Source organism: Eumetopias jubatus, unplaced genomic scaffold (assembly GCF_037043125.1).
Source record: "Eumetopias jubatus isolate StellerSeaLion01/CBP00866 unplaced genomic scaffold, mEumJub1_p1.0 scaffold_4, whole genome shotgun sequence".
NCBI classification, from domain to species: Eukaryota; Metazoa; Chordata; class Mammalia; order Carnivora; family Otariidae; genus Eumetopias; species Eumetopias jubatus.
The window spans coordinates 23,191,044-23,479,401 of NW_028274810.1; the positions used below are offsets into that span (position 1 = coordinate 23,191,044).

The 288,358-nt window shown below is 38.7% G+C and overlaps 2 protein-coding genes, 1 non-coding gene and 1 pseudogene across 4 annotated transcripts; 1 reads left to right on the forward strand and 3 right to left on the reverse strand.

Annotated features, from left to right (window-relative positions):
* Nucleotides 1-43,170: 43,170 nt before the first annotated feature.
* Nucleotides 43,171-93,051, forward strand: FRRS1 (ferric chelate reductase 1). Of its 2 annotated transcripts, XM_028102204.2 has the most exons (16): nucleotides 43,171-43,183; nucleotides 61,116-61,311; nucleotides 62,182-62,318; nucleotides 63,362-63,456; nucleotides 64,566-64,713; nucleotides 68,038-68,220; nucleotides 75,501-75,599; nucleotides 76,925-77,072; nucleotides 84,088-84,201; nucleotides 85,543-85,655; nucleotides 87,262-87,348; nucleotides 89,283-89,380; nucleotides 89,930-89,988; nucleotides 90,812-90,955; nucleotides 92,104-92,165; nucleotides 92,248-93,051. In XM_028102204.2, the coding sequence occupies exons 2-16, from the start codon at nucleotides 61,116-61,118 to the stop codon at nucleotides 92,338-92,340; spliced, it is 1,776 nt and encodes a 591-aa protein (XP_027958005.1). In that variant the 5' UTR covers nucleotides 43,171-43,183; the 3' UTR covers nucleotides 92,341-93,051. The 2 variants fall into 2 exon arrangements, with proteins under 2 accessions (XP_027958005.1, XP_027958007.1); XM_028102206.1 differs by lacking the exons at nucleotides 90,812-90,955; nucleotides 92,104-92,165; nucleotides 92,248-93,051 and adding an exon at nucleotides 90,245-90,604.
* Nucleotides 91,430-91,569, reverse strand: LOC148164499 (U2 spliceosomal RNA; annotated as a pseudogene).
* Nucleotides 93,052-103,767: 10,716 nt separating the features above from the next.
* On the reverse strand, nucleotides 103,768-153,950 carry PALMD (palmdelphin). The gene is made up of 9 exons (XM_088022837.1): nucleotides 153,848-153,950; nucleotides 152,213-152,451; nucleotides 137,731-137,811; nucleotides 131,614-131,738; nucleotides 111,579-111,693; nucleotides 111,409-111,442; nucleotides 111,173-111,286; nucleotides 108,254-109,348; nucleotides 103,768-103,811 (listed from the first exon to the last, which is right to left on the reverse strand). Exons 1-9 carry the CDS (start codon nucleotides 153,948-153,950, stop codon nucleotides 103,768-103,770), a joined length of 1,950 nt encoding a protein of 649 aa, XP_087878963.1.
* Nucleotides 153,951-247,343: 93,393 nt separating this feature from the next.
* LOC114208131 (U6 spliceosomal RNA) lies at nucleotides 247,344-247,449 on the reverse strand. Its single transcript, XR_003608976.1, has one exon. It is a non-coding gene; the product is annotated as a U6 spliceosomal RNA (small nuclear RNA).
* Nucleotides 247,450-288,358: the final 40,909 nt, after the last annotated feature.

Sequence of the window (288,358 nt, forward strand, 5' to 3'; positions counted from 1 at the left end):
AAGCACATTTGTATAGATGAAAAAATAGAGATTCTGCATTTTGTTTTTAAAATGATTCTACTATAGTCATTCACTGTTTTCATTTGCACAATCTAAGCTAAGAGGAAAATAGGTGATTTCTTAATTTTAGGAGAATTTAAATAATATTTTATGCTGGTTGAGTTCATTATAACAAAATCACTGAAGTCAGAGTCGTTGAGTTAAAATACTATAAATTTGATGGGGCACCTAGGTGGCTCAGTCAGTTAAACGTCCAATTCTTGATTTTGGCTCAGATCATGATCTCAGGCCCCATATTGGGCTCTGTGAGGAGCGTGGAGTTTCTCTCTCTCTCTCTCTCTCTCTCTCTCCCTCTGCCCCTCCCCCCACTCACATACACACTCTCTCTCTCTCAAAAAAAAACTAAAAAAAATTATAAATTTGAAATTTATATCCAAATTCAAATTCCTATATTAAATACATAAGAAGTAGATATAACTTTCCATAACAGACAATGAAAACAAACATCTTAGTCTTGGAGGTTAAGGCTTACATGACAATGAATTATTTTAGCTTTTAAATGATCACACAAGATTTCGTAAACAAATTTTCACACTCAATTTTTTTGATGACAAGATATTAAATAAATATGAATCTGACAAGAAAACTTGCTCTGTAAGCATGCAGATGAGATTATGTATTTGGCACAGAGGTCACTGGATTCTTTGAATCATTATGAATTATTAGATTAATAATTTGAGAAATAACCATGTTACATGAACAATGATAATTCAATGCAAAAAATCTAAAGCCATGAAGAGATATTTATAAAGTAGTATATTACCATCTGTAATAGTGAACTCAGGCTGCCATAACAAATACTACAGATTGGGTGGCTTAAACAACAGAAATATATTTCTCTCAGTTCTGGAGGCTGGGAAGTCCAAGATCAAGATGCCAACCGATTTTATTCCTGGTGAGAGCTCTTCTTCCTGGTTGGTAGGCAGCTACCTCTCAACTGTGTCATCACATGGCAGAGAGAGAGAGAGAGCTCAGGGCTCTCTTCTTATAATGGTACCAGTCCCATCAGATTAGGGCCCTACCCTTATGACCTCATTTAACTTTTATCACCTCCTCACAGGCCTTATCCCTAGATACAGTCACATTGGGGGTCAGGGCTCAGCATATGAATTTTGAGGGGACATAAACATTTAGTCCATAACTCCATTCAAAAGAAGGAGAGAATATGATTTGGGTGAATATGCCAAAAATCTTTAGAGGAAGAGGCTTTTAGGATTGACTTCACAGAGTTTGGGCTTGCAGAGTTGGAAGGGAAATTATGCCATGATCTAAATATTATATGTGTAAAGCAGAATGAATATAGGATTTGTGTGGGTCTAGTGAGAATTTGATTGGTCTCCTAGTATGTGAGAGGGAAATGAATGGAAAGTAGGTGAATTTTAAGTCACTGAATAATTCAAATGATGAGATGTGGAGTTTGTACTTTATTTCATGAGCAATAGGAACCCATACTTTTTAAAAGGAGCGATATGATCAGAGCTGTCCTCACAGAATATTAATCTGAGAGAGACTTTTTAAGGAGCTAAAATTGGTAGCTTAGTGCTGGTCTGGTAAGGAGGTTGTATTAATAGTCAGGAAAGAGGTAATGAGAGCCGAATTCATCATAGTGGTATCAGGTACTTACCTATGAGTCAAACATTGACTCTTCCTCAATAAGACAGATTTCTAGTGGGGAAACATACAAATAAACTAATAATTACAATATAGTGGGATAAGGGCTAGGATAAGATTCAATTCACTAGTAATATTTAATAATTCTAAACTTGTATATACCTAATTAAAATACTCAATAATTACAAAGCAAAAATGGATAGAACTACGGGGAGAGGTTGACAAATCCTCAATCACAGTGGAATATTTCAACTCATATCTCAAAATTAATGATAGGCTAAGAAGACAAAATAGTAATAAAGATATAGAAACTTTGAATAATGCCAAGTAACTGTATTGATGTTGGCTCAAATCAGAAAACAGTATAGGCCCAGAGAATAATGTATGCAACAACTAGAGAATATGCCTTGACGTTGTTTCTCCTTTCCGCAAATTCTCTTTCACCATCACAATTTTTCCACTTTTCAAAAGAAAGGAATACCTCTTCTCCATCCCAGATTTCCCATGATGCATCATCTCGGGGCATACACACTTCAGAGGTCCAATACTGGCATCAGAGAATCCTCTCTTAATCATAAACCTTGGGCCCCTGGGTGGCTCAGTTGGTTAAGTGGCTGCCTTTGGCTCAGGTCATGATCCTGGAGTCTTGGGCTGGAGTCCTGCATCAGGCTCCCTGCTCGGCAGGGAATCTGCTTCTCCCTCTGACCCTTCCCCATCTTGTGTGTGTTCTTTCTCTCTCTCTCTCAAATAAATAAATAAAATCTTTTAAAAAAATCATAAACCTTCCATAGGTCATTGTCTTTTCCTGTCTTATATGAATGTCTGTTAAGGGTGAGTCATGACATTAGGAAAGCGGTGATTTGACCGGTGTTGGGATATTCCAAATTCAGTAATATGGCACAGTGGGACGGATGACAGTTTTTGTTCAACTGCCTCACCTCTTTCATATTCATATTTTGTCAAATAATGAGTTACTGCTGAGGGAGTCACACACACTAGCTCCGGTGGGTCAGAGAGGCAGGCAGCAAGACCAGGGGTGCTGTGGCCCCCATGCTGTGCCTGTTGCCTGGCCAGTCAGAGGGCTGGAGTTGCCAAGGGCTTCCCCTGGTGAGAAGCGCCTCCTGAGTAAGAAACTGGGAGGAAATGATAGATACGGTTTCACCAATAATTACCAATCATGATGAAACAGAAAGAAGCTTTTCTTAACTATTAATAATAAAAAGAAAATGTATCAACTATGTTGAAGAAAGGTCTCGGTTTTCTATTTTCCCCAGAGAAAATGATATAAAAAGGCATTGCCATTTGAAGGGGTGATTAAAAGTATCAGCCCAAAACTGTAGAAGAAGTGTTATAGATATATGTTAAGAAGGATATTTTCTGTTCTTCTAGGTCATATGATGTTTGTGGACTTTATTATCCTTTTAAAATTTATAATTTGTTGTGATTTTATTCTTGTATTATAAAAATATTTACTTTTATATCTATTCTTTGAAGTAATAATATTGTATTCTTTTTTTAAAGAGGTCTGCACCTCAAGCTATATTTGAACAAAACCTAAATGCCTCCCCAGACCTGATATTTTTTCTCTATCTTTCTCTTTCTTTTTCTCTCATCATTGCTTTTCATGTTCTTAAAAGCAGGACCTATACTAATATATATGGGATGTAGAGCAAAGTATTCCAAAAATATCACCTAGGATATAGTGCCCTAAATTTTAGAAAAATGGCTTTATTAAGTTAAGATTAAGTCCTCCCTCTCCAATGTTAATATGTTGTCTCAATTATTAGATGCAAAATAAATACTTAATATATTTTAAGTTTTGCAAACAGAACTTCTCATCTACTTGTGTATAAGAACAAGATTTTTTTTAAGTACGAGAGGTGCAGATAAAAAATAGGAATAGCTAAATCCTGACTTATTCTAGCAATAAAGTAATATTAACCCATGGATAAATAAACCTTCAAACATATTTAAAAATATTAGGTGGTCAACTTAAACATCTGTGGAGGATACACAGCTTTTCACATTACCTTTAAAGGCAAGCAAGCACAAACATTTGGAGACAACTGATCTGGACAAATAACTATGGAAGGCTATATAAATCAATCATGCAACTCCTTGAAGGGAGCCACCATCTATTTTTAACTGTACTGTTGGCAGATTTCAGCAGACAGCTGTCATCAGACGGGGAGAGGCTGCCAGACAGTGTGGAAGGACACTGTGTTGGCCCACTTATTTTCAGTTTGTGAAACCTTCTTTTCAAATCCTAATATTTAGAAGATGCAATTGAGACTAACATTTGTTATAGTTTGGGGTGGAAATAACTCTCATTAGTGCTACATATTAGGTAGCATGGGGATCTACGGGCCTCTACTGACAGCAGTTCTGTCCATATTCCTTAAGGCCCTCTCTCTTTTTACCTGTCCAGGAATCCTGTGTACTTACTATTATCAGTAATTAGGGGCAAGTGACCATGAGGGTGGATTGATCCAGATCGCTCTGAAGCTGTGTTGTTGACAAGTCCACAGTGGAGGTTGGTTTTCGGTTCAGAATTTTCCCTGGATAACTGGGGTTAAGTCTCCAGCTTCGGGGTGCCCTGGGGGGCTGGAGCAAGCAAGAGCTGACTTTTGAGGATAGGCAATCTCACTTCCCTCGTGTTATTCTTAGAGAAAAAGGGTCCATGCAAACTGACCATCACTCCAGAACCATGGCTCTTTTCATTTCTTCCCCAACCACTTTCCCAGGGTTTAAATCTATCAGATCTCTCCAAGAGAGCAGGTTCAGTATGAATTCTAGAGCCTGCTACTTCATGGACTTTCTGTTGCAGTAAGCCTGGGTCCCTCATATTAGACTTCAGTAACAAAATCTTTGAAATACACACAGTCATGTCTCCTGAGTGCGTATGTGCCCCCAGGTGGGCTGGATTAGGGCATAGACTGCCTCATGGACTAAAAAAAAATAATCATCATTTTCCCTTTCTTGGCTCCGTTTTGGGGCTCAGAGCTCGGCATTGGCCGTTCCTTTATGCTTTTATGATAACTTTATTTCATAAAACTCATAGAGTTTATCTGTGACTGGCTTGAATCCATACAATCCAAGTTCCCTATCTCAGGGAAAAGGCAGTAGGTACAGGTATCCCTTGTTTATCAAAAGTTCACATTATACCACTTTGCTTTTACAGAAGACCTGCATTCATATCTGTTTTTGATAACTGGGAGGAATTCAAAGAGAATTTTTGCTTTTATGAAAGAAAGTGAAAAATGAAAATAGCGTTTGGTGTTTGTTTTGCAGTGAACGGTTATGCAGAGGCAGCATGCCCCACCAAGCAGTGAGTGGCCCCACCGACCTCCTTCCCTGGGAACTTAAGTCAGCATCTCAACGTCAAGCGGCCAGAGCTTTGAACTGTGTGAGCATCTGGGCTTTATCTCGATTTATTTTGCACACTCATTAGCAAGATATGTCCTAAGGTATCAGAAAAGCCTAAGAGAAATTATTTTTGGGTCGGGGAATACTTAAAACATTTTCCACATAAATGAATGGTAATTGCTTCTTTGCTCTATGTCATTCTGGCTTACAAAAGGTTTCATAGGAACACTTGGCTTTTGAATAGCAGAGGAAGCCTGTAGAAGGTCTCAAGTTACCCTAAGCAGAATTTCCCTCCCTATGGCTTTGCTAAGAGGATGAATTCTCACACACCTGTTGTCCAAAGCTGAGGGTGTGTTGGCCTTATAGGTGCATAAGTAAAAGGGGATATTTAATTGACTTTGCAGAACAAAACCAACCATCCCCTCCAAAAAAATTCCAGTTATGTTCTATTCTCTCTTATTCTGGGATCACAGGGTAGTCAAAATAATCATGCTAGTAGTAATAAAACTGAGCTGTAGCAGAGCACTCTCTAATCCACATAAAACTGGAAACACTCTGAAGGGGGAATGAAAGGCTTGAGTTCCACCTGCGTGTTTGGCCTCTCCCTTTTCTTACCAAAGCCCCCTTCCTCCCAGTCATACCCAACTGATGGCAGATTTCTTCTTGAAAGTTTGTAGAGTCGGTTTGAAACATATAATGTATTTATCCGCCCCCCCAAATATGCTGCATCATATTCAACAAACTTATCCTGAAATAATTCCAGCACCTCACCTGTCACCATTTTGTTCCCAAAGACCTCCCTCCTAGAACTCTCTTTCCTCTATTCCCTTCAGGACTGATCACTCTCTAGGCTCCTCATGGGAGTCATGGTCATGGGGGGTAATGGGGATCTTCACCTGCCTAGTCTCCTAGAGGGTTTAAATTCAGTGTGACAGGATTTCTGGTGTAACAAGATGTTAAGTGAGATTTTTTTCCCCCTCTTGTCCCAGAATTATAAAGTACAGTTGTGAGGAGCAGAGACATTTATTTCTCCACATTCCAAAGAGAGCCACCAATAAGCCTCATACCTGCTTTCCAGGGCTTGAAGGAAGACTGGAGAGGTAGAATTTTGTCAAAGACAAAAATCCATCTGAGATAATGGTACATTTGAATGAGCTAGTGACAGTAGAAGTGGTGAGAAGGGGTCAAATCCTGGTTATATTTTGAAGGGAGAGTCAATTGGATTGAATGTGGGAAAGAGAGGAATCAAGCATGACTTCATATTTCTAGACTATTGAAAATTGAAATTGAAAGTGTGAAGTTGTCATTAAATGAAGTGAGAAAAGTTATGGATGAAGCATGTTTGGAGAGGAAGACTGGGAGTTTAGTTTTGGACTTGTTGAATTTGAAATCTATATTTGAAATCCAAGTGGGAATGTCAAAAGAGTGTTGGATATAAGAATCTGGTGTTCAGTGTGGAGGTCAGGGGCACTGCTGTCAACTTGGGAGCCCTGATTTTATAAATGGTGGTAAAATCCATGAGATTGGGTGTGAGCTCCACTGAAATGCAGGTAGAAAAGAGAAAAGGTTCATAATGTCAGCCCTGGGGGCACCGTGACATTGAGAGGTGGGGATTAAAAAACCAAAACAAAACAGGAGAAGGGAACTGAGATGGAACAACCAGGGCAGAGTTTGGTGGAAAAACAGGAGAGCAGGGCATGCTGGATGAGAAGTGAAGGAAGGGTTTCTGGGAGGGGAGTGAGGGAGGTGCTGCTGATGGGTCCACAAGAACGGAGATGTAATTGGTGATCCAATGAACCCAGTTCGTGGGGTTGAGTATCTGATAGGTGGAGGAAGAAAGGAACCAAGGATGCCGGTAAGACAGCCCTTTCAAGGAGGTTTGCCCTAAGAAGGAGCAGAGAAAAGATGTGGTAGCTGGAAGAGGAGTGTGCTGTTAGGACCCGATTCTTTGTTTTTAATATCAGAGGAAGAACAGCGTGTCTATTTACCATCAATGGGACTCAGTGGAGAGATAAAAAGTGATGATGTAGGAGAGAAAAGGGGAATGTATCAGTCTAGATCAGGGCAAAAAGCAGATGGTGGGCACAAGTTGGATAATTTGGAGTTTTAAAAGGGATTATTTATTATACAAAATTATGGTCAGAGAATAAGGAAAACCAAGGGATAGTGCAGTATCCTGGGGTAAGTTACAGATTGGTATTAACACCAATTAGGGGAGGGGGAAAAGTTACCAGAATCCGGAAAAGGGGAGCTGTATAGACAGACCTACGTGTGCCATTTGGTGGATGGACTAAGCCAGCTCATAGAAAGCTGGAAAAATAAATGCCCCTCTCTCCACTTTCCTCCCTCCTGTACATCCCAAGTCCTTTCCTGGGCACCCCCATCCTTCTCACTGGACAGAAAAGTCTGGAAACTGGAGGGCAGGGGAACCTGTTGATTCAGGGCAGACTCTCTGGCAGAAAGTGGGACAAGGGGAGGAAAATGGATCTGAAGGGGCAAACAGAAAATTCTGCACAGGAAGAATGGCAGAATTGAAATGTGACCTTGAGTGAGAGAAGAAGAACCTGCTGTACAAGTGGAGGGATTAGCCATAGAGTGGGAACACCTGTGGTTCATGCTCAGGCTGGGCAAGAAGGCAGAGGGCCAGGGTGCAAATGCTGGTTGTATGATGTGATGGTAGGAGGTTAGAAATGGTCTCTGAACTTGATTGTAAAATCACCTATGGCAGGAATAATTTCCTTTTTGTTATCCTCCCACAGTGATGAGTACAGACTTGTAACAATTGCTCATTGAATAGTTATTATACCCAGATCCTACTCAGAACCTGCAGCAAATGTGTGGTTTCCATGTTGGCAGTGAGTTTAGTATAATATTTGTTTTTTAGCTATATAATCCAAATGAAATTGGGATGACCACTTGAAAGGGAAAAAAAATGTCTTCCAATGGCATTTTTTTATTTAAATAAGAAATTATAGCTGAATATGAACCAGATGCATTTGCTCAACACAATATAATTATTGCAGAAAAATAGTTTGAGTTTGTTATAATCTTGTAAACCAGAGATTCTCAATCCTGGTTGTACTGGTTGTGTACCTGAAGGCACTAGAAATTGAGCGGCTGGAGCCAAACACGGCAAGCTTAAGAGACATTTGACTAAGTATGGATCCTGTCCTGAGTATGGCTTCCCTTTTTGCTAACTCCAGTGCAATTAGTCACCACGTTCTGGTTCTAGGTCTGAAATGACTCTTAATTCTCTGGGCATCTGACATTTAACCTGTCCCAAACCAAACCTTCATATTCTCCCTAACACACTGCACTCTCTTCCATCTTCTTACACCTTGAAATAATTCAGGATTCCGTCTCCCATCTGTACACTCAATCCATCCAATTCTGTCAGCTCAACCTTCAAAATACATTGTCATTCAGACCCCATCATTTGTCCTGCTATCATGCTATTCCAGCCCTCTGGATAAATATGAATCATGGATTTCATATATATTATATATAACTGTTAGAATATGTCTTAGAGCAATCAATTAACACCATGAATCATGAATTGTGTTGTTTCCCTGCTCACAAGCCTCCACTGGCTTCCCATCACACCCAGAGTAAAATCCATGGCCCTCACCGGGGCTTACCTCACCGCCCGCCACTTTTCCCCTTTCCCATCGCACTCCAATTTTCCTTGAAAACACCAAGAGTGCTCTCGCTGCTTTCTCATCCTGGAGTAAGCTTTTCTCCATATTTCTGTGTGGCTCATCTTTTCAGTTAACTCACATCTTTGCTCACATTATTAACTCCTCAAACGATTGCATGTGACTGTGGTTTGTGTGGCATATAGTTGGCAGAAGATAATATTAGCATTTATCATTCCTCCAAGATTAGCTAACTATTTGTCATCTCCATGACTGTTCAGGTTTCATAAGGCACTTTCAACTTTCTACCTCTTTGGCTGTTCTTTTAACACAAAGAAATTTCTGTACAGTATGTGTGTAAATATATGAATATGCTTGTGGGCATGTATATATAGCACTAATTCTTTCTCCTTAACATCTCTCATTTGTAGAAATAATATTCCCCATTTTATTTGATACTTTTCTTCCCCTGGGATTTCTCAATAGTGTCAGTTCTGAGCTAGACTGGCTTTACATCAGACCAAGTATGATACATTTAATTAATGTTGTGCTGACTCGTTTGGTTGTTAGTACTTGAGAGGAGAAGTCTTTTTAAGTATGTGTTTCAGGACAACTTATTCCTTCTCCCTGAGACCCTTACCACTGTTCTAGGAATTATGGGAAGAATACAGTGAACTGTCTGGGTCCTCACTCTTCAGGGGTAGTGCTTTATTGATAGTGCTTTGAGGGTAGGTGGGTAGAAAGCTACTAGTTACCTTCCTCTCCTTCCAGTGATCAGACAGAAAGGAAAACATGGGTTGTCACTGAGGGAGATAAATGTGCTTTTCTGTACTCTCAGGTGCTCATAATACTTCACATTTCCTGACATCTACTGCCACCGTGTGGGTATTTACAATTACTGAATTCCAAACTTGAGTGTTTCCCTGTTTAAGCCTGGTCCTAAGCTGAAATACACAGAATGTTAAGTTTGTTTTAGTGTCCTTTGGCCTCAGATCGGCTCCTGCATCCCCTCCAGCTTCCCTGTACTCTCAGACTTACAGTTTCCATTATTACTTTTCTCTTCCCTTATGCTGCACTCTGTTAAAGCAGTGCTGAAGTCCTGCTGCTGATACCATAATGACTTTTAATTTTTGATACTGCTGTTTTAGCCAGAGAGATCCCAAGATGGTCTTCAAGGATCTCTGTTTCCTGATATTCATGCCTGTGTATCCCTTTCACCTTGAGTGTGCGTGGGACCCGTGACTAGCTTCTAACCAACAGAATATAGCAGAAGTGATGGGAATGACCCTTCCACAATGACATTACATGGCATTGCAACTTCCATATTGCTAGCAGACTCTCTAGATTGCCTTCTGGGATCGCATGCATGAAACAAGAAGCCATGTTTTGGGGGGCCCAGTGAAAAGGAACTGAGGGAGCAACTACTGGCTGTCAGCAGGCAAGAAACGGAGGCCCCAATCCAACAGGACATAGCCAGTTGAATCCTGCCAACGACCATGTGAACCTGGGAGCAGATGGGCTCTCCAGTGGAGCTTTTGGATGAGATGCTAGCCCTGGCTGACACCTTGATTGCAGCTTCAGGAGAGATCCTGAAGCAGAGGATGAGGTTAAGCTGTGCCCAGATTCTATGAGATAATAAATGTGTGTTGTTTTTAGTTCCTAAATGTGTGGCCATTTTTTTCTGCAGCAATAGCTAATTGACACACAGTTCTTTGGTTTTACTTATGTGACTCCCCTCCTTACAGGATTGCAATATAGGTCTTTAGAGACCATTCTTGGAAATAAATGTAATTGACAAACACCATTCTGTGCTAGAATTGTCCGTCCCCTCCTACCAAGGGGCTGTTACTGAATCAGCTTGTTGTGCCTGATTCCTTTAAGAGAAGTTTCACTCAGGAAATATCTCAGCTATTCATACAGAGTTCTGTTGGAACTGCATATATAATTCCCCAAATAATCGTGGGCAGGCTTAAATCCAGCAGTTGGACTCAACTTAGCCAAAAGTTGAGATCACATACCTTGTCAGATAATTTATCCCCTTCCAGATGCATTATACGATTGCAGCTATAGTGATATGACTGATACTAAACTTATTTTTAACTTTAAAAAATGCTTCATGTCAGGGCTTCGTCATGAAACACTTGACTAAGAGTATGAAACACTTGACAGAGAGTGCTAAAAGGCAAAGTGGGGAGAGGGAGTAACTCCCTTTATCACAGACCATCAGCCTGACCCTATACTACAACCAGGACTTTTTTTTTTTTTTTTTTTTGTAACTACACGGAATTTCATATACGGGTTATGGGAGAGCCAGTTGTGTTTTATCAATGGCATGCTTCTGATGAACCAGTCTGATAAATGTAAAGGAAATTCGCCTATAGTAACTGGTAATTTATTAACCTAAGCTGCTCCTAGTATCAACATCACCTCTTCTCACAAAACATAGAGTTTTGTAGGGGAGTGCCATCAGGATCTGCAGTTTCTAGAATTTAATTTACTCTTTTTGAAAATGAGAATAGCATTTGTTCAGCTCTGGTACAGAGGCTTAAATACATTTAAACTCAAAAAGTGCTCATAAATTGGGACACCTGGGTGGCTCTGTTGGTTAAGCGTCTGCCTTCGGCTCAGGTCATGGACCCAGGGTCCTGGGATCGAGTCCCACATCAGGCTCCCTGCTCAGCTGGAAGCCTGCTTCTCCCTCTCCCACTCCCCCTGCTTGTGTTCCCTCTCTCGCTGTCAAATAAATAAAATTTAAAAAAAAAAGTGCTCATAAATTATCTTGTTGGCATGACTGAAGTAAGCTTGGTTGTCAGGCATGCTCAGTTTCAACCAAACGGCAGTGGATGTCAGTGAGCCCTCTTGCTCAGCTGTAGACGCCAACAGTTAAAACAAAAAATAGACAAGACCACTTAACTCATGCTCTAGCTGAAATCCATTGTTCTTCTTTCTTTTTTTTTTTTAAAGATTTTATTTATTTATTTGAGAGAGAGAGAATGAGAGATAGAGAGCACGAGAGGGAAGAGGGTCAGAGGGAGAAGCAGACTCCCTGCTGAGCAGGGAGCCCGATGCGGGACTCGATCCTGGGACTCCAGGATCGTGACCTGAGCCGAAGGCAGTCGCTTAACCAACTGAGCCACCTAGGCGCCCCATTGTTTTTATTTTTTATGGCACTTTCTTGAGGCATTGATGAAGAGGTTTTGCAATGACTGGAACATTCCAGTAGCCAAGCCAGAAGAGCTCTGACAGCAACAGAATGCCTAGACCACATCCATTTCCCTGCCCATGGTTACATGCTAAACACATACCTCACCCCCAGACCTATGCTTGTGTACCCTCTGCTTGCTCTCTTGCATGTACCCCATCCCAACCTCTCCCTAGAAAATTCTAGATGTCCATCTTGTGGGTGGAGAGGTCAGTTGTTAAGCTTTGAGCCTGCCATCTGCCTGGGCTGCCAACACCTGAAATAAATTTCTCCCTTTCTCTTTTCCAAACCTTCATCTCTTGAGTTATTGGCTTCTCTTGCAACAAGTTTATCTGAGTTTGCTTGGCAACAGTTGGCAAACCCAGCCAGGAGTAATGCTTTCCATTTGTCTAGCCCCTTCTGGATTTCCTGGAATGGAGCAGTTGGCCAGGGTAGGAGTCACGCATTGGTTTCCTGAGTCAGCAGCTGTGATTGATCCATCAGCAATGGAAAGGGGGAGGTTGGTAGTTCTGGGAAGTTCAGTGCAGACTTGATCAGTCTGTACAACTGATCCTCCTGATGAGTGACTTCCTTTTCAAAGTAGAGTATATGCCACTATCCAGCCCTGCACTAGACTCTTCCTGAACATGAACTTGCTCATGCAGCATCTTCTGATAGGTTAGTCTTTATTTGCCACCTTTCACCACCATCCCGGGTTTGGGCATCTCAAAACAAAACAGTCTCCACTGTCCAAAAAAGTGTAGAAAACTTAGGCCAGAGGCAATATTTAATTTAGGTGAGGTGTCATGATGGTTCCAAAAAACTATTTTGGTCTAATAGAGAGGGAGACACAGACAAAAGCAGATACACAAACTGGGCCAATGTAACAGAAGCAGAGGTGGGTACAGGTAGGTTCTTTATGGAAACACATATGCCTGCTGTAGGATTGCTGATAATGCTTACCCTGTCCTCTGCCCTCCATCTTGTTCATGTTTGCTCCATGACCTCGCTTGGGGCTACATGTTCTGGACCCACATATCTTAGAAATGCCTGCCAGGCGCCTGGGTGGCTCAGTTGGTTAAGCGACTGCCTTTGGCTCAGGTCATGATCCTGGAGTCCCGGGATTGAGTCCCGCATCGGGCTCCCTGCTCAGCAGTGAGTCTGCTTCTCCCTCGGATCCTCCCCCCTCTCATGCTCTCTCTCTCTATCTCATTCTCTCTCTCAAGAAATAAATAAAATCTTAAAAAAAAAAAAAGAAAGAAATGCCTGCCAAGGCCAGGATTGGGGGAAGCTTGTTGTGGCCTCCCATGAATTTGTTAGAGATAACATAGTCTTTTCCCTTCCTGATGCACAAGTGGTGCCACAAGGTCTAATGAAAGGTCAGCTGTTAGGTGCCTATAAGCCCTTTGAGGTGTGTGTGAACCCTTGGATTTCACTAAAGTGCCCCTCCCCAAGTGTCCCCTTACTGTATATAAATTGTGGACTGAGGTCTGGACTTTGCAGGGAATAACAATGTGGCTGCCATGCATCATCCTCCATCCTATCCCCCCACTATTAGTTACCCTGAATATAACTGTGTAAACCGTATGGAGTTGCCTGCTTCCTTCCAGTCTCAAAGATCCTTCTCCGTCTGGGGGATACTTTACTGTCTCTCCCCCACCTCCCAGTACCTGGGACACCCAAAACTGGGTTCACCTCTTTGTGAGTGTCTAGCCAAAAGACATAATTGCGCCAAAGAATTGGAAAAGGAAGAGTCTTATTTGTAACAAGTAAAGGAGAACACTGGGGATAGGGGATAGTTACCAAGGCAGTGTTTCCTCAAACAACAAACCCGGGGAAGTTTTAAGCTAAGGATGCATGCATATTCATGAAGGCATGCATATTCAATGGGGAATTCAGCATGGAATTGGGGCAAAAGTCATCTTAAGGTGACAAGAGTCCAGGTCTTAGTTGATTGAAGTCACAAGGGCTGGCAAGGGTCGGCGTCTTCAATTCTCTGGCTGCAGTTGGTCCAGTATCTGATTTTAAATCCTGCATAAGATAAATCAAGAATGTGTGTCAGGTCAATCTTTACTTTTGAATCAGCTCTGGGAGTTCTAGTGCTGATTTATTGTTCCTGACCTGATAGTGGCTGTTCATTCTTGCAATCTTTTGTTCCTTTAAAATCATTAGCTACTGGGGTCTATTTTGCAGTTTCAACATATCCCAGGACGTTCTGCAAAAAATGTGCTTGGTCAAGTAGTGCTGGTCAGCCATAGATCACAAGATGGCTGAGAGCCTAAGATGACTTTTCTTCTTTTTTTTTTCTTTTTCAAGATTTTATTTATTTATTTGAGAGAGTGCAAGAGAGGGTGCACGAGCAGGGGGGAGGGGCAGAGGGAGAAGCAGGCTCCCCGATGAGCAGAGAGCCCAACAAGGGGCTCAATCCCAGGACACTGGGATCATGACCTGCACCAAAGGCAGAGGCTTAACTGACGGGATCCACCCAGGTACCCCTAGGATGACATTTCTTATGTAAAGACAGCTATGTCTCATCTTTCTTTCCCCAAGGACTGTCAGCGGGCCCTCTTCTTCAAGTTTAACCAACAGTTAAAACCAAAAATAGACAAAACCACTTAACTCATGCTCTAACTAAAGCCCATTGTTCTTATTGCTTATGGCACTTTCTTGACGCACTGATGAAGATGTTTGGCAACGGCTGGAAAATTCCAATCGCCAGGCCAGAAAAGCCCTGATAGCAACAAAATGCTTAGAAGAGCTCTCATTCTCTGCTAAACACATACCACCCCCCACCCATGATCACACACCCTCTGCCTGCTTTCTTGCATGTACCCCATCCCAACCTCTCCCTATAAGACTCTAGGTGTCCATCTGGTGATAGAGAGATCAATTGTTAAGGCCTAAAACTGCCACCTTCCCTGGCTGCCAACACCCAAAATAAATTTCTCCCTTTCTCTTTTCCAAACCCTCATCCCTTGAGTTATTGGCTTCTCTTGTGATGAGTTTATCTGAGTCTGTTCAGCAACAGTGTTGGCAAACTCAGTCAGGAGCTATGCTTTCGATTTGTCCATCCTCCCCGGGATTCCCTATGATGGAGCAGTATGGTCGTGGTAGTGCGCCAGGGCTTACCCTTTCATTTCCTGAGTTAGCGGCTGGGTTGGATCAGCTATGATAGATCTGTTGGTAACAGAACCCCTAACTCTTTCTGCTTTCAATAGCACGGTGGAACTTGGGTCAATTTTGAGAGCACTAAGACAGAAGTGTGAAGCCAAAAATGATGGGGAGGGGCAAAGACTGACCTATCAGAAGACCCAGCATGTGCAAATTTATGTGCAGGAATCATTGGGCTTAAGGGTTGGAAATTGGAGGAAGTGGCTAGATTAATGATTAATTAGTCATTTCATTAATCAATTAATTAAACAACCTTTTGTTCTTGTTGTTCACTAAGCAGAGGGGTCATAAGGTCTAATAAGATATAGATCTAGCCCACAGTGATTTTATAGTATCCTACAGAAAAAAGATGAGCGTAATAAGTTAACTGAAGGGATGGTAGGAGGACAGGAAGGAGATGGTTAGAGGAAAATGAAGGGGGCAGGGGTTTGGAGGTTTGAAGGACAAGGAGTTGGTTAGAGGAAAATGAAAGGCGCAGGGTTTTGGAGGTTGGGGAAATGGGTGAAGGGGATGTTGGGGAGAAAACATTTTTCTCTATCCTTCAGAGTTTTTTTTACTGGTCTAGGAATTAAATTGACAGGAGACAGGTTAACAGGAGAAGGTCAAATTTAATTACATATGGACCCATTCTTATGGGGGCTTCATAAGAATATGAGGCTCAAAGGCAGTCAGGTACTTGAAGCTTACATGCATGCCATCCAGAACTAAGGAGAGAGGGGTTGGGGCATGGGACCTCAAAGGGAAGGAAGACAGTTCACAGGAAGATGAAAATGAGTAAATGATGTGTGATGAGCAAAGGTCTGCTGGACCTACAGAAACAATGGGACACAGAAAGGAATTTTAACAAACAGACTTTGCTAGGTTCCTTGCAGTCTACCACACCTAGTTCGTATTACACTGTATCTATCTATGGTGATAGCTCTCTTCCTGGAACAGTTCTATCTAATTTTTTTCAGGCAGTGATAGGGAAGTACAAAGGTTCTTTCTGATCTTTCTGTTTCTTAGGAAAAAGTCAGTTAAAAATAAACCACATGCCGGGGTGCCTGGGTGGTTCAGGCAGTTAAGTGTCTGCTTTCAGCTCAGATTATAGTCTCGGGATCCTGGGACTGAGCCCCGTGTTGGACTCCCTGCTCAGAAGGGAGTCTGCCTCTCCCCCTGCTCATGTGCTCTCTCTCTCTCAAATAAATAAAATAAAATCTTTAAAAAAAATAATCCACATGCCAAAAAGGTACATTTTGGGGTGGCAAATTCTGCACCCTTAGGGGTCAAAAGGTACAAACTTAATAAATGTCATTGGGATGTAACATGCAGTGTGGTGACTACAGTTAATTTAAAGGTTGCTAAGAGAGATCTTAAAAGTTCTCATTACAAGAAAATAAATTCTGTAACTTTGTATGGTAGTAGATGTTAATTACACTTATTGTGGTGATCCTTTCACAATATATACAAATAGCAAATTATTATGTTGTATACCTGAAATTTATATGTTATATGTCAGTTACATCTCAGGAAAAAAGTAATAATAATAGCATTGTTACTCAATAGAGAGTTTTTATTTTATTATATATTTATATATTTTACAATTTATTTTAATTCAATTAATTAACATACAGTGTATTATTAGTTTCAGAGGTAGACGTCAGTGATTCGTCTGTTGTATATAACACCCAGTGCTCATTACATCATGTGCCCTTCTTAATGCCCATTACCCAGTGACCCCATCCCCTCCCTCCAGCAACCCTCAGTTTGTCTCCTATAGTTAAGAATCTTTTGTGGTTTGTCTTTCTCTCTGATTTCATCTTATTTTATTTTTCCCTCCCTTCCCCTATGATCCTCTGTTTTGTTTCTTAAATTCCACATATGAGTGAAATCATATGATAATTGTCTTTCTCTGACTTATTTCATTTAGCATAATACCCTCTAGTTCCATCCACATCGTTGCAAATGGCAAGATTTCATTTTTTTGATGACTGAGTAGTATTCCATTATATATATATATATATATACACACATGCACCACATCCTTTTTAAAAAATTTTTTTTTATTCATTTGAAAGAGAGAGAGCACGTGGGAAAGCATGAGCAGTGGGGAGGGTCAGAAGGAGAAGGAGAAGCAGACTGCCCTACTGAGCAGGGACCACCCCCCCCATACAGGGTTCAATCCCAGGACCCCAGGATCATGACCTGAGCTGAAGGCAGATGCTTAACTGACTAAGCCACACAGGCACACCCACATCTTCTTTATCCATTCATCTGTTGATGGACATCTGTGCTTTTTCCACAGTTTGGTTATTGTGGACATTGCTGCTATAAACATTGGCATGCAGGTACCCCTTCGGATCACTGCATTTGTACCTGTGGGGTAAATACCTAGTAGTGCATTTGCTGGGTCATAAGGTAGCTCTATTTTCAACTTTCTGAGGAACCTCCATACAGTTTTCCAGAGTGTCTGCACCAGCTTGTTTTCCCACCAACAGTGTAAGAGGGTTCCTCTTTCTCCACATCCTTGCCAACAACTGTCATTTCCTGACTTGTTAATTTTAGCCATCTGACAGGTGTGAGGTGGTATCTCATTGTGGTTTTGACTTGTATTTTCCTGATGCTGAGTGATGTTGACACTTTTTCATGTGTCTGTTGGCCATTTGGATGTCTTCTTTGCAGAAATGTCTGTTCATGACTTCTGCCCATTTCTTGATTGGATTATTTGGTTTTTGGGTCTTGAGTTTGATAAGTTCTTTATAGATTTTGGATACTAGTCCTTTATCTGATAAGACATTTGCAAGTATCTTCTCTCCTTCACCTGACAGTTTGTCTTTTGGTTTTGTCAATTGTTTCCTCTGCTGTGCAAAAGCTTTTTAACTTGATGAAGTCCCAGTAGTTCATTTTTGCCTTTGTTTCCCTTGTCTTTGGAGATGTGTTTAGCAAGAAGTTGCTGTAGCCAAGGTCACAGAGGTTGCTGCCTGTATTCTTCTCTAGGATTTTGATGGATTGCTGTCTTACATTTAGGTTTTTCATCCATTTTGAGTTTGTGTTTGTCTATGGTGTAAGAAAATGGTCTAGTTTCATTCTTCTGCATGTGGCTGTCCAATTTCCCCAGCACCATTTGTTGAAGAGACTGTCTTTTTTCCATTGGATATTCTTTCCTGCTTTGTTGAAGATTAGTTGACCATAGAGTTGAGGGTCCATTTCTGGGTTCTTTATTCTGTTCCATTGATCTATGTGTCTGTTTTTATGCCAGTACCATACTGTCTTGATAATTATAGCTTTGTAATAGAGCTTGAAGTCCAGAATTGTGATGCCATCAGCTTTGGTTTTCTTTTTCTTTTTCTTTTAAAGATTTTATTTATTCATTTTGACAGAGAGAGAGAGACAGCAAGAGAGGGAACACAAGCAGCAGTGGGAGAGGGAGAAGCAGGCTTCCCGTGGAGCAAAGAGCCCGATGTGCGGCTCGATCCCAGGACCCTGGGATCATGACCTGAGCCGAAGGCAGACGCTTAATGACTGAGCCACCCAGGTGCCTCTAGCTTTGGTTTTCTTTTTCAACCTTCCTTTGGCTATTTGGGGTCTTTTCTGGTTTCATACAAATTTTAGGATTATTTGTTCCAGCTCTGTGAAAAATGTTGGTGGTAATTTGATAGGGATTGCATTGAATGTATAGATTGCTCTGGGTAGCATAGACGTTTTAACAATATTTGTTCTTCCAATCCACTGAATAGAAATTTTTTGAGCTCAAGTATTTTTATTTAATTTTTCCTTTGTGTTGTCTTATTTTATTTATTTTTTAAAGATTTATTTATTTATTTGAGAGAGAGGTGGGGGGAATGAGCAGGAGGGGCAGAGGAGAAGGAGAGAAAATCCCAATGGACTCCACACTGAATGTGGAGCCTGATGTGGGGCTTGATCTCATGACCCTGAGATCACGACCTGAGCCAAAACCAAGAGTTGGATGCCCAACTGACTGCACCACCCATGCACCCCTCCTTTGTGTTGTCTTATTGAGTTTGATTTCAACTTGATGTTGACAAAGAGTAAAATGAGTACCAAAAAAAAAAAAAAAAAGAATATATAACTTTGGCTAAGAGAGAATATCTGTATTTACACTTAAACTGTTTTTCCAAAACTGAAAATATGTAAAGATATTCCTTATGGAACCTAAAATCTAAGGAGAGGCTATGCTATTAGGCTGAAGCTTTATTTCCAACTAACTGTGAGACTTCACACCAGTCATATAACTTTCTGAACCTTTATAACTTTCCTGACCTTTAAAGTAAATGTGTAATGGGGAGAATGAAAGATAAGAAAATGAGGGGAACACAGAAGAAACATGTGATGGGACAGTCCAGAGACAAGAACCTGCCTGAAACACCTGGAGCACTACAAAGCATTTTCAATGGTAGGAGCTAGAGGGGCAAGCAGCCATCATATTCTAAAGGATTTTGGTGATATGTGTAGAGGTGGAAAAATAATTTTCTCTCTACCCTGTAAGGGGTAAGGGCAGGCTGCCCCAAGGTGGGTTACTTTGGCACGAAGATTATTTTGAGTTAAAAAGCAACCAAACCCAGTAGATTCAGGAAAAGCTCCCTACCTCCCCCTAAACTGCCTAAAAATAGTTTAGATAGAGAATTTGCTCTGGGAAGAGGGTTATCACCATAGATAACTTCATTATACTATGAATTAGGTATAGTAGCCAGGGAGGAACCTAGCTAGATCTCTTTGATCAAAGTCCTCTATGTCCCATTGTTACTGAGTGGTGCAGCAAACATTTGTTCATCAAATATTTATTCTTTTTCATCTTTTTGTGAATTACATTCCTTCTTTTTGAAGTCCCAGACTCCTATACCCTTCTCCATAGTTCAGGATGACATGTGTACCACTTTCTGCCCATTTTTGGAAATTTCCATGTCTGTGTGGATTTCTTGTATATAAGAGATTAAGTTTGATTTTCTCCCGTTAATCTGTCTCATGTCAACTGGATTCTTAGTCCAGCTAGAAGGACCTTGAAATGGACAGGAAATTCTTGCTAACAGTTGGTGTAGCTGGTGGCAAGATACTTTAACTTGTTGGACGTCATTCACCCCAGGCACTGCTGTAGCTGAGAGATATCTGACAAACAGTTGGCAGAAGGTAAGATTTCTTATTATGTCAGTCTCCTGGAATCTCTATCTGTGGAATCTTACGGAGAGTGGTAGTGTCCTTTTTCTCTCTTTCTAAATTTAGATTAGCAGGAGAAAATGTTTTTGGAATCAGTTCCTTGGGCTTAGTGATTCTTCGGTTGAAATTGGTAGAGTACTCTCCGGTTATTGATCCATTTCCTCCCGGGAATGGTCTTTGTTTTTTTTGTGTGTGTCTTTTATGTCTTATGTCATAAAAAGGATAGAATGCAGGCATAGGCCTATAATCCTGCTGTTGGAGTCGGCCCCAGAGGCTGGTAAAATCACAATTCTCATCAGACCAGAGTCTGTTTAGACAAATTTTGCTGTGGCTTACAGATTGTTGCTGAGGGACATCTTAGGAGACAAAGCTGCAAAATTGGTGGGCATGGGTTGAACACTTAAAAGCTGTTAGAGCACTTGCCACCTTAAGAAAACTCTCATGTTAGGATAAGTTGGTCATGGAATGGGTTAGATCAACACTAGACCAAACTCAAGAAAACTTCCTTGCAATGAAGAACACTGTAAAACAACACATAACTCTGTGACACATTATGAGTTTGGCTCCAGGAGATCCAAGGCTTAACTAAAGCTGTTAAAGTGCATATATTTTTCCTTTGGTCTTGTTCTGTGTCCTAAGAGCTTGGCTCTATGACTGGTGAGAATATTCACTTTGGTCTCCACCATCTGGAGGTGCACTTACTGGGGTGCACCTTGGTGGCCAGTTAAATAGACTGGGGATCTGAGTTTCTTTCTCTCTCCAGTTGTGCAACTCACAGAAGTGTTTGCCACAAGAGATTCCAGCCCATAGGAGCCTTTGTTGTCTCACTCTTTGTTGCTTGTTAGTGCTGGAAAGTCCCATTCCCAAAATGCCTGCCCGGTGTCACAGGTTAGGGTGGGTCAGTGACTGGAGGTGTTTCACGATTTCATGGGAGACTGAAGACACTGTTTTCACTATGGCATCCTTACTTGCTGTGCAACAAAGGTTTTAGCTTACTTAGATTAATTTTGGGAGTAAACTTTGGATCATGGGGGCTACATCATCTCTGCCCTCTCTGGATGCCTCTTGCATCTTTGGTTAAGCCATTAAAAGGCTTATTGGTTCGAGTTGCTATTAATAGATTCTACTCATCAATGACTAGGTGATGGATCCTTTAAATTGGCTATGTTTTAAAAAAATTATATATTTTATGGAGAGTTTTCAATGGTCTTATTAGCATAATAGGTAGCCTTAGGGACTCCCTTGACAATTTTTTTTTTAAAGATTTTATTTATTTATTTGACAGGTAGAGAGCACAGTAGGCAGAGAGGCAGGCAGAGGGAGAGGGAGAAGCAGACTCTCCACTGACCAGGGAGCCCGACATGGGGCTTGATCCCAGGACCCTGGGATCATGACCTGAGCTGAAGGCAGCCGCTTAACCGACTGAGCCACCCAGGCACCCCTTCCTCGACAAATTAAAAGAACAAAAATCAGACTTCAGATTTAAATATAAATGTCTGCACCCAGTGTAAATTCCCCTTCTTTAAAATCCAGCCTTGGGGCGGTAGTTCAGTTGGTTAAGCGTCTGCCTTCAGCTCGAGTCTTGCTGGGATCGAGCTCCTCATCAGGCTCCCTGCTCTGCGAGGAGCCTACTTCTCCCTCTCCCTCTGCCCGCTGCTTCCCCTGCTTGTGCTCTCTGTCTCTCTGTCAAGTATATAAATAAAATCTTAAAAAAAAAGAATTAAAAATCCAGCCTTATCTACCTGTTTTAACTTTTCTTCCCCTACAAGATTTAGAAGGAGAACTCCAGCCTAATCTCTATGTTTGAAGAATACAGGTTGTTCCTGTAGATGCTGGAAGCCAGCAAATGAATTTAACAAAAGCATCTGACACTGGCAATAAGGGTCACTTTACCCCTATCTCCCAGGGCTCTGTAATCAGGCCCTGCCAGCCTCAGGCATTCCTCTGCAATGTCCTTTGCTGGTGTATCCTAGATCCCCCGCTGTATCTCCTGGGCAGTTGCAGATCTTTTAAAATTATAAAACCCTTTTACCTCTACTTTCAAAAGATCTTACTAAATTTAGAGAGTAATGCAAAAGATTATTTGACTATATTCACAACTTCCCCTTCATAGAGGAAACAGAGGACCAAAATTTCTCTTAGGCCTTCTTACAAATGATCTGCAAAAGGCTAATATTCAGGGGCTAATAGAAGCCAAGGTTAAAATAGTGCACCCAGAACAAAGGCTTTTGTTAAAATGCTTCACACAGACTTTACAAAGATAAATCTTTTGAGTCCCACTTTAGTTAAAAGCTCTCTCATATACAATAAAGAGTGAATTTAGTTTAAAAAGGAACAGAGCCAATTCCTTCATATTGAGGCTGCAATTCCAGTTATTCCGCGAATTAGAAACAACTGACTTTGCCTTACAAATTTCTACAAAACCAAAAATGCAGCTCTAGAAACAAGTCAAAGCCTACGCATTTTTACCAATCCCCAAAACTTGCCTATTCCTCTCAAAATGTTTGTAGGTATTATAAAAGATCAAGATATTGGAATAAAATTGTCCTATACTTGCAAAAAAAAAAAGATTTTACATTATTCTTCTGTCCCTTGAAATTATAAATCTTGTCTTTAAAATGTAAACATAGTCCATAATTCCTGAAACTGAAGGAAAAAAAAAGGAGGTGGGGGGGGAAGAGGCCTTTTAAAAATACAAATTGCTAAAAAATCTCTTGTGCTCAGACTCTAGCACCTCCAACAGATAGATAGGCTCTAAATATCCACCTTGGAGAACACTCAGATACTCCATCTGTGCCTTTATGATGTAAATTTTCTACCCTAGCGTAGCTAGGACCTAGGAGCCATTTTTTGAAATGCAAATTTTAGGGAGAAGTGTTTCATTGGGGGAAAAAAAGAGTCTTTGGAAATTGGACCTTTAATATCCTCTCCACAAATATTAGTAAAACCCGTATAAGATTTTGATTGCATCTTGTTTGTGTATTTGTATGTGTGTCCAGATAGGCTCTACATGTGAAATATTTTCTCTGTATCTGGCATTGCTAAAATTAATTTGTAAAAGAGTTCTGCTTAATTGGTTTGAAGACAAACACTTGTAAAACTCAGAAAGATAGAAAATAACCTAAATGTTTTTCAAGTTCATATGATCAAGGGAGAATATTCAGTATTAAAGCGAATTTAAGGTTTTTGGTTTAATTAAAATAGATATGTCTTTAGAGTTTTTTCTTTTATTACTTTTATTCAGCTTATATTACTAAAAGTCAAATAAGTTCATGTTATTTCTGTTATAAAATTTGTCAGAAAAAAATAATGATTGACTTTGTCTAATGCCTCACGAAGTTTTACGGATAGTCTAAACATAATTGTAAATTAAATAGACATTTAATAAGATAAAAAGGTTTGTAGGCAAACCTTTACATAGTATCCAAAATCTTTGGTAACCTGCACTTTAAAGTTTGGCTAACTTAAATGATGAATAAAGTTATATTCATTAAATATATAGATCATTTTCAAATAAGATAAAGTAATGAAACATTAGGTATTGAACATAGGTTTATCTACTTTTATTACAAAGAAACCAAAGATAAATTTGTGTCTGTTAGTAAACACTAACAGACTTTATGCATATGTCTTATGCTTTATTGAAAAGATCATATTATGAAAAAGCACATTTGTGTCTGTTAGTAAACACTAACAGACTTTAGCATATGTCTTATGCTTTATTGAAAAGATCATATTATGAAAAAGCACATTTCTAGAAATTATGAAAAATATTCATAAATTTGCCAATCTAAAGAATTCTGGTGTGAGAGTTCACAATTGGTTATGTAAGGCCACCCCAAAGGGCAGGCCATCCCAAGATGGGTCACTTTGGCATGAACATTATTTTGAGTTAAAAGCAATCAAAACCCAGAAGATTCAGGAAAAGCTCTTTACGTCCCCCTCAACTGCCTGCTTGTACCAGAAAGAGAGCTATTAAGAGATTCCTCTTTACCTGGGGAACTTTATCTGCATAATAAGGCAACTTTTGTTTTCTACACATCTCCTCTCACCTTCCTGGTGATGGTCCTTCTCCCCTCTGCATCCTCAGACCCCTACCCTTCTCCTTAGCTCATATAAGCTTCATATTGCTTCACTTTCTTTGGACTTTCATGTCTGTTGTGGATTCCCTGTACATAAAAATTAAATTTGATTTCCTTCTATTAATCTGTCTCATGTCAATTTGATTCTTAGTCCAGCTAGAAGGACCTTGAAGGGGACAGGAAATTCTTTTGCCCTTCCTTTCCTCATAAAAACCCCTTGCTTTTACCCTATAAGTGGGACACAACTTGGGTTAATCCCTGTATCTTTGTTCCCTACATTGCCATTCTTTGACTGCAAATAAACACTTGTTTGCCTCATTGTGGCTCTTTATGATGTAGTTTTTGAATAGAGGTAAGGTTCAGTGGGGTGAGGTCCGGAGCCGATGACCAAGAAAGAATTCTTGAGATGTCTTTGGTGGTTTTTATTAAAGCATGGGGCAGAACCCGTGGGCAGAAAGAGCTGCTGCACGGCAGTTGTGAGGGGTGACTGATTATGTACTATGGGGTTGGGGGAGGTAAGGAAAAAGGGAGGTTTTCAAAACAACTTTCATATGCTAAAGAGGACCTAGAGATACTGGAGGCCTTGCCATTGTCAAGTTAAGGTTGTTTTTCCCCTCTAGTAAGGCATTAACATTAAGACAGTTGTGAGCTTCCTTGTGGAAGTTAGGTTATTGATAAGAATACTTTTTTTCTTGGGGCGCCTGGGTGGCTCAGTCAGTTAAGCATCTGCCTTTGGCTCAGGTCATGATCCTAGGGTCCTCAGCTTGGGTCATAATCCTAGGGTCCTGGGATCGAGCCCCACATCGGGCTCTCTGCTTGGCGGGGAGTCTGTTTCTCCCTCTGCCCCTCACCCCACTTGTGCTCTCTCTCACTTTCTCTGTCTCTCTTTCAAATAAATAAATAAAATGTTTAAAAAAAAAAGACTACTTTTTTCTTGTAAGTCACTAAGACTTTGGTAAACTGAGGGAGACTCCTGTCTTACAAGATCGTGATCTCTGTAAGTTAACCATTTGTTTTTCCCTTCCCTTAGTTTTAGGGTTGGCAGGAGTGCCTGAAGAATGTCACACATATACCACCTTGGGGGGAGGGTGTTTGTGGGGTGTCAGCTCACGTTTTGTCCACACTTTGCCTTCTGCTCCCTCATCATTTATTTTCAGGTTAAATAGTCCATGCAGGAGGCTGAGTATACCATATCAGAGCCATTGGAAGAAAACTAGAAGGTGGAGTCACAGATGCTAAGAAAATGGTATCAAGAAACTTGGAGTGACCAATGGTATCCAGTGCCACAAAAAAATCAATTAAGATGAGAGATTATCTTTTGAGGTGGAGAAGGCTTACATTTTAATTGAAGCATGGTGTTGTTACTGAACTTGAACTTGTCCATGTACCCAATGCTCAGTAAGCCAGTGTCTGAGACACCGGTTTTGAAACAAAGAAAGCTTTGTTATCAGAAAGGCAGCCCTGGGAACCTGAGTGGCTCAGTTGGTTAGGCATCCGCCTTCAGCTCAGGTCATGGTCTCAGGGTTCTGGCATTGAGTCCGTATGAGGCTCCCTGCTCAGCAGGGAGTCTGCTTCTCCCCCTCCCTCTGTGTTCTCTTTCTCTCACTCTCTCTCTCTCAAGTAAATAAATAAAAAATCTTTAAAAAAGAAAAAAAGAAAAAAAAGAAAGGCAGCCCAGCAAGAAGGCAGGGGATTATTCCCAAAGCTGCCTTGCTTGTGTTGAGCCTAGGGACAGCTTATATATGTTTGGGGAAGGAAATGAATACCTGAGAAGAGGGTGAAATGTTTCTTGAAACTTTCAGGGAGGGTGCCTTGAAACAGTTTGGAGGTATGCATTCTTCCAGACAATGAGGTGCCATTTGGGACCTGGTACAATCAGGTACGTCAGATAATTTCAAGACAAATGTTACTGTTTGGTCCCCATTAGGTTTCTGCAATCAGTGGGTGAGCAGGGAGTTGGAGTGGAAAAGGCAAAGTTAATGATTAATAAGATGTGCATAAAACTGATTGGGGGCGCCTGGGTGGCTCAGTCGTTAAGCGTCTGCCTTCGGCTCAGGTCATGATTCCAGGGTCCTGGGATTGAGCCCCACATCGGGCTCCCTGCTAGGCGGGAAGCCTGCTTCTCCCTCTCCCACTTCCCCTGCTTGTGTTCCCTCTCTCGCTATGTCTCTCTCTATCAAATAAATAAATAAAATCTTAAAAACAACAACAACCCTGTAATTAAGTAGGGAACAAAACAGAACACGGAGCGAAGTTAGTGCAATTAATACAATTGTGGTTTTACTTATGCTTTGAAAACAGGTCCAGGAACCAAGTGTCTGGCCTTACCTCCTGCTTACTACATTCTTCAATCTGGTCTAGTTGGTCTAGTGGAAATTTCTACATGTTTACTTTGTGCCTTCAGATACTCAAAGTTCACATGCAGCTGCGTATTTAGATCTATTAATTATCTTTGTGGTATTTGGTAGCCAGCAGGATGACTGGGCTGATTCTCCAAAAGGTCACCCACTCTAAAGCAAAGTTGGTCTGATGATAAGCCCAGTCCTCTCCCTCAGAGGTAATAGAAAATATGTACAGATCTTCCTCGACTTACTGTTATTGATCTATCATAGCTGCTAACTCAGGACATGAATAGGGAAGCCCTGGCCAACTGCTGTGGCCAGCCTGCTCAGTCCCAGGGAATCCCCAGGGGGCTGGAAGAATCAAAAGCAGAGCTCCTGGCTGGGTTTGCCAACACTATTGCTGAAAAAACTCGAATAAACTAACTGGTCACAAGAGAAGCCCAATCACGCGAGAGACTGGGGTATGGAAAAGAGGAAGGGAGAAATTTACTTCAGGTGCTGGCAGCTGGCTTAGGTGGCACGCTCAAGCCTAACAACCAACTTTTCTGCCTGCAAGGTGGACACCTTGAGTTTTATAGGGAGAGGTTCCGGGGGGCGGGGATGGCGTGGAGCTCATGCAAGAGAGCGGGGAAGGAGCCGGTGAACATGGGTGGGGGTCGAGATGTGTTTAGCATGTAATCATGGGCAGGAAAAGGCACGTGGTCTTCTAGGCATTCTCTTGCTATCAGGGCTTTTCTGGCTTGGCTATTGGAATGTTCCAGTCATTGCAAAACATCTTCATTAATGTCAAGAAAGTGCCATAAGAAATAAGAACAATGGGTTTCAGTTAGAGCATGAGTTAAGTGGTCTTGTCTATTTCTGATTTTAACTGTTGGTGTCTATAGTTGAGCAAGAGGGCTCACTGACCTTACAATAGGGTTCTGTTCTGATAAACCCATTGTAAGTTGAAAATATTAAGTTGAAAATGCATTTAATACCCCCAGCCTACCAAAATCATAGCTTAGCCTACCCTACTTTAAATGTGCTCAGAACATTTACATTGGTTTACAGTTGGGCAAAATCATCTCACACAAAGCCAATCTTATATACTAAAGTTGTGAATATCTCATGTAATTTATTGAATACTATACTGAAAGTGAAAAACAGAATGGCCATATGGATACAGGATGGTCTAAGTATATTGGTTGTTCACCCTCATGATTGCATGGCTGACTGAGCACTGTGGCTGGGTGCTTGCTGTCCAGCATCACGAGAATATCATACTGCATGTTTAGCCTGAGAAAAGATCAAAACTTAGAATTTGAAATAAGGTTTCTACTGAATGTGTATTGCTTTTGCACCAATGTAAAGTTGAAAAGTCGTAAAAAGGCAAATGATTGTTAATTCAGGGACTGTCTATGTATTGGTCTCTGCCCCTAGTTCCTGGCATAGAGCTCCTAAAACCCTTGTAATTTCCTAAATGATAAGAGCACTTGAAGCATCTTTGTTCCACTGAGCTCCTAAGTCCCTTGGAATTTCTTGGGTGTCTTTTGATAGGAGTATCTTTTGTTCTAAGAGGTGACTCTTGGTGGGCTCCTGGCTGGTAGTATGTCACTAGAAAAACCAAGACATGATTAGAAACTTGGAACTTTTAGCCCCACCCCCATTCTCTGGAGAGGGGTTGGAAATTGAGTTATTGATCCAGTATGCCTAAGTGATGAAGTCTCCATAAACATCCCCCAAGTTTGGGGTTCAGGGAGCTTCTGGGTTGAGGAACACAGGGAGTTTTGGGGAGAGTGGTGTGTTGCAAGAGAGCATGTAAGCTCTGTGCTCCTTCCACATACCTTGTCCTGTGCATCTCTTCCATCTTGCTGTTTCTGAGTTCTATCCTCTTATAATAAACTAGTAATCTTTTTCCTCACTTCTGTGAGCCACTTTAATTGAATTGTGAGCCAAATTAATTGAACTTGAGGAGGAGGTCGTGGGAACCTCTGATACATAGCAAGTTGGTCAGAAGAATAGGTCACAACGTGGACTAGTCATTGGCATCCGAAGTGGGGGGCAGTCCTGTAGGACTAAATCCTTAACTTGTAGGATCTGATGCTATCTCCAAGTAGATAGTGTCAGAATTAAGTTGTAGGATACCCAGAGGGTGTCACAGAGAATTGCTTGATGTGGGACACACCCCCACACATCTGGTGTCAGAGTGTTTTGAATGTGGTAGTAGTGTCAGAATAACGAAGAGACTCCTAGGAGGAAGAGTAAGTTTTTTTTTGTTTGTTTTTTGTTTGTTTGTTTTTACAGAGGCTTTGTCAAACTTTCAATTGCTGCATTCTTTTTTTTTTAAAGATTTTATTTATTTATTTGAGAGAGAGTGATAGCGAGAGAGAGCATAAGCAGGGGAGAGAGGGAGAAGCAGGCTCCCTGCTGAGCAGGGAGCCAGACATGGGGCTCAATCCCAGGACCCTGAGATCATGACTTGAGCTGAAGGCAGATGCTTAACCGGCTGAGCCACCCAGGCGTCCCCAGTTGCTGCATTCTTAAGTTGAAACAGGCAGTTAAGTCTCCTGACCTTTGCAGTAAGCCTACAATCTGAACAAGAACTAAAATAAAGTGAAAAATAAACTGACTCGTGAGGAAACAATAGATGGAATGAGTAAAAAGTTGGATGACATTAAAGATACTGGAATGCATATATTTCTTCATGTCCTAAGAAAATAAAGATTATAAGAAACCCCAAGACAAAGCAAACAAACATTCAACAGTATAGGAAAGGCATGTTCTAAACATGAAGCAACCTGAAATATGGCCCAATTTCTAATAATAGGAGGGAATGTAAGAGAACCCATTTTGCACATTGTCCTATTGAGTGGCACTTGGATCGAGACTTCAGAGACATAGATTAGGAATTTATCTCAACTCTTTAGTGTCAAATTAAATAATATTGAAATAATCAATAATCATAATATAAAAGCTCTTTATAGTTTTCAACTTTGAAATCAGTTTACAAGCAAAACAGGGAATATGGTTACAGAATAGATTATAAATGTTATCCACCTTGACCATGTGGGAGTTATTGACAGAAGATGGCAAGGGGTGGGGAGGGAATATAAATAGAATGGTAGAGGTCCTATTATCTTCATATAGGAGAAATTCAAAGGATAATGTCTATATTTGAGATAGGACTCTGAGTTTTATATCACAAAAGTAGCAGTATGAGGGTGGAATTACAAATAGCAGCATGAAAATATACAGGAATTACAAATAGCAGTATGAAAATATAGATGGTGAAGGTGGGCAAGAAAGTAGCAGGAAATGAATAAAAATATCTCAATGTATTATATCAAGAAATAGTAGGAAGAGTATATTAAGAGAAATGGAAGTAATGACCAGAAGAACCAAAGCAGATATATGTGAAAGAGTTTACTTCTGGGTTTGGGAATCAGTGGACCATCAAACACAGAATGATTGCTTTTCACTGTATGGCTTCTGTACTATTTGCTTTTTTTTCTTTTTTTTAAAGATTTATTTATTTGAGAAGGAGGGGGAGGAGAAAAGGGGGAGGGCAGATGGAGAGGGAGAGAGAGAATCTCAGGCAGACTCCCTGCTGAGCGTGGAGCTGAAGCCTGATGTGGGGCTTCATCTCATGACCCTAAGATCATGACCTGAGCCGAAGGCAGACTCTTAACTGACTGAGCCACCTAGGCACCCATTTTCTTAACAATTTAAATGCTCGAGTATTGCTGGTTGGAATGAAAAAAAATGGAACAGTCATTTTGGAAAACAATTTGGTAGTTCCTTATAAGGTTAAACATACACTTACCATATGATTTAGCAATCCTGCTCTGAGGTATTTACTCAAGAGAAATGAAAACATTTGTGTACACAAAAACCAGTATGTGAATTTCTTTAGTGGCTTTATTTATAATTGCCTTTAACTGGAAACAACCTAAATGTCCTTCAGTGGGTGAATGCGTGAACAATGGAATACTATTAGGCAATAACAAGGAACAAACTTCTGATACATGCAGCATGGATAAATCTCAAATGTGTCATGCTAAGTGAAAGAAGCTATATGCAAAAAGCCACAAAAGCTATGATTCCATCCATATGATGTTCTGAATAAGGAAAATCTCTAAGGAGAAAAAACACGTTAATGGTGTTGGAATTGTGTTGCCTCAAAACTCATATGTTGAAGTCCTAACTCCCAGCATTTCAGAATGTGACCTTATTTGGATAGGGTCTTTATGGAAATAATCAAGTTAAAATAAAGTCTTCAGGGTGGGCGCTAGTTCAGTATGACCAGTATCTTTATAAAAAGGGAAAATCTAGGTACAGAGACATACACAGAGGGAAGATGATGTAAACGAGACACAGGGAGAAGATAGCCACCTACAAGCCAAGGAGAGAGACATGAAACAGAGCCTTCCCTCACAGCCCTCAGAAGGAAGCAATGCTGCCAACACCTTGGTTTCAGATCTCTAGCCTCCAGACAATGAGTTTCTGTCATTTAAGGCACCCAGTTTGAGGTACTTTGTTTGGCAATCCTAGAAAACTAATACAAGTGGTTTCCAGGGTAGGGGGTGAGGCAAGGGTTGACTACAATGGGTCACAAAGGAACTTTTTGAGGTGATGAAATGCTCTATGTCTTGATTGTGCTGGTTACATGACTAATGGCATGTGTTTGTCAGAAATCACAGAACTCCATGTTAAAAAGGGAAAATATTACTCTTTGTAGAATTATACCTCTAGAAACCTGACTTGAAAATATTAACAGAAAAACTAGATTAAAAAATTTACTTTTGAAAATTAAAAATTGGAAAAGTGACCCAAGATGTATGAATATACAAGGGTCTTTATATTAACATTGACCATAATAACAGCACAGCAGAAGTAAACACAATGTCCCAAAGTAGATTCTTTGAGCATAATAGTTAAAAAAACTCCAAAAGACAAGATTCTTTCCCTGATGGACCTTACATTTTAGCAGATGAGATAGCCATTATGTAAATGACTATATATATATAATGTCAGGTAGTGATAAGTTCTGTGAAGAAAATAAAGCAGAATAAGGGGGTAGAGAATTAAAGGAACTCATTTTATAAATAAGAGTTTTTTATTTTATTTTTTTATATGTAAATAAAAATTTATTTATTTACATTTAGAGAGAGAGAGAGAGGGAGCAGGGGAGAGGGGCAGAGGGAGAGGGAGAGAGAGAATCTTGAGCAGACTCCCCACTGAGTGCAGAGCCCAAAACTCCACCTTGAGATCATGACCTGAGCTGAAATTAAGAGTTGGGTGCTTAACTGACTGAGCCACCCAGGTGCCCCAGGAACTCTATTTCAGACACAGTAGTGTGATGGACAGTTTTGTGTGTCAACTTTGCTAAGCTGAAATCCCCAGTTATTCAACCAAATATTAGTCTAGGTGTTGCTGGGAAGATATTTTGTAGACATGATTCAAGTCCATAATCAGTTGACTTTCAGCAAGGGAGGGTGGACCTGATTTGCTCAGCAGAAGGGCTTTAAAAAGAGAGGCTTCCCTGAAGAAGGGGAAATTCCAGCTGTGTTGGGAGATAGAAAACTTGAGAGAAAATTTGCTCTCTTAGAGTTAACCATGCTATCTTAGAATTTTACTAAACAAGGAAGGGGCCACATTTTGAATCAGATGTGCTTATACTCTACTTTTAAGAGGTCTGTTTCAAAAAAGTTTGGTGCAGTGGTTCTCAAAGTGTAGTCCACAGACCAATAATGTCAGCATTTTTCAGGTTTACCTCTCTTCCTGAATCAGAAACTCTGGAGGTGGGATTTAGTAATCTGTGTTTTAAGGAATTTACCAGGTGATGCTGATGAACATTAAAACCTGAGAACCACTGGTCTAGAGCAAAGATAAGTATAATTCCACCAATAAAGACTCCAAGACAGCAACTTTTGGGTTCTTGAGAGTCATCAGGTGCTTGTTTAAGAGCTGAATTCTGGGCTCTTCTCCACAGAGTCTCAGTAGGTCTGAGATGGGCCCAAGAATCCATTTTATTTATTTATTTATTTAAAAAAATTTTATTTATTTGAGAGAGAGAGAGAGCTCACGCATGAGAGAGAGCATGAGCAGGGGGAGAGGCAGAGGGAGAAGCCGACTCTGCACTGAGCAGGGAGCCCCACACAGAGCTCAATCCCAGGACCCTGAGATCATGACCTGAGCAGAAGGCAGATGCTTAACTGACTGAGCCACCCACGTGCCCCCAAAGAATCCATTTTAATAAGGAATTCTGATGCAGGGGGTTCACAGATGACTCTGAAAAACCATGCTCATTGGTCAATTCTTGGTTTCCAGTATATTCCAGCTCTCAGCAACACGTGACATGATTGACCACACGTACCTTCAGAACCATTCTCTACACTTTGGGACTCACCACTCTTGGTTTTCTTCCTATCTTACTGGCCACTCAATCACAATTTCCTTTACTGAATTTGCCTGTTCTTCCCAATTTCTAAACATTAGTGTGTCCCAAGGCTCACTCTTCAGATCTCTTTTTTAATCCTTACTCACCTCCTTTTTCTAGGACTGCCAAGTGTTAATGACTCAAATTTATACCTCCAAACACATCTGTCAAATAGGTATCTCCACTTGGATATTTCAATGGCATCTAGAACTTAATATGTCCAACATTTAACTCTTGCTTTCCACCTTTCAAACTAGCTCCTCCCCTATGTCCCACCAATCTTCCTGTCCAAATAGATGCTACCACTTCTAATTTCTTTCTGTTTCTCTCAAGTTATCTGTCTCTGGATTCATTAAAGTTTCTTTGTCGATCAGGCCTGATTCAAGACACATAGTTCTGGTTGTTGCTCCCAGTGCTCTTGAAAAGGTAAAATTAATAGTAATTCAGGTCAAGAATATATCCAGTGTTCAGTGTTTTTAGAGTCTTACTGCTAAATTCTTAAAAGAAAATATCCTATTTTAGGCTAGAGAAGAGTAAACTTGGCCCACTGGGGGCCACAGAGAACAGTGTGTTAGATATTTAGACCCAGAGAAGGCAACTGAGAATAATTGGTTACTAGGCAACTCTCCTAAGCACCAGAGAACTGATATGATCAGGACTTACCTCTGCTGTTGGCTGATGGAAGGTTAGAGACTGGAGGAGGGTATTGAATGAGTGCAGATGTGGCTGTCAGAGTTGGGGAGCCACTGGACAGACATGGCAACTGTCACACAGAGACAGCTGCTCCCATATGCCCTGTAGGTATTAGCAAGGTTCTCTAGAGAATCTGTAAACTACTGAAATGGTTATCTTTGTTGACTCCAGCCAGCCTGCTCAATGGCATACTTTCCAGACTGAACCTTTAGCTGGGTGTTGGTGAATTAGCTTATGCCAAAAATGAACAGAAAGATTCACTATTTCCAGACTACCTACAATTTGTTTCCTCTCCTCTTTCTCTTACACATCCTATTTTTGCCTTTGTCCCTTGATAGTCTGCCTCCCTCATGTAAAAAATAAACAGTGCATAAAGTAAATAAATAAAAGTGTCTTAAATACCTGAGTTATTCTTTGACCATATATTGTTTTTTTTCTCCCCAATTTTTATTTGAATTCTAGTTAGTTAACATGTTGTGTAATACTGGTTTCAGGAGTAGAATTTAGTGATTCATCACTTATATATAATACCCAGTGCTCATCATAAGTGCCCTTCTTAATACCTATCACCCATTTAGCCCATCCACCACCAACCTTCCTCCATCAACCCTCAGTTTGTTCCCTATCGTTAAGAGTCTCTTATGCATGTACCTCAGTGGCTCAGTTGGTTAACTGACCAACTCTTGATCTCAGCTCAGGTCTTGATCTCAGGTTCATGAGTTCAAGACCTGCATTGGGCTCCACACTGGGCATGGAGCCTACTTAAAAAAAAAGTCTCTTATAGTTTGCCTCCTCCTCTCTCCTCTTTTTCCCCCCCTTCCCACATGTTCATCTGTTTTGTTTCCTAAATTCCACATATGAGTGAAATCATATGGTATTTGTCTTTCTCTGACTGACTGATTTTGCTTAGCATCATACACTCTAGCTCCATCCATATTGCTGCAAATGGCAAGATTTCATTCTTTTTGATTCCATTGTATATATATATATACCACATCTTCTTTATCCCTTCATCAGTTGATGGACACTTGTGCTCATTCCATCATTTGGCTATTGTTGATAATGCTGCTATAAACATTGGGGTGCATGTACCCTTCAAATCTGTATTTTTGTATCCTTTGGGTAAATACCTAGTAGTGCAATTACTGGATCATAGGGTAGTTCTATTTTAAACTTTTTGAGGAACCTCCATACAGTTTTCCAGAGTGGCTGCACCAGCTTGCATTCCCACCAACAGTGTAAGAGGGTTCCCCTTTCTCTGCATCCTTGCCAACTTCTGTTATTTTCTGTGTTGTTAATTTTAGCCATTCTGATTGGTGTGAGGTGGAATCTCATCATGGTATTGATTTGTATTTCCCTGATAATGAGTGATGTTGAGCCTCTTTTCATGTATCTGTTAGCCATCTAGATGTCTTCTTTGGAAAAATGTTTTGACCATATATTGTTATATGAAAAAAATTTCAGAACAATATGCAGAGAATGATACTATTTCTATTACAAAACCAAAGCTATATCTTTTTGCAAGTATAGGAAACTGTATATGAAGTCTTAAAGGGAAACATACTGAACTGATAGCAATGGTTGCTTTTGGGAAAGCAAATGGAATTGAATGGTATCATGTAGAATTTTATCTTTATTGTTTCAGTTTCTACAATCAAAACATGTAGATATAGTATCTATGTAATTCATAATAATTAAAAAATCGGAACACAAGAAAAAAATGGGGGGGAGATCTGGGAAACCATAGGGATTGGATGGTGTTCATTTGATTTTATCCCTTTAGAAGGCCCTTTTTGCCTATGCTGGCCCACTCTTGCATAAAAAGTTATGCTAAACTGTGCTCCATTCCAGAATTAATCTGGATCAGTACTTTTAGCCATTCCATTACTCCTCACTCCTGCTTTTCTTGGTTCTCAGGCTTCGTTATTTTGGCCACATATTTCCGCTTTCATTTTCATACTAGTTGCTTTGGTTAATGCCCAGGTTTGGATATGCTCTCCTTATTTTAATATTATTTCATTGGCAGGATCTTATGTTTGGTATTTGCCTTCAGGTTTTATGCAACTAGAGGCTTTTAAGTAAAGGCTTTTGCTTCTGTATTCAATTTTGGGGCAATATAGGATAGACAAACTCCTGCTTCCTCTGGTGGAGTTGAGGGTGGGAATCATATTCACCTCAATTAACTCATGTTTTAGGATTATTTTTCATTCTCAGAGGAGATGATGTTATTTTATATTCTGGGGGTTCCTGAGGATTGGGACCTTATATTACTTATTTTTATGCTTTATGTTTGTTGAATTTAAAATTCTACTTTGAAGGCTTACCTAATGGAGAAAAAGTATTCTTGCAAAAATGGTTAGAGCTGCCAGCTTTCATTATAAATGTCACCCTGACTGTGTAATGTTTTTTGCAAAAAAGAAACCAATGACTTTTTACTCAGTTTATAAATGTATTACTTCTCATTCTGACTGTGGTTTGGTTTCTTTTCAGTATTAAGACTATATTATATTTGTATATATTTATAGATTTCTCTTTTTTAAAGAGTTATTTATTTATTTGAGTGAGAGAGATTGTGTGTGTGTGTACGCGTGCGCATGTGCACTAGAAGGGGGAAGGGCAGAGGGAGAGGAAGGGAGAGAATCCTCCAGCAGACTCTACACTGAGCACAGAGCTGGACTCTGAGATAGTTACCTGAGCTGAAATCAAGAGTCAACCACTTAACCAACTGAGATACCCAGGTGCCCCTAAACTACATTACATTTGTATATATTAAAGGTACTGACTTAACACAATAGGACCTAAGCCATCTTGTAAATAAATGACATTTTATTATTTTTTATTTTTTAAAGATTTTTTATTTATTTATTGAGAGAGAGAGAGAGAGAGAGGGAGAGAGAATGATAGAGAGAGAGCGTGAGAGGGAGGAGGGTCAGAGGGAGAAGCAGACTCCCTGCTGAGCAGGGAGCCTGATGCAGGACTCGATCCTGAGACTCCAGGATCATGACCTGAGCTGAAGGCAGTCGCTTAACCAACTGAGCCACCCAGGTGCCCCAATAAATGGCATTTTAATAAGTCACATAGCCCAAGAGCTGCTAAAACAAAATTCTGCAGTAAATTATACTATTCCTTCATTGTTAAAACTTGGGAAATAAAAAAAAAAACCCTAGGTTATTACTGAGTAGAACTGAGTAGAACTTCTTTTCTAATTTGCTTTAATTGGTTTAATAACAGATATGGTAGAAACTTGAATGTAGTATAACCCTGATAGAAAATATTAGAAGCCACTGATTGTAATTGCCAAGACTTTTAACTTTATATCATGTCTCTAGATGATCAACAGAGATTTTATTGACGATTTGGTAAAACTGAATCAAACTTTTAATATTTTACTTTGATCAGTGTTGCCATCTCTGGCACATAATTACAGAGTATTAGTATTGTCTTGCACTAAATTAAAATGCTACAAAAGAAAATAATGCAATTAAAGAGGACAAAGAATGTCTGCCATGCTTTCATTATAATCAATAAACTGGCCTTAAAATGAACTGAAATTCAAGGGGTGCCTGGGTGGCTCAGTTGATTAAGCATCTTTCTTCAGTTCAGGTCATGGTCTCAGGGTCCTGGGATCAAGCCCTGCATTGGGATCCCTGCTCAGTGGAGTCTGCTTCCTCCTTTCCCCCGACCCTCCCCACTGCTCATGCTCTCTCTCTCAAATAAAGAAATAAAATCTTTTTAAAAAAATGAACTGAAATTCAAGTCAAGTTTGAAGAGGGGTAAAACAGAAGAAGGGGCTTTCTAGAATCTTATCTTTCTGTTACTTAAAGTGAGATCTTATATTTAACATCTATTTTTTGAGTTCCTAAAAAAAGGTATTGAAAGTAATGACATAGTCCCTACCCCAGGGATTGCTTATAGTATAGTTTTCATCCATTGGTACTGACTACTTGGTATAGTGTATTGAGAAGGATCTGAAATCATGTCCAGTTTAGGAGAGAAGAGATTATAAATAATTGATGATAATGACTGCTTGCGTGTGGGACTAGCATCTTATGTATGTGTATTTCCTTACTCTAATACAAGACATTAAAGGTAGTGAGATATTATCTCATGGAAACATCAAATAACCCTACATCTATATCCTTATCTTCTTTATGCAAATAAAGAAAGAGTAGGAGGTTAAGTAATTTGCCAGAAGTCAACCAGCTATTAAAGAGCAGAGCTGGGATTTCAACTGAAGTGGGTCAGACTTCAGAGAATATGATCGTTTTACTTGGCCATATGGTCAATTTATAATGGAGGAACTAATATTAGTTCTGATTATCAGAAAAGTTTCATAGAGGGATTGGGACTTCTGCTAAACCTTGAAGAATGTGTGGCATTTAATATGTGGGAAGAAATGTGATAAGAGAATAGCATTAGCAAATGTGGAAAGATGAGAATAAGACTTGGTGTTTCATGGAGTGATTGAGTCAGCAGTACCTGGTGGGAAAGCAATGAGGATGTTAAGTGTGGCCAGGTGATGGAGTGCTTTAAATGTCAGGAAGAGTATGAATTTAACTCTATAAGTAATGGTAAGTCACAGAACATTATTGATAAAAACATTACATTAGGAAGATCAATGCAATGTTGGACTATTGTCAGCAGGCTTCATGGGGGTCAATGAGAACAAGTAGGAGAGATTAGTTCCAGTGAATTTGAGCATAGGTAATTATAGTAGACACGTTTTATTGAACAACTTCTTTGTTTAGACATTGAACTAAGCACTTGACATATGTTATCTTAGTTAATCCTCACAACAATATTATGTATTGTGATCTTCATTTCATGGTGAGAAAACAGGTTCAGAGAGGTCTAGATCACAAAGTTTAGTGGTGGAGCTGATCTTCAATCCTGGGTGATCCGAGTCCCCTGCTCAGAATAAATAAGTAAGAAGGCCTGTATGTGAGTGTTGAGAAAGGAGGAACTGATAATTGACTTGGGGAGATATTAAAAGCACTTGGTTTCAACATTTTGGCCTGCTGCCCACAGTAAGAAATAAGAAATGCTCAACCCAGGACATATCAACTCACGGATATAATCTGAATTAGACCCATGAAACAGCATTTATTACCCTTATTATATATAATGTGCTCTAATGTTTTTGTTATTTTATTAATATTTTTCTGATTGTTACTAAAGACTTTAAATAGTTTTTAAAAAGCTTATTTATTTATTTTAAGTAATCTCTACCCCTAACATGGGGCTCAGCCTCAGGACCCTGAGATCAAGAGTCATGTGCTCTTCCGACTGAGCCAGCCAGGTGCCCCACCCACTAAAGATTTTATATTCTACTAAAAGATGGGTTGTGGCTCCAAACTGAAAAACTCTGAGCTATAAAATATGAAAGAGACAAAAAGCTGAAAAGTCATCTCTAGGTTTTGCTTGAGCATTGATAAAAATGCAGGAGTAACTGGAAAGGGCAATTGATTAAGTTTCCTGCAGCTCTAGAACAAATGACCACAAACTCGGTGGCTAAAACAGCAGACGTTTGTTTATTCTCTTACAATCCTGGAGGCCAAAAGTCCCAAATCAGTAGCACTGGAGCAAAGTGAAGGTGTTGGCACAACCACTTCCTCCAGAGGCTCTAGTTTGAGAATCTGTTCCTTTTGTCTCTTCAACTTCTGGTGGCTACTGGCATCATTGTGGCTGCATCACTCCAGTGTTTACCTCCATGGTCACATTGTCTTCTTTTGAGTGTAATTTCCCTCTGCCTCTTTCTTTCTTTATTTTTAAAAAGGCTTTATTTATTTTACAGAGGAAGAGAGAGAGAGTGAGCATGTGAGTGGGGGGAGGGGCAGAGGGAGAGAATCTTCAGACTCCCCACTGAGCTTGGAGCCTGATCCCAAGACCCATGAGATTATGACCTGAGCCAAAACCAATAGTCAGATGCTCAAAAGACTGAGCCACCCAAGCACCCCCTTCAGCCTCTTCTTTTAAGAACACTTGTGACTGCAGTTAGGGCACACTTAGATAATCCAGGATAATCTTTCTATCTCAAGATTCTTAACCCAATGACATCTGGAAAGCAATGAGAACTGCACATCTACAGGAACATAGGTTTATCAGGTAATTATGCCCCTCCCTTCCTTCCTTCCTTCTTTCCTTCCTTCCTTCCTCTCCTCCCCTCTGCCTCTCTTTCTTTTGTACTTCCTTTATTATCCACCTAAGAAATCACAATATATTAGACATAGAGCCACTTTGTACAAATATAGGATAGTGCCTAGCACAGTATCTGCCATATAGCAGGTGTTTGATAAAATAGCTATTGAATGATTGTGGTAATTCTTTTTTTTTTTTTTTAAGTGACCTGTCATTCTAAAAAATCTAGTCTTTTTCTGACCCATTATATGTCTCTTCTTGGCCAACAGAAACCTGCTTTCACAATTTGGCAAGAGACCTTAGAGAACATAAGGTTCTGGTTGTAACCCTTCATTTTTACTCTTGAGGTAACAAAAACAGAGGATAAGTGATAGCAGTGGAGATAAAGAGGGAACGAATTTAAATAAGAGGCCAAAATTAAAGGCCACATGAGAATGGGTCCATTTTAGATGGTGGGTTTGGGATTTATTGAGTCGAGGCAGGGTCTAATCAATTGGAGATGTTCTACTTGAATTCCATTTATGAAATGCTCAGTATCATGGAAAAGGCAAGTTTATGTTTGGTCCATCAGACAGCATTCAGTTTTGGCAGTGAGGTTCAGGGTAGATAGTAGCTGTGGCTTAGAACCCTGTCTTGCCTCTTTTCTCTGCCTGACCTTGGGCAATTTACTTAGCTCTGCATTGCCCTCAGCACTCAGTGGTAGAATGTCTATAATACTGTAATACCTTTCACTTAGGGTTCTTGTGAGAGTTAGGATAGTGCATGTGCCTTGGTCAAAATGAGTGCTCAATAAATGCTTCTTATTCTTGCTATACTTTATTTGCCTTATTCATTCTCATTCTCTCATGAATATACACTGGAGTTTTCCAGTGGCTCTGTGATGTGTCATATGATGCTGCAACAGATCAAATACAGAAGATGTAAGGATCCAGCTGTCCTCTGTTAAGCACTAAAGAGATTTGCAAAAATTTAACAATACTCCTCTCACTAAAGTCTTATTTTCGGCAATCATAACAGCAATAGCGAAAAAAAATACTATGTTAACATGTAATGGGTTTATTTTTATCATTTAAAAATGAATTTGGGGCGCCTGGGTGGCTTAGATGGTTAAGCGTCTGCCTTTGGCTCAGGTCATGATCCCAGGATCCTGGGATCGAGTCTCGCATCGGGCTTCTCCCTTTCCCTTTACTGTCTCCCTTGCTTGTGTTCTCTCACTCTGTCAAATAGATGAATAAAATCTTTTTAAAAAATTTAAAAAATGAATTTTTAAGTATTGAAATATTTCTCACTTTTAATTTTTAATACTTATAATGATAGATATCATCCATATAAATGAATATCTCTTTGGGGTCCACAGTAATTTTTTAAAAGTTGTAAAGGAGTCTGGACCGAAAAATTTGAGAACTGCTAATGCAGAGGCACGGGAATGGAATCCAGTAGGATAGTATCAACTTCTCAGAGTCCAAGCTCCATTGAACATCTTACTAAATTTGGTTCCTTTTGGGAACAGCTGACAAGGAGCTGATGAAGAAAGAGCCTGGTAGAGGTGGACATCTGGCAGGGAGTGATAAGGGGAGTTACAGCTGGAGACTTTAGGGGAAATGGTAGGCCTGGAAAAGGGTGCTTTTAGATAGAGCTAAGCCTCTCTATTTAGTTGTTCCCACTGTGCCCCTTCCCACTACTATTTATTTAGTTTTTCAAGTTTTTATTTAAATTCCCGTTAGTTAACATACACTGTAATACTAGTTTCAGGTGTAGAATTTAGTGACTCAGCACTTCCATACAATACCCAGTGCTCATCACAAGTGCCCTCCTTAATCACCATCACCTATTTCACCCATCCCCCTGCCCACCTCCCCTCTGGTAACCCTTAGTTCTCTACAGTTAAGAGTCTGTTTCCTGGCTTGCCTCCCCCTCCACCCGCCCATGTTCATCCGTTTAAGAGTGCTTTAGGATGAAAGATTACAATGATGTATTCTAAGAATTATTTGTCTTATAGGTTTTTTTTTAATCATGCTTTTGGCATGCAAAGTGTCCACTGGGGACTGTTTCTGGAAAAGGTTTAATTATGACTGCAGAAATCTCTGTCATCACCTGAGGCTTTATACAGAAGGAATGAAGCTCTACTTACTTAGAGTCTATTCACATTTCACACAGCTTTAGAATAGAGAACCAGCTCTCTGGCATCTTTTTTAAAAGCCTCTCTCTAAAATCCTATAAAGAGGGGTTTTTGTCAATTGTGACTAGTTCTTTTTTTTTTTTTAAGATTTTATTTATTTGACAGAGAGAGACACAACGAGAGAGGGAACACAAGCAGGGGGAGTGGGAGAGGGAGAAGCAGTCTTCCGGTAGAGCAGGGAGCCCTATATGGGGCTCAATTCCAGGACCCGGGGATCATGACCTGAGCCAAGGCAGATGCTTAACGACTAGTTCTTAAGGAGAAAGATTAAAGTGATGGTGTTCTTTCATCTCTCTTCTCTCCTTTTAAAATGGTTTTAGAGAATTTAGTAGTGTTGATTGCCAACCAGGGATCACAGGTCAAAGTGTATATGACATCATTTATTTTCCAGTCTGCACTTGTGATTCATAGCCTGCAGTGGAATGTTTTAATATTTGTAGATACATTGTCTTTTCCTAGCCCTAAAAATGTTCTTTTGCAAAAAAATCTTGTGCAAAACAAAGATTAACGGCTTAAAAAGAAATGAAAACTAAACTCCTAAGTTTCTGAGTGAATTTTGCAAACTAAAATAATTCTTTTGCATGATATCATTTACTTTCCAAGGTTTCAGTTCTATGCAATCTGATTCTTTTGCACCTTTTGTAGTTAATTGAAATAATTTGCTAATCACGGTTATGCCTTAGAGTTGCCAGAAAAAACAATTATTTTTTTAGTATAATTATATTCCAAATACTGCATAGAACATTTATATTGGTTGTTTATCTGAAATTGAGTTTAAGCAGGCATCCAGTATTTTAATTTGCTAAATTTGGCAACTCTACCTAAGCACAACTAGGTTCCTTTGTTTGTCTTTACTTAGAATGTATAGAACAGATACGTATTTCCAAGTGGTTTTGTAGTTAAAGGCACACAATTTTCTCAATGAAACAACTATTACTTGGCAAAGTGCTCTTGTATGTAAAACAGAACCCTTAATTCTCAGAAATGGAGTCCAAAAACGAGTACTGGTCTACTGGTCTTGCAAATCAAGTTTTGCTGCTTAGCTTGGGAAACGTTGCCTTCTGGTCACTGGGTAAGCTGGCTCCACCCAGCTGCTGAAAGGAGATACAAATTGTAACAAAACCGGAAGTTGGCTAGGCTGCCTTCGCTTCTCAAGGTAAGCGTCTCCTTCTGTTCTCTTTAAGCCAGAGCTCTTTGCAAAGTGTTTAAAAATTGAAGCCAGCTAAGGCAACAGTAATGAGAGCAGGCGACTGTGATGATGGGGGTGGCCGGCGATGCCGAATGAATGCTTTAACAAATTATGTTCTGAAGCTTGTATTGAGCTAATGAGTTTTCACAAACAAGTTAGGATAATAAGGTGTCCTGTGACTTTGACTAACGAGCTTTAATCCCAAGAAATGGGTGATTATAAGTAGAGTCATGCTTGGGGTCCTGAAAAGCATGGACTTTATTCATGCACGTGTGTTTCTTTCTCCTTTTTAAAAAAAAATTGAAACTGTGGAAACTTTTATAATTAAACTTAATGGCATAATTACCTGTATGCAGATTACTTAGAGCCTTAGTTGGTTTTAAAGTATGTTTTAATCTAGAAATTTTAGCTCCCCCCACCCCCTACCCCTGGTGTGCCTTTAGAATTTCAGAAAGGCTCTGGTAAGACCTTTGGCACCCCCCTCCTTTTTTTTTTTTTTTTTTTAATCTTGTCAGTGCTTACCTGGGGGCAAAGGAGATTTTTCAGTTTGTAAATGTGTTATCAGGGATATTTCTTTACAAAGCTAAACTTTTAAGTTCAGATATTTTCTTTTTCTTCTGAATTAAAGAAAAAGTGGAAAGATTTGAGGACTATACGGAGGTGGAGGCTAAAATTTGGTTTACTGATTTGTTGAAAACAATGAGCTAGACATTTTATTTTGTTTAAGGGGATGAGTTCTGGTAAGTTGCTTAGTAAGCTAACATGTTGACTATTTTGGCCAAGTGTAGCTTCTGTTTCACAGCTCTCCATTTGGGTAATGTCAGATTCTCTGGAAATCACACTGTACAAGCTCTATTTTCAAGGTTGTCTGCTAGTCAGTGGGAAAGGGGATCAACAAGCTGGCCACAAGTCACCAGTTGGGGCAAGTGTGATAACATTTTTTATTAGCAAAAGCAAAACTTCTGGAGGTTCCAAAGAGAGAGCAGTTACAGAAGATGATAGAATTAGGCAAGACTCCATGGAAAGAAGGAGATTTTATTTATTTTTCTTTTAATTTATTTATTTTTATTTAAATTCAATTAACATATAATTTATTATTGGTTTCAGAGGTAGAGGTCAGTGATTCATCAGTCTTATATAGTACCCAGTGCTCATTACATCACGTGCCCTCCTTAATGTCCATCACCCAGTTACCCCCCCCACCTGCTTCTCCCCTCCAGCAATCCTCAGTTTGTTTCCTACTAAGATTGTAATGGGAGACCTGGTTTATGGTGGGCACTGTGCTAGATGTTTCATATGTATTGCTTTATTTAACCTTCACAAAGCACCTTGGTATTTGTTGCATTTTCTCTTCACAAAACAAGAAAACCAAAGCCTGGTGAGGTTAAATAATTTGCCCACAGTCACTAAAATGGTGCCTGCTGGATTCAAACTTGCAGCTGGATTCGAACTATGTGATTTTGATGTCGAAACTGTTCACTGTCTCACAGGATACAGTAGTTGATGGTATTTGAAATGGACCTTGAAAGAGGGGAGGAGGTTTTATTTACTAAAACAAAAACAAACAAAAGCAGTGAAAGTAACATAGAATGAAAATAGATAAAAGAAAAAAAGCTAAGTTGTTTTATTGTATTTCTTTACAGCCTTTATATATCCGTATTTTGTAGTTATAAATTATTATCTTTTATTATATTATAAGCCACTACATGCTTTAAAATTTTTAGATTATTTTTATATTATGAACACTACATGCTTTTAAAAAATATGCACAATACAATGAGGATTAAAAAGAGGAAGTCCACTCCTCTTCCCCTATTGAAAACACTCTCCTGGGGGTAACCACTCTTGAGAATTGTTAAAGGATGGAGTAGAAGGTTTTTTTTTCTTTTCCCTTTAACTTTTAAGTAACATTTCTTTCATTATACTACATATCATTTTGTAATCTGCTTGTTTTCATTCCTCAGTGTGGCAGGAGCATGTTTCCACTTAAGTATATGCAGACTCATGTCTTAGGGATTTTGTGAAACGAGTTGATACTTGCAAAGCACTTAAAAGAAGAATACCTAGCTCCCATAAAGCACTCAGTAATTATTAGCTGTTACATTTGTCATTTACTATTCTTTTTTTAAATGTTTTTCCTTTATTTTTATTTATTTATTTGACAGAGAGAGAGAGAGCACAAACGGGGAGTGGCAGGCAGAGGGAGAGGGAGAAGCAGCCTTCCTGCTGAGCAAGGAGTCCCAATGTGGGGCTTGATCCCATGACCTAAGCCAAAGGCTTAACTGAGTGAGCCACCCAGGTGCCCCATCATTGACTTTTCTATTTCATTCTTTTAAGTGAGTGAGTATACAGTATTCTATAGTCTGGATATAGTCTAGCTTATTTTTGTAACCACACAAATTGTCTTAAATTTTTGTTACTACAAATATAATTTTTGTCTGTGTGAGTTTTTCTTTTTTTAAAATTTTTTATTGTTATGTTAATCACCATACATTACATCATTAGTTCTTCATGTAGTGTTCCATGATTCATTCTTTGTGCATAACACCCAGTGCTCCACACAGAATGTGCCCTCTTTAATATCCATCACCAGGCTAACCCATCCCCCCACCCTCCTCCCCTCTAGAACCCTCAGTTTGTTTTTCAGAGTCCATCCTCTCTCCTGGTTCGTCTCCCCCTCCAACTTACTCCCCTTCATTGTTCCCCTCCTGCTATCTTCTTCTTTTTCTTTTTTTTTAACATATGTTGCATTATTTGTTTCAGAAGTACAGATCTTTGATTCAACAGTCTTGCACAATTCACAGCGCTCACCATAGCACATACCCTACCCTATCACCCAGCCACCCCATCCCTCCCACCCCCCATCACTCCAGCAACATTCAGTTTGTTTCCTGAGATTAAGAATTCCTCATATCAGTGAGGTCATATGATACATCTCTTTCTCTGATTGACTTATTTCACTCAGCATAATACCCTCCAGTTCCATCCACGTTGTTGCAAATGGCAAGATCTCATTCCTTTTGATGGCTGCATAATATTCCATTGTGTATATATATACCACATCTTCTTTATCCATTCATCTGTCGATGGACATCTTGGCTCTTTCCACAGTCTGGCTATTGTGGACATTGCTGCTATAAACATTGGGGTGCACGTACCCCTTCGGATCCCTACATTTGTATCTTTGTGGTAAATACCCAGTAGTGCAATTGCTGGATCGTATGGTAGCTCTATTTTCAACTGTTTGAGGAACCTGCATACTGTTTTTCTAGAGTGGATGCACCAGCTGGCATTCCCACCAACAGTGTAGGAGGGGTCCCCTTTCTCCGCATCCCCGCCAACATCTGTCGTTTCCTGACTTGTTCATTTTAGTCATTCTGACTGGTGTGAGGTGGTATCTCATTGAGGTTTTGATTTGGATTTTCCTGATGCCGAATGATGTTGAGCACTTTTTCATGTGTCTTTTGGCCATTTGAATGTCTTCTTTGGAAAAATGTCTGTTCATGTCTGCTGCCCATTTCTTGATTGGATCATTTGTTCTTTGGGTGTTGAGTTTGATAAGTTCTTTATAGATTTTGGATACTAGTCCTTTATCTGATATGTCATTTGCAAATATTTTCTCCCATTCTGTCGGTTGTCTTTTGGTTTTGTGGACCGTTTCTTTTGCTGTGCAAAAGCTTTTTATCTTGATGAAATCCCAATAGTTCATTTTTGCCCTTACTTCCCTTGCCTTTGGCGATGTTTCTAGGAAGAAGTTGCTGCGGCTGAGGTCGAAGAGGTTGCTACCTGTGTTCTCCTTTAGGATTTTGATGGACTCCTGTCTCACGTTTAGGTCTTTCAACCATTTGGAGTCTATTTTTGTGTGTGGTGTAAGGAAATGGTCCAGTTTCATTCTTCTGCATGTGGCTGTCCAATTTTCCCAACACCATTTGTTGAAGAGACTGTCTTTTTCCCATTGGACATTCTTTCCTGCTTTGTCAAAGATTAGTTGACCATAGAGTTGAGGGTCCATTTCTGGGCTCTTGATTCTGTTCCATTGATCTATGTGTCTGTTTTTGTGCCAGTACCATACTGTCTTGATGATGACAGCTTTGTAATAGAGCTTGAAGTCCGGAATTGTGATGCCGCCAGCTTTGCTTTTCTTTTTCAATATTCCTCTGGCTATTCGGGGTCTCTTCTGGTTCCATACAAATTTTAGGATTATTTGTTCCATTTCTTTGAAAAAAGTGGATGGTATTTTGATGGGGATTGCATTGAATGTGTAGATTGCTCTAGGTAGCATTGACATCTTCACAATGTTTGTTCTTCCAATCCATGAGCATGGAAAGTTTTTCCATTTCTTTGTGTCTTCTTCAATTTCTTTCCTGAGTATTTTATAGTTTTCTGAGTACAGATCCCTTGCCTCTTTGATTAAATTTATTCCTAGGTATCTTATGGTTTTGGGTGCAGTTGTAAATGGGATCGACTCCTTGATTTGTCTCTCTTCTGTCTTGTTGTTGGTGTATAGGAATGCCACTGATTTCTGTGCATTGATTTTATATCCTGCTACTTTACTGAATTCCTGTATGAGTTCTAGCAGTTTTGGGGTGGAGTCTTTTGGGTTGTCCACATACAGTATCATACCATCTGCAAAGAGTGAGAGTTTGACTTCCTCTTTGCCGATTTGGATGCCTTTGATTTCTTTTTGTTGTCTGATTGCTGTGGCTAGGACTTCTAATACTGTGTTGAATAGCAGTGGTGATAGTGGACATCCCTGCCGCGTTCCTGACCTTAGGGGAAAAGATCTCAGCTTTTCCCCATTGAGAATGATATTCGCTGTGGGTTTTTCATAGATGGCTTTTATGATATTGAGGTATGTACCCTCTATCCCTATACTCTGAAGAGTTTTGATCAAGAAAGGATGCTGTACTTTGTCAAATGCTTTTTCTGCATCTATTGAAAGGATCATATGATTCTTGTTCTTTCTTTTGTTAATGTATTGTATCACGTCGATTGATTTGCGGATGTTGGACCAGCCTTGCAGCCCAGGGATAAATCCCACTTGGTCATGGTGAATAATCCTTTTAATGTACTGTTGGATCCTATTGGCTAGTATTTTGGTGAGAATTTTTGCATCCATGTTCATCAAGGATATTGGTCTGTAATTCTCCTTTTTGATGGGGTCTTTTTCTGGTTTTGGGATCAAGGTAATGGTGGCCTCATAAAATGAATTTGGAAGTTTTCCTTCCATTTCTATTTTTTTGGAACAGTTTCAGGAGAATAGGTATTAATTCTTCTTTAAATGTCTGATAGAATTCCCCTAGGAAGCCATCTGGCCCTGGGCTTTTGTTTGTTGGGAGATTTTTGATGACTTCTTCAATTTCCTTAGTGGTTATAGGTCTGTTCAGGTTTTCTATTTCTTCCTGGTTCAGTTTTGGTAGTTGATACATCTCTAGGAATGCACCCATTTCTTCCAGGTTATCTAATTTGCTGGCATAGAGTTGCTCATAATATGTTCTTATAATTGTTTGTATTTCTTTGGTGTTGGTTGTGGTCTCTCCTCTTTCATTCATGATTTTGTTGATTTGGGTCCTTTCTCTTTTCTTTTGGTAAGTCTGGCCAGGGGTTTATCAATCTTGTTAATTCTTTCAAAGAACCAGCTCCTAGTTTCGTCGATCTGTTCTACTGTTCTTTTGTTTCTATTTCATTGATTTCTGCTCTGATCTTTATTATTTCTCTTCTCCTGCTGGGTTTAGGCTTTATTTGCTGTTCTTTCTCCAGCTCCTTTAGGTGTAGGGTTAGGTTGTGTATTTGAGACCTTTCTCGTTTCTTGAGAAAGGCTTGTATTGCTAAATACTTTCCTCTCAGGACTGCCTTTGCTGTATCCCAAAGATTTTGAACAGTTGTGTTTTCATTTTCATTGGTTTCCATGAATTTTTTTTAATTCTTCTTTAATTTCCTGGTTGACCCATTCATTCTTTAGTAGGATGCTCTTTAGCCTCCATGTATTTGAGTTCTTTCCAACTTTCCTCTTGTGATTGAGTTCTAGTTTCAAAGCATTGTGGTCTGAAAATATGCAGGGAATGATCCCAATCTTTTGGTACCGGTTGAGACCTGATTTGTGACCTAGGATGTGATCGATTCTGGAGAATGTTCCATGGGCACTAGAGAAGAATGTGTATTCCGTTGCTTTGGGATGGAATGTTCTGAATATGTCTGTGAAGTCCATTTGGTCCAGTGTGTCATTTAAAGTCTTTATTTCCTTGTTGATCTTTTGCTTAGATGATCTGTCCATTTCAGTCAGGGGGGTGTTAAAGTCCCCCACTATTATTGTATTGTTGTCAATGTGTTTCTTCGCTTTTGTTATTAATTGCCTTATATAATTGGCTGCTCCCATGTTCGGGGCATAGATATCTACAATTGTTAGATCTTCTTGTTGGATAGACCCTTTAAGTAGGATATAGTGTCCTTCTTCATCTCTTATTACAGTCTTTGTTTTAAAATCTAATTTGTCTGATATAAGGATTGCCACCCCAGCTTTCTTTTGGTGTCCATTAGCATGGTAAATGGTTTTCCACCCCCTCACTTTCAATCTGGGGGTGTGTTTGGGTCTAAAATGAGTCTCTTGAAGACAGCATATGGATGGGTCTTGTTTTTTAATCCAATCTGATAGCCTGTGTCTTTTGATCGGGGCATTTAGCCCATTTACATTCAGGGTAACTATTGAAAGATATGAATTTAGTGCCATTGTATTGCCTGTAAGGTGACTGTTACTGTATATTGTCTGTGTTCCTTTCTGATCTATGCTGCTTTTAGGCTCTCTCTTTGCTTAGAGGACCCCTTTCAATATTTCTTGAAGGGCTGGTTTCGTGTTTGCAAATTCCTTTAGTTTTTGTTTGTCCTGGAAGCTTTTTATCTCTCCTTCATTTTTCAATGGGAGCCTAGCTGGATATAGTATTCTTGGCTGCATATTTTTCTCGTTTAGTGCTCTGAAGATATCATGCCAGTCCTTTCTGGCCTGCCAGGTCTCTGTGGATAGGTCTGTTGCCAATCTAATATTTCTACCATTGTAGGTTACATATCTCTTCTCCCGAGCTGCTTTCAGGATTTTCTCTTTGTCTCTGAGACTTGTAAGTTTTACTATTAGATGTCGGGGTGTTGACCTATTACTATTGATTTTGAGAGGGGTTCTCTGTGCCTCCTGGATTTTGATGCCTGTTTCCTTCCTCACATTAGGGAAGTTCTCCGCTATTATTTGGTCCAATATACCTTCTGCCCCTCTCTCTCTTTCTTCTTCTTCTGGGATCCCAATTATTCTAATGTTTCATCTTATTGTATCGCTTATCTCTTGAATTCTCCCCTCGTGATCCTGTAGTTGTTTCTCTCTCTTTTTCTCAGCCTCTTTATTTTCCATCATTTGGTCTTCTATATCGCTGATTCTCTCTTCTGCCTCATTTATCCTAGCAGTTAGTGCCCCCATTTTTGATTGCACCTCATTAATAGCCTTTTTGATTTTGACTTGGTTAGATTTTAGCTCTTTTATTTCTCCAGGAAGGGTTTCTCTAATAACTTGCACGCTTTTTTCAAGCCCAGCTAGTATCTTCAAAGTCATGACTCTGAACTCTAGGTCCGACATCGTACTAATGTCCATATTGAGTAGGTCCCTGGCTGACGGTACTATCTCTTGTTCTTTTTGCTGAGGTGATTTTTTTCGTCTTGTCATTTTGTCCAGAGGAGAACAGATGAATGAGAGAACAAAATGCTACCAGGTTAACAATGTCCCCAGCAAATATACTCTAAACAAATCAGAAAAGACCTGAAACCAGGGGAAAAGAAAGGGAAAGAAAGAGAAAAGAAAGAGAAAAGAAAGAAAAAAAAAAACAAAAAGAAAAAGATAAAAACAAAGACAGAACAATACAAAAAAACAGAATATGATCAAATATGAACAGGCTAGTGCATAGATCAGTGCCACACACTAGATTTTGGGCGTATTTTGGTCTGTTAGAAAAAAGTGCCTCCTAAAATTTTAAAGGAAGAAAGACTTATATATGTACAAAATAAGGGTTGATACAATGAAGGGATGGAAGATGACTGTAAAGATGAAAATTATAAAAGATTTTATAAAAGGGATTGATAAGAAGTTGTTTGAAAAAAGAAAGATTTAAAAAAAGAAAAAGAAAAAGAAAAACGAAAGAAAAAAAAGGTAGAGAATGTGATCAGGCAGGAGACTAGAACAAAGCCATACACTAGTGATTTAGGGTATATTTTGATCTGTTAGAAGAAACTGTATCTCAAAATTTTAAGAAAGAACAATTCACATATATATGCCAAAAATAAGGGTAACTACTATGAAGGGATAAAATATGATTCTAAAAATGAAAAATAAAAGATGTTTTTTTAAAAAAAGGGATTGAGAAGATGTTGGTTGAAAGAGGGAAAAAGAAAAATTAAAAAAAACAGTTAAAAAAATTAACTTTGAAAAACTAATGAATCATGGTAAAAAAAGCCATGAATTCTATGTGTAGTATTACCCTAGCGCTGGAGTTCTCCTGTTCTCTTTGATTGGTAAACTTGGTCTTGGCTTGCTGGCTGTTTGTGCTGATCTTCTGGGGGAGGGGCCTGTTGCCGTGGTTCCCAAATGTCTTTGCTGGAGGCGGAATTGCCCCACCCTTGTCCGCCCGGGCTAAGCAATCTGCTCGGGTTTGCTCTCAGGAGCTTTTGTTCCCTGCAAGCTCTGGTACAGCTTTGGAGGACCAGGGTGAAAATGGTGGCCTCCCAATCTCCACTCGGAGGAGCTGAGAACTCGGGGCCACGCTCCTCAGTGCGCCCCCCCAGAGAAAAGCAATCACTCCCATCTCCCTTGTCTCCCGCCGGCCGCACTGCGTGCTCACCCGGCCTGTGACTGAGCGTTTCTATCTCTGGCACTCGACCCTGTGTGGAGTCTCCAAACCCAGTAGATCCCTGCGGTGCACTTCTGCACCGCTCCTCCCTGGGGAGGGAGGGGGGTCTCCCTGGATCTTCCGATTGTTGGGTCCCTGCTGGAGGAGCAGTGGCCCAACTGGGCTGCAGATCACAGTTTATGGCAACCCGGAGCCGAGAGCCTGCGCCTCCGCTCTGTCTCTGCAGCTGGCTTCCCCAGTCCAATACCTGGGAGCTCTGCTGCACTCAGGCACCCCTGGTCTTTCTGTGACCCCGAGGGTCCTGAGACCACACTGTCCTGCGAGGGTTCCACCCCCCGCTTAGCCACTGGAGCGACGTCCCTCAGTGGAGCCGACTTCTCAAAGTTCCGATTTTGTGCTCCGCGGCTCTATCACTTGCCAGAAGCGGCCGACGGAGGCCCCCTCCCCCGCCGTCTAGCCTCCCGAATATCGCCTCGGGTTCACTTCTCCGCACGTCCTACCTTCCAGTAAGTGGTCGCTTCTCTGTTCAGAGAGTTGTTGCTACTCTCTTCTTCAGTCTCATGTTGAGTTTGTAGGTGTTCAGAATGGTTTGATCCCTATTCAGCTGAATTCCTGAGACCAGATGAAATCCAGGTCTCCTACTCCTCCGCCATCTTGCTCCGCCCCCTGTGTGAGTTTTTCTGTAGGATAAATTCCTAGAAGTGAAATTCCTAGGTCAGAGGTTAAGCATATTTTAGTTTAGTAGGATACTGTCAAATTTCCTCCAAAAATATTGTGCCAGTTTACACTTTTCATTGTGATGAGTGTGCTCATTTTTCTACATTCTTGCTTATACTGGATATTAGCAGTCTCTTGCATTTTCCATAAAATGACAGGCAATGAATTTCTTTTTTTTAACATAAAAAGCATAGTGTACAGAGATTTTTGTATCTTATTTTTTCCCATTTAACATCTGTTTTTACATGGGTAAGAATTTGATGCATGAAATAATGGAGGTCCCAGTTAGAAGGCAGGACATGGGTAGAAAGAAGGAGTGGTGCTTATTCCAGGAGTTAGTACAAATGGTACGTTGTTGCAAGAGCATGGGAGAAAAAAAATCCTTAAAATGGGGTTGGGCTGAATAGTATGAAACATTAAATGTCTAAAGTTTTTGTCCTTAATAATTCCTGGGAAGCTGATGAAGGTTTCTGGGGAGAAGAGTGATACGATAAGAATTGTGCTTTAGGAAAATGATCTCTGATGTTGTGTAGGACAGATTGGAATGGAGATAAAGAAACAGAGGCCAATTGAGAGTGTTTCATTAATTTTGGTGACAGACAATGAAGGCTTTGTGCTTGGAGGTGATGGCAGAATGGAAAGTGTCAAACAGATGTAATAGAAAGAATGGAAAGTAGGAGAGAGATGCAAAAGGGGTAGGTAGGAGGGTGAAAGGGTGGAGGAAGAATCTGAAGAGCTTGTTTGGTAATTGGGGTCTAAAAGAGTATTTGGGGTCAAGTCTTGAGAATATGGGGTTTCGAGTATTGCTGACCAGAAATAGGTTGACAGGCCACCATCAGAATAGGGAAGTCAGATGTAAGAGCTAGTGTGGAGGAAAAGATGATGAATTTCATTGCAGGCAAATTAAGCTTATTGCTGTCCAAACAGCAATCTACATAGAGTCGGAATTTGAGTGAAAGCATTGTGGAGATGTGGGGTGGGGGCAATTGGAAGATTTGGGAGATATCTTAGGGATGAAAACAGGCCATGGAAATGATGATGAGATTGCAGAGAAATGTGGGGGCCAAGGTAAAAAGTCTTGGGAGTGGATACGTTCATGTATGAGGCATGAAGAGGAACCAGACTTAATTACAATATTTTTACAATGACTATTTCTGACAATCCTTTAAGGGCCCCCAAGAGTCCATGCCCACTTTTTTCTTTCCATCTTTGGTTCTTTTATTGCTTTTGTTCAAATTATGTACATTCTGAACCTGTTTTCCTCCATAATGCCTTGTTTACTTACCATGTCAGCCTTCAGGGTCTGATCTGAAGTTATGGATGGCTTATCGGTTAAAACCTCAGAAGCCAGATCAGAGACCATACTTGTCACCACTCATTTGCTGTGCCTCTGATAAATGTCTTAATCAGTGCCCTATTTTACATAGTGGGAACGATTATACCCTTCACACCTTCCTGGGTTCTTTTTAGGAATGCATGCTGAAGGGTGCCTGGGTGGCTCAGTCGGTTGAGCGACTGCCTTCGGCTCAGGTCATGATCCTGGAGTCCTGGGATCGAGTCCCGCATCGGGCTCCCTGCTCGGCGGGGAGTCTGCCTCTCCCTCTGACCCTCTTCCCTCTCGTGCTCTCCATCTCTCATTCTCTCTCTCTCAAATAAATAAATAAAATCTTTAAAAAAAAAAAAAAGGAATGCATGCTAAATCCTTGACATGATGTCTGACATGTTGTAAGCCCTTGGTAATTGTTAGCTCTTCTTATTTTCTCCTTATACCTCTAAATATCTATAATGAAATACAATTTTTTCCTGTTCTGCCCCTGTGTGATCTTAGACTGCAGTTTTTTATAACCTCCTTGAGCTTCAGTGTCTGTATGAAAAACAAAAAAACAAAAAAAACCTTTGTATGTTTCTTCCAAGGATTAGAGTTCATTTCTGTGAAGCACCTACTGTGATGACTACAATGGATTCAATAAATAGTGTCATTTAAATGATAGATTAATGGTATTTGCTTTTGTTTCATTATTAGTTTTGCATTTTTAGAGAAGGGGCCATTCCACTTTCTACCTAATTTTGTTTTGAGGACAGGGCTATTGTGAGGGCCATGTGGAACAACCCAGATGAAAGCTCTATATCATGTTATAAGGTATTTGCTTCCAATCTTTTTTCCAGAGGTGACTAAAGAAGATGGAAACATTACTTGCTGAGGATGCTGTGGTTAGGGAAACCAGGATTAGATTGTAGAGTTCCCCATTACTTTTTCTTTAGTGGTTTCCTCTACCTTTCCCTTTACTTTTTCTTGCTTTTACTTAAACTCTAAATTCTTTTTCAGAATTTTTTTCAACCATTTATGTTGTTAGACCTGACAGATCTCAAATTGGTATTCAATATGTCATTTTTGGTGCCCTTTGTTTTTTAGAACCATCTCTGAAAATGTCATAACTCTAATTGTTAACTAAAAAAAAACCTTTTTTTTCTCTTTGCTTCCTGCTGTGCAAATGGAGTCTGAAACATTTTTATCTGAAGAAGTGGAAATACTTGACCTATTTTTCAATTTCTCTATAATTTGACATTCTCCTATCAGAGTCAACTTAATTTTTGATGTGGAAGTTTTCTATGAAGTTAAAGTTAAATTGCTGGAAAGAAAGGGAGCACATTTTCTGAAATATTTCAGAAGGCTTGAACAAATTAAATGCAGGTGAAAGAAAAATATGAAAATCTTACTTGTCTAACCACAACAGTGTTGGGAAGAAATTAGCACGTACTGCTGATAAGGAAATTTAATAGTGATAATAAATAATGGCAGTTATCATTTATTGACAACTTGGTGTTTTTAGGCATCAAACTAGTTGTTTTAATGTCCATTCTTTCAGGAACTTTAGTTCTATGAAAGAGTTCTCTATATTGCTTCTTAGGCTCCTAGAGTGGACTCAATATTTTGTTTTTTTTGTTTTTTAAAGTAAGTTCTACAACTAATGTGGGGCTTGAACTCAGGACCCTGAGATCAAGAATTGCATGATTTACTGACTGAGCCAGCCATGTGCCTTCAAACACTTGTAGTTTTTTTCTAAAGTACTTTCTGTGCCCAATGTGGGGCTCGAACTCATGACCCTGAAGTCAAGAACCCTATGCTCTACCGACAGCCAGCCAGGTGCCCTTCAACATTCTGAATTAGGCTAATTTAGATTTCAACTTTGTCACAGTATGCCCCCACTCACATTGTTCATTGTGAAATTTGGATCCTTGCTGGATTTATTTTCTTTCTACATCCTTCTCTCTGCAAGGAGGGAGCAGTGATGCAAAGTGAAGAGAGAACATGGACATTGCCCTTACATTTAGGTTCTAATCCTAAAAATATATGTGATTTAGGGTACATTCCCTGGCCTCTGTTTTTTCATCTCTAAAATGAAGATACTATCTGCTTATTGTAAGAATTATATTAGATATAGTAGTATCTTCTAGGTTCTCATTAAATGTTTGTTTCTTTTTCTTTTTCTCCATGCTATGTCCTCTTTCTTCCCTTCTGTGTAATAGAAATGTAATCCTTTTCTTTATGTCTTAGAAATTTCATTGCTTTCTGCGTATCTCTTGTGCCTAGTCTTAACTGTTTTGACTTAGTCTCCTTATCCTTCTTATGGTTCGACCTATTTTTCTAAAATTCTTTCCACCTAACTCTGCCACTCTATTTCCACCTCTTTCTACCTCTAGCCCTAGTCCCTCTTAGGTTTTTGGTCACAGGCCTGTCACGTTTACCCCAGATCCTATTTGAAATGCTGATGTTATTGCAAATGTGCTGGGTCCCCAAATTAATTTCCAATTCCGCTTGGAATTTCAATTCCATTTCCCAAGAGAAGCAATATTATAAATGGTGGTTCTGTTTCTAGGCCCAAAGCCTAGAAGCAAAAGCATGTTTAACTTAGAAATTAATTGAAATATTTTACACTTATAACAAAGGGAAAGAGAATAATGCCATTGTAATTCTAGTAATAAAATAAAATGAAAACTATATTGAGTAAGGAGTAGTTATTTACTTTGAACATTGTGGAATGCAGTTGATGGAAATTCTGAAAGGAACGTTTAGATGCTTTAGGGATTGCAGTGTTTTTATGCTATGATTAATTAAAATTTTTTTTCTCATGCAGAAGGTCACCGTGAGAATGCTCATTTATTAGCCGTATTTATAGTTTCTGTTTAGGCTCACAAATGGAATAAAAGAGAATAAGACATTTTCATTGAATAAGTCCATCTCCTATCTCCAAGATCCTCCCTATTGCTTGGCTTATTTTTCTTTGGTTCTGAAAACTCTCCTTTTTTACTGAAATCCTTGATACTCCTAATTTAGAGCTTGATTCAAGGCTGAAACTTAATGGTCTGTATATGCTCTAAAGTAATTTTTCAAACTGCAGGTTAAGATCAATTGATAGGTTGTACAATAATGATTCAGTAGGATAGATAAAACCAACATAAAAAAAAGGAATAGAAAATGTATGAATTTATCCCAAGTGATAAAGGTAAATAATGTCTCTTGAAATGTTTGTTGGGTCATAATGTAAAAATATTTCATATTTTCCTTATCTGAATATGGTAAAAAATTACATAAATTCCCTGCATGTAGCAACCCCCCCCAAAAAAACCCCAAACCAACATTTTCTAAATTATTTAAATATTTTGTAGTGAATCCTTCTGGTTAAATTTTTTTTTTTAACAACTCATTCCCCATAATTAAGAAACCTTGTTACCCCATAGCTGTGCATTGATTAAGACTCTCACTGTGTGCTTATACTCATATCTTGGTAATGTAGATTGAGTGTTACTGGCCTGAGTTCCTACAATTTTTGTGTGAATGTTAACTTTCAGCTTTTTGATGCCTTAATTTAAAATGAATGACTAACAATGAGAGCTAGAGCTTGATTGCAGTATAACTAGACTTGATTAGTTATTTGCTAGTTGAATCATCTGACATGGTTTTAAAAGATATGCTTTCCTCCATTTCTTCTTTTTCTCACATGTTCTTGGAGTGACACAATAAAAAGACATTTAATGACTAATTTGTTAAAAATTCTTAACACAGTCTCCTTATTCTAATGATTTTCTTACACCTAAATGTTTTCCAATTGGATTCTTCTCATTTTATCTGAATTTTACTTTGTTTTAATTAAATATATTGTCTTGATTAATATCACTTGCCTCTGTGGTCCACAATCACAATAATTAAATATTCATGCAAGTACAAGAATTTGGTATTTAAATAATAAAGAATACATTTGTTTTGAAGTTTTATCTTTGAGATGTATGTAGAACATGGTATAAGCAGTCATCATACTTTTTTTTTTACTAAATGCCTGTTTTTCAGACAAGAAAGAAAACTATGTAAATATCATCAGGTTTGGGAATATTTCAGAGAATCAGGATACCTTCTCTTAATTTTTTAAACTAATCTGTTTCTCTTTGGGCAGACAAAATGCAAATTATGATACTTTTGTTTTATCTTCTATATTGTACCCACCGTTGAATATGAATATGAAAAACTTTAAAGAATCATACAAAATTGGTGCGAGTTTTTCAGTGCTTGAAGACCTCATAACAGAATACAATATAGTTCATTATCCACATTACATGATTTTAACTTAAATGATTCCTTGAATAACTTCTTATTCTCTTTCATAACTATGCAGTCTGTTGGCATAGGTTGGCTAATGAATTACAGTATTACTTTGAAAAAAGGCTGTTTCTTAAATCATTAACTGGAAAATCCGTCAGTAGCCATTGTAATGTAAATAGAGCTTCACCCTTCATGGTCAGCATCTGACCAAGGATAAAGAAATTGATGGTTTACTTCTCTCCCTGACTACATTTGTTATATTTTCCTAATGATTGACAGGTGGTGGCGCCTTGGTCACTTCCCTTTCTGGGCTTACGCTTCACTTCTTGCTTTGATAATTCCCAATAGCCTTTCCCACTTGGCTTCCTCCCTCCCTCCCTCCCTCCCTCCCTCCCTCCCTCCTTCCTTCCCTTTCTCCCTCCCTCCCTTCCTTCCTCCCTTCCTTCCTTCCTTTTAATCTTTAAATTTTTACTATTTATTTATTTTTCAAAAAGATGTTATTTATTTGAGAGAAAGCGAGAGTGAGAGAGCAAGAGTGAGAGAGATCGCAGAGGGAGAGGGAGAGGAAGAAGCGACTCCCCACTAAGCAGAGAGGCAGGGCTCCATCCCAGGACCCTGAGATCATGACCTGAGCCGTAGACACTTAACGGACTGAACCACCCAGGTGACTCCCCCCACTTGACTTTCTTAAAATCATAATGTTAGGCATGAAGGTGATCCTGAATTTATCCTGGTTCATCTATTTCACAAATGAAGAAGCTGAGACAGAGATTAACTGGATTGACGTCATTCAGCTAAACAATGCATAGCAGAGACTAGAAATCACGTCTTGTTTCCACTTTCACCTGGCAGGAAGTCAGTGCCAAATAAATATTTGCTAAACTGGGCTGACTCTTCCCCTATACCATCCTTTAGTTGAGTGGCACATTACTGCATTTAACCTTCATAATAATTTGGCTAAGGTCACATGGTTAAAACTATGACCTTGATCCTCTCCAGCAAATCTTGCCTGGTCCTAAAAGCAGGTCCACCCCTGACAAAACCACATGAAAGCCATGTTTGAATAGAAAAATTCTCCTACTACTCCACTCTTTAGTACTCCTTTTTTTCTCTCCCAGTTTTATTGAGAAATAATTATTATAGATCACTGTAATATGTTTAAGACAGTTATTTTCCTAAATATTATTTCCTATAGTAATTAACCATTTTCAAAATTATGTTTTTCTTAGGACTCTATAGAGAAATTTTGTGCTTCTCTTATGTTATACATTTTTTTTTCAGACGCTCTTGATTTGCTTATTTGTTCTTTTTGCTCATCCTTAAATGGGAAAAACTCTACCTAGATTTGATGTTTGATAAAAGATAGGGGTGTGTGTTACCATTGGACTCTATGCTATCTACTTATAGCTGCTGGTGGAAGGTGCAGGCCTGGTTGAAATGTGTAGCCCCCAGCATAATTTCTGGTGTCTAGCAGGAATTCCTGCAGTTTAGTGCTGGTTCAGTGTGGGGTTTGTAATTTACATGACCATAAAAGAGTAATTTATTCTAGTGATTCTAGGGGTGCTTTTATTTTGTCTAACTCCATCTATGGAGAATGAGCTGCTTGGGTTCTGCCCATCTACAGCCTCTCCATAAGCTGACTTTTTTTTACTGCTATGTAACATGTCCCTGCCATCCTCCTCTAGCCTTGTTATATGCAGTGATTTGCAGGTTCTGAATATAAGGACCAAGTGAAGTGATTGCTGTAGGCTACAAGAGGGTGGGACTGACGTAAAGTAGCTGGTTTTCTGTTAGGCAGATGGTAAGAGGCTGGTAAACTGGACGAGAGAAGAATATTGCTTGGCCTGACAATGGTGTTTCTTAATTCAGAAGTACCTGGGCTATGGGTAATAGAAATATTGTTTCTTGCAATTGGTTCTCTGTTATCCTTAGTTTTCAGTATTGCAAGTTAAATTATCCACTCTGTCATGATTAATTAATTAATTTTTTAAAAAAGATTTTATTTATTTGACACAGAGAGAGCGAGAGAGGAAACACAAGCAAGGGGAGTGTGAGAGGGAGAAGCAGGCTTCCCGCAGAGCAGGGAGCCTGATGCGGGGCTAGATCCCAGGACCCTGAGATCATGACCTGAGCCGAAGGCAGACACTTAGTGACTGAGCCACCCAGGCGCCCCGTCATGATTAATTTAATGGGAAATTGGGAAAAGTCATATCAGAGATTTATTTAGATGATGCTATTTAAATCCAGAAGAAACATTTCTTATTTGTTCTTTAAGCTTCCTAGGGTAAAGTAGAATAGAATCTTTCACTTTTAGTGGACTGGTTTATTATTTCTAAATCATGCTAACAAAAGCTAACATTTATTTTCTTCCTTGTCAGACTTTGGGTTGTAACTTTATTTTATTTTTTTGTATCTTCATTTTATTAAAACAACTTGAAAGGACGGTGTTAGTTTCCTAATTTTTCAGGTAAGGAAGTGGAGGCATAAGTGATTTGGTTAAGGTCTCATAATTGGTAATTGGTAGAGCCGAGATGCAAATCTAGGTCAAACTTCACATATCATATTCTTTTTATTACATATTTTTGAAAATATGTTAGCTGTCTTGGTGTTGACACCAAGCAGCCATCTAGAATTACTATTCTGTGGTATGAAAGCTTTATATTTTAATTACATATGAGAATAATGTACTTTTAATCTTCTTTTTGAGATGGCAGTTCTTGGACTTACCCTTGGTACCTTCATACTTGTGCTGCACATTAGTTCTGTGGCTAATTATCCCAGTGGAAAAGTAGGAATGTCATGCCATGGAATGGTTCCTGCACATGGTCATACTGCGCACCCCGATCCTGTTCACAACATTTCAGTGAGTCAGATGACATTCAGACCAGGAGATCAGATCGAAGGTACTGTGCTGGGATTAACTATTTGTGTTTTGAGTTTCACTCTTTTCCTGTATGTTGAATCTGTATTACTGAGGGATTTATACAGTGTCATTTAAATCTGTTCACCTGTTTTCATAAGAGACCGCCATTTATGCTTCTCATTTTGCGTTTAACTATTACCGATGACTATATTACTTGAGTGGTATATCTGCTCCCCAATCAGAGTTTGTTTTAAGTACAGTTTTATCATTAGTTAATAAATCTTTTTTAACAGTACTATTAACTCAATAGAAGAGGAAAATAAATTTTCTTTTGTCTGGTTTAAGGTGTAATAAACCCTTCTTCTTGGTTCCGTGTAAACTCCTGTGTTTTTCTGATTCTTCTGGTGAAATGTGGGCTGTTAAAGGTGTGTCTATAACAGTGTTTTACAAACTATTTTCTGCAATTCTAGAAATGCAAAATATTAACAAACTCTGACAAAAAGAGCATATGTAAAAATAAATTTGGAACCCTCTGTGTATTATATATAATGTACTTCGGAGGGTTTCGTCCTGCAGAGTAGGATGTTAAAAGCCTTGGCGGTTTTCAGTAGAGAGACAAGTATTTACTTTCATTCAGCATTTTTCAAACTAATTTGGCCCCATGGACTACTCCCTGACCATCACCTACCTTCCCCCCCCCCCTTTGGAATGGCTGTTGACATCTCACGGAATGAATGTCCTGTGGAACACAGTTTAGAACTTCTTTGGCTACAGGATAATTGCTACCATTTTCTCTCCTGGAGCAGTTTTGTATATGTATGTCAGATTCGAACTGTGAGTGCCTCCTCTGAACAGTTTCCTTTTGGGGATGTTGCTAAACCTCTTAAACATCATTTTGTTTGTTTCTCAGTTACCTTGTCAGGGCAACCATTTAGAGGCTTTCTCTTAGAAGCACGGGCTGCTGAGGATTTGAGTGGCCCTCCTATTGGCTCCTTCACATTGATTGACAGTCAGGTGTCACAGCTTCTGACCTGTGAAGATGTACAGGTTTGTGTTATGTTTGAAATCTGTTGGTTTCCGTGAATCTTTTCACTACAGGGTGGTAGTTGTAAGATAAACAATGATATTACCCGTGTATTGCAGACATTTAAGTAGATTCACACTGAGCAGCCTTTCGCCTTAATTTTCCTATTTGCAATATATTTTTTACACATCAGCATCCTAGAAAAGGTGGTAGCTTAAAGGGTTTTGATATTTTATATAGTATTGACTCATAGGGTGTTAGTATTGAAGATAGGATTCTAGAGTCGGACAGAGGTCTAATTTTTATCATTCATTCATTTAATAAACATTTATTGTATCAGGAACTGTCCCAGTGTGATATGGTGATGAGCAGCTAGACTTGTTCTTTGAAGAGCTCAGAGCATTACACATAGGTAGAATATATGGACATATGTATGATACATAAGTAGAACATAAGGATATAGGACAGATATACAAGAACACCTAAGTAGACTTAGATTAGAAACACACAGGATGGGTAGGAAGCATAGCAGGGAAAGTCACACACAGGCTGGAGGAAATTGAGAGAGAGCTCCTTGGAGGAGGTAGTCTCCACGTCAGGCCTCAAAGAATGAGTAGGAATTTGCCAGGTGAGTGAAAGTGGGAAATGAGATTGTTCAAGGGAAAGGTATTCCTAAAATATAGTGCTATGTATGTGGGGGCAGGAATTTTTTCTTTTGAAGACTTTTCTGCATTCTCTTTGTACCTATTAATGGAAGGAATATAAATTTATAGTATAAATGAAATAAGGAGCAGGCTCTATATAGCATTAACATACCCAGTGTTCATAACCCTCTGCAATTCTTAAATTTCTGCTGACTTTAATTTATTGACAGAGCTGACTGCTAATCTGGTGTCCACTAGCCAACATGTATTTGTTGAGTTCCTGAGTCCCTGTTCTAAATAGAACAGTCTTTACCAGGGTGTCAGCATCACGCAGTGATAGATTACTTTGCAAAATGGTAGTCGTTCCAGCCATGCTCAACTACTGAGTGACTGAATGGTCATTCTTCTCCATTTTATTTCAGGGATATGCTGTGAGTCACACAAGTCCATCCAAGAAAACAAAAATTAAAGTCTACTGGAATGCTCCAAGCAATGCTCCGGATCACGTAAAGTTTCTGTGAGTAGGAGAGCTTACAAATCTGCAACTAGTAAAATTGAAACAATAACTGTCTATATCATCTTTGATACCTATTGGACATTTACCTGTACAGGAGAGGTTTGGTGTAGTAATGACACCACCTTAGTGAGATAAGTAGTCATTTTGCTTTTTGTTTGATTTTTTTTCCACCTAGCACAGGACCTGGCACCTAATAGGCACTTAATAGACATCTGTTGAATGAATGAAATATTGCAGTGCCTTCAAACTAAGAGGCATCAATTACTACTATTAATACTTAATATGGTGTATGGACTGATACATTTTTTTTTATTTGCTCTTGTCTTAATAGGAGAATATGAAAAAAAAAAATCCTGAAATTTGGGTGACTTTTTTGTAGTATTACAACTTGCAGATTAGATTGTCAGAAAAGCAAGATGGTGCATGCCCTCAGAATTATGAAATTTGGTAGAATTGGAAGTCCTTACTTCTATGTGCAAGGGGAAGTGGACTGTCATAAAGCAGTCTGATATTCCCGAGTGGTGTTTGAGGCATATGTTTTAAGGAGAATTTCTCTCTTGGCACGTCTCTATTTTTTGTTCCACTTTGTACACAGGTCCCAGCACACAGTAACACAGCTTCGCACCTGTGTGTTGTGTGGACTGTGGCACCAGTAAGAGCTGATGGTTGCTTATGCAGCCTCTGTATAGCTTCTCCCTGTAGCTTCCTGCTACACATGCCCTGTGGAATAATTTGAACAGCACATTCTGAAATGGGTAGTAGTAGCAGTGTGTTCTTTATACGTCAGGGATTAGAAATCTGTGCATTTTAGTCCTTAGATCTGGCATTCAGGACTGCCGTGAGTATGCCCAAAGAGCGGACAAGGAAGAGAGGAGAAGAGAAGAAAAGAAAGATCGAGAGCGAACAAGAGAGCAAGAGCAGTAAAGTTCATTTAGTGATGAGGTGGAAAAGTCATTGGAGATTTGCCTTAGAAAAAAGCAGTAGTACTGTCAGGTAGTATTAGGTTGTGTGTCCCTACTTTATTCCTTTTCTGCCCCCCCCTTTTTTTAATTTGGTTATGATGGGCCACAATCAGGGTTCTTTTTGATCTCATTAGTACTGAATTTCAGAGTCACAGTTGTTGAGAAGTATAAAATCTACTGGGTGAAGATTCCTGGACCTATAATTTCACAACCAAACGCCCGGCCTTTTACGACACCTGAAGCTACAATAGCCCCTTTGTCGACATTCCCTCCGGTCTCCCATCTAACCACATCAGTAAGTAACATTCTTATGGTTTCACCAAATGCAGTCTGTAATAACGATGTCTTTGGAAATTGTGGTTCTAGGCTTGGTGAAGTATGTAGAGAAGTAGCTGTACTGGGTCGCGGTAGTAAGTTTTTGGGACTTCTGCAGGAAATCTGAAGGAAGTCTTCATTGCAACATTATGACTTACAGATCAGAATAAAGGCAGTGCAAGATCCTGCGTGCTCGAGTTGTGGATCTGACATTCATACAGAGTCTGTACAGCTAAATATCAAACGTGGAAGAGGAAGATTAAAGCTTGGGCTAAATTTAGACAGGATTTGGAGGAGAATCTTGAAATAGTGATGTAACTCAGATCTGATTTCATGAAAGCCAATGAGTACTGGGGGATTCTTTGTGCTGAACTACAGAAGCTCTTCTGCAAACTCATCAGCTAGAATTCATTCAGGCCCTCTGGTTCAGAAGAATGATGACTGAAAAAACATATCTTGTAAAGGGTAATGCATACTGGAAACGTTAGGAAGTTTTCACTGAAAGAAGTTCTGATGTTAGACTTATTAATTTGGAAGTGCATGTAATGGAATATGTCTTACAGCAAGTTATTACAGTTGAAAGAACAAACTTGGGTTTGATTCCCAACTTGTTTACTTTCTGTGTGGCTTTGGACAAGCTACTTAATTCTCAAGGGCTCAGTTTCTTCACCTATAAAATGAGAAATCTTAATATATAGATCTTAGTATCATTATGAGATTAAACAATGTAATGAATATAAGGTTTCTAACTACTTTGCACTTACTAGAAATTCTGTAAATATTCCTTTTTTCTTTTCCTTCTCTTTTTTATCTTTTTATAGCTCTTTGTTCTTGTAGGGAAGACTAAGTAAAGCACTTGTGCTCCTATGTAATGTCTCATTTTGTTTTCCTTCTACATTTTGCAATGTATGATGATTTTATTTGACTACATTATTATGAATGTTACATTTTTGACCATATAATTAGATCTTCTATTTGCACTTGTCTATTTAGTCTTTTTTCTTTTTAAAGATTTTATTTTTAAGTAACCTCTGAACCCAACATGGGTATTGAACTTACAACCCCGAGACCAAGAGTTGCACCACATGTTCCACCGACTGCGCCATCCAGGCACCCCTCAGTTTACTTAGTCTTAATATTTAATTTCAAAGCTGCTTTAGGGGAGTAAATAGTCATTTTGGACCTGAGCTTCCTGGTAGGAATCTACTGACAAAATTATCTTTCCATATATTCACATAAAAGGCATTTGTTCTCAGAGCTTTTATGGTATCTCTGCACCAGGTTTGTAACCTCTGATTATAGAAAGGTTTAAAAGAGTCATGAGATTATAGCATTTGTAGAGCTAGAAGAGACCTCAGGGTTCAGTCCCTGTTGTGTAGTTGAAGGTATACAAGAGAGACAGTAAGTTCTTTAGCAAACATGCTGGAGTAAAGGGGAGAGCAGAGACCAAAAATCCAAGTTTTGTAGTGGCTTGTTCTTTCCACTCTACTGCAACTTTTCTTTACGTTACTGTGAAATAATAAGAAATATATATATATATATATATATATATATCTGCCATGATTCCTGCTAATATTTGGCCATTGACCCCAGTTCCTGATACAGAGCTCCTAAATCTCTTGTAATTTCCTGAGTGGTAGGAATACCTTTTGTTCTAATGAGGTAACTCTGGGTGGGCTCCTAGGTGGGGGAAGAAAGACCAACCCATGCTGGGAACTTCCTACCTTGCTCTCTATTTTCTAGAGATGAAAGAGGGGCTGAAAATAGAGTCAATAATCCATCATGCCTCCACGATGAAGCCTCTATAAAAATCCCAAAAGTATGGGGTTCAGAGAGCTCCCAGGTTGCTGAACACATGGAGGTCCTGGGAGGATGGTGCCTTAGGGTGTGGAAGCTCCATACCTCTTCCCACATACCTTGCCCTGTGTGCCTCTTCCATCTGACTATGCCTGGGTTGTGTCCTGTAATAATACACTTGGCACACCTGGGTGACTCAGTTGGTTAAGTGTTGGACTCTTGATTTTGGCACAGGTCATGATCTCAGGGTTGTGAGATCGAGCCCCACGTGGGCTCCATACTCACCAAGGAGTCTGCTTGAGATTCTCTTTCTCTCCCTCTCTCTCTGCTTATGTGTGCTCTCTCTCTTTCACTCTCTTCCTAAATAAGTAAATATCATCTTAAAAAAAGGAAATAACACACTGGTAATCTAGTAAAAGAGCTGTTTTCCTGAGTTCTGCAAACCATCCTAGTATATTATCAAACTTGAGGAGAGGGTCATGGGAACCCCAATCCCCTCCAGTGGGAACCTGGAACTTGCGATTAGCCCTGAAAGGAGCAGTCTTATGGGACCGAGCCCCTAACTTGTAGGATGGAACACTAACTTCAGGTAGATTGTGTCAGAATGGAATTGCGATGTGGGATAGGCAGTTGGAGTCCCCAGAGAATTGCAGAATTGGTTAATGTGGGAAAACCCACCACACATTTGGTGGCCAGAAGTATTGGTAGAGTAGAAGAAATGAGAAGTTTTTTTTTTATTCAGTTCCCATTAGATTTAGTTACATAGTATTTAACTCTCTTCTGAAATACACCCTCACAGTGCCTTCTAACAAGACCACTGCACATTTGCTCTGTCAAATTGCAGAGCTATTTTTTTGATATACTTCCTCTTTTTTGCCATAAGAAGCTCTGAATTAAGTGACTGTAGATTGTTCCTGTTTTTCCTCCACTAAATTGTTATTATTTGGAGTGGTGGTATATATAGGAATAATCGTTTTTTCTTGTAATTTTAATATCCAGTTTGAACCTGAATTCTAGAAGCAGAGTTCAGGATCTAAACATAAAAACTTGCTAAGAGTTTGTCCATTTTCTTTTTAAAAGTCCATTCTAAAAATTTAAGGGTACCCTTTAGGTAAGAATATCAATGTGGACTTAAATATTCTCTAAGATGTTTTTCAAAATTTGCTAGAAACTTTGCTCCAAAACATAATTAATGTGAGATATTTGGGGTATTAAAGTCCTTTTAATTTTGTGTATTAAAATCCTTTTAATACTCATGCACATTATAGTCCAATTAATGTTGTCTTCCAGATTTTAATTAAAATTAATTAAGTTTAAAAGTTCACAACCTAACTACTACTTTGATTATTTCTAATTTGGGATGTGTCTTTTGTTTCCTTCTTTGAAATATCTATTATGAGAAGATATTCTTGTTAAAATTTGTGCTTCAAGGTAGTGGCTCTTTTATCATGGTGAAATGAACTGCTTGGTTGGTAATTAAGACTTTTTCTCCCTGTCATTTTTCTAGTTCAGTGCTTCAGATTGTGGGAACAAGAAGTTCTGTATTAGAAGTCCTGTGAACTGTGACCCAGAGAAGGAGCCTGCCTGTTTCTTCTTGTCCTTCACACGAGATGACCAATCAGTGGTGGTTGAAATGAGTGGTCCCAGTAAAGGCTATTTATCCTTTGCGTTTTCTCATGACAGATGGATGGTTTGTATCCCTCACTTACATAAGTGGTAATGAAAGAAAATTACTAGAGGGACTGTAATCAGTGGCGGTGTCCTTGGTTCTAGAGTCAAATGGTCACACTTAACAATGGGAAGGGGAAGGGCAGGGCAGGACACGGTAACTTAGAGCAGATGCTGACCTAAACATCTTTGGGTATTTCATGTTTTTAACAGTTGTGCAATTACAGAGCTCTAAGAAGAGGCCATCCTACGGAGAGTTAGGAAAATCACTCTATATCCAGTGGACTTGCCACCGTATCTTTCTGTCTCTGTCTGTCTCTTTGTGATAAAACAAGAAGTGCAGTTAAGAAAAGTTGCTCTGCATAAAAGTCTTACGTTATTTGTGACGCTTTTCCAACCCTTGTTGTTTTCTCAAGTGGTCAGCAACCACAGCATGGGTTGCTGCCTCGGTGTCCCGATTTTGGCAGTCATTGGTGCCTATCCCAAACAGAGAATGACACCTGGTGTGTCCAGGCATAAATATATTCTTCACTGGTAGGCTCCTTTGTCAGATCTAGGGAAGGCAGCATTTGTTTTAAGCTGATTGTCGCTCTCCCTGGGTAGTGCTGAATGGATTAAATGGTTCTATAGATGTGGTGTGGAAGAGCCAAGTGCTGCAGAGGCATCCTGGTCTCCCTGAAGGAAGGCAGGAGAGTATGGCCAGGACATGTGCGAGTCCTGTTCAGAGCAGAGTTGGCAGGGAGGTTGGGGATGACTACAAACGGAGAAAGCCTCTTACTTCCACGTTAGCAAAGGCAATGGGTCTTTTCTAGAGAGGTTTCTTCCAGTCAGGTTTTAAACTTAACATCACTTCTTCAGGGAATCCTATTTCAAAAAAAGAAAAGGAATGCTGAGATTCTGTACCAGAAGAACTAGTATTTTCCCTAAAAGTGCGCTCTGATTGCATTAGTCCTTGTATGCTGCTTTCAAGTTTTGCAGGAAGCCAGGGGTAAAACGTTACACCTAGATATTTTACTATATGCGTATGCATATGACCTAGATATTTTACTATATAGTCCTTGAATGCACCCATTATTCTCTTTCATTAAGCAAAAGGTATATCTTAAACTTATGAGAGATAAGATCTGTCATATGCTTTTATTTTTTATTATTTTTTTAGAGGGGGAGGGGCAATGGGAGAGGGAAAGAGAGAATTTTAAGCAGGCTCCATGCCCAGTGCAGAGCCCGATGTGGGGCTCGATCTTATGACCCTGATATCATGACCTGAGCCAAAATCAAGAGTCCGACACTTAACCATCTGAGCCATCCGGGCACCCCAGATATGTCATGTGCTTTTAAAAATAACATATAAGGCATTATGACTCTTTCTTTTTTAAAGTTGTTTCTTGGGAAATTTTATACTTGAATGAATGATGTTACAGTAGTTCAAAATGTTTTCCCCATTTCCCTTTTAATTGTCATCAGACCTATAGCATATTCTTTTGGGTATTTGCAGTTCTGGCCAAAATGAACCAGGTTTGGCACCTAAGGGGGATGATGAGACTGGATTAAAAATAAAATAGGACGACACAGCAATGAGGAAAGATGGTGGTAGTGCTTGTTGTGTGAATGTGATGGAACTGGTTATGAAGGAAATTCTGAAGATGGCCCCCCCGCAAGGATTAGCAATGGTGGTCTCGTTTGGAATAAGTATGTAGCTTCATCTCTGACATACAGTGCTCATTGAGATATGTGCTCTAGTCCCTTAAATAGAAAACATTGCAGTCACTTTAGAGTCAAACTTCATGCAATAGTATATTCACATTTTTCTTTTTCTGGTCACATAAAATCTGTCAGCTAGAGGAAAAGACAGTACTGCTGCCCTGGGCGTGGTAATGAGGAGCCCATAAATAGACCCGTTGTTTCTGTTCTAAGTTGTAGGCGTAGATGGCACAAAAGCATTTGTCTTTACTTCAAGATATATTTATCTTACTTAGAAATCTTATGTTTCTAGTATAGTACTCATCAAAAAATGTTTATTAAAAAAGATTTAATTATGCAGGTGCAGTTGATTTACAGAGCAATCTTAATGATTAAAATCATCTGTACACCTGTTTGCCTAAATTAGGGGAAATAAATCATCCTCAGAAAATATTTTTAAAGTGGTTATTTCTATTTTTGGTTATTTAAAAAATTTTAGGATATTTTTATGACCTGCTGTTTCTTTTCAGTACCTAATATAAATTTAAATACTGAAGGTATCTGATGCTATGAATACTAGCTAAATGATACCCTTTTCAATTTTACTTGTAAATTAATGATAATTATTTTGGTATTAGACTTCATCACTAAAATTGATGAAAAGTATAATTTTCCATATTTTTGCTAACAATGACTTGCTAATGTCTGAATTTTAATGAAATTTCAAAGTATACACATATTCCCTATCTCAGATACTTTATTAAATGATACAAAGTTTATCAAGAAGGCATACTATATATTAGCTTCTGTTGGCTTCCTTCTCCTGCGCAGTGTCACCTTGCTCTGTACAAAATTTCTCAATGTTGAGTTCTAGAATGTTGCCAGTTCTGGCCTCTCTTGGGATTTCCAGTGGCCGGCTGATCTTGTCCAGATGAGTATTCCTGGACAACACTAACCATCATTTATAAAACTGAACTTAATATCGTCCCTCCTCACGTTTCCTGTGTTCCCCATTCTTGGTGATCAAAAACAGTAATAAAAAAGCAGTTACCATTATTGATTTCTTGCTTCTTTTCAGAAACTGTTCTGGGCAGTTTATAGACTTTCATTCATTGCTGCCACCATCTTCTTTGGTGTTCAGGGAAGTTGGTTGTGACTTAGATTCTTCCCTTTTATTCACCTCAGGTCCTTCTTCCTCCTACACACCCCCAACTTTTTGTTTTGAGAAGTTTTAAACCTACATGAAAGTTGAAAAAATAGTACAACAAACACCAATAAGTTCTTCATCTACACTTGCCATGTTCTCTCCCTCTCCTTCCCCCACCAGGTGTGTGTGTGTGTAGATTGACTTATGAAGTGTATATAAAACACACATTTTTTTCCCATACCGTTTGAAAGTTATAGCTATCTCATGACATTTTATCTTTAGAATTTTTAGCAAGTATCTCCTAAGAACAAGGATATGCTCCTATAATTACCATAATATCCGATCACATTGAGAAAACTTAATAATGATATAATAATTTTATGCAATATAGTCTATATTCCAAAAACCTCAGTTGTCCCCATAAAGTCCTTTATAGCTGTTTTTAAAAAAAACTTCTGACCCAAGATCCAATCATTTATCACCCAATACATTTAGTTATCATATCTCTTTGATCAGTTACCCTACCTATTTTCTAGATTTCTTTTTCGTCCAATTCTGTAGAATGTTCCACAGTTTGTACAGTAGATCCAGGTTAAGATTTTTGGCACAAATACTACCAGAAGTGTTTGTCTCTATCTCAGTGCATCATATCAAGAGGTGTGTAATGTCAAATTATTCCATTATTGATGATTCTATGTTTGATCACTGGTATCTGTCAGATTTTTCCATTGTGAAGGTGTATTTTCTCCTTTTTTTTTAAAGAAAGATTTTATTTATTCATTTGACAGAGACAGTGAGAGAGAGAGAGACAGAGCACAGGCAGGGGGAGTGGCAGGCAGAGGGAGAGGGAGAAGCAGACTCTGCACTGAGCAGGGAGTCTGATATGGGGCTTGATCCCAGGGCAGACACTTAACCAACTGAGCCACCCAGGTGACCCGATTTTTCTCTTAAATAAGTAATCCGTGGGGTAATACTTTGAGGGTGAATATTCTGTTCCTCAATAACATTTTACCAAATGATTTTAGCATCTATTGCTATTCCTTTCCTGAAACAGTTATTACATTTGTGGTTGCAAAATGGTGATTTTCTAATTTATTTATTAACTGGTGTTCTTCTAAAAAGAAGAACTTTCTTTTCTCTGCATCTGCCCTTCCCTTTTGGTGACACACTATGGACTAATGAATTCCTTTGGTCTGTTGTGTTATAGTTTATCATCATCATTCCTGTTTTAGATGCTCATATTAACCCAAATATGGTTCCTTCAAGCTGTTTTTTTTTTTTTTTTTTTTTGGTGCCCTTTTGATGTGTCTCTGTTAGTTTTTTGGTGTGTCTTTGTTTTCTGGTGAAACAAGATGTCCACTCTTATACTGTTTTGCATTTTTATTTCTCAAAGTAGGTCTGTTTCCTTTTAATAGGAATAGTGTTTAGAAGTCAAGCTTTGGGTGCTAATGTGTTCATTGCTACCAATCTTTTGATTCTGTCTTTGACATACTTCTTCATTCTCTTTATTGTATTTTCACTATCTCTGACTTGGCTTACACCTTTATTGTCATTTCCAAATCGCTACAGTGACCCCTCACTAGTCCTCCTGGCTCCATGATTTCTCCTTTAAAATTTTTAGCAATTTTATTCCATTTCATCTTTCAACAGTCACTGTTGTTTTCTTCCTGGGCTACCACGGAAATCATCTCAATCCTATCCCCAGAAACCTTTAGTAGTTATAGGAAAAATGTTGTTTTTCATTAGCATGGCTTTCAAAACTCTTCAAAGTCCTTGTTGGAATTTCTAGCCTTACCATCTATGTGTGTTAGCTAACATAATCACCTGTTCCCTAAAAGTTTCATATATTTTTTTATTTCTATGTCCTTGGTCCTGGAAGTTCCTCCTTTTGGGAAACTTTTCCTTTAATCTCAGCTCTACCTTATCAACATATAAATATTTTTTATTTTCTAAGGCCTACTTAATATCTTTTCTGATAAGTTTTTTCAAACCTTTGGCTCTACATAATTTGTGCTTCCGTGGTACTTTGTCTAAACCTGTTTTATCGTAATTCATATACTATTATAACTGTCTCCTTTAAAAAGTAGTCTTTGATTGTAAGAACAATCTAGTCATCTTTGTCTTTCCCACACTAATCTACACAATGTTTTCTGAACAGAGTGCATTCCAAATGCTTGACTCAAGAGAAACAAATGGGAGAAAGAGGATCTGTCTGATTCAGAAACTTGGTGGAACTTCTTACATGTGTGCTTCTGTGCTCCAAACTTGGGGTTTCTAGAATTGCCTGGAGCCTAAGGTTGTAATAGCAACCTTCTCATACTCTTCACTGTAGAGTAGTGAGGACTGAGAGTTACTTCTTCTCCATCCCCATCATTCTCTCCAATATTTGAGAGGTCTGTCTGCAATGAGTTAGTATGGCAGTTGGCTTATCATCATTTTGCCTCAAAATCAACCATTTTGTTATATTAAAATTTGTTTTATTAAATAAAAAAAGAGGTTGTATACCTCAAAGGTGATAGTGTAGAAAACACACATTGTTTAAATTAGAGATCAGTGAACTTTTTCTGTAAAGGCCCAAGTAATAACAACTTTAGAATTTGTGGGCATATGGTTTGTGTTCTAAACACTCATCTCTGTGTGGTAGCAGTGAAACAGCAATAGACAATCCATAAATTAATAGGTGGGACTGTGTTTCAGTAAGACTTTATTTGTAGATACTGAAATTTGGATTTCATGTATTTTTACTCATCATGACATATTCTTCTTTTTAATAAATGGTTTAGAAATGTAAACACTGTTAGCCTGTGAGCTGTACAAAAACAGGCATCAGGCTGAATTTGGTGTGTGTGCCATAGTTCGTTGATTCCTGGTTTAAATCACCATGACTCCAAAATTTCTTGAGTTGGGCTAATTCTTATTTGAATAGAAGATGTGTAACAGTGAATACTTGGTTTGCTAAGGTTATGTACTTGGGAGTTCTCAAAGGTGGAACTTTAAAAAATAAATTTAAAATATGTTAGAATGTCATTGGGATTAATAGCAAAATTTATTATAAATTCTCAGTCTTGGCTTTGTTTAAGGAGTTTAGTGACTACAACATATAAAAAGATCTTGTTAGATAGTTTATGGAGAATGGTTTAGAATAAGTAAAAGAACCAAAACTATACACAATAATTTAAAATGCAGATTATTTCTTTGTACCATCATTTAAATGTAATTTGAAGATTCTGTGTGCCCTCTGATAGTCACTTTAAGCTCTAACTTTTAGAGCTAAGGAATATTGGAGACTAGAGAGTAGATAGGAATTAGACTGACAGAAAATACCTCCTTGAGTTCAGACAAGTTGGTCTTAATATGTAATCTATTGAGTGTGTACAACATTAGCAGTATTTGATTACAGTCCTCATCTTAAAAGTTACCGCCCCCAAACCCAATATAGTGCAGTGCATTTATAGTTATGAAAATTTGTAAGACACAGATATTTATTTATAAACAATGTTCATAATAAGTTCAGTGAAAAAAGGTAACAGAACTGTGTATTTTCCTATTTGGGGTGAAAAAATAGGTATAAATACAAATAGGTTTGGATAAATATACATGAAAACATTAACAGTGGTGTTTGAGTTTATGGTCATATAAACATGTTATTTTAATCTATTTTTACATTGAAATTGTGTTGCTTTTGTATTATAACAAAGTTATTTATTTATATTGAATAAAGTATAGTTGACACACAATGTTACATTAGTTTCAGTACAGCAATGATTGGACAGTTTGTTTTTTTTTAAAGATTTTTTTTAAAGATTTTTTTTAAAGATTTTATTTTTTTATTTTTTTTAAAAGATTTTATTTATTTATTTGAGAGAGAGAGAGAGAATGAGAGATAGGGAGCATGAGAGGGAACAGGGTCAGAGAGAGAAGCAGACTCCCTGCTGAGCACGGAGCCCGACGTGGGACTCGATCCCGGGACTCCAGGATCATGACCTGAGCTGAAGGCAGTCGCTTAACCAACTGAGCCACCCAGGCGCCCGTGATTGGACAGTTTTAAATATCATGCTATGCTCATCACAAGTGTATCTGCTGTTACCATACAACACTGTTACACCATTGACTATATTCCCCGTGTTCTACCTTTTTTTCCCATGACTTATTCATTCCACAGCTGGAGGCCTCTGTTTCCCAAGGCCTCTCACCCATTTTGCCCATCCCCCCACACCCTCTCCTCTGACAACCACCAAGTTTGTTCCCTGTATTTATGGGTCTGTTTCTGATCTTTGTTTCTTTCTTCATTATAGCAAAATTATTTTAAATTAATAAATTGGGCAGCCAATTCTCTTGAGTTCATAGCATCATTAGGATTGAATCAGTAAATTATGTTTTAACAGCATCAAATACTATTTGATTTCATTAGGGATGCTTTTAAAAACAAAATGTTGATATTCCTTTGAATTTTTCTCATTTGCAAATATTTTTAGGGTGATGATGATGCTTATTTGTGTATTCGTGAAGATCAAACTGTGCACATACAACCTTCCCATTTGATGGGGCGAAGTCACCCTGTGATGGACTCCAGGGTAGGTGTGAAAATTCTGGGAACCTCCACCTGGCTTGTCCGTCTTTTGGCTGTGTGGCCAACAGTGGAGTAACTTTGCTGCAAGATAGCTCCCTATCCTAAGCAGAGCCAGAGCAGGAGTCTGGCAGCAGGCTTCCTTTCTTATAATAATCTGGGAGAAACTTTTCTGTGCTTTATTTTATTTTAAAAATAAAATATAAAAATAAATTATATAGTATTATATTGGTATGTTTAATTTATTATTAATATTATATTTATATTTTAATAGTATATATTAAAGTATATTTTATTATTATATAATTTAATAAAATTATATGTATTTAAGGTATACAACATGATGGTTTGATATACATTGTTTTCCTACGTCCTCTCTGAGGAATACAAGAAACATTTTCTCCTGGCTTATTTGTCTTTATCTCACTTGGCAAAATACTGTTTTTACTTTGAGTCAGAACCCCACAAGTCCTCTAACCAGGTAAGAAACTTTGGCAGATGTACTAACCCCATCTGGCCACTGACACAAAATCAAAAACACTGAAGAGACCATTAGGAAGTAATATGCCCGTGGCCACAATGTAACATGTAACAAGGGAGAAGTCCCAAGCCCAGGGGAAAGCTCTACAGAGAGCGTGAAGTCTTAGGCAACAGCTACCGCTTCCATCAATGCTCATCTGCCAATGCCATGTGAAGAGAGACACTTCTCTACCAGAAATAGGCCATCTCTGGCACAGATGCTAAGAAGAGGCACAGAAGACAACTGTCCAAGGCACTGAACCAGTCTCCGCTCTATACACTCCTCTTTCTCATTGGACGAGAAACTCTGTGTCATTAACCTAAGCCTCTTCTTAAAGATCAGTCTGTAAGCTTTTGAAAAGGAGCTGATGCTCTGACCATCTTCATCGTAAAATATTCTTTTCTAACATGCAAAAAAAAAAAAAAAGGATTTAGGTGACACAGGCAAGAATTCATCTTTTCCTACAAGAGAAACTTGTCTCGTGCTTTTCCGAAGTGTGGAAAAGGGGGGAAGGTGGTCAAAGGGTACAAGGTTGCAGTTACGTAGGATGAGTAAGTCTAGAGATCTAATGTACAGCATGATGACTGTGTCTAATAAAACTGTATTGTATACTGGAAATTTGCTAAGCGAGTAAATTTCAGGTGCTCTCACCACAAAAAAAGGTAAGTATGTAAGGACACAACTGTAGTAATCATTTCACTATGTATATAGTTTTCCTGGAAAGGAAATCCAGCAGGTCAGGATTTTGATCATATTTTATTTTTAACAAATCTGTGGAAAGTGCTGAGAAGACCCACTGTGTACGTTTGTAGGGTGCTCTTGGGGATCTGGCTTGGAGGCTGGCAGATGGTGTTATGCAGTGTTCTTTCAGAAGAAACATTACCCTTCCTGGGGTTAAGAATAGATTTGATCTAAACACAAGCTACTACATATTTCTAGCAGATGGTGCGGCTGATGATGGTATGTATATTGATGAAAACTATCTTTTAAAGTTTTCTTCTCTCTCTTCTTCCCTTTTCCACCTTTCCTGAAGAGACTATTATAACTGCTCATTTTTTAAGATACACACTTGTGGGTAAAGAGTTATCAAAACCCTTTTCCATTTTTGCCTGACAATTCGACTTTGAATGACCTTGCTTTGTTTCCTGGGAAACTAGATAAAAGTAGTGTCAACTATGTTATAAGGTGACATGCTTATGATAAAAATGACTTCTGGCTGGCAAACTGCATTTGGATCAGGAAGAACTATAAATACCTAGTAAGAAGCCATATCTTTGGGCTTCCCTAAGTGTTGTGACGTTGGCAGATTCCTGGCAGGGATCCTGTAAGCAGTGACTGTGGGATTGTTGCGAGAGATACTGGCTTTTGTAGGATAACCTGTCTAATGTGAATCTTTATCTCCTTGAACCTGAGCTTTCTCCAGGGAGGTGGAAGAGGGGTAGAGAGAATAGCTCCTGGCCAACTGAAAAAGGTGCTACAAGATCTCCCATCAAAGGAAAACACCTCTAAATGCCCTGCAGCTGTGCTTGTCTCTGTCCCACATCTAAGTGAATTTGATGCCAAGTGCAGCCCGCGGTAGTTTTCTGTGTTTGAATATTTACTTTATCCTCTTTTTTTTTTAAAGAATATTTCCTTTGTCCTTAAGACTGCCCTGGTGGGTATTGCAACACATATTAATAAGGATTATTAGATTTTGTTTAAGGTCTTGGCTGATGATGTTTTGAAGAACTACAGGAAATGCCAAGGTAGTATGTAGTGACTCATCTCTTGGGAGATAATACTGCCCCCAGACTTTGAGAATATAGCTTCCTTTGAAAATGGTGAGAAGTTGGGCGGATGGAATGGAAGGATAGGGGGTGAGGTAAAGGAAGAGGAAGAGCAGAAATGTGGTGTAGGTAAAATTGTGAAAAGCCTTTGCATATTCTATCATGTGGTTTTGGTTTTATACTATGGGTAAAGGGGACACAATGGTTTTGAAGCAGGTTAAAGTATCTCCTTAGTGTTACGAGAAAATTTAGGAATATTTGTAGATTTAGTTGTAGGTGATATATATAGTTATTTTAGTCAAATCATGTAGTCTTGTTTGCGCCAGCAACAGCAAAAATAGCTTGAAAATCATTTCTTGGTTAAGTGATAATAATGAAGAAAAACTACTCCATGCTAATGACTGCCAGTCACTGGCTAAGCACTGTAGTTAGATCCTTCATTTTTATCTTCATAAAAATTAGATTAGATATGTACCCTTTTACTATCCCTGTTTCATCCGGGAGGAAACAGAGGCTTAGGAGCGGTTAAGTAATTTGCCCAGATGAGTCCATGGTAGAGCTGGAATTTGAACCCAAACTCTTTGACCTCAGAGCCTAAGTCATCAACACTTTTGAACATGGAAAATGTAGGAATTGAATTTTTCATGAGGAAAAGGGTCAGATATTTGTGTTTTTAAACAGATGCCCCTCAGGTAGAGGTAATTGTATTTGTTGTTACTATGGCTCTCACTTATTGTGCATTACATATATCCCATGTCTCGCAGAGGCTTTGTCAATAGACATTATATTGCCCATTTAAGAGAAGGAAACTGGAACCTAGAGAGGCTAAGTAACTTGTTCCAAATCAAACAAGTAGCAGAGTCAGAAATTACATCCCAGGCTGTTGCGCTTACAGAAGTCGTGCCCTTTCCATCATACCAGACTGCTTCCTCTGGTGCTCAGAATGGTACAGGTGCTCCATGAGTGACTATTGAAGCAAATGGATGTCTTCAGTTGCTAGGGGATTTAATGGTTTGCATTTGTACTTTAAAAAACTTGATACTTAGGGGCACCTGGGTGGCTCAGTCAGTTAAGCATCTGCCTTTGGCTCAGGTCATGATCTTGGGGTCCTGGGATTGAGCCCCATGTCAGACTCCCTGCTCAGCTGGGAGCCTGCTTCTCCCTCTGCCTCTACCCCTCCTCCCTGCTCATGCTCCCTCTCTCAATTAAATAAATAAAATCTTTTAAAAAAACTTGATACTTAAAAAATTTACACTTTAAAAGAAAAGCAATTTCATTTAAGTAGATGAATTCTATTATATAATAAATTGTGTGTGGCGGTGTGTATGACAATGCCAAACCTTTCTTCTTAGGTCAGCACTGTAGAAATTGAAATGCATTTTCTGACAGAAACAATATTTTAAGTGATAGTTCCAATATTCCCCCAGAAAAACCTAGTTCATGGATAATATAGGTGCAGAATGGAGCATTGCTGTATCTCCCTCTCCTGCTTGTGTTGCTATGCTGATGGTATGATGGGGAGAATCTCTGTCTTTTGTGGTGTTTCTCATAGTGTGGCCCCAAACAACCTGCTTCAGAACCATTTGGAGTTGACTGCTGAAAATGTAGATTCCCGAACTCCAGCTTAGACTCACTGAATCTCTGTCGTTGATGTTTGGAATCTGTATTTTTAACAAACATTCCAGGTGATTGTTTTGTGTACTGTGGTTTGAGAACTTACTACTCTAGGACAAGGTTCTCCCAAATAAGGTGTATACATTGTAAGGCAGTTTAGGGGATACAAGGAGCAACACTAGAACCTTCTATTTAGATTTATTTTATCTCATCTCATCTAAAAAATTTCTATTTTAATATATTTTACAGTGTTCATAATGCATTAAGACAATAGTACATGAATATGTTCTAAAGTATACATATATTGGGAGCACAGACTCATTTTAAAAAATTTTTTATTTCTTTAAAGATTTTATTTCTTTATTTGAGAGAGAGAGAGAGAACAGGAGCAGAGGGGTGGGGCAGAGGGAGAGGGAGAAGCAGACCCCCTGCTGAGCAGGGAGCCCCATTTGGGGCTCGATCCCAGGACCCCAGGATCATGACCTGAGCTGAAGGCAGCCGCTCAACCGACTGAGCCACCCAGGTGCCCCGGACTCATTTTTTTTAAACTGGTGGAGTGCAAAGCAAAAATGCAAAACAAAACCTTAAAAAAAAACCCCAAAACCCAAATCTTGGCATTAATGCTTCAGGGAATAAACTTTCCATTACCCTTCTATTGGGGAACAAAATACAATTGCCACATAAATCATTGTCTCTTCTGTTATCTAGTTATATGTATGTGAACCATTTATAAATTGCACTCTCCTTAAAAGCAGTGAGACTTTGTGAGGTCGAAACCATTTTTCAAAGCAGTCATAAAATCTCTGTGACCCATATAAATGTAAAATGTACCCAATTGCAGTAAAATCCCTTTAAAACCTTTTTCTAATGCTGTTTTTCCCACCCAGAATGCTGACATTGTCCTATCATGAGATAAGCAGTCATGGGAAATGATAGAACTTATCATTGGGTGAATTACTTATTCACTCACTTGGGTGAATAAGTAATTCACAATTAGGAAATCTACAAATTTAAATAACGAATTGGAGACCTCGTTATCACATGACCAGTTATTTTAACAATTTAGAAATACCACACATCACGTAATACTGTAGAACCTTGTACTAAACATGAAGTCAATCTGCCTTAGAGCAGAAATCCAAGATTATAATGGAGCCATACGAAGGAATCCCAAAATTATAATGGACTTCTGCTTTTATGAAGGTTAAGTTCTTGGTTAGCCTATGGGTCTGCAGTGAATCAGAGCTTAAAAACACTTTCTTCCAACTTGCCTCTCAGGCTATTGTGGAATGTGGTCTGGTTTTCATCACCACAACTCTATTAATTCAGTATAATTCCTGATAGTTATTGTCTCTTTCTTCTTGACTCTCTTCTCTAGGTATTCATTACATAAAACTTTTTGTGTTTTCTGCTTTCTCTCCGCTCCTCTCTGTTATAAACAAGCCATGATATGGTAGTATTTGTGAAATGAATAACCAGTTGTCCTAACACCATTTTTTGAATAGTTTATTTTATCTCTGCTGCTTCAGGAGCCTCTTTATTGTGTGCCAAACATCTATCAGTAAATCAAACTATTTCTAGTTTATTCTTCCATTACTCAATTACTGTGTCAGTTGAAGCTACTGTAGCTTTATAATAGGTTCTGAATTTTGATAGAGCATGATTCCCCTCCTGGCCTCCTTTTTCAGGAATTCTTGCCTCTTTGTTGTGTATCTATTCTTCTAGATAAACTTTAGAAATGATTGTCAGATTCCATTGCAAATCCTGTTGGGGTTGTGATTGGAATTGCAATGAAATTTTAGATTTATTTTGGAAATAATCAACATCTTTGCAATAGTGAGTCTTTCTGTCCAGGAATATATTGGATATTCCATTGATTAAAATCTGGTGGTTTTCTTCATGTCTTCATATAGGTTTATATATTTTTTTGTTACTTTGTGTCTATTTTATAGATTTCTAATACAAACTATTGTGAATGGGATTATTTTTCTTCATTTTCTAAATTTGTTAGTGTATAGGAAAGTTATTGATTTTTGAATGTTTATCTTGAATTTAGCCATCTAGTTTGCCAGTTGATTATTTTGGATTTTCTAGATAAACATCATATTTTATGCAAGTAACGACAAGGTTCAAAGACCTCATTTTTTTTGTTTCATTGCATTGTTTACTCCTCCCAGAAAAAGTGGACTGGTAGTGGTGCTGTGGCAAGCATTCTTGTCTTGCTCCTAAATTTGATGGGAATGCTTCTGATATTCAGTGTTGTGTCATGTTTATTGTATTTTTTTGGTGGATATCTCTTATGGTGTTTTAGGAAATGATCTTTTCCTAACTTTACAGAGTTCATGACATGAACATGTGCTGAATTTCATCTGATGCCTTTTAGGCAGCAATTGAGATAATATTTTACCATTACTTTTATAGACTTCAGAATGGCAAATAGTCCTCACTTTATTGGGATAAACCTTGCTTGGCTACGTTTCATAGCTCTCTTAATGGGCAGTTGATTTGAATCACTAATATTTTATTTAAACTTTTTGTATCTATATTTGTAATTGATTTTTGTCTGTGGTTGTGGGATTGTGTGTGTGTGCGCATGCATGCCTCGTTTTGGTTTCGGTGTTATGCTAATCTCATAGAATGAACCCTAGGAGACCTTAAATAAATAAGAATTTTTAAAGTTAAAAAATTTTTTTTAATTGTATAATAGAACTCATCCACATAATAACTGTCTGAACCTTTAGGGATAGAAATATTTGACTAATTAAAAAAATTCTTCTACCATTATTACTCTCCAGAATTACTACTACTTCTTTGGTGAAGTTTTATAATTCTAGGTTTTTCCATAAATTCATCCATTTCATTTAGATTTTAAAATATTTTTGGCTTACTTAAAGTTGTATGTAGCATTTTCTTATAATTTTGAAGAGTATCTTCTATTATCAGCTTCTGTGTCACCCTTTTTATTTCTAATACTGTTTGTGTTCTTTTTATCTTGTGGTTGGACTTGCCAAAAACTCAGTCGATTTCATTGGCCTTTTATAGACTTCATTTTTGACTTACTAGTTTGTTAATTTCTACCTTTGTTTTTAACCAATCTTCCTTTCTGTTTTCCTGGGTTATATTTTGTTGATGTAAACACCTCTTGAATTAAATGATGACTTAAATACTTGAAGTCTTTTTTTTTTAAAGATTTTATTTATTTATGTGTGAGAGAGAGACAGAGACAGTGACAGAGATAGAAAGAGCATAGGTGGGGAGGAGAGGGAGAAGCAGACTCCCTGCTGAGCAAAGAGCCCGAGTGGGGCTCCATCCCAGGACCCTGGGATCATGACCTGAGCTGAAGGCAGACATTTGACCGACTGAGCCACCCAGGGCCCCTAAGTCTTTTTTTTTTTTTTTTAAAGGAAATGCTTTTTAAATGATAAAAACTTCTTTTGAATAGTACCTTGATTGCATCACATGTGTTTTGATATGAAGGGTCTTCATTGTTACTCATTTTAAAGAAGATTTGCAATTTAAATTTTGATTTCCTGTTTAGCCCCAGGGTTATTTAGAAGAATAGTTTTATAAATATCTAGATGGATCATTTTTTCCTAGCTTTTTGTTGTTTATTTTTAGTTTTGTTGTGTTTTGGATAAATAATATAACCTGTATCTTATATAATTATTTCTTTTTGGAAATTATTGAGATGTAGTCTATAGTCTAGTACTTATTTTATTGGGGTAAAGATTCCTATATATCTGTTATATCAAATTTCTTAATTCTTTTTATTCTTTTTGACAGTTGTGTTGTATTCTAAAAATAATGTGTGTTCCATGATTTATTCTACTAATGATGGACATTTAGCTTGCTTAAATTTTTTTTTTTTGGTCCAGCACAAAAACCCCACTTCTCGTAGACATTCTCATACATATATCTTTGGGTAAAAGGGGAGTATTTATGTAGGATAGATTCCCAGAATGAACAGCCACACATACATACTCACATACCAGACTAATTCTATACATTCACAGACTTAATCTTATACATAATAAATAATAACACATCCTTAATTTGTTTACATCACCGTTATTTGGGATTTTGATTTGTTAGTCAAAGCCAGTCCAAATTGACCATATGCCAAATAATATAATATTGCATCAACATGCTTTTGTTTGTCTTTGATCCACCCACTTTGTCCAGGTCCAAGTTCTGTTAGTTTAGTCTAGGATTCCAGATTTTTAAAAGTATGTAGTATCTTTGAAGAATTGTATTTGACATTTTCAGTGATTTTTGATATTACCAGTGATCATCTTGACTTCACAGTGTTTGACTGGTCTCTTGCATACCACCAGCTCTTTCAGCATAACTTCTCCATTCTTTGTCCTCGTTTTGATTCATCTCTTGATTGGCTAAATTATTTCTTTAACTTTTTTCAAGATGATCATGTGTGCTTGTGTATAGATTTATGTGGCTTTTGCATATGAGTGGCATCTCTGATGATATTTATTTATTTTTATTACCATAAGAAAGTTTGTTTCTTTGCCATGCCACTGTCTCTCCATTCCTTGTCTCCCGAGGAAGTAATTCTTCATTTTCTTTTTGTGAAATTTCAGGTCAAATTTATAAGCATTCTCAGCAACCTTTGATTACATATGAAAAATATAATGTGACAGACTATCCAAGGAACGTGGGAGGATCCCGTTCTTTTTTCCTTCTGAAGGCTCATGGTAAGTTACGTGTGTAGTATTATTACTACTTTGTGTAATAAATTTACCTGATGACTTAGTGCTGGCTGGATTAGGAATGGTGGTGGGCATAATTTACCAAATGTTCATCCATCTTCTGTGTTTAAATATTAACATTTGCAGGTAGCAATGTCTATCTTAATGTTTTCTCCTTTTTATTAAAAATGGAAAATAGGGATAAGTCAGTGGTTTTAACCCTGGCTGTACATTAAAATCACTAATGGAGCTTTTAGGACATCTATAATTTTTAAAGAGTGCCCTAGTTATTTCTAACTATAGCCAGAGTTGAGTATCTGGGTTAATCAATTTAAATTTGTGAGACCTTAATTAGGCCATTTATTAAAATAAAGGCTTATAATAGAAGAGTGCTTTGTGATTTTGATTGTTTAACAGTAGTTTGGTTTCAAAGATACAGTTTTGTTGAAGAACTGATCAGTGTGTAAGTAATTGAGGGTGTACAAATTACTCAGTGCTATACACATGATTTTAATCATGAAATGATTAAATCATTAAAATGATGACATTAACCACGTTGGAAGAGCAATAGCCCCCAAATAAGGCCCTAACATGCTTGGTTCTACAGATGAAAGTTGATTCCATTTGAAAAGTAGCCGGTTTATTGTTGAAAAGATGGGATTTAAAAGTAGGGGAATAATGTAGTGTATGCTTGTATGGGGTGGGGAATCTGTCCTTATTTGGTATATTTCCTTTATATTCCCAGAGTTATTCCTTCCAGTAGAGTTTCAATAAATGTCATCATAGTTAAGCTTGAAAATAATTTTATTATTGGTAATTTGCTTCTACTAGTAGCTCCAGGGTGACAGTAGTTGGATTTCGCATGTAACCTGCCTATTTGTTTTTCACTGTTTTTGGAATGAGAAGTGAGAAGATGCTCACCTACCTGCAGAAGGGCTGTTTTAGTGTCATGGTTAAGAGCACAGTTACTGAAGCCAGACTGGGTTTGGATCCCAACTTTGTAACCTTAGGCGAGTTACTTAACTTCTCTCTTCCTTAGTTTCCCTATCCAGCAAAACCTGAATAATAATTGTAACTACTGAATGGGATTGTTTTAAGATCAATTAGAGTAATACATGTAAAGCGCTCGGAGACAGTGCCTGGCACACGGTAGGAGCGACGGAAGTGTTAGCTATTAGAAGTAGTAGTGGTGGTGGTAAAAGCTATGATATGCAGGATGTTTTTAGGTTATGCTTACGTTCATTGAATGTATTTCCTTAGTTGTTTTCCATGTTCTGAGCATTTGGCATGGCCCTTTAAGAAACAGCGTGGTTTGTGTTGTCAACCATTTTATTTTCCCACCTGCAGGTGCCTTAATGTTTGTGGCATGGATGACTACCGTGAGCATAGGTGTGCTCATTGCTCGGTTCTTCAAATCTGTTTGGTCAAAGACTTTCTTTGGTCAAGCAGCTTGGTTTCAGGTAGGCGGGAGAAAAAGTTTGATGCAATTTCCATATTATTTGAACCCTGCAACATGAAAACATACATAGTATGTGGGTTTCTTTCCCTTTTCTTTCTTTCTTTTTTTTTTTGTGCTTATAGTTGTTGTAGTTGTGGAATCCTAATAATTCCTTCATTTTGCTCTTTGGTTTCCTAACCAGTTGGGAAGAGACATAAGATACTTGATGGTGGTCAAAATAGAGACAGTTTTATGAGGGTAAGGCTGGATTGGAGAATGTCTCAGGACCATGTGCATCCCTTTGCAACATAGACTTTGGGACCCAAAAGACCCTGACTTACATGCCTACTGGACGAGGGTAGAGCCTGGAAGAGCATTCATTCACTGCTTTCACTGAGTACAGATAGGTCAAGGCGGATGGGGGAGCCTAAGAAAGAAGTAGCGAGGGTTAATGCATTTCCAAACAGGGGTCTGTCCTCTGGTTGATGCCAATGAATGTTAGACTGTCCCTAACTCACTAATTAAGATCATCTATCTACTCTGTAGGTGGGAAGAGGAGTTAGAAGTGTTTTTTTTTCATGCTGCCCTTTTGCATGGGATGAGGAGGCAGACTTAATAGAAAGACAGGAGTCAATAAGCACACCTCAAAACAAAGCAAAACAACCTTCTCTTTCACACGTCATGGAGTGTAGATGTTGCACATATAGTGGAAGATCAGTGAGTCTGTGTTGAGATAGCATGTACATGTCTGCTTTTGAGAAAATACTGTTTATTGAAATAGTTTGAACTTTATAAGGAGTATTCTTGAAACTTTATGTACATATAAATTTGTAGCCTTTAAGACTTACCTTATCTAACCTGGTTTCTCACTATTGGCTGACAGGGTCAGTCTGTTTTGTATGTTCTCACTACTGCTATGCACCTTGCTCGCCTTTGTCTCTGCCTTTGATTTCACTCTCTCTCTCTCTCTCTCTGTGCCATCTGCTCGTATGGATATTCCCAATTGGAAAATTCTTTGTGTCTCCACTTTACCACTTTAGTTCTCTACTGCCTTTAAAACTCTGCTGTCTCTACATGTAGTATGATATATAGAGTGATTACGTGTCCTCCTTTCCCTGAGATAGTTTTTGTTTGCACCATTTGTCCTGACATATTCAATTAACAGTGTTATTCCACTTGCATGATTTAGACAATGAATGACATTTCATATATGTTTCATCTCCTCACTTGTATGCTGAGCTCCTCGGGAGACAGTATTTTCAGTTTCCTTGCTGTCTCATGGTATCTGGTACAGCACTGTGCTTGGTGGTGGAACTTAATAAAGGAAGGAAATGAAGGACTTTTGGCGAGTAGGTATGCTGCGTGTGTGAAATAGCCATTAATGCTGCTCTGTGCAGGTGAAGTCTTGGCAAATGCTTTTGAATGACGAGGATGGCAGCTTAGAGTTTTCTTTAAGGTCAGTCGTTTACTAATTTTTTTTTTTTTAACTCACAGCAAACGGTGATTAGATGTCCATCGAATGCATGCCTTCAGTGAATCCCACCCCTCAGTCATCTTGCCACAGTAACGCCAACTCCTTCCTCTTAGTTGGCTAATTGTATTCTTATGGTTACATTTCACCCTTGCAGGTGCATCGGATGCTCATGCTCACGACCACCGCCCTTACCTGCATTGCTTTTGTTCTGCCGTTTGTTTACAGAGGAGGCTGGAGTTGGGTAGGTATCTCTCAAACAGGATGTTTTTATATAAATTCATTTTGATGTCAAAGGAGGTTGCTGTTTCATTCTCAAATGAGAGGTTAAAAGGTATTTCTGCGTACATCTCTCTTTCCTTTTTTTAATCATCTGGCAACTGTTCCATATGGCTGGGGGGTCAGGAAATAGAGTGAGGATGTCGTTGCAGATTACTTGATAATGAAATATATTTTTAGGCTGCATCAAACGTTATGAATACTCTACATAGCTTGGGTGAGTTTTCTTACTATGGAGCAGTGAAAATTCAGTGTGCTATCTAAGGAACGTGAACCTTGTAAGTGGTTTTCTCTAACTAATACTATGATTACCACTAAGCAAATGTTAGAGCGAAGATATTTACTGGTATGCTCACCAGTGATTCTTCAGCACCCAGAGCAGCTTCTGGTATATAGTAGGTCCTCAGTAAATATTGAATGAATGAATAAGGCTTACCAAGAATAAGTGATGTACCTAAGGTCAGATCTGTGCTTCCACGACATTTCTCTGATTTCATAGCCAGTCAGAATTTGATCTCAAACTTTGATGTTTCCATTTGCGTTGTTGCTATAAGGGCAAGATTGATGAATCTTGGGTCACTAGGAAACCTCCCTCCTGCTTTTTAGGTAGTTTCTAAATTGGTCAACCTATTTTTTTTAAAGGAAATGATGAAGATTTTCTGATATGAACCTAGACATCAGAACCTTATTTTATGCAGGTATTTGGGACAAGAGTAATGCTTATTTTATGAGCTTTGTAGTTGCAGTCTTTGCAGTTTATGAATTGGATCATATAAAGGGGAGACTATAGTAGTCATGTCACAGGCTTTTTGAGAATTGAGAGTTAATTAGCTGAAAGCACTTAGGATAGTTTCGTGCACATTCTAAACACATATAGGAATTTCATTGCTGTTGTTACTGTCATTTTATGAAATAGAGGCACTTTGCCTCTCCATGGTCCTGGTTATAATTTTATCCGTCTATAACCGAGTCCATAGCTTGAGCGTGTTTTTATAATGTTCTTTTGTCAGCTTACTGTTCCTCTTGACCAAAGCTTCCCATCATGGCTTAGAAACCATTATACCCTTGTTCTAGATCACAGATTTTAAAGCCTACCCAAGCATGGCAGTCAGTGACAACAGACTGTAATATTCCCCCACCTAAACATGTCACAGGTTAGAACATCTTCTTAGTCTCTCTCTTAAGTTTTTAAGTGGAATAGTTGTGCTAAGCGGTCTACTGTCTTCTGTTTTGAGCAAGCATGTAGCATCTCTAAGAGAGGAGTGGAGCTGACAGTGTTGCAATACTTTGTTGATGTTTTTTCTCAGGTTATCCCTCCATTCTGAACAGAGGAGCTAAGATTTTAATGCAGTGGCTATATGGGTTATTCATTTAATCAACATTTGTTGAGTGATTAAGGCTCTGTTAAGCATTGGAGTTTCAGGGAATCATATGGAACCTTCAGCTCAGGGAAACACAGAGTTCTAAACAAAATTACCATACATTGGGGTGATTGCTCTTGATATGGGGATACTAACTAGTCCTAGGTGGGCTATACTGGTGTTGGTGATCATCTAACATCCTGATGGGGGAGAGGCAGCACCCTACATGGATTCCAGCACAACCATTTACACACTGTGTGTCGTTGGACAGACTGCTTGTTATCTCTAAGCCTCAGTTCCCCATGAAAGTGGGGTATTGGTAACTGTCAAGCATTGTAGTGAGCATCAGGAATAATGGATATAAAGTACATGCCTGGTATACAGTAGGTGCTCAGTGAATGGTGCCTGTTCTTATTAGTAAATGTTTTAAGCTACAGAAAAACACTAAGAATACATCATCTATGTGTATTATTTTTAACTTGAGGATTTACATTGATGGGTGAGGTCGAGACCATTAAAATCATGTAACTTTGTTTAGCATGCAGGTTATCATCCGTACCTTGGTTGTATAGTGATGATTTTAGCAGTTCTTCAGCCTCTTTTGGCAGCCTTCAGGCCAACTTTACATGACCCAAGGTACTTAGAGCTTTTATATATAAATGGTCTTAATGTGGATATCATTATTTGGCAAACTAATTCCTTTTTTTTATTATTATTATGTTATGTTAATCACCATACATTATATCATTAGTTTTTGATGTAGTGTTCCATGATTCATTGTTTGTGCATAAAACCCAGTGCTCCACGCAGAACGTGCCCTCTTTAATACCCATTACCAGGCTAACCCATCCCCCTACCCCCCTCCCCTCTAGAACCCTCAGTTTGTTTCTCAGAGTCCATAATCTCTCATGGTTCATCTCCCCCTCCGATTCCCCCCCTTCATTCTTCCCCTCCTGCTATCTTCTTCTTCTTCTTTTTTTTTTTTAAATGAACTCCTTTTTAAGTGAAAACACTTTGCATGTTATAAAATTCAGTGATAAATTATATTTACTTTAAGGGGCTTTAAAATGTATTTCAGATACCTAATTCCTAGGCAATAAGGGAAATTGCGTGCTTTTTATTCTCTTGGGAATTAATTGTAGTTCTATCACTTTGGAGAATACTGACTGGTTCTTTATTTGGTAGAAGGCAAATGTTTAACTGGACGCACTGGAGTGTGGGTACAGCTGCTAGAATAATAGCAGGTAAGTAATTGTGATGCCACTTATTCCTATATAATTGCTGGTGGTTTATATTGCAGGTGGTAATTTGGCTTAAATGATTTTTAGATGTATTATTAATTGGAGTAATTGGTTGTTGAGGAGAGATCAGCCTTAAACATTGAAATCCAGAAAGTAATTTCTAGAGGTGACTATTTAAGTCATTATTTCAGTTTTAAGTTTAAGGTTTTTGAAATGGCTTTAAAACTTTACTTCTAAGACTCTTTTTTTTTTTTTTTAGCATTTGCCTTTGCCCACAGAATAAGCTGTGCTAACAGCCAAATGCTCAAGTTGAGGGTCATTTGTGAGTTGGGCTGAGGTGGGCTGTGGGCGTCCCAGCCTTCTGTCTGCAGGTCCTTTCCATGGAGATGGTGCCTTCCAGGGAAGGGTGATTTTCAAAAGTCAGATGTGGTTATCCAATGTATTTTGATGCTTTGTATAATAAATACATAAACTGACACCTCGTATTCTTATGTTTTGATAGTCTTTGGGGGTTCTTCGTGGAAGGAGGAGTATAGTGAACAATGATTTCCATACTTTTCTCCCTTTCCTACATTGCAGACTTAAAACATTTTGGAAAGTTTGAGTGTCTCTTTTTAAACAATTAATAGATCATAATTATAATTTCCCATCTTACTGTTTCTAGTCTTACAATTAAAAAAAGATTAAGTTAATTATTTGGTCTTAAATATTAGTCTAATTCATCTCATAAACTCTTTTACTGTGTTTTACTTGATATAATACACACATAATTACCTCACTTGAGGGTGACTACATTTGAATATATATATTTTTCTTATAAATGTAGTGGCAGCAATGTTCCTGGGAATGGATTTACCAGGACTAGATCTTCCTGGCCCATGGAAAACCTATACAATGATTGGATTTGTAGCCTGGCACGTTGGGACGGAGATTGTTCTGGAGATACATGCCTATCGACTTTCTCGAAAAGGTAACCTGCTCAAACAGCCATGTTATATAGAATCACCTTTATACAAACTCTAGGAATGTGATTAGTTTCTAGATACTGATGGTTGGCTCTTACAGGATGGCTCACTAAAACTGTGGTGATTAGTCAGTGTTAGAACTCATGGAAATATTCTGCCCTTGCTTTTTATACTCATTAGTATTACAATTTATGAGGAAAAAAAGGGAACGATTTTAGGTTTTAGGGAAGAAGTCTTTTTTAATAATGCTTGTCTGACTTGGAGCCAGTCCACACTGAGAATCCTGAATGCATGGAGCTGAGAGAACTCAGAACTGGAGGAAGAAGAGATGCCTAAAGTCAACACAGGGCAAAGCTGCAGGCCGATTTTGCCTATTTGATAAACTTACCATGTACTAACACTTCAGTTGCCATCTACATCATATATAGCTAGCTAACTAGGCAAGTTAGATAGGAAGAACTTCTTTTACCCTGGCTTTCTAGTGGCAAGTCCATTTTGATCTTAGTGCGAAATGGACCTTAGGCAGGGTCAAGATACCTATAGCCATTAGGAATGGAGACATAAGTAGAGACTACGTGACATTTTACACTTGATCTTAGCCAAAAGGCCGAGAAGCGATGAAACTACGTGACATTTTAAACTAGCTTGGCTTCTGGGCTGTGTCCTTTGTGTCTTACTTAGTTTCCGCCCCCCTAAATGATAAGTTAAGGTGGCCTTCTAAAAATAAGACCTCTTTGTTGTGAATCTAGGAGCCTGGGCAGCTTTTAGGAGCTGAGTAGTAAGTATCTATCCTGCCATTTTTGGTTCTCAACAGGGTCACATACATGGGGTTTCTGATGACCACTGAATTATGGCTTGCTATTTAAAATACATATGTACTTAAAACATGGTCTGTTAAGACTTTGATGTGGTGTTTATTGACCAGGAGAAGAGGCCTATTTTAAGTCCCTTGACAAATATGTTCTGTAGTCCACTTGTCCCAGTTTGTGAGCGCCTTACATGTTCCGGAAGTTTGCAACATTTGGTAGCTTGATATGGGAGAATATACACCTGGAAATCAACAAATGCTACACAACAGGACTTTTTGTTTTTTGAAAGTTAGTTTACCGGCATACTCACGGGTCGTACAAACTTATGTTGTTGTTTTTGACAGTTGAAATACTGGATGATGCCAGAATTCAGATCCTTCAGTCATTTACTGTAGCTGAAGCAGAAGTAAGTCCTCTTTTTCTTATTTATTGACACAAACTTCAGTGATAGTCATTTCTTTCTTTCATGTCTCAATTTTTTCTTTCAGGGTCACGCTTTTAAAAAGGTGGTGTTTGCAGTTTATATCTGTGGGAATGTGACTTTTCTCATCATCTTCTTATCTGCAATCAACCAACTCTGAGCAAGCAAAGACCTTGGCTTTGCAGACCAGATGATGATGATCATTAAGCCAAAGAAACTTGAAGCTTATACTGACTGCCTGCAGCATATTCATGACTTCTGAATTGGAAGAGCAGGTCATACCTGTAGAGGAATTCTGAGTAGTGGTCTTTAGAGATCAACTTTCATCAGGGTCCTATGGACTCTAAAAAGGACGTCAAGCCTTTATGTATGATTCTGAGTGTAACCAGGGAAGGTTGTCCTTGAGGAGAAATGACTCTCAGATATTTTCCATGATGAGATTTTTAGAATGTTAGCATTTAAGAAAAGAACTGTTTGGAAAGACAGAAATGATGTTATTTGGAGGAAATGGAGATTGTATTAAAGTGAATATATTTTGGACTATAAAGGTGCTGTTTTAAGGAAAATATTTATGCTAGTTTATCTGAATGGTCTTTCTTAGGACTTTTTTTTGAGAAACTATGTTTTTCAGTCCAGTTTTTTGGACATGTCCTTTTTTCTATGTATTCTGTTACTTCTCTGGTAAAGGTGGAAGTGGGGCTTAACACATTGTATTAACATTTAAATATATTATGGATATTAGAATTTCTTTCTTAGCAATGAAATGCAAGTGTGCATCTTCTGCTTAAGACTGTATCTATATATTCAGTTACAGGGCTGAAAGGACATTTTATATATTAATTGTTTTTACTCTAAGATTTAAGTCCTAGCTTTTGGAGATTGTAGACTTGCATTTCAAAAATAATAAAATTTACCCTTGTGAATATATTTAGCAGTTACTCTCTTTCTTTGTGGTAATAAATAATATGGATGGTTCTTTTTTGTTAGAAGTTCCTGATGTAATGAATTAGAATATATTCCTTCCTACTCCAATAGTCTCTTTTTTAATGGATGGATTTCATATTTGCTATGAGGACTTCTAGCCAGTGGGTGGCGCCATAATACCAAAGTACTGCTTTGTTCCTGTTCATTGTGTTAACTCATTTTTAGTACTTAGGTAATACCATGGAGTGGCATTTCCCTTAAATTCACCAACTCTTAATCTTTATTTGAAAAGTTTCTGCCTTTTTTGGGAGGGAGAGGGGGCTGGGGTTGTGAGTTAGAAACTGAAATTAGGGACTATTATTATGTTTCTGGTTACATTTCTGTTTGTTTTCTAACCATGATTATTTGTAACTATTGCTTGGTAGTTCCCTTTACATTCATCTGACCCTGTGATAAATGAGTATCACTATCTTAAGCAGAGGAAGCAAGCAAGACTGGACATTCCTAAAAAAATATTTAGGAGGGCGTATTTTATCTTTTAGGTGTTCTGTCTGATTATCTTACAGTTTCTGCTTAGTCCAAGGACCTAATTTTTGTATTTGGTGTAAATAATAGCCTTGTCTGTGTTTCCTACATCTTTTATGGGGTAAAACGATATGGAGTTTTAGTTTTGTTCCTTATATAGGTGTTTATCGTAAATAGCTTAGGGTTGAGATGTGGATCTTCTGTGTTCATGTTTTGTGAGTGTCAGGCTATTTATGGTCTAAACTTTCCTTTTAAATAGTTTCGTTAAAAACATTTTTTTAAATATAGAAAATTAAGTGTGCGCTAAAATATTTTCCTCCAGTTTTCAATTACACGGGGCTTAAAGGTTAATAAATTTCTTTTAATTAATTATATTCTGTATATGACAAAGAAACTTCCTTTAAAGGGAAAATGAACCTTGGTGTTTAGTTTTCAAATATGTGAGGTTATTGGGTCTCTAGTACTAAGGCTATTTTAACTTTTTCTTTTTCCCTGATTCATCTGTTGGCACTATTTTGCTGTATCATCAATTGATATACAGAGTTGTCCAAAAAGTCTTTCTTATTTAATCTTGATAAAGACACCATTTTATTAATACCAAATTATGATTTTTCTGCTTATGAATCGTTGATATCCACAGATTGAAAAATGCTTATTTTTCACTCCTGTCATTATTTCTTCTTGTTTTTGTAATAAACAATTTTTTTACAACTTCTTTTGATAGGAGTGTTTGTAAAACTAAATGTCTTTAGGTCTTCAGCAGTGTTGACCCCAGTGATCAAAATCATAAGTTTTCTTCCTAAAGATGATTTCCTCTATAAGATAAAAATAAGTATGTTTTTTGGAAAAGATGAAACAAATTCTCAAAAACTACGGTTGGGATAGTGTTCACAGCTGAGGCTATTTTTTGCTTTTATTATTTTCTGCTCTGTGGAGATGAATCTTAAGGGTTAGGTAGCCTATGGCATAAGTTAGTGAATAAATGAATCAAAATCACTTTAGTGCTTACTTGATTTCAATCAGGATTTTGGCTGTAATGTGTGTGAAGCGATATTCATCCCTTCCACATCCTGTCTCAGTGCGGGATGCAGTGAAAAAAGACAGTGCTGACTGGCAGTCCATGCCAACTAGGAAGCTCTAGGGGCACATGTAGCTTTTGGCTGAAATTTTATTTATCTCTGTGTTCTGGTAAGGCAGGAAAAAAAAAAAAAGAACAAATGTCCTTGTTTAAGATAATCCATTATAGATGGGAATGAAAGATAGGAGTCTTCTAAGCTCTTCTCAGATTTGATGAGGATACACCCTGTTCCTACCCATATCCTGCTTCTTTCCTCCTTGCGCTGTGCCCAGGCTCATCTGCACTCAGGTCCCGGATGGTCATGATGGTGCCTGGAATGCCCATTGTGTTTCTCTCTTTGTAGCAAAAGCTAGTTTATCAAGTTCTATCTCAAGACCTTCCTTGTCCTTGGAGCCTTCCCTGGCTCTCCCTTCCCCCTGGGTCTCTCCTGACCATCCTTACAAGTGGTGTGGTGGTGTTGGGCTATGAGGCAGCTGATCGTGTCAATTAAAAAGGATTGGGAGCGGGGCGCCTGGGCGGCTCAGTTGCTTAAGAGCCTGCCTTCAGCTCAGGTCAGGATCTCGGGATCCTGGGAGTGATCCCGTGTTGGGCTCCCTGCTCAGCAGGGCGCCTGCTTCTCCCTCTCCCTCAGCCTGCCCCCACACCCGCTCATGTGCTCTCTCTCTCTCTCTCAAATAAATAAATAAAATCTTTAAAAAAATAAAAAAAAAAAGTAAAAAGGACCAGAAGTTTGGGAATGGAGTTGGAAAATCTGTGTGTGCATGTTTATATTACAAGTTGCCTGTCCTTGGGCAAGTGACTTATGTTTTCTCTGAACCTGGTTCCTCACGGCAGTTGTGAGGAATGAATGAAGTGATTTCAACAAAAGGTGCTTTGTACATGTTATTGATGATGTTGGTGCTGTTTGATTACAGTGTTAAACTTTAGTCCTTTTTGCATATAAAATGTATATTTTTGTTTTATAAAAAATTTTGATTTTCACCATGAAAACATTATGCTCAGTGAAATAGCCAGGCATAAATGGACAACCAGGGTGTGATTTTATTATTTGAAGTACCTAGACTTGTTAAATTTCATAGAGAAGAAAGTAGAGTGGTGATTACCAGGAGCTGAGGGAGAAGAGGGAATGTTTAAATGTTTAAAACAGTTTCTGGGGCTCCTGGGTGGCTCAGCCATTAAGCGTCTACCTTCAGCTCAGGTCATGATCCCAAGGTCATGGGATCAAGCCCCGCATCAGGCTCCCTGCTCCGTGGGAAGCCTGCTTCCCCCTCTCCTACTGCCCCTGCTTGTGCTCTGGCTCTCGCTGTGTCTCTCTCTGTAAAATCTTTAAAAAAAAAATAAAATAAAATAAAACAGAGTTTCTGTTTGGGATGATGAAATAGTTCTGAAGATTGGTTGTGGTTATGCTTGCATAATACTGAATATATTTGATGCAATGAATTGTACACTTAAAAATGGTTAAAATGGTAAATGTTGTGTTACACATATTTTTTAACACACACACAAAAAAAGAAATTTGGTGTTCATAGCAGCAATGGTCACAATAGCCAAATGGTGGAACTAACCATGTCCATCAACAGGTGAATGGATAAACAAATTGTGGTCATACATATAAGAGAATATTATCACCATAGAAAGGAATGAGGTACTACTACATGCTATAATGTGGATGAACCTTCAAAACATTATAGTAAGTGAAAGAAGTCAGATGTAAAAGGTCACATACTATGATTCCCCTTATATGAAATATCCAGAATAGGTAAATTCATAGAGACAGCAGAGTGGTGGTTGCCATAGTCTTGAGGGTGGGGGAGGAGGGAATGAGTAATTGCATACTGGGAATAAGATTTTATTTTGGAGTGATGAAAAAGTTTTGGAGATAGAGGTGATAGTTGTACAACATTGTGAATGTGAGAAATGCCACTAAATTGTTCACTGTAAAATGGTTATTTTATGTTGTGTAACTATCACCTCCGTTAAACAAATATTTGTCTTATTACTACTTTTGGATTATACCTTTGGGTGGAAGGACCTGGGGTTTTGCTGGCCCTAAACTTGGTATCAGCTTCATTATCTCATTATCAAAGAAGTTAATGTAATTTTATGTTATGCCTGGTTATATACCTCTAGTTTAGGGGAGAAAAAGTCCCTGGAACATAATCTTTAGTATAGCTTCTTCATATGATGTCTTATTCATGTGTAAAAGAAATTGTTATTGTACTCTGGATTTCCTGTAAGGACCTTAACACATTTTCTGATTTGTCTTCAGACACTGATACACGGTAATCAAATTCTTGGTATAAGAATTTCCTGAACCCATACGCCTTAAATATGTACCGCCAATAATGGCCGGGTGAGATCCTGCCAAACTGACTCTCCTCCAGAAAACTAGTGTAAACTCAAAAAAATAGCTATGTGAGGGTCCCAGAGAGTGAACAGAAGTAGGAGGATGCTGGAGAGGAGGACACACTCAGAGGAGGCAAATTGTTTAGAGTGCCCTGTTTTCAAAGTTTTTAAGTTCTGGGCAGTTGTAGTCAACTGTTTGTGGTGCTAGGTGGCAGGGGAACCACAGTGCTTCTGGCAGAGGAAACCAGAGAACTGATGGCTGGGCCAACTACTGCTGTCAGGGAGGGGTGAGGTGATCTTGGAAAGAAAACATGAGAGAGCAGATCCCAATTCCTATTTGCCAAAAGCTCTGGTTGACCCTTGGATATGTTCACATGAGTGAAGCAAACACAAAGCGGTTAGAGCAAAGAAAAAAAGCTGACCTGAGTTTGGAACTGTAACACAAGAAACAGAGTTTGCATTCTAACCCAGTTAATTGAAAAGTTAATTGCTTCATTTCCAATGAAGCAGCATTCATTGGAGAAAAATAAGAGAATCCAGTATTTTTTTTTAAAGATTTATTTATTTGAGAAAGAGAGAGAACATGTATGTGTGTGTGGGGGGGAAGGGACAGAGGGAGAGGGAGAAGGAGAGAAGCAGACTCCCCCGAGTGCGGACCACACTTGGGGCTCAATCCCATGACCCATGAGATCACAGCCTGAGCTGAAATCAAGAGTCAGATGCTTAAATGACTGAGCCACCCAGGTGCCCTGAGAATCCGGTATTTTTTAGTATATGTGCTGCCGAAGCGAGCACAAGAGAATCCGGTATTTTTATAACCTAATATTTTATGGTGTACAGATGATAATCCAGAATTACCTAAGGTAAGAAGAACCAGGAAATTCTGACCCATTCTCCAAAGTAAAGGTTGACTATCTTTTTCTCTAAAGGGCTTGATAAGGAATATTTTAGGCATTGTGAACTACATATGGTCTCTGTAGAATATATATATGTTTTTTTGTTTTTTAACTAATCCTTCGAAAATTTGAGCAACCATTTTTAGCCTGTGGGCCATGGAAAAACATACAAAAACATACACAAACAGGATGTGGGATGGATTTTGCCTATGGGCTATGGTTTTTCAACCCATGCTTTAAAAAAGAATAATCAATGAAGACCAACCTTAAAGATTTCTTAGATGATTAGATTCAGGAGATAAGGATTTTAAAGCATCTATCATAACTATTCTCATGATGTAAAAGAATATATGCTTGCTATAAATAAAAAATATGCATAGAAATAGAAACAATACAGAAGGACCATATAGAAATTGGAGAGCTGAAAAAATAAAACTATTTGAAAAATTCCCTGGAGGGAATTAATATCAGAATGGAGATGACAGAGGAAAAAACCCATGAACTTGAAGACAGATCAATGGAGATTGTCTAATGTTAGAAGGAAAAAAATTTGGAAAAGAATTGAACAGAGTCTCTGGGACCTGTTAAATGATAGCATCTTTAGGTGTTATCTAAGAAGGAAAGGAGAATCTGAGATTATGACTGGAAAATCCCCAAATATGCTAAAAAGCTTAACTTTACCCACTCATGATGCAGGAAAACAACTTTAGAAAAAAAAAATGAAGTCAGTTATGCTTTTAAAAATCATAGTCAAGCTTTTGGAAGCAAAAAAACATAGAGCAAATCTTGAAATGAGAAAGAGAAAAGAGGGATTATATACAGGGAAACAATGATTTGTTTAACATCTGACTTCTCATAGGAATATATAGAGGCCAGAGAAAGTGGAACAACATCTTTAAAGTGCTGAAAGAAAAAGTCATCAAGAATTCTCCCTGAAAAAAAAAAAATCCTTCAAGAATGAGGGCAAAATGGGGGCACCTGGGTGGCTCAGTTGGTTAAGTGTCTGCCTTTAGCTCAGGTTGTGATCCCAGGGTCCTGGGATTCAGCTTCATGTTGGGGTCCCTGCTCAGCAGAGCCTGCTTTTCCCTCTCCCTCTGCCCAATCCTACCTGCCCCCCGCTTGTGCTCTCTCTCTACCTATCTCAAATAAATAAATATAATATTTTTTTTTAAAAAATGAGGGCAAAATGATGATATTTTTGGGTGAAAGACATCTAAGAGAATTTGTTGCTAGCACATTTGAACTATAAGAAATGCAAAAGGAAGTTCTGCAGGATAAAGAGAAGTGACACTAAATGGGAGCATGGATCCTCAGAATGGAATGAAGAGCACTCAAAATGGTAAATAATTGGTAAATATAAAATGCTTTTTGGGCTTTTCCCATTTAAATTCTTTATAATAAGTATGTCTGTTTAAAGCAAGCAAACAGAAAAGCCTACATTGTTTCATGGGGGCTTATAATATAGGTGAATGTACTACGTATAACAAGTCAGTATAAAAGATGGGAAAGGATAATGGACCTATATAGTTGCAAAATGTCTGCATTTTATTTAAAGTTATACAATGTTAGTTCTCAGTAAGTTTAAGTTCTAATGCAAAAAGTTAAGAATGTATATTGTAATTCCTAGAGAAAAAAATAAGACATATATAAAAAGCCAAAAAAAGAATTAACATGGAATTCTAAAATTATTTAAATAACTTTGAAAGGCAAGAAAAGAAAAATAAAGGAGGAAAAACAGAGGGGATAAAGAACAAATAATAAAATGGTAGGCCAAAACTCAACCATATTAATAATTACATTAAACATTAGTGGACTAAATACTCCAATTAAAGGGCAGGGAATGTCAGACTGATAAAGGAAAACCCATGATGTGACTTAAATATAAAGAGGCAGATAGGTTGAAAGCAAATGAGTGAAAAAAGGTATACCATGAAATAGTAAGAACAAGGGGGCTGAAATGTCTGCTTTTATGCTAGATAATTCATTTCCAGCCAAGAGTATTATTAGAGATAAAAAGAGACCTTTCTTAATGACTGAAGTATACATTTATCAAGAATACACTGCATTCATAATTGTTATGTTCCTACCAGACTTCAAAACACATGAAGAAAAAGTTGGCAGAATTAAAGAGAAGCACTCATGATATAAAACACACAGCGAATGTGAAATAAAAGGGAATTTCTCAATCTGATAAAGTTATCTAAGAACAACCTATAGCTAACATCATACTCGATGGTGAATGACTGAACATTTTCCTTCTAAGATCAGGAACAAGACAAGACAAACACATTAGCCATTTTGCATCTCCATGGTATTGGAGGTTTCAGCAAGGGCAATTAGGCAAGAAAAAGAAGTAAAAGGCATCCAGATTGTAAAGGAAGAAGTAAAACTATCACTTTTTACAGATATATACAGGGACAGATATCTTATATATAGAAAATCCTAAGGAATCCAGTAACTACTAGAACAAATGAATTAAGGAAGGTTGTAGCTGTGGGATGCCAAGTCAATATATAAAAATTAATTGCATTTCTAAACATAAGTGATGAACAATCTAAAATTGAAATTAAGGAGATAATTCCATTTACAATAGCATCAAAAAGAATAAAGTAGGGCTAAATATCAAGAAATGTAAGACTGGTATGTTGAAATCTACAAAACATCGTTGAAAGAAACTAAAGATCTGATGAAATGGAAAGACATCTCATATTCAAAACATTTTTGGGCATACATCAAAGGCATATAGGAGCCAACTGAAATAGCCCAAATTGAAACAATTTGAGCAACAAGTTGTGTTGAGTTAGATTATAACTCAAGTGTAAAGTAAACATTCATGAGTCCATACTGGTTTAAGTTAATAATTGAATAAATAAATAAGTAAATAAATAAGTAAATAAATAAATAAATAGGGAGAATAGACAAATCTCCTGTGCAGAGGAATTTGAAATAATTTACATAGGTATTCTGCCTTCAAGAGAAGGAGCCTAACTCTCTACTCCCTTAAGTTTGGGCTGTGCATGGTGACTTCCTTCCAAAGCGTAAGGTATAGGAAGGGGGATAAAATAATTTTACAATGGAGCAACCTGACAAAACATTAGCCAGGAGATCAAGGTCAACATCACCAGGAATAAATTATTGAAATTTTGTACCCTTGATATGATACAGTGAAATGTTACTTTACCTCTGTGATCTTCCTCCTCCAACCCCACTCTAATCATGAGAGAAACATTAGACAATTCGCAACAGAAGGATATCCTGCACAATATCTGACCAGTAATTTTCAAAATTGTCAAGGTTATCAAAAACAAGAAAAATCTAAGAGGAGCAAAGTAGACATGACAATTAAAAGTAGTGTCTTCTGTGTGGGATCTTGGAACAACAACAAAAAAGGACAGGTAAAAACTAAGGAAATTTGAATAAACTATGAGACTTAATAATAATAATAATGTATCATTATTGGTTCATTTAATTATAACAAGTGTACCATACTAATAAAGAAATTAGTCATAGGGGAAACAGGGTGCGGGGGGGGGGTATATGGAAACTTTGTATTATCTTTTCAATCTTTCTGTTAATCTAAAATTGTTCTTAAAAATAATGTCTAATGTAGTTAGCTGTGGATACAATGACTCTTGAGAGTGTGTGTCTCCTCCTTTGGGGAGAGGGGAAATCTTTGTATAAAAGCTAGCAGCATCTTATTAGATGGAAACAGAGTTGTGTTTTGGTTTCTCAAATGTTCAAATCTATGTGGAAGGATAAATATGGAAGCTGAGTAGAAAAATGGGTGGACTGTGCTAGTTTAATGCTTCATCTTTATCATCATCATTTAATGTTTCATCTCCAAATGCATCTTTTGCCCTGTTTCGTGATCTTGACCCTGTAAACATCTCTCCTTTGTCACTTGATGCAATGTTAGGCTTTGCTGAGAGAGGGTGGTGGAGGGATGCTGCGAGGCAAGAGCCGCAAGAAGGCACCTCACTTCCACTTTCCAGTTTTCCTTTCTATTCACTGAGCACAGGAGTCAATGGATTGGTGTGTGGGATAGTACAGTTTCACTTTAGCCGCCCTGACTGGCCAACTCCAGCTTTGCACTCAGTCCTCCTCTGCTCGCCTGGCAGCCAATTCCACTGCAGTTCTAGCTTCACCCCTAGATAAAAAGCCAGCTCCAGCCTTTGGTATTTTCTGGCCATGCTGGGCCACTTCTATGCACCAGCCCTGGCCCATGCCTTTTCGCAAGGGACCAGACATCAGCCAGCCAGATTCTGGCTCATGTTGCCTGAGGCCAGCTCGTATTACACAGTCCCCCCTGCAGACTACATCTTTTCCTTTCTGAACCATTCATTCATTTATTCATTCATTTATTGATCAGTTGCTAGGTGCCAGGCAGTTCTAATAAACATTTGTGTACACACAATCAAAACCAAAAATCAGTGCTTTAATCACAAGTTTGGCAAAGCTACAAAAGAATGTGCCATTTTGACAAGTCACTTAAGCTAAAGTCAGAACCATGAAAGGGAAGGAATGGGAACACTGGACCTGGGATAGGGGTGTCTATGTCAAAGTGTCTCTGATATTTGAACGTCCACATTTTCCGGATTCCAGGCCAGCAGAGAGAGGAGTTTTCTTGTGCTAGAGAACAACTGCCCCTTCCAAATAATTGATCTGAGGTTGATGCTTGCAGGGTGTTAAGCTTGTCCTCATCAGGATCTGTTTCTTTGACCTCTCGTTGCCTCCACACCAGTAACCAAGATAAGGTCTCATCATAGTTTCACCAGAGAAATTCAGTTTCTGCCCTGAGAGGAAACAGACTATTCACTGAAGGACTTGCGGGACCTGGGTACTATGCACTGGCACGATCCAGGGGAAGATGTGTGAAGATGGATTTTGAGAGTGTTGGGTGGAGGACAGTACAAGAAGGTAGGGTAGGAGAGAAGTGGCCTGGGTGTATTCTTCAAATCAGGGTTTAACATCTTGGCAAGAACACTTAGGAATGACATGCTGTATGCATTCTTATTAAGTTTTAATATTAGGCTTCTAACATCTTTACAAGGATTGGTCAAACATTAGACTAGATTTGTATTCTCTGAGAATATGGGAAGGCCTCCATCTAATAGCCTTAGGTCATAATCAGTCTTTGCACCATGTAGTTCACACTCAACTGAATGAAAGAAAAGATAATATTTCAAGAAGAATAAATGTGTCAGCTACCATGTACAAAGTCATGAACACTATCAAGATACTACAAATCTAGTCCCCAAATATGAGGTTAATTATGGCATGCACCTTTGGGATGGATGCAAAGAGTTTGAAGTCTCGACCAAATCAATTGGTCCTTAGCAGGAGGATGTAGATGTCTTAGCTATGGGATGCCATGTTTGCTTGCTGGGTTGAAGATGAATATTTCTGTGGTGAGGTCACAATGGCTTCCTGTGATCTTTCAATCTTTGTATTAGCAAAATTACCATTCAGTTAATAGAATATAGTCAGGCTATTTTAAATAACTTTATTCTTAAATTTAACACACTCTTATTAGAAATGCTTTGGTATCAGTACAATAAAAATATGCTGGTTTTTCCCCCCCGCACTGAATTGTGTCAAGTAATTGGAAAAGTTAAGCTTTTGTTCTCCCTAGTTTTTTTGGGATTTTTTCACAAATGATCATCATTTGTAGTCACTACTGCTTATTCACATGGCTTAATATGGCTATAATTATAATTTTTGGAGTCTTAGGAAAAAAGAAACAAAATACCCAGAAGAGAAGTTGGCAAATGTTTCTTAGTTTCTTCTCCAAAGGATGTTTAGGTAGATGATACACCTCTCAGATAACTTTTTTCCCCAGTTTTGCCATTCTCATCCTTAAAGCTGAAAATTAAAAAAAAATAGAGAGTTATAAAAAAAAGAGCTTTAGTTTTCACTCTAAATGACCATTTCATAGAATGCAGGAAAGTTTGAAACATACCTCAGATGATTTTATCCAACAATGTGAGCATTGTTTTAGTAGCACAAAAAGATAGTAGAAATAATAAGCTATGGTTAACTAGGGCTGAAGCAGGTTCAGAACTAGAAGGAACCTATTTCTATAAAGGTTAGAAAAATTAGTAGGGCAAACATAGCATAAGTTGGGTAAATATAGGATTAGTGTGCAATTTCACTATTAGCATTAGATAAATTCTATACATCGATGACCATGTTTTGTGCCTATTTCTGAGCTATGTACTACTAAAAATAAAAAAGGCATTGACAGAAACTTTAATTCATGGTTGAGTTATAATTTAAGTCATCAAACATGGTTACCCCAGGGGACTCCATCCTTGGATATAGAATGACAAAAACATATTTGAGTGAAAAAAGTGTGATCCAGTTATTAAGAGTTGGAGTAATTATAAAATTATGTCTTTGTCAGGATATGTTATAAGTATAGTTTCAAATATATCTTTTGAGCATATTCCACTGCTAATGATAAATATGATGTAGAAACCATTTTTTAAAATGTAGATTTAGAATTCGTAACACTCCTCCAGTGTTTTGGTATCATGCCCTTAATACTTAGGCCTTCAGAGTATAGCTGCCTTGGTCATGTTCCAAAAGTTGAAAGATGCTTTCAAGGCACTGATCATTGTATTCATGTGTCAATATGGCCCAAGAGCCTGCTATTTAACTAATTGCAAGATTTCATTTAATGTAAAAAATAAAAAAAGAGAAAGCTTGTTCTCTCATTTTCCAGCCATATAATTAGTTGTCTATTAACAAATGAAATGACTCCATCTCTAAGGAGCTCTTTTGCATAAATATGAGAAGGGATGAGGGAATCCAATACTGTAATGAGACTATGATAATTTTTTTTGTTATTCTACTTATGTGAAATATTTTCATTTAAATGAAGTCAAGGAACGTTCTTTCCTGTGGAATCTTATGGGGAATGGTCATTTCTAATGTCAGGGTCAAGAATATTTCCTTGAGGGATGCCTGAGTGGCTCAGTCAGTTAAGCATTGCCTTCGGCTCAGGTCATGATCCCAGGGTCCTGGGATCGAGTCCCGCATTGGGCTCCTTGTTCACTGGGGAACCTGCTTCTCCCTCTCCCTCTGCCTCCCCCTCCCCCTTGCTCATCTTCTCTCTCTCACTCACTCTCTTTCAAATAAATAAATATTAAAACAAAAGATTTATTAAAAAAAAGAATATTTCCTTGAATTTAGGACCAGCTGAGAGAATTTCCTTTACGCTGTAGCCAGGAGGATGGTCTCTATTGCTGGGGATGTTGGATGGTGAAGCCTGAGGAGAGCACTGTAATTCCACAGTAGGAGGTGAAATGAAGGCAGAAGGCAAGGCTTTATATTTTCTACTCTTGGATTTTATAGACCTCTACCTTGGCCATACCAAAAAAGAGGGTAGGGGAAAAGTCCATTTTAAGGGACTTTTTAAAGGGTCTCTTTTAAGGCAGGGACAAAGTCTTCCTCCTTACAGTTATTCCTCAATTTGAGATTCAGTAAATCAGGCACAGCCTTTGTGCTATGGACAATTCAATGAAGCTCTTGAAGGACACCCTAGATGTGCACATCCTCAGGAGTGAGGGAATGCAGTAGCTCACTGTCCCATTTTTTAAGGGAAAAAATGAATTTTAGGTTGTTAGAGTCTGCTATTTTTTTTCTTTAGGCCTATGGCAAGTAGATGGTGTGAATTTCAAGTAGGCATGTGGGGTCTGAGCATGTTGGTAATAGGAGGGCGTTGCAGGTAAAATACCTGGGCCATCAGTCTTCTTTTTATTTCTCCTTTCTGCTCTTTTTCTGATCTTTATCTCCTCCCCCTACAGCAATTCAGACACATAGTTTTGGCTGGTTGAACTTGGTGGAAGAGAACTTGCCTCCTTACTCTCAGTATTCCTTGGCTCCTAATGATTGCCACAGGTTGGCAATTTTGACACCAATAGCATGTGAATCCCTTGGAGCTGAGGATCCCTGCCTCTATCATCCTGAAATGCTGCTGACATATCTAAGAGGGGTGAATAGAGCTAGAAGGAATACAAGAGTAGGTTGGTGAGGACTAACTACCACAGAAAGCCAGCTGCCTAGTTGGTGGGAATGGTAGTGGAGTCCCAGTAAAAGCTTACTGGGGCCACTCATTGGTGGATGTGCCTGGCATTGAGTTATACTTTAGAACACGACCCTATTATATTTACATTAGCAGATGGACATAACTTTGCTGAATTTTCTTGTCATGTCTTTACCTATTCAAAGGTTTTGACTAAGACATCTGGACTTCCAGGCTCCATTTTTCCACCTCTTTCTGCCTCCTTTGTGTTCTTTTCCAAGTTCAAAATTGCTCTTAGGTAAGGCTCTCATGACAACATTTACACTAAGAGACTAATAATTCTTATTATGCCTACCAAGAATATTTTAGCGGGGGACCTATACCATGAATAAAGGAATTTATTGAAATGATGGATTTTCAAGTATCAAAAAGCATTTTTGGGGTGTCGGGGGAAACACTCAACCTACGTGGTGCTTGTGAAATTGAACTGCACAGGTGGCTATATGTTCTATGTATATGGATGCCTCCTGAGGGTGAGGGCATATGTCAATATGATATGCTTATTTAAAAAACCCGTTAGAAAAATAACAGCTCTGTAATCCATGCACTGAATTGGGAAGCAAGAATGTAAAACAATATCATGATGGAAGGCAAGGAATTTGGAGCATTCTGTTTATAATATGCTTTGACTGATAGTACGGAACTTTGTATTGTTACTTTGTCTGGAAAAGGTCTTCCTGTTTTCATTATTTTAGTTCAGTGGCATGATTAGTGTTGTCTGGAAATGTTAGTCACTTCCTGTCTTTTTCTTTGGGGTAAATGTGTTGACATGGGTAGGGGAGAAGGAATAAGGGCATGTGGGGGGAGGTGGCTAACATCCAAGTTCAAAAATGGAAGGCTTTATGGTGGGTAATGTTACTGCTCTTGACCATAATCAGTGTGTTTCTCTTTTCTAAGTCTACTGTGTTGTTGTTTTAAAAATGAACTTAAGATGCAAAATTTGATCAGCAAACAAAATTCATTCTCAAAACGGAAAGGAATATTTAGTTTTAGCAGGTTTTCATTGTGGGGACACATCACTCAACTCTGATTGAGGAAGATAACTGTACACTTACCAAAAGGTTAGAAATTCTTCAGATAATTAAAATTTCAGTGTATCCCTGATTTAACTATTTAAAAGGTTGGAAGAAGTCCATTTCATTGTATTATTAGCAGCCCCAAATTGGGCTTATGGGTTGCAGAAGAACCCTTCCTGAATTGTGCAAGTACTACCACACTTCTATAGAATTATCAAGTTCTGCTTGCTGAATTAGTTGGGACTTAATAGTTATTACTTTTTAACAAGAATCCTTCCATTAGAAACATTTAAAATTTACCTTCACATTCACACATCTAGAACCTATATGTCTGGGTAATTTGAGGTAGGTGTTTAGCTAAGGTTAAGTACAGCTATTATAATTGATTTTGTCAGATTCTTATTTATTTTTTTGTAAGTGAGGAGTAGAATACAATATTCAAGTGATAATAAGGAATTTAAGTTGATGAACTATCACTTTTATAGAAAAAATTTATTTTCCATTTAAAGCTAAAAATGCTAGATAGCTATAAAACTATAGAGGATGAGAAATGTAAATATATAGAAAATAGAAAAATAACTGTTAAGTTGAGGAAGACTATGGAAAGGTAAATGTTATAGATAATTAAAATAAATTGACATTCTGTTTTAAAATGTAGAAAAATTAAGGAAATAAAGTTAAACTATAAAAGTATAGAGAAATAAGATATAGCAAAGTAATAAAATATCACACTGAAAATAAAATTTGTTTCTTGTTTTTTCTTGCAAAATTAAGGCAACTTGTTAACTCAGATAAGAAGTTTAAATAACAGAGAGGCACAGACAAGTAGCTGGCATCAGTTTCTGGTGGGAAAAGACATGATGTAGATGATCCAACATATTAGTGATCCAAATACACTCACAAACAGTACCACACTGTGACAGAAGACAAATTTCAAGTTTCTTAGGTCAACCAATGCACTGTCCAAAGAAGGCAACAATTGTCCTTTCATTTTGTCTTTCGAAGTGACTTAATCACTTTAGTTATGGTGACAATAATTCAGGTCAGCATGAATTAAAAAACAAAACAAAACAAAAAACCCTTAGTGTGTATTAGTCTATGAGGTAGTCAAAAAAGCTGAAAGCAAGAGGGTGTGTTAACTACGCAAAAGGAAGATAGTCACATGATTAAACAGCAGTGGCAAGCCTTGTTTTTCTCATTACCTGTTAAGGACGGGTCCTCAGTCCCATCTCCGGCCATCTGAACGCCAAGCGGAGAATGTTGAACTGGGTTGCCTAAGTTTTCTTCTTGCTCTTTCCGGGATATGGAATTTTTGTGGGGAGATTTGTGGTTTGTGTTTTCATAGGGATTAACTTCTGATCTCTTTCTAGGAAGCGGTGTTGGTGTGGCAGGCTGGTAAACCTGACTGTAGGGAGCTACGGCATGGTAGGATGGTTTCTCAGCTTCCCCTTCACCCTCCTCCTCATCATCAATCACAACCAGCTCAGCATGGATGATCCCGTCATACCCTGTCAGAAGCTTCTTTTCTTCTTCATTGTCTTCTGCCTGCTGATACCCCATGAAAATCATCGTCACTGGTTCTGAATCAGTCATATCAGAAGGCAGGGAATGAACGATATTGTATCTAATATCTTCCTCATCCTCCTTACAAGCAGGAGAAGAATCCTGGTGTTTTGACTTCCCAGCTAGTGATTCACTGGGACTCAGTCTTGCCTTTGGAGAGGCCACATATTTGTCCTGCACCGCCCTGGATTCTTCCCAAGGAGTCATCAGCCTCTTTTGTAGGCTGTGGGGCACCTCCGCAGCTTGTTGAGTCATTGATCGGGGTTGAGGGATGGGCCGAACGGGGCTGACGTGATTGAAGCTGTTGTCCCTCCCCTCTGAAAGCCCATTGTCCAGATTGTGTATGGATTCATATGTATCATTACCTAATCCGTTAGCTTTCATCTTTATCCTTTCTTGAAAGTTTGGTCCAGGAGTTACCTTCTCCCTCTGTGGTGTTGTAGGTCTGCAGAATGGATTGGCATAGACGGGTTCATGATACTCTGTTGGGGATTTAGAGTTTCTCTCGGAGGCTTGTCTCAAAAGTTCCTCCACCTCAACTGGAGCCAGACCATCGGTGCCATTGTACGCCGCACCGTGATTAGAGCTTACCGCATACACTGACTTGCACCCGTCGTCGTAAACTTTTATTCCTGTACCTTTAAAGTCATCTGAGGGGAGAGGTATTGAAGACAGGACTGTACTTTCTCCGGTTTTCAAGTCTTTTTCAACTTTAATTTCCATGGCATACAAAGCTGTTGAGAGAGAAATTTGATCTTTGATTTAGTTAAAATTTTCTCTTCTCAAGCAGCCTGCTTTCACAGTGTATTTTTATGCTAAGTATACTCTTTGATATTCTTTTCTGTGAGATGTTGTCTGTTTTTAAAACTTTTGATTTCATTCCTTAGTTGTGTAATGGCCAACAGGGCAATGACAGAGGTTTCTATGTAAGGATGCATGGGAGGACTGAAAAATGGGATTGAAAAGCTGGTTGGAGAAGAGAAGCTGATGATTCCAAACAGAAAGGATCTTCACTGGGAAACCAAAAAATATTCTATTTGTAGCTAATAAATCTGACAAGACGGATTATACTCTTAACATTACTCAATGGGAGGAATCAGACCTCTTTGTCAGTTAGGAGGAATATGTCGTGCTAGGCATTGCAGCAGGTAAAAGGCCTAGCGCAGTATATTTCATTCAGTTACATCCTTGCTGTGCGGGCCAGCAGCCTGCTGAAATTATAGAGGAGTGTTCTAAAGTTTCCACAGCAGGGAGCTTGTTTAAATGTAGAACTGCTATTGAAGAGGGAGGAGGGAGGCTGGAATCACATGCTTCCCCTTCTCCCTTCTTTTTCTGGTTCTTTCACTACAATTTTCAAGTAGGGGGAAAAATAGAGCAATATCAGCTGAACTGAAAACAACTGAACTGGAGAGTGCTGGGTGGTTGAGCTCTGCTTCCCGGCCCAAGTAAATTCCTTATGATTGGAGTTTTAAGAGCTAATAGGAATCTGGGCAAAATAACAATGGGGCTTGCTTCTGTTGTGACGTCCCACCTTCCTTTTTGGACCCATCTTGGATTCCGTACATCTTTCTCAGTAGCCTGTGGTTCTTTGCCTTCCCTGTCTACCCAGATAAACCGCAACCTCCCCACCCCCACCCCCAACCCCACTCTCCCTGTCCTTCTCCTCTGCTTTAGTCTTTAGTATTTTCACACCCTCATATGATATATTTTATGTATTTACTTAATTTTTGGTCTGTTTTCTCCTTTAGAATGTCAGCTCCAAGAGGGCACAGATTATCACTGTTTTATTCACTCCTGGATTCCTACTGCAAGAACTGAGCTTGCCATGTAGTACGGGGTCACTAAATACTTGTTGAATTTTTTTTTTTAAGATTTTATCTATTTGACAGAGAGAGCTACAGTGAGAGAGGGAACACAAGCAGGGGGAGCAGGAGAGGGAGAAGCAGGCTTCCCGCTGAGCAGGGAGCCCGATGCGGGGCTCAATCCCAGGACCCTGGGATCATGACCTGAGCAGAAGGCAGATGCTTAACGACTGAGCCACCCAGGTGCCCTACTTGTTGAATATTTAAATGAATAACTGCTCCCTGCTTATAGAGTGTGGCTTCCTTTTCTAGTCTAAACTTCAAAGTTTCCCTCTCTGACCCCAGGCAAGCCTTCATTTTGTCCGGAGGCTTGAAGTGTAAATTTTATGAAAATCATTCTCACATGGGGGTAAATCATGTCTAAACTTCCCCAGGGGATATTTTTATTTTCATAAAGGATCTTAGTTACCCAAGAGAGTGTCTACTAGATGGACTACTTGGGGAGAGAGATTTTTGAGCAGGGGAGCCTTGTTTTTAAGAGTTTGTCTCTTTTAGCCTTTACCTTCTTTGTCTCTATCTAGTTTGCCTAAGTACTGTGACCCCCTTAACCCTACCAATGCAAGTGACTCAAATACCTCTTGGAACTTTGTAAAATGGACTATTGCTTCACCTGAAGCACCGGATGTCTTAGCAGGTTGTTAATGTCTGACATCATAAAATCTGAATTTGAGAACCTGCCACAGATTTTTCATATACCTTTTCTGTTTTGTTCATCATCTTCTATTCCTTCATTTTTGTCCTTCCTTAATCTGGAAGGCACGTAGGATTGTGGAAGGTCAGGGATATTAGCATAGATGTCTTCGATTGACTCTGTAAAATTAATATTAATTCAAAAATACATTTAGGATATATTTATAATAATGGGAAAATTTTCTGTGGGTTTATCAAAAAATATCATAGTTAGACATAGAATAGACTGCTTGAAAACATACCTTCTGATGTTTCTTCCTTTTCCACTTTCACAGACTATAAGAAAAATGAATTCTCCATGATTAATACAGCTTAAAACATAAATTCTAAATGAGGATATAGTTTAAAGAAGTATATACTATTTGTGGACTCATTCTAGGAGGAGCTCATAGTTTTACATGTTAATGCTTACCCTTATTATGTCTTCTGTTGTCCTCTCAACTGATTTTAGTTTCTTTAAAATTGCTTCTTCATTGGTTGAGATTTGCAGCTCAGCCTTTTCAAGATCTTGTATCTCTTTCTCAAGTCTGACAACAGAAAGATATGCTTTTCATTGCTTAAGGTAGTACAAATGCAGAGTTCCCAAATATATTTTCTCCATATATACACTTTCCTTGGAATATTGCATGTAAATATCCGGATACCTTTTAAGAACATAGCATCACACAAATCACATTTAATACATAGCAGGTACCTAACACCTGACTTTGATTTAACAATGTTCATTCAAGTTAAAACAAAAAATTTTTTTGACAAAAGGAATTCTTAGGTAAAGTATTTGAGCCTTGCCTCATTTTCTTCATTGCAATTACTAATATTATTTCCAAATAATTAGAGAAATTTCTTTTATAAAGAGACTTAAGTTTTTTTTTTTTTTTCTCAATCTTGAGGTCTTTTATTTTCTTTACATTTATCATGCCATGAATTCATAGGGAATGGGTTCCAGCAGTTCGGGGACCTTTCCATTGGTTCTCACAAAGTGTGCTTCTCTGGGTGGGGCAGGCTGGCGCTTCAGTTGAACCCAAGTACCTTTCTCTTTGGTTTCCTTCTTTTTCTGATCATTTTCCTTCACATGCTTCAGGAAGCTATCTCGACTCTTTGAGTGTTTAATATGCTCAATGCGTACATTAATTCTCTTGGCAAGAATCTTGCCCTTGTTTGTTTACAACAGTGCCAACAGCATGCTGAGTAACATTGTAGACTCTTCCAGTTTTGCCATGGTAACATTTGTGGGGCATTCCTTTTTGAATAGTGCCCATTCCCTTGATGTCCACAATATCACCTTTCTTATAGATTCGCATGTATGTGGCCAAAGGAACAACTCCATGTTTTCTAAAAGGTCTAGAGAACATATAGTGGGTACCTCTCCTCTTTCCCTTTGTGTTGGTCATTTTGGTGAATTACTGGTAGATGGCGGTTCCAAGAGACTTAAGTTTAAAGCTGAACCAAAAAGAATGGTTCATTAGTATTTATTACATAGCTCACCCATTTTCTTACCCAAGTCGCCATATAAATTATTTGGAGAAAGCAATATAATTTTTTTTCTAACCAATCAACATTTTATAAGATTATAATGTTTAGACTTAATTTAATAATCAAAACTATCACTTCAAAACCCTGTATATCTTATCATTGAAAATGACACTTCATTTTAATTTCACAGTTTCCTAGGAGTTGTGCTTTATTATAGCGAGTAAGGTAGAGAGATGAGAAATGGACAAAACCTAGGATAGTGGCCTCAGCTGCTGCTGTTTATAGAGACTACATTATCTAGAGAGAGAGAAAAAAAGGCACACATGGCCTGCTGAAGTGTAAGGGAACTTATAAGGACAAAGAGACAGACATTTGAAATCGGACTGTCGCAAATATTCTGAGCTGGAATATTGACCAGAGTGCAGCTGCATGTCAGATTCAAGTTAACATCGGGGTGTGGTGTCATGACTTCTGTCCTCTATAAAAACATACAGGCATTGACACTCATGCAGTTAGTAAAGCTGACCCTTGGCTGTCATGAAATATGCGTAGTGTCTCAGCCAAATACCCTAAACTCTAAAGCCAGCTGCCTCTGGGGATGGCTGATTAGGTAGAGCAACTAGTCTAGGAGGTGACAGCCATGGGTATTTGCATCTGTTATGATAATTGTCAGTTTTCTTGGCTTCCTTCTTTAAGATGATTATGGATCTGGCAGCTCAAAAATCTTGTGCTATTGTCACACCAATAATAGCCGAAGATATGGTCTGCTTGACTATTCTACTCATTGCTACAGTTTCAAAGTTCTGACTTTCCTGCTGCCTCTGACCATTGGTGGTTGGCTATTTGTAGCTAAGGAAGTTTTCTCCCATATCCTGGAACTCCAGGTAAAATGTAGTACTTTTGTTTACTTAGAAGTTACTGTGTGACTGTCATCCTATAGATCAATGGAACAGAATAGAGAACCCAGAAATGGACTCTCAACTTTATGGTCAACTAATCTTGGACAACGCAGGAAAGACTGTCCAATGGAAAAAAGTCTCTTCAACAAATGAAGTTGGGAAAATTGGACAGCCACATGTAGAAGAATGCAACTGGATCATTTTCTTATACTGTACACAAAGATAAACTCAAAATGGATGAAAGACCTAAATGTGAGACAGCAATCCATCAAAATCCTAGAGAGGAACACAGGCAGCAACCTCTTTGACATCAGCTACTGCAACTTCTTGCTAGACACTTCTCCAAAGGCAAGGGAAACAAAAGCAAAAATGAATTATTGGGACTTCATCACAGTTGACAAAACCAAAAAACAACCCATAGAATAGGAGAAGATATTTGCAAATGACATATCAGATAAAGGGCTAGTATCTAAAATCTATAAAGAACTTATCAAACTCAACACCCAAAAAACAAATAATCCAGTCAAGAAATGGGCAGAAGACATGCACAGACATTTCTCCAAAGAAGATATCCAAATAGCCAACAGGCACATGAGAAAATGCTCAACATGGCTTGCCATTAGGGAAATACAAATCAAAACCACAGTGAGATACCGCCTCACACCAGTCAGAATGGCTAAACTTAAGAAGGCAGGAAACAACGGATGTTGGCCAGGATGCAGAGAAAGGGGAACCCTCTTACACTGTTGGTGGGAATGCAAGCTGGTGTAGCCACTCTGGAAAACAGTTTGGAGGTTCCTTAAGAAGTTAAAAATAGAGCTATCCTATGGCCCAGCAATTGCACTACTAGCTATTTACCACAAAGATAAAATGTAGTGATCTGAAGGGGCACCTGTACCCCAATGTTTATAGTAGCAATGTCTATAATAGCCAAACTATGGAAAGACCCCAGATGTCCACTGAAAGATGAATGGATAAAGAAGATGTGGTATATATATATATATATATACACACACACATATATATATACAATTGAATATTACTCAGCCATCAAAAAAGATGAAATCTCACCATTTACATTAATGGGGATGGAACTGGAAGGTATTATGCTAAGCAGAATAAGTCAGAGAAAGACAACTATCATATGGTTTCACTCATATGTGGAATTTAAGAAACAAAGCAGAGGATCATAGCGGAAGGGAGGGGAAAACAAAATAAGACGAAAATCATAGAGGGAGACAACCATAAGAGACTCTTAACTATAGGAAACAAACTGAGGGTTGTGGGAGGGAAGGGGGGAGGGGGATGGGGTAACTGGGTGAAGAAGGGCACGTGATGTAATGAGCACTGGGTGTTATATGCAACAGATGAATAACTGAACTCTACATTAGAAACTAATGATACACTATATCTATATGTTAACTAATTGAATTTAAATAAATAAAAAAAATCTATCTCCATCCATGGTTGCACGTTTGCCCATCAGTAGAGTTGTGGGGATATATGTTGGTTGGTGGAATGGAAAGGTCTATACTAAACGTGATAGATCTGGATTATTCAGATCTGGTTGATATCAGATGTAAGTATTATTATGGTATTAAAGGTTTTCTGCCATATGCTGTGTCTCTTTCTCCTTCTATACCCTGTTTCACAGGGTCCTTTACCCAATAGCATGTTTGAGACAGTCTAATGAGGAGCTTTTGAATAGAAAATGAGGGTGTTCAAATCATTGCTGCAAGCCGCTCTTGGACTGCAGGATTCACCTGTGGAATCAGATGGACCTGGGTTTAAATACTGGTTCATCTTCCAACTTCCTGTGTGACCCTAGACATGTCAGCAGACCTTACCAAGCCTCATTATCTTCTTTCATTCATTCATTCAAAAATATTTGTTTAGCATCTATTTTGTACCAGGCACAATCCTATCTACTAAGGATATAATAGTAAACAAAACAAATTCCCTGCCCTCAAGGAGTTTACATTCTACTGAGAGGACACAGACAATACACTAATAGAGGGGCTGGCAACCTTTTCTATAAAGGGCCAGATAGTAAATACTTAGTTAGGCTTTGCAGGCTACATACAATTCCTGTTGTATATTCATCTTTTTTTTTGGTTTGTTTTTCTTTTTATATCCCTTAAGTAATAAAAAACCATTCCTAGCTTGTGGCTATACAGAAATAGGCCAGGGCTAAATTTTGTCCTGGGCCATAGTTTGTCAACTCCTGCGAATGTACATACATATTTACATGCCTATGTGTATATATATATATTTGTTTATTGTATATATATCTGTTCACACACACACATTTATTTATGAAGAAAAATATTTCCAGGAAAAAGTAGGATAAGGGCTATAACCAGAAGGAAAATGGGACGAAGAGTGCCTGGGGAGGGGACACTGTTTGCACAGTATGGTCAGGGAGAGGCTAACTGATAAAGTGTCATTTGAGCAGAGACATGAAAGAAGCGAGAGGAGGATACATGAGGGTTTCAGGGGAAGTGTGCTTCCAAAAGAGGGAAGAGTAACTACAAAACTCAAAGTTAAGAGCACAGGGAGTGAGGAGGAGAGTGGTGAGAAGTGAAGTCAGAGAAGTGGCAGATCATATGAGGCCTAATGCATGGTGAGGCCTTTGGGGAACCATGGGGAGTTCTGAGCAGAGGACAAACAGGTTATGACCTGAAATTTAGCCAGTTCTATTGGCTGCTGTGTGAAGAATAGACAGGGGTTGGGGTGAGGGGAGAAACATGGAGGTCAGTTGTCATACTTCACACAGAGGTGGCTTATTCAAGATGGTTGCTGGTAGAAGGGTGAGAAGTGATAAGATTCTGGAAATATTCTGAAGGAAGAGTTGCCAGGATTTGTTGATACATTACATGTGGGGTGTGAGAGAAAGAGAGATGTCAAGGGTGATTCCAGTGTTTGTGAATAATTCATTGGCAAGATGTGAACACAAAGACAGAAATCTGGGAGGGGGAAGAAAGGAGATTGGTGGGGGATACGGTTACTTCGAGACAGTCAATGATGATGTGGAGAAAACAGCTGGATATAAAAGTCAGGAACTCAGAGAAGTCTGGATTTTAATATAAATTTGGGAGTTGGCGGGGCGCCTGGGTGGCTTAGTCTGTTAAGTGTCTGCCTTCGGCTTGGGTCATGATCCTAGGGTCCTGGGATCGAGTCCTGCATCAGATTCCCTGCTCAGCGGGAGTCTGCTTCTCCCTCTCCCTCTGGCCCCCTCTTGTGCTCGCTCTCTCAAATAAATAAAATCTTAAAAAAAATAAATTTGGGAGTTGGTATTTATAACCATAGTCATGGATAAGATTTCCTAGAAAGTCGGGGCTTCCAAGGATGGAATCCTGGAGCAATTAAACATTTAGAAATCTGGGCGATGTTACTACTTCACAGGGTATAATAAAGATTAAAGAAAATAGCAAGCATTCAGCAAATGCTAGTTTCCTCCTGTTTCTGCCCCTTTCTATAGCTGGGGCACAGAGACAGATTCTGGATCTGTTTGGCCAGTTACATCTCAGGGACTTAGAAATGCACTGGTATTTGTAGTTGTTTTCCTCTGTAGAGAGGCCCATGGGTAATGTAATGCCATATGATTCTCATGGATGTCTTTAGACTAATATGGTAAGAGTATGAGGTTAAAAGCCTGCTAACCTCATCAAAGTGTCTGCTAATGAATGTTTTTTGAAGGTTTTCAAGTCACTGGGTAAAAGACACATTAATATGAGTCAGATGACACATCAGGAATGTTTATGAAAACCAAACAGAAACAAACAAACACACTCTTTCTTTTCTTTATTATTTAGTTACAGCCAACTGTCAGTTAAATAGGATAATACAGAAGTCTCTCGGTGCTAATTACTTAGAGTCACAAACCTCTACAGGAAATGCTTACTGATATAGAGCATTTCCTAAAATTCTCACTTCAATGCAAAATGCTATGTCGCTTTTTTATATGTTGATTTGCTACTTCTGTATATTATTTGTGGACAATATAAATAACCTCAAAAGATAAATGTTAGAGATTTGTCGTTCTAGAAAAGCTTTCTGACAGCTCAGAATGCCAGTGGAAGTGATGGGAAACCCAGAAAAGAGTAACAGAGCACGGACCTGGCTTCTGCCCGCCTCCCTCTCACAGGGTTGGAACTCAGGTGAAGGCACCCTGGTAGCCCAGCAATGGAAGAAGAGGAGGTCTAACGAGATCCACACTAGGTAATGCACCATGTTTTTGAGGATTGTCTGTTCTTAAAGAACATAAAACAAAAATTGCAGGGTGCCTGGGTGGCTCAGTCGATTAAGCGGCTGCCTTCAGCTCAGGTCATGATCCCAGGGTCCTGGGATCGAGCCCCGCATCGGGCTCCCTGCTTGGCGGGAAGTCTGCTTCTCCCTCTGCCTGCCATGCCCCCTGTTTGTGCTCTCTCTCTGACAAATAAATAAGAAATCTTTTAAATATTTTTTTTAAAGATTTTATTTATTTATTTGAGAGAGAGAATGAGATAGAGAGAGAGCATGAGAGGGGAGAGGGTCAGAGGGAGAAGCAGACTCCCCGCTGAGCAGGGAGCCCGATGCGGGACTCGATCCCGGGACTCCAGGATCATGACCTGAGCCGAAGGCAGTCGTTTAACCAACTGAGCCACCCAGGCGCCCAAATAAATAAGAAATCTTAAAAAAAACAAAACAAAACCCCCAAAATTGCAACTGGAATGTAGGCACTATTTTTGTATATATAGCACAGTGGGTCTCAACTGACAGCGATTTCCCCCTGAGGACATCTGGCAAAGCTGGAGACATGTTGGTTGTCACGACTTGAAGACTTGCTACTGGCATCTAGTTGGCGGATGCCAGGGACACTGCTAAACATCCTAGGAGGCACGGAATAGTTCCCCACGACAAAGACTTCTTTGGTCCAATATATCAATGGTGCTGAGGTTGAGAGAGCCTAAAATAGTGCTTAGTATGATAGGTGGTTGATACGTGCTTCATAAGGGATTTTTTAAAAATATCCATCTCTCTGATATTTTTATTTTTTCCTCATTATTTCTCTTTTCCATGTAGCTATCATATGGAATTCAAACTATTATTTGTTGACTAGAATTTGATCAGCCTTATTTTTATTTAAAATTACCATTTGGGTTAAATCCCTTCTCAAATTTCTCTGTATCTGTGTCTATCCATGCATTTATTGATTTTTTTCTGGCTCAGTGACCATTCATAGTGAAGTGGATACTCAACCCCAATTCGGGGTTGTAAGCTCAAAAAAGTTCAGGGCTTTACATTAGGGATTCATATCTAATCTTTTTCCAAAAGTTTTGGTAGAGAGAAAAATTTAGCAAATATAAATGAAGTACTGGGGAAATATATGTGTGTGTGTGTGTGTGTGTGTGTGTGTGTGTATCTGCCTATCTATTTATGCACGTGTGTACATATATTTGTATGTACACTCATCCATATCACACATACATAAAATACTTATGTGTGTATATATAACATTTTAGTTTTATATATATAAAAATCTAATTTTACATACGTAAAACTCTTTTTTACATGGAAAGCTTTTGGGGAGGTCACTAGGGGATAACTTTCTAACCTTCACCTGTTTATCTCTCAGCAGATGGGTTAGAATTTCCCTAAGTGCTGCCATGCCCATCTTTAGAAGGTATTACCTTTCTGAATGGGAATTGAACTCCCAGAAATGCTGATTTAGTTTGACGAGAAACAGGTGGTGGAGAAAGAGAAATATCTTTCTTGGTGCCTCCTGGACTGTTAGGCGGGGCCTGATGGATGAGTTAGCACCTCTCACGATTTCTGAGAGATGGTGGGCAGGCATCATGTGCCAATTTAGATAAGCAGAGTACATGAAAAAGGATTTGTAATGTTATCCATTATTGGAATCTTTCTTCTCCTTGCCTATTTGCTGGGGAAAAATAGGGTTATTTTCAAGAGCTCCCTAGGTGAAAGCAGGTAGCTTTCATTTCATGCACTGTTCTAGTAATAACCTCCCTTAATCATCAGGAGATAATGTCCCCAATCCAATTTCAACATGCAATTTTTTGTCTTAGAAAAAGGACAGCACATAAATGCTGGATGCACCAAGAAGGGGTTATTTCAGAAGGCAATTTTTTCTGCTGCTAAGTGTCCATTTATCTCTTTCAGTTTTTGGTGGAGCTAACAAGGACTAACAACCTAATGAAGTTTGCCATTGGGGCCAAAAAAGGCTGGAACTCAGGAGAGTTACATCCTACCTTCCATCATTTTATTTGCTAGCAATTATAACAACCTTTAAAATGTATTGAGTATCTACACCATATCAGGCATTGACCTAATTAGTCCTGCCAACAACCCCCTTGAGTACCACTGTTAGTTCCCTTTGACAGATGAGCAAGCAGGGGGCTTAGACAGGCAACGGGTCTGGAGGCTTACAGGTAGCTTGTGGCAGGACAGAATTTTCAATCAAATCTCTGCCAACAGAGCCTGAGCTTTTAATCACTTTCTAATTAACCACTGTGGGAACAAAACTTTAAAAAGTGGATTCTTGTGAACTTAGATACAACATTCATTTTGCAGAGCAGTGTAAAAGGTTTTCTTACTTCCTATCATAATAGAGAGAGAGAGAAGACTGACATCATAGCTGGGGTCCACTCACATGTAAAAGTGCTGACTCATTACATATAAAGGTTATATTTCTGTCCTGGCCGTCACTAGAGTTACTGTGTTATACTAATTTTTCTGCTTAGTGGACAGTCTGACCAGGATTAAAGTTAAACCTTCCTTTCTTCCTTTCTTTCTTTTTCTTTTCTTTTCTTTTCTTTCTTTTTTTTCTTTCTTTTCTTTTCTTTTCTTTTTTCTTTTTCTTTCTTTTTCTTTTTCTTTCTTTCTTTCTTTCTTTCTTTCTTTCTTTCTTTCTTTCTTTCTCTCTCTCTCTCTCTTCTTTCTTTTCTTTCTCTCTCTCTTCTTTCTTTCTTTTCTTTCTCTCTCTCTTTCTTTCTTTCTCTCTCTCTTTTCTCTTTCTTTCTTTCTTTCTTTCTTTCTTTCTTTCTTTCTTTCTCTTTCTTTCTTTCGTCTTCTTTCTCTTTCTTTCTTTCTTTCTCTTCTTTTCTTTTCTTGGCTGCCTGAGTTTGGATTTTGGTAGAAAGTTCTTAGAACAGTCTCTTTCAGAGTCTGGGGTTTCTCTGAGCTTTAGCCACTTTATAGAGAGCCTCTCTTTGTTCGGGCACAAAACTGTTCTTCAAAGTAATAGAAGTTTTAGGTCTTAAATAAAAGCTGACTGATGTAATTTGATTATAAAACTGTAGTTTGGAGGTAATCACTGATGCCATGTTTGAAATTAAGTTTATGACTGGCTTTAGCTGCATACTTTGAAAGGACGGATGACCTGTTTGCCTCTTGGGAGCCCATGCTCTCTTATTAAAAGCCAGGACTTCACCCAAAAAGGGCCCAATGATCATTTCTCTGGGAAGGCCTGAACCAGCAGGACTTGATCCAGGCTGTGCCACCTCTGGTTTACCTCTGAAACCAGTTGGTAGAAGTGCTAGGACCACCTCACCAGCCCCACCCCAAGCAAGACAAAGAAGGATCTGGTTTCTTTTCGGACTCACAGGCTCTCAGAATGTGTTTGCTTCCAGCAGGTGTTGAATTCGGCCCCAAGTGGTGAGCAGTTGTAATCTTTGACTATTCTCTTGGGCTGCAGATTCTCTTTCCTTTCTTTCCCACTGAATCTTGGGAGAACAGGAGGTGGCTGGTGGCTTACCTACATTTTGTGATTTTTTTGTGGGCAGGGCTACTTTTTTGTTTTCAGTTCTACCCATGGAAACAAGAAAGTGAGCCCAAAGTTAACCAAAGCTAACACACTTGGCTTACTTACTTATTAGCCCAACCGAGCTTCAGTTTTCTCATTTGGTGAATAATAATAGTATTCACAAAAGGTTGTCTTGAGGAGGTAAATGAAGTCATGTTTGTAAGCTTCTAGCACAGGGTGTGACATGGAGGAATTAGTGGATAATGTAGTAGTTAGTCCTTTCTCTTCCTACTCTGCTAGGGAGAGGAGGACTATCTATGACAACTCCAATAAAAAAGAAAACATACCACGTCCATTTGGGGATTTGATCTTCAACTTTAATATCAATGATTTTGGAGCAAGTGTGGGTGTTAGTATAGCTTCAGGGACACACCTGTCTTTAAAAATACAGTTCTAGACAGAAAACCAGAATAGCACTCCAGCATTATTAGAATTTTCGTAATATTTATGGGCATGGTGTCTATTTAACAAATGTTATCTATTTTATAAATGAGATAATATGCTAGTCTGTTTTGACAACCTGCTAATCCCCCCTCACCCCAATCCATTTCTCCTGTTCTTTTTAGTAATAGAACTCCTTGAGTTTTATATCTCTCCCCAGCTACCCTGCCATTTCCCATCTCTTTTGCATTTAAATGGTGCCATGTGACTAAATTCTGGCTAATAGGATATTAGCAGAAGTGACCTCTGCAATTTTCCGGTCATATCTTTAAAACAGAATTGTTTGCCCTCCATTTATACTCCCCTTCCTACACTGGAATGTGGATGTGGTAGTGGCGAGCTGTCTTTGGCCATCCAACCATGGCCAAAGCAAAGCAACGGGACAGAAAGAAACAGGGTCTCTCTGTCATTGATCATCTCATGGGACATTGCTTCTCCTCTTCCCTTGAATGTCTGCCAGCTAGGATTGTTACGGGTGTGAGAGAAATGTGCTTTATGGAATCTTTTAAAACATCAAAACCAGTATGCTAACTATTGCATCGCCTTATGGGGATGAATCTTTGAGTCATCAATTGTATGAGATTTTTCCGTATTTTTTCTTTGATTTGCAAAATTACTCATTAGTATCTTGCATTTCCAGTAGTTAGCCAGTAAAAATAGAAAAAGAAATCAGCTTTGTGCCTAGTGGTTAAGGACTTTACATGTTTCTAGATCATTTATCAAAACTGACATGGTTTATATTTACCATAGCTAGTTATTATTGAATGGCTAAGGTTTACAATGAAAAAGGAAAGATCTTTTTATTTATTTTTTAACCATAGTTTGGTTAAACGAATAGCTTTGGAATCACAACAGATACTATTGAGTATATGTAGTTGATGACTTTAATCAGGTAATATTGACTGCAGTGTGTTGGTCATATGTAATGGGCAAATAAGTGATTACTAATGGATCAGGGGTTAAAGATATTTTACCTTTATAGACAGTTTACTTCATGGTATTACCAAACTACATTTTCTCATAAAATTGAGAACATGCAGTCTAGTAGAAGGTGGGCTTTTTTGTGTTCTTTTTAAAAAACTAGGGGTCTGGTAAATTTCATCAAACATTGACACACTGTTTAAAAGCACTTACTGCATGTCAGGCACATTTTATTCACCAGGCTGAAATAAAAGTGTATCAAAAAAGATGAAGAATACTTGTATGCACAGGCATAGCACAAGAATTGCCTGATAAACAGCCTTTGCCAAAGGGCATGTGTATAATAAGGAAGATCTAACCCACCAGTGCAAACAATCACATGCTATGGGTAAGCATGCCAGAGAATTAAAGGGCATTTGGCATACGACAAATACTCAGTTTGCCCTGAGCCAGATCTATTGCCTCTAATCCTGAGCATTTAAGAACAGGAGGAGCAGTACAACACAGAAGCTTCAAGATAACAAGAGGCGGAGAGCTAGCCCAGCAGTGACATTGAAACAAGTGTCAGTCTGCTCTGATAATTGGGAGTAGAGCAGATGTTTAGAAAAGCTGAATAATTTATAGTTACATGTGAGCAGCTTTTGCATGGGTGAATCTCATCTCCTAATATAACTCGGTAAATATTAATAATTATCTCATGGGCAGATGATACTGATTTGAAACTGCCATGTAGGCAGGTAAAGTTAGAAGATAATAATTTAGTAGAAAAGCAAACCCTCTTAATCAGAATCATATTTTGTAAATTAAGGGTTTTATTTGCCATGAAAAATAAGAAACCAAACTGGTTTTCAGAGAATCAGCCACTTTCATGCGCAGATTACAAACATAACTTTCAAATGAATGCAAATTAATGCATGCTCTGGAGGTTGGTGAGGTATGGCAGATCGGTTAGTTATGGGCTTTTTGAATGTTCTGGTAGGACAGAAACCGGGTGTGTGGCTTTTAATTAGAGCCTGTAGAGAGCCTTGTCGTACATGCCAAACACTTAATAAGAGCTAATAATTTAAAAATAGTAATTCAAATTGACCTCTACATAGGTGTAATGAGTTTCCCAGGTGACCTCAAACACTGCTATTGCCAGGACAGGGCAAGTTAGCTGCAAAGGTGCTTATCCATGATTTGGGGAAGCTTTTTTCTTTCTTTCTTTTTTTTTTTAAAGATTTTACTTATTTATTTGACAGAGACACAGTGAGAGAGGGAGCAAAAGCAGGGGGAGTGGGAGAGGGAGAAGCAGGCTTCCCTCTGAGCAGGGACCCCGATGCGGGGCTCGATCCCAGGACCCTGGGACCATGACCTGAGCCGGAGGCAGACGCTTAACGACTGAGCCACCCCGGTGCCCCAGGGAAGCTTTTTCCTTAAAAAAAAAAAAAAAAAAGTTGTAGGGGAAAAATATTTTTAGTGAATAAACTACTTGTAACCATATTATGAAATGGCAAAGCATATGTAATGATGTAGACAGCCACTGACTCTCTACTCAGAAATAATGACTGGCTTTGTGCCTTGCAACGCTGAGCATTTGCCTCTCATGGTATTATAGAGCAGCCACTGTGTTTTCAACTCTCTTTCCACTTCATTTTTGCTTTGCTTCTCGTATTAATTGTTCATATTTGATACCAAGAACAGGACTCTATTATTTGAAGGCCAATAAGTATAAATTCCAACCTTAATATAACATAGACTAACCAACAAGGATCAGTTAGCCTGGGGTGGTCTAAACGGACTAAGTGACTCTTGCCTTGTGGCAGACAAAAGAGGCTTTCCAAGGGGTGTGGTGTGGAAACTTTCTGAGCTGATAAATTTAGCCAAGGGGTTGGGGCTGGGGTGGGGGACAATCTTGGGCAATGCGGAAGCCTCGGCTCTTTGGTAGCACATTATACCAAAGAGTCTCTGCCTTTGAACATTCTTTATGACAATGACCTGGAGGATGGGCCCCTGAAACTAACTCCCCTCCCACTTTCTCCTTTGTTCATTTACTCCTTTCTTCCTTCTTTACCCGTATCAACACAGCCAAAGATTTATGACATTCATGCTAATGGTTTTAAATTTGTGTTTCGAGTCACTGAACGTTGTTTTGAATGAAATGATTAGTGTAAAGTCACTTTGAAAAGTTAAAAGATCTAAAGAGAGGTAAACATAAATATTTGCTTTTGAAGCACTTATGATTCTCAATCTCTTCTAGAAGATGAAGATGAGTTTGATGTGGGGGGTTCTCTATAAATGTTTATTGACCTGAATCAAGAACAAGCAGAGTGAGTCATGGTGGAATGGGTCTGGAGTCAGAAAGATCTATGTGTGACTCATGGCTTGACCGTTATTAGGTTTACAGGTTTCTGTGTTTTAGTGTCCTTATTTGTGAAATAACGCCAATCAGATTTCCCCCAGAGAACTGTCATTCTCAGAATAATGCTTAGTACATAATATGTGCTCCATAAAGGGTAGCTGTTATTATTGAATTGCATTGGAGTGGTGGTATTCTAATCTACGTTTTGGCCTACCATGGTGGGGGAGTGTTTATTCTGTGTAAATTTAACCCTTATTTCTACTACCCTATGGATGAGATTAGCAGGTGTGAACAACAGAGAAGGCTGGGAGGTAGGGGATAAGGAAATAAAAAAGCATATGTAAGAGGGGAAAGGTGAGAAAGTAAAGTGATGGTGAGCCATCAACAGTGGCCTCAAGAACCAGGGGTACCACTGTCATATAACTTTGCCCTTGACTCAAGATAGCTGGGTACTTATTCTTTTTTATTTTTTTTAAAGAATTTCAAGGCTTTCCTTTTTAGTTTCTTAATGTTCAAGTCATCGTGTAGTCTTTAGCTGGTCCCTTTAATAGGTGGTATTTTCAAATCTGGCCATCCATTCAGCCAACCATCCATTCAACCAACCATCCATCCATCCATTGATCATCCATATTTTTCCACTCATTCATTAAGCTATGTAGTCATGGTTTTTCCTACTATGTGCTAGGCATTGTACTAGGCTTTCTCTAGTGGGGGTTGGGGGATAGATTTCTTCCTTTTTTTTGCTGGAAATTTGATTTATTTTGCTCTTTTTGTGAAGTTAAAAAAATCTCTTAAATTAAAAATAATTAGAATATCTGGGAAATTAAAAACAACAACAGATGAACTCTTGCAAATCTGATAAACCAATTAGTCAAATATGGAGAGTGAAAAACATGCTTGGAATGATTTTGACTCATGTAATTGCTTCAGAATAATTTCTTAAGTGTTTCTAGGCAACAGCAAATTTAAGAAGAAGAAACAAATGGTGGGTTTTCTCTCTCTCTCTCTCTTTTTTTTTTTTTTGCCTTTTTCCCCTTTCTCTTCTCTCTCGCATTATCACAGAAGAGCAGCTTGCATCTCTTTCTCCCACTATGTGATGTTAGCTATGGCTGGCTGGGTCAGAGCAGGAAGGCAGAAACATTTAGAATGTGATTATTTTTTTATGCAGCCTTCCTCGCTGTATTGGATGAGGCATTAATTTCATTAAGGTACAGTTGACCTTCACAGGTAGATCTGAGCATCAGGTAGGGGTTAAATTTGGATAGAAATCATAATGAGCTGAACTTTGATAAACCCATAACCAGGAAAAAAAAATCGTTTAACCTTTATACTTCTACATCAATCCTCTGGGTTCCTTTTTGCAATTGAATCTTGCCTGCTCTTTTTTGAGTTAACTGAGTAGATTATTGCTTCATATGATATTGAGCAGAATGTATTTCCTAATAACTGCATCTCCATTTGTGGAGGAATTTCCCTTAACTTATGTGGGGTGGTGGAAACCGCAGTAGCGGCCCGTTCCTCAGATTTTCTCACGGCATTAAATCACACAGAAATCTACTCCTTCATGCAGCTTCCTCTTAGTACCATATGGGCAGGCAGTTTCTAACCATTTGGAGACAAATGAAAGCTCATTAGAGGAAGGCAGAGGGTCAGAAGGGTACTTTGGAATATGAAAAAAAAATCCTTACTAGAGAACATTTAATCATAAGTAGATAATCCTTCTCAAAGGGAAGGCAGTGCGTTTGCCTCATTCTCTTTGACAGTTAACCTTTTGCATTTTTATGCTTATGACATTTCTGGCAGCACTCTGTATGCTCCAATTAAAGTCAGAGGTCTTTGGACACAGTTCAAAAAGTAGCAAGTGTCTGGAGGGCAGCTCGATGCAAGGCATTTTGGCAGAGGGAGTCACGGAGAACAGCTGGGCAGCCGCATAGGAAAGAAGAATCTAGAATGTGAACGACATAGCTCCTTTGGATACTTCTGAGGGTGCTTGGGGTGGGGGTGGCGGGCTTATTTTGGGTGTAGGCTATTGGACGGAGGGAAGCAAGAGATGCGACTGAAGAGGATTTCTAAGCCAGCCTATGAATGTGTGCACATGCTGTCGGCACCAAAAAGTCAGTGCTGGATCAGGAAGTAACTGGTTCACTGGTCACAGGAAGAACAGGGCTCATTTGGGAGGCAAATTGACACTCTATTTAAGCAAAGGCATTAATCAGGGCACCAGGCAAAATACTCACTAATGTTGTTCCAAAGCTAAGAATGTGTCTCTGAGACAAAAACCATGGAAACCTACTTATTTTCTGAAATGTTGCTTCTCTGAAAGAAAAGATGAGAGGAGGGATAAGCAGACATGCTTTACTTAAAGGTTAGGTGTGAGTCAGGGGACCTCTGAGTGTGTTCAGTATGGCAGAGAGTCATCTGAATGTCTCTATACAATGATGCATGCAAGAGAGTGAAATCATAGCATGGATTAGAAATAAAAACGTGCTGTAAAAGGCTAACATTTACAGGATTTAACTTCTGTAAAAGTTGTCTGCAGGATCTGAGGCATAATTTACTTTTGTAATTAAGACTCTTAATTAGGTTTTAAATCCTGAGTCTTAATTTTTTAGTTATATGAGCCAGGACAAGTTAGCATCTACAAATGTCATCTTTCTCACCTATTAAATGTTATCTATCTCATAAGGTGGTTGTGAGAATTCAATGAAGTAATCTATATGAAGTGCTTAACACAGTGCCTTGTCTATAACACATACTCTGTAAAAATTACTGCTGTTGTTAGCATTTCAGTCTTCAAGCCATAAAGAAAACCCATCAATTGTATCTGAATGGAAGGAATCCTCGTTGGGTGATAATCTCAGTTTACTAAAAAAAAAAAAAAAAGATTCTTTGTACTGACATAAAGAAATGAGAGATCTTGGCCAAAAGATAAACTACCCCATCTTTCTCTTAATTATTTTTGACTCTTAATAAGGAATAGGATCTAATATTTTTTGAACACCTACCATGTGTCAGGCACTTTGAAAGCTGCTTCACTCATAAAGTCTTGTGAAGTCGCTCTAATTGTCCCACTATTACTGACAAGGAAACTGAGGCCCAAAGAGATGAAAGAACATTTCCAGGCTTCTATGTACTATGGTCAGTAGAACAGGGATTTGAAGGCCAAAGGCCACGCTTTCACTTCATCTCACAAGACCGTGGGAGTAGTAGTGGGAATGAAAACTCCAGGGGCAGCCTGGCCCTGCTACAGACTCTGAGGTAATAGCAAAGTTTCTATTTTGATGTTCCCATTAAAATCTTATCCTCTAACTGAGAGGCCTGGCAGATGGCAAATGTCACCCTTGAGCAGTCACCTAAATCGAGTGATAAACCACATTCAGGCTTTGGGATGCCTTCCCTGCTTGGGGAAGGAGCATGGCTCTGCCCGGTTCAACTCCGTCCGTTGACTGGGTTGCTTCTTGGAGCTAACAGGAAAATGTACTTTACTTAGCTGGTAAGAAAAGCTCCTGAGGCTCTGCGGGCAGTTGTTTTGGAGAAAGATTGACTTTAAAAACACCCACTTGATTGTTTAGCAGCTTTAGAAACCTCTGAGAAGAAAATGTTCAGTTATCAGGTAAAGCTGCTTTGGCAGCATGATTTCTCTAATGCTGGGCAGCAGCGGAGGCTGTAGGCTGCCGAAAGCAGACAAGGCACAGATACTTTGTGTCTCCCTATGTTGCTTCGGAACATTCTGTTCCCTGCCCATTTTTAACGAAATAAACATGACTTCATGGGTCACAGCAATGCAAATTCTTTACTAACTCTGCAAACACGGCTTTTTGGTTTTTTAAGCAAAGCAATTTGCTTTGAGGTGTTAGGGGTTTTACCATTTCCAGAACATTTACACCCACAGCACTCCATTAGTTTTACAGCGGCAGAGCACCAAACCTGACTTGCTCTGAGGCCCAAGATTACCCTTTAATGACTCTGCGACCTTCATTAAGCCCCTGATCTCTCCGAGCCCTGTTTCGTCATCTCTACCATGGAGGTGTCAGGGCTTTCTTTCTCAGATTGCTGTGAGAATTAAATGGCATAATGTAGGTTCAAGGGCTTCGCAAATTGCACAAGGTCATTTAAAAATGAACCATTCCTGTTATTATTATTTGTATCTGGGGGTTAACATCATTTGGTGATAATAAAGGAGCCCTGATGGTTAATGACATCCTGAAGATCTAAAACAAAGTTGTTAGCGAAGTCACAGGAATGAAAAGCCCGCGCAGGGAATCCAGTCAATAATATCGTAATAACATTGTATGGTGACCGATGGTGACTGCCCTTAACCTAGTGAGCTTCATATAACGTATGGAGTTCTTGAATCACGATGCTGTACACTTGAAACTAATATAATAATATATGACAACTATATTTCAATTAAAACAAAAAATAAAAAAAAGTAAAGTCATAATAAGATGCCAGAAATTGGGTAATGTATAGACACAGAAGTGGTAATTTAATACAGATGTTAGAGAGACACCGAAGAAGATCCAGAGTGTGGTAGGAGCTGTTTGGAGAAAGGAGAACCAAGGGACAAGAACATGCTTTAAAGACTTCCTATAAGAGATAACAGCTCGTCAGACCACAGTGTGGGGTCTGGAATGCTGTGTGCTGTCACTTTATAGGCAGCATCGGGTAGTCAAATGAGTTAGTTTCTGATTCACCACTTCCTACTTGTGCAAATTCTTCAACCTCTGTGCAAAGAGTGATGATGATGATGACATCGTGTCATAGGGTTATGAAGATTAAATGGGATGATATATGTAAAGTACCTGGAGAGTAATATGGCTGGTAAATATGGTTTCTCTACTTCTTCCTGCTCCTCCTCCTTTTTTTTTTTTTTGGTCATATAGGAACTCTAGGCAAGCCACAGTCAATACTACTAGAAGCTAATGTGCTTCTCAGAGCATTCAGGCAAGGTCTGAAAGCAATCAGTAGAACCCTCGTAAATTCTCTGGGATTGCTTACAATGTTGCCCAAAGTTGTTAATGGAGTTTGGGTTTATGTAGCCACTTCACTGATCGTCAAGTGCAGAGAAAGTTGTAGGTGTTCAGTAAGGGCAAAGACTCTTAACTAGGGGGCTTTGAAGGGAAGCATGGAGGTGTCCGCAGAGCGCGGGGTATGCAGGGGTTAAATTCAGAACTCCTTCGGAGATAAGAGTTCTGTGTTGATGAGAAGGTAATCATCAGCTAAGTCAGACTTTGGTAAGAAGCTCTTGCTAAGGGACGCCTTATAAAGGATCAAGTTTTCCGAACTGTAGAGTTGATTTATTGAGTTATTTTTAAGTATTTGTTATCTACCATTCAGAGGCACTTCACATCTTTGAGCAAGCAACTGAGGGGTTCATAAATGTAAACATTTCAATGATTACAATATAACTTTTTACAAATTGTTAATTTAAAAAACATGTCAGTAAGAAGGAGTAGTCAATGATTTTAGCTTTTAAATATACAAGTGTATGAAATTAGGCAAATAAAATGAGAATCAGTTTAAAAAGGAAGCTTTTCTTCATGTTGTCAATTTGACGCCTAATGCAATCTGTCCAGAGTGTGGTGAGAATGGACAGAATGTAGTCGTACAGCTACGGGATATTTTCACCTTCTAGGTGTTTCCTACAGTTCTCACTAAAGAGAACAAATTCTCAGTGAGATTTTGAAAGCTACCTATGTTTCAAAGATCCACAGGCTTTAAATTATTGTCATTATTATACCACAAGAAATCCCATCTTTTTTCCACACATAGGTTAGAAAATGATTCTGACATTTCCCACATCTTTCTTCCATGCTCTCTATATTTTGTGATGATACTAATAACCCCATCTCCTATTCCAGCTTTTCAGTTTTTTTTTTTTTTTTCATGTCCATCGCCTCATTTTAAGCCAAGGCAATTTTAAAACTTCCCTTGTTATGTTACAAGTTGCTGACTCAGGACTGACTGTGTATGATGGGCAGGGAAGGACATCGAGAAGTGAGGTCAATGCCTGTGACCAAATAATTAGGGAAGTAGAAGAGAGAAGATGCTAGTGAAGGATTCCTACAGTGTCTTCTCTTCCAAAATATGGTGGTGACTGAGGAGAGCCTGGGAGGGGTGACAGAGAGACAGTGTAAACACACCCATAGAGTTGTCCCCTGTTCTAAGGTGAGAGTGGAGGTTGGGGCTGTGAAGAAGGACTAGTTTTTGATCACCTGTTATGTGCCAGGTAGGTGTCAGTAGCTTAGCTACAATATACAAAATACATATATTGTTTATTTGCACAACAACTGTAGGAGACAGATATTGTTACTACTGTTTTATAGATGAGGAAATAGGCTTGGAGAGCTTTGGGTTAAGTATTTAAAAATATTTAATATTTATTTATTTAAAAAATAAATCTTGTGTTGCTATGTGTAGGGGACATTTATAGTGAAATTTCTATTGCCTTCTGGTATTGCCTTGCTTTTTATTAAAACCTAAACATAAGAATGGCTCTTACACATGCAACATGGGGCAAAGTCAAAATAAAAGAAGTTGTAGAGTATCTCAGTGAGGGCCGTACCTGAGGATACTTTGTTCTAGAACCTGGGTCTGGTGCTGGTCTTGTTGATTTTGCTTCTTCATCTCTTCCTGTTCTTTTCCACTGCTGACTCCCTCTAGAAGCCATTTCTCCCTTAAGGCCTTTTTCTGATATCAGGAAACATAAAGATGTTCTTAAATCAGTCAATAATTTCCAAAATCTCTGGCTGCTTCGAAATCTTATGAATTTTAATAGTGGACAGAGTAAAGAGAAATTATTTTTTCTCACTGCCTTGCCTGAATAAATCTGGTATCTTCCTTCATTGCACCCTTTGTGACCTCCTTCCAAAGCCAGTTTGATGTGTCTAAATCCCGTTTGTCCTTTAAGTTCTAGTTCAGGTCCCTCCTTCTCTGTGAAAATCTCCATCCTGCCCTCAAACCCTCCACAGCCCCATCCTTGCCCTCAGAGAACTCTCTTCCTTCAGAATCCCGCGGCAATCTCTGTGTATGTCTAGCAGTCATAGGGGAACCTTATCTGTGATACCTCACTATTATTTACTTGGTTAATGGTTGTACATCTTGTGTCTTAGGAGTAAAAGCCTCCTTGAAACCATTTTTTAAATTCATCTCAATGACATTGTACAGCGAACACTCCAATAAAAATTTTGGAGGGATTATTTGAAATGGTGGCCAAAACAGGAGGTTGCTATTGTATCCTAAACCAATTCAATGTTAGTCTTAAGTGGCATGGTCAGCATTTATGACTTTGCCGACCCAATACCCTTCTTTCTTCTGAGAACCTCCCCGGTTCCAGATACTTAAGTTTAGCACAAATTACTTGTTCTGATAATATGATGCACAAAATTTACTGATCTGTCTAAATATTGGTGAGCTGAATTTTTGTCAACTTTAACAAAACAAAAAATATTTGTGCTCTATCACATGGAAGAAAACATTGAATTTGCATGAAAGAATTACAATCCTGGACTTTGAGCCTTAGAAGACCTAAAGCAAATGAGAGATGTGTAAAATTTGGAGGGAACTTAGCTAACATCCCATCCATGTCTTACATAGGAACTGTTAGATATTATTTCCAAAGAGTTAGAGTTTCTCCTTTTCTTCCTGGAGAAAACTGTTCTCTCTATATATCTAATCTACCTGTGCAAACTATTTATTCAAAAATTATTTTGGGAGATTCGCTGTGTCTAAAATGGTGAGGAGAGAAGAATGGGAGCTTTGTATTTTCTGAAACTTCTTTCTCTGATGCCATAATTAAAATGAGAGCAAGTTAATAGAACTTCTGTCTTTTTTAAAAGGATGCTAGGATCAATACTACTGGAATATAAATACCTTTGAATTTTAAACAAAATTTAAATAAGGTTGATTGTGCTAGGTAATTACCAAATGATGGTTATATTAAGTAAGGCAATGGTTTTCAAACCAGTAAGAAACATTACATTGATTATGAATATATATTGCATGGAATTGTACTTTGTAGGACTGATATAAACTGGGCTGCTCTAGCTGACTCAGGGAGGGTGTCTGGAAGCCCCCGTGGATGCACAGAACACAGTTTGAAAACCACTAGATCGAGTAATAACCTTGTCCCAGATCATCATACTTGTGTTGGCCCTTCCAGGGTTTCAAGCAATTGCATGGCGACAACATACCCCATAAGAGAAGTTTGTAGCCAGAGATTCTTTCCCTCAGTGTTATCTTAACCCTTAATTATAGCTCTTTGGCCGTTTGTAAAAATGTTCTCCCACAGACACAGTTAAATGTTATTAATAAAGGTCAAGATTTATCTTTTGAGATCAAAGATGCCAAGAAAATCTTAGTATACTATCATTTTAAGAATTTACCTTAATTTAAATTTATTTTTATTTGATGGAATGTGATGATAAGCTAATGCACAGTAAAGAAGACAGAGGACACCTGTAAGTAAATTATAGTCCTTACAAACCACTTACGAGGACAGTTTCAGTCATTTACATCCAGATCACTGTAAGAAGCATTTAGATGGGATAGTCTTATGTTGTTAAGTTACAGAGAGCAGAGAATAATTCTTGTGATGTGATTATGTGAGCTTGAGGCTATCGTCTTGGTTCTTAGTCTGGTTAGGAATAAGAATGATTTTAATTTTAGCTTCTTAAAACTTTTCTCATAACTCACAAATTGTCATTTACCTCTGGCAAAAAAAAATGAATTTGTGAATGAACTCCTTGCCTCCGAATATAAAATACATAATTTGGATGTGCAATTAAAATGATATGGTACAATCACATATTGTAACAACTTAAACATAGTCATTTCGTTTTTTTGTTTTGTTTTTTTAAATGTGGGATAACACCTTTCTTATTTATTTTTTTTAAGAATTTTTTTTTTAATTTATTCATTGAGACAGAGAGATACAGAGAGAGAGAGAGCAGAAGCAGTGAGGACAGGCAGAAGAAGAGGGAGAAACAGACTCCCGGCTGAGCAGGGAGCCCAACATGGATGGGGCTTGATCCCTGGACCCTGGGATCATGACCTGAGCTGAAGGCAGATGCTTAACCATCTGAGCCACACAGACTCCCCAGTCATTTTGTTTTTATGTCACAGTTTAGACTTGTGCTTTCGTCTATGAGGTTGATGAAAAATCTATTTCACAACAACCACATTCAGAATCAAAAGCCATATTAACCAAATGAAAATATAAGGAACATGCCGGTAATAGATCTTTGGGCAGTTTTTTTAGGGAAAGGTTTTCCTGAAGCACTTTGCATTCTATATAGCAATTACAGTAGACTTTAGGAATAAATTAGTTTTTCATACCATGAATCAAATGGACTTCCAGAAAAGAAAAGTTTTCTAAGCTGAGTGTAGTTTGTGTTTCTTGGTGGCAGACTGTGATCATGTTACTATGTGAGGAGACCCATAGTGTACAAATCTCAGAAATGTTTGAAAGTTAGAATGCTCCTCATATCCCTGGAAACTCCCTTTCTATCATGTCATTGGTGTGACTGCCAGGTTCCAGAGCCAACGAATATCAGAGTTACTACTATAATTTCGCAAGGTATGTACTAATGATAAAGGAGTGCTTTGTAAATGTTTGTGTTTGTCTTGTTTAGAGTGTGTCATTGAAGTGTAACGAAATAGTTTGCAATCAGGAAAGTGCTGAGGACAGTCAGTGGAATGGAGACAGATGGATGAAGAAGAAAATAAAAGAAGGACTGGTAACTGTAGAGGCCGATAAGGCTTTCCTGACTTGGTGAGGATATTGTAGAATCTATTTTAAAAATACTTCTGGGACGCCTGGGAGGTGCAGTCAGTTAAGTGTCAGACTCTTGGTTTCTGCTCAGGTAGTGATCTCACGGTCATGAGACTGAGCCCCGCGTGGGGCTCGGTGCTCAGCAGGGAGTCTGCTTGAGACTCTCTCTTCTCTCCCCCTCCCTCTGCCGTTCCCACTCTGCTCTCTCTCTCTCTCTCAAATAAATAATCTTTAAAAAAATACTTCTGCACATTTCTGAACCCCATTTGTTTTTTGTTTTTTTTTTTTTAAAGATTTTATTCACCTATTTGAGAGAGAGAGAATGAGAGCCAGAGAGCACGAGACGGAAGAGGATCAGAGGGAGAAGCAGACTCCCCACTGAGCAGGGAGCCCGATGTGGGACTCGATCCCGGGACTCCAGGATCACGACCTGAGCCGAAGGCAGTTGCTTAACCAACTGAGCCACCCAGGCACCCTCTGAACCCCATTTGTAATGGTGCCTATTTGCTGTTTGGTACAGCCAACCATTTTCTGCAAAACACGTCGCAAACAGCCACTCTTTCTTCTGTGTTGCCTTCGCAGTTTGTGCCTCCCATACACTGCTTATCACGGTGTGTGGGTCGTCTCAGGGTTCTGGGTCAGTTCTCTTTTTAAGGACGCAGGTCAAACTTTATTGTGTATTCTTAGTGTCCTGCATAGTACCTTACACACAATAGGTAATTAATAAACGTTTTTTGACTAAAAAGCTCTATACACACCTATATAAATCCTATCTATCAGTTAACACTCAGCTTAAATCCCACACCTTTAACAGACCTGCTTTGACGACCACAGATTAAAGAGTTATGAACTCTTTATATTCTTATTTAAATTAAAAAAATCATCTTTTAACTTGTCCTAATTATTTATTTAATCCTGAGTTCCCCACTAGGTTGCAGGCAGAAGGGCTACAGCCCTCTGGGGCCACTGGTAGTCTGTATGGCATTAATATGAAAATCAGGAAAAAGTGCTGTTCCTCACCCCCATCCCTTTGGGTCAGTGCACAGCTTGGGAAGATGGATAGCACCTTTGTGCAGAGAAAAATAAATATCATCCTTCAGACAGAAGCAGCCCTATGCCAGAGTGCACAGTTCCAAGCCAGTGTGGGCAGGGTTTTAACACCCCTTTCTCGGGTATCTTTGTGCAGTACACAATCTGCACAACCATCTTCGGCAATCCAAAGCATGATAAATGTTCTGATTGGATGGATTAGACAGTCTCCTGGGTTGCAGAAAGCAGACCTATAGGGAAGATCATATATGACTTTTTTTTTTAATAAAGATTTTATTTATTTATTTGACAGAAAGAGACACAGCGAGAGAGGGAACACAAGCAGGGGGAGTGGGAGAGGAAGAAGCAGGCTTCCCGCTGAGCAGGGAGCCCCTATGCGGGGGCTCGATCCCAGGACCTTGGGATCATGACCTGAGCCGAAGGCAGAGGCTTAACGACTGAGCCGCCCAGGCGCCCCTCATGGATGACTTTTTGGACTGGTTTTGGCAAGTATTGAAAGGAGGTGCCACCTCAGAAATGGACTTTTCAGTGAGTCAGAGTTTTCATATGTCAAACTTGCTTCCTAGAATGAACTCAGGGGATATTTAACCCTTTCTCCTACTGTGAGCTCTACTGTTGTTCGGCTGCCCACTGGACAAGGATAGCAATTGCTGAATGTGAGAGAGCTATCCATTTACTCAGAAGCAGTCGTTAATTTACTGAGACTCAAATTGTGTGTGTGTGTTTGTATGAGCGAGAGAGAGAGAGAGAAGGAGAGAGAGAGGTTAAAAGAGAGAACGAGCACTGGTTATGGAGTTAGAAATGGCTTAGCTCAAAAATTATTGTGGAATTGCCTTTTGGTTTGAGTTTCACCAAAATAACTTGGTAAAATTTGTTTTAATCTCATTGATTTTTCTGGTTATACACACTGCATTTCTTGGCTATACCCACCACTCATGTAAATTCAATGTGAGACACTGCAAGAATAACAGGCTAACTATACTTTAGAATTATCCATCAAACATTGGAAATGCCAATTTATATAGGAGCAAAGAAGCAAACAGAATCCAGAGAACTGAGGCTAATTGGAATCTTAAATTACGTTTCTTTTCAGAGGTGGTTACTTGATCCCTCAGAAAGCTGGATGTAGCTGAATTTGGCAAGTTTAGCTTAAATGTATAGACGCCATGAGAAGTAGCTTCCTGCTTGAGTCTGTTCACAAGGAGCTCCTGTTTGTCATTTGGTTGCATCCTATGAGCGAGCTACGTAATAAAATGTTGAAACTCAATGTGCTTTAATTACAAAATGACCACACCCATGGAAGTTGTAGAGTCTGGTTTTAAAAATGGAGGTTTATTTCTGGTGATGATCTCATGGTTTGTCAAAACAAGGCAAAAGAAAACAAAACCCCCAAAACATACTCAAACAATATTGGATTCATTGCACTGAACTTTTAAATACAAGCATCCTTGACCAGGTCAGACAGCGTCTGTTTCACACCCCCTGGGGGAAGGTTGGCCTTTCACTGATTTCAAAAGGGACTTCCTAGCTGGATCCATCCCTAGGGATGTTAAGCAAGACTGTGTTGGGGGGCGGGGGCAAATTATCAAGGCTGAATTCTCAAGGTTACCCAAGAAAATGAGGAAATTCAGTAATAAAGGATAAAAGTAATAAAAGCGTGTTTTCTACATGTTTACCAGAAGGTATTAATCTCCTATGCAAATATTACTAGCTTCTTGGCCCTCCCCTATCGTTATTAGGGAGTTAGTAGAACTATGCTGAATTTTTTCCTTCCTAAAGCATCTTTACTATAGAGATTTTGAATGCCATTAGGATATTTGAATACAAAATCATTGAAATGAAATTAAAATCATAAATTACCTTCAAATGCTGGTGCTTTAGTTTTTCTTCCTCTATTTTCAGACGCTTCTGTGAGATTTCTTTCTGTATTTTTCTTTTATCCTGAAATAAAAGAAGTTCCAGCATAATCTATTTTTTCAATTTGCTTAAATATGCTTCCTTGGGGTTGTCGTCATTACCGAATGGCTGTCCAACGGTATGCTCTTGGCATTGGTAGAAAGCTGCTTTGGAAACTCATATTTCAAAGCGAAGGGGGGCAAAAGTGAGATATTCAAAGCATTTTGCTGATGGAAAATGATAGAAGGTGCTTTTTCAGAGAGAACTTGCAAATATTTTAATGTCTTTCCTTCCCCACTCTCCTCCCCTCCCTTTTAAAAAAATCTTCCCCATTAATCAAGCAAGATTGAGCTACTGAGTGATGCAATGGAAAAAGTGAATTTTAAGGAGGGAGTTTTGAAATAGGCCTGAGGAAACCCTGTGAGGAGAGAGACTGTTCCTGGCACAGGGCTGAAGAAACTGCTGGGTAAAAGGTCTGCTTATGTAGGAAAACAGGATAGCTAGCCTACAGACCATTCGAAAACTAGGAAGCTAGAAAGTGGGAGTGTTTCCTCCTTGTATAACTTGCTATGTGAAGATAGAGAAAAAAGGGTTCAGATAATGCTTGTTAACAGTAAGAGGGCTTTTAGCTGTGGTTAAAAAAATTCATGGGGAGATAGAGTTTCTTTCACCAAGTTTAAATTGCCTTACCTCAAAAAACCCAGGAAGCATAACTGTTAATGCCCAGGGGTTGTACTTTTTTAGAAAATAGAGCATATGTACTATATAGCCTGGTTTTGATTTCTGGCTCTGCCATTTACTAGGTTTGTGTCCTTGGACAAAATCCTTAACTCCTCTGTGCCTCAATTACCTCATCTGAAATAGGGGGATAATAAAAGAATCTACCTCATAAGATACGAGCATTAGATGTATGTCAAATTTCCTAGGACGGTGTTTAACACATAGCACTCTGTATTTGTTTAATAAAATTAAGTAAATAAGACATAATCTGTTAATCACAGAAAGTAGCAAACTAATTCTGATAATGCTTCCATAAGCCTGAAATGTTTTAGAGAGTCCCTCTCTGGAATTGTTTGAGGCTTTTTACAAGCTATGAGAAAAGGCCCTTATTTCCTTATTTTTTGACCAGAGGTTACATTATCCTCCATCTCTTTTATAAGAGTGGATTTTAAATCTGCTTTCAAAATTGAAAACTCCCAAAGGATAAAAAATTTGTTGCCAGTGAAGACAACTAAAAGAATTTGAAGCAGGCTCAGAAGGTAATTTAGAAGGAAGAGTTCCAAAAATACTTGGCAGCATTGTTGAAATAAGTGCATGGCTTCCTGATGCGACTCCTTTGAAGATAAAAACTCTTTTTTGATGTATAAGTTCAGGTACATTTGTTGAAGAAAAACAACATGTTGCTCTCCAACTTTATGTCATGTTTTTCTTTGTGTGTTAGAAGAATATATGACTTGGTCAGTATCCCACTTTGTAAATTTCATAAGCAGCTATTTTGAAAAAGAAAAAAAAACATTAGCTAGGCAACTAGCGTGGTCTTCAGTATCGCTTCTTTGGATCAAAGCTGGTCTTTAGGAACAAAAACTCTGAGAACCTGTGAGTCAGTTCTCCATTCTCTCTAGAGGTTGTAATTGAGCAAATACTAGTAATATTTATAATGTATTATGCCAAACATTTTGGTATTTTATAGGCACTATTTCATTGAATTGTCATAATAACAAAGATATTGCGATAATTTTCATTTCAGGAGAGGAAACGTAAATTTAACTAACTAATTAACTAATTAATCTGAGCTCTCACAACTAATAAGTGGCTCAACCAGGGTTTGAACCCAGGCAATTTGAGTTCAACCTTCACACTCTTAGCCAACTCATGACACCATTTTTCTGAATGAGAAATTAGTCCAGCTTCTTACAACTTCCCTCATTGTCCTATCATGAAGAACTGTGGCCGGTAGCAAGAGTGGGGCCTCTCATTAGAAGGGAGCCCATTTTTCATTCCATATTTAGTGTTGGTGTGTAACCATCCAGCTCTCATCACAGGCAGCCCATAGAGAAGAGTACCTTAAGCATAAGAGACAATGCTGAACCTAGCAAGTTTTCCCCACCCTTGTCGATAGCCAGTTTGGGCTGGTTTCATCTTGGGGTTAGTAATAAGGGAAAGAAAGCTGTGTGGGTAGAGGCATTGTGTCTGAAGTGTTTTGGCAACACAAGGCTTATAGAGGGTTGCTAAGGAATATCAATGTTTTGTCTCTCAGAGGTAACATGATACCTCCCTTATGTCAGTCTAGGTAATTAAGAAGATAATTTATAATGTTATAGGCATGATTCTCTTTTAAGATAGAAGCACTTTTTCCTCATAAAATATTCAACAAAAAGTTATTGTTTTGCCAAATTTCATAGGGACTTATAAGAATTACTGAAAAATAAGATGGTAGTAATTTAATTTTATTAAGGCAAAATAAATAAGCCAACCTTAAGTTGCATATCTAGCTCTATTGCTAGTGTACCCATAGTTACCAGAGCCCACTAATTCCTTTCCAAATTATCATGGAACAAATAGATGTGAAATGCCATCTGCTTCCCAAAATTTTCCCAGGAGCTTGAGCATCTCTATAGATGTCTGTTATAACCTGGCACATCAGATATTTATTAAATGTTAACTCTTGTGAATAACTTATATTGATGTTTACTTTTTTAATGTTCAACTAAGAAAGACTTCTGTTGTCTAGATAGATTTTTAGCTGACTGACTTAGAATATTTTAGCAGTTCACACCCACAAATTCCAATTCTGTATAAAGTTACCTCTTGATTATGCTGAAAATTAGTTTATTTGTGCAACTAGAAAGCTATTGTGAACATCCATGATCCAGTATTCTTGCAACCATGTACTTGATAAAACTCAGCACAATACTTAGGAGTGTGACTATTTTAGAGATATTATAGATAACAAGGAGCTAATATTCCAGAATCCCTGAATCTGTAAAGAAGGCAGGATTGATCCTGAGTTATTTAATGATTAATTTATCCAATACTGGGGCACTTATGTACAAACGTTGTGTTCAAGGTGACATTAGAAGTTGTGCAATGTTTAAAAATTATTCAGAAGTAGTTTCATCAAGAAACTTACACTCTCATAAAGAAAGAAAATCATTCATTCAAGTAACTGTATAGTCTAAGAAACAAAATGAGAAATGTCATTCCTGAGGCACAAGGGAAGGTCTATGAGAGTTGAGGGGAGATAGGGAGCAGTTGTTTCTAGCTGATGTGGTTGGGAGAGACTCTGATGTAGCATTTGAGAAGAGTATGTTGGATAGTTGCTGGGGAGCAGGGGAGTGGGGAGAAAGGGCATTCAAGTCAAGGGCTCCAGGTGAGCAAAGGCCTGGAAGTAGAAAATTAGTACATTGTATAGAACAGCAATTCTGGAATCTAAGTTGCCATACGAGTAGTGGGAAATAAATACGGATAAGAGGATGAGGTAAGTCCTCAATAGAAATACTGAATGGCAGGACAAGGGGTTTGGAATTTACTTATGTATTGATAAAGAGCAATGAAAAGTGTTCAGAGGGAGAGGATTCGTAGAGTTAAAACCATGTTTTAAGAAGTTTAATCTAGCCTAACTGGGTCGTAGATGTTGAAGGAGGAGCACGTGAATGGGGATCATTAGTTAGGCTATGACTCCTACATAAGACCAGGAGAGCTTGAGCAAGAGGTAGGAGAGGGCATGAATGTCAGAGATAGCAAGGAGTTAAAGGTGGTGGGACACATGGATGCAGGAGAGGAAGGGGTCAAATGTGAGTACAAGGCTTTTATGCCTAGGTAGAGCAGAATTGCCAATAGACGCAAGATATTCAGGAGAAGGAAGAGAGTTTGGTAGGGGAGATGGTGGATTCACACCAAATTTGAGGTGTCTTTGGGAAAACCAGGTAGAGTTATCTGGTGGAGGGTTGAAACAATGGTTGGAGAGAGATGAGGGGGCAGAGCTAGAGATAAAGATGTAGGAGTTTCAGAAGGGATAGCTGAGGTCAGAAGACGGTCAGAGCATGACAGGAGACATATTTATGAAAAGAGAAGAAGAGCTAAGGACAGATCCTTCATGAAGCACCTACATCTAAGGAGTACAAGAGGAAGGGAATCCATATGGAATTTTATTTCGGGATCGATCAGAAATTATAACAGAACTTGGCAAATCAGGCTAATTCAATTAGTCAAATGGTTTCAGATTCATTCTCCTAGAAGCTGAGTATCTTATAGTTTCATGACTAGCTTTGCTGACATTTTCCTTGCTTAAGGTCTCCAAAGAACAGTAATAGAAGCTGCTTATTTGGATCTAAGTACTACCAACAATACAGAACTTCTTGGTGATGTGCAGATAATGGTAACCTGGAAAGAAAGATATGTGCTAACACAATATTCCTAGAAAAGAATCCTGAGCATAGAGGTTTACTAGATTTCACTGAAATTTAGATTTCTAAAATTCTTGAAAACTTCTTAAAAAAATTCTTGAAAAAGGGACAAGCATTTCAAGAGTGAAGATAGACCATGAAGCCTGGGAAATTTATAAGTGGAAACATGGCTACACAATTACAAATGATCTCAGGTAAGAAGAAAAGAGTGCTACTATAAGCAAAACAAACCCAAATAGTGTGGTATCATTGGGAGCTCTCCAATGAGCTCATGAAACCAAGAGGGAAGATTAGCAAGTGGTACCTATTTGTAATAGTGTAAATAAAGGTAAAAAAATCTGGGGTGATGTGAAGATGAGAAGCATGTGAAAAACATTGAGGGCACACAAAGCATGGGTGTATAAATAATTATATATCCTTAAGTTATGTTGAGAACAAAAAGGTAAAGGACTAAGTCATTGGACAACTGCTGAGATACATAGTACAATAGCAACATGACGAAAATAGAACTATTCCATTTCTATTTTGCTTCCACATTTTTGATTAAGGAGAATAATCTTAACTCTGGAGAGGGTAGAGCAAATAAGCTTAAAGGAAAATTGAAGCACAAGAAGAAATAGAGCACTGAAGACAGAGCTGCTCAGACTCTGATAGGTTTCATTTCAGGAAGTAGAAAAATCTAGAGACATGACAGAAAATTATTATTATTGTTGTTGTTATTTTTAAAGAGAGAGTGAGTGGGAAGGGGCGGAGGAAGGGAGTGAGAGAGAATCTTAAGCAGGTTCAATGCCCAGGGCAGAGCCTGATGTGGCGCTCGATCTCACGACCCTGTGATCATGACCTGAGTCTAAATCAAGTCAGATACTCAACTGACTGAGTCACCCAGGTGCACCAACATAACAGAAAATTATTGTTAAGTAACCTTGGAATCTTGGGAGAAGAGGTCTCTGAAGACTGAAAGCAGCAAATGCCCCAATTTTTGGAAGAGGGATAAAGAGGAATTATGAATATTTAAAGACTGGTGAATTTACTGGTTAATCCCTGGCAAAGTTGTAGAATGAATAATTAAACAATGTTGTATTTAGACAACCAATGTCTAAGAGATGACATTCGATTGTTAAAAATGAAGCATTTTAAAACTAACTTTATTTCTTTTGCTTAATTTTTCTACATCGGCAGATGATGAAGATTATGGTGGTTGCAACAATAGCAAACATTTACCGGTAACTTTTTGCGAGTCGGGAACTACTTAAAGCACTTAAATGTATCAATTAATTTAATCTTCCCCCAAATTTCTTTGAAGTAGGGGCCACATTTATCCCCCATTAGGTAGGTGAAGAAACTGAGGAATGAAGATATCTAGATCATGGAAGTTTAGCATACCTTGGTTTTAGCATGGCTTTAGACAAAGTTTCTTATTTTATTCTTTCAGAAATTTGTGTAAATTCAAACGGAAAAAAACATAGTTGGAAAATGATTATCTTAACTTCAAAAAACAAAACAAAACAATGCCCCATAAGAAGAGAGAACACTACATTAAATCCAATAAACCGATAAACATATTGAGGTAACTTTCTGACTCAGAATTTGAGGGTGTAGTAGGGTGTGCTGGAAGATTTATTGTTAGAAACTCTTCCTGGTCAGCTAGTTTTAGGAGTCAATGAAATAAAAGAGGACCAAATCAAGATTTTGAAATATCTTGTCTATTAGGATTGAACCTTATCGAATATGTTAATTGTAGAAGATTAAAAAAATCCAGACAACTTTAAAGAAAAATATAAAAATCCCTCATACTCCCACTGCTTTAGAATTAACTGCTATCCACATTTTGGTGCCTTTTATTCCATTTTTTCTTCAGTATACCCAAACCATAGATGCGCACCCTTACACAAACACACGTGCAAACCACACGCGGGGGCCCATACACAGTTTGTGTTCCATCTTTTGCGCTGAATACTGTGTCATGAGTGTTTCTCATATTATTAAATTTTATTAATAAAATATTAAATTTTATTCAGAATATCATAATTTGCTTAATCAGTCTCCTTTTTTTTTCTGCCCCTTAGGCTGTTCTGATTCGTTGGCTATTATGAGTAGTTGTATGATGAAGTTCCTTGTATGTAAATTTTGGACCTATTTTCTCTGATTATTTCTTCAAGATAGGTCCCTAGGAGTTAGTTACCTAGGGGTAGGGATGTTTTAAAGATTCTTAATACAGATTGCTAAAAAGACTTCAATGAAAAGTTGTTTTAACTTATATTTCTATGTAACAGTGTCTGTCACCTCAACCTTACTAATTATGAATATTGCAAGCAAAAGTTCTTTTAGCAATTTGCATAGGGCAAATAGTATCTCATTTTGATGTTTTAATGAGATTTCTGAGTGCTCGCTTCGGGAGCACATATACTAAAATTGGAATGAGATTTCTGAGATTAGTGTGGTCAACCATTATTCATAATTTTCTTGGCTATCTGTATCAATTATTTTTTAAATTCCCTGTTGGTGATGTCTACCCATTTTTCTGTAAAACCTATTAATTATTTACTTATCAATGTGTAAGAGCTCTTTGAATTAAGGATAGTAGCCTTTTGTTTGTCATGTTAGTTACAAATAATTTTCTTATTTGCCTTTAAATTTTACTTCTGGTGTTTTTAGAAGTACTGAAAGTTGGGATGCCTGAGTGGCTCAGTCAGTTCAGCAGCTAGGCAGCTCATGATCCCAGGGTGCTGAGATCGAGTCCTGCATCAGGCTCCCCGCTCAGCTTCTCCCTCTCCTGCCGCTCCCCTGCTTTTGCTCGTTCCTGCTCTCTCTCTCGCTCTCTCAAATAAAAATATTTTTTTTAAAAAAGTACTAAAAGTGTTTTTTTCTCTATTGCCTTGATGTTTTTAATATCTTTATCATCTGAGATACAGTAATTATTCATCCATATTTTCTTCCTGTTTCCTAAAGTTTTTTTAAAAAGCCTCTTTAATCCAGCTGAATTGATTTGGTTTATGGTGAGTGCTAAGGATCTAATATTTTTTTCCAAATTTTTGGCTGATCTGAAGCTTTTTCAAAGAATTCTTTCCTATTGATTTACTTGTGAAACATTTATTAATTTTATCAATTACTAATTTTTTATGTACATTAGGTTTTGGTTCCGGGTTACCTGCATAGTTGGCTTTGGTACTAATATTACACAGTTTAGATAATGGCTGTTGAGGCAAATTAACATTTTATGGGTCAAGTTTTCAAACTTTATTGCTTTTGCCTAAAATGTCTTAATTAGTAGCAGTAGTTTTTCTTCCACTTGGACTTTGGAGTTATTTTTTTAAATTCCTATAGAAACGACATTGAAAACCCAACCAATTCCTTATCCATCTTACTCCCCATCAAACCAAAAAAGCCAAACAACCAAACAACCAAACAAAAATCCACATAACCTGACAGAATTTTAAAAGTCACTCCTAATAGTAATTATCATTATCCAGAGATAATCAGAGATCAATACTTTTTATATGATTTATATCTGCATGATATATTATAGGTCATATAAAATTGGAGGTGTTCTTTACATATTTAGTAATCTGACTTATTTTTTTAATATATCATGAACATTATGATATGCCATGTCATTATGTAGTCTTCTAAATTATTTTTAATGGCTTCATATTATTCCATCATATATAATATATACATATATATTATACTATATATGTATACACACATACATATATGCACTATGTTTACTCAGCTAAATTCCTATTTTTAGACATTGAGTTCGCTTCCACTTTTGTACTATAAGATATGACTTTGCTATGTTATGAACATCTTAGGAATCCATCTTTGAGTGCATCTCTTGTTTTTCTTTAGTATAAGTTCCTTGTTAATGAATTTCTAGGTCGAAGGATAAAACTATTTTTGGGTCTTCTTTTATCAATTGCCAAACTGTCCTGTTTAGCAATTTCATGCTGCCACTAGCAGTGAACAAGAATGCTTCTTTCGAGGATTTTGATTGGAATTGCATTAAACATAAAATAAATTTGGAAAAATATGACAGCTTTTTATATTTGAGCTTCACCTCGAGGAATGGTGTGCCTCCTCAACCCACATATATTGCTTAGTAGTTTCACTATATAAATTTTGCACATTTCCTTACCTTAGTGGGTATAAAAGTATAAAAGTTTTATATACTTTTATTTTTTATACTTTTATATACTTTTATATTTGTATAAATCCTGCACATTCCTTAAGTAGGATTATTTTTAGCTTTTAAGAGCTTTTTAAATTTTGTAGCTATTAGGAATGGGATATTTTCATATTACATTTTCTGACTAATTATTGTTTTTCACAAACTATTGATTTTTGTGTATTTGTTGTGTATGTGGCTAACTGAACTTTCAAGTTAATGTTTATTCTTAACTTTACAGACACTGAAGCTGAGGACTAGAGAGTTTATTAATTTTCCCAAAGGGTGTGGTTGGTCCAGAGTCAGAATTGGTATTCAACCTAAATTTCTATAACTCCAAAGATGACGCTTTTTTATACCACACCTTATCACTTCTCAAACCTGTCAGTAGAAATACAGTTTCCGAAACAAGTGATGTTAGAGCGCTAAGCACTCTGTATGGGTCAGAGTGTTCTGTTCGACTCTGAACACCAAATTTTAAGAGTGACGGTGACATTTCAAAGAGTGTCTAGAATGAGCCTGTGATATTGATTGAAATCAAGAGAATGAAACCGTTATGGCTTCAGTGCCTGGAGTCATGATGAATGGGTGGGATTTTAAGGAAACTAGATTCTGAACTCAACACCAAGGGCTGTTCTCAAATAGAAGAGGGTTTTGGGTGAGGTATTGATATACCTGATGCTGGAAGCATTCGAGAAGCTGGGTGAGCATCTTTGGAGCATGGCATAGCGAGAATGGGAATATGGACATTCTCTAAGTTTTCTTCTGTTAGAATGGGAAATCTCTAGATTTTCTCCTGGTTCTATGGTTACTTCTGCATCCTTTTTCTGAAACACCCTCATTCTTTTTTAGTTATCCATAGGAATTGGATGTGGTTATCACTACTGCTTTTGGGGTGAATGAAAAAGCACACATTTTCTAAACCTCATTTTATTCAGTAACTTTGGTCTTCTTTCCTAGCCTGACAACAAATTCTGACATCTCAAAATAAAACTCAGTTTGTGTGCTACTTGTTTATTCCTTTGTCTGTCCTTTCCTGTTTGTTCTAATGCATAGTGACAAAACAAAACAAAACAAGGATAAAGAACAAACACAAAATGAAACCCCCCAAATTAAGGGGTGACGGTAAACTTGGTTATTTTCTTCAGTGAAAAATATCTTTTCAGCTTGATGGCATTCATTCATAATGGCGCGCACACGCGCGCGCGCGCGTGTGTGTGTGTGTGTTTGTGTGCTCCAGCTAGTGTTGAGCTCAGTGCTGGGGAGCTGTGTGAGATGCAGTGATGTCCCTGCCTTAAGAAATCCTGGCTGGAGGGAAGAGACTGTGTAATGGAAGCGGGATGGGAAGAAGGTCACAAAGGCTTAGTTAGAGTATGGGATGCTCTGGGAAACGATGCCTCCCAGCCCTGTTGAAGCAATTACAAATGCTTCTGAAATGGCATCACGTTCTCTCTTTGAAATGGCATCACGTTCTCTCTTTTCCAACCTCTACTCCCCGTGGACTGGGGAAAGCAGAGGAGACCGGAAGGGCTGAAGGACTGGTTTGGGTTAGAAAATGTGGTTAAGTGAAGCAGAACCTTCATAGATTCTTCTCTTTGCTCCACGTCAAACTCTATTAAGAGTGAACCACGGGGAAGTTCTAAATGGAGTGAGGTTTGTGGTTTTGATCTTCCTTTGAATTTATTGTGATGTTGTGGTCAGAGTCTGACAAGCAGAAGAATTGACTCAAGTTGTATTCAGCTAATCCCTTAACTTTTCATGGTGTTAGGTTTTCCACCTACAAAATGGGGATGGTGACATCTGCTTTTGCAAATTCTCATAGGATATTTGGACAAATGAGATATGGATGTGAAAGCTTTATATATATGTGTGTGTGTATATATATATATATATATATATATATTTAAAACCCAAGTTCCAATGACAATAGGTGCTGTTATTATCATTATTAATCTTGGAATTCTTTCACTTAAGAGACGTCCTTTATGTTCTAGATCTGCGAGCATAGGTTGATTTTGAGTAGCAGTTGTAGCTTATTTGAACACGTTGCACCCCTAATGTCAATCACAGGCACAAGTACACATGCAAAACTTGGTGCTTAGGACAGGAACCAGTTTTGAGTTCCATTCAGAGCTTCAGAGAATAACCTGGTTCTGTGTCTCCAAGGGCTTGACTGAGTCCACTCAGTCACTGGGGGGTTTTATGGGAAAAAAACCATAAGTATAGATCACACTCAAACTGCTCCTATGGCCTTTAGGAAAGGGGACATCCCACAGGCTTCCTGGTGAGGGAATTTGTGGAGGCAGTAAATTTTCAGGGAGTCTCTTCCCCCAGTGGCATCACTGTCACTGAAATCAGTTAAGATATTTATATTTTATTTTAAGAGAAGCAAGGCAGTTTGAGACTGGAGATGAGGGAGTGGAAGCCCTGTTTGCATTTTAGCCAGAACTCTGCGGCACTTGTTTATACTCTAGTTAGACTTCAGAGCTTAGACTCTGTTTATTTCAGTCCAAGTTTTGTAAAGAAGCAGCTTTTGTCTTTTAACCATCCGGTACTATTCAGAAGGTTCCTGGGGATCCTTGTCAGGAGAGGTCTTTGCAAAGTAGCACTATCATTCTGTAGCATGATGGAAAAACCTCGTCCTGTTATCAAAAAGCAGTTTCCTTAGTAACTATCAAAATTATTATACCTCGTCACATGCTCTCCTTTGTGGGTGGGCTATTATGTTTGGCAAAGAGACATGGTACAGCACATTTTGTTTGAAGAAACCTTTCCCTCTCTGGGAGAAGCAGGCAATCTCAGTATGGCACTGTGGAAAATAGTGCAGAGGCTTGATTGTTTGAATATCCTCGCACAAGACTTCTTTATTTAGGAGATTTCTGCGTCTCCATGTACCATTGTTATGTGAATGCCTTTAGATGCCCAGGACAAATTAGAAGTGCTTCCTGTAACTTTGTCTTAACCATGAGGTACTTCCGAACAATGGTGCCTTATGCATTCTTTTAGCCATTATTATTTTAAGAAGTCCTTAGAACTCTAAATGATGTAATGACCCAAACACACATAAGGGTATACCTTTAGGAAAGATCCAGGCTGCTTGGTCTCGTTTTCACTCTCCCATTTGTACTGGTAAAATGAACGGGGGAAAAATGTATATGGTGGGCATATACAAGGACAAAGAAGTAGGGCTGGTTTCTTGGGCAAGTGACCTGTGAAGACATACTTGGCACCACACTGAGAAGGGCCCAGCACTTCATTTAATGCTGTGCCGTTGCCACGTTGATATTTTGAATGCTTTTTGAACAAGGGTCTGCACATTTTCCTTGTGTATTGGCCCCATAAATTATGAAGCAGGTCCTGCTTTGAGGCCATCAACTGTCTTATTAACTGCTAGAAGGTCAACAAAAAGGGAACGGGGTGAGGTGTGGTGTCCAGTGACAGGCTACACATGCTAAAGAAATAACTAGAACCTGTGTGTGTTTGTTCTTGTTTTAATGTTGGTCTTTGTATTAGATGGATTTCTGTTTCATGCAAAGAATTTTCTGCCTCCCAAATTCCTATGTTTACAAGTCTAGAAAAAATTCTTTGGGAGTGGAAAGAAATAGGGAGTGGATCTGGGGAAATGTGAGAGCTCCTTATTATTTTGCGTCACGAGCAGCTTTGGCCGGCAAATCTGGCTCTGTTGCTCAAATTCCAGCCTCAGGACTTTATATGGCTCCCTTCCAAATGGAGTCAGTCCTCGGCAGGTGCTTGTTGTTGTGATTAGTACCGTTGTCTAAATTTTGACAGAGCTCACCTCTTTCGCATCTATGCTTAAATGTCACCCTCTTTGTGAGGCCCATCCTGCCAACGCCACTGTGATTCACGGCCCACTCCCCCCCTACTCCTGATTTCCCTTATTTCACTTCCTTTCATTTAAATACATAAGGCCTGGCACACAGTAGGTGCGCAATCACCATTAATTAAATAAAGGAATGAGGGAATGAGTTGATAGCACACATTCCTAGCAATTAAAGATAAACTTTGATGAGAATAAAAATGTTGACTTTATTCTTATTCCTTTACTTCCCAGCTGGCTCTCTTCTCTGAAAAACTGATTCTCGTTCTCAGAATTCTTCTGGGGTCAGCACCAAACTGCTGTTTTTATGATCTCTAGGCAGTTTAAGGTCTAGGAGCTTTCCAGACTGAGTGTCCCCATGTTATTTAGGAACTGGATTGTCTAAGGTCATAGTGGGAATGGAGATAAGATAATGCGTTCCTCGCTGAGGAGGATGCCGAGAGCATATGGAATATCACTAATCCTAAGGGGATCTTTCTTTTTCTGGGGGGAATTCATCTGGGTATTTTCACTGGTTTTATCGTGGGCCAAGTTTCTTTCCAGAGAGGAGTTCTGTCGGGATAACCGTCAGCCCCTCATCTCACTCTTCCTGAGGATGCTGGAAATGTTGGTGTCGTCTATACAGTAATATTAAAAGTGAAATTCAAATTACTAGTCTATGTCAACAGCTCTTCTTTTGTATAAAAACCGGCTATTTGTTAAAATACGTACTAACTCGAAAAGAGTCTCAGGAGACTTTTCATTTAATCAGCTTGAAGCAGTCCTGCTTTTGAGTTACAGCTGAAAACTGAACTCTTTGGCTGAGAGATACTTCGACGATTAATTCAGTGAAGGAAGAGTTGGTACATGGACAAAGTAATGAAGGAAGAATGTGAGAGTACGTGTATAAAACAGAATCTGTATTTGGTATACCCAAACTGATATACTGGCTTTTAAACAATCGTTTCTGTGTACTTTCATACATTTTTTTCTTTATTCTCTTTGAGTCTTTGAGAAGATTTCTGACAATCTAAAATTCAATTTCCTGAGAGGAGAAATGAATGACATAGTTACAGTATTAATTCTCAATCCGAGAGCCTAAATGCCACATTCCATCTACTTACTGTGTTTAATCTATTTTTTTTTTTTTTTAGAGGAACATGGAGACGGGCACTTGGTTCTGTCAAGTTATAGTAATCGACATTTGGTGGAAATAATGACTGTTTGGACACTCGAAACCAGGTGGGATAAATGCAACAGTGAAGATCATCTCATTTCACAGAGAGGGAATGGAAGAACAAATTTTAATATAAAAATCAAATAGATCTGAGAGTGTAAAAAGGTGTTTTTTCCCCCTTTCCCTAACCAAGTCTGTGAGTTGCTGGGTTGGGTACATTGGAAAAGTCTTATGGCTTTGTTCCTGAAGTATACAAACATTGTTTCTGTGAAAGGAAATAGGAAGAAAACAGTTAAAATGAGAAGATTGTGTCTGAGTTTTAGTTTCTGTCAGAGATTTTGAAGATTTTAAGTATTTCCCAAAGTGAAACAGTTCCAGCAGATTCTCTGGATACTGTATGTTTTCATTCTCCCAGGGAGGGATGGGGCAGTGCTGAGGTGGCTTCCTGGTGGAGCAAGGGTGGAGAAAGCTGGCATCTCTGGGGGTGTCTAGCAGGAGGTGAGTGGATGTGTTGTTTCCATGGACACACCATTGCTCCATTTTCCTCTCTAGGTTGTGACAAATTGGGACTGGGCTTTGCCTGGTGAGGTGGAGGCTAGTGTTAATTTATTCCCATAAGCTTTTTCCCCAACTCCCCCCCTCCCCATAACCTTCATATAACATATTACTTCCAAGGTAGAGTTACTTTGTGATTACTTTGAGTAAGTAACTAGAGTTTCTTTGGAGATTTGCTTAATTCCTTCTAATGGGATATGTTCAGGCTAATGGAATAATTCAAAAGTAGGGGTGTGTGTGTGTGTGTGTGTGTGTGTGTGTTTGTGTGTGACTCATCAGAAAAAGCACACCCAGTATATTCAGGAACCTGCTTACTCTCTTGCCTGCTTGGAAGGCGTGATTCCTCTTGTTCTACCTCTATTTGCATTTGGAACCCTCAGTGCAAATTCCTGGTCTTCCTGAATAACTAAGCATCGTAGCTGCAGACCACGCACTGCTTCCGGAGGAGTTATAAGGTGCACTGGAGGTACCGAGGGCTTCAATAAGGCTGTGCTACAATTCAGGAAGGTACAATGCGGAACAACAGGCTTGTTGTGTATTGGCTTGTTGTGTATTTCTCCAGCTATGTGATTTAGTTTCGTAAATTAGGAGGTAGGGGCAAAGGCTGAGCTTGTGCCCATAAAACTCACACAGTGTAATAAAGTAACCTTTAGACAACAGCTGTAATGCAAAAAGCCCATGCCAAAAACAACAGAGCAGGGCCCAGTTCCTGTTCCTTAAAGCCTAACAGCTGAAACGGTGGCTGAGTTTAAAGACCAAAAAAAAAGAACAAAACAAAACAAAACAAACAATAGTTCCAAAGCAAAGCTTTCTGAAGAAAGGAAAATGTACTAATTAGAAGTTAGACATTTCAAAAGCATTGTCTTATGGAAAAGTGCCAACCTTATTGGTGGATGTCTGGACTTCTGGTTCCTCACTATTGGCTGAGAAAATGTTTCAACTTCTTGAATCCTTTTTGGGTGGAACTAAGACATTGTATCAATTTAGTAAAAATTCTAAATTTGGATTAGCATTATTATTTATGCTATGGGAACGAGAAGAGCAGAGAATAATATCCTCCTACCCACCCTGATTTAGCATCAGTTTTTAAAAAGTACTCATTTCTTCCTGACAGCTAATTTCAGTGGCAGAAAATGCTGAGAAATTGGGATGTGGATTTCCAACTTTTTAGAAAATTATATCACAAATTGTAGCTAATCATAAATGACTGTGCCACAGATTTCCAGGTTACTGCCAAATACAGGATTTTAGAAAATTAAAAAAAAAAAGCTGGATCACTTAAAGAAAGTAGTTTATTTCTTGCTGCAATTCTTTCCCAGAACAAATGTAAAAAATGCACTATTTTCCTTCCCGGTATTAACGAGATATTTTCCAAACCCATTGCATTGCATGCATTGCATTCCTTTATCAGGATCTTACTCAGTTTGTGACTCTGCTGAAAACTGATATCTAAGAATTAATCTGATACGTGCTTTTACCTACTTTTCTCTTGTTTAATGCTTAGTTTAAGTACAACGACATTCATTTTAATTCTGTTAGGCTCTCTGGAACATACTACCACACTACAAATAAAAAGTTTCAAGTTGTTTGTTTTATCTCTTTCTTTCTCCCCCATTTAAAAGAGTTTAACTTTTAGGTATATTCCTTGTTTTAAAAAGTCTCTAAGTTTTAATCTCATGTCTGGCAAATATCAATCAAAGGAGAAACTGCTTTTTTAAGGCACCGAGAAGGTGAATGACAGTGAACCAAACCGCCTCCCAAGCTTCTGAGTGCTCTTCAAAACGCCGGCACAGGTTTTTTTTTTTGCGAAAATAAAGAACATCGCCCTGCCCTCAGGTTCCAAAGCCCGAGAATGATAGAGGGTCACAAGGGTTAAGAGAGCACCAGAGCCGCGTCCGTGAAGGGTGACAGTTCTGTTTTTCCACTCACAGGGGCTCGGCGGCAGGGGCACCCGCAACCTGTCTGCCGTTCCTCTAAGCAACCACCTCCTTGGGTTATAACTGGACGCAGACTTACTGTGATGGCTTGAAGTCTTTCCTTCACCAGCTCAGCTTCTTCCATTCTAGAAGTCAAGGGCAGGCAGACGGGTGCAGGACGTCCAAAGCTACCATAAAGCGGGAGCGTCCTGGGGGAGAGGCGAGGGGTGACAGAGGAGAAGCCCTTCGCACCCGGGCAGGAAGGCAGAAATCCCCGGCGCGGCAGGAGCGCCTCAGAGCAGAGGTGCAGAGCAGGCCAGACTGACACATGTAATGAGAGTGTGCCGGGTAGGCAGACCCTGAGGCTGCTGGCGAGAGCTGACTGACAAGTTTGAACGGCAGCCGCACCAGCCCTTTTCCTTCAGGAGCTGCCAGCTCTTTGTTGTAATGTGCACAGTTAGCAAGGCACATTTTCTCATTAACTGTTCCTTAGCCAACTCATTATTTTCCAGGAGTGGCACGGCGAGCCCGGGAGCTGAGTGTGTCATCAGCCTCGGCTCTAGCGACACCCAGCCATCTCTGGGTGTGTGTGGGTCTGTGTGTGTTTGTACAAAGTTTACCGGCACCCTCCTCCTGAGTTTAGAAAGACAGAGCCTCGCCTGGACTGGCCGGGGCAAGCCACTCGCTTGCCTTTCTTCCTCTGACTGGCTTCAGACAATCATAATAAATGCTGGGGTGATCTTAGAACTTCGTATAGTGGTACATTTACCTCAGGGCGTCCTTCCCTCTCCCTCCTCCTCCCACTTGAGCAGTTGCTGTCAAACTTTGGAATCTTGAGGTCATGGAGAAATTAAAGGTGTTAACATGGCGCTGGGCCCACCGAGTGGCGTTGGGTGCGATTTAAACGTCAAGTACCACCCTTGGTTGTTTCTTGTCTTGGATTTCCACGGGACGCCGTTCTTTCTTGGACCTTATTCAGAAATGACACTCTCGGCTTTCAGGAAGGTGCCCATTTTGACCTCACCAGTGGTGCAAGAGAAAGGAGCGAGGCTTTGAAAGTGTGACCAGACGTTCTGTAACTCACGCGGTCTGACATTGTGTGGGTGTTCCCTTGTCCTTTAGAAAAAGAAAGCCAAGCCCAGGGAAACTCTTAGCAGAGGCTGGAAGCTTTGCAAGTGATTTTGTTTTCTTTCCCTTATGATTTCTTTGATTAAATTTTGATGTAGTAAACCGTAGTTACTGTCTACCTTGTTGTTACGTTTTTGGATGCTAGCCAGCACCTTTAGATCAGCATTCAGCTGTTAAAAGGACAAGCCAAACAGTGACCATATGGTATAATTTCCTTCGCATTATTGATCGTAATAATAATAGCTAATATTTGTTGAGTACTGTCTGTAGACAAATGTTCCACAAACTATTTATCATACAAGGTGCTGGGAGATAGCTGCTATTATCCCTATTTTACAAATGAGGAAACTGAGGCTCAGAGCTGTAATTTGCCACATAGCTAAAAATGGCAAACCCAGGATTGGCAGACTGACTTTATAATAGCCATTCATCAAGACCGGCCCAAAAAATGGGGCTGAAGGCTATATCAATCTTTATGAGAAAGAATTGGACCCCCCAGCCTCCTCCTCCATCTACGTCCCAGAACACTTACATCTGAAAGCAAACCCCTTAGGCAGAACTCCTTATGAATCTCTAGAGTATCTCGGTGGCCCTAGAGAGAAAAGATTTTTCCATATTGTCATGTGGAGCTACCTAGCCACAGAGTGAAACCCATCAGTTTCAAGAGTCTAAAATCCTACTTGAGAATAGTTTGTCGTTGTCCATACAAACTCAAAAGAGATGGTTTGGGAAACTAGAGCATTGAAGAATTGATTAGGCATGGGCCAAGTTTGGTTACTATTGGATGGATACTCAGGCTTAAAAAAAAATCAACCCTTCAGAATTTTTTATTTTGTTTATGTAGGTCCTGGGTGAGATTAAATACAAGAGAGAAGTAGTGATAAATATCTCAGTCAGAATTGCATATTTGCAGCCCAGAACAGATGGGCAGTTATCCAATTATTAGTCTGGATCTTTTCCTAAAAACAATTTACCACTCAAATCTCCTTTCTGCTATGGGAAAACTCAAAGGTTTTCTAGTGTAGGGGAGGATCTGATAAAATAAGAAGACCGGGGAATTTAGGAGGGAGCAGAGTTGTGACAACTGATTGGTATCATCCTGTGTTTATTCATTTATTTAGTTGATAATACTAATAATTGCTAATATTTTAGAAGCATTTGTTATTCATTTATTCTGCACATATTTATTGAGTACCTATGATGTGTCACGCACTGTGCTAGGTGTTTGGGACGCAAGGATGACCAAAATTCCTGCTCTCTGGACCTTCTCTTCTGGTAGGCGGTGAAAGATAAACATAGTAAGCAAGCAAAATAGGGTAGGTGAGAAGATGATTCTGTTGGTTGGAATCTTCTGACCAACAATTAGCAAGATGGGTTAGAAGTATTAGATTTTAAGAGACTGACTCTATGAGAGAAGATGGGGGAGGTAGGCAAAGGGGACTGGAGCCGGGAGTCTGGGAGAATGGTCGGACTGTGGCACAAGTCTGGCTCAAGTGAGGGAGAGAGGAAGAGAAAGTGGCATGGGAATGGCCTGATCTGCAGTGCAGCCTCAGTCAGACTGGCAAGGCCATCAAAAGTCCTGCAGCCAGGGTGTCTGGGTGGCTCAGGCAGTTTAGCGGCTGATTCTTGATTTCAGCTCAGGTCATGGGCTCAGGGGCATGAGACTGAGCCCTGTGTCAGGCTCCACACTCAGCGCCCAGTCTGCTTGAATTTCTCTCTCCCTCTCTCTCTGCCCCTCCCCCTGCTCACGTGCTCACTCTCTCTCTCTCTCTCAAATAAATAAATACATAAATAAAATTTAAAAAAGATTTAAATTATTTATTTGTCAGAGAGAGAGAGAGCATAAGCAGGGAGAGTGACAGGCAGAAGGAGAAGCAGGCTCCCAGCTGAGCAAGGAGCCCGATGTGGGACTCGATCCTAGGACTCTGGGATCATGACCTGAGCCAAAGGCAGATGCCTAACCGATTGAGCCACCCAGGCGTCCCTAAATAAAAAAAATCTTAAAAAAAAAAAATCCTGGAGCCAAAGTCAGCTACCAGAGAGGGCCCATGTCTGCCAGGAATGAGCCTATTCTAGCATTTCTGCCATACTCACCCGTTGGCTGGGAGTAGCCACTGAGAGGCAGGGTCTTGATGCAAATGCAGGGAAGGATTTCAGGGTGCAACAGCTGGGACCCTTTATCAGTTACGCTCCTGTAGTTGAATGTCAGGGAGGCACATTTTTATGACAGCCACAGTGATAAATGCAATAGAAAGAAAACAGAGCAAGGGCGGAGAGTAAAGATTGCTAATGAGTGGAAGGTTGCAATTTGGAATTTAGAATGAGAGGGGAGAATCTGGATAAGGCCTTGAAGGAGGGGTAGGAATCAGCCACGAGTATGCCAGTGGGAAGAACGTATCAGGGACAATCTGTGCAAAGGCCCTAAGGTGGATTTCTCTGGCCTGTTTTAGGAACAAGGCCACTGTGGTTTGACAGGAGGCACTGCAGGGAATGGTAACAGAGGTGGTTGGAAATATAACAGGTCTCAATCCATGTAGGATCCTACAGAACACTGTAAGGACTTTGTTTTTATCGGTGTGGGGTGAGAAGCCATTGAGATGTTTTGAACAGAGAAATGGTGTGACCTAGCTGTTTTGCAAGGATGGAAGCAGGGAGCCTACGTAGGATGCTATTGCTGTAATCCAGTTGAGAAATGATGGTAGCTTGAGCCAAGGTGATAGCAATGAGGATACTTATTGGGAATTGGTTGAACTGTGGATATATTTTAAAGTAGAACCAACGGGATTTCCTGACATTGGATATGGAGTTTGAGAGAAGGAGAAGATTCATGATAACTCTATGACTCTTGGACTGAGCAAATGGAATTTGCCATCAATTGAGACAGGGAAGTGGTGAAATAGTTTTCTTTTGACAGAGAGGGCAGATACCAAGAGCTCAGTTTTGGACAAGTTAATTAGTTATCACATGAAGATGTTTAGGAGAAATTGAATATATGAGTTTAGAGTTCAGGAAAGAAGCCTCAGCTAGATTTATAAAATACATTGTATCTCTGAAAGTCAGCAGGATCACAAAATATCTAGAACTGTAGTTCACAATGTAGCATAATTTAGTGAACTAACGTTAAGTGTTAACTATATATTCATAACCAAATTCAGTCTCTGTAAAACAGATATACAATAGAACTTATCTATTCCCAGATATCTTGTTAAACTAATTTTCCTGAAGACTTTGTTGTTTGCCAAGCAATGTAAATGAAGATGGCAAGAGTTAGAAGTTAAAATCAATGACCCGACCTTATGTTAAGAGGTAAGGGATATAACAGATTCTGAGACAGTACCCTTTCTCAAAATGAATTCACTATCTGGTTTGGAGAGGTAAAACATATGCCAGAAACAATTAAGGTACAAAGAATGGTAAACCAACTGTCATTGTACTGTGATAAAACAAAGTCTTAACTATTGCACTATTTGGAACCACGAGAGTATAGCAGAGTGAATAACGGTAGTGTGTGGCACAAGCAGTAAGTGTGAAATGAGTTGAAGAAGATAAGGATTAATGTGAGTTGCAGAAAGCCACTGCCAGGAGATAGCAGAACTTAAAAGCCATTTCTAAGGGTGAGAGGGAGGGAAACATAATGTGATAGAGGATCTGAAAGGAGACGGTCTTACCTGGGGCAGAGAGGAGAAATTAGAAAGGTTGATGGGAATATACATCCATATCTAGAATTTGGTGTTCGCAGAAAATGGGCTAGGGCAGTGGGAGATGAAAGATCCAATTCATATTTTAGGAAAATAAAACTGTCGACTCTTCAGAACATATAGAAAGAGGGAAAGATTAGGTAGGAAGGTAGGAGATACAAAATGTGAGTGCCTATGGAAAGAGTCTAAAAATTTTGCCAGTGTTCTAGGGAAAGTCCCCAGGTTTCTGCATGTTTTTCAGAAGGTCTGAATCCAGAGACCAAGACATAGGACAAAATAAGTGGACTAGTACACTATTATTTAATATGCTAATTTAAATATTTAAAAACCCCAAAGTGACAGCAATGGGAATGATTTGTAAGGGAGGAAACCAAAAAAACATTTCCGTGATTGTTAAATTGGAGAAAAGAATGAGAATTTGTAGGTTCCAAATTAACTACAAAAGGGAAGCTTAGATTAGAGATTTTGGATTGAAAACCACAGAGAATTAAAATCCAAACAAGGAAATAAATATTTATTGGATGTATATGTAAAAAGACCTTTCTAGAACTTTTTTGAACCCAGATCCCATTTAAAAAGTACGTGTTCACTCCTGACTCTTTTCTCTCTCTCTCATTCTGTCTCTTTTCTTTCTTCATGACTTCTCAGACTTCTGAAAGCCAGAAGTGGTATTGACCTAAGGACAGGGAATTTCCTTTTTCCTACTACATCTCTGAATGAATCCTCAAAAAAAAAAAAAAATCCTGAACCTCACATTTATTAGTACTAACCAGGCTATCTCCTTTCTTCCCTTCCCTTCCCTTCCCTTCCTTTCCCTTTCCTTTCCTTTCCCTTCCTCTCCCCTCCTCCCCTCTCCTCTGCCCTCTTTTCCTTTTTTTTTTTTTGATTTTATTTATTTATTTAACACAGAGAGAGACATCAAAAGAGGGAACACAAGCAGGGGTGGGGTGGGGTGGAAGAGGGAGAAGCAGGCTTCCCGCCAAACAGATGTAGGGCTCAATCCCAGGACCCTGGGATCACGACCTGAGTCGAAGGCAGAACCCAGGCGCCCCTTTTTTCCTTTCTAAAATTTATTTATTTATTTGAGAGAAAGGTGGGGAGGCAAAGAGGGAGAGAGAGAATCCCAAGCAGACACCCTGCTGAGTGGGGAGCTCACGACCCTGAGATCATGACCTGAGCCAAAACTAAGAGGTAGATGCTTAACCAACTGAGCCGCCCAGGTTTCCCCAGGCCATTTCAATTGTTCTTACCTTTGAACAGTTACTCTTCCACATGGCTGGGCAACATGGGCTTTTTTGCATCCTTTCCTTCTCTAGTAGACCCCTGGATGGGATTTAGTTGCTATCCACAAATAACAAACAATCATGTGAATAGGGTGACTGCATAAACTACAAGAGATCCCTAATAATGAGCTATTGTCATCATAGAGTACTCTATATAGTTGGGTTGGCAAGATACTGGTGTCTTTGTTAGGTACTTTGAGCTCTACAGTTTAGAGGAGAAGTGGAGAAAATGCAATAGGCTTCAAGACAGTCTGTAGCGCAGGTGTTCATTGTACTTGAACCATCCATGACACTGGACAGACTTGTTCTTTCCTCCTATCTTCCCTGGGCCTCTGGGGCACTTCACTCTCTTGATTTTACTCTTACCTCACTAGCATCTCTTTCTCAGCCTTCTTTGCTCCTTCCTTTTCTTTTCCACTTGACATTGGAGTGCACCAGGGCTCAGTTGGTGTCCTTTTCTCCTCCATTCATCTCTACTCACCCCCCAAGGATCTCATTTAGTCTCATTCTAATGCTATTTAGATGCCTGAAGTCTAAATTTATTTAATCTCCAGTGTACACTTCTTTTCTGTCCTAGGGTCTTAGGCTGTTACCTCTGCCTGGAACTTACTTCCCCAGCTATCTGTATGGCTCACTGCCTCCCGTTTTTCAGGTCTTTGCCAAGATACAACCTTCTCAGTGAGGCCTCCCTTGACCACAGTAGAGAGAACCGCAGAAACCTCTCTCTGATTCTACCAATTCCTCTCACTTTTTTTTATTTGTTCTCATAGCTCTTACCTTCTACAATACTGTATATTGCACTCTTTTTGTTTGTTTGTTTGTTTATTGCCTGTCTTCTTTCACTAGAGTGTAACTTCCAGATACTGAAAGTTCTGTCTGTATTCGAAGTGCTTACAATCGTCCTGGTACCTGGTGAACGCTCAACAGATAATTATCGAATGATGATTATTATGGTCTTCTATTTGATTGTCCGTTTGTGTCAGGTGCTTTATAGGCCTACTTAATGGATTGGGAAATCAGCACTCAAAAATATTAAATAACTTCAAGAGGTTCTGCAATCCAGTAAGCAGTGAAACCAGGATTTAATTCTAAGAGTGTCTAGTCCCAAAGCTACATCTCAGTCCATTATATCACCCTACCTCTATTTTTCCTTAGTTATCATAGACCTCATGGCATGAAGTTTAACCACGTATATCTTTGCATGCCTAGAATAATGCATTCTGTGTGACAAGCAAATTTGATAATTTTGATGATTTGTGGAATTGATTTTTTTAAGACTGGACATAGTGTATAACCATTTTTCCTTGGGAATTTTTCTAAAGATGCACTATGACTTTTCTGTAAGTGAAGTATTGCAGGGGTACATCAGTACAAACAGAATTCTACTAACAGATGGTAGAAGAGTGTTAAGCATGTTGCTTTCTCTTTGAACATCACACAGCTCTTTCAGGTCGAGACTCCTAGAATGCAAACAACTGACTTAGGGGAAAGAATATTTAACTTGTCCAATTGTTGGACTTTTGGGGATGAAGGAGACAGCTGTTTTCTGAACAAGGCCTCAAGTACCCAGTAGCCTATCAAAAATAGCCACAGATAAAAAATAACCTATTAAACCAAACACCTGTAGCAAAATGATCCCCCCAAGCCTCCATCAAACACAAGGAAATGTTTTATAATTTTGTTCCTCTCTCATGCACATGAAAAGTTAATATTTACTATATTTGGGATGTTTTCATTTTCTCTGCCTCAGTTTACAAATGGACATGCAAATAATTGGTATCATGTAAAGTATTAGCATTACTGTAAGCCAGGGAAAAGCAAGGGACTAAACAGTCTATAATTATCATCCCACCAAGATCAAGGCCTGTAGATGCCCCAGCACAATGAGTTCTCTGCCAATTTACCACTCCCATGTATAAACCTTGTGGTACTCATGTCTTTGTGCAGTGTGTACCATAGAGGGGATGAAAAGGATCATTTGGGTTCAACTTTTAGTGTTGTTTTGAATCAGGGCCTTTGGTGAGGACTGCTGGCCTTATTCACTTTCCTTCCTTTGTTCGCAACATAAGGAAGCAGCCCTTCCCTCAATATTGTTTTCAGGTTGCAGTGTTTTAAAAAATATTGTTCCCCTGTGATACCTTGCCTTGATGCTTTCACTTTTAGCCAGTGGATTCAATGGAATGTCTAAAATATTTGGACCTAGAAATGTTCCTGAAGTCAAAACTACCTTCAAAGGAGTCCACAAAATGTGCTAGCACATACAAAACTGGATGTCTAAATGGGTTAGGGTGCTTCTCTGTGTACTCAGCTGCTTTTTGAACTTGAAAAGTTTGAGGTTTCTTTGCTTTTTGTTTTGAAAAACTGTTTTTTTCTTTTTTCTCTTCAAGTTTGGGATTTTCATTTAAAGAGTAACTGATTTTAAGTTTTAGCATTTGAGTACTTGAAAATTTTTGCCTTAGATTTGCACAAAGAAATATCGAATGGGGTTCCTTCAGTTCACTGAAATTTTGCATTTTCTTTTTACTTCCTCCATAAGTTTCAATGTCAGTTTTTGTTGGTATAGCAAAATAAATGCCCTTTTATCTGTATTGGGATCATAAATGCAAAGAGAGAAGTTGAAACTGATCATCAGGAGGCTATCCTCCCCAGAAAGAATTGACTCATAGTTCAATTAGACACCCACGTTTAGACATGGGTATTTCTGGTTGTAATATTTAGATCTCAAATACCTGTATTCCCTAAGAGGTTTCAAAGAACCGTTTGGTCATCACAGGATTTGGAAATTGGATATGGAATCGTAGAGCCATGTCACTACTAATTGGAGGCTCAGGTTTTCTGGGTTCTGAGAGTTTGTTCATCTATCCATATATCACACACTGGTTAAACATCTACCAACTATGTAACCAACATCGTGCTATGTGCTAGAGACAGATGAATATGACAATGAACTCTTTTTAGTGGAAAAGACAGGACATAAACAGAAGACAAGTAAACACTGTGCGAAAAGTGCTAGGTCACCAAAGGCATTCAGGGCAGAGGGGAGGCCAGAGTTCAGCCAAGTCATTCTAGCAGAGGGGACAGCTGAGCTGAGTGTTTTATATTTGGACAATTAGGAGTTAATTAACCCTCAAAGATCGAGTCAGGGTAGGGGGTGGGGAAGCAAAAGACAAATTGTACAGTCACAGCTCCTGATTTTCTAGACAGTCAAAGACAAACTGAATAATCTCCTCAGGGGCAGATTCCTCAATGGATGATGGAATGACATACTTGACAAATTGTCTATATACAGGCTTGTAAATCCCAGTTTGTTATATAAGGTATGTGGTGTTCAAAGACTATACATACATATTTGTATGTATACATGTATTATAAATAAATTTGTCTATGTATATTTATTAACAATCCTTAACTAATTCACATACATCAAAATCTTAATTCTCTGCCATTAGAAAGTGAATAAATGTAGGTGGATTTGGAATCAGAGAGACATGGTCTTATTTTCTAGTCTTTCCACTTACTAGGTGAGGGAACTTGGAAAAATCACTTACTATCTCAGAGAGTCTGTTTTTTGGGTGTAAAACTGATAGTAATAATAGTTTCCATAAGATTTTTTGATTAAGGTTAAGTGAATCTTTAGGTAAAGTTGGTCATGGAGCATGATAATTATGTAATAAATAGCAACTAATTATTATTATTATTATTACTTAATTATCTTATTGTGCAAGCCAAGTTCTTAGAAAGTCTATTAAATCTTGTAGGCACATTATTCTTTCAGTGCTTTCACATTTGCTGAATGCAACTTTCTATACATATAACCTCATACTGTAATTGACTTGTTTAGGAGAAAGACCAGGATCTCATTCTTCTCTGTGAACCAAGAAGCTATCAGATGTGTTCATTTCCAACATGGTAAACTGAGGCAGAGATGGACCAATTGATTTGGGCAGGAATCCAGTTCATTAAATGGTAACATTCTCTGTCCAGCAGTCTTTCCATTAGACTGACTCTAGAAATTTTAGAAGGTTTGATCTGATTCTTTGTCATTATGGAAATATGCTATAAGCTTATCCAATTAGGTTGGCTTCTAGGCAGAGCCATCACTCTGAAAATTAGGTGCAAGCCAGTTATGTGAAAGTGGATTTACATGGCAAAGCAAGAAATGAGCCAGCTGTCAGTGCATCTGCCCTCAGTCTACTTCACTATTACGAATGAAGGCTCTGAGGTTTTGTTCAGCGACAGATTGGATTCCAGACAATTGTAATTCTAGCCTGAAGATTTTTGGAAATAAGTGTTTTGAAAGATGCCAACTCAAAGTTTACTTCTAAAATATTTAATGGATCTCTCTTTGGAGAGATGGCTGCTTTGTAAGGGCCGATGATTATTGCATGCCTTAGAGAGATCTCCAAGAAGGAACCTAAACAAAACCAAACCAAAAAGCCCAAACATTTTCATTTGGAAGTTTGACTCAGTTTTAGCATAGTATGAAAAAAATCTTTGTTACTCCATCATTGGATCCTCTTGTCTCCTCTCCCCCCCTCTCCTCTCTCCTCTCCTTTGGGTGAGATTCTAACTGTAGGAGTTAGATTGCTTCATGTGTGCCCAGGGCAAGGACTGAAAGAATTGCATTATGTAGTCATGCAGTGGTGTGGGTGGGGTGGGAATTTAGGAGAACACTAAGTTCCAAGAATTACAGTTGCCACAAACAGATTTGTAGGAACTCCCTTAGAGCCGGAGGTTCTTGAGTCCTTACTTCCTGTGAAATCTGAAGGTCGAGTATCGTGCAAATAGTGAGAGATAGCTGCCACTTTACACCCACATTCCCACATCAGTTCCCCATTACCCCTCTTTAAAAAAAAAAAAATCTCAACAACAAAATTATTCCTTTGTGTATATCTAATTTAAAATCTTGTAATACAAAAATATTTTCAGGAAATTTAAAAACAATTTAAGTGAATGTTTCTTTCTTTTTAAATTTTTAATTTTTAAAATTTTTATTATTGAAGTATAGCTGCCATTGAATGTTGCATTATTTCAGATTTACAACACAGTGATTCAACAGTTTTATATATTACTCAGAGCTCACCGCAATAAGCGTAGTCACCATCTGCCATGATACGTTATTAAAATGTTACTGGCTATATTCCCTATGCTGTACTTTCCATCTTTGGGACTTATTTATTTTATAAGTGGAAGTTTGTACCTCTTAATCCCCTTCACGTATTTCACCCACACCTCTGGCAACCACCAGTTTGTTCTCTGTATTTATGAGTTTGTTTCTGGTTTTTGTTTGTTTGTTTTGTTTTGTTTTGTTTGTTAAGTGAAATTCCAAAGGGCAGTGTCTGGAGTTCCTCAAGGACCTTGGAATCCTTAAAAATGAAATCCTAAGCCATTATGGTACCACAATAGTAATCGGCCCTCTAAAGGCAGTCCTGAATAGGGGAAAAACCGTAATTCAGTTGGAAAAGAAAGGTCAAGCCAGATGATTATCTCTGGTTAATTTTGTTCAAGGCTTTATTAACTTACTATGGTTGGCCCATTTGACATTTGATTTTTATCAAGCTCTATTCTTATCCCCCTCCTTTATTTACGTATCTTTTAGAAATTGATATAAATGAAATAAAAATCACATCCTTTTAGGGTGTGGGGCAGATCTATTTTCCTTTCTTTGAATTTGCCAAATCTGTGTGTGTGAGGAGGCAAGAAAATGGATTTTATGAAGGCTGAATGGAGTATTATGTTTCCTGGAGTTATTGAAGGCAGTCTACTCACTTCCAACACAGCAGTGTAAACACTTTAATTTTTTTGTCGAGTTTTCTGTGACTGCTGGATCTTCTCTCCCTTCCCCCAAATTCTACCAAGTACAGATACACATGCTGACAAATGGAATGCAAACAAATGGTATGCAATGGGTACACTGCAGGGGAAATGTACAGAGAGGCTCTTATAGGCCATTACAAATGATAGCCCCCAAATGCCAAGTTATTTATAAAGAGGAGAAGCAGTGACTTCTTAACATAGGGCTCAAAATAAAGAAGGGTTTGTCTACAAAAAAGAATGTAATGATTCAGTTCTGTGCATTTGTTTATTGATGATCACTTTTTCCCCTTACGTCTTGACATTCCACCAAAGCAAACTGTATGATATTCCCCTTGGGAAGCAACTCAGAGCTTAGCTTTATTTACAAGCTTCATTATACTGAAGAGCAAAATGTTCTAGCTGATTGAATAGATATTACATGGCAGCCCGCTGACCTCTCTAGGAGAAATATTCAACTCCTACAGAGAAGTCCTAAATGTTAGCTGATTCACAGTCAGTTTTTTTCCCCTTTATTTACTGTAGTCCAAACCACTGATTTCGGTTTTTCTTTCTTTCTTTCTTTCTTTCTTTCTTTCTTTCTTTCTTTCTTTCTTTCTTTCTTTCTTTCTTTCTTTCTTTCTTTCTTTCTTTCTTTCTTTCTTTCTTTCTTTCTTTCTTTCTTTCTTTCTTTCTTTCTTTCTTTCTTTCTTTCTTTCTTTCTTTCTTTCTTTCTTTCTTTCTTTCTTTCTTTCTTTCTTTCTTTTTCTTTCTTTCTTTCTTTCTTCCTTCCTTCCTTCCTTCCTTCCTTCCTTCCTTCCTTCCTTCCTTTCTTTCTTTCTTTCTTTCTTTTTCTTTTCTTTCTTTCTTTCTTTCTTTCTTTCTTTCTTTCTTTCTTTCTTTCTTTCTTTCTTTCTTTCTTTCCTTCTTTCTTCTTTCTCTCTCTTTCTTCAGTATGGTGTTTCTCTACTTCAGGTAAGATTCTGCAGTAAACAAAGAAGAGCTTTGACTGCTAAACTGAACTTTTAAATTTCTCACTTCCATTCACTTCAAAGGCACCAAATTCACACCACAGTAGAGTTTTACCTTGACAAGAGAATAATGGTAGAGGGCAAGAGAAGAGGAAGTCTGGGATATACTAATCTTTGAGAATGCTGTGCAAGTGGGCTCCTAGGGGAAATAGGGACATAACTCAGGAATCAGTTTTTTGGTCTGGGGCTCCAGAAAATACTAGAAACACCCTGAGTAATCAGGAAACTCACCCTGGCATAGGAGACTGTTGAAAAAACTTGTACCTCAGTTTAGGAGGCTGATTAATTATTATCGGGGAGGAGAACTTTTGGGTGTAGGACCCAACTGTCTTGGACCTGAATGAGAAGAAACCTGATCTCAGATCCTGAGTAAGCGCTGTAAAAACCAACAGCGTATAGTGGCATTAGGGGTCTAATTAAGAAACTCTAAAGAGCAGGGAGGAGAGTAAAGAACAAGGAGGAGAGGAGCTGCTCTATAGAAGAGGCCACCAAAGGAAGAGCAGAAAATTCCAACAAAAAACTCAGAGTGTGTGGAGCCCCCTCAGGTCAATGAGAATGGGCAAAGATTGGACTTTTAGGAATGGAGTGTCCTCACAGGCTCGAAGCTCAAGAGTCAAAGATTATTGCAACTGCTATTATATCCCTGCTCTCTAGGACTGATGCGTCCTGGGGAAGAGCTCTCAGCACACAATGGCTTTTCCAATATCAAAATGTAAATTCAACACACTACAGAATTTTTTTTTTAAAAAAAACCTGGATTTTTCTAAAGTCATTTTGATAAGGTATTAAAATAATAGCTGAGAGTCTGTTTCCCACAACAATATCATGCTGTTTTTTGACTTTTCTCTGCCCATAGCTCTTGGTTCTTGCTGCCAAACCAAGGAGTGATAACACATTTGGAGCTTTAGCCAAAATTCTAGCAGCATGCATAATTAATTCCATATTATGGCCAGTTTCATTTTTTTCTCTTATCTAATTGTGCACAGAGTTCTTGGTTATTACCTGTTTCCTCCCTGAATGAAGTCCACCTTGTCACTCTCTTCCTTTTAACCTTGGCATTGTAATTCTTGGTAAAATATAACTAAATGAGTTTAAGTATCTTTACTAATCTACCACCCCTCAAAGTGTTTAGGTCAATCTGAATGGTGTAGTTAGTGGTGAAAACACTTGCCATAGTCTAAATGGAATGTCAGCTAAAGCATTCATGCTTTGCTGAGTGGTCAACTCATGAGACAAGTGACCCTTTCCCTAAAGAACTAGCCTGAAATCAGTAGGCCCATTGTGGGAATCATATTCCGCATTATCACCTGTGTGCCTGTTGGTGTTGTGGTCGTGCCTATGTGGTTAGCTGGAAAGGATGAATCACTTGGAGTGACAAAGAAAATTTGGTTTCACACATGTTGCTGGGAATCAAATGATAACCAAAAGTCTCTTGAGATCTAAAACTCTGCTCACAGTGTGAACCTTTTTCAGTGCCATCCACCTTAAAGAAATTATTGTTGTGGCATGGTTGAATTTATGCATTCAACCAGTATTTGGTGTGTACTTACCATGAACCAGGCTCTGTACGCGGGGTTGGTGATAGGATTCTGAGCAGCATGCATGCTGTTCTGCTCTCTTGGGCCTTAGATTTCAGTAGTGGAAAACAGACATGAGAAAAGCAAACACATAAGCACAGTTTTAGCTAGTGTTAAGTGCTATAGAGAAAAAAAAAGCAGGCTTTTCAGTAGAGTTACTAGTTGGGGTGGTGGTGGTGGTAGGTGGTGAGCTAATATAGACTGAGCAGTCAAGGAAGACCTCTCTGAGGAGATAATATTTGCATTATTCCAAGCTCATGGATCTTTTTGAAGTGGATTCCTATTTTCACAGTTCTGGACCTATGAAATTTAGCTGAATACCTTTTTGGCTTTTCTTTGCTCTTTCCAAAATAGCCAAACCTTTTTGTGGTTGCCGTATAAGCATTTAATAGACTTGCAAATTGAGCCTGGGAAGAGTTTGTTTCTTTTTAAGAATTACAGTAAATATCTCATGATTAGGGAAAACTGCTTCCAGATAATGGGTAATACTTGTTAAAAAAAAAAAGAGAGAGAGCAAGAGAGAGTAGGGGGTAGGAGAGGGGGCAGAGGGAGAGAGAGAATCTTAAGTAGGCTCAAGGCCAGAGCAGAGGCCAACGTGGGGCTTGATCCCCTGACCCCGAGATCATGACCTGAGCCAAAATCAAGAGTCAGATGCTTAATCAACTGAGCCACCCAGCTGCCCCAATTCTCATTTAATTCTTAATGTCAAATGTATAAAATATATTTTTGGAGAATTTTACTTAGAGGCTTAGGAAAGCCATTTGATGACGTTGGGCCTGATTCTTTCACAAAACGTGATGATAGAGCAGTTCTTTTGCACTGGGCCTGAGTATTTGGGTGGAAATGTAGCTACCCCTGTCATTATTTCTTTTTTATGGAAGAACAGATTTTACCCAAAGACAGGAATATTTGTCAATGAGGAAGTGCAGGGTAGGAGAGAAGGAAGGAGGGAACACATACTTCTCTTGAACACGTCTCTTTTTTCTATTTCTATTATTTTCTATCTATTTTCTATTTTCTATTTCTATTATGCCAGAAGGGCATAAATGTGAGGTGCTGGAATGTACCCCTTACTATTTGTTGACATCCCTCACCACCTCTCTTTACATTCCTGAAGTTTTATGATTATTAAGCAGTTATTATGTGCCAGCTACTTTAATAAGTGCTATTGCTTTCTCACTTGACTTAAGTCTTAAAACAGCACGATAAGATAGACACTATTGTTATTTCCATTGGGAATGGAGACCAAGAGTGGTAAGGAGACTTTGTGCCAAGTCACACACACACAGCCTGCCACAGAGTGAGGACTGAATCCTTTTCTGCTTGAATTTAGAAACTGAACTCTAAACACTATGCTCTGAAAACTCTCCTAGGTTAGTTTGTTCCATGCATATTTCTGCTGGGAAGGCCTGGGCAACCTTGGGCAATCAGCCCCAAGACAGTGATGGAACGGATTTAAGAGGCACCATGGTGGATGATTTAACAGCAGGGCTCAGGTCAAATTTCAGGAAAGATAAAACTTCTTTCAATGTTTTCCAAATTCTTCTTTCCTGTAGTCTATTTTAATGTTGTCCTGCAGCTGTCCAAAGCTCACCCAAACTCACGCAAAGCTTCTTTTTTTTTTTAAATGGTTATATTGAGACATAATTTGCATACCATACAATGCACCCATGAAAGTGGCTTTTTAGTAGATTTAGAGTTGTGCATTCATCATAACAATCAATTTTAGAACATATTTATTATTCCAAAAAAGAAACCCACACCCCTTAGCCATCACTCCCAATCTCCCTGTACCCATAACACTAGGCAACCACTAATCTATTTTCTGTCTCTAGATTTGTCTCTTCTGAACATTTCATATAAATGGAATCATACAATATATAGCTTTTTGTTTCTGACTTCTTTTATTCTGTGTAATGTTTATTTTTAAAGATTTTATTTATTTATTTGAGAGAGAGAGAGCACATGAATAGGGAGAGGAGCTTGAGGGAGAGGGAGAAGCAGATTCCCTGCTGAGTGCAGAACCCTATGGGGCTCAAGGGGGCCTGATCCCAGGACCCTGAGATCATGACCTGAGCCAAAGTCAGACACTTAACCAACCGAGCCACCCAGGTGCCCCTTCAGTGTAATGTTTTTAAGGTTCATCCAAGTTGTAGCATATATCAGAACTTCAGCTTTTTTTATGGCCAAGTCATATTCCACTCTTTGGATATACCCTATTGTATTTATCTATTCATCACTTGATGGACTTGGTTATTTCCACTTCTTGGCTCTCATGAATGATGCTGATGTGAACATCACTCTAAGTTACTTATTCCATAGTTTCATTTCTCTACTCAGAATTTGCACTTGCTCAAATCTAAGTTCAGAGACTGGAGAATATTAGAACGATCTAATTATCAGAATTCATACTGAGGTGTAGATGACTGATGAACTACATGCATTTTAGGAGAAGAATGTTAGAACTCAAATGAACTTTAAATTGGTGAAATAATTGCAGATAGTTCTTTGTGAGGAATGAAGTCTTCCCAGTGCCCTTTCTGACACTGGTTGCTGCCCTGTCACTGTTTTCTCTACACCCACAAAATTCCCAAAGGAGCAATGTAGCAGTCACTTCTGAGAAGCTGTTGATCCTTTCAACAGTTGTGTGTGTAGCCCCCTTTTCATTTTCTTCTGGTCACATTATATTTTCTTTCTCTATAGTGATTTTCCTTGGGTGAATAAAAAGATTGTCACTCTGAATTTTGTCATTACTCATAATTGCAACGTCTTCATAATCTCTTCCTACTCTCTGACAACCACTTTCTATTTTGTAGCTCACTCCTTCTAGAATCATGATTCTAACAATTTGATCCCACCCAGATTTCCAACCCATTGGTCCTACTACCTTGTCACTGTCACCTTCCTGATGTCCTCTTTTCCATCTTGACCAAGCTTAAATTCCATGTGTAGTCAGTGTAGTTACTCCCTTGCATATACCGCCAATTTCCTTGCCTGTTTTTGGCATCGGTGTTATTCCTTGCTCAAGCCACTACTTCTCTCTCTCTCTGTCTACTACACACCTACACCAATGAATCTGCCTAGGACTAGAGGAAAACAGACAACCGTGCCTGACTGTATAATTTGTCCAAATTTATCCCATTGTAAATTAGTGACTACCTTCAAGTGAGCCTCCAAAGCTCTATGCTTTATCCTTAATGCTTCCTGAAAATGATGTTTCTCTATTCTCTTGACTTTCCCACATTTCTAGTTAATTTTCTTCACATCTCTCCTCAAACTTCAAATATCTCCTCCATCATTCTTAATCACAACTGAAAGATAATTCTCCATCTGCAACCATGCTTTCCTACCTACTAAAGGTCATTGACCGAGCAATTCTCCCCTCTCCTGCTTCATCAGTTTTTCCCTTTCTTAGAAATTTATTATCAATATACAATAATTCTATTTTCTATCTTAAAACGAATAAATGAAAACCAGAGCTTTCTACTGACTCTACCATCCCTGCTAGTCACCATCCCATTTTTTGGTTTTCTTTTATAGCAAAATTCTTTGAAACAGTTGCCTTTATCCACTGCCTTGTTGAAATCTCCACTAGAAGAGCTAATCCATATCTCCCACAATATATCCAGAATGGAGCATCTGATCTTCACCCCTGCATTTGTCTCCATCTCATTGATGGCAAAACCACCCTTTTAACTTCTCAGAGCCAAATTCCTAGAGCAGTCTCTCATCTTCTCTTTCTCTCTTGCCCCACATCCAATTAGTCAGAAGATCTCATTTGCTCTGCCTTTAAATTGCGTGCTTTATCTGATCAATTCTCATCATCTCCACTATTAACACCCTGGTGAAAGCCCATGATTGTCTCTCACTCCTAATTAGTCTCCCTGCTTCCATCCTTCCTCCTTACCATTTGTTTCAATAAGGATTGATCCTCGTAAAGCATAAGTCAGATCACGTCAGTCCTCTGCATAAAGCTCTCAGTATAAAAGCCAAAATACTAACAATGGCCTACAAATTCCTGTATGAATTGGGCCCCTAGTCATTTCTGATCTCATCTTCTGTAATACTTTCCCTCCTACTCACACAAGCCGATGTGCACTACCTCAGGGCCTTTGCACAGACCACTTCCTGGAATTCTCTTCCCCTGGATACATACAAAATTAGCTCCCTCACTTGCTATAAATCTTTTTGAACATCCCTTTCTCAGTGAGGTACACTAGGCCACCCTTTTTAAAATTGTATAGCATCTCTGCCCTGATCTTCTTACCTGTTCTGTTTTTGCATGGTGTTTGCCACCTTCTAATACACTATATAATTTCTTTCTTTTTTTAATGATTATTTTTTTGTTGTCTCTTTCCACAAGAATGTAAGTTCCATGGAATCTGGAATTTTTGTTTTATCCACATCCATTCAGTGCTGGCTCACAGTAGGTGCTCAATAAATATTTGATCAATGAAGTGATCTGAGAAATTGAGAAATGCATTCAATATCATCTATTAAATTTATTGATAAAATTGCTTTACTGTGTGAAATATCAATTTTCTTTGAAAGTTTGGTACTCGAACCATATATTAAATCTGATACTTATTTTAAAAATATCCTTTATTAAAAAGATATATATACATACATATGTATATATACATATATATACTTTTATTTATCACCCCTATTGCTACCCTATTATAAGCTTTCCTTGAAATGGTTATTTTTAAGAGTTTGCTATAGAAAAATCTTTGTTTTAAGCTACATTATATTTAAAAGCAGCATTCTTTTGATAACTAAAACCTAAAATCATGCATTTACTCTAAAAAGAGAAGTTTGAAGGGGTGGTATGAGCTTCATGCCTTGGAATTTGGTGTTGAGGACTCCCCGAATTCTCCAACTGCTGGAGACCTAGCTGAGAGCTAAGAATAGTGCAGAACGTAAACTTCTATAGTAGCAACTGTGAGAGGAATTTTTAGAAGCAGTGTGAGACTATAGCATTGTCAGAAAGTTTGAGAAATGGTACTCTTTAATTGCCAAAAGTACATATTTTTTAATTATGTATTTTACTGTCCTAACTTCAAATGGAAGAGCTTGTAGGACCCTGCTTCCTGGTGTCATTAATTACCTCTCTTCATTCATGTCTTATTTAACATTATCATGAGGGAACATAGAGCATAGTCTATATGTGGCAAAAGACACGTGTTTATTGCCACATTTCATAGGAGTACCATCAAAGCTTCCAGAAATACATGTGGCAATTTTATCTGACATTGGATTATAATTTGTTGAATTCATTTTAGACTCAAGATCCTCATTTTTGTTTGCAAGCTTTCAGGGTTGGGTTCAAGGAAAGTCTAGGAGATTCTGGGAAGTACAGAGGAGTTGGTTTTGGTTTCTTTCTATCTGTCCTTCCAGCATTCTTATTTCCCTTTCAGCATCTTGCAACTTGTGTCCAGTTTGGTCATGGGGAATCCCACAGAGCCTGCCCCTCCTAAGGAAGTGCCCTATGCCCTGGCTCAACCTGGCTCCTTCCCCTTCAGTGGAAACCTATTCTTAATTGGCTGAGTGCTGGCGGGGAAAAAAAAAATTAGTCTACATCTTTTCTTGTGAAATAAGGAAATTGGTCTAGATGATATCCAAGATCCCTTCCTGCTCTTAAGTCTTGTGATTCTATGATTCTGCCTCTTTTCTGGGCAAAATGAAAACTACTGTTTATAAACTTTCTTGGGAACATTGTCTTCTTCCTCATTTTTGTGGAATTATTCTTTTTGTTTTGTTGATCTCTCCCTCTCTCTCTTTTGTATTCTCAGAAATATTATCTGGACCTAAAATGGTATTCTGCTTATAGTACATTTCATAGAAGACAGGTCTGTCTCAGACCCAGTTTCTGTTTGGATTCAAGCCCCACTGGGACTGATGGGCAGTTTGGTGGCAAGGGGCATGTCCCATTCTTGGTGAATGCATTGCATTATGGCCAGCTTTGCTACGTGCTTCTGCACTCTTGGACTCAACACGGATCACTGAGTCCTCCATAGGACCATTTATTGAAAGGTGTCATATTACTGGTAATATTATGGTTTGATAGCCATGGTCCTTGCAGACGGCTCTTTGTGAGGGCCCTCTATGGGCTGGAAAGAAGTAAGTGAGTGCTATTGTCCATCCTGAAACCTACAGGCTTCTGCTGAGATTAATTGTTGGCAAACTCTCCCTAAGATCCCTGACTATAAAGCGCTCTAGGGAATGCAAAAGATTATAGTCATTACCCTGATGAAGAGCTGAGCTAATTTTACCTGGATCTGACCCTCTGGTTCCAGGGAGTCTAGTTATTTCAACCCTGTCACTACGATGACACCCTCTCATGAGGGCATCGAGAGTGTGATTAGCTGCTCATCAGGTGCTGGCCCCCTAGCATTGCCTTTAGAGCTCACAGCTATTTCCCTGGAATTTAAAACGCCTTCTGAAACGTGGGTCCTTCCATTCTTTGTCAGTCATCCCCGCTTTGTCGCTGGGCAATCGGGCGGAGCCAGAGGGGGAGGACAGGGCTCCGCAGACACATGAGTCTGCGCGGGTGTGTGTGTGTGTGTGGGGGGGCACGCAAGGCAGGAACCCCACGGGGAGAGGACAGGACAACAGGTGTGGGCACCCAGAGCACAGGCAGGACGATGTTCTCCCAGCAGGGGACTCGGGGGGGGGGGGCACAGGCAAACGACCTGCAGAGCCAACTCATTAAGTTTCATGTTGTCTTCCAGAGCTTTCTTCTTTGTTTCTGACTGGCAGACACCCACAGTCACACTTGATTAGAGTATTACTTTCTTCGTTACCAAGGCAGTTTTATTATCGAAACCTGGTGAAATATTATAAAGAAAACTGTCATGATGTGCCACATAAAGAGGCCCAGTGAAGGAAAAGAGCTTCTTCAAAAGAGAAGTGATGATTTAGAGCACGTTTTCTCAGTACTAATACGGCTGTCTTCGTGATGCAGAACAGATTTGGGGGGGCAGGAATTTGGAATACTAGTTTTAGGGTGCCTGGGTGGCTCAGTCGTTTAAGGGTTAAGTGTCTGCCTTTGGCTCAGGTCCTGATCTCAGGGTCTCGGGAGCTTGCTTCTCCCTCTCCTTCTGCCTCTCCCCCTGGCTCTCTCTCTGTGTCTCAAATAAATAAATAAATAAATAAATAAATAAATAAATCTTAAAAAAAAAAAAAGAATACCAGTTTGAATTAAACAATGGTTTCAGCACATGGATAAAAGTGGGGAGTTGGGGTTAATTAGGAATGAAATGATTTGGCAGGATCCACTTACGTACTAGCTCTCAAAGGGCCTGGCATTTCCTGAGGTGGAGGAGCTGAGAGTTTTTTAAAATTCTCCCTGCTTCCAAATAGTTAATCCTCAGGAAGTGCCCTTTGTTGAAGTCATTCCTGCTACCTGAGATGGTGAATTTTAAAAAAACAGGCTTGCTTCAAAGGCAGCATGGGGAGTATAGCACTGTAGTCCTGAATGCTCCCCCGCCCAGATTTCTTTGAGCAGACTTGCCCTCTCTTAGGCCCTTTCATGCTTCTGAACGGCAGAGGTACTCGGCATACTGGATGACACTGTCTTCGGGAGTGTCCTTGATGTACACCGATGTGCGGAACCAAACTTGAGTGAAGTTTGGAAGATAGGCCCAGGAAGGATTTGGATGTGAAAGTATCAGCACAGAAAACACATATAGCATAGTAATCATACTTTATTCTCCATGAAGTGATCCTTTCCCTCATGCACCACTGCTAGAACTGTATTTTTCTTTACAACCATTTCTCTTTTAGTTTTTCTTCACTAAAGTTGCCTTGCCTTGCCTTGCTCCCTCTATTAGAAAAGACCTATTTATAACACGTATAGCTTTCTTAGGATTGGAAATCCTGACTCATACATTCTCACTTTTAATAACTACCTAGGCTGAAGATGTGACTCTTGACAAAGTACTCTTGACGTTACTCAATTTTTGCTCCGGGAAAGACAGAGTGACCAAATTTTATTTCTAAGGCACTATTAAGAGCTAGAAATTATTTTGAAAACAATAATATGCTTAGCCTGTATCTCTGAGATTTCTACCACTTGACATGCAGGCTCACATGTAAAATAAGAGTGAGAAGAACATTCAGTGAGAACTTGCTAGGCACCACATAGTGTACATTCTTTACATATATTGACCCACTCATTTTTTACTTTAGGGTAAGTCCTATTAGCATCACCTCAAGGGAAGGGCTAAATGGTTAGTGATCTGGGTTCAAAACATAAACCAAGAATTAAAAGAGGGGAGGGGCACCTGGGTGGTTCAGTTGGTTAAGTGTCTGACTCTTGGTTTCTGCTCAGGTCATGATCTCAGTGTTGTGAGATCGGGCCCCATGTCGGGCTCTGCGCTCAGCATGGAGTCTGCTTGAGATTCTCTTTCCCTCTCCCGTTGCCCCTCCCCCCACTCGATCTCTCAAATAAATAAATAAAACCTTAAAAAAAAATAAAGGAGGGGAGATTGATTCTGAACAACATGTAGCAGATGCCCTGTTGGATCCAGCTGCCCTGGCATGAGGTTGTGTTATGGGGACAATGGCAAAGCATGTGAGAATCAAAGAAGAAAAGCCTTGAAACGCAAGCGTAGGGAAACACTGTGGCTGTGACTGTCATCTGGTCCAGTATGGATGTCACCTCAGCAGTGGATAGCTGTTTAGCTAGTGCGGGGACTTGACAGTGAGCCCAGCTATGGTTGCTAGTAGACTGATGTGCCTTTTCATTCTCTCCTTCCCCTAACACTTGAGGGAAAAAATGACCCTTGAATTGAACTGTGAAAGCCCTTGTTATTCTCAGACAGTTCAGGATGAGGATGGGATGCCATTTTTAGGAAATGGATGCCAGACTTCCTGCTGGGGCTAATGCAGTTTCTAGCAACAAGTTGGAAAAGTAAAGTTGGTCTGACTGTATTTATGCTAGAAGCTGGAAGAAGGTCCTACATCTATGAATAGACCTTTTTATGGGTCATTACCTTGTCCAGCAACCTCCAGTGTGTTCCCACTGCATATGGTATTAACCTTCAGTTCTTCATACCAGCTTCCGATGTTTTTCTAGTTGTTCTTTTGGGATCTAATATAGATCTTTTGTCGGATCTAAGAAGTCTCCTTTCTGTTTCCTGAATATGCTGTGCTTTCTGATTTGAAGCTTTGCTCCTGGTTTATTCTGTGGCCTTTGAAAGGAATATCTCTTCCCCTCCCACTGTCCAAATTGTACCATTTCTCCACTAAAACCCCAGGGCCCTTCATGAAGCTTTTCTTTAGTGCGTGTGCATCTTTTCTTTCCTTAAATTCCTGTTGCACTTGCTATCTACATTGTTCCTTTGTTTCCCTGAGAATAAAGTGCTAATTATCATGAATTACCTACTCTGTATATTTATATCTTTTCACCTTAACAAAGCTTTAAATTCTGAGAGGATAGGGCTTCCAAGACTTACCATTTCCTCTGTACTCTCCACAGGGCAACTCTGATCAAAGGAACAAAAACTGTGCACTGAATCAGAAGACTTGAATTTCAATCCTGGCTCTGCCATTTCCTAATTGCGACCTTAGGTGACTTTTTTAAGACTCAGCTTCTTCATCCATCAAATGGAATTAAATTGACAATAGCTATCTCACACGGTTACTGTGAATATTAAACACCAGAAGATATGGGAAATTAAGTGTGCAAAGACCAGACACATGTAAATTACTAAGGATATTTGCTCATAAAATTTTTTTCGAACGAATGACTATTCTTATAACCACACTTTTCTAACCACAGGGATTTATGTCATTTTGGTCCCTTTCTTAGGGATGTCAGAATATCTCAGAACACGTTGACTTCATTTTAAACGTCCCCATTAAAATCATGACCTTCCTTCGAAGCGTCATTCCCTTTCCTGTGCAGTCTGGGCCCTGTCGTTAGTCACATCAAAGACATGCTATCTGTCATGTTTGGGTCCTTCCCCCTGCTGACCTACATTTCCCATCTTGCTGTATTTATCATCTACGGCTGTATTTGTCATCTACGGCAAACCACTCCAAAATGTCGTGGCAGTTAAAATAGTAATAATCATTTATTATTTCTCATTGCTTTGTGGGTCAAAAATTTAGGAGTATCTCACGATATTGCAGTCAGAGGTCAGGTGTGGCTCTGTCACCCGAAGGCTTAACAGGGGCTGGAAGATCCACTTCCAAGGTGGTTTACTCATACAGCTCTTGGCTAGGCATTTCAGTTCCTTTCCCCATGGTCCTCTTCATGCTTGAGTTTCCTCCTGGAATTGTAGAGGAGGGAAAAATCTTTTTTCCTTCTACCTTTCTAGGTTCTAGGCTTGGACCCCTGTAACAAAAGAAGATTAACAAGAGATAAACAGAAGTTTATTAACATGTATATCTTGTATATACATGGGAAATATTTGGGGTTGAGTAATTCAAAGAGGTGGCTAGAATTGGAGTTTAAATACCATCTTTAGCTAAAACAGAAGAAGAAGGGTTTGGGGGAGGCCAGTTATGGGAAGATGAATAGGAAAGCACAGTAAACTTAATAATAAAATAAGGTTTATTATGTAGATTCAAGTGTCTTCTCCATTGATGAATCTTTTGTTATTTAGAGTGATCTTCTTCCTGGTACAAATAGGGAGACATCCTTACAGATGGAGATTTTCTTTATAAATATAAATTTGCCTTACCAAAGGGTAACTTCTACTCTGTTTTCAGATCTCCTGTGTTTACTGTTTCTCAAAATAATCTTGAAGCCAAAGAGTCATGTTTTGAGGTGGTGCATTCTGGTCTCCTACTGTATGATACTTGGCTTCCCCCAGAGTGAATGAACAGAGAGAAGCTGAAATGCTTTTTATGACATAGTCTTAGAAGTCACACACTGTCACTTTTGCCATATTGTACTAGTCACCCAGGGGCAGAAATAATTCAGTTTCGTGGTGGTGGGGTAGTGGTGGCTATCATTAGAGGCCATCTTTGAGACCAGAAACCAATGGTTTCTGTTTCTCCTATTTAAAAAAATATATTAATCACCTCCCACAAGATCCCTGAATCTCATGCTATTACAGTATCAGCTCAAAGTCCAAAACGGCATCATTTAGGTCAGATCTGGGTAAAGCTCCTTAATAATGTTCCTCAAGATCTGAAGACCTGTGAACTAAGGGCACAAGTTTTCTGTCCCCTTAATGCCCAGTAGCCAACAATTAAGGGAAAGGCATAAGATAACAGCAATCCAGCTCTTCAAAAAGGAGAGAAAACAGGCGTCACATAGTGGTCAGTGGTCTGTGGCAATTCTACAATCCAGCTAGGCCCACACTGCCAGTTCCTTGATTAGGGCTCAACTCTATTGCCTGGGAAGGATTCTCCAAGGCTCTTGTCTCTGCTCTCTGGGCTCCTGATTCTAACTTCTGAGTCTTCCTTTTTCCTATAAAATGACTAGTATTTGCAGCTGAGTGGTTTTTTTCAACCTGCTTCTCGCCCAAGGTGTTTGGGGATCCAAAGCTCTCTCATTTTGTACTGTCTCCATCCTTTTAAATCCAAGAAGACATAATTCTTTTTAAAGTTTTGTGAGTTTTTTTTTTAATATTTTATTTATTTATTTGACAGAGAGAGACAAAGTGAGAGAAGGAACACAAGCAGGGGGAGTGGGAGAGGGAGAAGCAGGCTTCCCGCGGAGCAGGAAGCCCGATGCGGGGCTCGATCCCAGGACCCTGGGATCATGGCCTGAGCCAAAGGCAGACGCTTAACGACTGAGCCACCCAGGCACCCCAAAGTTTTGTGAGTTTTTAATGAATAGATTTATAATCCAGTCTATTAGACTGAAGCTACACAAACACATTTTTTCAAGATTGACTCCCCTTCACCTTGATCTTCCTACAAGGTTACTGCGAGATGTCATCCAGAAAATAAAGAGCCACAATGACAGGCAAATGAGTGTTTACTTAGGATTAAAGGATTGCAATTCAGGGAGCACAATTCATTTAGATACCTAAATAGTGCTCCTGCTTACAAGAGAAAGCAAGGGGTTTTTATGAGGAAAAGGAAGCAGAGTCAGGGGACTGCATAAGTTAAGAAGAGAAAAAAATGTTTTCTATGTGTGTTTACAAGCTAAGCTACTCTGGGTTATATATCGACTGACCACTGATTCTATTTTCAGAAAGTCCACAACCATCAGTCTTGTGATCAGGATGTCTGCTCTGCTGACTTCTCAAACAATTGCTTAAAACAAGTGCCATTTTGCCTGGTCCAAAGGTTTCGGCCCAGTTCAAACAAAGGTGGATAAGGCAGTTTCTCTATAGTAGTTTCTCCGACTTTATTTTAAAATGGCACCAGTCATGTCAATTTTTCACCAAGACATAACCTTTAAGAGTCTTGGAGGGATTTTTGCTTAAGGGAGCAAATCTGTGTTTCTTAGTCTTAGACCTTAGAGGACCTTTTGTCTGACTGAGTAGTTTTTCCAGGTACTGCCTGAGATCTTTCTAAGGCCTTAAGAAAAGATCGTATAGTTCTCCACTGGATTTGGTCTTTGTCCTGAAGTGATTTCTTAATTTGAGAATCTTGGGAAGGCTGAGAATGGGAGAGTTTCATTTTTGAACTCAGCAAGTCTTGGCTTCTTTATATTTAAACGTTTTTCTTCAGCTCATCTCTCCTCTCACATTTTACTGTAAGGAGCAAAAAGAAGCCCGGTGGGACTTGTAGCAACCTGCTGGAAATCTCCTTAGCTAGATCCTCTAGCTCATTAGATACGTTTTCTACTTTGCCCATTACTGCAGGCAACAGTACTCCTAACATTTCTGTCACTACGTAACAAGGACACTCTTTCCTCCAGCTTTCAATAACATTTCTCACACTTCCTTTTTTTCTTTTTCTTTTAAAAATAGACTTTATTTTTAGAACAGTTTTAGGTTCACAATAAAATTGTGCAGAAAGTAGAGTTCCCAGGGACCTTCATCCCCATGATGTAGTTTCGGAATATAGGTGAGGTTTGGTGGGGTGGGGTCCGGAGCCGAGGGCTGAGAAAGAATTCTTGAGACCTCTTTGGTGCAAAAAGGTGGTTTCATTAAAGCACGGGGAAAGGACCCCTGGGCGGAAAGGCCTGCACTGGGGTTGTGAGGAGCAATCGGTTATATACTGTGGGGTTGGGGGAGGTAAGGAAAAAGGGAGGTTTTCAAAAAACTTTCTTATGCTAAAGAGAACCTATAAGATCCTGGAGGCCTTGCCATTTTCAAGGTAAGGTGGTTTTTCCCTCTAGCAAGGCATTAACATTAAGACAGTTGGTAGCTTCCTGGAGGAAATGTCACACAAGTCCCACCCAGGAGAGGGGGGGTGAGGTTCTGGGGTGTCAGCTTGTGCTTTGTCCTCAGTTAGCCTTCTGCTCCTTCATCACCCACACAGACACAGCTTGCCCACCATCAACATCCCCCACCACAGTGGTATGTTTTTTACAATTGACAAACCTACATTGACACATTACCATCCCAAGCTCATAGTTTACCTTAGGGTTCACTCTTGGTGTTGTATATTCTATAGGTTTTGTCAAATGTATGATGACATGTATCTACCATTATAGTATCATGCAGTGTAATTTCACTGCCCTGAAAATCCTCTGTGCTCTGTTTATGCCTCCCTTCCCCTAACCACTGATCTTTTACTGTCTCCATAGTTTTGCTTTTTCTAGAATGTCATACAGTTGCAATCATACAGTATGTAGCCTTTTCAAACTGGCTTCTTTCACTTAGTGATATGCATTTAAATTTCTTCCCTGTCTTTTCATGGTTTGATAGCTCATTTCTTTTTGGTATGGAATAATATTCAATTGTTTATTTACACATTCACTCACTGTTTTTTATTTATTTTATTTTATTTTATTTTACTTTATTTTCACTCACTATCTTTTAAACTCTTCCTGAAGCACATCAGGCTCTCACAGCAGTCTCTTCCAAGTCCTTTAGGTTCTTACAAACATTTTTCTCAAGGTCCTTCCAGTTTCTGCCTATCACCCCATCTCAAGCCACTCACTCACATTTTAAATTTTTGTTAGAGTAGCATCCATTTCCAGGTACCTCAATCTATATCAATTAGGATCTGATCAGAGAACCATTATCCATCTCTATGTCTGTGTCATGTTTGTGTCCTATGTTCATATCCATATCCACACCACGCCACATCCACCTTCTCATCCATGTCCACATCCTCAATTCTCATCCATACCCATATCCCTACCATATCTATATCTACATCTGTATCCATATCCACCTATCATCTATATCATCTCTCTCTCTCTCAATATCCCTTAGTATATAAAAATCAACACACAAAAAGAATTTATTTTAGGGATTTGACATCATGAAATTATGAGAGCTGATTGCATAATTTACATGAAGCTTTTGTTTCTTTGTCTGGTAATGGAGTCTGAGGTTCTCAGAAGAGGCAGTTGAAGGGGAAAAAATGCTGAAATGGCCCTGAAGACAACCTGGCCCTGAGTCAGTCCCTTCCTGACTCCCTTTAACTCAGGTGATGGGCATATCCTGCAAGAGAAGCTGGCACTCTTTGTCACAGAGCTAAACATGCACCTGGCCCAGGATCCTTAGAAGCTGAAGTGGGAGATCTATTGGGAGATGGAGAAGTTGTGCACTTGGCTGCTACCCTGTGCCACCCAAAAGAACAGCATGGAAGCATGATGTCCAGGAGCTGCAGCTATACCTTGAGCCTGACATTGACCTTCCCAGCTCCTTCTCTTTTGCCTTTCAAATGCTGTCTCTTATTCTTCAAAGTCACCTAGTCCTATGTAGAGAGGGAACTCTGGGAGATTTAGCCAAGTTGACATAATACAAATCTACCACACTTGCCTATGTTCTTGTTTTTCCCCATCCCATACATTCTTTATTTCTTTTTTTTTAAGATTTTATTTATTTATTTTGAGAGAGAGAATGAGATAGAGAGCATGAGAGGGGGGAGGGTCCGAGGGAGAAGCAGACTCCCTGAGCAGGGAGTCCGATGTGGGACTCGATCCCGGGACTCCAGGATCATGACCTGAGCCGAAGGCAGTAGCCCAACCAACTGAGCCACTCAGGTGCCCTCTTTATTTCTTTTTAACTGCAAGATAAGATGCAAAATTTTTGCATATTGCGTTAACTAAACTCGATGGAATTTTTGTTATTATATGACAGTTTTAAAATTTTTTTTGAAGTTTTGAAGTTTTTTTGAACTGTTTGTTCAACTTGTATTTAGTCCTTATTGAATTCCTTACAGTCTTTTTCCAGTCTCATCAAACCCTTACTTTTTCCTCATCCTTCTCTCTCCTGTTACTGTTTTTTTTTTTTTTTTTAAAGATTTTATTTATTCATTTGAGAGAGAGAGAGAGAGAGAGCAAGAGAGCATGAGCAGGGCCCAGATGCGGAGTTTGATCCCAGGACCCTCTTGAGCCAAAGGCAGATGCTTAACCGACTGAGACATCCAGGCATCCTTTCTCCTGTTACCAATGTTACTTAAAGTAAAGGGATGTAGGCTAGATCTGTGGTTCTCAAACCTTCGGGTGATTGAGACTCAGCTAGAGACCTTAGGAAGAAAGAGATTGCTGGGTCCCACCCCCAGGGTTTTTAATTCCACAGGCCTAGGGAGATGAGAATGCCCTTCTGGCAAGTTCCAACATGAGGCCAGACTGCAAAGGTTTTAGTGGTGAGCTAGAGATGGGGATGGAGATTGAACCAAGGTAGGCTGAGCATAGTACTATGGTAATAACAGGGTTTTGGGGAGAGACCCCGTGTTTTAAACATTTGGATGGCTCCCTTGGCCCTCGTGTCACACAACTTGCCTGCTACATCTAGGGTTAGATTCATGGGTTTCTAGGAAGATCTCAAACCTATTCCATGTGTATTTTGGTTTTAGCAATAAAAAAACCCACAAAAAACAAAAAGACCCCCAAAACCCCCCACAAAACAAAACAAAACAAAACAACAAGACATACTGGAATAAATGCATATTTATTGAGATCCTTGATGAGATGGTGAAGTCATGAGGAAAAGAAGTTCAAATCTTACCAACTTGATTTAGCCATCTGGAGATTACTTTGTTGTGGTAGAGCTGTTTCATGTTTGTGGCAGCTGATGTCAGGCCTATAAATGTTGCAAATCCACAAGAAAATTTTCATACTTCAAAAAAAATGATTTTCCCAATTTTTACTCATATGTGGGCAAGAATATTTGTTCTGACTGTACCTGAGATTCACATCCATACTTGAGCCTCCGCCTTCTCTGACATTGAGTAGTTTCTGATGTAAGTGAGCAAGAAGCAGTTTTAGCAAAAGACACAGACAGGTATGATAAACTTTAAAGTGGCTTCACTTGCTAATAAAAAGGACAGTAGACCTAGGAGTCAGGAGACAAGTTCTAGCTCCAGGTCTGCTATTAACATGCTGCAAGATTTGAGCAAGTCGCTTAAATTATCTGGTCTCAGTTTTCTAGACTGTAAAATAAAGGGGATAGATGAGATAATTCCAATGGTACTAAATCTAAAAGTCAATGACAGTTTTAATGGGAAAACAGGTTCATTAAGCAACAGGATTGATGTCTTTATTCTGAGAAATAATACAGAGCCATATTAGAAATGAACAAATTTTGAAAAATAGATTGAAATGGCCTGTTGTAGCTTCAAAACTTTAATCGGATTCTTACAGGACAAAATAATCTGCTAACTGGTTTTAGGTGAGTTGAACTTTTTGAGGAAGGTTGAGAGGGCTGGTTGTACTCCTAGGAATGCCTGTCTCTTGTTTTATGTGATTTCCTCTCATGGGTCAATGTCAACAACCAGGCACATACAAAGAAAGCCATTGAGTCAAGGTTTCAATGCATAAGTGACTGTGGCAGGGTAGGTTTTGGTGGTGGAATTTGATAAAGCATCTTGATTGTTTACTTATGACCTTCGTCATATTGAAACTTAATTATAAATAGCTCTGAACAAATTTGACATTGAATGTCCTCTGTGAAGGCATTCTGTTGGAATTTAGTTACATCACTTGGTGATGATAACAGCCTGAAACACTTTTTAACCTAATTTTTTCAATTTAAAGACATTGAAAATGTAGATTTTTTTAAAAACAAAGTAAACCATATTATTTAGTGTTTCTGGGAATGGAAGATGAATTCAAAAATAGCTAATTTTTTTCCCAAGGAGAAATAAAGATTTATAAGCAAAATGTAGATGAAAGAACTCTCTTCTTACTTTTACTACCTTCACTAGCGAGGAGAAACCCAGGACAATCCATCTGAGAGAGGGATGTGGATTTATAGGGCTTTGATGAGACAGGTAGGCCAATTCTTGAATAACTATGAATAGAGGTTGTTTTTGACTCACTCCTCCTATCTCCTTTATTCATTTCCAAACAGTTTAGTAAGTGTCTGCCAAGTGTAAGGAACCCATGTGCTGGAGCCTATTTCAATCCCTTTGTGTTTTTCAGCTAAGATATAAATATATGTGATGAATTTTTAATGTCAACATGACAAAGTAGAAACCAAAGTAGAAACCACCTGAAGTGAGCATGGTCCAAGAGGAGGAGATTTAAGGAGTCTTTAGAATTGTAATCAATCAGGGATGCCTGGGTGGCTCAGTTGGTTAAGCATCTGCCTTCAGCTCTGGTCATGAGCCCAGGGTCCTGGGATTGAGTCCTGCATTGGGCTCCTTGCTCAGCAGGGAGCCTGCTTGTCCCTCTGCCTGCCGCTCCCCTTGTTTGTGCTCTCTCTGTCTCTGACAAATAAATAAATAAAATCTTAAAAAAATCATAATCATCCAGGGGTGCCTGGGTAGCTCAGTTGGTTGAGCACCTGACTCTTGTTTTTGGCTCAGGTCATGATCTCAGGGTCGTGAGATGGAGCCTTTGCATTGAGCCCCACATGGAGATTCCCATTCAGCGTGGACTCTGCTTATTTCTCCCTCTCCCCCATCTGTCTGCCCCTCCCCCAATAAATAAATAAATAATCTTAAAAAATTGTAATCATCCAAGGGTGTGTGATTTTTTTTGTTTGTATTTTCAATTTTTAGAAATGGAATGGTTCCACAATAATATTGAGCATATAGTATGTTTTAGTTTTTTTCTCTCACTTTACAAAAGTTTGTAGAAAAGTACCATTATCTCTATTCTTTAAATTAAAAAAAAATGACTGAGCCTCATTATTTAAATAATTCATCCAAGATCAAAAACCTAGTGAGTGGTGAAAAAGGGATTAACACTCAGGTGTACTAATAGGAAATCTCATCAGTCACACCTTATTTCTTCTGATTCTAGGTCCAGGAACAGGGTAGATTACTAAATGTAGCCCCTTAAATCAGAAGCCTCTTCATTAATCTGGACCATTAGAAAAGTCCATTTTATATAAGAAGCAAAGAAGCTTTTGACTATCATGCTCCTCCTTGCTTTTCCCTTACTGTATCCTTATCCCTGAAAAACAAGGGGAGAGGAATTTATAGAATTGTAGTCTTTGCAAAACCAAGTTGGCTGATTTAGGAGGCTATGACCCTAAAAACAGATCCTGTTGGAAGGAAAACTATGCACAGTTCCACAGAGCACCCTTGCCATGCCTTGGTTAGTGGTTGAGGTATGATCTTGACAGGACTGGCTATATAATTTTCAGGGTTTAGTACAAAATGAAAACGAGGAGCCCCTTGTTCAAAAGTTATTAGGAACTTCACGACAGAGACAGCAGAGCATGAAACCAAATGTGGGTCCTTTGTCAGTGTGGAGCCCTGGGTGTCTGCACAGGTTGCGTACCTGTGAAGTTGGTCCTGGATCTTGAACTCAGAGAAGGAATTACCTCTCCTGGTTCTTTTTATTGATCTACACTGAAGATAGCTTGATATAAAGGTTATAGGTCATCTCTATTAATAAGGTTGTGGAATGAAGAGTAAAGATGACATTAAATTTTTTAAAATTTTAGTCTGCATGAAATTTACATACACAAACAAGCTCTAGAATGGTTGTCTATCATTTTGTCCTTTTCTGGTGGGGGGCAAAGACAAGAGTGGGAGAAATATATTTTAGCAAATGGATAATGAGTCCATAATGAGCTCAGCTGTTCAGAAACTATGTATGATTTCATCGACAGAGGAGGTAATAGCAACATAAAAATACATTTTATTTATATTGACACTCTAATATTTTTTCCATGTTCTCTCTTCGGGTGAGAGGACAAAAGGTAGGTTGTACATAAATTACACAGTTGAGTAGTTAAAAATACCTACTTAATTGTCTTCTGACTTTCTGGAGCTGTAGGGAAAAGTGAAAGAAACAACCTTGCCTTTTGAAGAACTGACGAGTTAGTTTACATTTCAGGAAACAGATTTAGAAAAATACCCAAGAAAGTATATAGCTGAATTTGAAGAAGATTGAGGATGATATAAGAATAACTTCCTAAATTTTTAGGAACAATTTACCTAAACCAGAAAGTCAATGGAAAGAGTGTCATATAAAATATATGATATAAAAATAGAAGGGCTTTGCTAATAATTCTGAGAGACCATCACTTAATTTTTCTTAAAATTAATAGCCTAGTGCTCTTATATTTGAGATACAGGAGGCTTTAAAGTAGGACAAAGAAGTTGCTCATTAGTATTTGCAGAAGTAAAATGTGCTTTGTAGAGAATTACCACATTCTTCATTTGAAATTAGTTTGTCGTTATGAATTACCTACATTGGCTACAAATACCCTCAAGACAAAAACTGCTTTAACCTGGTAATTTTTGTATGTAAGTAATGCAACACTATTCACAGATAATGTTGCTGAACAATAATTGACCTGAGGCCCTCTAGTCACAAATAATTGTAGACATTTTTAGAGAGGCTTTTAACTAGCATGGGTTTAAAAATTATAAAAATACATTATTAATGCTACAATCTAATATAGCTGAATTCGTTTAAGAATGTTTTTTATTCTGCAGTCTATATTATAGTATTTTAAAAGGTCCCTGAAAGATAGTTGGGCAGTTTCTCATAAAGCTAAACATAGATTTACAAGATGACCCAGCAATTACACTCCTAGGTATTTCCTAACTGAATTGAGACTTATAATCAAACACAAACCTGCATGTGAATGTCCATAGAAGCTTTATTCATAATCACTAAAAACTGATGCTTTTCAGCTGGAAAATGGATAAACTGTGGCATATCCATTCAAGAGTACATTCCTCAGCAATAAAAAGGAATGAGCAATTGATTTACCCAGCAACATGATGAATCTTAAAAACACATTCTACAAGTGAAAGAAGCTAGATCCCATGGGCTACATATCGTATCATTCCATTCACATCACATTCTGGAAAAGGCAAAACTGCAGTGGCAGAAAACAGATCAGGGTTGCCAGGGGTTGGTTGATGGGGACAGTGGTTGATTACAGAGAGGATATACAAGAAAAATTTAGGGTGATAGAACGGTTCTGTATGCCATTGGGATGGTAGATGTATAATCTTATGTGTTTTTCAAAATCTATGGAACTGCACATCACATATAGTGAACTTTAACCTATGCAAATTGTAAAAAAACGTCTACCAGGATATTAGAGATTCCCAAGATGGAATGCAGACTTTGGCCAATGATTCTAACTATAGTACAAATGTACAACACAACAACACCAGTGTATGGGGAAAAGAAGCTGATCTAAGTTGGAAAATGGAGCTTAGGCTCAAAACTGTTAAAAGTGAAGACAAAAGAACTATATACATACTGGTGATTTTGTTTTTCAAGGAGGTATGGGTTAACAATTATGAAACTGCTTTACATTTACACTGAGACTGAACAAATAAGTAAGTGGGTAGTGGATGGTGGGTGTCATATTTCTCACTCTTGGAGTGGGAGGTTACAAGAGGGGAAGGCTAGACTGAATCCTGTGGTACTGGATTACAGTTGAAGACATCAGTCTGAACTCACATATGGCTTAATATACACCCAGATGGGTTAATATAGAAAAAATTTAGACATGTGTTCTACATATAGGTTAACATACATATACTACTTAGCTTTGTCCACTAAGAGTCTAAGAAGCAGTAATATCCCAGGAGACATAAGCACCATCAGTGCACATACCTTGGTTTCTAAATGTCATTTTGCTTAACAAGCAGCTAGGAGTACTTGGATAAATGGTTGATTGCAGGACTGGGCAGGGAAAACACAAGACAAGCCTGGGCATCTCATAGGGCCAAAAAGTAAGGACATGCTCAAAAAGTAAAGGATTGAGTGTGTCAAAGGGACAGGAGCTAAACTGAAGGAATGCACATTGACCAAATTAGAATAATCTGAGCCCCAAGATAAATAGCATAATATAGTATTATACTATGAAATACAAAGGAAATATACATATATTAATACTCATATACATAAATGATTGAATAAAAAAGTAAATAAGGAAGAAAAGACATCTTTCCAGCAGAATTCCAAATAATTTAGTTAGGTACTTTCTCCTCCCCTTTTTAAATGTGGTTGGACTTACTGACTCACTTTCAAAGGAAAGAGTAAGGAATGAGAAAAATAATAACTTTATTGTAGAGAAACCTGGCAAACCCTACTGTAACCATGTGATCAAGGTTAACACCACCAATGTCAGGTGCAAATCACATACCCTTGATACGATGTAATGAGAAGGGCGCTTCGGGGCGCCTGGGTGGCTCAGTTGGTTAAGCAACTGCCTTCGGCTCAGGTCATGATCCCAGGGTCCTGGGATCGAGCCCCGCATCGGGCTCCCTGCTCGGTGGGAAGCCTGCTTCTCCCTCTCCCACTCCCCCTGCTTGTGTTCCCTCTCTCTCTGTCTCTCTCTCTCTCTGTCAATTAAATAAATAAAATCTTTAAAAAAAAAAAAACAAAAACGAAGGGTGCTTCACCTCTGTGGCATTCTTTCCAAAAACCCATAACCCCAGTCTAATCATGAGAAAAACACTGGACAAAGCCAATTTTGAGGATACTGTATAAAATACATAAACACACTCCTTTAAACTCTAAAGGTCATGAAAAATGAAGAGAGACTGAGAAACTGTCACAGACCAGAGGGCACTAAGGTGACGTGATGACTACATATAGTATGGTACCCTGTTTTGGGTTCTAGAACAGAGAAAGAACCCTCATGGGGGAATGAAATTGAAATCTGAAAACAAGTCTGGAGTTTACTTCATAATAATGTACCAATCTTGGCTTCTTAGTCTTGAGAAATGTCCCAGGGTAAGATGGTATCCTTTAAAATAAACTGAAACTGGGTAAGGGAGATATACCAGAACTCTCTGTACTATCCTCACTACTTGTCTGTGATCTTAAAGATATTAAAACATAACAAATTTATTTAAAAAAACTGCCCTGTTAAAATATGAATTGATTTGTTAGTCATTGAATTTATTCAAGAGAGAGCTGCTGAAGCTTACAATCTCTAGTCACTGATAAAACGATGAACACGTCAGATGCTGTCCTGTCCTCCTGAACTTACAGTTGGGTGGTGGATAAAGACAATAGGGAAGTTCAAAACAATCTGATAAGCACTTTGAGAAAGTGCCAGAGGTTTAAAAAATATTTTTTCCCTTATGTTGAAATTAATAGACATGGTGTATTCACTAGATCCTGGAACATAGAAAACATATTAGTCGAAAAATAATACTGATTATTTTTTATATTGGGTAATCCTTAAACTCTGAATGATTTGCCAAGTATTTCAAAGGTTTTTATCAGGGAAATTTGGGGATATTCTTTAATTTATTATACTTTGTCCACCAAAGAATTATTCCCTTACCAGGTAGAAAGCTGTTTCCCTTTTTCAAATACAAAATGGAAAATCAGAGCATAGAGACTTTAGAATATCTTTCAATTTTAAAAGTTAGCGAGCTTTGTCAAATATGTGACATTTTCTTGCCTGTTTATTAAGCCAATGATAAAGGTTTACTTATTGATCATATAAAAATAAACATGATCATATTTTCCCTTCATCATCAAGATTCCTATTTCCTCAGTTTATCTGAAATAGAAAAATGTATCCCAAAGAAGGAAGATATTCTCAGAGTGAAAAAGGGAAAAAAACCCCATATATTCTCATACCTCAAAAGAATGAGAAAGCTTGTTACCTTCCTAAGAAGACTGGGCCCTGAAACGCAGGCCCCAAATCACAGACTCTACACTTGCACCCCTAGTCAGGCTACCCTAGCTCCCCCAAACCTCAGGAATGGGTATTTTAAAAGGAAATACTTTTTTGTGTATTTGCAATTTCTCTCTGCAAAGATATTCATATCAGTTTGAAAGCGCTTGTGGGGTTAAAAGTCGAGACTTACTTGGGAACGCTGGATGATAGACATCCCGTGTCTCTCTTTTGTTGAGAGGTAATCTCACAAAGGATTCAGTCTACAGCTGTACATGGAGGTGGCTTCTCTGAGGGGCTCAAACTTGTATGTACGGCAAGTGGAGAGATTGGACGAGTGAATAAGACACATTACGGACAGTCCTGACATCAGCGCCTATAGTTACAGAGGGGTTTCAGAACCAGAGGCTGGAATCTGAAGTGAGAATGAAAAACCACAAGGCAGGAGTTCCCAAGAATGGGAAGGAAGGGGGAGGGACAGTGTCCAGATTTCCTCTAAAGTAGAAGAGACAATAGAGAAGGTATTTCTAATGGGGTAGGAGAACAAAAACAAAACAAACCAGAAAGCAAAGCAACCAAACTGAACTATTTTTAGTGGAAGCAAACCTGTTACATATCACTCTTTTAAAAATTACCTCATCGCTGGATTATTTCATTTAGGCTTCTCTTTTCCCTCCCTGCCACCGATTTCTCTCTCTTTCAGTTTATTTTGCAAAGTACTTCCTAAATCGCCTTCCTAAGACATCTTAGTGACAATATAAACTTCATGATTAAAAACTTTCCATGACTTGTCATTGTCCCAGAAAGAAAATCCAAACACTTCAACTTTGGTTTTCAAATCTTTGGATCATTAAGCAAATCACAAAATTTTCTTGGATCTTTTTTTTTTTTTTCATCCATAAAATGACATTGACATATAGAAGCTCATAGATTATCTTAGTAGCCTAGGGCAGATATGAATATCTAATCATTTTTAAATGGTTCAAAAGTAGTATTTTGCTATATCTAACTATTATCTATCTCTGTTTCTATCATCTCTCTCTCCCTCAGTAGAATTAGTAGTAGTTTGTATTTAGGGTGGATACAAATACAGGGTGTGAATTGTTCTAATTTCCAATGTTATATTGATTTATCTATACAAGTGATTTTGATTTTAGTTACCTTGATTGAAACATGCAAAATAAACAAATCTGATAGCCATGAGAAAAATAATCACATTTCTACTATTTATTTGGACTTAGACCAATTCTGACAACAATAAGAAATGAGAATGCTTTTTGGTGCCTGCTATATATTTTCAGGAGATTTAGTAAATAATTGGTTTAACTTAGTCTTGTGATCTTCAAAAATCTTTCCAGCAACCCCCCTGATAGCATCAGCTTCCAGTATGGTTAATTATAAAACAATTAGGTTCTAATGAGGCTTTTGCTTCCTTACCCTGTTTACCAGCACAGTTTCAACATCCTTCTATTGATATGAAACGTGTGGAAACTTCATTTCTTTCTTTTCTTTTAAATCTTGATTCTGGAAGCCCTGGTAGAATAGTTAAGGAGATTTCTTAAGAGTGAATAGGGAAGTCTTTTTTCTCTTTTGGTTTTGATGGTACACAAATTAACTCGTTTCCTCTACTGAGCTGGGAATTCCAAAAAAGGAACCTGTTGGAAATATGAACATTCCTGTTCTTCCTGACTCTTAGTTTCTTTACAAAATGTTTATGTTACATAATTTTTACTAAGAGGAGAATGGAGGCAGGATTTACCAAGTGTGGTTGTTAATGAAGAACAGCATAAAATCACTAATCACGTGATGAACAATATAAACAGCATTGCTTACAGAAATGGTGTAAGTCCAAGGAAGAATTTTAAGTTTAACTCAGGTTGCCACTGAAAGAAGGATATCAATAGTTGCCAGGTACCTACTATGTGTCAGGCATGATGTGAGGCATTCCCCCCCCCCCCCATATTTCATCTCATCTAATTCTTAGTGTAATCTTATGGCTGGGTAGTTTTTCAATATAGATTATTAGAGATAAGGAAGTTGAGATTTAGGGAATTTTAATAACAATGTCAAGATCACACATTTACTGAATTTCCGGGCTTAGATTTGAAACCACTTTTGTGTGATGCAAAACTGGGATACAATTTCTGCTATAGCACACTGTCTTCATTGGTGTTTTTATATACACCGGAGTCTGGTTTCCTGCCTTATGGAACTAGCTTAGTAATCTCACTTTGTTTTTCAGGAATGAATGGGCTAGGGGCACCTGGGTGGCTCAGTTGGTTGGGCACCTGGGTGGCTCAGTTGGTTAAGCAACTAACTTTGGCTCAGGGTCCTGGGATGAGCCCTTCGGTGTCGTCGGGCTCCCCAGTCAACCGGGAGTCTGCTTGTCCCTCTGCCCCGCACCCCAGCTGGGTCTCTCTCTCTCTTTCAAATACATAAATAAAAATCTTAAAAAAAAAGAATGAATGGGCTAATGAATTACTAATTGTAAAGTATTCTGGTACTTGTAGAGAACATGTAATTATTGAAAGAAAAATCATGACATTTTATAGTTACTTTCTCAGATCTTTTTGTTGCTCAAACAAACCCGGGATCATGTCTGATGCTGTCTGTACTCCCTATTTAGTGGTGTGAATTGATGGAAAGCAAATGGCCATTGCAAGCATTTCTGAACACAGTTAAGTCATGCTTCCCTGCTGCTAACTTTTCATAAACTTTTAGATTCATGGGGACATAAAGGCCAAACTGCTGTCTTATTAAATTCTTCTTTTGATAAGAATATGTAGGATTCAAATGAAGAAAATGCTAAAGGTCTATAAGGACCTATCTGGGTTTTATATCCCTGCTTTAGGAGAGTGCATCTGTAGGATATAAAGAAAAAAGAACTTGCACAACTATATACAAAACAGGGTGGCAATTATGTACCATATAATATAAAATAAATATATAAATACACACATAGAGGAAAGACCTGAAATGAATATGCCAAAATGTGAATTATTGATCATCTGTAGGCCAAGGGCTCATAGGGCAATTCTATTTCACTGAAAAAATATTTTTCTGCACTTTCTAATTTTTTAAAAGAAAAATGTGTTTTTTTTCCCCTGTCATCAGAAGGATGCAATGAATTTCCTCTATATTTTAAAAAGACACCTTCTTTTGAAAGCAGTTTTGGTGGAGCATGAGGGTGAGACTATCTCAAATGGAAACAATTTTGTTTATAAGAGAACTTAGCTTTAAAATGGAAGCAAGGCGTTTGTCTCTCTGATGCCATGGCAACCAGAAGAAAACCGCAAAGTCCAACAATGGTATAAAAATGTGCCTCGAGTGGGTAAGAAGGAGGCAACCTTGGACCTCTTTTTTTGTTTCCATTTCCCTTAGAACAGAAGGCTGCATTGTGTTTTTCTAGCTGACTCTATCGCTTTCCAGCTAGGCTGCTGTGATAGGAAAGAACAAACAATAATAATAACCCTTTCCTCATGAAGTTTGGGCCTCTCCAAAAAATTGTGTGCTTTCTCTGTGCAGAAAAGCGTAGCTTCTTTTAATTTAGTTTTCTCTGCCTTACCTCCCCTCGATATCTTTAAATTCAGTCACTTTTATGATGAAGTTTCTCAATCTGTTATACATCTCACCCTCAGAATTCCCCTTGGTTTGCCCTCCTTTTTGAAGCAGCAGGGTTGGGTTGATCTTTTCTTTGTGGTCGCTGTTTTCTTCATACCCAAGAGTTCCTTCTGAGAATGTCCTCCTGCCTCAGACCCCAGTGTTTCTTTTGGTCTCCAGTGACTTGGCTGTCTGATACTCCCTTTTCTTTTGGAAAAAAAAAAGAATTTTTTTTAACCTAGTTTTATTCTTCAGATAAATCAAATTCCTCCAAAGCTACTAAAGATCGCTAAGGGTCCTCATTTTGGGAGGACAAATTCAAATATTTTGATGATAGAGGTTGCCAAGGGAATTCTTCCTCATTAGACTTTCTCCTGTGGCTTGTGTCATATTACCCTACTACCATGAGAGCAGGGTCAAAATGGTAAGAACTGCTGACTTCTGTGTTGGATTTTACTATAAGATTTTGTGTGTTTGGGTGTAAAAACTTTTGTTAATTCAGAAGCATCCAGCAACCTGAGCAAGTGGCCCTCAGTTTTACCTCAAACCAATGCTCTTCAACTAATACAAAGAAAAGGAATTGGGGAGACACTCTTTAGGACAAACAGAAAAGTAACTTTTTTTTTTTAAAGATTTTTATTTATTTATTTGTCAGAGAGAGAGAGAGAGCACAAGCAGGGGGAGCAGCAGAGGGAGAGGGAAAGTAAGCTCCTCACTGAGCAGGGAACCCGACTTGGGACTCCATCCCAGGACCCTGGGATCATGACCTAAGCTGAAGGCAGACGCTTAACGACTGAGCCACCCAGGCGTCCCCAGGAAAGTAACCTTAAAGAATTGCTTGTCTTTGGGGTGGCTGGGTGGCTCAGTTGGTTGGGTGTCTGCCTTTGGCTCAGGTCATGATCCCAGGGTCCTGGGATCGAGCCCCGAGTTGGGCTCCTTGCTTGGTGGAGGACCTGCTTCTGCCGCTCCCTGTGCTTATGCTCTCTCTCTCTCAAATAAATAAATAAAATCTTTTTAAAAAAATTGCTGGTCTTTAGGGTGGCAGCCATGGGTGCATTCTCAGGAGTGGAAGATCCTGCATGACAGAGCTGGGCCATGACCCAGCGTGACCCTCCAGCATCAGAAATCACAGGAGAGTTGCACCCTCTCTCCAACGAGCCCAGGTCCAGCTGCTCATTCTAGGAAACTGGTGGCAACAGTGTCATTCCTAGGAGCATGATCCAACCAAGAAAAATAAAGATTTCATGGCCATGAGGAAGCTAACTGTGGGGGAAGGAGGGCTAAGGTCATTCATTTTCCTTTCTTCAGCACCCATCAGTAAGTGTTACCTTAAATGAAATGGATTAATTCTAGCTACTGCTCTGGATTGACTGGTTGTGGGGCCTATAGAAAAATCTCTTCATTTCTTCAACAATTTTTTGCAGCCTGCAAAAGTTTCATTTGTATTGCGTTGGTCCTTGTGGAAAAAAAAATTACTTCTTACAGTTGTAGGCCATGATAATAAATTTTACCAGTCTCTTAACTTCCTGTCACTTGGAGTCCGGTGGAGGACCGTTTCAGTCCTGAACAATGTGGAGCCTGGCTCAGGGTAGCTTGGTGGGGAAACATAAAGTGGAGCATTTACATAGTATTGTACAGTGTTTAAAAAGTCTACTCACATAGACTATCTCATTTGACCTTTCCTGGGAGTAAAACATGGTGTTTAGACTGTTTTCAGTAACGAAGAGCCTCAAGTTGGTTCAGGAGTTCTTCTACAACATCCTTCTGGCAGCCTAGAGGATGTATGGTCCTCAGTCCAAACCATGTTCTATAGTTTATGTAAAATGCTGCACATATAGGACTGAGAATGCTGACTGGGGGGGGGGTGTTGGGGTGGGGGCTTGGAAGGGACACACAATTCAGGTGTGCCTGAGCAAATTATGATCCAGGCGGGGTCCAGGCCTTCCAAATCTGATGGCAATGCTAGTGGGCTTTCCCAGGTTAGGTGAATTTGAATTAATCCAAGGTGTTATCAGAATGATACCAGGTTCTTTTTCTTGTTAAGAGAGAAACAATAGAATATGGAACTATGTGAGGAAATACAATAGGTGAATGGTCAGAGGCTGAAATAATTTCATTTGCTAAAATGATGGGGATGGATGTGTCTTCCATAATATATGTATGCATTTACAAGACCAGTGCTCTAACCCCTGAGCTATGGAGCCAACCACTATATGTATGCATTTAGCACAGTGCCAATACTTAGCACGTCCTCAACAAATGTAACATATAATGATAATAAATAATAAATTATGCATGACCCTCTTTTGTTTTTATTTTTCCATTTTTTTAAAGATTTTATTTATTTGAGAGAGAGAGAGAGAGAGAGAGAGCGCACACAAGCAGGGGGAGTGGCAGAGGGAGAGGGGGAAGCAGGCTTCTCCACATGGGGCTCGATCCCAGGACCCTGGGATCATGACTTGAGCTGAAGGCAGACGCTTAACCGACTGAGCCACCCAGGTATCCCTGTTTTTCCTTTTCTTTCATCAGGCTTGATTTCTGATTTCTATCTTGTTTTTGGCTGCCAGGTTATTCTGTCTTCTTACTTGGTTCTCGACATACTAGGTACTCAGTAAAATCTGTTGAATGGACAAATGAAGGCAGGAAGCCTTGCAGCAGTCCTCTGTATTTACTTCTGAGGCAATGTGAACTCCTCAGGAGTGAACTCCATCCCAGAGGAACTCAAAAAGGTTCACATTTATTAGCATCAAAATTTCCATTATAAATTTACTGGTGTTAGTCAATCAATTTAGTATTGAAATAACCAGTGTGGCTTTTCTTTTTCTTCTCCTTTTTCTTTTTCTTTCTTCTTCATAGTTGTTCTTGTACAGTCCCTAAAAAGTGGAACAATTCCACTTTTTAAGTTGGCAGTTCTGAAAGCCATTTTATTTTAATGTTTAAGTATTACCAAAGATAAACAAAGCTGGGTACTAATTAAAGTCGTAAAGACAGCTTTTGATCTGTAATATATTATCCCAATAGGGAAAAGCGTCCAGCAGGAGCTGAACTCAACTTCGATTTGTAAAGTGGTGACCTGACATTTTAAAGGGAAAATGAGGGAGTAGGAAGTGGAGGGAGAGGGGCTCCGGACAGCTGGGGAAGTGGAAAATTACAAAAAGAGGGAAGGGAGGGTTGGTTCCTGTGAAGCCCATCTGGGTTGGTCAATTGGAGCTTGCCCAATTAAAGCTCTGTGATGGTTAGTTTTATGTGTCAGATTGACTGGGCCATGGGATGCCCAGGACTGATTAAATATTATTTCTGCAAGTGTCTGAGAGGGTGTCTCCAGAAGAGATTAGCATTTGAATTGGTGAACTGAGTAATGTAGATGGCCATCCCCACTGAGGGTGGGCATCATCTAATCCACTGAGGTCCTGAGATGGACAAAAAGGCAGAGGAAGGTTGAATTTGCTCTCTGCCTGATTGGTTGAGTTGGGACATTGTTTTCTCCTGCCCTCGGTGCTCTTGGTTCTTAGGCCGTCAGCCCCAGGCCGGAATCTACACCATCAGCTCTCTGGCTTTCAGGCTCTTAGGCTGAACCACGACAGTGGCTTTCCTGACTCTCCAGTTTGGAGAGGGCAGATTGCGGGGGACCTCTCAGCCTCCGTAATCACATGAGCCTATTCCGTATAAGTTATAATAATGACACATAGAAATATTAAGTATAGAATGTACCACATAGTAAAAAGTCAATAAATGGTTACTATAGCAGATATTATGTGTTGGCTGACCCAGCCTCTCTTCCAATCTCCTTCTAGAGTGCCCCTCCACAAAGCTAGAAGAACTGCATTGCCCAACACTCCCTTGCAACTAGGGTGCCATATATGACTTTGAGTCTTCCTATCAGATGCATTGGCATGAGGCAGGACTTGGAACGGAAGGCACAAGGCAACCGTTTCATAGTGGTGGGTTTGTATTCTGTTAATTTAGCTAAACTTGAACTACGGTTCTCAGAATTCCCTTCCCTGCATAATTCTGGGTAAGCATGGGCTACATGATCTTGCCTGAGATCTGGAAAGTGGAAATAAAGCAGTAATCATCATCTTTTTACCCTCAGAAGGTCTGTGGAGGACACCCCGGCCCCATTGCAGCTGTATATATTGTCACTGTCTGCAGGTCGCCTTGCTGGCATGGGGCAGGAGCTGAACCCACAGCTCTTCTAGCCCCCACTAAATCCTCCCTTTCAGCTTTAATTCCTGGGCCAGGTTTGTGCGCGAAGATTTCTCTTACAGGACACCCTGTTATTGAAGTGTAAAGCTTAGAAGCAGTAAGAGGCCAGTGTGGGTTTTACTTTTCCATGTGGGTCCCAGCTCGTCCTTACTGGTTCTAAGTTATCCTGGTTCTCTTGTACTTCACCTTCATCTTTCCTTCCCAACCACCCATCCTGCTGACCTGGAGCCATCAATCTCCAATACCAGGTGCAGGAGCAATAGTCATATAAATCGCTGAACTACTCCCATAGTTGCATAAGGTCAAGTCCCGACAATAGATCCCATATTCTACGTTATTCCTAGCGCCTCTGCTTTTCTGGCTGAGACACAGGGACAGTGTGGTCCTGTGGTCAGCAGCCTCCTGCAGAGGAAAAATGATTCTGAGGGTTCAAGTGCTCCTAAAAGCCTAGAATCTGCTGAATTCCAACAATTTCATAAGCTCTGGATACCTCCTGATAAATCCCTTTGTCCTTTTACCAGCCAGAGTGCTTTCTGTTGTGTTACAGAACTCTGCTAAGGAAGGTATTATTACCAGTTTAGTTGTGGTTTCTGTCTTCATGGCGCTTATGGTCTAGCAAAAGAGATAATATTACAAGTGTGATATGTTCCTTTTCCTTCTGCTGAAACGATTTCCTTTCATTTTTATTTACCCTTTTCTCACTTCCTAGGAGGCAAGTAGTCTTTTTCCTTTGTTACATCAAAAGAAAGCTGGGGCGGAGGGCACCTTGCTAAAATTCACACATAAGTTTGATGTGAGAGCCAATGTCTCATTGCTCACTAGGTCCAGGATTTGGGGGAGTGTTGATTCAGAAAGGCAGCTGCTTAAACAGTGGGTTGGGAGAAAGACCCGGGAAATGTGTTCTCGCTAAACATGATAGTGAAAGCAAGTATCTGGTTTGGAACCTTTCAAAAGATAAGAAAAAACAAACCAACAAACAAATAGAAAAACTATTAGAAAGCCTGGCACCTCCTATAATAAGTAGATATAGCTTTCATATCATATAAAGTCAAAACAAATTCTACCTTCTATTTGTGGTCAATTTTTGCCTTTCCAAATATAGCTGAATGTTCTTATTATAGGAATATTTTACTGACGATTACAAATTGGAATACTCAGGCCAAATTATAAGCTACTATTTTGAATTTAAGGCATGGTCATTTGAAAATTTTAAAATCTGTAATAATATTTTACATTCTGTTTTTTTTTTCATCCAGTAGGATTTTAGGATTTTACTCCATTTTGTAAATAACAGTATGATCAGACCTTTCCTTAGATCTTCTTTCAGTCATAAAGTCGTTTCTTCTAGCGTATTCATCTCCCAATAATATTAAACACCGAAGAGAATGGAACAAAAAGAAAACAAGCATCCTTCCCTCCAAAATCCCAGGGCTATGGAGCTCTGATTTTAGTGTCTATAGCCTCCTAATGCACCCATGAAATTCTCTGAATACTTTACCCCGATAGGCATTACTACCTAACACAGACTCTATTCCTGAATTGAAGCTGCCAATTTCCCAGCATGGAAACAGTGAAGTGGTCATGAAGTTGACGTCACCAACTCAGGAAAGGGTGGGGCCAGATGACAGGCTCAGGAGTGGGACTTTAAGGAAAGGAGCAGTCTTTAGCTGGTTTGGGAGCTCTCGGCACACTGTTTCAGAATGGGAGATTCAGATCTAACAGGCATTGGGTATTTATTACGCATTAGGCCTGTGCTACACATTTGAACATTATGTCATTTACTCATTACCACAATCTCGGAAGACTAGCTCTATGATGCATCATTATCTCTATTTCACTAAGAAGGGAATTGACGCTCAGAGAGGTTAAGAATTTGATAGAGGTTGTGTACTAACAAACGTTGGAGTCAGATTCATGTTAAGTTGCTTCTTGAACCCTGCTGCCGCCTTGGGAGAAGATGAAAGCCTCTTATCTCCTTTCCCCCTATTCGTCAGCCCCGTAGTCATTTTTGGAGTAGGTTCTTGGTTTTGTGGGTTTTGAGAAGGGAAAAAGGATTTAAAACCATGTGTCTATCCCCAATCTGAGTTCTTGCAATTAAGCAAAATCTGAAACCACTAATGGTGATTAGCTGAACAGGCTCCACAAACCAGTTAACCCTTTAATGAAATTCTTACCCCTTTGTCCCTTACAAGTTTTCTGTAGTTTAAAATAAGAATACCCAAAATATGCTTAAAAGAATTACATACCTGTTTATCAGGAGAGAATCCTTCAAAAGTGATCTCTGCTTTTTGTTTGCGGAAGGAACTTGAGAAGCATCTGGGAGAATACACACTGAGAGAGTGTGTGTGTGGCCGTGGGCTGGGGGCGAGCACTTTGGAAGATTTTTTTTTTAACCATTTTGGAGTATGCAACATACTAGATGCTCAGTTATTTGTCTACTAAATAAACTAAAGTATATTTCTTTCACCTCTGTCTTCCCCCGGCTACCTCTTCTCAAGAACTCTTCTGTCTAGATAATGACTAGCATATACAAGTTTAAGCACATACTTCTATAGGTTAATGAAATATTCTGTGGAATTTGTTCGGCAAGTGTTTCATGTATGAATAAAAGTGTAACCTATTTTCGAGGTGCAGGGTTCTCTTTATGTCTCTTAGATTGAGCTTGTAAAATTATGTTGTTTGAATTTTCTAAATCTCAATTTTTTTTCCCTGCTTGACCTGTTTCTGATAGAGGTGTTTTAAAATCTCTCACTATCATTGTTTTGTCTAGTTCTCTTTGTTCCTTCTGTTAGTTTTAGCTTTATAAACTTGAGGCCAAATTATTAGATGCATATATATCTATTGCTATAACAGTGGAATATTCTTTGTTTATTATTTAGTGCTCAACTTTTTCCTTATTATTTTTTCTAAAACATTCACATTTACTCATTTGAAACATGAGCTTTCTTTTTTCTTTTCTTTCTTTTTTTTTTAAGATTTTACTTCTTCATTTGACAGAGAGAGACACAATGAGAGAGGGAACACAAGCAGGGGGAGTGGGAGAGGGAGAAGCAGGCTCCCTGCTGAGCAGGGAGCCCGCTGCAGGGATCTATCCCAGGACCCTGGGATCATGACCTGAGCCGAAGGCAGACGCTTAATGACTGAGCCACCCAGGCGCCCCAGCATGAGTTTTCTTTTCATTAATAGTCTCATGATACATCTTTTCTAGCCCCTTATTTCCAAACTTCCTGTGCACCTTTATTGTAATGTGTTTCCTGTTTAATCTATTTACATTTACTATGATTATTGGTATATTTGGACTTGTTTCTACTATCTTACTTGTGTTTTCTGGTTATTATCCTTGCTCTTTCTTTCTTTCTCTTTCTCTCTCTTCCTCTTTCCTTCAAAATGATAGTTTAAACATTTTTAAAAATTAATTTATTTTTTAAATTTCAGTATAGGGGCGCCTGGGTGGCTCAGTCAGTTAGGCGTCTGCCTTCGTCTCAGGTCATGATCCCAGGGTCCTGGGGTTGAGTCCCACACTGGGCTCTCTGCTCAGTGGAAAGCCTGCCTCTCCCTCTGCCACTCCCCCCGCTCATGTTTTCTCTTTCCTATTCTCTCTGACAAATAAATAAATAAAATCTTAAAAAAAATAAATTCCAGTATAGTTAACATACAGTGTTATATTAGTTTCAGGTATACTATATAGTGATTTCAACAATTCTATACATTGCTCAGTGCTCATCATAATTGTACTCTTTATCCCCATCACCTATTTCACCCATCCCCCACCCTCCTCCCCTCTGGTAACCATCAGTTTGTTCTCTATAGTTCAGAGTCTGTTTTTTAGTTTGTCTCCTTTTTTCTTCCTTTGTTTGTTTTGTTTCTTAAATTCCACATAGGAGTGAAATCATATGGTATTTGTCTTTCTCTGACTGACTTATTTCACTTAGCATAATACTCTCTAGATCCATCCATGTTGTTGCAAATGGCAAGATTTCATTCCTTTTTATGGGTGAATAATATTCTGTTATATATATACACACAATAGATATACATTAGATATATACATATACATGTGTATATATAATAGATATACAATAGCATACACACACACATATATATATGTGCTACATTGTCTTCATCCATTCTAAAATGATAGTCTTATACATTCTCCTTTTTTAATTCCTATCCTGGTTTAGAAGCTAAAATTATATATGTATATGTACACATCCAGGTATATGCATATATATGTGTGTTATATATGCATACATGATTACATATAATTCTACATGTAGGATATATACACACACCTTTGCTTCTCTATATACATACAGAAATTCTTGTCTACATTGAGTCTATAGCTATTCTTATTATGTCTGAAAGTATTTTTATTTTTCTCATACTCTTGAAAGATAGTTTGGCTGAATGTAGAATTTTAGGTTGAATGTTATTCTCCCTAAGGTTTTAGAAGCTATCATTCCGTTATTTTCTGGTGTCTATTGCTATCAATGTGATATCTAATGACAGTGAAAATGCTTAAAAAATGTTGATAGTAATTACTTTTTAGGTAATCTCTTTTTCTTTGGTAGTTCTTAAAGGTTTTCTCTTTGCATATTAATATTCTGCTGATTTGCTCTGATATGTCTTGATGTAGATTTATCTTTGTTAATCCTATTTGTACTTGGAGGGCTCTTTTAATAAGTGCTCATAGCCTTCTTTGTATTTTAAACTATTTTATTCACTCTATCTTGGAATATTGCATTGACACCATTGCCTCCAACATCATTTCTGGAACTACTGCTAGAAGTTGGAGCCTCTTGGGGTGCCTGGGTGGCTCAGTCATTAAGCATCTGCCTTCGGCTCAGGTCATGATCCTGGGGTCCTGGGACTGAGCCCCACATCGGGCTCCCTGCTCAGCAGGGAGCCTGCTTCTCCCTCTCCCACTCCCCCTGCTTGTGTTCCTTCTCTTGCTGTGTCTCTCTCTGTCAAATAAATAAATAAAATCTTAAAAAAAAAAAAAGTTGGAGCCTCTTAATTTGTCCTCCAGGCCCTTAGCTACTTCTGCATATTTAAAAAAATTCTTTTCATCATGCTGTTTTGAATTTTGGTGAATTTTTCAGTACTCCATACTAATTTATTACTTTTCTATGTTGTGTAGACTTTTGAATTTTAAAATACTGATATTTTTTCATTTCTAAGATTTTAATACATTCATTTGTTTTATTTCTTTGACCTCGTTTCACAACTTCCCATTTTTAAAAATGGATGTTATTGCCTCAAGGACCTCTTTGAGAACTTTACACATTTTCATTCTTGTTTGTTTCTTCTAGAGCAGAGCTTCTGTTGGCATTTTGGGTCAGACCATTCTTTGTTCTGGGCTGTCCTGTGCACTGTAAGATATACAGTAGTGCCCCTGGTTTCTACATACAAGATGCCAGTAGCACCCCCACCCCTACCCACTGAGACAACCCAAAATGTCTCCAAGCCATTGCCCAATGTCCTCTGGTTGACAAAATCATCCCCAATTGAGAATCACTAATTCAGAGTGCATTTATGCTCTGCTTTTTTTTTTTTTAACTAATTTTCTCAGTGTTAATTTCTGCATGTGTTTGGAACTGAGGTATAGACTTACTGCCTACTCACTGCTGTCTAGTGCTTTTGCAGTCACTGCCTTTGGCTCCTTAACCCGAAACACAGAACCAGGTTTTACGTTGATAGCTCAGGTTCCTGTCCCATGGTGACATTAAGGATATCATAGGGGCACCTGGGTGGCTCAGTCTTTAAGCGTCTGCCTTCGGCTCGGGTCGTGGTCCCGGGGTCCTGGGATTGAGCCCTGCATCGGGCTCCCTGCTCGGCGAGAGGCCCGCTTCTCCCTCTCCCACTCCCCCTGCTTGTGTTCCCTCTCTCACTGTCTCTCTCTGTCAAATAAATAAATAAAACCTTAAAAAAAAAAAGGATATCATAGATTCTTAAACACTGCGTGGCTAGGCTCGAGTCCCAGTTAAGAGTCTGTATGTGTTTCCTTTATCTCCTGGGGATCCAGCTTCCTACAAGCCATAGCCTCACAGAGCTGTATGTAACACCTTTTCTCAACTTATTTTCACAACACGCTTCTCTGCAGCGAGACTTGCTGCATACCCCACCTACTTTATTGTGCACAAGGACAACACTCCTGGCTGCCCCTGCCTGAACCTGTATCCAACTCACACTGCTGTCTGGTTCTGCTGCACAAAGATGCTTATCTTATTTGTAAGCATAGTTTTGTGTTTTGATGTTCTCTTTCATATATTATCTATCAATACAATGGTTGGAACAAGGGCTTTGGGATGATGAGGAGAGGCTCAAAGTATGAACTTAGATTAGAATTGTTAAACTATACTTTAAAATTCATGGTTGCTGAAAATAATATAATTTTTGGTGGCTCTACTACAGGATTTCTCCATCTCAGAACTCTTGGCACTTTGGACCAGATAATTATTTGTTAGGGAAGGGGGCTGTCTTGTGCATTATAGGAGGTTCAGAAGCATCCCTGGCCTCTATTCACCAGATGTCGGTACCAACTCCCTTCCTCCCAGTTGTGATGAGCAAAAATGTCTTCAGATCTTGCCAAATATACCTGGGGAGGGGGTGGGTGGCAAAATTGCCCCCAGTTGAGAACTATTGCTCTTGTTTGTGAATATCTCTTCTTTTTCTGTTTAATTCCTAGTCATATAAAAGTATCTGATTCTTTACAAACATAAGGAAAATTTAAACTGATTTTTCATTTATCTTTTTAGAGTATGTCTTTTTACAGCAGTGGATTTCTAAGGCATTCAATTAACAAGGGTGTCAAGACGGTACTCTGGTTTTGATGTTAGTTGCTTCAGAGTACATAATGACTTGGAAGAATATTCTAGAGAGCATCAGAAGCACATAAATGGCAGTGTGCTTGAACACTTGTGATTTGTCCTTGACTTTATTTTGTTCTAATTCCCTGGACAGGACTGCATCTAAGATACACTATTACTTTCACAAATAGTTTCATTTAATAAATGCCACATGCACTCAGCCCATTGTTGATAGGACAGTTCTGTCAAGTGATGGTTTTGGGGAGAAGACCTGAGGCTGAGGTTGTTGTATGAAAGGGTCTTCACTTCTCCTGTCAGCTCTGGCAGGGCTAGATAAACAACTTGATTGTCACTGTTCTTGCCCCTTCCTGAGTATTCTACTCATTCTCTCAGGAAATCTAAGACAGGCTATGTTTTGACTTGTTGAGAGTTTCATTTTGCATGAAGAGCAGTTCTACTTCTACAGAAGAAGGACTAGGATGTAAGCCTGTCTGGTCCTAGATGAAGTCTGAGCAGGTAGTAGATACTTGCTTCATTACTGTAAGGAGGGGGTCATGATACAGAGTGCTCAGGGGGATGCCTGGAAAGAGCCACCTCTTGCTGATGCTGCTGGCAGAGATCAAACAGGTTCAGCCTGAAGAAGTGGAGACAGATTGGAGAGGCAAGAAAACAAAACAAAACAAAGCAAACCCCAACAAAAACCCAGTGAGCATGTCCTCTCACGAAGGGACCCTGGCCTTTGAACAGAAGCTGCTCTGTTTCTGCTGTCTCAGTCTGACAGAGGAAGCTCTTTCTAACAGACTCTCACTGTTGTCCTTGTTTTGTTAGGCAAGTTGTTTCCTCAAGGTCTGGAGTATCTTCTTCCACTTGGGTATCATGTGGTTGTGTGAACTAAGGTGTGGTTTTATGACCTTCAAGACTCACTGGTGGTGAGTGCAATGTTGTTGTAGATTAGTCCATTGCCAGGAGATACTGCCTCTCCTCATGAGTCTTTATTTTCCTAGCTTTATAGGGCCTCAAGCCCCAGAATGCAGGCATTTTTTACCAAAAAAAAAAAAAAGAGAGAGAGAGAGAACTACCTCTCTCTACCTGCAACCATCATGAAGCTTCGAGGTTATAAGACCTTGATGGCCTTCTCCAAAGGGTGGTTTACTAGGATGAACATCACCTTGCCTTCACTTATTTCATTTTCTAACACCTCTTCCTCTAAATAAAGGTTCTGGTTTCCAAGTCAGAGCTTCAGGTTTGGTGCTATTATAGTATTTATGCATTTAGGTAAGGTATGATTATGTGTTGGTGTAAAAGGACCTTAAATAAAACATTTAAATAAATAAAGTATTTGTTGAATGAATAACATATTATTAGATTTTCATGGCTCTGTTCAAATACAAAAGTACTCCTTAACCCCGGAAACATACCAGAAGCGATCTCTTTGGTTCTAAGCTCCTATTTACCTATATTTGAACTTTTCTCATAGCAATTTTTAAGATCTTCTATCTTTCATTAAACTAATGTACATTTGAGACATTTGTTCACTAGTTTGTAAGTTCTTAGAGAGCCGGATTCATATTTTGTTCATTCCCCCTTGCTCAGCTTTGACAAGGTGTAGCCAGGGGTTAGCAAAAGAGGTTCCTAATAAATACTGGTTTCAGTTTAATTTAAATATTGGAATTAGTTTATTATTAAAAGGAAAAAGAGGAATCATGCACACAAATCTCCTCAATTTCTCCATTATTTCCCCATTCTGTGATGTTAATGTAAGTGCTTAGCTTTGGGGGAGGGCAAGAACACATGAGAACACAATTCTAACATATCCTTATTTGCAAATTATGTTGAATACTTTCCTCCTATGGCTTATCTTCACCGCTAAGATAGACAGTAGATACTCCACTACTTGGCCTGGCCTTTTATATAATATAGACAAACACACAATTGCTTGAAAAAGCCTTTTCTCTGCCCCAGTGTTCACATTGCCTGAACAGGCAGGAAGTGGATCTGCCTCTATCACTGATCCAGATGCTTCCATGCATTTTTCGTATGGAACTCTATTAATTGGGGCTCACCCAGAGAAGCAGAACCACCATGAATGTTATCAAATCAGAGATTTATTATAGGAATAAGATTTTAAAAAACTGGGAGGAGCTGAGGGAGTGAACTTCAAAAAGGCCAATGGGAAACATTTTTTTTTTTTTTAGGAAAACTAAGAAATAGCCCTGTAGTTGATAGACTGCAACTACTGTATACCAACAATCTTTTCTCAGTAATACTGAGCACTTTTCACAACATAACTTTAATGTTATTAGGATAAGCAACATATCCCGCTCCTCACTAGGGATGAGTATGAGGAAGGACAAAAGGGGAAAAAAGAAGAAAGAACTCTTTTCTGATACCACTTGGCAGAACAGAGATTATCACATAGTAGGTACTCAATAAATAGTAGTTGAATAAAGAAATAAATTACTCAGTCTTGGCCATTAAGAGAACACTCACATGGATCCGTGGGGGGGCTTTGTCAACGTTTATGTCAAAGATAGACTAGGTATGGGGTGATCCAGGAGCCCTTCCCCACAGTAGAACAGCTTGAGACGTCCAGGTTGGGCCTAATCATAAGTAGGGGGGCCTGAAATATTTGCATCTGTTCAAAGGCAGACTAAAGAATCTGTAAAGTCTTAAGTAGGTGTTGTTCCTATGCGACTCATGCGATTTTCTTGATTGCCAATAACATAAGGCGAGGTTGTAAATTCTGGGACTGCTCTGGACTATAGTGAGAAGACCAAAACCTTACAGGCCCCAGCATCCATGTTCTTCACCAGTAGGGCCCTACAGTCCATTTACTATGAAAATTACATGACCCGATGAGTTTGGTGTTCTCCTCAGGTAGATTTTGCTATCATGGTTCTCTAAACTATTATTCTTTAAGGATGGAAGTTTTAGGAACCTTGAACAACATGGGCTCTGACTGGACTTTTGTGACCAGAGTTCAAGCATTGTCCTTTGTGAGTGATAATAATACAGCATGAGGTCTGGGTCAAGATCTTGGTTCTGGAGCCAGAAGCCTTGTGTTCTTGGCACCACTGCCTACTGTGATGTTGAACAAACTACTTAGCTACTTTAAACTTTAGTTTCCTTATCCTTCAAATGAGGCTAATAATGGTATCAGGGTTTACTGTGTAGATTAAATGCCATTATACATTATCTCATATATGACATTATACGATGTACTTGCCGCATAGTAGGCTCTCATTAAATGATAACTTACTTTTATTATTATAAATGTGTTCTTTGGCAAAAGACACTTCCTATTCAATTGTCCTTTGAAAACATCAAAGCCTTTCATTATGATGCATTCAGTTTTCCTACTTCCTGACTTTGCCTACAAAGCAAAGTCCTATCAATTCATCTTTTGAGGTCAACCTCCTTCATGAAGCATGTCCCCAACACTTCCATCTCACTCATATCTTTTCTTTCTTGGCACTCCTATCATCCATATTACTACGAATTTTACCATACTATTTAATTCATTACTACTTGTTTTTCTCTCGTGGCTCTGGTGGTGGTCTTTTCTTCTTAATAGGATTTTAAGTACCTTGAGAGCAAGGATCATGGCTTATACCACATTTGTGCCATCTTGAGTATTCTAGGTGGTGCTGGCAAAGAGCCTGTGCTCACTAAACAACTGTTGATTTCACTTTTTATTTGGAAGTTGATTCAAATAATATTCTTCTGCTGTAATGTATCAAAAGGACAGCTCATGAGATGTCACTGATAGTTCTGGACTGGGTCTAGAGGGATGATCCTTGGGTTTAATGAGGACCAAGAAGGATTCTGGGTACACATCACATGTGCACAGGATTTGTAAGGAGACCAGTGAACATTCAGTAAAAGAATCTGGTTTAAACAAACCAAATGATCACATACCCTCTGCTCGGCCCCTGCTTATTGCTGGTCTAAAGCCAGCGGTGTGTGGCGGGAGAGGTGGGGAAGGCTCGGATGTCTGACTGTCCGGTATGCACCATTAACAGGGCTCTCTCCTTTCCAACAGCTCCCAGGTTTCTAGCAGGCCAAGAGCAGGGCCTGGTCTAGAATAGAAAGTTGACAGACAACAGAACACCGTGCCTAAGCAGGACTGAGAGAATGGAAAAACTGATCCACAGGAGGTCCACCCTGCCAATTCAGCGGCAGTTGGAGGAAGTGCTTTCAAAATATAATGTGTGGAGGCTGGCAGAACAGCACAGGAAGACATGCCAAAGCTTGCAAGCTCCCTATCAGAGACAGGGTGGATTCCACATGGCTAAATCATAGCTTTTTGAAAGGTATGGTACCTCCTAACTATCTTCTGTATCACTGCCAATCTTTCAGTATGGTCTGGACTGTTACTGCTTAGGCAGAGACCAAAGAGAGTAGGTGCTTAGGTGCACAGGTTGTAATGGACTGGCTTACAGCGTACACTTCAAAAAAATATATCATGAGATATTCTGCTTTATGCAAACTTTCCTATCCTCAGAGGGCCCTCGTGCAAATGGTGAACTCCACGAATGCCAGTGGATTGTCGAAGTTAAGCATTTAAAGCTTCACAGTCCTTCTACTTGCTTCCATCACTGAAAGGTGAGTAGATTGTGGCAACATTTCTCGTGCCTTCTGCTTTAGTTTCGTAGGTGGCATACTCAATAACAGGTTTGCAAATGACCACAGCTCACAGTGGCTATCCTAGGGCTGGCCTGTTTCTTCTTGACTAGGAAGAAATAAACCTGTTTAACCAGATGACTTCATCCTTCTTCCAGGGAGAAAATACAACCAAAGACTAACAAATGCAAGAATGATGCCAGGTTTCCCTGAAGGAATTTCTGGGGAAGAGATGGGGATAGTATTGTTGGAGGGGCAAGTTATGACCTGCTTGGAAGACGTGAAATAAAATTGTGATTCACACCCAGAGTAATTTTTTTAACCTGAGGCCTAAAGTAGTTGGTTTAAAAGAAAACAAATTCGGTAATGCAAAACGGAGATTATTGACTTTCAGATGAGAGAGAAAATGGAGCCATTGTGATTTGGAAATAGCCAACACAGTAAGTTTATTCTGCTTGATTCACGAGAGTCTATCTTTCATAGTACCTCACTGACCATTTTATGAAAAAAAAAAAAAGGAAAGGGCCTTCAATTTTATTCTGTAGGAACAGAAATATACCTTCTCTCACCTCAGTTCTGTCAAACATACACAGAGACTCCAGACACAGAGCTGTCACTGAGTGATTAGGGAACCTTTAGGGATAAACCTGAATGAGAAAAGGAGACCAATCTTTGATAATACAGTGGGACAGATTCCTTTTCTTCACCATGGGCTTTAAGTTTTCCCGTCTTTCTAATGTCAGGTCTGTGATCAGAGGACACCCGAAAAGTCTTTGTAAGGAAAATGCTACACTCTGACTTGTCACATGTGTAGATCAAGGGAAGTGGCAGTGGCATGGGAGAAAATTCAGTCCTTTTCTGTGAACAGGAGACTTTGATAAACTCTGAGACGGCTAGAAGTGTTACCTTTTACTTAAGTCACTTCTTAAATGAGCTGAGACACTTAGACCATTTGCTGCCAGTGGAGTGGCAGGAAAGCTGACACTTTAGGGAGACTTGGATGGTTTTGAAATGATTTTTCAGAACTTGAGAAATTTGTATGAATGTCCTGACATACCGTCGCGTGAATATTTGCATCAGGAGTACGTCTTGAGTTCAAATGGCCATACTGGCAAGTGGTTCAGGAGTAGAGAATAAAGTCAGTTTAGGAGTAGGAAGAAGATAGAATTAGGACACAGGATTAATAATCCTGAAGTATCGGTGAATGACATTTGGGCAAGACATGGAACCCTGATGGAAAGAGACTTACTCTCTGCATCTGGAGAAAACCAGAACAAAACAAAACATTCATGACATAGCTGCTTATGTCAAATTAAATTTCAGAGCGATTACAATTTAAATGTAAAAAAACACATAATGATAGTTGAAGATTTACACAAGAATTTCATAATCTAGGAATAGGGAAGGCTTTCTAAAAATGACATCTAAAGCCAACATCTAAAGAAAAAAATTGCAGGTTGGTTGCATGACGATATTTCTGTGATAGAAAGCACTGTAAATGGGTGCCTGGGTGGCTCAGTCAGTTAAGTGTCCAACTCTTGGTTTTGGCTCGGTCATGATCCCAGGGTCCTGAGATTGAGCCCCAGATTGGACTCTGTGCTCAGTGCAGAGTCGGCTTGAGATTCTCTGCTTCTCCCTCTCCATCTGCCCCTCCCCCCGACCTCGGTTATCTCTCTCAAATAAATAAGTAAATCTTTAAAAAAAATAAAAGAAAGCACTATAAACAAATTTGAACAACAGATAAAAAGTACTAAGCTTTCTTAGATAAGAGGTATGATAAAAGAGGTATAAAATCAATAAGGAAGTAGTGGACACCTCTGGAGAAAAACAGAAGAAACAATACACATGGCCATTAAACATATGAAATAAAGTTTAAACTCATCAATGTTGAAATAAACGCAAGTTAAAAGAATGCTTACTGGGGCGCCTGGGTGGCTCATTCGTTAAGCGTCTGCCTTTGGCTTGGGTCATGATCCCAGGGTCCGGGGATCGAGCCCCACATCGGGCTCCCTGCTCCGCGGGAAACCTGCTTCTCCCTCTCCCACTCCCCCTGCTTCTGTTCCCTCTCTCGCTGTGTTTCTTTCTGTCAAATAAATAAATAAATAAAATCTTAAAAAAAAAAAAAGAATGCTTACCATTTTATCATAGAAAATATTTAAGAATTGGTAATAACCAATGTTTAGCAAAACTGAGGCTAGAGGCCCTCTCAATACACTGTAAGAGGGAATATGCAATGGTACAAATTGTATGAAGAACAATCTTGCAACCATTGTTTCAAAATGTAAATACATGTACTTGTGGCCTTGTATTTCTACTTTTAGAAATTACTTAGGGATATAATCACAAAGAAGCAAAAATATGTATGTAAGATGTTCCCTGCTACTTTATTTAACATAACAACAAATGGAAACTACCTAATATTTCATAGAGTAATGATGACTAGTTTGTTTATTTTTTATTTTTTTTAAAGATTTTATTTACTTATTTGACAGAGAGACACAGTGAGAGAGGCAACACAAGCAGGGGGAGTGGGAGAGTGAGAAGCAGGCTCCCCGCCGAGCAGGAGCCCGATGCAGGACTCGATGCTGGGCTCGATCCCAGGACGCTGGGATCACAACCTGAGCTGAAGGCAGGCACTTAACGACTGAGCCACCCAGGCGCCCCATGATGACTAGTTTAAAAAAGTTAAAGCAAAACAAGGACTATTTTAAACTGTAATGTAAACATAAATTAATTCATATGAACACATATCATGATATATTTGGTGAAAAAAGAACACAAAGCAACACTTATAGTATAATGTAATGATTTGGGAATACTCAGGTTATGCACACATGTTTAATAAGATTTTTCCCAATATTTTATTATGAAAATTTCAAACAGAGGAGTGAAAGAATAAGCACGCATATGTTTTCCACCTAGATTCAATAATTGCTAACGTTTTGCCGTACTTATTTCTCTCTTTCCCTGAACACACACACACACACACACCCCTGATTCATGAATGCTCTCTAAACACTTATGAGGGCCCAGATTCTGCCTGAAGACGTACTGAAGACTTCCATCCCTCTAAAGGCAACCCCCCATTTTATTTTTGATTGTGTTCTCTAAGGAAGTTTTCCCCTCATTTGCATTAAAATCTGCATTTCAGAGGGGGATAGTACCACTATAGTTCAGCTATCACTTTTTCCTCAGGTAGGAGAGTGCTGAAATACAAAAATTTAATCATTTAAGTTAAATCGGGAATACCTCAATTCTAGCTTTTATGATACAAAAAGTAGCAATAATAATGTCTTTGGCAGATTTGCCTAAAAGGAAAGTCTGAGTCAGATTTTAGAAAGAGAAATCCCTATGAATCTGTCTTTCTTGCTCTGAACCTGAGGAGGGGAAGGGAAAGAGCACCCCGCTGCCCCAAAAAGGTGTCTTCATCTACGGAACAGCTTTCTCTCATACGGTCATGGCCAGCCACCACTAAGCAAAAACACTGTGTTCTGGGACTGTTTCATTCTGTCAGGGAGGCAGATGCTAGATAAGAAGATGCTGACAGGCATGCCGGTGTGTTCTAAGCTCCCCTTCAGAGTTCAACTCCTTTGTCCTGATTTCCTCATGTCCACTAACCCTCCCCTCCCAACTGGGCAAGGCAGAGATTGTGCTTTTACCTCTTTCACTTGCTTAGTAAAGCACCTCAGTGTGGATTATTGCAACCAACGTTCTTTTGGAACCTAACCTTTGTAGAGTGTGTATGTGTGTGTGAGAGAGTTGGGGAGGGAAGGGGCTTTCAGAAAGTGGGGAGACGGAATAACCTGCCTCTTACAAACTCCTCAGGTTTGGTCTTGGTCTCCTCCCTTGTCCCTTTCCCTGGTTCCTCAGTCCCCTTTCCCACTTTCTTCCTGCTTCTGTGTCTGTGCTGTGCTCCTTCCCTCACTGGGACTTTCTCTTGGGATTTCTCCCCTGTTAAAGATGTCACTTGTCTCACAATTCAGTTGTGAGATCAGATTTCCTTCTTCAGAGTTGTCTCTTAGGTTCTCTCATAAACAATAAAGTTCTTTTTAGGTCTGGCTTACCTCAAAATATTCCAGTGGGGCATAAGGTTCATAAATCTCTCTCAGCAATGGTACTTGGACTCATGGTTAATGAATATTAGATGTTTGGACAGAGGTTCAGGCACCAGGTTGAATGCCAGATTTCCTGTTCATTATTGCGAGTCTTCCATGTTAGTTTTAGGACTGGCCTCCAGAGATTGAGTTTTGAGTTAATGTAAGGGTCAAGTCTCAAAGACTGGATATAGTTCAAGTTTAAAATGGACATGAGTAGGGGAAGGCCTTGAGCTTTTATTCAAAGTTCATTATAATCTTAGGTTGTTAAGGGTTGATATATTTAAGAAACTGGAAAATTGTCGTTTCAATCTTTATCAGTTCATTTGTCATGATTTTCTTGTACTGTTATGATACATATATATTCTCCCTTGTCTTCCAAAGTATGTCAGAATTTGTGGAAGGTCCAGAGATTCTTGTCAGTGTCATCATGTATTTACTTTATGGGTTATTCAAGGTTAGAATTAAGTACATGCTGAATTTCAGTTGAATTTCTCTATCAAAATATCAAAATGAAAAAATATAAAAGGTATTGGATCACTGAAAAGGAAATGAAATAATAAAATTAGAGAATGTTTGTTACATCTGCCAAAGGAGCAAATGAACCAATTCCTGGAAGATTCAAAGCTTTAAAAAGATTTATACTGTGACATGTTATCTGGCAACTAAAGAGTAGTAAATATAGCACCAAAACATTTCAACTGAAGCAATATACTAGAGTTATTAATGAATTACATATAAATATATCAAAGCTATGATAAAAAGTAATTTTAGATATAGTATTTATACTATGTTTTTAAATGAATGGTTAAAAGATCATTTAATGCTGAGGCAGAATGATCATGAGAGGTTTTTCAAGGCCTATTCTGGTATTTTATTTCTAGAATTCTTACATATTATATTTATATTTTTTGTAAATTTTATTAATGACTGTCTCAGCACCAGACATTATATCCATATCAGTTGCAATGAAGATATTTATATAGGAACTAAAAAAATAATCTGTTCTGATTAACAGAATATTTTAGCAACAATATTTCACATTTATTGAAGAAGATAGCCCTGGTAATTATCAAAAAAAAAATCAGTGCTAGGTAAATCAGCTTTGTGTTGAGCACCAGTACATATACAACAGCACATTACACATTGGGGAGACTATAAAGATGAATAACAGCTTCTGTTTCTAGGACTAGACAGTCTATTATTGGTGTACAAATTGGATACATGTAAGATACAAATAATCAGTTGTGAAAGATAAGTAATAATAGAAGATAATATATAATAAGTGGCAAGTGGAAGATGCCACTAACAAGTATAGTACTAGGAGCAGCAGATGATTTTTGTGTCGTGAAGATGGTTGAACATTTTCCAGAGGAGGGAAACTTTGGAAAAATTGGGGAGTGTTTTTACTGAGAATGGGTATGCTGATGTAGCACAGATCTCCCAACTTAACGAAAAGAGAGAAAACATTTTAAAAATTAAATAAAAATTTTATTTGCTTATAGAACTTGTTTAAATGAGGATCCACCCAAAGCAGGTGACATGAATTTTGTCCCAATCAAGACCTTGGCCACTTTGCCCTTCCTAATGCAAGATGCTGTTGTAGGCTACTGTAACTAGATAATATGTTGTAAATTACTCTGGGATTTTGAAATTGTCTGGTTGCATTTCTACATAGCTGCTGTGTTTTCTCGAGATGGTGTTGACTCAATGATTTATATTCTTATATACACATTTCATTTTTTTTTTTTTTTTGCAGATACTTAACTAAGGCTGACCTCACTGGTTGAGTATTTCTTTGTAGAATTCTTGAACAGTGCTGCCCACACAAATCAAAATTCAGAAGAGTTTACAGAGGAAAGTTAAATACCCAGAATTTTAGGCATGTTCTATACAAATATTTGACTCTATGTAATCTTCACCTAATATATCTGACTGGTGTTTACAAAATTATATTAACATTTATTTTCTACCTCATTTCAGTTTATCAAACTGTTACAGTCTTTAAGGTTTACTGTTTACCCAGTCAATTTTGCCCAAACCATCTTATATCAGGACCTTTTCTAGGTAACAATTAACCCTACCATCCAGAAGCAAGGTCTTTTGAGACTGCAGATTTAAATCTTTCAGTTTTATTTCATACTTCAATAATAGCTGTAATTTGGCTAAGTAGTCCCAAGTAATTTCATCCAAATGAGTGGTCTCCAGGAGGGAGAAAGTATGTTTACTGGCTAGGACTTCATAAGAAACTGTGAAATAATTCTAAAACTGCCCTCTGAGATCCAAAAAAACCAAACACAAATGAGACAAAATAGTAGAGATATCTACTTGGAGACAAATCCAAGGCATAAATACTCTTCTAACATGGTGACTATAGGAACATCCGGTAAGAGGTAGATTGAGAAGTGAATTGCTAGACTAAAATTCAAGGCCTGACTGGTGTGGAGAGAATTATCTACGGAATTCTCTTTCTGACTGATGGAAAGCTTTGCGTATATGGAAAGGGAGTGGGATCTGGAGTTTGACAGACCTGGGCTCAAACCCAGTCTCTGTGCTTTAGGAGCTATATGACCTTGAGCATCTTACTTTGTCTCGTGGTGCCTCTGTTTTTCCATCTGTAAAATGAAGGCAACACAACTCATCCGTGAAGGAAGTCATGGGGCTTTCACATCTGTGTAAAGAGCCCAGAATTATGCTTTATAAATGTCAGTGACCCACTTCTCCCTTCCCCACAGGAAGCAAGTGCTTAATCTAACAACTGCATGATCAACCACTGTCTACACACTTTGAAAATCCTTAGATAGATTAAAAAAAAAAAAAAAAGAAAGCTAGAGGAAAGATTTTCACAAATCTGCACAGAGAGAAAGCAAAAGAAGTCAGGTGGGAAATGACTTTTATTTCAAAAAGAAAGCTTGGATGGAAATGAAGGAAAGTCAAGGTGGTACTGAAAGAACAGTGGGCTGATTGTTAGAGTAATTAGTGGCAAAACTTAAATGTCAGGTTGTTTTTGGATCCCCAAATTACCACAATAAACCTGTGTGAAGTTTCTTCCTGTGGGTGGCAGTGGGCCAGCTCCCCGAGTGCAGATATTTAAGTGTCCTAGAGACAAGATATGACACCACCTGTGCTACTTAGGACCCAGGGCTTGAGGCGGGCTGATGGACCCCATAATGCCCATCAAGAGTGATCCTGTATGTGAGTTAAGAAAGCCCTGGAGGTTTTGAGGAGACTGCCAATATAATCCTGGTTGGAGTGTGACTTCATAGACAATCTCTAAAGATATTTCCTCACCTGCTCTCCCCTTCTTGGAAGTTTTGCTGTCAGGCATTTGTTTCTTTGGGTGAAGGTATTATCATTTTCAGATGTTCTCTTTTGAAATGGAAGAATCTGCAAGAGGTTTTAATGCAATGAATTTTTGTCCTCTTCTTTTACTTAGTCCTAGTAGGTGGTGGGGAATCAACTTGAACCTGAGCTTTGCTCCTTCCAGGACTGAAGCATGCTGGATATGTCTGGTGAGATGCCCAGGCAGTTCACAGAACTGTTTATACAAGCTGAGCATGTCTGGGTGGAAACTTCATCCTAAAAGCAAAAAGAGCCAGACCCCATGCTTGGCTGAGTCATAAAGTCTTAGACATTGAAGAGGAAAAATGATTTTGAACATGAAAGTGTTATCATTGGTCCTTTGACAGGGAAAGAGAATAACTAAAAATAGAAAAAATCCCTTTCCCTAAAAATATAAACAGTGAAGTTTGAGAAACACCTGTGAGGATCCCCACCTTTGGAGATTAACCCAAGTAGGAGAGAGGTATTACCCTCATTGCTCCATAAATCGCCTTGGAGGCCCTGGTTGCTTGTGGATCAGTGGCCTCGGCTGGGTGGGACATTCACGGACTTTGCTAGAAGTTCTATGTTAAGAGGTGGAGGAAACTGTGAGATCTTCTCAGGTTGCAGATGGAAAATGTATGTGTATGATCAGACTTGATATCCTATGTATAAGGAAAGAGAAAACAAAGGCTTAGCTTTTTAAATTCAATTATATTTCTATGCACTGTGTGATGGGGAGATAAAGATTCGGTGAAACAGTGATTTAAGAGTTAAAACAGCTGGGGAAAGAGTGCCCCCATTCTGTGTGGATCAATTTTGGTCAGGGAGTGATTTATTAATGAAAAAAAAAACAACAAACCTAGCTCATTAAAGATGTAGAAACAATTCTGATGGAAAAATCTATTTAGAAACATCTGTCAAAATCTTGTCAGAAAATTTTACCAAAAAGAAAATTAAATAAGTAGTAGATTCATGTACCTTGCAAGTGATATCTTTGCTCTAAGAATTATTTGATTCAATTATATAATGAATGTAAATTTATGCCTTTTTAATTAGACACTTTTAATTTTTGAAAATGAAGTCAGGTTTATACAAAGTTGGCCTCAGTGTTCTGTAAAGCTTATATTCTCATCATTGGCACTGTCTATCTGGTGGCAGTAATCTGAAGGATGAGGTAAAATTCCTGGCTGGGATTTAGGAAGTCAAAACAAGAATTACTTCAAAATGCTCAAGTGCTCAAATGATGTGACAGGGATAGAAAAAAAACTTTAAGTTGTGTTAGTCATCAAGGTATCAGAGTTATTTAAAATAGCTGTGAATAGGACCCTAAGGAGTTGGATTTGATGGGAAAGAGAAAGAAGTTTGCTAGAAGAAGTAGAAAGGACATGGTGGGAATGTGGACTAGATGTGTGTTTGGGAACTTTGGGCAGCGCGAGATGAGGTGGCTGGGAGGAGTGCTCCTGGGGACGGAGAACCGGGGAGGGGGGGCGGTGACAATGGTGGTGCCTCCTTTAATACCCAGTTTGGACACACCCCTTAGAGACACACTCAGCATTTCCTAGGAGATTCATGTGGCAACTTTTAAAATAATGTCTTGACAGTTAGTGTCCTGCTTCTTAGAAACTCAAGCACTTTACCATACACTGCACATAGCACTCAATTATAATGATTACATTTCCAAGAAACCAGTGCAGGTTTCAAGAGTTTTGAACATTGGTGACTTTAGCGATTCTCTCTCTCTTCCTCAATTCAATGCAACAAACATCAGTGAGCATTATTATGTGCCAGGCACTGTGCTGGCCCCTGGGGATGAGAAGATAAATAATAAGTGAATGCTTAAAGAATGATTTAGATGGATAGGTGTGTGGGTAGGGCTTGGGTAGAGACAGATGATGTTATGGGGCTTTGTTGAAGAGAGAATATATGTCAGATAAGGAAGAGAGGAAGAATATTTCAGATAGAGTCATCGCTTCTTCAGGAAATAATGTGTAATTTGGTAGGATTTGAACATAGGACGTGGAAAGGAATCTAGTGGGTACACAAATATAATTTTGGCTATCATTTACTGAACACTTTCTTGTATATAAAACTAGGTTAATGTCAGATTGCCATATCTTCAATGTTATGCTAAGAGATTTATACTTTGTGATTGGAGTAAGAGAAGAGTGATTCCCTGTGCTAGAACTGTGAAGGAGTTCATAAGACTGTAGCCATGTATTCATGGCTATCATTGAGTATTTTGTGTCAGACATTGGGCTAACTATGTTAAACATTATCTCATTAGGTCAGAGTTTATTATACTAGTATGATGAGATTTGATAAGAGATTTGATTGGATTTTTAGCGATGGGGATAGAAAGGGGCAATAATTTATACAGTGTGGGGAAAGTATTTTGGAACCTTAATAGTTCATGCATTCATTCACTCACTTATTCATTCAACAAACATTTATTAAAGCACTTAATCTTTGCCAGGCTCTGGGCGAGGTGCCAGAAGCCAGGTGTACATGGTATGAGCTCACTATGTCCAGGAGCTATTCCAAGTGCTGTGTGGGAAAGTGTCTTATTATTATCACTATTATAGACGAGAAAATAAAAACACAGAGAAATCAAATAACTTGTCCCAGGACAGAGAACTACCATGTGGGGTCTGATCCACACCGTCTGGCTCCAGAGTTTCATCCTTTAAACCTCCACGCGAGGGTTAAATAGACGCAAAGTCTTATTTACAAGACTTCTGACTTCAAACATGTCATTTTTTAGTTGGGTAGAAGGACATGGAAGCAAATAACTAAAAGGCTCCGAGAATATAATTCTAGTACATAAAGTGCCACGTGTTATTTCCAGTTTTAGGCTATTATGAATAAAACTGCTATAAACATTCATGTACAGGTTTCTATGTGCCCATAAGTCTGCCTCTCTGGGTTAAATGCCTGAGTGCAACTGCTCTTGGATTGCATGGTAGCTGTGTTTAGTTTTTGAAGAAACTGGTAAAGTGTTTTCTAGAGCAGCTGTATCATTATACATTCTTAGTAACAAAGTGTGAATAATCCAGCTTCTCTGTATCCTTGCTGCCTTTTGGGATTATCACAATTTTTCGTGTTTGTCATTCTGATAGGTGTGTGGTGATACGTCCTTGTGGCTTTAATTTGCATTTCTCTAGTGGCTAACTGTGCCCACCATCTTTGCATGTACTTATTTGTCATCTGTAGATCCTCTTTGGTGAAATGTCTCTTCATCTTTTGCTCACTTACTAACTGGATATTTTTCCTGGTGAGTTTTGAGAGTTCTTTATATATTCTAGTTACTAGATACCGGTCCTTTGTTGGATATGTGGTTTGCAAATATTTTCTTCTAGTCCATAGCTTTCAGTAACAAGTTCTTTCACAGCAAAATGTTTAATTTTGATGAAGTCCAACCTATCAATTTTTTGTTTGGTACCAAGTCTAAGAACTGTCTAGTTCTTGGTTCTGAAGATTTTCTCATATGTGCTCTTCTAAAAGTTTTATAGTTTTACCTTTTTCATTTAAGTCCGTGATCTATTTTGTGTTAATTTTTGTATAAGTAAGGCTTGGGTCAAGTTTCTTTTTTTTCTGTTCTTTCTTTTTTTCTTTTTTCTTTCACCTGTGGATGTCCAATTGCTTCAGCATGATTTATTGAAAAGACAATCTTTCCTCCATTGAATTGTTTTTCTGTCTTTGCCAAAAATCAGTTGAGCATATTTGTATGTGTTTATTTTTTGGTTCTCTATTATGTTTCATTATCTGTGTGCTTATCCCTCCAACATTACCACACGGTCTCGATTACTACAGTTATATTATAAGTCTCAATTTCAGGTAGACTGATTGCTCCCACCTTATTATTTATTTATTTAAAGATTTATGTATTTATTTGAGAGGGAGAAGAGAGAGAGTGAGACCACACGTGGGGGTGGAGGGAGGGGCAAAGGCAGGGGGAGAGAAAGTAGACTTCCTGCTGAGTGTGGAGCCAGGTGGACTTGATGCTCTATCCCATGACTCTGAGGTCATGACCTGAGCTGAAACAAAGAGTTGAATGATCAACCTACTGAGCCACCCCAAGGCGCCCCCCTCCCACTTCATTTTTTTAAAAGTTGTTTTAACTATTCCAGTTCATTGTCTTTCCATATAAATTTTAGAAGTCTAGTCTATACCTGTAAGAAATCCTATTGCATTTTGATAAGAATTGTGTTAAAATTTCTATATCAATTTGGGGAGAAGTAACACCATTTTATGCCTAGTGTTGCAATCTGAGAATATGTTATGTCTTTTCATTTAATATATCTTCTTTGATTTCTTTCATAAGTGTTTTATACTTCTCAACATGTAAGTCCTGTCCTTGTTTTGCTAGATTTACATCTAGTATTTTATTTTTTTGAGCAATTGTAAATGGTATTGCATTATCAATTTCAGCATTTATTTGTTCATTGATAGTATATAGAAATATAATTGATTTTTGTATGTTTATGTCCTGTGACCTTGCAGAACTCATTTATTAATAACCAGGGGGTACTAGGGGTTCTTTTGTAAATTCCTTAGAACTTTCTACATAGACAATCATGTCATCTGAAAATAGAAGCTGTTTTATTTTTTCCTTTCCAATGTCTGCCTTTCCCCCTCCCTTTCTTTCCTTATTGTTCTAGCTAGAGCTTCCAGAACTATAGTGGAGAGAGGGGTATCATTGCCTTGTTCTTGATCTAGGTGGTGGGGAGGGGGGTGTGTACATTCAGTCTTTCATCATTATCTGTAGTTTTTTGTAGATTTTAAAAATCAAACTGAGGAAGTTCCACTCTATTCCTAGTTTTCTGAGAGTTTTTAAAAATCATGAACAGTGATTGTTTTCAAATGCTTTTTCTGCATCAATTGATATGATCAAATGTTTTCTCTTCTTTAGCCTGTTAACAAGATGGGTTATATTGATTTATTTTTTAAATGTTGAACCAGGCTTTCATCCCCAGAATGAACCTCACTTGGTCATTGTGTATAATTCTTTTTGTATTTTATTGAATTCTATTGGGTAATATTTTATTAAGGATTTGTGTGTCTATGCTCATGAAGAATGTTGGTCCGTAGTTTTCTTTTTTCTAATGTCCTTGTCAGATAATATTAACTACCAAAATATTAGCTTTCCCCTCTTCTGTTTTTTGGAAGCAATTGTGCAGAATTAGTGTTTGTTTTTTAAAGTTTGGTAGAATTCTCCAGTGAAAGCACCTCTACCTTGAGATTTCTTTTTTGGTGGGTTTAAGTTGGTGAATTAAATTTCCTTAATAGTTATAGGTATATTCAAATTATCTATTTCATATTAGTTTAATTGTGGTAGCTTGAGGAATTGGCTCATTTCACCTACTTTGTCAAATTTATGCATGTAGGATTGTTCACAGTTTCCCCCCATTTTCCTTTTGGTGTCTGCAGGGTCTGCAGTAAGATCCTCTGTATCATTACTGGTATTGGTGATTTATGTCTTTTCTCTTTGTACTTTGTCAGTGAGGTTTGCTAGTGGCTTGTCAATTTTATTGATCTTTGGAAAAATAGCTTGTTTCTTCATTGATTTTTCGTCTGTTTTTAATTTCAATGATTTCTGCTCTTATCTTTATTATTTCTTCCCTTCTGCTTACTTTGGGCTTGGTTTGCTCTTCTTTTTCTAGGTTCTTGAAGTAGGAGATTAGATTATTGATGTGAAACTTTTCTTCTTTTCTAAAGTATGCATTTCATACTATAAAGTTCCCACTCAGCCCTCTTTCAGCTATAGCCCACAAATTTTGATATGTTGTATTTCTGTTTTCATTTAGTTCAATGAAATTTTCTTTTAGTTGAAAACTTCCTCTTTCATCTATGAATTATTGTGTTGTTTAGTTTCCTAGTTCATGTATTTTCCTGTTATGTTTCTCTTACTGATTTCTAATTTGATGTGGTTGGAGAATACACTCTGGATGATTTCAATTTTAAAAAATTTGTTGAGATTTTTTTGACACTTCTGACACCAAATAGGTAGGTGGGTTCTTTGTAATGGCCCCCAACACCAACCAATTTTCCAACTTTCTAGACATCAACTGGGTATCTTATAATTTAATTTAGTTCTGCCACTAACTAGTCACAGTCTTAAGGACTCAGTCCCACAAGACTATCCTTGCTTCAAACATCTGTTGCAAGTAATGGGTCTCCAGGGTACCCATAGTTTGATTCAACCTGGCTACAAAGTTGAGGTTTGCCACAAACCTTTCTCATATTTGATAATTTGCTGAAACAGCTCAAAACCTCAGGGAAATGTTTACTTATGCTTACTAGTTTACTATATACAAATCAATAGCCAGATGAAGAGGCATAAAGAGCAAGGTCCAGAAGGATCCTGAGCACAGAATCTTCTGTCTCCACGAAGTTGAGGCATACCACCCTTTTGGCATGTAGATGTTTTCACCAACCCGGAAACTCCCTGTACCCTGCAGTTTAGGAATTTTTGTGGAAACAGCATCATGTAGGCATGATTAATTACTAATTCAATCTCCAGACCCTCTTCCCTCTCTAGAGAATGGGGGTGGGGCTGAAAGTTCCAAGCTCTTTTCTTCCCCCCAAAAGATTTATTTTTTATTTGAGAGAGAGAGAGAGAGAGAGAGAGAGAGAGAGAGAGAGTGAGCGAACAGGGGGAGGGGCAGAGGGAGAAGGAGAGGGACAGAATCTCAAGAAAACTCCCCACTGAGCAAGGAGCCTGACACAGGGCCTGATGTGGGCTGACCCCACAACTCTGAGATCATGACCTGAGAAGAAATCAAGAGTTGGATGCTCAAGCCTCAGCTACCCAGGTGTTCCAGAAATTTCCAAGCTCTTAATTATGGCTTGGTCTTTCTGATGACCAGCCCCCATCCTAAAATTATCCAGGAGCCCACTAAGAGTTGCCTCATTTGAACAAAAGAAATGAAGGGGAAATCAAGACATTCTCAGATGAAGGAAAACTAAGAGAATTATTTGTCATTAATAGACCTACTCTAAAAGAATGGCATTACCATTTTTTTTTTTATCACCCAGGAAATTCCAAAGGATTTAGGAGCTCTCTGTCAGGAACTGGAGTAAAGAGTAAGATATTAGAAAAAAAAAGTTGCTCCTAACATCCATATCACTTAGGAAATTATAGCGGTTTTAGGAGCTCTGTGTCAGGAACTAGGGGCAGAGACCAAACATGTATTTCCTCTAATGTCACACTTGCCTATATGGTGTTACTTGAAGTTAATATGCTGATAATGAGGGCTATAGACATGAGGTAAGGAGGAAAAAAGCAAATGACAATGGTTTGGATTAATCACCATAGACTATATTAAAAAGGGACAAAATAAAAGAAATCTGGGCACCCGATTATGGTTCAGAATCATAAATTTTTGGTTACAAAAATCCGTAGAGTTTTTTCTATTTTGTGTTCCCTCACACTCACCTCACCTCCAATTTCTTACTTTCAGAGAGGCAAGGACAGAATCCAGGTTCGCATAGCTCATAAATGGTAAAGGTTGACTCAAATTTAGATCTGTTTGTCTCCAAAGTCTATGCTAAAGCCTGTGTAGGCTAAGGAACTGCAAGGTTGGTATTGGCTACATGGCTCTCTTACAGGTGAAAATGCCAGAATTTAGGAGGACAAAGATGATTTGGGCGTAGATGTGAGCATTAGGGGAGATGGAGAAGAAAAGAAATCAGAGGATATTTTTGCTAACCTGTATTCCATTTGCTGATTTTTCTGAGTCAAGGGTTTATTTCCTTTATAATGAAAATAATACCTACATTATAGGATTTTTGTAAGACTAATGTAACAAAATAATGGTAAAGCATTTAGGGTAGTGTACAAACACACATATATGTTCAAACTTAATGTTATTTAATGTCTTTGAACATGATGGTTAGAAGTTTTCTGTTCAATAAAAGGAAGCCAAATTAGAATCATAACAAATGAGTGTTTTCTAATAAGTGGAACTCCTTAAAGTAGAACTGGAAAAAAATATTCACACTCACTTTTGTACGCATTAAACCTTTGGAAGAATAAACAGGACATTTATAATAGTGGTTCTTCGTTGCAGGGTGGGATACAGTGGGGCTGCTGGTATGGTTGTAGAACTAGGCAGATGGGTTGGAGGGAGACTTTTTGCTAGTATTATTTTATAATTTAAAAAATCTGATCCCTGTGTATATATTAATTATCCAAGTTTTTTAAAGGGAAAAAAAGTAGAATTGGCAATCTTAAAAATCTCAATGAGATACCACCTCACACCAGTCAAAATGGCTAAAATTAACAAGTCAGGAAATGACAGATGTTGGTGAGGATGTGGAAAAAGGGGAACCCTCTTACACTTCTGGTGGGAATGCAAGCTGGTGCAGCCACTCTGGAAAACAGTATGGAGGTTCCTCAAAAAGTTGAAAATAGAGCTACCCTACGACCCAGCAATTACAATACTGGATATTTACCCCAAAGGTACAAATGTAGTGATCCAAAGGGGCATGTGCACCCCAATGTTTATAGCAGCAATATCCACAATAGCCGAACTATGGAAAGAGCCTAGATGTCCATCAACAGATGAATGGATAAAGAAGATGTGGTATATATATATATACACACACACACACACACACACACACACACACACACACACAGTGGAATACTATGCAGCCATAAAAAAGAAACCTTGCCATTTGCAAGATGCGGATGGAACTAGAGGGTATTATGCTGAGCGAAGTAAGTCAATCAGAGAAAGAGAAGTATCATATGATCTCACTGATATGAGGATTTTGAGAAACAAAGCAGAGGATCATAGGGGAAGGGAAGGAAAAATGAAACAAGATGAAACCAGAGAGGGAGACAAACCATAAGAGACTCTTAATCTCGAGTGGGGGGATGGGTTAGCCAGGTGCTGGGTATTAAAGAGGGCATGTTCGGCACGGAGCACTGGATGTTATATGCAAACAATGAATCATGGAACACTACATCAAAAACTAATGATGTAATGTATGGTGATTAACATAACATACTAAAAAAATAAAAAAAAAAGAGACTCTCAATCTTAGGAAACAAACTGAGGGTTGCTAGAGTGGTGGGGGATGGAAGGGGTGGGGTGGCTCGGTGATGGACACTGGGGAGGGTATGTGCTATGGTGAGCACTGTGAATTGTGTAAGACTGATGAATCATAGACCTGTACCCTTGAAACAAATAATACATTATATGTTAATAAAAAAAAGAATTTACCCGTTCCCTTCTCCAGAAGTGTTTGGGTTGAGGGTGCTTGCCCATTAACCAGGGAAGTTGTAGAGAGATATTCCTCCCATGAGTGAGAGGCAGAATTTGATGGCCTCAATTGTCCCTGTGGTGTGATTTCTGAAATGTGAATGGACTCTCTATTCTCCCAGCCTTTATTTGGGAAATATATACTAAGTACATGCTGCAGTGAGTCTGTTTATCTAGTGAAATCCAACAAATACTGTTTCTAATTGCATGCTTTATCTACTTTTTATGTTGACTAGATCACCTTTGTCATCTAAGAAGTCTTTGCATTAGAGGAGAGATTCTGCTACACCTAAAATCACAAAACTAACATTGAAAACATTGTCGTGCCAATACATAAATGCCAATATAGTCCCTTGATTGATGGGAGCAGAATGACCTATTGACCCACATTGGCATTATCCAAGGGCCAAGGCTATCAGTCAGTTCTCCTTTCATAAAGGACACAGGCTACCCATCATCCTTGTTCATCTAATAGTTTCATGCTTATGTGCGGAAAGAATCTGAACTGGGCTGTTTATCTTTCTTAGCTTGACTTTTGTTCTTACTTGTGAACCCTGTTTTGGATTCTAGCTCTAGTGTTGTTGACCTCTTGTCTGCTGGCCCTGACATGAACTATGCTCTGTGGCTAGGTTTAATATTTGCTTTTTCTCTCTTCAGAATTACATTTTCTTTCCTCTTTAATCTCTGATGGACCTTCAAAAAATTTTTTCCACTTTCCAAAGAGAACCCTTTTTGAAATCACTGTTATCATGGAGTTGCCTCTATAATTATTTTGGCATTAAATTTCATTCTCTGTACAACAATAGAATTACCACATGATATAGAAGGACCCCTTGTTACTGTCATCTGGTCTATTGTTGTGGAATCTTGTGACCTTTTACATTGTGTTGGAATTGTAAAGAAATTGTATTTGTGTGTTATTTTGTTGAGCATAATTCATCAAGCTTGATAAAATAAAGCACAAATATGCAGAAGTACTGTGGATTTTCCTTCCTCAAATCAATTTTCCTTTCTCTCAGTTAAATCTGGAAGATGAATATTACTAAGACGATATTGGCAAAAAATTTACCAATACTGGTGTCATCTGACTAGTGAGTGGGTAGTAAATGACTCACCTTTTAGAAGTAAATGGATCCTTTCAGGTAACTTTGGCACCAAGCAGTATGCCAGAGATATTCACTCTTAAATGAGTTGGGCAATTTGTGATCAGATTTCCCTCAACTTCAAAAGCAAGCATTGCTAGATAATAGTCCTATCAAGCTCATTTCATGCAATATCGAACAGAATCCAAGTAAGCCTTCAGTCAATAGGCTTCCATAGGAGACACCTTTCTATGATGACTCAGAATTGCAGAATTTTTATCAGCAACTTTTAAGAGAGGAATGTTGTGAAATTTGAACACATTTTAATATTAAAAGGTTGTTTTTACAGCTACAAATTTTCCCAGGGACTGACTTTTTATTCCCAATTGATTACTTAGTGCCACATCACTAGGCAAAAATTCCCCAGAGTTCAGCTACCTCTTGGTCACATTTAGTTTGATAAGAATATTTAACTGAGGAGTGTATCAAATATTTGCTGTTTCTTGTTCCTTGAAACTTAAGTTATTTTTGACAGTTTACCTAAAGTAATTGTAGGATACTTTTTGCTTTGGATTTTTGTAGGCTTGTAAGCATCATATTTATAAGCACAAAAACAAAAAGATATAAAACCATTTTTATCACTGAAAAGGTAAGATATAACTGTCATACACTTCAATGCCTATTTATTTCAGTTAAAATAAACAAGGAGAATAACTTCCACAGTTAGCTTCTGATTTTAGGCAAATGACAATTAGGTTAGTTATAAAATTCTTGGGCCTTGACTGACAAATCTATAATTTTATTTTAGCATTGACTGTTGCAAAAGATACTGCTGAAACTAGCTGATTTTAACTGCTTTGAAAGATACTTGCTCAGAAACTTTGGAATTCCTACTTTCCCGCCCCATTAGCACTCTGTTCTTTTGGGATTTCAGTTATAAGTAGTTAGATTTTCTCACTATAATATCTCCTATATCTCCTACTCTCTTTTCTGAATTTCCTCTACTTTTATCTCTCCATGTTTCATTTTGATGAATTTATTCAAATTTTGCTTTTAGTTCACTATTTCTGTCCTCAGCTGTGCGTAATTTAATTTTAGAGTCATCCATTGAATTTTTAGTATCAGTTGTATTTTTCATGTCCAGAATTTCCACTTGGTATTTATTTATTTATTTATTTATTTATTTGATGTAGTGTTCCATGATTCATTGTTTGCGTATAACACCCAGTGCTCCATTCAATACGTGCCTTCTTTAATACTCACCACCAGGCTGACCCATCCCCCCACCCCCCCTCCCCTCTAGAACCCTCAGTTTGTTTTTCAGAGTCCATAGTCTCTCATGGTTCGTCTCCTCCTCCAATTCCCCCCCCCTTCATTTTTCCCTTCTTACTATCTTCTTCTTCTTTTTTTGATATATAATGTATTATTTGTTTCAGAGGTACAGGTCTGTGATTCATTAGTTTTACACAATTCACAGCGCTCACCATAGCACAGAGTTTCCACTTGGTTTTATTTTATAGTTTCTCTATTTTTGTCAAAATTCTTTAAGTTTTTTCTTTCTTTTTTTGACACATTAATAAAGGCTTAAAGTCTGTGTATAGAATTTTCATCATCTGGATCTTCTAAATCTGTTTTCTCTTATTTCTTTTCGTTTTTAATCACATTGTCTTGTTACTTTTGATTGTGCTGAACAATATATAATGAAATCTATAAAATTAATTTGAAGCATATGATAGTGCTATCCCAGGCCTTACTAATTGTATTTTTTTTTTGCCAGAGTGTAGAAACATTAGCCATCCCAGATCAACTCATTCTAATTATAGAAATGAATATGATATGAAGTTGTATTTCAGTCCCTGCAAAGGTTGAACTATTTCTGGTTTATCCTTCTTCCTAGACTCAGCCCTTTGGGATTATAACCTGAAGTAAAGAGTATTTCACCAAAGAAAGTTTGTTCCTCTAACCTAGAAGTTTTCCAGAATCTCTGCTCAGCACCTCAGTGTCTTTCCTAAAAGAAGTAGAAGTCTCCAGAAAAATGTGGCTCTGAATGCAGGGCTTACTTCTCTGGGTTCCTTTCTGCTCCATGATCAGTTTGTATTTATAGACAATGCCGATGAACTAAAACTAAAATTGTGTCTTCCTAAGCCTTAGTCTTATTATTTCCCTATCCTGCCTCCTCAAGAGCTTACCTTTCAGAAACTTATGATGAAACTTTAAAAATCCATTCTGGGTCTGTGTCATTCTTTGGCCATATAATTACATTGCCTTGCAGATGTACAGGAGCTATATAATCTATACATGGCCTCTTTCTTGACCTTATTGAAGCTTCTGCCAAGGGATTTAGGAAGGTTTAAAAAAATTTTTGTGAGAGAAGAAAGTTTAGTTTTATTGATTTTTATTTATTCAGTCTACATAATTGGTGGAATTAATAGTTTGATCATCAGTTTGCCTTGTTTTGTATAAACTAATGCAGGTCACAGAAGTGGACCCATTGGGTAAACATTTGACTTCTTGACATGAAGAAAAATAACAAAGGGCTAAAAAGAGACTAGATATAGATTCAGAGGCTCTGGATTCAAGACCTTGCTTGGTTACTCATTATTTATGCAGCCTTGGGAAAATCATTTACTCTCTTCAGTTTTCTCATTTATAAAATATAGAGATTAAGCTTGAGTCAATAATTTTCTTAGCAGTAAACCTTTTTTTTCCCAAGGAAACTTACATAGAAATTCAAAATTAAAAAAACAAACAAACCCAAAAAACCAGAGCTAAATTGGATGTGGCATTGGGTGTAGTGTGTGTGTGTGTGTGTGTGTGTGTGTGTGTGTGTTTATGTGTCATGGGTTAGAGCAGGTATAGATTTGCCCTATCTTTGCCTTTGGGGTGGCCCCTAGGGCAACTCTAGAAGCTCCAGGATTCTGTGGAATAAATTGTCAGGATGTCTGTTCTAAGTCTTCAGAACCCAGTCTAAGACTGATGTTATATGCATCTCAGGACATTGGTGAGAGCAGGGATTGAAGGTTATTTCTGTCAGAGCATTCTTTGAAAGGAAATATTTCCAAGTGATTTCTGCTGTTGCTCTTTTCACGAACCTGTTACTATTTCTGGCAACAACTCAGCAATGAAGTTGGAAGTGGCTGCCATAGAACTTGAAAAGAGAGAAAATTCACACTGAGGATCAATAAGAATGGAAGAAAGGAAGAACAAATGAAGGGGATGAGGATTCAATGAAGGATATTTTCCGAGGTGACTTTTCCAGAGAGGATTTTTAAAATGTTGGCCTTTCTTCTAATTCAGGACCAACTTTACTAATGGTATGAGGCTGGTGACATTTCTAGAAGGCACATCATAAGCACATCATTGTTTCTGCCTGCTTGACCTTGACCATCCTGATGCCAGCAATTACCCTGTTTACTACTATCTAAAAGGAAAAATGCTGTGTGGAAGGTCTTGTCTGTTGTTATTTGAACATTTGGAGAAGTCATGGAAGAAAAATAAAAGGCTGATTAATGTGATCAGTAGAAAGCAAGTGGAGAGAGCTTCAATATTAGTTGTTTTTTTTTAATATACAGGTAATTTTGACCTATGTCTGTTTGTTAGGCTGCATAGAATTACTGGGTGGGCAAACAATAACAAAAAATGGTAAATACTGTGACTGCAACTAAAAAGGGTGGTACTAAGCATGCCTGCGACTTGCTGGTGGTGACAGATTTCTTTCACCTGGGTAGATTTCAGAAGATTGAAACAGAAGATGACTGGTTTCTCCCAAGCAAGCTTTTTCTAGAATATCTGAAGGAGATTGATTGAGTGTTTCTGAATATTTAATAATCTTGGAGGGATCTAGAATTGGAAAATAAAAAAAACATAAATTTTTGACATCTAAATACTAGGTCAGAACAGACAGAAGCAGAAAAAAGAGTGTACCTTGATATATACTCTCTTCTTTTGTCTTATGTTAAGGAAATAAACTTTATGTGTGATGTGGGTCCAGCTAGGGCTCTATAAACATACACATAATTTTATAGCTTTTGAGCAGGTTAGGAGGTATTTCTTATCTATCTATCTATCTATCTATCTATCTATCTATCTATCTACCTATCTATCTATCTAATCATCTATTTCCCCACAAGTCTATCAGATCTGGAACCTGGAAGAATGTATAGTTTTTCTTTATAACTTTCTTGACTAAGTGATGCTAATATTGCAAAGTATCTCCTTCCTAGCAGACAGTGACCTCACTCTGACCTGGAACTCAATTCATTGAAACATCTTTATCATTACTTTTAAAGACTTTTAGGGAAAGAAAAGTGAAGATATGAAACAGATTCCACATTAAGCACAGGGTTTTGTTTTTGTTTTTGCCTTTAAAAAAAAGATTTATTTTTTTATTTTAGTGGGGGAGGGGCAAATGGAGAGGGAGAGAGAATCTCAAGCAGACTCCCCACTGATCGTGGAGCCAGATGCAGGGCTCAGTCTCATGATCCCAAGATCATGACCTGAACTGAAATTAAGAGTCAGGTGCTTAACCGACTGAGCCACCCAGGTGCCCCGTTTTTGTTTTTTGTAAGGAGGATAAATTTCTCTTTTGCTAACCTAATAGGGAATTTAGCTTTCATGTATTTGCTAAGCTTAATTCTCTTTCTATACTAGAACTCACCTATGGTGTCCCTGTAGTTGGAATTTTAAACCTGGTGGTATGAGCATAGAAATTTATCTCCATGGCTGGATGGGGCTCAGGAAAAGAGGCACACTGAGGGGATTTTGACAAATTTAAAACTGGCTTTTAGTTTATATGTTGAAAGAATTCTAAAAGCAAGACATTATGTCTTGAAAAGAGTTAAGAAATAGCTGTTCAAAGCTTTCTTCCAGTATATTTTTCACAAAGATTTGTAATTTTGAAAGATGACCAGAGTTGAGTAGCCTTTTTGTAGACTGGAGAATTCAAACAGTCCATCCCCTCTGTTTAATAGATCACCAGGCTCATTAGTATGTTGAGGAATGACAAAATTGTTCCATGCCCAAAAGTAATTAGGGCCTGAAATGACTTTTGTAGTGAAGCCCAAATTAAAATTTAGCTATAATTTTCATGAAATCCATTGGCTGATCTAGTATTATCCCCTTCACGACATTGCTGAAGCCAGCACGCTATAAGAACATGATAATGCAATATTGAATTCTGATTCTATTTACTTATTTATTTGGCTACTTAATGATTCTTTAAGAGAAGATAATATAAGTGAACCTCATTTTAAGCAATTGGAACAGTACTTGGTAATATACTTCAAAAATATATTAAATACATTTTAAATGCACTTTGGAAAATATTTATTTATAGGACTGTTAATCTTTCATAAATTAAATATTTCAGAAACATTACTCATGATTACTATATTTGTAAGTTCAAATTTTTCCTATTTCTTAAACTTGGACGTATCTGCCTCTTGATGTGAGGGTAGATGAGAAAGGAATATTAGGCAAAAGAAAGATAAGGAGATGGCTAAAAGTGGAGGAAGGTAAAATCCTATCTGGAGGCAGAATTCTATCATTGCAGGCATTTGGGAAAAAGGAAGTGCATAGCTCACAATACAGCTGATGAAGGCGAACAATCTTTAAGGTACGGTATAGAAAGAGAGAAAAGGTTGTGCTAAGACAACACCTTTTCTGTTGTGTACTAGGGACAGTGAGATTGCTAACTGTGTCCATCTGGTGAGTCAGGTTTATCAGTCACTATCCTTGTAGGTGTAAGCAAAACAAGCCTACTTGTAACACACAATTAACATCTCCCTACTAGTGCCACAACCAGTCCTTGCTAATGGCATCTTAGAGTAAGCATTTATCTTTAAAGAGCTCAAAGCAGTTCATAGACACTTTCTCTGTTTCTTTAGATCTCTTATCCTTCCAGATAAGCCCACATTGCATCTCTACCTCCTCAGCCCACAGTGAAGTTTTTGACTGACAGACTCAATGTATGAAGCTGCCCAGACCTCCCGAATGCTGGATTTGGAGCTAGCAGAAGATGCTTTTGGGTGTTCTGTTGGGATCTCCCTAACCATTGTTTCATAGCCTCTCTGAATTCACTTATGCCATCTGCCAAGGTCTATGTTAAAGCACACACTTGCAAAGGCTGAAGTCAGCTCTACTTTTAAGGTCAGTTAGCATGTGATACACATTCCCATCCTCATCTGCTCCCTTGTTTCTTTCATTACCTCCCTGGAAGGCAGTGAGAATGTCTACTTCACTGGAAGAAACCTAAAAGCCCAGAGAGTATTTGCTGCATCTTCTGGTCATTCAATAACTGTAAAAGAAGAACTGGGGTTTCCTCTGTCCTCCTTACAAGTCCTAAATGTGGAATCACTTCACGTCCTTATAGATGATCAACTTTCAGCAAGGAGCAGAAAATATTTTTTTTGAAGAGGCTAAGAAAGCATGAAATCGTGAAATGAAAAAGGTTCAGAAGTGTAATAGTTGAGTTACAACCCAGCACTTGCTAGCTGGTTGGCTTTGTGCTGTAGTTGCCTAATCCATAAATTAGGATGATAAAGTCTAGCTCATGGGGCAAGGGAGAGCATTGCAAGAGGTGAATAGCAGAAGTGCTCTGTAGACCACAAAGATTCACAAAATTGTTAGTTACTTGGATGTTTCATTTTAAAGATGTATGCTTTCATAAAAATCCAGAAAATTTAAAATTTTCTGGTAACATTAGATGGCTGGAAAGTTGAGCACTTTTTTCCATTTGACTTTGGAGCAGGGAAAGGCAGAAGGAAAATGGAAGAAAATCTGCTTCACCTTACTATGTCTTTTAGGTGATTGCGATTGGCACCATCGAAAGTTTACACTATAGAAAAATGCTAGTTTACTAACAGCTCCTGTTGATCTTGCTGCATTCTCTTCTTGTGTAGATCTGAGGAAGTTAAAAGCAGTGATAACATTAAAGGTCAGATGAATTATTGCTATAGTGTTCCGGCCAAATTTCTGATAGAGTTTCCCAAAAATGTATAAAGAATCATTCTTAAGGGCCTGTCTCAATGAATTGTTCTTTATTTGCCATGCAGAACTTTGTAAATATTTAACTTCCTTCAGAGTTTGGAATGTACAAATGTGATTTATTATTTCTAATGATTGGAAAGAAGCTTGGTATCTGCAAACAAAAGGTATGAGTTGAAAGAGAATGTATAATACAATGCATTTCTTTGTAAGTAGTGGCAGAACAACATCTAAAAAGAAAAAGTGAGTGATTCTCAAGATGACTTGTCCCTTAGCATGCTCAAGAGGTGGTGTTTAAAGTAATAATAACTTTTCTTCATTGAGCACTTATTATGTGCAAGGTTCTATTTGGACTAAGTGCTTTATGTGTGTGTTCTGCTCTCTGCAACAGAACACTGACTAATAGAGGATGCAAACTGGATTGTGTTGGGAATGTTATTTACCTATCTTGGTATGTTATAATGTCGATTATTTCTAATTCTTTTTAATGATAATTCCAAAGATCCTTGAAAAAGAAAAAGAGAGAGAGAAAAACAGATGCACAGATAAGAGAGGGAGAAGAATTGGAGGGGGCAGAGGGTGAGAGACAAGAAGAAGGAGGAGGAGTGGGAGAAAGAGAGAGAAGATGGAGGAGATTGAGACAGATTAGTTGTGAGAGTCAGGCCTTTGTGGGGAGACACGACTCATGACACATAACAAAAACACAACTTCATTATTGTCTCTCTCAGCTTTATTTCAGACATTCAATGAGAGTAATTATCTCTTGCTAGTGAATCAGAACTTGGGTAGGTTCCATAACTTTTCTGCTCTTAGTTGATTATTAACATATCTTACCATCTCTTTTAAGAAACAAACCTAGTCTCAATAAATAAATCAGAGTTGCCAAGTCTAAGATGTTAATACACAATGAACTTGATTCAGTATCAGATGTTTTCCCTTTTTCCAACCCAGGCCTTCTTCTAGTTGATAGACATGATGGAAGAGACATTGTTGGCTTCTGTCTTCCTATGCTTTGTGCTGTTCTCCTCCTTACCACTCTTCTCATTCCAGTTTTTGAGCTTGTTCTTGACCCTACTGAGGTTTGGGAGGGCAGGTGGAGGGGAATAGAAAAGGTCATAAACTGGCTCTTCTGGGCTGAGTACTTTTCAAATGTGATTCTCTCTCTGCTGGGCATTTTTGTGTGTTTTTCTGGGCTTCTCATCCCTGCAGACCTCTCACATTTAGGTTTGTAGACCCTCTCAGATCTATCTCTATATGGCATGGTCACTTTGACTCCCTTCCATGGTCCCTAGGAATCAAGAGTCTTCTAGCTTCTTGTTCCTGGAATTTCTTTGCTTGTCCAGGTGTCCCTGCCTCACTGGGTCCACTCTGATACCATGGTAGCTCTGTCTACCAAGGGACTTGCATCTCATCCACCAGAAACATTCATACATCTCTTGTCCCAGCAAAAATTTGAGAGAGTAGCTCCATGCCATTAGGGTCACCCTGCCACAGGTCATTCTGGCTAGATGAGGTTTGAGTCAAGCTTCAGTCTTCTGTGCCCATCAACTGCGAGGGAAAATCCAGTTGTCAACTAGGTGCCACGGGAAGTCCATTTATTATGCTGGAGAGACATGAGGTAGTACTTGACCACTTCCCTGTCCTGAGTAGGTGGGAGAAACCTCAAAGCATAGCTTTCTTGAAAGAAATCTCCTCCCAAATATTTCCCCACTTTCATCCTTTCTCTCCCTTTCTCGTTTTTATATTTTCAAGGTGAGTGAGGTGGATCCATGACTTGGGAAACTACTTTAACTTTTCGGTGGGGAGAAATTCTGCATATGGTGATCTGACTCACACTCAGTTTGGCATCTGATACAGATCATACTGATGGCTCAGTAGAAATCAAGGCAGGAGAAGTCCCCCTCTAACTACATTAGTAATGACCTGCTTTGCAGTTCAAATAAGCATGACAAGGAAATAAGCAAATTATCTAATTCTAATGGTTTTATTAATTGTAATCTCAGAACCTAATATGGTTCTAGATACAAAAAAACTACCCTGCAAATATTCGTTTGCAGAAGGCAGGGAAGAGGAAAGGCAGACAAGTCACCTTTTATAATCTGGTTAAGTGTACCCATATGCCAATGCCCTGCTTTTTCCCCTTTAGCTTCTGCCAGCTTTGACCTTGATCTTGCTCTTAGCCCCAACTGTCTTGTTTACTCTGCTTGCATCTGCTGTCTTTCCTTTGAGTAACTGAGCATCTGAATTTGGTCATCTGTGAGTTCACATTTGCTACAAAACATGGTTTTGGGGTAAGCTTACACTCCATGAATCTTGACCAACTTTATTTTTATTAATTTATCAATTATTGAGAATCTACACTAAGTCAGGCATTAAGTAGGCACTGAGAATACAAAGCTTAAAAAGATACAGTCTTCGTATATTAACATAATAACTGATGCACATCACAGTCACTAAGTGCTTTATGGGGATTATCTCATTTAATACTTGCAATAATCCTGTAAATAGATACTGTTATTCTCATTTCCATTTTACAGATGAAAAAATAAAACACAAGAAGGCTAAATAAATTGCTCAGGCTCCCATAGGAGTAAGACGGGTCTGGAAGTCTCATTTTTTTTTTTTTTCCAAGTAGGCTCCTATGCCCAGCATGGAGCCCGAGACGGGGCTTGAACTGATGACTCTAAGATCAAAATCTGAGCTAAGATCAAGGGTCAGACACTTAACCAACTGAGCCACCCAGCGTGGTAGTCTCATTTTTAACAATATGTTGTGCAACTTCATCTACTTGGTTCTGCCTGATGTATTGAATGGTTTTTGTCTGCTTCTAGGGTAGAGCTAGTGGGTTAGTACTGGGGCTGGAACTGGGGCTGGTGATGGCAATGAAGCTCCTAATGAAAATTATGGAGATGCAATATTGTGCGGGGATAAAGAGCATTGGTTGAAGTCATGGCTTCAATATTTATTAGCTGTGTGTCCTCTTTCATATTTATTAAAGTAAGGCATGAGCCTTAATTTTCTAACCTGTAAAATAAGGATAATAATGATACCCACTCAGGGTTGTAGGGAAGGTGAAACAGAATTTAACAAAGTATGTGACACATAGGGGGCATTCAATAATTTATGGCTATTATTTTTTGAACTAAATATATTTTTAAGATATAATACACCAAAAATATTCAAGTTTGAGCTTCGTTATGGAAAGTCCAAGGCTTTGCTCTTTGTCGGACATTTGAAATGAAAGACTTTTATTATGTCTATTTTAGAGAAGAAGAAAATGATGTGAAAAAACTGCCAGAGACCTGATTAAGATTGTCTAAGGATTTGGTCTTTAGAAACAAGATTTCTTGCCTCTCTTTTCTGTCTCTGTTTGTGGTGTGCATAGCTCAATGAAAAGCAAGTTTTCAGCATTAGTGTTTCTTCTCCCAGAAAGGTTTTTTTACCTTGAATTCCATAGTACTAGAAGACCTGTGCAATTCATGTATTTTCTACCTAGTCTGTGATTTTAAAACGTCAAGACTGCTGCGTAGTGAGGCCCCTCCCATGTGGGGGACCACAGGCACATTGGTGAAGGGTAATGGCCTCTGCAAAGATGTGCAAGACACGCATGGGGTGTGAGGGGGAGCTCCCAGGGGTAGACCTTTAAATTCCTAAAAGACAGTAAGGTAGTGAATGACACAACCCTGTTTCAGCTATGAATAAAAGCCTGTGTTAGAGACTGAGGTTCTGTGTGGAGTTGGGTTTGGCTGTTGGTGATGCCGTCATAGTTTAGCATTTGATCTTTGAATAAAAATTGGCTAAGTAGAAGATTATGTCATCAAAATGAACGGAATGCTTTGTGACATTGGAAGACACATAAAATATGCAAAATCATTCTCACAAAAGGAAATAAAGCACATTACATCTCTTTGAAGTTACATGAACTCCAAAAAGAAATTCATAGATCTGAATTTAAAATTATTTTCTTTAAATTAAAATCTTTTTTAGGGCACAGGTTTTACTTTAGAAAGAAAAAAATTATCCTCTAAAACGTGAGGCAAAGCTTAATTTCTTAGATCTCTATTGTTCTCCTTAGTTTATTTTAAAAGGTCCATAGGGAGTAAATCCTCCGACATGAAAATGTCCTTTAGCTGTATTCATGGTGTCTACTATGAGTTTCCCAGAAAGCCCACTGCATCTCAAGATATTCTTGAGAAAGCACAGTGGAGAGTTGTCTCTTCAATCTTTTCCTCTGTAGCTGAATAAGGAAAAATTCAGTGAGGGGAGAACTTTTCCATTTATCTATACTAAAAAGGTAGTGAAGGAAACAGAGACAGAGAGGACAGGCAGTCTCAGAGAGTGGAAATAAAAGGGAGGCATTCCGAGCAAACCACTTAACAGCTTCTCTGTGGCCCAAATGTGAAACTGCATGCAGATCTATTCTCAAGCAAATGAAGTAATTTTCCACACTAGCTTATAGAAAAGAGCTGGATTCATCCATCAGACTAAACTGCAGTTTCCAGAAGGTCAAAACTGTCCATTTTGACTATCATATTGATAACAGCTGGCTTAGGGTTTCGCTTATGAGAGATGAACAATAATATTTGTTAAATGCATAAATATGAGTGATCAAATTTCTCCCTCTTTATGTTACTTTTGGTATAAGAAGCTAAAGTATTTTGAATTTAAATACAAGTGTGCTTCTCTTAGCTTAGGGCAGACCCTGCAATCTATACATTTTACAATTGTTGAGCCTTATAGACTACTTTAGCAAAAACATTCCTTGGAAAATGTTATCTAAACAATAGCAATCTTTATTGTAACCAACTAATCTGAAAAACATTTTAACGAATTTAAGTAGAGATAATTTCATACTAGCATGTGTGTGAAAGGATGTAGGCCTAACTGGATCTGAACATTCCTTATGGGGAGCTTCACCTGCTGGGGTTGATTAGATAAGGCCATTTGAAGCAGGATTACAAAGGTTATATGAGTCTGTTCAGGCTGCCATAACAAAATACCACAGATTGGGTGACTTAAACAACAGAAGTATATTTTATCACAGTTTTGGAGGCTGAAAGTCCAAGATCAGGATGCTGGCTTGGTTGGATTCCAGTGAGAGCTTTTTCTGGCTTGTGGGTGGTGCCTTTTTTCAGTATTGTCACATAGCAGAGCAAGAGAGAGACAGCAAGTTCTCTGGTGTCTCTTCTTTTAAGGGCACTAATCTTATCACAAAGGCCCCATCCTTATGACCTCATCTGAACCTAATTACCTTGCAAAGGCCCCATCTCCAAATAACATCACATTAAGGGTTAGGATTTAACATACATGTTTTGGCAGGATGTGACTCAGTTTGGAGCATTTATGTTGAGTTGGTTGGACTTACTCTGAATTGTCTGTAGTTCTTAAGCAGTTGAGCAACAGAGTAAGATCAGAGTCTATGTTTCAAGAAGATAACCCAGAGTAAGAAGGATTGAAGAATTGTTATGACTGGTGATGTGGAAAGACGTGAGCTACAGATAGAGTTGACTGTAAATAAGATGTCACAGATTTAAAATCAGGTGCTGGCAGTGGGATCCTGGAGAAAAGCAAAAATCAAAGATTCATGAAAAATGGAGAATCAACAAGTTTGGGAAACCACCTCGATATGGGGGATGAAAGAGAGGGAGGCACTAAAGTGCCTCTGAAATTTTGAGCCTGTGCAATATAAAGAATAGTGGTGCTGTTGATAGATCAGGGAACTTTCCAACTTTTGATGTGCAGAAGATGAAGTGTTGAAGAAATAACCTGTTTTCCCAGCTAGATGGCACCTGTGTATGTGCACATCTATGCCGATATACCCAACTAAGTAACAACATAAACTCTTAGGCAGCTTAAGTCATTTTAATATGAAGCACTAGCTGGAAAAAAAATGAGTCATAAATCAATAAACTCAATCAACAAATATTTTTTGAACTCTTTCTGAACAATGAGAAATCCATAGATAATAGTCCTTGTCATCTATCAGTTTATAATCTAGTGAGGGGGTCATGGACTTAAATAATGTTAGTCTAAAGTAGACTGAGATATTTTATTATGGCAGAGACAATGTCTTCTATTAAAAGTAAACATTCTAGGGGGAAGGAGGCTGATTTAATATTTGGAAAAACTTCTACCTGGAGGGATTAAAGCTTGATCTGGTTTTTGAGAAATGGCTGGACTCAACAGAAATGAAGAGATTATTCCAGAAAGAAGGTATCCCATGAGCAAAGATCCTGAGGTGAGAAAATGCAAAAGGGCAAGGTTGAGAAAGAAGAGCAGAAAATACCAATGTAAGCGTAAGAGAGGTAGAAGTAGGTGGCAGAGGAGAGCACCTGTCCTAAAGATCATGTGGGGCAACATTAATCCCAAGGTAGGAAAAAAATAGTTCTTACTTTTTTTTAAAGATTTATTTATTTATTTGAGAGAAAGAGAGAGAGCGCATGCGGGGTGGGTAGGGGCAGAGGGAAAGGGAGAGAGAATCTTAAGCAGACTCTGCTCTAAGCTTGGAGCCTGTACGTATATCTGTACTTTGTACATTAAAAAAGTAAGAACCAGGGCGGCTGGGTGGCGCAGTCAGTTTAGTGTTGGACTCTTGGCTTCGGCTCAGGTTGTGATCTCAGGATATACGTACAATAAATAATCAGGCATACAGTATATTTGTGGTATTGAAATTGTGTGTGGGTGATGAGAAAACGATTATCTAAAAAGTCTCCTTAAGTTGAGAAACATTGCTCTCGATGGATTTTGTCAAAATAGTGAATTTTATGAAGTCCCCAGAAAAGAGTAGCTTGCCTTACCTGAGTTCTGGCTCTGGTGCATTTCATGGAGACAAGGCACTGAACTGAGGTGAATATAGGTAATTTGGGTAAAATTACTCTACGAACTCAAACTGGTTAATGTGATTTTGGAAACTATATGCGAGGTAAATTATGCAAAAGTTGTTTTTTCCCTGACTCACAGAAAGAATGACTCCCAAAGTAATTTTACCCTTCTCCTGGATTTTGGTGACTTAGCATTATAAGGCACATGAATTGCAGGATGCTTCCAGAGCCCATTACAGTCATTAAATAATGAGCATTTTTCAATCTCACCAACTCCATTAAGAGTGACATCATCACTTTCTAACCCCAAAGACATAGACCTGCCCTTTGTCACATTGCAGAACAGTTTGGTGGTAGGTCTAAGATTGAAGGTTATTATTTTTATTCTAGGAGATGTTGTCAGTTTATTCTAATCATTTTATTAGCAAGTATTTATGAAAACGCAAAATGTATAATTATTATAAGTGCCAGTCCCCATGGGACAAAAGACTTAGAAGATTAGAAGTCACATTTACCGGTCATATACTGTTGGAGAAACAATATAGAAACTCATGAGAATTTATGTTAGAATGAATTCATGTAGAGATCTGATAAACCAACCTGGGTAAATAAATAAATAAATGAATAAACAAACCTGTTAGCCTTTTTATAATGTGTGTCTTATTTGGAATAGTAATACATGTTCAGTACCAAAGGAAAAAAAAAAGAATCAATAATGGCTGCAATAGAATGTGTGATAGATTACATTGCTATTGATCAATAGTCACTTCCCCACCCTACTGAAGTGGCCACGTGACTTGCTTTGGCCAGTGAAGATGAATGGCAGTGACGTGTGTCACACCCAGGCAGAAGCTTCGAGAGCAGGTTCATATGTTGCCAAACTCTGTTTCTTGGCTGTGATGCCCACAATGTTCTAGACAGAGACTACTCCTTCAGGCTAGTCCCAGAGTGAGAAGTAGTGCAGAGCTGTGGTCAGTCCACTATAACATGAACCACGAGTGAGAAATGGAACTATGCTTTTGTAAGCTAATGCAGTTTTGTCTGTGACTGTAGCATAGCCCTGCCTAATCTGACTGCTACTGAAAGCTAGGATGGTAAGGTATCAATGAGTAAATGCAAGTTCTCGTGGGGTTGATTAGTGCGAAGTGTGGAGAATCCTTCTCGCTAGAGAAAACCAGTTGGCTGGAACTCAATAGGAGAGTCAATGATTATAGTTTGAATGGTCCTTCTGTAAGTAAGACAGTGTATGCACTGCTGGTTTTGTTTTGTGTGTCTATTTGTGCATATATTTATCCATATAGGAAACTGAGGCACAGAAGGGTTAAAGTTGTAGAGTTGTACAGAGAGTGGCAGAGGATGGATTTAAGAACCCCGGAGAGTTGGAACTAGGAGCCAGGAAGCTATTTTCAGTCTCTTGTTAATGAGTGGTGCAAATTCGAGCAATTTTATATCTCTGGGCCTCAGTTTTTCATGTTTCCAATTAAAGGGGTTGACTAGGGGAGTCTCCCGGCTGTAAAACTCTATAAATCTCTGCACCATCAAATAATTACATTTAAATCACCTCATGCATTATGAGAAAGAGCTGTGACATATTAGAAAGGCTTCAAGTTTTGGGGTGGCCAAAGGTGTGAGGTCTGGCAAGTCTCTTAACCTTCCTGAACCTGTTCCTCATGTGTAAATTGTCAGCAATACCGATCTCAGAGATTTGTGGTCATGTCTGAATGAGATACTATATTTTGGGGTTCCTTGCTAATTGTAAATAACAATATAAATAAAAAATTATCACTGTATAAAAGACTTATTCATCCATTCTTTTATTGAGCCATCCATTCATTCATCCATCCACTTAGTCATTCATCCATTAAATATTTATTAGATGCCATTCACAAGGGTGAAGAGTAGGGTTCCTTTCCTGTAAGGCACTCATGGTATAATTTGGAGACAGGAGAGGGGCTATATCATCAAGGGTCTAGGACACCATGTTAGGGAGGTTAGATTTTGTCCCGTAGAAGGTGGGAATCCATGGAAGAATTTTAAGGAGAGGGAGGTGACTAAATCTGCCCTAAAACTATGATTAGTCTAGCAGCACCATGGGGGATGGAGGGAATGAGACGAGAGACAAAATTGGTGGCAGTGGGGCAGGCCCTCTCCTAGTTGCTGTCTGAGACCTCAGGCCATGAGTAGTCCTGAAACTGCAGCCATGGGAGACCCCTGGGTCTGCATGGGTACTGAGGTGAGAAGAGAAAGGGTGGGTAGGGACATGAATCCATCAGTTATGCTGGCAATGCTCACTCAGAGACAGCCTAAATTGTCTTGTTACTGGGGATCCACACACACTCTTACCCTGTCCACTGTCCTGCACTAAGCTGGTACCCAGGGAAGCACTGGGGAAACTAGGAATATAATAGGTGGGTATATAAACTTGATCTTACTTTGATCATTACATTCAGTCTGGCTTCCCTTGTAAACCAATTCCCAGCAGGACTAACAAACACCAAACTTACCAAAAGATTGTCATACTTGTGTTATTCCTTTGTTCTGTTCTTTGTTTTCTGGTAGAAGTATCAAAAAGTGGGAAAGCCAGAGGCCTAGATAAGCCAAATTAATTCCTAATCCTCCCCTTCCATTGACCATAATAAATAAAGCAGATATTTAAGCATATAATATTTATAGATCTTTCCATATGAATAAATACATATGCACACATCTTTCCACATATATAAATTGAAATTAATACTTGTTCTCAAAATTTGTATTAATAAATACAGAATATCATAGACTATTAAAAAGGTGCCAACTCTGGACCCAGGTTGTCTGGTTTCAAATCCTGGCTCATCTTCTTGTGAGCTGTGTGACCCTGGATAAGTCATCCAACTTCTCTGTGCCTCTCTTTCTTCAACTATAAATTGGAGAAGATGATGTTTCTGCCAGCTAAAAGTGTTTTGAAGGGTTCCATGAATATAAAGCGCTCAGAACAAAGTCTGGACCAAAGTAAGAGCCTAATAAATGTTAATCTTTATTAATTGTGTTAGCCATGTAACTATTCATGCTGCTAAGGAGGCAAGTGTGCCTAATCATGGGCCTTTCTAAAGGTAGAAGTATCACATTTAAATGTAAGGCAAGCAAGAAATGTGCTCTTACTCAGCACAGAGGCAAATACGGTCAGAGAACAGTGAGACAGACACTTAGAACCGGGAGGTAAGTCCAGTTCCCTTTAGAGTCACCTTGTTAATTACAGCTTCCGTATCTCAAGTATTCACAAATACACTTCTCTAGCAGAACTGATTTCCTCTGTTCCCTGTTCCCCATCCTCTCCCTGGTGTCATCGGCCCTGAGACTGACCCCTGCTGACTTCTAGATGTACCAGCACAGAGCTTCTGCCTTCCAAGTGTCAGAATTTCTGGGTGCTCACCCTAGGCTACATGCCACGTGCAGGACGTATCTGAGTGGTCTAAAACAGAGCTGTGTCTGAGTTGGCGCCAATTCTTCTTGCACCAGAAATACTTCCTAATCTCCTTGCAGGTTCTTTCAAACTAACTTCTTAGTAGAAGAGCAATAATCATTATCACAACACTCTAACATTACTCTAGATTGCTAAGTCTTTGAACTTCGGGGCTGGTTTTTATTAAAGTTATGAATTGCTATACGGATGCAGTAGGGATTCCCTCTACTTAGTTCACAAAATATAAAAAAGTAAAGCAATGGAAGAAACTGCCTGGTAAATTTGATTTTTAAAAACTTAAAAAATGGGACGCCCGGGTGACTCAGTCAGTTAAATGTCTGCCTTCAGCTCAGGTCATGATCCCAGGGTCCTGGGATGGAGTCCTGGATCGGTCTCCCTGCTCAGCAGGGAGCCTTGCTTCTCCGTCTGCCTCTGCCCCTCCCTCTGCTTGTGTACTCTGTCTCTCTCTGACAAATAAATAAATAAAATCTCAAAAAACAAAAACTTAAAAAATTACCACAAAAAAGGAATGATTATGCAACCGATGGAGATGTTAGCTAATGCTGTGGTGGTTATCCTTTTGCAATGTATAAATGTATGAAACCTATATGCTGTACACCTTAAGTGAAACTTACACAGTGCTATGTGTCAATTATATCTCGATAAGGCTGGGAGAAAAAAACTTAAAAAAACTCATAATGTCAAAAATCATAGGCAATATTTAAGTGTAAATGACAAATTTGGAAAACTTTATGGGTTGTGACAACTGAGAAATGAATTTCCTTAAGGTGTAAATAATGCTGACAAATCAATAAGGAAAGTACTGAAAATGGAACAAGCATAAGAAATGTGTGGCAGAAATAATTAAAATCAATAAACATGATTAATTTTCAACTTCACTAGTGATCATATAAACATGAAATAATAAAAAGATACTTTTTTTGCCTATGAAATTGGTAATGATTAATGATTAAAAGAAGTAATTAGGACAAAGCTACCATAAAAACTGTCTCTTGCATTGTCTAAACAGTACAATACTGCAGGAACAGAAGCTGACAATATGTTAGCAAGGGCTAGCCAAAGGCCTTAGAAGAATCCATACCTTTGATCTGGTGATTTCAGTTCTAGAAATCTCCTCCATGGAATTAGGGATTCATAAAAAGAGTTTTATACAGAGGTGTTTACTACAGTCTTGGTTATGATAACAAATAAACCCAGTAACATCAACAACAACAAAAGAGCAAAACAAGACAAAAACAAAACAACCTGAAAATGAGTATTTTTAATGAGTTAAAGGTGGAGAATGATTTCACAAATTATGGTTCAATTATATGGCAGAATTATTATCCACCATGTATTTTTTTAAGTTTTTATTTAAATTCCATTTAGTGTAGAATTAATTTCAGGTGTGTAATTTAGTGATTCAAAACCTCCACACATCACCCAGTGCTCATCATCACAAGTGCCCTCCTTAATCCCCATCACCTATTTCACCCATCCCCCCCAGCCACCTCCCCTCTGGTAACCATCAGTTTGTTCTCTATAGTTAAGAATGATTCTTGGTTTGCCCCTCTCCTTTCTTTCTTTTTTCCCCCTTTGCTCTTTTGCTTTGTTTATTAAATTCCACATATGAGTGAAATCACCTGGTATTTGTGTTTCTATTTCTTTCTACCTGGGCAAAAATATGGAACCTTCATGAATTTGTGTGTCATCCTTATGCAGGGGCCATGCTAATCATCTCTGTATTGTTCCAATTTTAGTATATGTGCTGCCAAAGTGAGCCCTACCCACTATATTTTTTTTAAAAGAGACTTTATTTTTTTTAAGATTTTATTTATTTATTTGAGAGAGAGAGAAAGAGAAAGAGTGTCCACGTTGTGGGGGAGGGGCAGGGGCAGTGGGAGAGAGAGAATCTCAAGCAGACTATCTGTTGAGCACAGAGCCCCGCTTGGGGCTTGATCTCATGACCCTGAGATCATGACCTGAGATGAAATCAAGAGTCTGATGTGTGGGATGCTGAGTGGCTCAGTTGGTTAAGTGTCTGCCTTTGGCTCACGTCATGATCCCAGGGTCCTGGGATCAAGTCTGGCATTGGGCTCCTTGCTCATCAAGGAGCCTGCTTCTCCCGCTCTCTCTGCCTGCTGCTCCTCCCCCTGCTTCTGCTCTCTCTCTCTGACAAATAAAGAAATAACCTCTTAAAAAAAAAAAAGTCCGATGCTTAATGAATTGAGCCACCCAGGGACCCCGATCATAGTTTTAGTGCATCCATTATTAGCCATGTTTGGAAATAATTTTTAATAACATGAAAATACACGCATATATATACATGCATATTGTAAATATTATATATCATAGACATTATATCAAGCTGTTATTAACCATGTTTTGGAAGACATTTTATTAACTTAGGGATATATACATACATATGTCATAATATACAAGTATGCATGTATCATACAAGTATATTACATAATTACATCATAATAAAATACTGCCTACATCTAAACAAGTAAATCTACACATATACACAGATGCATACACACACACCGTAGAAAAAGACTGGAAGGAAATAAATGAAACCCTTAACTGCATGCTATTACTATTTGATAGAATGATGGGGCTAAAAGAAAAAATTGCGTGAGCAATCCTATTATAGAGATGAGATTTACGCAGCAGTTTTGCATACTTCTCAACTTGAGTCTCACTACAATCCTGTGGGTAAGTGCAGGCAGGTATTATTTTCCCTTTTATAGAGAAAGGTGCTGAGGCTCAGGGAGGTGCTTGGTTTAATCAAGGTAAAAAGGCAGAGCTGAAATTTGAACATGGATCATTTGATGCCATATCTGGAGCTGCTTTCATTTCACTAAACTAAGTTGACTCTTAAAGATCATGTGGCTAGAAAATCTATAGGTATAGGGAGGCCAGGAAATAGTGAGAACCTACAGTTACAATTCTTGAAAGTTTCACAGCTGTTAATAAATAGGAAAAGATGATTGAGATTCTAAGTAGTAAATGCAAATGAAAGTTTCTGCAGGGTTAAAGGAAATTATTTATTATTCACAATATCTGAGCACACTGGCTAAATTGAAGAGCCTTTTTCATGAGTCATCCCTGAGACTTTTGAAGGAAAGTAAGTGGGTATTATCTCAGTCTACACAAAAGGAGACAAATTCATAAAGAAGGGAAGAATACACTTGACACACACACATTGAGACAGTGGACGAGAGTAAGGTAAATTTCACATTCTCAGCTTCTGTGTCATGAAGTGGCTTCATATTCTTATACTCCAAACAGGGTATGCTGCTGAGGGGTCCTCAGGGCTTGTTACAGGTGAGTATGAGCAAATGCACTGCTCCCTGAAGTGCCTACCTTTCTACTTTATCTTATTTCCCTTCATATTCCATTTTGTGTTCCCAAATAAGAACTTGAGCATTCTTAGCCAAGAATTCTGGAATTAGAAAAATGAGCATTGGAGTAATTTTATGCTTATCAGAAAGCCACAACATGTAACCTTTACTCCTCCTTCATTTGAAAAAAAAAAAAAAACAAAAAACAAAAAACAAACCACAGACTATACTGTGGTTGGTACAGGAAGTCCCTGTGGGGTATCTCCTGGGTGCCAATTATTTTTATCTTTCCATATCATGTTTTTATTTCATTTCATCAGTAAGTACTCATTCGTATAAGTTGATCTTTCCTCTTAAAGAATTACTTATTTCAGGGGCGCCTGGGTGGCTCAGTCATTGGGCGTCTGCCTTCGGCTCAGGTCGTGATCCCAGGGTCCTGGGATCGAGCCCCGCATTGGGCTCCCTGCTCTGTGGGAAGCCTGCTTCTCCCTCTCCCACTCCCCCTGCTTGTGTTCCCTCTCTCGCTGTCTCTCTCTGTCAAATAAATAAATAAAATCTTAAAAAAAAAAGAATTATCGATTTCATTCAAGCTCTAAAAGTTTTCCCTCAGTTTTCTGTTTGGCTAGAGTGCTTTGCCTTCTGATTTTTCTAAATATTTTTCTTAATCCATCAAATCACTTTGTGTAGATAGACCGAGTGTTCATTATTCTTAAAATGTAAAATACTATGCTAATTTATTTTATGCTAGATTCTACCTTTGTCCTTTGGCATATTGAAAAGCATTCTGTACAAAAAGACACTATTACCTATTAATAGCTGATTGGGAAATATCATGACTCATACATATTTAGAATACTGCCTAGTATCAGTATATTTTTATTTTGGCAATCATTCTTTACATTGCAAAAAGGAGTGCTTTGTTAAGTTCTTTTTTTTTTTTTGAAGTTCTGATAGGTCTTGTCAACTTAGAAATCATAACCTAATGCCCCAGAAGTAGGGTATGTTCATCCCTGGTTACACATTTCCTGGCCCTCTCAACCTCATATCTTATCATTTAACCTCTCATATTCGGACTCTTAATAAATGAGAAGAAATTATTGGTGGGGTTAGATTACTGTACGTAAAAATATGCTAGGTGATAAAAGGGCAACAAAAACATATACTCAGGACTATAAAGCAGGACCAGTGCTTAGTTATGTCTGGAGAATGTAGGTGCATCAGTTTAGGCATTTTGAACACTTCTGGGGCTTTAATTGGTATATAATATATTAGGGAAGGAAACTAAACATACTCATCTAAACTTAAATAGCAATATAAGTCAAACAATAATCAAGGGAGTATAAAGCATGTCAAAATATGTTCTGGAGGGGTGCTTAGTTTAGATTGGGAGAAACTGCTTTATTGTGGAGTCATCAAGAAAGTTTGGATGGAGAGTTGCTAAGAATGACTGCAACGTAGTGAGTAATAACATCAACTTTAGATCAAGACAGGCCAGGGTTTGAATTCTGGCTATGTGATCTTGAGCAAGTTATTTCACTTCTCTGAGCTTTGGTTGTCTTCTGTTAAACTGGCTTAATAAAACTTACTTTGTAGATGTGTTGGAAAAATTCAATAAACTGAAGCACATAAAACATTCAGCTTGGTTCCTGATACACAGTAAATGCAGAACAACTGTAGCTGTTATTAAGTTGGAGCTTGAATGATAGGTTGTATTTCCACGGCGGGAGTTAGGATTGAGGGAGTAGGAGAGACGGGACAGAAAAATAAAGGCAGAAGATCTTGCTGGTGGGGCAAAGGCATGAATAAGGATGAGAAGGCCTAAATATGCAGATAAGTTTAAGAAGAATGTAAACGGACCACACTGAAGACTTTTGGAGGGCCAAGGGGTGTTACACCATCTTTCTTGAACAGAGGCAATTTGCTTCAGATCACAAACCATTTGACCTTAGCAGGTGGCTTGGCATCTTCCTTTTGAATGCCAAGATGCTGGTTTTTGGCAAGGTAAATATCCTATATTTATTTGGTTTCTTATTTCACAGCACCATGGAATGTCTTACACATTACATAGTTCTTTTATGACACATCTGTGAGGTAGGAAGAGCTGTGCATAAAAATGCCTGACGTGAACTAAATGGTCCACAGCAGGTGATTGTGCTGCGGAGATGGGCCTGGCTCCAGATTTCCTTCTTTCCAGAGCCTCTCTGTAAAAGCCCGTGTGGCCACTCATGGCGTTTCTCATTCCACATGTGCTCTGGGAGAGAGAGGAAGGAAAGGCATTGAGTACTGTCAGGACTCAAGCAAGAGGCTTCCAAGACTTCTGCAAATGAGTCATGCAAACAGTTTTCTTTACATATAGGGAATATGGATCTATAATTATGAAAACACTTGCACATGATTTCCACAATAGCAAGGTGTCAATAAGCAGGTGCTTCCTTGTGTTTGCAAAAAGGTTCATCCCACTTCTAAAATGTTTATTTTTATGATATCTTTCATATTTGACTTGCGCTTTTCTTTGCACAGATCACAGATGTTTCTCCTTTTCCTCTGATGAATGACTAGGTGAGCAGAGATGGCAAACATCTTATGAAGCCAGGTAAATTTTGGAGAACATTTGTATTCACCAAAGTCACAAAAGCTGTGCAGAAAAGATCTCACTGGATTTTCCTCATTGTTTTGGGAGCAGCGAAAGGAGAACACTGGCTGAAGGAACACTGACTCTCATACATGATGAAGGACTTACCTGGCAAGGATGCTCAGGGACCATCTGACTGATATTTCATTTTTCCAGAAGAGAGTTGAAGCCAAGAGAATTCAAGTCAGCGATTCTCAACCTTGACTGCTTTGGCATCACCTGCAGAGATTTAAAAATAACTTCTTTCTGGGATCCATCTCCAGGTCTTTAATGTAGCTGGTTTGGGGTGTGGTTAGAATACCTAGCGTTTTAAGACCTCCTCAGGTGATCTTCTGTGCAGCCCCAGATTGAAAGCCATTTTGTTCCATGAAATGTACAATACCACATGTACTTATGAACTACCATGCTCTCAATAACATATGTCAATATGAGCAGCCAAGATATGTCAAGAGGAGCCCAGACTGCTAAATCTGGTGATTTCCTCAAGCCTCCAAACTTCATCCTGCAGGTTCTTTTGTTCATCTTTCTGTTTGCATTTCTTTCGCAGCCATGTCACATGGTCCGCTGTCTCTAAACTAGCAAAATCATGTTATCAGAAAAAGAGTTGATAAAGGCATCATTCTGCAGTGTAGCTGATGAATCTGTAATACCTACCCTAGCTGCATTTATATTTTAACCAAAACCATAGGCCCTGCTAGGAAAAAGCCTTCATGATAACTTTGCAATAATAACTCAGAGACAGTTACTCACTGTCTGTGAAGAGACAATCAGATTTGCTCTGTAAGTCTACAAGCTGGATCATCCAGGAGAGCTTCAAGGTCTCTAGCTGTAAACAGGTGGATATACAAGCTTCTCTGGCCATTGCATCAGAGAACGAAAGGACTGTCACTTTGATTGCCAAGACCAGGATTCTTTCTTCTCAGTTTGGATGTTTTCTCCCTACTCCCAACCCTTCTAAACATGAAAGGGCCTGAAATCAGAGTATTTTTCCTGGAACAAAACTGAAGGATGCCTGGCTGTGCCTGGCCAAAGTGCGCCTCTTCATGGGGTATGAAAATCTGGAAAACTGCATGAATTCTGCTGGGCCCATACCTGTACCTAAACGTAAGAAATCTGTTTTGTGCCTCCACTATGAGTTGTTTGTAGTGTTTGTCTTTAGCCTTTGTCTGATTCCATCTTTCCATAAGGTTGCATTTAAGTAATTAGGCAATTATGAGAGCTATTTTGAGTACATTTTTCTCCTATAAATACTCACAGAAGGTCTAGATACCAATTTATTCATGGGTTGGAATTCCTACTGTCATTGTATTGTTGATTTTCTTCTCTAGGGTAACAGCATTTGATTCTTCCTATAGTAGGATTATAGCTATTTATGGAATTATCTACTGGAAATATGCCCTTAAAAAAGATGTATCTATTTATTTGAGGGGGGTATGGTAGGGCAGAGAGAGGGAGAGAAGCAGATGCCCTGCTGAGCGTGGAGCCTGATACGGGGCTCCATCCCAGGAGCCTGAGATCATGACCTGAGCCGAAATCAAGAGTCAGACACTTAACCAACTGAGCCACCCAGTTTCCCCTGGAAATATGCTTTTATTACAGAATGAGATTTCAAGAGATGGAACAGAGAAAAAATGCAGGGAGGCTGAAATATAATTAGGAATCTTAGTTTTCACAACTCTGAGGAGACATTAATGTTTGGGTCCAGCTAGTGAATGCCCTGGGCTTGTTGTTGTCATTGAAATACCACATCCTAGAAGTTAGGAGAATGCTAGGAGTATGGTAGGAGTAAGGGCTGGACTCCAGGAGAAAGGGCAAAAGTGAAATAGACCTACCCCAATGTAGACCAACATCAAATGTGGCAGAATGAGGGTGATCCTCATTTTTATCCTCTGACTTACTTGTCTGCCAGATAAAAAGCTAATGCTCTATAGAAGATAACATACTCCAGAGCACCTATGAGGTATCACTTAAAATATCCAGGATACAATAAAAAGTATTAGGCATGCAACGAAGCAGGGAATGTGACTAATAATTAAGAGATAAGGTGGGAAAAAAAAGACCTAGATATGATATAAATATGGAATATAGTTAGCAAGGAGTTCAAAATAACCATGAGTAAGATGTTAAAAAATAAAGGAAAAGATGGTCAAAATGAATAAAAAGATGGAATATTTCAACAGAGAATTGGAATCTATTAAAAGAATCTGATAGAGATCTGGGTCTGCAAAGTACGGTATTTAAAAGTAAGGTCTTTATGCCTGACATATGACTAATTAGTCTAGATTCTCATGGTAATTGTATTTATCTGCCACATAGTGATGGGAATAGAGAAACCAATAGGTATAGGCTGATTAATGACAATGAAATTATAAGAGACTGGAGTTGCATAGGCAAAAGAGAAAATTCGTTTGTGAACTGTGCTAGATTTTGACCAATGAGATGAGACAACTATAAAACATGATGTTCAAATGACCAGAAATACATATTTAGTCTGTGCATTAGTTAGGGCTGCTGCAACAAAGTAGCACCCCCAAGTTCCTAACGCAACAGAAATCACATGGCATTTTCCCTGTGTGTGTGTCTAAGTCCAAAATTTTTGCCCAAATTAATTGTAATTAAGTTGCTGTTGCTTTCAACCCAGAAACCTAATAATTGAAATAATTGGAACAAGATGCAAGCCTTTGAGACCTCAGCATACTTGGAAATAATCAGAAGGGAGCAAAACTTGGAGTTCCAGATGGACAAACCACCTGTTTCCTTGGCAGTCAAAAGAAGGAAGAGCAAGGAGTCTGGAATGAGCTGGAGGAAAAGAAGGGTGGAATTAAGAGGAAGATTGATTTTGGGGGACAATCATATAGGAGAGGCCTAACTTCACAGTCTAATTATTGGACTGGATTCTGAACTAAGGACACTCTAAGATCTACCTCCATATGAGATTCTCTAACTTGGTCACATTAAAGAGCTATTATTGCATGTTGGTTTCTATTGTAATTTGTTGCTATATGCTTATACAGGTAGTTCTCAGCTGTCTTGTAAGTCAGCTTTATTTCCCCTTTTTTAAAAGATTTATTTATTTATTTGAGAGAGAGAGAGAGAGGGGAGGGGCAGAGGGAGAGGGAGAGAGAGAATCTCAAGCAGACTCCTCGCACTGAGCACGGAGCGGGCGGGGGGCCCGAGGCAGGGCTCAATCCCACCACCCTGAGATCATGCCTGAGCCAAAACCTAGAGTGAGATGCTCAACAGACTGAGCCACCCAGGCACCCCAGCTCTATTTCCTTTTTAAATCATATTTTCAACAGTAACGACATGCCGGGAAGATGATGTTCACATCCACATCCCGACCCTGTAGTTATCACTGGGTCTCTAGATCTTCTACACCGGAAAATATGTCAGTGCAAATGAAACTAGTATTCTTAAAAAAGCCTTGGATTTTCTTTAAACTCTCTCTGTAGTGAAGAATAACCCTTGCCCAAGAGAGGTCTGCCCTCTGCCCTCCGCTTCTGGGAGGTAATCTCTAAACCCTTGCAATGCCATGCCTGATAGGAGTCTTTGTGGGACTGGAGGTTATGGGATTTCAGAGGTTGCACAGCCTCTGAATTTCCAGATAGTCTGACAGAATTTCTGGATAGTCTAACAATGTTATTTGTGGTAGGAACTTTGAGTCGCCCAGTATCAGCTTGATCCCAGACTACCTGGAAACTGAGGTCAGCCACATGGGCAGTCGACCATAGAGCCTGAATAAAGACTCTGGATGCCAAGGCTGGGGTGAGCTTCCCTGGCTCGGCGATACTCCATATGTATCATCATATATTGCTACTGGAAAAGTAATGCTGTGCGTGACTCCGTGGGGAGAGGACAACTTGAAGCTTTGTGTTTGGAGCTTTCCCAGATTTTGCCCTATGTGCCTCTCTTGGCTGACTTTAATCTGTATCTTGTAACCTAACCTAATCTGTATCTTTTTTAAAGAAATATTTTATTTATTTATTTATGTGTGTGTGTGTGTGTGTGTGTGTGTGTGAGAGAGAGAGAGAGAGAGAGAGAGAGAGAGAGAGAGAGAGAGAGAACACAGCAGGGGGAGCAGCAGGCAGAGGGAGAAGCGGGCTCCCTTGTAGGGCTTGATCCCAGAACCCTGGGATCAAGGGTTCTTGATCTGCCAAAGGCAGACACTTAACTGACTGAGCCACCCAGGCGTCCCTAACCTAATCTGTATCTTAAACCATAACCATGAGGATAAGGGCTTTCAGTGAGTTCTGTGAGTTTTTCTAGTGAATTATTGAAACTGAGTGTGGTCTTAAGGACCCTCGAGTTTGTACTTGGTCAGAAGTCAGTGTTACTGGTGGACTGCCTTGTAATTTCACACTCTTAAAAAAAAAGTAAATAATTTATAAGTGGTGTTTCTGTAATTACTACTAGTGACAACTCACCGGTGAAGAACTGCTGATTTAAGCCACTGGCTTGAAGATAATGCTGGTCGTTGCTCGTTTTAAGGAAGAGGATTTGTGGTTTAAGATAACTGGCAATTCCTCTAAGTACTGAGGTATTCATTCTGTCTACAAATATTTGCTGAGCACCTCACTCTATGCCTTAAATACATAGTCCCTTACATAGAGATAATTCCTAGATTTTAAAGAAACTTGACAATAATGGCTAACAGAGAAATCTGATTCAATTTGAACAAGGATTAGTTTGCTAACAGAGACAGATACATCAAGGTCGTCAAGTCCATTTTGTCGTAATGGTAAAAAATGTGATATTCAGAACCAAGTAAGCCTGGGCTGACTACCTAACATGATTTTTCAGTATGCTTACTGTGATATTCTTTGCAATTTTTTGTACTTTCTCACTTTCTTCATCTATGAAATGGAAATAATATCCAATCATCTGTAAAATGGAAATAATACCTACTTTTGCTCTTTCTCACTTTCCTCATCTGTAAGATGGAAATAATATGTACTTGTTGTGAAGGTAAGGTGGCACGAAGTATTAAAAGATCACATAATCAATACCTGTTATCTATTATTATTATTGTTAATATATGTATCCTTTAATGAACCATTTAAAGAAAATGAGTGTGAGGGGATGTTGCTTCCCAGCATACCTACATTTATATTCGTGGCCACTTATTTCCTTGGTCCAGGAGCTATTATGGTACCAAGGGGACTGCTGTGCAGATCCAGTTTTGAACTGTCTAGTGTAGCAGAAAAGCAAATGTACAGGTTAGGGGTTTATTTAGTAGCAGTCACTTCAATTACAGCTGCTTTCCCTGCCTTTTGTTTTTTAAGTAAAATAGTGGAGAGTTTTGGCTGTAGTGCATTCAGGGGTACAAAGGTCCAGAGAAGGTGAGATTGGATTTTGTGATCTCATGGCTTTTAGGCAGGGGGAGGATTGAAAAGCAGCTGGTGAGAGTAAAATATTCATTAGTTTAGTCTGCAGCAACAATCACACGTTTAGACGGTTTCTCAGCTGGGGTAGCTCAAGCTCTGCCCCCAGACATTTTAATTGTACAGAATATATTGAACGGGCAGGACTACACAGAGCTTTGGTAAATTGTTTGTTTCTGAGATTTTCTTTATTCTCACGAAAATGCATATGAGACGTTAGTCTACCCAATTAAATTTATGGGATAGAGAGAAGTGACAACATAATATTAAAAGCCAACATTTTATAAAGCTAGAATACTTTTCCTTGTGCACATTAAAAAAAAAGAGGCCATGTTGTCCAACATGGAACGGTCTGCACAACCCTGCCTTTGAGCAATCTAGCCATTTTGGCTCAGTATGCAAATCTCTTCCAGGTAATAATACCATGCACTGATGTCACACCTTGGGCTCTTCCCTCTTATTCACAAAATGAATAAATCCTGTCGGCTAGCAGAGTAGATTATATTCTGCTCATTTTAAGTCAGTTACTCAAAGTCACAAGGCTAGACCATGGCAGAGCTCAAAGATTTCGCACTAGTTCCCTCTTCAGCGGACCCACAGTCCCCAGACTGCAGCTTGAAGTAGAGTCGCGTGGGAAGTTGTTGAAAATGCACACGCCTGGGTGTGAGACACAGACGTGCTGATTCACAGTGTCTGGTGCAGAAACGCGAAGTCTGCATTTTTAACAACCACACTCAGTAATCCTGAAATAGGTGATTGTAGAACCACAGCAGAGGGATCACATAGGAAGTCTTCCGGTAGTGAAAGCTATAGGTTTTCTCCGCGTCCCTTCAGCATCATGTGCAATGGAGAGTTAGTGCCATTTCCTGTGGCATGGAAGAAAATAGAGCTGGGTTTCTCCAAAAGAAAAGTGATGTTTTCTTTTTCCCTGCCTTGCTCATGCCACTGTGAGGTTTGCATCTAACACTTGAGAATTTTAGGTGGAAGCTAAGCTTTACCCTTGGGATCTCCAGGAGTGGCTCCTATTTGTGGTGTTCATACTGCATTAGGGAGTGAACATGAATAAGATAGAAGCAAACCAAAGCTTCAACCATGAAATGTTCCTCTTTCTGGACAATCTGCAGATGCCATCTGTAGCCACTGATGAAATGCCATGGCCTGACCCCATTCCTGCTTTGTGCCTGGTCCCATCAACTCCTTCAGACCTCTGCAAGTAGTTCCCAGGAAACAGACAACATGCTAACCTTTCTGAAGACCCACTGCTCCTTCCCAGAAAGGCCGAAGCAAGTCATCTCATGAGAATACAAATTGCTTCTGGGGTCATTCTGGTCATCAGTCTCCAGAGGACAGCAGTTTCTGCAGCAATTTGACACTCCTACCTTGTGCTGAAGTGGGAAGCTGCCACCTTTCTTTATATTAAGGACAATTCAGCCTTTGGCATGAGCTTATGTGGTCTTCTTTTTAACCTCCGGTTTTTCTGGTCGTAATGGGAAATGCTTTCTTTTCACAGTGCAAGTGCTAGATATATAGTGTCAGACTAAATCTCATGGTCTGTGGGACTCCCAGGAACTATAATTGTGTCACAGAAACAACAAAACATGCTAATGAAGCAGGTTTTATTTCCATTGGTAAACAGTCTGCACACATATGTTTCCTGTAAACTAACAAAGATGATACATTAGGAAGTGTCTTAGCAATTTCAGAATCATGTGATTGTATTTAATCTTCTTATTAGGAAAATGATGGGGGTTAGAATGGAGGAGGGGTTAGCAAACCTATTCTGCAAAGTATTTTAGGCTCTGCAGGCCATGTAGCCTCTTATAATTACTCAGTGTTGTTGTTGAAGCACAAAAACTGCCATAGACAAAACATGAATGGGCATGGCTTTGTTCCACTAACTCTTTATTTATAAGAACAGGTGGTAGACTGTGTCTGTCCTATGGGCAATAGCTTGCTGACTCCTGGACTCAGTGGTCTTTCCTACCTCCCTAATTTTGTAATTCTGTTCAAGCAAACTGCAATCCAACTGTCACTTGGTTACCCTCTGATTAAGATCTATAGTGCTACCCATTTCTAATTTTATCTGCCAAAGCCCACTGGAATTAGAACTAACACTAATATTTATTTAAAAACTCTTGTGCTATATGAAAATATTTTTCAAATGGTAATTAATTGAATTCTCTCAAACCTAAAAAAATGGCACAGTTATTATGATCTGCATTTACAGATCTGGGAAACTGAGGCCAAGAGAAATAATAAGGGAATTATTGTATGTGTCCACAGTAAATGGTACAATTGGGAATCAAGTGTAAGTGTGTCTGCTTTTAGAACCTGAATCATAAACACCACACTCTAGACTGCTTTATGTGGGGGTAGGATATTTTTATATCCCAAAGAGTTAGCATGTGTGCTAATCCCTTAGGGGGAATGAGTGGAGAGCAAGAATGAGGGAAAAGGGAAAAAAAACAGGGAGATGGCAGCCATGGAAAAGAGGGGTTTTAATAGGTGGGTCTACAATGTCAAACGTGGCAGAAGCTGAGGCAGAGAACTGAGAAGAAACCACTGGATTTGAAAACGAGGAAGTGTCTGGTGACTCTCAGACCCCCAGCGAGTGGGGCCAGGGGCCGGGTTACAAGAGAAATAATATGGGATAGCAAATGTCATTTTAGAAACTTGGCAATATGGTGGAGAGAAATGGGATGTTGCTTCCAACTCCCTCCATGGGGCGCTTCAAGAAAACCAGCTAAGATATACATATCCTTTCATATGATGATCCTTCTGTAGCTTGGCCAGTTTGCCTGGAGTTAAACCTCAAGATTTACTCCTACCGAGTGTGGCGGGAATTCATTCACCGGTGTCGAACCCAGTCAGTGAGTGATGGCCAGGCGCTAAGGCTTCCTTCCTGGGGGTTGGGAATATTCTGTCAGCATCACTGAGCTCCTTATTCTTTTACATTCCGAGCAAGATGAAATTAAGAGGCCAGCTTGCTGGGAAGTTAGTTCACTGTGTCGTACAGATCTAAGAACTGTTGGAGTGACTATTGTTCCCGAAAACACGGGTGGTATTGGAGTAACAAGCAGTTTTATTGATTTTGCTTTTCTCATAAAATAGGAGAAATGGGTCAATTCTGGCAGAGCTGTCTGTCACTAAAGAGAAATAACTCTAAGGGCCAGAAAAATAAGACAATTTGTTTATGTCAATCACTAAATTAGAAATCTATCACTGGCTGAAGTTCCAAGCTATGTACTGCTCACTACAGCCTTCTGAGTGGGGGCTGGGACCTGGTGCTAAATTGAACAACTGCTTTCAAAACAGATTGTCTATGGGGCGCCTGGGTGGCTAAGTCAGTTAAGCATCTGATTCTTGATTTCAGCTGGGGTCATGACCTTGGGGTTGTGAGATGGACTCCTGCATCCAGCTCTGCACTCAGCCTGGAGCTTCTCCCTGTGTCCCTTCCCACCCCTGCTCTCTTTCTCTCCCTCTCTCAAATAACAAATCTTAAAAACAAACAAACAAACAAAAACAGATTGTCTATAATTCCAAACTTAAAACAATTCATTTTGAATTTTAAAAGAATCATGTGGAACACTTTAAGACTACATAAATATCTTGGGTGATCCAACATGGAAATTTGAGTGAAGGTCAAAGTTCTTTTATGATATTTCGAGATGTTTAAAAACAGGACTTTGAAAACAGAGGAAACTATGGGTTATCTGTATTAACCCTATGATATTCATGAATAATGGGCATTGACCAATAATCAATCTCAAACCTTAATTAGCCGTTACACAAGGTTCAGTTTCCAAGAAAAGTGAACATTCTATCAGAGTGGCTAATAAATTGCAAATTCATATAATTCCACATATTAAAATTTTATTTTTCCATTTTGACAATGCTGATTTGTGACCTGCTCAAAAAATTGTTATTAGAAACAAAGAGGTAGGGCAAACGATCTGAATACTTTGTTCACTAAGCTGTGTAACTGAGGCTTGGCTGCAATAACATGTAGTTCAATGATTTAATGAACACATTGGTGGTAGAATGCAGTTTTTGGTATTTTAGGAGATATGATTGTTTTCATCTGCCCTGAATTATAATTTTTTTTTAAAGATTTTATTTTATTTATTTATTCATGAGAGACAGAGGGAGAGAGAGAGAGAGAGAGGCAGAGGGAGAAGCAGGCTCCCAAGGAGCAGGGAGCCTGATGCGGGACTCGATCCCAGGACCCTGGGATCATGACCTGAGCCGAAGGCAGACGCTTAACCGACTGAGCCACCCAGGCGCCCCTGAATTATAATTTTTCTTGTACTTATTTCTCACTTAATCTTTAAAAAGGAATTAAGAAACCTTTTTTTCAATATTGTAGTAAGTCATAATTAGTTCATTATGGAAGAATCAGAGTATAATTATTAAAACTTTCGGTTCCTTTTATTTATCTTTATAATATTTATTCAGTTTTGAATTCAAAAGACCTTTAACTAGTTCTACTGCTAATTCTAAGTGCCAGTAGTTACTTTCTCTTAGAAATGCAGACTAAGATATTTATCATAGTGGATTCCAATGTTGCCTTATTAGATTCTCCTGATTTTCTCCACAGGTCATTCTTTATCTGATTAATGAAGACCTTTAGTTTTAGGAAACGTTGGCTTGGTATGTAGTGTCTGACACAATGCCTACCACGCACATAGTAGGTACCTAGTAAATGATTTTGCATTTGTATTCTTTTGAATAGTCTTCTTTGTTTTTTTTGGCTTTAACTTCATTTTTTTTCAAGTTAAATCTACTTTGACACAATCTTATAGACAACCAAGGTTCCTCTGCTTCTTATTAGTTGCACTTAGTTATTTGCCTACCTTGCTTGTTGACATTGGGATTGACTATAGAAGTGAGCAAATCACCCATTTATTAAAATGCTTATTATTTTTATGGTTTCATGTAAAGAAATGAAATCAAACAAACTCTAAAACTCACAGCCTGGCCTGCGTACATCTCTAGAATAAGAAAGTATTTCTGTTATTTTATTTCAATTAGGGTAAAACTGACTTTTTGAGAATCTGTTTACTAGTCTTTTTAGGATAAGTCATGAAAACTTAGATTATAAATATAGTTGACTTATAATCACTACCTACTAGCAATTTCTCTCATATTGAGACAGTTTCATTTGTATTAAATGTATGACATTGATAATTATATGCATGGATATTTAATTATTTTTTTTAAAGATTTTTATTTATTTTTTGACAGAGAGAGAGACAGCGAAAGAGGGAACACAAGCAGGGGGAGTGGGAGAGGGAGAAGCAGGCTTCCCTGCTGAGCAAAGAGCCAGATGTGGGGCTCGATCCCAGGACCCTGGGACCATGACCCGAGCTGAAGGCAGATGCTAAACGGCTGAGCCACCCAGGCGCCCGATATTTAATTAATTAAAAAACTGATTACTGAGGCTTTCCTATTTATTTTGAAAAACAGAAATTTATTCCAAGTATTTAAACGTGTTGAAACATGAATCTTCTCGGGCTGTTGCTAGGATATTGCAGACAAAATAATACTGCTACTTGCTTGAAGAATCTTGTTCTTGCTATGAGAGCAATCAAACAGAATTGCCAGAAGAAATAAAATATTTAGAATCATTTTATATTGAAATAAGTCTTCTATAGTTCCAACTAATATTAAATTATAAGTCACCAAGGCTATACTTATCGTGGCAAGCATTGAGTAATGTATAGAATTGTCAAATTAATATGCTGTTCAGCTAAAACTAATATAACATTGTATGTCAATTATTCTTTAATAAAAAAAGAAATTAAAAAATTATAAGTCACCAAATCCAAGTATGTTTGTTATAGTAAAGTTTCAACTCCAGATTTTAAATCATGATGAGAATTATCATAGAAGGAAGCAGAACTTTATTTCTGAAAATGTCAAATATAATACCTTTTTTAAATTATGTTCAGTTAACCAGCATATAGTACATCATAAGTTTTTGATGTAGTGTTCAAGATAGAGTACCTTTTTTTTGGTGAGGCAGCAGAGTAAAAGTTCTCAAAATTAATAGTTTCTCTATAAAAAAGATTATCATTAATATTTAAGAATTTCTGTGTCTTATTTTGTTCATGTATTAAAATTGCTTGTCATTCACTTTGTTATAGAGATAAAAGATAAAAGGGCAATTTTAAACATGATTGATGGCAATATTCACTTGATGTAGACAACTTATGTTGACATCACTGAAAATTAAGCATCCTTCTGAACATAATTAATTTCTGAACTGTTAGAATGTTGTTCTTTATTTAGTACTTGTTATGAGCTGAATGTGTCTCTCCCTGCCAACCCCCAAGTTTATATGTTGAAGTCCTAACTCCTAGTGCCTCAGAATGTGCATGTATTTGGAGATAGGTTCGTTAAAGAGATTTTTTAAATGGGGTTTTTAGGGTAGGCCTTAATCCAATATGACTTGTGTCCTTCTAAGGAGAGGAAATTAAGACACATGAAGACACACGGAGACAAGCCAAACAGAGAGAGGCCTCCGAAGAAACCAACCCCGCCAGACCTTGATCTTGAACTTTTAGCCTCCAGAGCTGTGAGGAAATAAATTTCTGTTGTTTAAGCCACCCAGTCTGTGGCACTTGATTATGGAAGCCTAGCAAGGTGAATACAGCTATAACTATGGAAATTTCAAGACAAATATCTTCACTTTTCTAAGAGGTTTTATGAATTCCAGCCCTGGTGGTTATAAACCTTATCTTAGTCTGGTTCTCTATATCTTCTGACTCCTGGTTAGGTAAACAGAGAGGGAGTGTTAAAACAGATGGTGGGAATTTGATGTGTTCCAGAACATCTGAGCACGGAATCCATTGTCTTTATAGCTCCATGTGTTTGTGTAAGAAATAAGTCCGACTGTGTGTACATACTCGTGTGTACATGTATATGAAGGGTGTGTGTGTAGTATGTGTATTGAAGAGGCGCTAGAGTGCACTGATTAAGGAGCACAGACTCTGAAAGCCGGTGGAGTCAAACTTTTCTGCGCCACATTTATTAACTGTGATCCTGGGCAAGTTCTCTCGTGTCTCAGGTCTTCATATTCCTTGTCTGTTAAATGGGGTCGGCGATAGTCCCTACCTCATAGGGTCGTTTTGAGGATTAACTGGTTTGAGTATTTAGAATAGTGCCTGACACCTAGTAAGTGCTGGGTACGTGTTAACTACTATTACATGCATTTTTTGCAGGTGGCTTCAAGTGGAACAAAATTTATAGTCCCCATGATTAGTGAGAAATGAAATATATGGTAAGTTAAAATGTCTATTTTGTTAGGCGTGCCTGGGTGGCTCAGTCGGTTAAGCATCTGCCTTCTGCTCAGGTCATGATCCCACGGTCCTGGGATCGAGCCCTGCATCGGGCTCCCTGCTCCGCGGGAAACCTGTTTCTCCCTCTCCCACTCCCCCGGCTTGTGTTCCCTCTCTTGCTGTGTCTCTCTCTGTCAAATAAATAAATAAAGTCTTTTAAAAAAATGTCTATTTTGTTAAATTAGAGAAGAATGCACTTCTTTCTTGACTTCATTCATTTTTTCATACATTTAAATAAATCTTGGTTTGAATCTTGCTTTCTTCACCCACCAGCTTGCATGATTTTGGTCAGCTTACCAGATCTCTCAGCTCATAAGCTTTAGTTTCCTCAACTGTAAAATAAGGATAATGATCTTTACTTTATAGACTTACTGTGGATTCATGAAACGAAACAACGGATTTGAAGAACCCCACATGGTGTCTGGAAGGGAGTAGGTGCTAAACACCTGTTGCCTTCTCTTCCATCCTTAATGTCCCCTAAATCTCAATATGATATTAAGGTTATACACTCCAAGAAGGGAATCAAGGTGGGAGAAATGGGAAGGCGCTTAGAGATGAAACTGAACTGTTTGGGAACAAACAGGTGGAGGACGGGGTGGGGGGATGGATTGAGGAGAAGACTACAAATTCCATGTTTCCTGCTCTTTCCACATCAGTAAGTTGTCCTCCTAACATACAGGCTTCTGCTTCTCTTTCCTCACTCCCACATGAGGGAGAATAGCGTTTAATACACTCTCAGTGGTTTTAATACACAATCAGGTAGAGATCGGCTGAGGAAACCAGATCATGGTGAGGACTGTGCAAGGGTGTTATTGTTTTCCCCATTCTTACAAATGCGAACATGTTTTATGTTTCATAGGATTAGGGCCATCAGCCTTTTGGAAGTTGATGACTTATGTGCTGGTACTTCCCTTGCCCTTTGAACCACTTCTTTATGGCCTTAGATTTGCTGCTTTTTCCCTACCTCCCTTACTTATTAATTCATGGCACCCACAGTCAACTGAGGGAAAAATACATCTAGCTCACTTTCCTCTCTGAATCCAGAACTGAGACATCCCCTCTGCCCCATTTGGCACAGTGGCTGACTTGCTATGGATTTCTCTTTTGCCAGTACAATTTATTAGCCAATTAATTCCCATTTTAATCTCTTTATGACCCTAACATGTTGCAGAGAAGTAAGAGTCAATTGACAGGATTAGGAATTTTTAAGTAATATAAATCCAGTCCACACAGATTTCAGCCCTTTTTCAAGGGAATGCAAAACTCTGGTAAGGCTGAAAACGAGAAGAAAAGCTTGAAAGTTTTGTAAGAGTCCAGATGATGGCAGCAGAGAATGTGTGAGAAAAGCTCAGGAGCAATAATGGCTTAAAAACATGCTCCGAACATGTTGCAAGTAGTTGTAAAACTACTAATTATTGATGACAGATAAAATAAAGAAACTGGTTAAGGAACTGCGCTTTGGTACTAGAGATGCCTGACTTTGACTCATTGGCATTGTCAATTTGGGCAAGCCAATTAACTTTTCTAAGTCTTGTTTCCTCATTTGTAAAGTGGGGATAATAATAGTTATAGGATTGCTTCGGGATTAAGAGAGATAATGTATGTAAAAGCTTTAGCCTATGCCTAGAAAATTGCAAGTACTTACAGAGAGGGAGAAAGAGAGAAAGAGAGATGAGAAGGTGGAGAATTATGTAAAAAAATTAGCATCATATTTCATAATAAAGTTTCTATAACATATTCTAAACCAGAGTGGGACTACAGGGGAAAGGGAAGCAGTCAGCTCTTGGGTGCAGGCAAAAAGGAGATGCATTGCCTGTAGAGAGTTTTTCATTTTATTTTATTTTATTTTTATTTAGCTTTTTTTTTTTAACTCCAGTATAGTTAACATACAGTGGTATATTAGTTTCAGGTGTACAATATAGTGATTGAACAATTCCATACATCACTACTTAGTGCTCATCATGTAGAGAGTTTAAGAACAGTAACAACTAAAATCAGTCAACTCTCAAACAGTTAAAAAAATCAGTCTACTTTTTAAAAATCACTACACACCAGGGGTGCCTGGATGGCACAGTCGGTTAAGATCTGACTCTTGATTTCGGCTCAGGTCATAATCTTAGGGTTGTGAGATTGAGCGCTGCATTGGTCTCTGTTCTCAGCCGGGAGTCTGCTTGAGATTCTCTCCCTCTCCCTCTGCCCCTCCCTTGCTTGTGTGTATGTGCTCTCTCTCTCAAATAAATCTAAAAAAAAAAAAAAAATTACTGTGCACCAATTCTAAATCATGCTAGTGTTAAAAATACTCTGTCTTTTTTTTTTTGGTAAGCAATGTCTATTTTTATTTTTTAAAGTTTTTATTTAAGTTTTATTTTATTTAAATTCCAGGTAACAGACAGTGTAATATTAGTTTCAGGTGCACAATACAGTGATTCAGGACTTCCATACACCACCCTGTGCTCATCAGGACAAGAGCACTCCTCAGTTCCTGTCACCTATTTAACCTATAATCCGCCCTCCCTTACGGTAACCATCAGCTTGTTCTTTAGTTAAGAGTCTGTTTCTGGTTTGTTTCTCTCTCTTTTTCCTCTTTGCTCATTTGTTTTCTTTCTTAAATTCCACATATGAGTGAGATCATATGGTATTTGTTGTTCTCTGACTTATTTCATTTAGCATAATTCTCTCTAACTCCTTCCATGTTGTTGCAAATGGCAAGATTTCATTCTTTCTATGGCCAAGTAATATTCCTGTGTGTATATATACACCACAGCTGCTGCTGCTACTTCTTTTTTAAAATTTTTATTTATTTTTTATTTTTTAAAAGATTTTATTTTATTTATTTATTTGGGAGAGAGTGAGCAAGAGAGCACAAGAGGGGGTAGGGTCAGAGGGAGAAGCAGACTCCCCGCCGAGCAGAGAGCCCAATGCGGCACTCGATCCCGGGACTCTGGGATCATGACCTGAGTGGAAGGCAGTCGTTTAACCAACTGAGCCACCCAGAAGAAGCCCTGCTGCTTCTTCTTCTTTTTTTTTTTTAAAGGTACAACTTTTTATTATTTTAGGACAAGCAAGGGGAACATAATATAACATTTAAAAGTAACCATTTGCAATTTCAACATAGTTTAGTTGATTTCTTATATATCCAGATGTATTCTCACATAGGCCTATGCAGTTTGACTAAAGTTAACTTCAGTAAAATGACAACTTAATCTGCCCCGAAATAATTGGTGATTTAAACCTGGAATGTCTTTTTCATGCAAGTACAAAGTCAATACCACATCTTCATCATCCATTCATCGGTCAGTGGACACTTGGGCTGTTTCCATAGTTTGGCTATTGTAGATAATGCTGCTTTAAACATTGAGGTGCATGTATTCTTCTGAATTAGTATTTTTGAATTCTTGTGGTAAATACCTAGTAGTGCAATTGCTGGATCATAGGGTCACTCTATTTTTAACGTTTTGAGGAAACTCCATACTGTTTTCCAGAGTGGCTGCCCCAGTTCACATTCCCACCAACAGTGCAAGAGGGTTCTCCTTTCTTTGCACCTTTGCCAGCATCTTTGGGTTTTTTGTTGTTGTTGTTGTTGATTTTAGCCTAAAATACTCTTTCTTATGGAAACTCCTCTAAATTGAATTCTTTAAAAGACCCTTTATCTTCTGGTCCTGACCTGCTTTGCCTACTATGCTTATCTCTCACTGACTCATTCTTTCCAGTCCAATTGGACTAATGGTTCAGTGGAGATACTCTGCACATTCCTGCCTCCATTTTGATTGTACTGTCCCCACCACTTGAAATGACTTGTTCTTTTCTTCCCATTTATCTAGATATTACTTTTACTTCATGGGCTCAGGAGAAGCCTATGTTTCCCGGGAAGCCTTCCCCATCTGCTGGATTCCCACAAGGATCCCTCCCTTGTTTGTGCATGTAGTTATTTTGACGTGTAGCATCTGCTGTCTCGTAAAGGAGGGGCTCGTTCAGGAAGCTGGTACTTATTTCCATACTCAAGGCCAGCTTTTAAGCTCTGCTATCATCTGTACACTTGGTGCTCACAACTGTGCTTGGAGTTCCAACTCTTCTATTTCACTAAATAAACACAACTGGTGGGTATCTTTTATTTTGAACTTCCTTGGAGAGATGTATATGTTAACTTAAACAGTGTATCTAATGTAATATCAATCAACAGTAGACATTTAAGAAATAAGACATATGATTATATTGGGGTTTGGAAGCAAGTAACTGAGATTAGTCTGGAAGGCCCCAATGTATGAACTCTAAATTTTAGATTACACTGAAGTCATTTTCTGTGGGAGCTGGAATAATTTCATCTTTTCTTTACTGGTGCAGAACCTAATGCAAGTTTTAACATGTAATGCCCACTCTCGTGGATTGCATGAAAAATACTGGGTCTTTGAACTTGAGACTTAACCGTGCATCTATATATATTCTAACCAGCTTCTACAAACAGTATGCTATCAACATTTACCTTGACATCCCAAGAGACAAATAATATTTATCAGGGCATATCAGGAAATGAACTAAAACGAATTGAGAAGATCATTAAAAAAATGTAAAATGTCAGTGTAAAATATCTTTCTTCACATCTTTATATTCAGTATGTTAGTCTTTTGCCATGAGATCCTTCGTGAAAAACCTGACCAGATCTGGGATCACAGGCTCAGTAACCAGAAGTAGAGGAATCTCAAAAGTTCTGGGACTCTAACAAGTGCTCTGGGAAGAAGGAAGCCTTTCTGGGCTGAGGTGGCTTCTGCTCAGAAGAAATTCTGGACAGGTGGTTTGTGTTCATTTCCCTCAGACTCTAGTGAAGTTGGACCTGGGTGCTCAATCTCTCATCACTTGAGGTGGGAAGGTGAGGAGAACCCAGTCTTATCTCATTACCGATGAGAAATCACTATCTTAGTTGTTTCATGAGCCTCGTTCTGGGAGTAAACCAAAGTTTGTCATTACCAAAGGTACAAAGAAAATGTCGTAAGGGAGAACTTGGCAGATATCTGTAGCTGTTTGAAAGACTTTTATTTAAAAAATGACTTAGACTTATTCTGTATAAACCCAAGGAATAAAATGAGGAACAAGTGTAATGGACTTCAGTTCAAAATAAAAAGGAGAAACTTTCTAACAATCAGTTGTCCACATATAGAATGGAGTGTGGTGTTGATAACCGTTCCTATGATGTGAGATATTCACGTAGTGGGAATTCTGTGGGATGTTCAAGTGTCAATGAATATGAATAAATGAATTCTAATTCTCCTCCTTATCTGTAGTCTATAGTTTTGTGATTCTGCCATTTCTTTTCCCAAATCTGTTGATTAGCCAGTCAGAATTTTTCGAGCATGTCAAATTCAAATGAATCAACATGAAAAGTGAATTATTTTTTTCTTTCTCTCTTTCCTACTCTCATTATTTTTGTAAACTCTGGTCTTATCTTCTAACTTCTATCAGGTAGGGATATGGAAGGAACAAGCCGTCAAGTACAAAAGTATATGGTATTAAAATATTCAGCATGTTAAAAAATTCGCATGGGATTTTGGAAGACTATGCACAGAATTTCACTTTTTTTTTTAAGCTTAGAGAAAAATACAGTCTTGTAATGAAGTCTTAGGTGGCATATGAAAGGAACAATCAGGAATTTGGCTCTCCTGTTCTGCTTCCCTCTCCATGGGAAGCTCTATTCATATATTGAACAATTCTCTTCCCCAGCCTACACAGTCCCAAGGGAGGGATTTAACGAAAAATTAGTGGGAGGCACAAGTGCTCTGTCTATTCTGCCTTCTTTTCAAGGGGCGAAAGAAAATTGCAAGCTTCTTTCGGTGTCTGACTCACATAGTCTATGCAGGTGCCATATTCGCATTTTCCTGCATGACAAGAGAAAAAAAAAAGACTCCCCTTCCTTTTTAAAGTGGGATTTGTAGGCTTTGCAGTAAGGTGGTTTGAAGATCCTCAGAGGAAGGTAGTATATATAAAGTCTTTCATATGTTATTCAAACCACTGGTTCTGAGGAAGAATGAAGTATAATTTTATTAGTCTGTGTCCAATCAGGAAACAGAAACCACACAGTAATTAGTAATTTGAAAGGGAAAAGTTAAATAAAAAGAATTGTTGACTATAACAGAGGATTAGAATAATGAGAGATTAATTAATATAAAGTAAAGATAGCTCTAAGGAATATAAGGAATATAAGAATATACATAAGGGATTTAAGAATAGTAGAAACTGTTCTCAGTTTGATTTCTGCTCTTTTCCTTATTATTTCTTTCCTTATGCTTGGTTTGGGATTATTTTACTCTTCTTTTTCTAGTTCTTAAATTGGAAGCTTGGACTATTGACTTGAAATTTTTCTTCTTTTCCAATGTGAGTATTTAGTACTACGAATTTCCCTTAAGTACTACTTTAGGCTCATCCTACACATTTTGATATGCTGTGTTTTCATTTTCATTCAATTTAAAATCTTCCTTAATTTCCTTTGTGACTTCCACTTTCACTCATGGGTTTGGGAACATACTGTTTCTTTGTTAGCATTTTGGGATTTTCCCAGATAGCTGTCATTGATTTCCAGCTTACTTAATTATGGTCAGGGAATATATTTGGCAAGATTTCAATTCTTTTATTTTGTTAGGATTTGATTTATGGCTCAGAATATTGTCTATATTGATGACTATAGAGTTTACTATATATATTTAATCAGTTAGACCCTATGTTTAAATTATGTTATACAGCTTAACATGGTGTGAGGATCTTACAACAGTATATTCCAATTCCTTTCTCTCATTCTTTGTGCTATTGTTGAGATATGTTTTATTTTCTGTATACTGTAAGCACACAATTCATGCTATAAATTTTGCCTTAGGCAGCCAATTTTAGAACTACTAAAAAAAGAATTTTGTGTTCATCTTACTTTATCACATTTTCAATATTCTTCATTTCTTTCTATAATTCCAGGTTTTTGTGTGGCATTATATTCATTTTTCCTGAAGAACTTTCTTTAGCATTTCGTTGTAGTATAACAGGCTACTAGTCTGCTAATGATAATTTATCTGTTTTTGCTTTTCTGAAAAAGTCCTTATTTCTCCTTCAGTTTTGAAAGGTATTTTAATTAAGTATAGGATCTCAGGTTGACAGGTTTTTTGTTTGTTTCCTTTTAATACTCTAAAGATATCATTCCATTGTTTTTTGGCTTGCAAGGTTTCTGACATGAAGTTTGTTATAATTCTTACCTTTATTCTTCCGTATGTAATATGTCTTCTTTCTTTGCATTCCTTCAAAATTTTCTCTTTGTAATTGGTTTTCTATAGTTTTAATATAATATTTCTTTCTTTCCTTCTCTCCCTCTGTGTGTGTGTGTCTGTGTGTGTCTGTGTGTGTGGTTTGTGTATTTCACTAGATTTGGAAAATTCACAATCAAATTCTTTCAAAAAGCTCTTTCCCCTGTTCTCTCTCTTCTTTCTGGGTTTCCAGTTACATGTATGTTAGATTGATTTTGTCCCCCTGCTTTTGGATATCCTGTTTCTTTCTTTCTTTCTTTTTTTTTTTTACTCCTTTTTTTTCTCTTTCTGTTTCAGTTTGGCTGATTTTTTTTTTCAGTTTGGCTGATTTCTATTGAACTTTAATTTTCACTGTTTCTTTCCTCAGCCATGTTGATTCACCAATGAATCTGTTGAAGGAATTCTCATTTGTTATTATATTTTTCTTTTATATCACTTCCTTTAAATTTTTCTTATAGTTTTTATCTCTGCTGAAGTTCCCATGCATTAATGCTTGTTGTCTGCCTTTCCCATTAGAGTCTTTAGTATTTTAAGCAAAGTTATTTTAAATTCCCTGTGTAATACTTAGACATCTGGGTCATATCTGAGTTTGGATTTGTTGATTGCTTGTCTCTTGACAGTTTTTAAAAATTGCTTCTTTATATGTCTTATAGATTTTTGCATGCATGATCTTAATCTTATATAGGAATGCAGTGACTGAGGTAAATAGAATCTGGGAATAGGTACCTGGAAATTGTTACATCTCTCACATTGCTCAATCTTTTGCATGGGAGTTGAGTCAGTCTTATCAGAAATTAAGCTGGGTTTGGCTTTTGTTGTAATTATAGTTACCATGTGTGTATATTTCTTAGTGCATTTGCATATTCCAATTTAGAGTCTTTCTACCAGCAATCATCCTCCAGTAGTCTAGCGACTCATTCTCCTGTGTTCAACTGTATTTAATAATAGATCGTGTTTAACTGTGTTAGGTCTGTATCTGTGGTAATTTACTGGACTCAGTATGGATTTGTGCATTTTTTTTCTAACCGATGGAAATAAAACCAAATCCTTTTTTTTTAGATTTTATTTATTTATTTGACAGAGACATGGCGAGAGAGGGAACACAAGCAGGGGGAGTGGGAGAGGGAGAAGCAGGGAAGCCCGATGTGGAGCCCGATCCCAGGACCCCAGGATCATGACCTGAGCCGAAGGCAGACGCTTAAAGACTAAACCACCCAGGCGCCCTCTAAACCAAATTCTTGAGAGCTATGCCTGAAATGTGGAAGCAGAAATGTGGTTGCATACCCTCACCTCTCCCCCACCCCCTGCCTCTTTTATCAGTCCTGCAGAACCACAGGTACTTTTACCACATGCTCTTCCTCTTCAGTTCACAGTCATGTTGGTTTCTTCTTGGCTTCTTCATCTCAATCTAGGATAGCAGAATGCCTTTGTTTCCTTCCTATTTAATAAACTGATTGCTCCTTCTCGTGGAGATGTTTAAAAAAAAGTCATTCCAGAGGCTCCTGGGTGGCTCATTTGGTTGAGCGTCTGCCTTCAGCTCAGGTCATGATCTCAGGTCCTGGGAATGAGTCCCACATTGGGCTCCCTGCTCAGCGGGAGTCTTCTCCTCCCTCTGCCTCTACCTCTCCCCTGCTTGTGCTCTCTCTCTCTCTCTCTCAAATAAATAAATAAAATAAAATAAAGTCATTCTATTTTCCAGAACCTGCACACCCTTTCCATTTACCAAAGACCAAATATACTCCCTTTTCTCGAGAATTTAATCAATCTATTTTCCTTATAAGAAGAGCTAGTAGTGCAGTATTTTAAAGTTTCACGTATTTCTGAGAATAGAAGTTAGGGAGGTAGATAGAGGTATAAATGCCCTCTTCCAATATTGAGAGATAAGCAAGCATCCTGATGTCCAGGGACTCTGAAATAAAGCCTTGGCCATTTCCAGTGTCAGTGCCTAATAGAGTCAAATGTGAGCAATTGTCCAGTTTCCTATTACCTTCCCATGCTCACAGAGAGATGCCAGAATTAATGCTATTCTACTCACAGTGCTCACTACCAAAGAGAAACATCTTTACTTTTGAATACAAACAATCAAAGAAGAAAAGCATTGGCCTTGGAAGTTGTAGGAAAATCTTGATTTGGTGTTCTTTTTTATTCATGTGGTTCAAAGTATATGTACAACAAGTAGTTTTTCTTTTTTTGAACCTCACCATCAATTTCCTTCTTTGATCATATTTCTTATCTTTTGTTTCTTTCATCAAAGGCATTTCTATTAGTAAGGGCTATTATCTCCTTCTTTCTTCTTAAGGCAGACTGATAGCAATCTCTAATATCCCCTGAATAAATTTCTTTCAAGACAAAGATCAGTGTAGGCAACTATCCTCTTGCTTAACCAAAATACATATTTTCATTTTTGCTTGGACATCTGAACTCCATTAGTAAGGGTTTCATGTTTTATACCCAGAGTATAAAGATAGTCATAAAGCATTTGTTCTTATTTGGAGTAGGGTGGGCAAGAATGGGCCTTGGGGTGCCTGGGTGGCTCAGTTAGTTTGAGCATCTGACTCTTGGTTTTGGCTCAGGTCGTGATATCTGGATTGTGAGATCAAGCCCTTTGTTGGGCTTGTCACTGGCTATGGAGCCTATTTAGGATTCTTTCTTTCCCTGTCTCCCTCTCCCCACCCCCCACTCACATGCTTCCTCTCTCTCTCCAATAAATAAATAAATAAATAAATAAAATCTTAAAGAAAAAAGAATGGGCCTTCAGATAGCATAGATGGATTTCTAATCATTGCTTTAAGAAATAAACATCTTAGATAAAGCCAGAGATAAATTCTTCTGGACAATTAATTATCCTACAAATGGATCTGTGCATTCATCATTTCCCTTTCTAAAAAATATTTCAAGCATTATTCCTAGGACTTCTGCCCCCTATTTTTATCTTACAGCATTCAAAGCTTTTAATTTCTGGGCCTCCATGTATTATCCCATGAAACAGGTCAAGAGAAGCATCAGCTAATAGTGACTTAAACAATAGAAACAATTTTTCTTTCTTGAATTTGAGAAGTTTGGAGGAGGCAGCATAAGGCCAAAATGGTATTACATAGTGTCAGGGAAAAATCGAGGCTTCTTTCTCCTTTGCTACCTTTCTTGTGCATAGTCACTATTCCATGTTTACTGGATGGTCCAATAAACTCCCTTCCAGTCAGAAAATATAAAGGGATAAATCAGGGCAAGCATCCTCTCCTCAAGAATACTTACTGGAAGATGCCTTATATTACTCTCATATTCACATAGGCCTGCTCCCAGTCACACAGCCACATTTAGGTGCAAACAGAGTTGGGACATGTCTACATTCTGAGCTGCTGTATGCCTAGCTAAAATTTGAGGCTTCTGGCACTAAAAGAAAAAGGAAGGATAACTTTGGCAAACAACCATTGGTGTCTGGCACATACCACGTTGATATGCACATTTCTAAGAAGCATATCACAGAAGCCAGTCAAATTTGAAACTGAGGATCTCATTAATTTGTACCAGGATAATTCATAAATTCAGTTATATACCATTCATGAGCTGGGACAACCTGTGCACCACAATGGTGTTGGATTTAATTCTATTCTAACACCTCAGTATAATTAAAATTAATTCATAGCCAGTTTTGATACAAGCCCAGAATCATTTACTTATAAAAGTGAACATGAAAACTATGCACGTTAATGACTAGCAATACATTAATATGTCTCAGTGAATTCTATAGCAGTTTCAGTACATGTGTTCATCCTTTAGATGTATTAACCTTTCATCCCCGGCTTGACTTCTCAGTTTTAGGTTCTGTGGTGTTTATATCCACTTTAGTACTAAGAGTTAAAAAAATTCAGTAATCTGTAATAATCAAAAGCATTGATAAGATTTTTTTCATACATAAATTATTGAAGGAAATATTTAATTGAGGATTGTATCCAATTAGAATTATTAACATGACTCTGTATCCCCAAGTTGAATTGTATGATTGCACAACTTTGTCTTCTTGTTAACAAAATATATGCCAGCTTTAATATAGCTATTCAAGAGGAATCAGATAAAAATTAACCCTCCATTTTGAAGGAAAATTTTAATCTCTATATAAATTTAGTGTATACCAATATACATTCAGTTAGTTTGTTAGATTACAAAAACCTTTCTCCTCACCCCCTTCGCTCTCAAACTACCAACTCTTTTCTCTTTTTTCACCTTAGGGAAAGACTCTCTGAACTAGTATTCTGTATTTTATGTCTTCAATTACTCTCTTCCCACTCTCTCTTGGGTCCAATTCAATTGGGTTTTTTTTCTCCATCATTCTACTCAAACTCAATTATTTCTAGGTTTCTAAAACCAATGGTCACTTCACAGCATTCATCTGATGAATTTATCTGCAACATTGGTACTGTTGATCACTCCCTCCTTCCAGAAGAGTTTTCTTCTGGCCTCCAGGATGCTGTACTCTTCTGGTTTTTCCCTTATCTCATTTCCTTTTGCTGGTTCTTCTTCATCTTCCTATAGAAGTGCTCTAGAGCTTACAAGTGAACTTTCCTATCTCTCTGCACTCATGGTCATCACAAGTCTCATGGTTTTTAAAAACAATCTGTGTACTGATGACTAAACAATTTAGAACTATAACCTAGATATTTCCTCTAAATCCAGGTTCATATCTAACTACCTACTTGACCTTTCAACTTAAAAAAATCTCATAATCATTTTAAATGTAACATGTCCTAAGCTGAGCACCTGACATTTGCCCCAAAGCTTCCACAGGTTTTTTTGCCCTCGATCAATGGTATCTCCATAATTGCTGTTGCTACAGCCCAAAGCCTTGAAGTCTTTCTTGAAATTGTTTGTATAATCATTCAGCATTATGCCTTAGCATTACCTCCAAAGAATCCAGAATCTGACCATTTCTCACCTTCTCCACTGCTGTCATCATAAACCAGGTCACCAACAGCCTGGGGATTATCACAATAGCTTCTTAACTGTCCTCCACTCTTGTTCCCTTCCCACTCTTTATTTCTTCTTAGCAGGTATGCCATTCCTATGCTCAGAACCTGCCAGCAGTTTCCCATTTTTACTCTAAATGATAGCTGAAGTCACTTTGAGATTCCCATCTCCCAGACTCTTTCTGCCCCTTGGTCGTGACGCTCCTGATGTAGTTCTGTAGATGGGGTGAGAGAGAAATGAGCTCCTTTTGCAGCTTCCTGCACTGCTGGGGAAGTTGGGTTCTCATTTACACACTCTCCATCTCCATTGCAAGATAAATCACAGGTTGAAGAAGATCTCTCTTGGCCCTAAGCCATACTACCTTGGGAGATGGGTGACACAAGTAAAGTAAAACTGTTCTTACCCACTCTAATGCATCTAAACTTGCATTTTTTTGCTCCAACAGAGTGTTGGTATTTTTCCTCTGGAAATCTGGACAAATGGTCTCTCATCCCTGAGTAATTGTCTAAGTCAGTGTTCTCCAGGGGAGAGACTGGAGCAAGTTCATTGCTGCTGCAGAGTCCACAGATGGGACCGAGTTCTGTCTGCCCGTTGTCTGATACACGGATGAGTGAGACTCCTTCCGAGTCCCATGGTGTGTGATGCTGGATCCCACAGCATCCTCAAAGGCACTTTTGTCTGTGGATGGATGCCAAATCTTTGTTGTTGGGAGTGGGGGCAAAAAATGAGGGATGCCTTATGTCTCCATGATGTTGACATCCCTTCTAACTGTAATCTTCTATTTTAGCACCCATACTTCTGTGGTTTTCTTGTCTCCAGTGGTTTTCTTCAAAATATTTCTCATACCTCTGAGTTCAGAACAGGATAAAACCATAAAGGGTTCCCTCTGTCTCTCTGTCAAATAAATAAATAAAATCTTAAAAAAAATAAAGGGGTAATAAAGAAAAGAAGATTAGCCCCTCCACTTGAGTTTAAAATAAACAAAACACTGACTCACTAGAAATTATTGGTAAGAGACTTGTGCTTCAAAATGTCTGCTTTAATGAGTCAGAGGGAAATAAAACTGACTGGATGAATTATCTATTACAGAGAAGATGTTTCACTTGACCCAATTTAGAGTGAATGACCCTAATTGCCTCTTTGAATGTGGGAAAGGCCCATTGCCAGATAGTGGCTCCCAGTTGTAAATGGGTAAACTTTCAATGAAGGAATTGTTAGTTAAGGAAGTCTCCATGGTAGGAAAGTTTGAGCTCAAAGTAAGACATGTTCTGACAAAGAATTAGTATGGGAAAGCCTCCTGGGTAGAAGTAAATGGGGTGTGTGAAAGTGGAAGGGGAGGCCACAGTGGCCATGCATAGGAGGTAGAAATTACTTTTGCATGACTACAATGGCATGGCTGAGTGCAAAACCTTGTAATGCAAAAAGATAGCAATTGTCTGAAATATTGACACCATCAGCAATTTTATCTCGATCCTATAAGAATTTCTGAGAAGAAGGGGCGCCTGGGTGGCTCAGATGGTTAAGCGTCTGCCTTCAGCTCAGGTCATGATCCCAGGGTCCTGAGATCGAGCCCCACATCGGGCTCCCTGCTCGGTGGGGAGTCTGCTTCTCCCTCTCTCACTGCCTCTCCCCCTGCTCATGCTCTCTCTCTCTCTCTGTATCTCTGTGTCTCAAATGAATAAATAAAATCTTTAAAAAAAAAAAGAATTTCTGAGAAGGTAAGTAAGTAGTTATATTGCTAGAACGAGGAAAGATTGGATGAGCCCTTAGTCCTAGCTCTCCCACTAACTGGCTGGGTTCTTGGGTCATCCAGTTTCCTCATCCATTAAATACAGAAATAATTGTGGAAGTCCCTTTCAGCTTAAAAATACCCTATAAATCAACAATGAATAGGGCGTGAGTTGCTGCAAAACCTGAGATGTAAGAAATACCATGTAGCCTTTCTTTCTGGATAAAATCAAATCTGGTTTATTTATTCCACAAATAATCATTAAATGACTATTATATGCCAGACGTGTGCTCAGTTCTGAGGATATTCTTGGAAAAGAAGGCAGACAAGGTCTTGCCCTCCTAGAACTTTTTCTTGCTCTCATTTTCTAAGGATGAATTCTAATATCACTCCTTTTTCACAGGTCTTGCCCTATCTCTTGGGTTATTCCAAACCTTGTGATTTGCACAGTCCAGGAAAAATAAGACCAATCCCTGGCTCTTTGATCTATGGCCATCACGATTGCTATTGCTTTTTGTCTGATTCCATAAGATATTTTTGAAAGTGTCTGGCTCTGCAGGTAGCATCTCTTCACAAGAACTAACTGTTGTTCCAGGAACTTTTGCCCGGGCTCTATTTGCCTCCATTTCCATAGGAACTCATGTAGCTGTCAATGACTTAGATCCTGTCCTTTTTATAGTGCTATGAATAAGTGGCCCAGTGTACGCCACTCCACAGAACTCCACCTTCACCGATCCCTTAATCTCTGGGAATCAAACTACTATGAGGCTTTGAACTACTACCCTGCTCAGTGCTCCAGGGAACAGCTTCCACCATGTCCTACTTTGGGCAATGAAGTCCTTATCTTCTTCAAGCCTAAGGCTGCCAACCAGCCAGCCAAGGATTGAATTTGACTCGTAGATGGGTTTGTTCTCCAATTAGCTAAAATCTCCACCACTCCCTTTTGTTCCCAAAAACAAAACTGAGCATCTGTGTCCTCATTCTTTTCCTGTTGCTTCTCTTACATCTGTGGTTAAGCGCACAACCCCCAGAACCAGATTGTCCAAGTTTGAATCTAAGCTCCACCACTCACTGCTGTATGGCTTGGTCATGTTATGTAATCTTTCTGCATTTCAGGTTTTCATCTTTAATTTGCTCATAAGTAAAAAACACCTATCTCATAAGTGTATGTGTTGTACTTTAGAACCATAAGTAGTACATAGCAAGTAGTGTTTATTTATAACATAGGTGTTATTATTTTATTTTTCATTTCTATTATTGTTTTATTATTACTGGCCTGGCTTTTATAGGCATTTGAATGAGATCAGTGGATTAGATCTTTTAACATAAAGGCTGTAGTGGAAGATTTCTTCAAAGTAGTTTTATTCTCAACCATGCCCTATCAACATTTTGGCCTTTAATAAAACAAAACATGTTTATCTCCTTGACAGTGAACAAAAAGGTGTAATGGACTTTTATTTTTAGGGAGAAGGGATGTATGGAGAATTATCTTTCATTCCTTTGATATTAGATTACTAATATTTTTAAATCACCCTATCACATTTTAACAGGCCAAAAAACATTTGCCCAATTTCTAACTCAGAAGTCTGTACAGATTTTCTCACTCTGTTCCATACTTAAGCATCACCAGGAAGATGTTTTTACTGTATTGAGAAATTGGCTACATTTTTTTCTCCCCAACTGCTTTCTAGCACCCGTGGCTTTTTATTTCATATCACTTACAACTCAAGGTAATCTGAGTTGCTTCTGAAAGTCTCAGACTTAACTTGTTAGCTTGTCAGTCATCTCTTCTCTGTGGTGAATCAAAAATATTTTCACTTGGTGAATATAATATGGATATTTCATTTCATTGAACCATTTCAAGTTTCTAACATTGAATAGTTGATGTCTTGAGATTCTTTGCACCTGCTTAATTTTGATACAAGACTTTTACGTTATTTTGAAAGTCAAACTTCTAATGGGGAAGTCTTTACACTTTACACTCACACCTTTCCCCATATGCTGGTCTTGCAACTCACTTTAGAAATATGGAGACCTGGGGTGGGGCTGGGGGGCAGTTATTGAAGAATTCGGGGAAAGAGGACCATTTTTTTAATGTTTCAGAATGCAAACTTCAGTGAGATATATTTGTCACCGTGGTTATAGTTGTTAAGGAGCCAGGCATAGAGACTGAGAAGAACAAAAGGAAAGGAAAAAAATTACTATGTTCTAAGAATTGTATTTAATACTTTGCAGGTATTGTCTCTTTTTACCCCACAATAATTCTATGAAATAAGAACCAATTTTATGCCCATTTAAAAGGTGAGAACATTTGCGATTGGACAGGCAAACTAACTTGTCCAAGGTAACATGTCTAGTAAGAACAAAAACAGAATTAAACATAGGTTTGTTTATTACAGAACACATAGCTAGAGAAGTAAACACCTGCTTGTTCTGAGACTTTACTATGTTATTGAAAATTTTATTTTATTGACCATTTGTGATAGATTTATAGACTGTATAAGCTTGCTGACCTATTTAAGGAGAGATTTTTGTTGTTTGTTTGTTTTGCTTTGTTTTGGTCAGTGATAGCTGGATTTCTTTCCTCTTTTTTATCAGAAAATTCAAGAAATTCTTTTTTTTTGTTTTGTTTTATTGACGTATAATTGACAGACACCATTAGATTAGTTTCAGGTTCACAGCAGAGTGACTGAACATTTACAGACATTACAAAATGATCACCTGGATAAGTCTAGTTACCTACCATCTGTCACCATATAAAGTTATTACAATGTTATTTACTATATTCCTTATGTTGCACTTTATATCCCCATGACTTATGTATTTTATAATTGGAAGTTTACACTGCTTAATCCCTTCTGCCTTTTTTTGGAAAAGATTATTTATTTGAGAGAGAGAGAGAGCAAAAGAGAGCAGGAAGAGGGGCAGAGGGAAAGAGAGAGAGAATCCTCAAGCAGACTCCCCACTGAGCATGGAGACCAATGCGGGGCTTGATCCCAGGACCTGAGCCAAAATCAAGAGTTCAGATGCTTAACCAACTAAGCCACCCAGACTCCCCTCCCCTTTACCTTTTTGTCCATCCTCCCACTCCCTTTTCCTCTGGCAAACACCAGTTTGTTCTCTATATTTATGAGTCTCTTTCTGTTTTATTTGTTTTGTTTTTTAGATTCCTCATATAAGTAGAATCATATGATATTTATCTTTCTCTATTTGATTTATTTCACTTAGTATAATACTCTCTGGGTCCATCCATGTTGTTGTGAATGGCAAGATTTTATTCTTTTTATGACATAGTAATATTCCATTGTGTGTGTGCATGATATATATATATATACATATATATATATCAATCACATCTTTATCTATTCATCTATTTTTTAAAAGATTTTATTTATTTATTTGACAGAGAGAGAGACAGCGAGAGAGGGAACACAAGCAGGGGGAGTGGGAGAGGGAGAAGCAGGCTTCCCGCAGAGCAGGGAGCCCGACGTGGGGCTCGATCCCAGGACCCCGGGACCATGACCTGAGCCGAAGGTAGATGCTTAACGACTGAGCCACCCAGGGACCCCTCCATTCATCTACTGATGGACACGTAGGTTGCTTTCATATCTTGGCTATTGAAATAATGCTGCAGTGAACATATAAGTGCATATATCTTTTTGAATTAGTGTTGTCTTTTTTTTGGACAAATATTCCAGTGGACTTGCTGGATTGTATGGTAGTTCTGTTTTTAATTTTTTGAGGACCCTTTATGCTGTTTTCTATAGTGGCTGCACCAATTTGCATTCCCACCAACTGCATGAGGGTTCTCTTTTTTCCACCTCCTCACCAACACTTGTCTGTTTGATAATAGTCATTCTGACAGGTGTGAGGTGATATTTCATTGTGGTTTTGATTTGAATTTTTTTGATGGTTAGTGATGTTGAGCATCTTTTTATGTCTGCCATATCATAAATAGTTCCAGAATAAAAGTTCTAGAATAAAAAAGTTCTCCCTATTTGTGGTTAGAAATTATGGTAACATTGATGAATATATTGTTAGTCAGGCTTCTGTGAATTGTCTTCTTCAGGTAGTTGGGATTTACTTTGAGAAGTCATGGAGAAATGAGGAAGCAAAGAAAATTGCTTTCCAAATTTCACAATGAAGTTAGGTCTATGGAACATTGGAACATTTTCTAAGATTCAACAACTATTCCAGGACCCAATTAGCAATTCTTGTGACCTGACTATTTTGTTCTTCACTCAGAAATGGGCATCTGTGAATTCTTGCTGTGGGCATCCTGGTTTAATTATGACCTGTATAGAGAGGTCACATGATAAAAACATAAACACTTTAATAGAAGACATTACCTACAATTGTTTTCCTCACAGGGTAATGGTGGGGGAAGGACATGGAATGTTCTTTGGTACTTCCCAATACAGCTCAAATTTGCAACACAAATTTACAGCCGTATGTACAGCTATTATTTACTGTAATAGCTGTAAAATATAGAAATGACACACACTTTTGCACTAAAATCATTACAATTTGGATTGTCAAGAAATGGTACAGTTTCAGCTTTGATTTGAAAATAGTGACTGAGGTTATTCAAAGGCTTAGGGATTTTTTAAAACATAGATTATTTCTAGGTGTACCCACTATTTTATAAGAATCAAGTGAACCTTCTCCTCTGGCTTTAACATCAAGTATCTCATTTAATCTTTAGGTTCTTTTCTATAATGGGCTGAATGTTTATGTTCCCCCCAAATCCGTATGTGAAAATCTCAACCTCCAAGGTATTAAGGTGTTAAGGTATTAAGAGGTGGGGACTTTAGGAGGTATTAGATTATGAGAGCAGAACTCCAATGAATGACATTAGTGCCCTTATAAAAGAGACGAGATCCCTCGTCCCCCTCCATGTGAGGTCATAGCTAGAAGGTGCTACAAACCAGAAATGAACCAGGAATTGGGTTCTCACCAGATACCAAATCTGTTGGTGCCTTTTTCTTGGACTTCCCAACCTCCAGAACTGTAAGAAATAAATTTTTGTCATTTGTAAGCCACCTAGTCTATGGTATTTTATTATCACTGCCAAATGGACTAAGATATTGCCCTAGAACTAGTCTTTCCTCCAACATGATATCTTCACAGTAAAAAGAATAGTGGCTTCAGAAAGATTGTGTATTACTAGCTTTTTGATATTATGTAAGTTTACTTACATTTTCTGAGCCTCAGATTTCTTATGGTATTTAAAATGAGGTTCATATTTTTTTACTTGGTTGTAAAGCAATTATTGGTAAACCTTAATGAAAAAAGCTTGCAATATCAATTGTATTTGAATCATTCATCAAGCAGTGTCTTGAACAAGAAGGCGTTAGTTGAATTATATTGGAATGACTTTAATTTATGGTAATTAGAGAATGATTTTTCTTCTTTAATCCTCAGATTTTGAGATCTCTAGCCATCAGAGACCCCCGAACACTTCATTTTGATGAGATCTAGTTAGGTATGAGGGAGAAGGGAATTCTCAAAAGGAGGGACATAAGCAATCCCCCCTTTTCTTACCTGACCCATCAAAGTTCTCTTGAGATGGCAACTGTGGCTCTCAACAGATTCCTTGAGTTGCCCAGTGTCACCTGCTACCAACAGTTGTGCACATGGGGATTTGCCATTAGTGACAATGACATTTAGTGCTTGTGGAGTCAAAGCAAGCCAAAGCAAGCATATGGAGGCACATGCTATCTTTTCATTTTGAGCAGTGCCCCCTTCTGATTGAGAAAAATATATGCATATATATTGGTTTCTTCTAGAATAAAAAACAGTTTTTTTTTTAAGACCAAAGATTTTTCTACACATGAGGGTGGAAACAGAATGGTACACAATGCCCTTGGGGTGAGGGCCACACCTCATCTGGGATTCTTATTTGGGCTGAAGGATGTTGATTGAGGACGCAGGATGTGCTTTAACACGGGTGTATGGGGGCTGAGTATTCGAACAAGAATAAATCAACAGCCTGCTGCTAATATATTATTTAAAAATAAATATTTCACAATGTACCGGCAGAAGTATAAAACCCGGTATCATAAAAGCATGCAGTTTGGGCCTTCTTCAGTCTATTAATGATTTTATTCAGAGAAGGATTATCTTTCCTTTGTTTCAAACAGTGGTGATTCGGCACTTGCACAGGCTCCCTACAAGGTGGGCGGGGTAGGGTCGAGACGGAGAGAGAGTTGGAAAGGAGAGACATTTTGAGCTGGAATGTGTTATTGAACAGATTTAAAGGTATTTTAATCATAGGCCTTTCATGCTATTTTAGACCATGTGTGTGACTCCCTAGTTTATCTCCTCCCTTCTACTCCAGCTGCTGAGAAATAGGCAAATTGCTCTCGGAAAGACAAATACGGTGTATTTATGGGCCCTGCATTTTTGGTCCCAAGTGTTATGAACAAGCAAGTTCACCGAAACGTGTGCCTAGCACAGCGCCCTGTGATTAGAGAGCTCTGTCTCTAGAAGTGTTCCTCGCCCTCTTCACACGGACTTAGCTTCAGAAGCCCACGACAAGTCTACGCGTGCATGTTCAGCTCATTGATTTGCCTCTGCCTTTATTCTCCTGAAATATGACTTTCTATTCATGCTATCCTGGTTTCCAATCTACCCTGTAATTTGTGCAAAAAGCAAGGTATCAGAGATGCCTGCTTAACAGTTTATTGACATTTTGCAGAACAGAACAGATTGGACCTATTTTTTTTCTGCAATCAGTTTAAAGTATTTGAACCTTTCTAACAGCTGTGAGACAATATTTATTCTTAGTCAGCAACGATTTCATGAGTCTGACACCACGTAATGTATGTAACTGTGTATTAAACCATGCAGAGCTGCCTGAGCGATGAGACAGAACTTCAACAGGAGATCAAGTACGCTCTGAGAGGGATACTCTGGGTTGGTGGGATGGGTCAGACTGGACTCTAGAAATACACAAAACGGTTCAGGAGGAGGCCGAGAATTTCCGTGTCCAGGAAGGCCAGTCAAACTCCCAGGCAGGGGGAGAATTTGTAGTGTTTTACTGGGTGATGATGTGGCAGTGGGGGCAGAGTTAGCACAATGGGAGGGTTGTGGGAGATGATTAAGAAGTAGCCATTTGTGTGTGAATTTCACAGGAAATCAGATACATTTCAACCAATTCAGCTTGTTTTTAAATTATTAATAAGGAGCCGCAGGGAAGGGTTGGGTTGTGAACCTTTGGAGTGTGTGGATAGAATCACCTTGGGAGCTTATTAAAAATGTAGACTCCTGTTAGCATCCTCTAGACTTTCTGGTTCAGAAGGTCAAGGGTGGAACTAAGGCATTTGCATTTTAAATAATCATCACAGGTAATTCTGATGTATGTAACTTAAGAAAGATTGTTAAAGATTTCAAAAGGAAAATGAAGAATCCACTACTCTTATTGCCCACGATTAAAACTCATCACTAATCCACAAATATTCAAGAATAAAAAAGAAGGGAGCAAAACTGACTGTAATACATCGTTATGTAGTTTGATTATAAGTGATGGGGAAGGTTAATCAACATTTTTTAATCCCTTAATATGTGTCAGATGACTGAAATGAAATAAATTTTATTTAATCTTTATTACAGCTCAGTAAGTCAGTTCACATTACATCATTTTATGGGTAGTAAAACAGGCTTAGAGATGTTGAGTAACTTGCCCAAAATGATATATACAGTAATTACCAGAGCCCCCTTAGGCTTCCCACTCTCCTCGTTATGCTCAGGAAAGTTTATCATGACTTCCATCACAATGTCCACACCAACAAATCTTAAATTTGTGTTTGCCGCCTGGATCTCTTTTGGGTGTGCTCCAGCCATCTCTCCATTAGCCTGTTTGACATCTTTGCCTTGATGTTTTCCAACCATCAGAAGTTCTATATACTCTCAATTGTACTAGCCATCTTCCTCTGTGTATTTTTATCTCCTTTACTATCCTCCAGCTCAGCCGGTAAGACCCACCATCTACCTACCGGTCCAAGCCAAAAATCATCGAGTTCTTTTGATCAGTACACCTAAATATCTCCTGATCTTATGCTCTTCTGCGGGTCCTCACTGCTAACCTTCTAGTTCAGGTCAGTATTATCTCTTGCCAAGTGTCTCTACACAACACAACATTTCCCATAACCTAATGGCTTAAAATAGAAATCATTTTACTTAACTCACAATTATGTGTGTCAGCTGGGTAGTTCTTTGGAGCTGGACCAGTTTGGTGAAGGTCTGCTGGGCTTTCTCTTGTGTCTGTTGATGAGACGGCTGCTGGCTTAATGACCGACCATAGCCTCACTTACATATCTAGTGGTGGGCACTGGGCACGCTGTCAGCTGATGTCCTATGGCTTTTGACTAGGATGCGGGGGTTCTTTTCCATATGTGGCCTTTCACTCTTCAGCAGGTTAACGTGGGCTCATCCACATGGTGGTCTCGGTATTCCAAGCACAGTAAAAGAGGACAGGCCCCGATGTAAAAGTACTTTTCAGGCCTTTACACTACATTTGTTACTGTTATCCAGAGCCCCTGACTCACTGTGGCAAGATACTACCAAAGGTTGTGGATAGAAGGACGTGAACATTTTATAGCCATTTTTGCAACCTATTACACTAGGACTTTGTAATAGCCTCCTAATGGTTTCCTTACCACCACACTGGCTTCCTCCAGTCCCCTTTTCATCCAGCAGTCAATGAATGGTCTGCTCCCCTTAAGACTTCACTGCCATACCCTTGTTTGAATGTTCTAAAGTCCTACCTCCTCAATGTGACTTAATAAGGTATTGTCCAGGATATATGTTCTTTCTACCCCTTCAGGCTTTGACTCTCTCCCTATATTCTTAATTTCTGTGGTTACTCAAACAGCCAGATTTAGTCTTTCTTAATCAGAAGGAACATGTAGCAGTAAGCTCTCATTAGTCTTCTTACCTTCATCTGCCTGAAAATCTTGTTCTTGTTTCTGTGTCTTCCTTCCCCTCCCGTGTCTAACTGACATATTTATCCACTAGTCTGGGCTTAAATATTCCTTCCTCAGGCTTCCCTTGACTCTTCGAATATTAGGACTTATACTTTATTGCAGTTAAATGTCAAAGTCTGCTTTTCCTGTGAGAATGTAAGCATTGTGCGGGCAGGGACCCTGTCTATTTTACCTAGTACTGACTCTCTAACATGTAGCACAGGCCCTGTACATAGCAGGTGCTCAATAAATACTGGCTGAAAGAACAAACACCCCCGACTTGTCTTATTTCAGAACTCTTCTTACTATGGCACACCACAACTTAGGCTCAATTTGCTGACCCTCTTTCTTTTGCTTCTATACTTAATTTATTTTGTGTTTATGGACTAAAAACAATTTTAGAAATGTAGGCAGAAGGAAAAAATAGATACATTATTTATCGATATATAACAACATATATATGATGTTACATATATTTAGCAAATTTTGTAATTGAATTTAGTAAATTTGGTAAATACACATATTGTTTAGGGATCAAGTGTAAATTTATGTCAATGTATTTTTCTTGCATCCCAACCTCCTCAGGGAGGAAAATAAGTGAATGATTTAATGGGAAGAGGATGAGACCACTCCCAAGGGAGCTTTGACAACTTTTCGGTGGTCTGAGAGCAGTCATACCCATATTGTCTTAGCTGTGGTCTGTTGCTGCATGGACATTTTCATGATGGGCTGGCATCATGCACACTGGCCAAGGTCTGCTCTGTGGAAGCCAGTCAACTCTGGAGGCCATTCTCAAAGTCATGGAAACCCACTTGGAAAATACAGTTTTAAGGCCTGGCTTCCTTGACTTGTGTATCCGTTGTGTCCTGTATAGTTTGTGACAAGTGAAGCTGCCAGGGTGAAGCTCACAGCAAATCTGGTAGCTCTGTTCCTATAAACTCAAAACAGAAAAGCTGTTTCAGAAGTCTTCTCGGGACACCAGAAGAAGTCGCCACATCAAATAGTTCTCCTCAAATCAACGTTACCTTTATTGCCCTGGAAAACTAAGTCGTGTATAATTTG

Excerpts from the sequence above, each read along its gene's own strand:
- FRRS1 (XM_028102204.2), top strand. The coding sequence starts at position 61,116 with ATGGCAGTTCTTGGACTTACCCTTGGTACCTTCATACTTGTGCTGCAC. Across the intron at positions 75,600-76,924 it reads ACCCTGTGATGGACTCCAGG|GGTGCTCTTGGGGATCTGGC; the intron begins GTAGGTGTGAAA and ends GTACGTTTGTAG. Across the intron at positions 87,349-89,282 it reads ACAGAGGAGGCTGGAGTTGG|CATGCAGGTTATCATCCGTA; the intron begins GTAGGTATCTCT and ends AACTTTGTTTAG.
- PALMD (XM_088022837.1), bottom strand. The coding sequence starts at position 153,950 with ATGGAAGAAGCTGAGCTGGTGAAGGAAAGACTTCAAGCCATCACAGTA. Across the intron at positions 137,812-152,212 it reads GAATCACGCCTTCCAAGCAG|GATAAAAGAAAAATACAGAA; the intron begins GCAAGAGAGTAA and ends CTTTTATTTCAG. Across the intron at positions 109,349-111,172 it reads TGATGAACAAAACAGAAAAG|CTTTGTATGCCATGGAAATT; the intron begins GTATATGAAAAA and ends CTCTCTCAACAG.